The sequence below is a fragment of the Pseudophryne corroboree genome, chromosome 1, assembly GCF_028390025.1.
Source record: "Pseudophryne corroboree isolate aPseCor3 chromosome 1, aPseCor3.hap2, whole genome shotgun sequence".
Lineage (NCBI taxonomy): Eukaryota > Metazoa > Chordata > Amphibia > Anura > Myobatrachidae > Pseudophryne > Pseudophryne corroboree.
Genome location: NC_086444.1, coordinates 301,838,002 through 302,126,359, shown reverse-complemented (window position 1 = coordinate 302,126,359; position 288,358 = coordinate 301,838,002). Strand labels below are relative to the sequence as shown.

Below are 288,358 nucleotides of genomic sequence, written 5' to 3'. Positions count from 1 at the left end.
TAAACTCTTAAAGTGCCAGTGGCTCCCAAAGGACCCGTCTATACCCCATGGTACTAAATAGAACCCCAGCATCCTCTAGGACAGGCCTGGCCAACCTGTGGCTCTCCAGCTGTTGTAAAACTACAAGTCCCATCATGCCTTGCCAAAGTTTTGCTATTAGGGAATGCTAAAACTGTGGCAGGGCATGCTGGGATGTTTAGTTTCACAACATCTGGAGAGCCACAGGTTGGCCAGGCCTGCTCTAGGACGTAAGAGAAATAGGCTTAATAACCGTATACAATGTCAAAGTGCAGCAAAGAAGGCAAGTAAGGTGCTAGCGTGCATAAAACGGGGCATTGAGACAAGGGACGAGGATGTAATCCTGCCGCTGTACAAATCATTGGTACGTCCGCACCTGGAATATTGTGTTCAATTTTGGGCACCACATTATAAAAAAGATATCTGTGAACTCGAAAGGGTTTAAAGGCGTGCTACTAAATTGATTAAAAGGCTAGAGGGACTGGATTACGAGGAAAGGCTTACTAGGTTGAATATGTATACACTGGAAAAGAGGCATCTAAGAGGAGACATTATTAATATCTTCAAATATGTAAAGGGACATTACAAAGAGTTATCAGAGGAATTGCTTATTAAAAAAAACTTTGTATAGGACACGAGGACACTCGCTGAGGATAGAGGAGAGAAAATTCCGTACGCAGCAGAGGAAAGGGTTCTTCACTGTTAGGGCAATAAGGATTTGGAATTCCCTGCCAGAGAAGGTGGTAATGGTGGAATCTGTAAATGCAGTTAAAAATGGATTGGATAAATTTCTGACTGAAAAAAATATCCAAGGTTATAGAATTTAAAATATCAACTTTGATAATCTGGGATTAACATGATTTATAGTTGTTAACTAGACATAAAACATTACTTCAGCAGGGACATTATAATGAACTTGGCTTAATACAGAATACAGGTTGAAGCCGATGGGCATCTTTTCAACCTCATTAACTATGTTACTATGTTACAGTCCCTTTATACATTGCCAGGTAGAACCCCTCTTACACACTGCACCAGGAAGAGTCCCCATTCCTGTTACACATTGCACCAAGTAGAGCCCCCTTTTACACATTGCACCAGATAGAGCCCCCTTTCCTTTTGCACATTGCACCAGGTGTATAAGGGAGCTAGGCTGATAGCTGAACGTCCCCTCTTTCGGGGGGTAACAGATTTTTAAAATTGGCCCTGGGGAAACTGAGATATCTGACTTCAAAGCAGTGGTCTCCATCCAAGCTTATTAATTGATTCTCCTAGCCAGATATCTCAGGTTCTGTCTGACTTTGAGTTTTTCTGACAGTGTACCCCAAAAGATGGGATTCTCCCTTTTGGTTGACTCTGGCAGCTTGTCTCTACCATACCCAGATCCAGAGATATCAGCCTTCAAGCAGCAGGCTCCAGCTCCACATGCCTAATATATATTATAATAAGAATTTACTTACCGATAATTCTATTTCTCGTAGTCCGTAGTGGATGCTGGGGACTCCGTCAGGACCATGGGGTTTAGCGGCTCCGCAGGAGACAGGGCACAATAATAAAAGCTTTAGGATCAGGTGGTGTGCACTGGCTCCTCCCCCCATGACCCTCCTCCAAGCCTCAGTTAGGATACTGTGCCCGGACGAGCGTGCATAATAAGGAAGGATATTGAATCCCGGGTAAGACTCATACCAGCCACACCAATCACACCGTACAACCTGTGATCTGAACCCAGTTAACAGTATGATAACAACGAAGGAGCCTCTGAAAAGATGGCTCACAACAAGAATAACCCGATTTTTGTAACAATAACTATGTACAAGTATTGCAGACAATCCGCACTTGGGATGGGCGCCCAGCATCCACTACGGACTACGAGAAATAGAATTATCGGTAAGTAAATTCTTATTTTCTCTAACGTCCTAAGTGGATGCTGGGGACTCCGTCAGGACCATGGGGATTATACCAAAGCTCCCAAACGGGCGGGAGAGTGCGGATGACTCTGCAGCACCGAATGAGAGAACTCCAGGTCCTCCTCAGTCAGGGTGTGCCCCTGACCAAGTAGCAGCTCGGCAAAGTTGTAAAGCCGAGACCCCTCGGGCAGCCGCCCAAGATGAGCCCACTTCCTTGTGGAATGGGCTTTTACTGATTTTGGCTGTGGCAAGCCTGCCACAGAATGTGCAAGCTGAATTGTACTACAAATCCAGCGAGCAATCGTCTGCTTAGAAGCAGGAACACCCATCTTGTTGGGTGCATACAGGCTAAACAGCGAGTCAGATTTTCTGACTCCAGTCGTCCTGGAAACATATATTTTCAGGGCCCTGACAACGTCAAGTAACTTGGAGTCCTCCAAGTCCCTAGTAGCCGCAGGTACCACAATAGGTTGGTTCATGTGAAAAACAGAAAACACCTTAAGGAGAAATTGAGGACGAGTCCTCAATTCTGCCCTGTCAGAATGAAAAATTAAGTAAGGGCTTTTATATGATAAAGCCGCCCATTCTGACACACGCCTGGCTGAAGCCAGGGCTAATAGAATCTTCACCTTCCATGTGAAATATTTTAATTCCACAGTGGTGAGTGGATCAAACCAATGTGACTTTAGGAAACTCAAAACAACATTGAGATCCCAAGGTGCCACTGGGGGCACAAAAGGAGGCTGTATATGCAGTACCCCTTTTACAAACGTCTGAACTTCAGGCACTGAAGCCAGTTCTTTCTGGAAGAAATTTGACAGGGTCGAAATTTGAACCTTAATGGACCCTAATTTTAGGCCCATAGACAGTCCTGTTTTCAGGAAATGTAGGAAACGACCCAGTTGGAATTCCTCTGTAGGGACCTTCTTGGCCTCACACCACGCAACATATTTTCGCCAATGCGGTGAAAATGTTTTGCGGTTACATCCTTCCTGGCTTCGACCAGGGTAGGGATGACTTCATCTGGAATGCCCTTTCAGGATCCGGCGTTCAACTGCCATGCCGTCAAACGCAGCCGCGGTAAGTCTTGGAACAGACAAGGCCCCTGCTGGAGCAGGTCCTTTCTTAAAGGTAGAGGCCACGGTTCTTCCGTGAGCATCTCTTGAAGTTCCGGGTACCAAGTCCTTCTTGACCCATCCGGAACCACGAGTATCGTTCTTACTCATCTCCTTCTTATGATTCTCAGTACTTTTGGTATGAGATGCATAGGAGGGAACACATACCCTGACTGGTACACCCACAGTGTTACCAGAGCGTCCACCGCTATTGCCTGAGGGTCCCTTGACCTGGCGCAATATTTGTCTAGTTTTTTGTTCAGGCGGGACGCCATCATGTCCACCTTTGGTTTTTCCCAACGGTTTACAATCATGTGGAAGACTTCCCGCTGAAGTCCCCACTCTCCCGGGTGGAGGTTATGCCTGCTGAGGAAGTTTGCTTCCCAGTTTTCCACTCCCGGAATTAACACTGCTGAGAGTGTTATCACATGATTTTTCGCCCAGCGAAGAATCCTTGCAGTTTCTGCCATTTCCCTCCTGCTTCATGTGCCGCCCTGTCTGTTTACGTGGGCGACTGCCGTGATGTTGTCCCACTGGATCAATACCGGCTGACCTTGAAGCAGAGGTCTTGCTAAGCTTAGAGCCTTGTAAATTGCCCTTAGCTCCAGTATATTTATGTGGAGAGAAGTCTCCAGACTTGATCACACTCCCTGGAATTTTTTTCCTTGTGTGACTGCTCCCCAGCCACTCAGGCTGGCATCCGTGGTCACCAGGACCCAGTCCTGAATGTCGAATCTGCGGCCCTTTCATAGATGAGCACTCTGCAGCCACCGCAGAAGAAAACACCCTTGTCCTTGGAGACAGGGTTATCCGCTGATGCATCTGAAGATGCGATCCGGACCATTTTCCCAGCAGATTCCACTGAAAGGTTCTTGCGTGAAATCTACCGAATGGGATCGCTTTGTAAGAAACCACCATTTTTCACAGGACCTTTGTGCAATGATGCACTGATACTTTTCCTGGTTTTAGGAGGTTCCTGACTAGCTCGGATAACTCCCTGGTCTTCTTCTCCGGGAGAAAACATCCTTTTCTGGACTGTGTCCAGAATCATTCCTAGGAACATTAGACGTGTCGTCGGAAAAAGCTGCGATTTTGGAATATTTAGAATCCACTCGTGCTGTCATAGAACTACTTGAGATAGTGCTACTCCGACCGCCAACTGTTCTCTGGACCTTGCCCTTATCAGGAAAGCGTCCATATTTCTTTTAGGAAGAATCATCATTTCGGCCATTACCATGGTAAAGACCCGGGGTGCCGTGGACAATCCAAACGGCAGCGTCTGAACTGATAGTGACAGTTCTGTACCACGAACCTGAGATACCCTTGGTGAGAAGGGCAAAATTTGGACATGTAGGTAAGCGTCCCTGATATCCAGTGACACCATATCGTCCTGGTTCGCTATCACTGCTCTGAGTGACTCCATCTTGATTTGAACCCTTGTATGTAATTGTTCAAATCTTTTAGATCTCACCGAGCCGTTTGGCTTCAGTACCACAATATAGTGTGGAATAATACCCCTTCCCTTGTTGTAGGAGGGGTACTTTGATTATCACCTGCTGGGAATACAGCCTGTGAATTTTTTTTTTTTTTTCCAATACTGCCTCCCTGTCGGAGGGAGACGTTGGTAAAGCAGACTTCAGGAACTTGTGAGGGGAAGACGTCTCGAATTTCCAATGTACACCTGGGATACTACGTGTAGGATCCAGGAGTCCACTTGCGAGTGAGCCCACTGCGTGCTGAAACTCTTGAGATGACCCCCCACCGCACCTGAGTCCGCTTGTATGGCCCCAGCGTCATGCTGCGGACTTGGCAGAAGCTGTGGAGGACTTCTGTTCCTGGGAATGGGCTGCCTGCTGCAGTCTTCTTCCCTTTCCTCTAACCCTGGGCAGATATGACTGGCCTTTTGCCCGCCTGCCTTTATGGGTACGAAAGGACTGAGACTGAAAAGACTGTGTCCTTTTCTGCTGAGATGTGACTTGGGGTAACAAAAGTGGATTTTCCAGCTGTTGCCATGGCCACCAGGTCCGATGGACCGCCCCTTTATACGGCAATACTTCCATGTGCCGTCTGGAATCTGCATCACCTGACCACTGTCGTGTCTATAAACATCGTCTGGCAGATATGGACATCACATCTACTCTTGATGCCAGAATGCAAATATCCCTCTGCGCATCTCGCATATATAGAAATGCATCCTTAAAATGCTCTATAGTCAATAAAATATTGTTCCTGTCAAGGGTATCAATATTTTCAGTCAGGAAATCCGACCAAGCCCCCCAAGCGCTGCACATCCAGGCTGAGGCGATTGCTGGTCGTAGTATAACACCAGTATGTGTGTATATACTTTTTAGGATATTTTTCAGCTTCCTATCAGCTGGCTCTTTGAGGGCGGCCGTATCTGGAGACGGTAACGCCACTTGTTTTTATAAGCGTGTGAGCGCCTTATCCACCCTAAGGTGTGTTTCCCAACTCGCCCTCACTTCTGGCGGGAAAGGGTATACCTCCAATAATTTTCTATCGGAGGAAACCCACGTATCATCACACACTTTAATTTATCTGATTCAGGGAAAACTACAAGTAGATTATTCCCACCCTACATAATACCCTTATTTGTGGTACTTGTAGTATCAGAAATATGTAACACCTCCTTCATTGCCCTTAACATGTAACGTGTGGCCCTAAAGGAAAATACGTTTGTTTCTTCACCGTCGACACTGAAGTCAGTGTCCGTGTCTGTGTCTGTGTCGACCAACTGAGGTAAATGGGCGTTTTTACAAGCCCCTGACGGTGTCTGAGACGCCTGGACAGGTACTAATTTGTTTGCCGGCCGTCTCATGTCGTCAACCGACCTTGCATCGTGTTGACATTATTACGTAATTCCTAAATAAGCCATCCATTCCGGTGTCGACTCCCTAGAGAGTGACATCACCAATACAGGCAATTTGCTCCGCCTCCTCACCAACATCGTCCTCCTACATGTCGACACACACGTACCGACACACAGCACACACACAGGGAATGCTCTGATAGAGGACAGGACCCCACTAGCCCTTTGGGGAGACAGAGGGAGAGTTTGCCAGCACACACCAAAAACGCTATAATTATACAGGGACAACCCCTTATACAAGTGTTTTCCCTTATAGCATTTTCACATATGTAATCATATCGCCAAATAAGTGCCCCCCCTCTCTGTTTTAACCCTGTTTCTGTAGTGCAGTGCAGGGGAGAGCCTGGGAGCCTTCCTCACAGCAGAGCTGAGCAGGAAAATGGCGCCGTGTGCTGAGGAGAATAGGCCCCGCCCCCTAAAACGGCGGGCTCTTCTCCCGGAGTTTGTGAGATCTGGCAGGGGTTAAATACATCCATATAGCCTCAAGGGCTATATGTGATGTATTTTAGCCATAAAAAAGGTATAATACATTGCTGCCCAGGGCGCCCCCCCCAGCGCCCTGCACCCTCAGTGACCGCTGGTATGAAGTGTGCTGACAACAATGGCGCACAGCTGCAGTGCTGTGCGCTACCTTATGAAAACTGAAAGTCTTCTGCCGCCTGTTTCTGGACCTCTGGACCTCTTCAACTTCGGCATCTGCAAGGGGGGTCGGCGGCACGGCTCCGGGACGAACCCCAGGGTGAGACCTGTGTTCCGACTCCCTCTGGAGCTAATTCTCTCCCCTAAGTCCCTCGTAGCAGTGAGCCTGTTGCCAGCAGGACTCACTGAAAATAAAAAACCTAACTTAAACTTTTATTCTAAGCAGCTCAGGAAAGCCACCTAGATTGCACCCTTCTCGGCCGGGCACAAAAATCTAACTGAGGCTTGGAGGAGGGTCATGGGGGGAGGAGCCAGTGCACACCACCTGATCCTAAAGCTTTTATTATTGTGCCCTGTCTCCTGCGGAGCCGCTAAACCCCATGGTCCTGACGGAGTCCCCAGCATCCACTTAGGACGTTAGAGAAAATATATTTGTATATTTTCGTTGGTGGATTGCTCTGGCTCCTGAACTCTGATCCCCAGGTCCCCAGCACCTCCTGAAGGAGGGGGGGGAGGGGGGGTAGCTACTTTTTTAATCTCATTCAAAGTTAAAAAAAATCTATTTCCAGGAACTTAAGATATCTGCAGTCAAGCAAGCTGCCCTCCCACCAGAAAATGATGAATATTAAGCCCACTCCACTATCCACCACTCCCCTACATATTAAAAAACCCCTACCACCCTGGAAGTCATGTACCTAGGCCCCTTCATTCAGCACAATGTAAACTTTCTACAGTTTAGTGTTCACCCTCCCACCACATCACTGACCACCTGTGCAGTAGAGGAGTAATTAGCAGAAATTACTGCTCCAGGTCCTACATGCAGAGTGGAATATAGGGCCTGGTTCAGGTTCCACCACCCCCCTTTTCCAAGCAGAAATTGCGATCACACCGCAGGGGACCTGCCTCCATCTTTTTGATTGCGGTGGCTGCGTGTGACGTCACGCAGCCGCCCCAATCATGCCCCTGTCATGTCCACCCCATTCATGCTGGCACGCCCCCCAATTCCAAGCCACGGCCCTGCAAAGCTAAGTCTCTGCCTTGGAAAAGGAGCGTTGCCGCACCCTGCCCCACGAACACTTCATTTGCATTTTCTGCGGGCGCACACAGAAAATGCGGGCGCAGGACAGGCCCTGTGCATGCACCGCATCCTTTTAGTAATTTTTGCGTTTGGATTGCGTATTGCGATCCGTCCTGAATTGGGCCCATAAAACACCCCCTACCACCCACGGGACACCAAAGCTGCCGCTGATAGCACCCCTTCCACTAGAGGATGGGTAGGGGCCCCAGTGCATTGCTGTGCCCAGGGGCCTACACTGCTGTTAAGACATCCCTGGTTTGTGTGTGTGTGTGTGTGTGTGTGTGTGTGTGTGTGTGTGTGTGTGTGTGTGTGTGTGTGTGTGTGTCTGTGTGTGTTATACTTACTTCAGCCTCCAGAGCAGCTGCTTCCACCTGGCTGCCGGTTTGTCAACCGCGCTATGTTCTTCTCCTACTGCGGACATTGGGAATTGGGAGGGGCGGAGCGTAGGTGGTACAGGATGCTGCAGTCACTGCAGCGTGCCAATGCAGGCTGCCTGTCACTGTGTGAGCAGGAGCCGGTATAGTACAACACTGGCGGGGCAGCGACGGAAGCACAGCTGTGGGGGTGCTGAGTATCTAAGGATGTATGGGTGTTTTTGCACCCCGTTCCAACACCCAGAACGATCATCTAAGGTGGTCTGCGTCCAATTCTGGCACCCAACAAGGCTATCTAAAGATGTCTCTGTGTTCTGCACACTAGCACGGTACCCAGAATAGGTATCCAAGGTGGTCTGCTGCCCGTTTCGGAAACCCAGAATGGGTATCTAAGGTGGTCTACATCCTATTCCGGCACCCGGAACAGCTATCTAAGGTGGCCTGCGCCCTATTCCGGTACCCGGAATGGCTATCTAAGGGTGTCTGGGTGTTCTGCACACCATTTCGGCACATGAAATAGCAATCTAATGTGGTCTGCACCCTGTTCCGGCACCCGGAACGGTTGTCTATGATGGTTTGAGCCCTGTTCCGGCACCCGGAACAGGTATCTATAGTGGTCTGCCCCCTATTCTGGCACCCTGAACAGTTATATAAGGTTGTCTGGGTGTCCTGCACACCATTACGGCACATGAAACAGCTATCTAAGGTGGTCTGCATCCTGTTCCGGCACCCGACACACTTGTCTATGATGGTTTGAGCCCTGTTCTGGCACCCGGAACAGGTATCTAAGGTGGTCTGCGCCCTATTCCGGCAACCGGAACAGCTATCTAAGGTTGTCTGGGTGTTCTGTACACCATTCCGGCACATGAAACCGCTATAAGATGGTCTGCATCCTGTTCCGGCACCCGGACCGGTTGTCTAAGATGGTTTGAGCCTTGTTCCAGCACCCAGATCAGGTATCTAAGGTGGTCTGCGCCCTATTCCGGCAACCGGAACAGCTATCTAAGGTTGTCTGGGTGTTCTGTACACTATTCCGGCACCTGAAACCGCTATCTAAGATGGTCTGCATCCTGTTCCGGCACCCGGACCGGTTGTCTAAGATGGTTTGAGCCCTGTTCCGGCACCCGGAACAGGTATCTAAGGTGGTCTGCGCCCTATTCCAGCAACCGGAACAGCTATCTAAGGTTGTCTTGGTGTCCTGCACACCATTCCGGCACATGAAACAGCTATCTAAAATGGTCTGCATCCTGTTCCGGCACCCGGACCGGTTGTCTAAGATGGTTTGAGCCCTGTTCCGGCACCCGGAACAGGTATCTAAGGTGGTCTGCGCCCTATTCCGGCAACCGGAACAGCTATCTAAGGTTGTCTGGGTGTTCTGTACACTATTCCGGCACCTGAAACCGCTATCTAAGATGGTCTGCATCCTGTTCCGGCACCCGGACCGGTTGTCTAAGATGGTTTGAGCCCTGTTCCTGCACCCGGAACAGGTATCTAAGGTGGTCGGCGCCCTATTCCGGCAACCGGAACAGCTATCTAAGGTTGTCTTGGTGTCCTGCACACCATTCCGGCACATGAAACAGCTATCTAAAATGGTCTGCATCCTGTTCCGGCACCCGGACCGGTTGTCTAAGATGGTTTGAGCCCTGTTCCGGCACCCGGAACAGGTATCTAAGGTGGTCTGCGCCCTATTCCGGCAACCGGAACAGCTATCTAAGGTTGTCTTGGTGTCCTGCACACCATTCCGGCACATGAAACAGCTATCTAAAATGGTCTGCCTCCTGTTCCGGCACCCGGACCGGTTGTCTAAGATGGTTTGAGCCCTGTTCCGGCACCCGGAACAGGTATCTAAGGTGGTCTGCGCCCTATTCCGGCAACCGGAACAGCTATCTAAGGTTGTCTGGGTGTTCTGTACACCATTCCGGCACATGAAACCGCTATAAGATGGTCTGCATCCTGTTCCGGCTCCCGGACCGGTTGTCTAAGATGGTTTGAGCCCTGTTCCGGCACCCGGATCAGGTATCTAAGGTGGTCTGCGCCCTATTCCAGCAACCGGAACAGCTATCTAAGGTTGTCTGGGTGTTCTGTACACTATTCCGGCACCTGAAACCGCTATCTAAGATGGTCTGCATCCTGTTCCGGCACCCGGACCGGTTGTCTAAGATGGTTTGAGCCCTGTTCCGGCACCCGGAACAGGTATCTAAGGTGGTCTGCGCCCTATTCCGGCAACCGGAACAGCTATCTAAGGTTGTCTTGGTGTCCTGCACACCATTCCGGCACATGAAACAGCTATCTAAAATGGTCTGCCTCCTGTTCCGGCACCCGGACCGGTTGTCTAAGATGGTTTGAGCCCTGTTCCGGCACCCGGAACAGGTATCTAAGGTGGTCTGCGGCCTATTCCGGCAACCGGAACAGCTATCTAAGGTTGTCTGGGTGTTCTGTACACCTTTCCGGCACATGAAACCGCTATCTAAGATGGTCTGCATCCTGTTCCGGCACCCGGACCGGTTGTCTAAGATGGTTTGAGCCCTGTTCCGGCACCCGGAACAGGTATCTAAGGTGGTCTGCGCCCTATTCCGGCAACCGGAACAGCTATCTAAGGTTGTCTTGGTGTCCTGCACACCATTCCGGCACATGAAACAGCTATCTAAAATGGTCTGCCTCCTGTTCCGGCACCCGGACCGGTTGTCTAAGATGGTTTGAGCCCTGTTCCGGCACCCGGAACAGGTATCTAAGGTGGTCTGCGCCCTATTCCGGCAACCGGAACAGCTATCTAAGGTTGTCTGGGTGTTCTGTACACCATTCCGGCACATGAAACCGCTATAAGATGGTCTGCATCCTGTTCCGGCACCCGGACCGGTTGTCTAAGATGGTTTGAGCCCTGTTCCGGCACCCGGATCAGGTATCTAAGGTGGTCTGCGCCCTATTCCGGCAACCGGAACAGCTATCTAAGGTTGTCTGGGTGTTCTGTACACTATTCCGGCACCTGAAACCGCTATCTAAGATGGTCTGCATCCTGTTCCGGCACCCGGACCGGTTGTCTAAGATGGTTTGAGCCCTGTTCCGGCACCCGGAACAGGTATCTAAGGTGGTCTGCGCCCTATTCCGGCAACCGGAACAGCTATCTAAGGTTGTCTTGGTGTCCTGCACACCATTCCGGCACATGAAACAGCTATCTAAAATGGTCTGCCTCCTGTTCCGGCACCCGGACCGGTTGTCTAAGATGGTTTGAGCCCTGTTCCGGCACCCGGAACAGGTATCTAAGGTGGTCTGCGCCCTATTCCGGCAACCGGAACAGCTATCTAAGGTTGTCTGGGTGTTCTGTACACCATTCCGGCACATGAAACCGCTATAAGATGGTCTGCATCCTGTTCCGGCACCCGGACCGGTTGTCTAAGATGGTTTGAGCCCTGTTCCGGCACCCGGATCAGGTATCTAAGGTGGTCTGCGCCCTATTCCGGCAACCGGAACAGCTATCTAAGGTTGTCTGGGTGTTCTGTACACTATTCCGGCACCTGAAACCGCTATCTAAGATGGTCTGCATCCTGTTCCGGCACCCGGACCGGTTGTCTAAGATAGTTTGAGCCCTGTTCCGGCACCCGGAACAGGTATCTAAGGTGTTCTGCGCCCTATTCCGGCACCCTGAACAGCTATCTAAGGTTGTCTGGGTGTTCTGTACACCATTCCGGCACATGAAACCGCTATCTAAGATGGTCGGCATCCTGTTCCGGCACCCGGACCGGCTGTCTACGACGGTTAGAGCCCTGTTCCGGCACCCGGAACAGGTATCTAAGGTGGTCTGCGCCCTATTCCGGCAACCGGAACAGCTATCTAAGGTTGTCTGGGTGTCCTGCACACCATTCCGGCACCTGAAACCGCTATCTAAGATGGTCGGCATCCTGTTCCGGCACCCGGACCGGCTGTCTAAGACGGTTAGAGCCCTGTTCCGGCACCCGGAACAGGTATCTAAGGTGTTCTGCGCCCTATTCCGGCACCCTGAACAGCTATCTAAGGTTGTCTGGGTGTTCTGTACACCATTCCGGCACCTGAAACCGCTATCTAAGATGGTCGGCATCCTGTTCCGGCACCCGGACCGGCTGTCTAAGACGGTTAGAGCCCTGTTCCGGCACCCGGAACAGGTATCTAAGGTGGTCTGCGCCCTATTCCGGCAACCGGAACAGCTATCTAAGGTTGTCTGGGTGTCCTGCACACCATTCCGACACATGAAACAGCTATCTAAGATGGTCGGCATCCTGTTCCGGCACCCGGACCGGCTGTCTAAGACGGTTAGAGCCCTGTTCCTGCACCCGGAACAGGTATCTAAGGTGTTCTGCGCCCTATTCCGGCACCCTGAACAGCTATCTAAGGTTGTCTGGGTGTTCTGTTCACCATTCCGGAACATGAAACCGCTATCTAAGATGGTCGGCATCCTGTTCCGGCACCCGGACCGGCTGTCTAAGATGGTTAGAGCCCTGTTCCGGCACCCGGAACTGGTATCTAAGGTGTTCTGCGCCCTATTCCGGCACCCTGAACAGCTATCTAAGGTTGTCTGGGTGTCCTGCACACCATTTCGGCACATGAAACAGCTATCTAAGGTGGTCTGCATCCTGTTCCGGCACCCGGACCGGTTGTCTAAGATGGTTTGAGCCCTGTTCCGGCACCCGGAACAGGTATCTAAGGTGGTCCGCGCCCTATTCCGGCTCCCTGAACAGCTATCTAAGGTTGTCTGGGTGTCCTGCACACCATTCCGGCACATGAAACAGCTATTTAAGGTGGTATGCATCCTGTTCCGGAACCCGGAACAGGTATCTAAGATGGTCTGCCCCCCATTCCGGGACCTGGTACTGATATCTAAGGATGTCCTATTTCGGCACCCATAGCATATAAGTTTGTCTGGGTGTTCTGCACCCAATTCTACCAACCGGAATGGATATAACGGCGCCCCACCCCACAGGGGCGTGGAAAGCCATGCTGGGCCCCAGTAATGTAATGCGGTGTGGCCTAAATTGGGTGCGTATCTACACCTCTGAAAGATATGATTAATTAAAGTATTAATTGTGTGCAATTTATTCAAAGGGGCCAGGTTGCTTAATCGGAAGCAGGTCCCTCCTCTTCGGCCGACGGCGCCATCTGCCCAGTGACATCTGGGAACATGACGCATGTGCACTACAGGACGCTGCCCAGTACCGCGAAGCGTAAGTATATTTGAGAAGGGGGATGTGGACTCCCCTGTCCATCCAGCAGCCTGGGACAGGGTAATTAATACCTGATTACCCGCCTCTTGGCACCACCACATGTGGCACTGCTCATAAATATTAGTTTTAATTATATTTTTTTATAAAGGCGGCGTGATCACACCCCCTACCCTCCCAACAAAAACAATGGGCAAGTGGTCGCTGCAGGGAGCTGATCCGGTCCGGCATTCCGGAATTTGGTCCGGTCCGGTTTTCACCTAATCCCTGTAATACTTTGGCATCATACAACAGACCTGTTTCACACTGCTGCCAGGGCTCCATCTGCCTGTACCTCCAGTAGCGCATGCAGGGGGGGTTTCCGAGTACCTAGAACCCCCCCCCCCCCCGATGAGCCAAGAGTTTTATTAATGAGACGAAGACAGCATTGTCTCCGTCTCAGCAAAAGCCGCAATCGCGACCGCAAACATCGGAGATGCTACAGCAGAGAACTACACTACATAGCTGAGCTCTCTGCATAGTGAAAGTCCAGGGGGGGAGCTGCTGGCTGTGGAAGCTCAGCCACAGCAGCTCCCTCCCTCCTCATAGAACTCCCGCTCCCAGCCCCTGGTGGTATGTATAAAACCATACATTTATACTTTACATGAAGTATGTATGTACTATGTATGTTTATATATATATATAAATGTCCAAATATATATTTGCAATCGGCGGCACTCGTAAATAATCAAACAGATGCAGGGATGTGCTGCATCTGTTTGATTATTTACAAGTGCTGCCGATTGCAAATATATGTTTATATATATATATATATATATATATATATAAAGCAGGTATGGACCGGCACTCCTCCTTATGGCTAAGCGTGACCCTGGTGCCTCCTGATAACGATCATGCAGTATCCCAAAATAGATGACAGCGGCACTCAAGGTTTTGAAAAAAAGGAAAACTGTATTCAAAAGTGAATGAACAAGCCGACGTTTCGGGGCTTACCCGCCCCTTTGTGTTACACACCTTGACAAAGGGGCGGGTAAGCCCCGAAACGTCGGCTTGTTCATTCACTTTTGAATACAGTTTTCCTTTTTTTCAAAACCTTGAGTGCCGCTGTAATCTATTTTGGGATACTATATATATATATATATATATATATATAAATATATAGAAGAATAGCCCGGCACTCCCGTGTACCTCAGTATATTAATTGCTGCGGTGCCCTCCTGGTGGCGAAAACCACTATATGGATTAGTAGAAAGAAGGCGGCACTCAGTCAGACTCTTAATGAAGACTTTGGGTCATTTATTTAGACCATGCTGGCCAGCATGGTCTAAATAAATGACCCAAAGTCTTCATTAAGAGTCTGACTGAGTGCCGCCTTCTTTCTACTAATCTATATATATATATATATATATATATATAGGAAAGAGGGCACTCACCAATTTGTATAAAAGCGTCAAAATGTAATGTCAAACGAGTGGAATACCCTGTGGATGTCGGGATTTTGTTCGATAATTCACCGGCTGTCGGGATCCCGGCGGTCTCCTGAACAGCGAGATCCCAACTGGCAGCCGGCATTTTAACTGCATCCGATGTGTGTGTGTGTGTGTGTATATATATATATATATATACACACAGATATATATATATATATATTTATATACACACACACACACACACACACACACACACACACACACACACACACACACACACACACCCAAGGAAACCCCCCGGAATAAATCCTAACATAAAGCAACCAGTATTTACCCTGCACAGAAACAAAATAACCCACCCAAATCTAACTCTCTCTGCAAATGTTATATCTGCCACACCTGCAGTGCACATGGGTGGTCATTCCGACCTGATCGCACGCTGCAGTTTTTCGCAGCGCAGCGATTAGGTCACTACTGCGAATGCATATGCACTGCAATGGGCAGGCACGTTGCACAAGTACAAAGCGGATCATTGCTGGGCGAAGGATTGTACGAATAATCCATTCACACAGCCGATCGCAAGGAAGAAGGCGTTTATGGGTGTTAACTGACCATTTTCTGACAGTGTTTGGAAAAACGCAGGCGTGTCCAAGCGTTTGCAGGGCGGGTGTCTGACGTCAATTCCGGGACCGGACAGGCTGAAGTGATCGCAGCGGCTGAGTAAGTTCAGACCTACTCAGAAACTGCACAAACTGTTTTTGTACTGCTCGGCTGCACAATCGTTCGCACACTTGCACAGCTAAAATACACTCCCCTGTGGGAGGTGACGATGCGTTCGCACAGCTGCTAAAAACAGCTAGCGAGCGATCAACTCGGAATGACCCCCATGGTTTTTCCCAACTGCTAACAAATTTGCTGCTGCGATCAACTCTGAATTACCCCCACTATTTGGAATGCCGACACCTGCAGCCCCATTAGGTTCACCATTCCGGCGTTGGAATCCTGATACCGACCATAGGGATGCCACTGTCAGTATTCTGACCGCCGGCATCTCATACGCCAGCAAATCAAACCCATCCCATCACACGTCCAATAGGTGCCAAACTACTTACTTGATAATGTGATGCGAGTTCCTTCTGTGTTGTCATCAACCAAAAATTGGGATGTATACAAAATCAACACTTCCTTTCCTACAAATCATCCATAACACCAGAGAAATAGATTTTATTTTATGAAGCATGGACTTCACCCTTAAGTACAACTGCTTATGCTCTGAAGTTGCCCTCTACAAACAAAAAATAATAGTTATGGTAAAATTTTCCCTTGGTAACTCTTTTTCTTCGAGGTCCATGAGATCCACAGGGTTAACCTTGGGGTATGCTTGGTGGAGACCAGCATTCAGGCACTGAACAGCAAAGCTTTGAGCCTCCCAGGATGCACCGGGTCCCTCTTCCCTTATACCCTGTCCACAGCTCAGGCTCTTCAGTTTTAGTCAACAAGCCCAAAGCAGGAGCAGGAGCTGGAGAGGAGAGAAGGATGAATGGTACATACAGGAAACACACTCCCATTATTAGGAGAAGGGAACTGGTGACCGAGAGAAGTAACTAATTGAAGCTAGGTGCGTCAGGGTGGGTGGATCCTGTGGATCCCATGGACCTTGAAGAAAAAGAGTTTACATGATTAAGTTTTACAATAGCTCTTAGTTTCTTCTTCGGGGTCCATGGTCTCCACAGGGTTAACCTTGGGGATGTCCCAAAGCAGTTGTAATAGGGAGGGAATGCTGCTAAGCTGAAAGGAGGACATTGTAGACAAATGTTACATCCTGAGAGGAACATATCAAAGGCATAAAACCTAAGGAATGTGTTGTCGAAGTCAAAAATATTACATAAACAGCACATGTAAACTCCACACTGATGAGTCGCTATGCTTGCGAATACGCGCAGCGAGCACAGCAATATATGGTAGCATATGCATTCACACAGACAAGCCACAAGGATATATTCAACACATATTTCATACCACACATAAATTAAACATGTCAAACACCAGACATTATAATGTTTTAAATTATATAATGGAGTATAACATCATGTATATGTATTGTTGGAGCGGAGCAAGATAAACATGTCATGCTTGGTGTCACAGTAATCAGAGGAATGTGTAGATTAATTTGATAACTGTGGTTAAGTTGTAGCTCATTGCAACAATTAGTTGTGATTAAATGTAGGAATATGAAGCCACAATTTTCTAATGATAACAAAGGAAAGCAGATGGACAGGAAACCAGTGCCCAACCCCTATGATGTTGTCTTCAAGGCTGGACATTGCTTGCATATGAACTGACCAATAACACATCATGAATGAGAAAGTTCCCTCCCCTGGATCAGTAACAGAAGCCTCAGTCCCAGACCTGTACTCCCCCAATATTCACAGTTTATAGCTGATCCCAGAGACAAGTAGCTCTGTTTGCTGTGAGATGGAGCGTAGTGAGCACGGGACAGGGTGATGTATTGCTGGCTGTGACTGTGATTGTAACTCTATGGATTTGTTTGTATCTATCTGCTTCCTGTGTAATTGTAACATTATAACTGAATGATATATATTGTACATGTGATATATTGTATACATATCCTTTTAATATCAACTATATACATGAGCGTTGGAACTCTGACAATGTGTGCGTGTACTTGATGTCTCTTAACGGATGTAGTGTTTGCGATGTACAACGCACTTTTATCATATATGGTAAAAAGATGCGCCTTGCGTCCGCAACATATATTAACGCTGGCATTTTAAATATTTATTAGAAATATATTTGACTCTGACAGAGTGGGCAGAGGCCCACGTAACGGCCTTGCAGAGTTGTTCAGAGATGCACCATGGCGGGCTGCCCACAAAGGTCTCACAGAGCGAGTAGAGTGAGCAGAGACTATACTGGGTACTGGCAGGTCAGCTTGTGTGTAGTAGTGTGAGATGGTGAAGTGGAGCCAACGAGCTAAAGTTTATTTATTAGCCAGCCAGCCCCACTTGGGGAATCCACAGAGAACAACAAGGAATCTGTTTTCCTAATGGAACTGGTAAGGTCCACATAGATCTTGAAAGTTTGGACCACATCCAACAAAGCTCCCTCAGGGGAAAAGCCAGATGTATGGAATGCCATTACCACGATTTCTTTGTTGATATGGAACTTGGAGACCACCTTTGGGAGGTATCCCTGTTTCATCTATCATGATGTTTGATCTACCATGATGAAAAATCTGTGTGCTAAGCGGATGGCCAAGAGAAAAAGTGTCTTTGTGGTTAACCATTTGAGGTCAACAGTATCCAATGGATTAAACGGAGGCTGGTGTAATGCCCGAAGAACCAATGACAAATTAGGGATGGACATCGGAAGCCCAGCATCAAATGATGGCTGGGCTTCCACCATTTAACCTTTTGATTCGATAGTAACATCAAAAGTATTTGATGAAAAAGCATTCATATGACTTGCGCATGTGCACAAAAAATCCTGTTTATGCATATGTAAAATCAACTTGTTCCCGATGTTAAATAGCTGAATTCAGCTGTATTTTGACATCGAATGGCCATCATATCCACACCATTTGAAGGCAGCTACCATCGGAAAGCTGCCATCGAATGGTGAAAACACTAATATCGAAAGCAAATTATTGATGGTTTCAAACCATCGCGTTCCAATGTCCATCCCTAGGACAAATCCCAAGAGGCCACTAGAAGGACAAACGGAGGTTGAATCTGGAGTACCCCCTGATGGAAGGAACGGACAGCTGGCAAGGAAGCAAGTATTATCTCAAACCAGACAGACAGAGCTGAGACTTGAACTTTGAGAGATGCAAGGTGGAGACCCATGTCCAGGCCAGCCTGCAGAAATGAGGAAGTCTGCTTCCCAGTTGAGGACCCCTGGGGTGAAGATTGCAGAGATGGGTGAAAGGTGAAGTTTTGCCCAGGAAAGAATCAGAGCTAGTTCCCGAATTGCAGCGGCACTGCGAGTGTTCTCCTGCTGATTTATATAAGCCACTGCTCTGGCGTTGTCTAACTGTACTTGCACAGGAGAGCCGTGAAGAAGGTCCTAGTAAACTTGCCAAGTAAAACAAAAGGGATTTTTCCCACGCACTCTGCTGGCTGTTAGTAAGAAGAACTATATACTATGTAATACTAGAAAATGTAGAGCTCTTCGATACATATGTTTTGCAAAAGATATGATAAGCCTCCAGGCAGATATTATGCAGATAATACAATTTAACTGCATTGGGAACTGATATCAATTATCCCGCTTTTACATTAGAGCTGTTAGGAAGCAGTGCTTTGTATAACCGGACTCCAAGGAGAGGTATACAGGGAGATCAAACCCAGCATTCCCGGAGATCTGCAGAGCTCCTGTAATGGCTGCCCAGCATCTCTATGAGGAAGGAGGGTGAAGGAGGAGCAGCCCAGGGCTGGAAGACCTCAGCAGAATGGCGCCCTGGGCTGGGGGAGGGGCCGCTGAGGAAGTGCTGCCTCCCCTCTCTATCATCCACCACTGGTTCCCTGGCCTTATGCAAGCGTCTCTCAGCACCAGTAAAGAAAGCCCTTGTGGTCTAGTGAAGCAAAAGGTCACGCAATGGTCTGGGTCCACGTCAGCACTACCGGTCCGTTTTTCCCGGGACTGGCAGTATAGCACTGCTGCAATCGCTGGTCCCGCAAGTTGGAACCCACCTTACCTGTCACCCATGAGTAGAGTTGCAGTCCAGGGTGCCCTGTGTGCCTCTGCTGGTGGAAGGCTGCAGGGTCCTACCGAAATCCCACAGCTGTGGCTGGCGTAGCGGCGCCGGTGGGGGTGATGGAGCAGCAGCACTGGTGTCCAAGAGACTACCTAGCGCTGCTTGCTCAAATATAAAAGTAAAAAAATTTAAAAAATGTAATTAAAAAGCTTGGGCTGCAGTATGTAGCCCCACTGTTAAATGGTGACCAGCTCCTGCTGGCACCAAACAAAATCTGAAGAGACTGAGCTGTGGGCAGGATATGAGAGGAGAGGGACCCAGTGCAGGAAGCTCAAAGCTTTGCTGTTCAGTGCCTTACTACTGGTCTCCACCAAGCATACTCCAAGGATAAACCTGTGGAGACCATGTACCCTGAAGAAGAAAATATGATAATCTCATAATTGCCATGATGGGGAGCAGCAACAATTGCCACCTCAACAACCTTATACTCTGGCAGAGATGCATCAATGATATATTCTTCATCTGGAATGGAAAGCATGGTGACCTGGAAACCTTCAATAGCTACATCAACACCAAATAACTGAGCCTGTATTTCACTGCTAACACAAGTGCAGCTTAAGCAGAATTCCATCCTATGCCCCACCATCTGTGGAAGAAGGATCCTTGCACAACAAGATTTGCAACAAACCAGTAGGTTGTAGCACCTACATCCCATCAATCAGCAACCAACCACCAATACCTGTGGCTTCAGAACATTCCTATAGGCCAGTTCAAATCTATGTAGAATCTGCTCCACACTCCAGAATATCAAAAACGAACCATAATCTTGTAAAAGAAACTAAACCAAAAATGTATGATCCTCAACGGAGCGTTTGGGAAGATCGAGAGCCTACAAAGAGAACAGTTACTCACATAAGAAGAATAAACAGAAATGAAGTAACATATTTCCATCACCCTGTACAACAGCCAACTATGACAACTGGAAACTATTTTTGGAAAACCAACTCACTAGCTTTATCATACAAAAGAGATCAAAACAAACACCTGACTCGGCAGTACAGCAACAGATTCTACTGCAAAACAAGAAAGAAAAGCCATGGTGGAGGTCATCTGGAATACAACAAGCCACACTTACAGAATCAGAGGAAGAATGTCATGCCTAACAATAAACTTTCTCTAATTATTATTATTTATACAAAGTTATTTATATAGCGCACACATTTTCCGCAGCGCTTTACAGAGAATATTTGACCATTCACATTAGTCCCTGCCCCAGTGGAGCTTACAATCTATATTCCTTACCACATGTACACACATTCACACTAGGGTTAATTTTGTTAGGAGCCAATTAATCTTATCAGTATATATTTTTGGAATGTGGGAGGAAACCGGAGTACCCGGAGGAAACCCACGCAAGTACGGGGACAATATACAGTTAGGGCCATGGTGGGAATCGAACCCATGACCTCAGTGCTGTGAAGCAGTAATGCTAACCATTACACCATCCGTACTGACCAATATATGTATACAACCTACAATATGTAAAAATAACCATAAACTTCAAAACCTTAATTTACCCAAAAAAATCAGGAACAAGAATAAAGTACAAATACAAAGCATGTCTAAATATTTCAAGATGATATCAAATAAAACAAAAACACATGTAGAGGAAGAGATTTCATGATCAAGATATCCATAGAAGGGGATGCAGGCAGAGTGAGCACCCCCCAGGCTGTACATCATTGCCTATGCAGGTCCCAGTGCTGCAGGCATATGTCTAAGGCACCTGCATCCCCCAGTCACTGACAGGATGTAATAACATCCAGGGCAGTTAAGAGACTAGAAGAATATCGTTACTCCACTGCAGAGGACTGGAAGCAATGGTTTTAGTGTGGAGAGCACAGTACAAAACATAGAGGCTGTGGTGGGGGGAGAGAGAACAATGTAAAACATTCAGATGAGGGGGTAGAACAGTACAGGACATATAAATGGGGTGGCATAATACAGATTGGGAGGATGCACAATATTGGACATACAGAGAGTGATGTAAGTATGGTGCTATGTGGCGGTATGGCGTACCATTAACAAATTATTAGCCGATACGCTATACCCTCATACCGCCTTACCACCGACAGAACTCCGTTTGTTCTGTTTTCATGTCTGACATGAAAACAGGACAAATTTCAGGGTACAGATAGAAAGAAGAGAGTTATAAAGTAAACAAAGTTTATTTTGTCTAGACTGAGCGTGCATGACATCATGACATCTTCAGAGCCGGATTAAGGAGGGGGGGTTCCGGGGGTAAGTACCCGTGGCCCCCCTGTCAGAAAAGGACCCCCCGCCGCTCGTCGGAGGTCAGATCTCTAATTCACTCTGATCCGCGGCTCTGCACTGCCGGGCATTGCGCTCCCCTCCCCACTGACAGCGAGCCCAGTCGCCGGTGCTGCAGAACTTACTGAGCGATGGCTCAGCCGCCCAATAGGAGGAAGTCAAGCTGCAGCCTGCGGCTCAGTGATTGGCTGAGCACGCAGGCTGGAAGGAGGAAATTCCCACCCTGACAGTGTGTGGGGATTTGTGCTGAGAAGGAGAGAAACATTCAAGCTCCCACTCTCCTGTTTCTAAGTCAGGATTTTTTTTTTAAGTTATGCATTTGAAGTTAGGCTCTGAGTTATGTGTCTCACTAAAGTTGACTGTAAGCAGGTATAGAGTAGACTTTTCACAAAGAATGCATCTCATAATGGATGGGTGTCAAACCCCATAGAAACACAATCCACAGAGGTTGATGTTCCATAGATACAGGTATGAAAGGGTCGCACTCACATCAGATCAATGTCCAACGGCTGGGGTGTCACTTGGGAAATCCAAAGGAAGTCCATATATAGAAATAGAAAAAGTGCACTCACCAGAGCATATTCATAAAAATAAGTTTTAATCCTCACATATACATCATGGTTGGTGATCTCAACGTTTCGGTCCACTCCGGACCTTCATCAGGATAGACACAACATCATCTGTCACAGCATATTGTCATAGTCCAAACCAGACCAGCATCAACCAAACAATGCCTGACAGGCCCCTAAAATACCACCAGGAAGTCCCAAAAAGAGTGGCAAATTCAAATCAGCCAATCACAATGCAGAGTGAAATTTACATCACTTCCTGACCTACCAAAATAACAAATAATAGCTTTGGCCAGTAAAGACTACAGGGTCACAATGCCCAATAGAATCAATCACTCAAGCCAGGTTCATATAGATCGCACATCGACACCACTAGCATCAATCAAACAAACGGGAGCCCTCCGCGTGCGCTCCACCAAGTACCGGTGGAACGCATCGCGTCACTGCCGCTTCCGGGAAGAAAGCGTCCATAGTGACAGGTACGGGTACACTCCAAATACAACTCATGGAGTGCCCGTACAGTCAAAACAAGATCCGCCTGAATGCGTTCCGAGCGCCAGTGGAACACAACACGTCACTTCCGCCGCCCGCTGGTGGGGCGTCCCTGGCAACCGAGGACGCGGATGCGCTCCACATGAAACAAGTGGAGCGCACCACGTACCCGGCCATCGTATATCCACCAGTGTAACACTATACTTAAGACATAACACTAATTAGCCCCCTAAGTTTCCCCAAAGTAAATACATATGGGCACTAAACAAATTGTGCATGGATAGTTTTAAACAGTATTAGATAAAGGGACTCTAGGCCGGTATAAACGGAGCCCGTCAGACAAAGAGAGCACATAATATATATATATATATATATATACACACACGAGTGTGTTGGTCCAAAAAATGAATAGAAAGGGAGACATATCATTACTGGCATGTCTCCAATTCAAACAGTACGATATAATGTGTAGGCATAGCATCCAAGTACTAAAACTACTTCTGGAAGGATATGGCAACCTTATCGCAAGAAAATGTTAAGTGAATTACATTCATTAAGGCCATGTGGGGCCACTGTCCCAAGGCGGAATATCCAGCGCGCCTCCAGTTTCCTCAATAGCAATGTCCGGTCTCCTCCGCAGACTGGGAGCGGCACCCATTCAATAATGCGGCATCTAAGGGTCGATAGCTGATGACCCAACCTCAAAAAATGTAATGCTTCTGGTTTGTCCGTGACTCCAGTGGAAAGTGCCTGCCGAATCGACATATGATGATTGGCCATCCTCTCCCTGAATTTACAGGTCGTCATCACTACATAGGAAAGTCCACAAGGACAGGTAAGCAAGTAGACAACAAAGTCTGAAAGACAATGTAACTTGTATCGAATTTGTATAGAATCACCATTCTGAGGATGTGGGAAACTTGGCCCAGACACCATATGTTGACATGTAGCACAGCCCGTGCACTTGAAACAACCCGGTTTTTGTGTCAAGAGCCAGGTCTTGTCCGGCACCTTATTGGTCCTGCCCGGGTGCATGAGGAGGTGTTTCAAGTTTTTTCCTCGTCTATATGCAATCATAGGAGGTTCAGAACAATGTTTGCCAACCGTTGGGTCTGTACTGACAATTAGCCAGTGTTTCCTAATCGCCTTAGACAGTCGGGGACCGTTCATCATATTGAGTGACAAAGATCATCCTTTTGTGTTCTTTTTTCACTGCACATGTGAATTTTTGGCGTGCTCTGGTGAGGCAGTTCTCAATAATCTGATGTTTGTAACCCCTCTCACGGAAACGCTGTTTCATTTCAAGCAGTTGCGCCTCAGCAACACAGGGATCTGAATTGTTTCTCATAACCCGCATGAACTGAGAAATAGGCAGGCTGTTTTTTAAATTCGGTGGATGATTGCTTGAAGCATGGAGGATAGTGTTATGGTCTGTGTCCTTCCGAAATAACGTGGTGCTAAACCCTGCCCCATTGCGGGTAATCGTAACGTCTAAAAAATCAATAGTCTCACAATTACACAATCCTGTAAAACGTACTGTGCTATCCAGTGAATTAAGTTCACTGAGCATCAAATCAAAACTCTCCCTGGTGCCCTTCCAGATCAATAAAATATCGTCTATGTACCTTTTGAGGTACAAAATACTATTCCCAAATTTAGGCAAGATATACTTCATCTCATACTCATGCATAAAAATGCTAGCATATGCCGGGGCCACATTGGACCCCATGGCAGTGCCTGCCGTCTGGATATAGTAATCGCCCTCGTACATAAAATGATTATGCACCAAAAATCAATTCAAGTAACTGTAGAATGAACTCGACTGGAGGACCAGAAGACTTCTTTGCCATTAACGATCTCACTGCTGCTATTCCCTGTTGGTGTGGAATAATAGTATATAGTGAAGCCACATCCATTGTGGATAGAAAAATGTCACCCTCCAGGTCATTGATTGACAAAATCTTATCAATAAAGTCAACCGTATCCTTGAGGTAACTTGGAATAAGTACCATCAAATCCTGTAAGAAAACAATAAACATCGCCAAAGGTTGCAAAAAGGATCCCCTGGCAGAAATGATAGGTCTGCCAGGGAGATCTATCAGGGTCTTGTGCACCTTAGGCAAGGTGTACAAGACCGGACAGGCAGGATAATCTACTCGTAAATATTCTGAAATCTGTTCCGTAATCCAACCATGTGCAGCCGCCATTCTAATGATGTCATCAACAAGAACCTTAATGCCTGGAATAGGATTATTAGAACATTTCCTATATGTGGCTTGATCAGAAAGCTGACGTTTGATTTCTCTGTCATAGTTCTCATAATTTTGTATTACCACCGCCCCGCCTTTATCAGCGGGGCGTATGACAATGGATTGATTGCCTTTCAAAGATTTCAATGCCTGCCGCTGTTTAAAGGACAAATTACCATACTGTCTCTCAGACTGTGACGTATCGAACTCGTGTTCAATCATTCTGAGAAAAGTATGGATACTTGTATTTGACGAGGGTGGATCAAATAAACTTGGTGTGCGTAAAACCATAGAGGTAGAGCTCACGTTAGTAGGAGAGCCTTTCTGTTCACAAAAAAACTCACAAAGTCTCAATTTACGCCCAAATTTAAATTGATCCACTGCTAAATTAAATCTGTCATGTCTGTGCGATGGTACAAAAGACATACCCAAATGCAGTAAAGAAGTCTCGTCAATAGAAAGTTGGTAATCAGATAAATTAAAGATGAGATCTACGTCTTCTTCCTTCTGCCTCTGCGTTTTATAACCCCCCCTCCTCGGGTGGGGTCTGTGAGACCTACGTCTGCCCGAGTAGGTGTTCTGGTACGTGGGTCTAAAAAACCACTGGGAGGTAACTGGTTAGATGGCTCAGAATCAGAAGCAGATTGGGAAGACGTAGATTCCAGCTTCTCAAACTTCCTATAATTGGGATTCCGCTGGAATCTCCTACGGCGATTATTAGAGGTGTCACCAGTCAGCCACCTATACACTTGATGTCGCGTATAGTCGTTATGGACAGTCTGTAGCTTTCTTCTCTTGAATGCGATCAATTCATCCTTAAAGCTATCAACATTGGTCTGTAGTTTCTCACACCAGTTCTCAGTGCGAACCCTTTTTAATGGGGGTAGGCTAGTCTTCTCGAGTATCACGATGTCCTCACGCACCTTCCGGACCTCAGTACCGACCTCCTCGATGACTAACAAAATGAGATCCAGAGAACATTTGTTTAATACACCACACCACTTGCTACAAAATGCCGCATTAGTGCGGCCTATAGTGGGGGTGTTGGCAACTCTGAAGCCACGAGGAATGTATTTGGACCTGTGATACTCAGAGAAATTGGCCGTGGAGGGTAAGCTCAATCTCTCTATGTTTGAGCCTAAGTAATTTATGATAAACATCAATAGGCTTCTCTGCTGGGAGGCTTTTAAACTCAAGGTGGTCAAAATAAATTTTCTCAGCATCATCATCAGTAAGTGATACCAAACCGCCCTCCGCTGCCTGTAGCAAACCTTCATCAAAGTTAACTAAATTAGTCTGTGACATATTAACATAAATTACTAACAGGTAAATATATGTATCCACAAACTGGAGAGACCCAGATAGCAAAAGATGAATATAGAAAAAGTATTAGACAGCAACAAAACAAATAAACAAATAGATCTGGAAGGACACCAGAGGAGAGAGGACCAACACACTCAAAAAATCAAAAAGGCAAAAAAAAATTAAAAAAATAAATATACATACATGTATATATTCTCAAAAAAGAGCAAAAAAAAATGTCTCTCCCTAAAGTTGACTGTAAGCAGGTATAGACTTTTCACAAAGAATGCATCTCATAATGGATGGGTGTCAAACCCCATAGAAACACAGTCCACAGAGGTCGATGTTCCATAGATACAGGTATGAAAGGGTCGCACTCACATCAGATCAATGTCCAACGGCTGGGGTGTCACTTGGGAAAACCAAAGGAAGTCCATATATAGAAATAGAAAACGTGCACTCACCAGAGCATATTCATAAAAATAATTTTTAATCCTCACATATACATCATGGTTGGTGATCTCAACGTTTTGGTCCACTCCGGACCTTCATCAGGATAGACACAACATCATCTGTCACAGCATAATGTCATAGTCCAGACCAGACCAGCATCAACCAAACAATGCCTGACAGGCCCCTAAAATACCACCAGGAAGTCCCAAAAAGAGTGGCAAATTCAAATCAGCCAATCACAAAGCAGAGTGAAATTTACATCACTTCCTGACCTACCAAACTAACAAATAATAGCTTTGGCCAGTAAAGACTACAGGGTCACAATGCCCAATAGAATGGATATACGATGGCCGGGTACGTGGTGCGCTCCACTTGTTTCATGTGGAGCGCATCCGCGTCCTCGGTTGCCAGGGACGCCCCACCAGCGGGCGGCGGAAGTGACATGTTGTGTTCCACTGGCGCTCGGAACGCATTCAGGCGGATCTTGTTTTGACTGTACGGGCACTCCATGAGTTGTATTTGGAGTGTACCCGTACCTGTCACTATGGACGCTTTCTTCCCGGAAGCGGCAGTGACGCGATGCGTTCCACCGGTACTTGGTGGAGCGCACGCGGAGGGCTCCCGTTTGTTTGATTGATGCTAGTGGTGGCGATGTGCGATCTCTATGAGCCTGGCTTGAGTGATTGATTCTATTGGGCATTGTGACCCTGTAGTCTTTACTGGCCAAAGCTATTATTTGTTATTTTGGTAGATCAGGAAGTGATGTAAATTTCACTCTGCATTGTGATTGGCTGATTTGAATTTGCCACTCTTTTTGGGACTTCCTGGTGGTATTTTAGGGGCCTGTCAGGCATTGTTTGGTTGATGCTGGTCTGGTTTGGACTATGACAATATGCTGTGACAGATGATGTTGTGTCTATCCTGATGAAGGTCCGGAGTGGACCGAAACGTTGAGATCACCAACCATGATATATGTGAGGATTAAAAATTATTTTTATGAATATGCTCTGGTGAGTGCACTTTTTCTATTTCTATATATATATGCGTGTGTGTGTGTGTGTGTGTGTGTGTGTGTGTGTGTATATTTATATGTATATATAGATATATGGACGTGATCCAAACTACCCAATACTCCTCCAGTTCAAATTTATTATTATTTTTACCAGTTATTTATATAGCGCACACATATTCCGCAGTGCTTTACAGAGAATATTTGGCCATTCACACACACACACACACACACACACACACACACATATATATAATAATAATAATTTTAAATTTCCACCTTGGGGCCCCCCTGTCTTAACTACCCCGGGTCCCCCGATGCCTTAATCCAGCTCTGGACGTCGTGCCGTGCTGGACCCTGCAGAAGAACGGAGCTTCCCACGAAGACAGAGCATGTCTGATAGGGCCAATCTGAGAGACATGGGGGCAATGATACTAAAAGACACTGTAGGTGAGGTGGAGGCTGTGAGAGATAGAGGGGGAAGCTGATGAGACAGAGGTGGAGGCTGATGAGACACAGAGGTGGAGGCTGATGAGACACAGAGGTGGAGGCTGATGAGACACAGAGGTGGAGGCTGGTGAGACACAGATGTTGGAGGCTGAGAGCAGAGCTGGATTAAGGCTTCAGGGGGGCCCGGGGCACTTAAGAAAAGGGGGTCTCTCTAAACTTATCCCCAATATATACTAGTATTGATGAAGTGATACACGCCTCCCCCCAGCAAATTAAAAACACACCCCAAACACTAGTTGCACTCACAAGTGCTACACTGAAAGTGCACACTAAAAGTGCACACAAATCAATAATATGGTAAAACAAAGTAAAACACAATCAACAAATTATAAATAACATAATAAACATTTAGATAAACATCAAAAGAAAGTACCTACCTAGTATGAAATCCATTGTTTTGACAGCGCCCAGGGTTGGACTGGCCCACAGAGACACAGGGGAAATCTCTGGTGAGCCCCACTGTTAGGATCTCCTGCTCAGTGCTGCCACGTCGCCATGGCAACCGGGAGGCAAGTGTTAGCGAAGTAACCTGAGCGCAGCTGATACTCCGGTCCGGGTTTTTACTGTGTAGTGGTTACAGGCTCTGTGCACGGCAGGGAATCCGGCGCTGGTTTTGTGCTCACAGTCTGTGAGGTCTGAGTGGGGCGTGGACAGCACCTGCTATATAAACCATCCTCTCAGGCTAGGCAAATGCTGCTGAATCTTTGTTTGTTAGTCAGTTCCAGAGAGTTAGCTAGTACTGTGTGACTTTGTATTTACTTGTTGCTTACTGCGAATAGGCCTTGGGATTCGGTACTTCATTCTGCCAATCCGGACCTAGCAGTAAGACTGGAGTCAGTTGTTTGACCTGCTGGGGTTCTTTTGCTATTCTGTGAACCCAGCAGGTTTGCGGCTGTACTCTCAGACCTGCTTGCTTAATCCTCCCTCACTGTGCAGGGCGTCCAGGTGTCAGTTAGGTGGCAGTAAGCTGAACCTGTGCCCTGCAAGTGGGGGTTAGGATTGTGGATACTCTCCTTGTGTCTATATTTCTATCTCTGACCAAGGAGTTTATTCCCACACCCGTTGGTAACCCTTTGGGGTTTTTTCTGTTGCTCTTAGCAACATCATTTCAGGTGCTCCACATGTTAAATCACTACACATCGCTTCATTGTCCGCTCTATTCCATCTGAGCATTCCTGACACTAGGAAGACACCCAATTCCTGAGCCTTTGGGCTTCTCCGTTCACTTTGTGTTTATTAGTTATTCCATCACCTCCTGTGTATGTTATGTTATACTGTCTGTGAGTTTGTTTGCTTCGCTTCCCTCTCTGTTCATACACCGGTATACTCCTGTGAGCACTGGTGTGCGTAACATATTCAGCAGCCTTACTCCTGTTGAAATTTTGTGGGAATATGGAGCATACCCCTCAAAATACTTTGCAACAGGTGGTCGATCAGGTGCAGGTCCTGACTCGACAATTTAATGAGATGTCCATTAAAATGAACACCCCGCAGGCCGCTAGCGGAGCTCCCGCAGCAGCAGCGGCAAGTTCAGGGGTTAAGGAGCCGAAAGTAAATCTCCCGGATCGTTTTTCTGGAGATCGCTCGCAGTTCTTTTGTTTCAAGGAGAGCTGTAAGCTATATTTCAGGCTTAGGCCCCAGTCTTCTGGGTCGGAGATTCAGCGGGTGGGCATGGTGATTTCCTTGCTACAAGGAGACCCACAGGTCTGGGCATATGGGTTACAGCCTGACTGTCCGTCGCTTAAAAGTGTTGATGCTTTTTTTACGGCACTGGGCATTTTGTATGATGACCCTGACAAGATGGCTTCAGCCGAGGCTCAGATTACGGTTCTTAAGCAAGGGCGACGGCCAGCTGAGGTTTATAGTACGGAGTTTCGGAGGTTGGCTCATGATACCCAGTGGAATGACCCAGCCCTGAGAAACCAGTACTGAAGGGGCCTTTCTGACCAGATAAAGGACCAACTGGTACAATATCCCTCGCCTGATAGCTTAGATCAGCTCATGCAGTTATCCATCCGGGTGGATAGACGGCTGAGAGAGCGTAGGCTTGAAAGGGAGACCGCAGTTTCCTTTTTTCCCAAGGGAACCTCAGACTCTGAGGAATATTCCGAGGAGCCTATGCAGATTGGGGCTACCCGCCTCTCCTCGCGTGAGAAGACGCGGAGGAGACAGCAGGGTTTGTGTTTGTACTGTGGGAATAAAGGTCATGTTGTAGTATCATGCCCAGAAAAACCGGAAAACTTCAGGGCCTGAGGGTGATGGGAAATATCCTGTCAGGCCAGAAGTCAGAATTTCCCAATAAGAATTTTCTCATTCCGGTGACTTTGGAGATCCTCGGTCAAACTGTCAAGACTGAGGCCTTTGTTGACAGTGGGGCCGATGGGGTTTTCATGGACCGTCAATTCACCATGGAACACTCTGTTCCCTCAGTACCTTTGGCATCAGAGATTGAGATCTGTGGGTTAAACGGGGAACCATTGTCCCAGGGTAAAATTACCTCCTGCACCAGCCAAATTCCTTTGTTTATTGGAGCCACACACTCTGAAAAATTGTCTTTTTATGTGACTGTCTGTTCTTTTGCACCATTGGTTTTGGGGTTACCCTGGTTAAGGGCCCATAACCCTCAATTTGACTGGGTCTCTGGGGAGATTCTTAGTTGGGGTAGTGATTGTTTCAGGAGTTGCTTGAGCCTTCCAGTCAGGCTCTCGCAGCTAAGTTTGCCAGGATTGCCAGGATGTTATGCAGATTTTGCGGATGTGTTCTCCAAAAAAGTTGCGGAGGTACTACCTCCCCATCGCCCCTATGACTGTGCCATTGATTTGTTGCCGGATGCTAAGCTTCCCAAGAGCAGGTTGTACTCCTTGTCACGTCCTGAGACTCAGGCTATGGCAGAGTACATTCAGGAGAACTTGGCTAAGGGATTTATCAGACCCTCACAGTCCCCAGTTGGGTCGGGGTTCTTTTTCGTGGGTAAAAAAGGACGGTTCGTTGCGACCCTGCATCGACTTCAGGGAATTGAACCGTATCACGATTAAAAACTCGTACCCACTGCCTCTCATTTCGGTTTTGTTTGACCAGCTGCGTACTGCCACCATTTTTTCTAAGATTGACCTACGCGATGCTTACAATCTAATCCGAATAAGAGAGGGGGATGAATGGAAGACTGCCTTTAATACCCACTCAGGGCATTATGAATATTTGGTGATGCCTTTTGGGCTCTCTAATGCCCCGGCAGTCTTCCAGGAATTCATGAACGATGTGCTCAGGGAATATTTGGATAGATTCTTAGTTGTTTATCTAGATGACATCCTAATCTTCTCTCATTCCCTGGAGGAACATCGGAAGCATGTACGCTTAGTCCTCCAGAAACTCAGAGACCACCAGCTTGGGGCGAAGCTGGAGAAGTGCGAGTTTGAAGTCCAGCAAATCGCATTTCTAGGGTATATTATCTCCTCTGAAGGTTTCCAAATGGAGGGTTCTAAGGTACAGGCAGTCCTGGATTGGGTGCAGCCCACTAGTTTGAAGGCACTTCAGCGTTTTCTGGGCTTTGCGAATTTTTATAGACGGTTTATCGCTGGATTTTCGTCTATAGTGGCCCCCTTGGTGGCACTCACTAAGAAAGGGGCGGATGTTGCTCACTGGTCTTGTGAGGCCAAAGCGGCCTTTGCCCGTCTCAAAAGGGCATTTGTCTCGGCCAAGGTGCTGCGACACCCAGATCCAGAGCGTCCTTTTGTGGTAGAAGTGGATGCCTCTGAGATAGGTATTGGGGCAGTGCTCTCTCAGATGGGGGTGTCTGATAATCTCCTTCATCCCTGTGCTTACTTTTCCCGTAAATTTTCGTCTGCCGAGATGAATTATGATGTGGGTAACCGGGAATTGTTGGCTATAAAGGATGCACTCGGGGAGTGGAGACACTGGCTTGAGGGGGCTAAGTTTGTGGTCTCAATTCTCACCGACCATAAGAATCTGGCATATTTAGAGTCAGCGAAGCGGCTTAATGCCAGGCAGGCACGATGGGCTTTGTTTTTTGCTCGCTTTAATTTTTTTATAACATATCGCCCTGGGTCAAAAAACATCAAGGCTGATGCGCTCTCGCGGAGTTTTGCTCCAGTTCAAGAGACCACCGAGGAGCCATTGCCCATTGTGTCCCCATCATGTATTAAAGTGGGCATTACCCAGGACCTCTTGTCATTAGTCCTTAGAGCACAGGAGCAGGCTCCTCCAGACCTTCCGGTAGGTCTCTTGTTTGTGCCTCCTAGGTTAAGACAGCGAGTGTTCCTGAAATTCCATGCCAAGAGGTCGGCAGGGCATCCGGGTATTGCCAGAACTCGGGAGTTGCTGTCTAGGGCGGTGTGGTGGCCCTCGGTGGCTAGGGATGTGGATCAGTGGGTTCGGGCATGTGACGTTTGTGCCCGAAATAAAACTCCTAGAGGGGTTCCTGTCGGCCCATTACATCCACTCTCTATTCCGTCTAAGCCATGGACCCACATTTCCATGGATTTTGTGGTGGACTTGCCCAAATCCTCGGGGATGACAGCCATTTGGGTTGTCGTTGACAGGTTTTCGAAGATGGCGCATTTCGTTCCACTGGTTGGGTTGCCATCGGCCAGACGCCTGTCTGAGTTATTTATGCAGCATGTTGTGCGCCTCCACGGGTTGCCACTTGATGTGGTCTCTGACCGTGGATCCCAGTTTGTGGCCAAATTCTGGAGGGCATTTTGTTCTGATCTCCAGATTTCTGTGAGCTTGTCGTCAGGCTACCATCCACAGTCTAATGGGCAGACTGAGAGGGTGAACCAGTCCTTGGAGCAGTTCCTCAGGTGTTATGTCTCCAAGTGTCATACTGACTGGGTTGCTCATCTGTCCATGGCGGAGTTTGCCTATAACAACGCGGCTCACTCTGCTACAGGGATCTCTCCCTTCCTTTGTGTGTATGGGCATCATCCTAAGGCCAATTATTTTGACCCCCTGGATTCCACGCCTGGTGGTTCCTCTGTTGTTTCGGTCCTTAGGGGTATTTGGAGGAAAGTGAAGAAAGCCCTTGTGTCTGTGTCATTAGTGACCAAAAGTGTTTTTGATAAGTGGAGAAGACCCTGCAGCTTCAAATTAGGAGACTTCGTCTGGTTGTCCACCAAGAATTTGAAGTTGAGACAGCCATCTCATAAGTTAGGCCCCCAGTTTATCGGCCCTTATAAGATCACCAGGGTTATCAATCCGGTGGCATTTCAGTTAGATCTGCCCCGTTCATTGGGTATCAATAAAACATTTCATTGTTCCCTTTAAAAACTGGTGGTTAGTAATCCTTCTTCCAGTGGAAGACCTTCTCCTCTTCTGATACGGGGTCAGAGGGAGTTTGTGGTTGAAAGGGTTCTTGACTCCAAGATGGTTCGGGGTCGGCTGTCATTTTTGGTGCACTGGAAGGGGTATGGCCCGGAGGAGCGGTCGTGGGTGCGCAGTTGTGATCTTCATGCCCCCAGACTGATACGCTCTTTCTTCTCGCAGTTCCCCGATAAACCCGGTGGTAGGGGTTCTTTGACCTCTCGTCAGAGGGGGGGTACTGTTAGGATCTCCTGCTCAGTGCTGCCACGTCGCCATGGCAACCGGGAGGCAAGTGTTAGCGAAGTAACCTGAGCGCAGCTGATACTCCGGTCCGGGTTTTTACTGTGTAGTGGTTACAGGCTCTGTGCACGGCAGGGAATCCGGCGCTGGTTTTGTGCTCACAGTCTGTGAGGTCTGAGTGTGGCGTGGACAGCACCTGCTATATAAACCATCCTCTCAGGCTAGGCAAATGCTGCTGAATCTTTGTTTGTTAGTCAGTTCCAGAGAGTTAGCTAGTACTGTGTGACTTTGTATTTACTTGTTGCTTACTGCGAATAGGCCTTGGGATTCGGTACTTCATTCTGCCAATCCGGACCTAGCAGTAAGACTGGAGTCAGTTGTTTGACCTGCTGGGGTTCTTTTGCTATTCTGTGAACCCAGCAGGTTTGCGGCTGTACTCTCAGACCTGCTTGCTTAATCCTCCCTCACTGTGCAGGGCGTCCAGGTGTCAGTTTAGTGGCAGTAAGCTAAACCTGTGCCCTGCAAGTGGGGGTTAGGATTGTGGATACTCTCCTTGTGTCTATATTTCTATCTCTGACCAAGGAGTTTATTCCCACACCCGTTGGTAACCCTTTGGGGTTTTTTCTGTTGCTCTTAGCAACATAATTTCAGGTGCTCCACATGTTAAATCACTACACATCGCTTCATTGTCCGCTCTATTCCATCTGAGCATTCCTGACACTAGGGAGACACCCAATTCCTGAGCCTTTGGGCTTCTCCGTTCACTTTGTGTTTATTAGTTATTCCATCACCTCCTGTGTATGTTATGTTATACTGTCTGTGAGTTCGTTTGCTTCGCTTCCCTCTCTGTTCATACACCGGTATACTCCTGTTAGCACTGGTGTGCGTAACATATTCAGCAGCCTTACTCCTGTTGAAATTTTGTGGGAATATGGAGCATACCCCTCAAAATACTTTGCAACAGGTGGTCGATCAGGTGCAGGTCCTGACTCGACAATTTAATGAGATGTCCATTAAAATGAACACCCCGCAGGCCGCTAGCGGAGCTCCCGCAGCAGCAGCGGCAAGTTCAGGGGTTAAGGAGCCGAAAGTAAATCTCCCGGATCGTTTTTCTGGAGATCGCTCGCAGTTCTTTTGTTTCAAGGAGAGCTGTAAGCTATTTTTCAGGCTTAGGCCCCAGTCTTCTGGGTCGGAGATTCAGCGGGTGGGCATGGTGATTTCCTTGCTACAAGGAGACCCACAGGTCTGGGCATATGGGTTACAGCCTGACTGTCCGTCGCTTAAAAGTGTTGATGCTTTTTTTACGGCACTGGGCATTTTGTATGATGACCCTGACAAGATGGCTTCAGCCGAGGCTCAGATTACGGTTCTTAAGCAAGGGTGACGGCCAGCTGAGGTTTATAGTACGGAGTTTCGGAGGTTGGCTCATGATACCCAGTGGAATGACCCAGCCCTGAGAAACCAGTACCGAAGGGGCCTTTCTGACCAGATAAAGGACCAACTGGTACAATATCCCTCGCCTGATAGCTTAGATCAGCTCATGCAGTTATCCATCCGGGTGGATAGACGGCTGAGAGAGCGTAGGCTTGAAAGGGAGACCGCAGTTTCCTTTTTTCCCAAGGGAACCTCAGACTCTGAGGAATATTCCGAGGAGCCTATGCAGATTGGGGCTACCCGCCTCTCCTCGCGTGAGAAGACGCGGAGGAGACAGCAGGGTTTGTGTTTGTACTGTGGGAATAAAGGTCATGTTGTAGTATCATGCCCAGAAAAACCGGAAAACTTCAGGGCCTGAGGGTGATGGGAAATATCTATCCTGTCAGGCCAGAAGTCAGAATTTCCCAATAAGAATTTTCTCATTCCGGTGACTTTGGAGATCCTCGGTCAAACTGTCAAGACTGAGGCCTTTGTTGACAGTGGGGCCGATGGGGTTTTCATGGACCGTCAATTCACCCTGGAACACTCTGTTCCCTCAGTACCTTTGGCATCAGAGATTGAGATCTGTGGGTTAAACGGGGAACCATTGTCCCAGGGTAAAATTACCTCCTGCACCAGCCAAATTCCTTTGTTTATTGGAGCCACACACTCTGAAAAATTGTCTTTTTATGTGACTGTCTGTTCTTTTGCACCATTGGTTTTGGGGTTACCCTGGTTAAGGGCCCATAACCCTCAATTTGACTGGGTCTCTGGGGAGATTCTTAGTTGGGGTAGTGATTGTTTCAGGAGTTGCTTGAGCCTTCCAGTCAGGCTCTCGCAGCTAAGTTTGCCAGGATTGCCAGGATGTTATGCAGATTTTGCGGATGTGTTCTCCAAAATAGTTGCGGAGGTTCTACCTCCCCATCGCCCCTATGACTGTGCCATTGATTTGTTGCCGGATGCTAAGCTTCCCAAGAGCAGGTTGTACTCCCTGTCCCGTCCTGAGACTCAGGCTATGGCAGAGTACATTCAGGAGAACTTGGCTAAGGGATTTATCAGACCCTCACAGTCCCCAGTTGGGTCGGGGTTCTTTTTCGTGGGTAAAAAAGGACGGTTCGTTGCGACCCTGCATCGACTTCAGGGAATTGAACCGTATCACGATTAAAAACTCATACCCACTGCCTCTCATTTCGGTTTTGTTTGACCAGCTGCGTACTGCCACCATTTTTTCTAAGATTGACCTACGCGATGCTTACAATCTAATCCGAATAAGAGAGGGGGATGAATGGAAGACTGCCTTTAATACCCACTCAGGGCATTATGAATATTTGGTGATGCCTTTTGGGCTCTCTAATGCCCCGGCAGTCTTCCAGGAATTCATGAACGATGTGCTCAGGGAATATTTGGATAGATTCTTAGTTGTTTATCTAGATGACATCCTAATCTTCTCTCATTCCCTGGAGGAACATCGGAAGCATGTACGCTTAGTCCTCCAGAAACTCAGAGACCACCAGCTTGGGGCGAAGCTGGAGAAGTGCGAGTTTGAAGTCCAGCAAATCGCATTTCTAGGGTATATTATCTCCTCTGAAGGTTTCCAAATGGAGGGTTCTAAGGTACAGGCAGTCCTGGATTGGGTGCAGCCCACTAGTTTGAAGGCGCTTCAGCGTTTTCTGGGCTTTGCAAATTTTTATAGACGGTTTATCGCTGGATTTTCGTCTATAGTGGACCCCTTGGTGGCACTCACTAAGAAAGGGGCGGATGTTGCTCACTGGTCTTGTGAGGCCAAAGCGGCCTTTGCCCGTCTCAAAAGGGCATTTGTCTCGGCCAAGGTGCTGCGACACCCAGATCCAGAGCGTCCTTTTGTGGTAGAAGTGGATGCCTCTGAGATAGGTATTGGGGCAGTGCTCTCTCAGATGGCGGTGTCTGATAATCGCCTTCATCCCTGTGCTTACTTTTCCCGTAAATTTTCGTCTGCCGAGATGAATTATGATGTGGGTAACCGGGAATTGTTGGCTATAAAGGATGCACTCGGGGAGTGGAGACACTGGCTTGAGGGGGCTAAGTTTGTGGTCTCAATTCTCACCGACCATAAGAATCTGGCATATTTAGAGTCAGCGAAGCGGCTCAATGCCAGGCAGGCACGATGGGCTTTGTTTTTTGCTCGCTTTAATTTTTTTATAACATATCGCCCTGGGTCAAAAAACATCAAGGCTGATGCGCTCTCGCGGAGTTTTGCTCCAGTTCAAGAGACCACCGAGGAGCCATTGCCCATTGTGTCCCCATCATGTATTAAAGTGGGCATTACCCAGGACCTCTTGTCATTAGTCCTTAGAGCACAGGAGCAGGCTCCTCCAGACCTTCCGGTAGGTCTCTTGTTTGTGCCTCCTAGGTTAAGACAGCGAGTGTTCCTGGAATTCCATGCCAAGAGGTCGGCAGGGCATCCGGGTATTGCCAGAACTCGGGAGTTGCTGTCTAGGGCGGTGTGGTGGCCCTCGGTGGCTAGGGATGTGGATCAGTGGGTTCGGGCATGTGACGTTTGTGCCCGAAATAAAACTCCTAGAGGGGTTCCTGTCGGCCCATTACATCCACTCTCTATTCCGTCTAAGCCATGGACCCACATTTCCATGGATTTTGTGGTGGACTTGCCCAAATCCTCGGGGATGACAGCCATTTGGGTTGTCGTTGACAGGTTTTCGAAGATGGCGCATTTCGTTCCACTGGTTGGGTTGCCATCGGCCAGACGCCTGTCTGAGTTATTTATGCAGCATGTTGTGCGCCTCCACGGGTTGCCACTTGATGTGGTCTCTGACCGTGGATCCCAGTTTGTGGCCAAATTCTGGAGGGCATTTTGTTCTGATCTCCAGATTTCTGTGAGCTTGTCGTCAGGCTACCATCCACAGTCTAATGGGCAGACTGAGAGGGTGAACCAGTCCTTGGAGCAGTTCCTCAGGTGTTATGTCTCCAAGTGTCATACTGACTGGGTTGCTCATCTGTCCATGGCGGAGTTTGCCTATAACAACGCGGCTCACTCTGCTACAGGGATCTCTCCCTTCCTTTGTGTGTATGGGCATCATCCTAAGGCCAATTCTTTTGACCCCCTGGATTCCACGCCTGGTGGTTCCTCTGTTGTTTTGGTCCTTAGGGGTATTTGGAGGAAAGTGAAGAAAGCCCTTGTGTCTGTGTCATTAGTGACCAAAAGGGTTTTTGATAAGTGGAGAAGACCCTGCAGCTTCAAATTAGGAGACTTCGTCTGGTTGTCCACCAAGAATTTGAAGTTGAGACAGCCATCTCATAAGTTAGGCCCCCAGTTCATCGGCCCTTATAAGATCACCAGGGTTATCAATCCGGTGGCATTTCAGTTAGATCTGCCCCGTTCATTGGGTATCAATAAAACATTTCATTGTTCCCTTTTAAAACTGGCGGTTAGTAATCCTTCTTCCAGTGGAAGACCTTCTCCTCTTCTGATACGGGGTCAGAGGGAGTTTGTGGTTGAAAGGGTTCTTGACTCCAAGATGGTTCGGGGTCGGCTGTCATTATTGGTGCACTGGAAGGGGTATGGCCCGGAGGAGCGGTCGTGGGTGCGCAGTTGTGATCTTCATGCCCCCAGACTGATACGCTCTTTCTTCTCGCAGTTCCCCGATAAACCCGGTGGTAGGGGTTCTTTGACCCCTCGTCAGAGGGGGGGTACTGTTAGGATCTCCTGCTCAGTGCTGCCACGTCGCCATGGCAACCGGGAGGCAAGTGTTAGCGAAGTAACCTGAGCGCAGCTGATACTCCGGTCCGGGTTTTTACTGTGTAGTGGTTACAGGCTCTGTGCACGGCAGGGAATCCGGCGCTGGTTTTGTGCTCACAGTCTGTGAGGTCTGAGTGGGGCGTGGACAGCACCTGCTATATAAACCATCCTCTCAGGCTAGGCAAATGCTGCTGAATCTTTGTTTGTTAGTCAGTTCCAGAGAGTTAGCTAGTACTGTGTGACTTTGTATTTACTTGTTGCTTACTGCGAATAGGCCTTGGGATTCGGTACTTCATTCTGCCAATCCGGACCTAGCAGTAAGACTGGAGTCAGTTGTTTGACCTGCTGGGGTTCTTTTGCTATTCTGTGAACCCAGCAGGTTTGCGGCTGTACTCTCAGACCTGCTTGCTTAATCCTCCCTCACTGTGCAGGGCGTCCAGGTGTCAGTTTAGTGGCAGTAAGCTGAACCTGTGCCCTGCAAGTGGGGGTTAGGATTGTGGATACTCTCCTTGTGTCTATATTTCTATCTCTGACCAAGGAGTTTATTCCCACACCCGTTGGTAACCCTTTGGGGTTTTTTCTGTTGCTCTTAGCAACATCATTTCAGGTGCTCCACATGTTAAATCACTACACATCGCTTCATTGTCCGCTCTATTCCATCTGAGCATTCCTGACACTAGGGAGACACCCAATTCCTGAGCCTTTGGGCTTCTCCGTTCACTTTGTGTTTATTAGTTATTCCATCACCTCCTGTGTATGTTATGTTATACTGTCTGTGAGTTCGTTTGCTTCGCTTCCCTCTCTGTTCATACACCGGTATACTCCTGTTAGCACTGGTGTGCGTAACATATTCAGCAGCCTTACTCCTGTTGAAATTTTGTGGGAATATGGAGCATACCCCTCAAAATACTTTGCAACAGGTGGTCGATCAGGTGCAGGTCCTGACTCGACAATTTAATGAGATGTCCATTAAAATGAACACCCCGCAGGCCGCTAGCGGAGCTCCCGCAGCAGCAGCGGCAAGTTCAGGGGTTAAGGAGCCGAAAGTAAATCTCCCGGATCGTTTTTCTGGAGATCGCTCGCAGTTCTTTTGTTTCAAGGAGAGCTGTAAGCTATATTTCAGGCTTAGGCCCCAGTCTTCTGGGTCGGAGATTCAGCGGGTGGGCATGGTGATTTCCTTGCTACAAGGAGACCCACAGGTCTGGGCATATGGGTTACAGCCTGACTGTCCGTCGCTTAAAAGTGTTGATGCTTTTTTTACGGCACTGGGCATTTTGTATGATGACCCTGACAAGATGGCTTCAGCCGAGGCTCAGATTACGGTTCTTAAGCAAGGGCGACGGCCAGCTGAGGTTTATAGTATGGAGTTTCGGAGGTTGGCTCATGATACCCAGTGGAATGACCCAGCCCTGAGAAACCAGTACCGAAGGGGCCTTTCTGACCAGATAAAGGACCAACTGGTACAATATCCCTCGCCTGATAGCTTAGATCAGCTCATGCAGTTATCCATCCGGGTGGATAGACGGCTGAGAGAGCGTAGGCTTGAAAGGGAGACCGCAGTTTCCTTTTTTCCCAAGGGAACCTCAGACTCTGAGGAATATTCCGAGGAGCCTATGCAGATTGGGGCTACCCGCCTCTCCTCGCGTGAGAAGACGCGGAGGAGACAGCAGGGTTTGTGTTTGTACTGTGGGAATAAAGGTCATGTTGTAGTATCATGCCCAGAAAAACCGGAAAACTTCAGGGCCTGAGGGTGATGGGAAATATCCTGTCAGGCCAGAAGTCAGAATTTCCCAATAAGAATTTTCTCATTCCGGTGACTTTGGAGATCCTCGGTCAAACTGTCAAGACTGAGGCCTTTGTTGACAGTGGGGCCGATGGGGTTTTCATGGACCGTCAATTCACCCTGGAACACTCTGTTCCCTCAGTACCTTTGGCATCAGAGATTGAGATCTGTGGGTTAAACGGGGAACCATTGTCCCAGGGTAAAATTACCTCCTGCACCAGCCAAATTCCTTTGTTTATTGGAGCCACACACTCTGAAAAATTGTCTTTTTATGTGACTGTCTGTTCTTTTGCACCATTGGTTTTGGGGTTACCCTGGTTAAGGGCCCATAACCCTCAATTTGACTGGGTCTCTGGGGAGATTCTTAGTTGGGGTAGTGATTGTTTCAGGAGTTGCTTGAGCCTTCCAGTCAGGCTCTCGCAGCTAAGTTTGCCAGGATTGCCAGGATGTTATGCAGATTTTGTGGATGTGTTCTCCAAAAAAGTTGCGGAGGTACTACCTCCCCATCGCCCCTATGACTGTGCCATTGATTTGTTGCCGGATGCTAAGCTTCCCAAGAGCAGGTTGTACTCCCTGTCACGTCCTGAGACTCAGGCTATGGCAGAGTACATTCAGGAGAACTTGGCTAAGGGATTTATCAGACCCTCACAGTCCCCAGTTGGGTCGGGGTTCTTTTTCGTGGGTAAAAAAGGACGGTTCGTTGCGACCCTGCATCGACTTCAGGGAATTGAACCGTATCACGATTAAAAACTCGTACCCACTGTCTCTCATTTCGGTTTTGTTTGACCAGCTGCGTACTGCCACCATTTTTTCTAAGATTGACCTACGCGATGCTTACAATCTAATCCGAATAAGAGAGGGGGATGAATGGAAGACTGGCTTTAATACCCACTCAGGGCATTATGAATATTTGGTGATGCCTTTTGGGCTCTCTAATGCCCCGGCAGTCTTCCAGGAATTCATGAACGATGTGCTCAGGGAATATTTGGATAGATTCTTAGTTGTTTATCTAGATGACATCCTAATCTTCTCTCATTCCCTGGAGGAACATCGGAAGCATGTACGCTTAGTCCTCCAGAAACTCAGAGACCACCAGCTTGGGGCGAAGCTGGAGAAGTGCGAGTTTGAAGTCCAGCAAATCGCATTTCTAGGGTATATTATCTCCTCTGAAGGTTTCCAAATGGAGGGGTCTAAGGTACAGGCAGTCCTGGATTGGGTGCAGCCCACTAGTTTGAAGGCGCTTCAGCGTTTTCTGGGCTTTGCGAATTTTTATAGACGGTTTATCGCTGGATTTTCGTCTATAGTGGCCCCCTTGGTGGCACTCACTAAGAAAGGGGCGGATGTTGCTCACTGGTCTTGTGAGGCCAAAGCGGCCTTTGCCCGTCTCAAAAGGGCATTTGTCTCGGCCAAGGTGCTGCGACACCCAGATCCAGAGCGTCCTTTTGTGGTAGAAGTGGATGCCTCTGAGATAGGTATTGGGGCAGTGCTCTCTCAGATGGGGGTGTCTGATAATCGCCTTCATCCCTGTGCTTACTTTTCCCGTAAATTTTCGTCTGCCGAGATGAATTATGATGTGGGTAACCGGGAATTGTTGGCTATAAAGGATGCACTCGGGGAGTGGAGACACTGGCTTGAGGGGGCTAAGTTTGTGGTCTCAATTCTCACCGACCATAAGAATCTGGCATATTTAGAGTCAGCGAAGCGGCTCAATGCCAGGCAGGCACGATGGGCTTTGTTTTTTGCTCGCTTTAATTTTTTTATAACATATCGCCCTGGGTCAAAAAACATCAAGGCTGATGCGCTCTCGCGGAGTTTTGCTCCAGTTCAAGAGACCACCGAGGAGCCATTGCCCATTGTGTCCCCATCATGTATTAAAGTGGGCATTACCCAGGACCTCTTGTCATTAGTCCTTAGAGCACAGGAGCAGGCTCCTCCAGACCTTCCGGTAGGTCTCTTGTTTGTGCCTCCTAGGTTAAGACAGCGAGTGTTCCTGGAATTCCATGCCAAGAGGTCGGCAGGGCATCCGGGTATTGCCAGAACTCGGGAGTTGCTGTCTAGGGCGGTGTGGTGGCCCTCGGTGGCTAGGGATGTGGATCAGTGGGTTCGGGCATGTGACGTTTGTGCCCGAAATAAAACTCCTAGAGGGGTTCCTGTCGGCCCATTACATCCACTCTCTATTCCGTCTAAGCCATGGACCCACATTTCCATGGATTTTGTGGTGGACTTGCCCAAATCCTCGGGGATGACAGCCATTTGGGTTGTCGTTGACAGGTTTTCGAAGATGGCGCATTTCGTTCCACTGGTTGGGTTGCCATCGGCCAGACGCCTGTCTGAGTTATTTATGCAGCATGTTGTGCGCCTCCACGGGTTGCCACTTGATGTGGTCTCTGACCGTGAATCCCAGTTTGTGGCCAAATTCTGGAGGGCATTTTGTTCTGATCTCCAGATTTCTGTGAGCTTGTCGTCAGGCTACCATCCACAGTCTAATGGGCAGACTGAGAGGGTGAACCAGTCCTTGGAGCAGTTCCTCAGGTGTTATGTCTCCAAGTGTCATACTGACTGGGTTGCTCATCTGTCCATGGCGGAGTTTGCCTATAACAACGCGGCTCACTCTGCTACAGGGATCTCTCCCTTCCTTTGTGTGTATGGGCATCATCCTAAGGCCAATTCTTTTGACCCCCTGGATTCCACGCCTGGTGGTTCCTCTGTTGTTTCGGTCCTTAGGGGTATTTGGAGGAAAGTGAAGAAAGCCCTTGTGTCTGTGTCATTAGTGACCAAAAGGGTTTTTGATAAGTGGAGAAGACCATGCAGCTTCAAATTAGGAGACTTCGTCTGGTTGTCCACCAAGAATTTGAAGTTGAGACAGCCATCTCATAAGTTAGGCCCCCAGTTCATCGGCCCTTATAAGATCACCAGGGTTATCAATCCGGTGGCATTTCAGTTAGATCTGCCCCGTTCATTGGGTATCAATAAAACATTTCATTGTTCCCTTTTAAAACTGGCGGTTAGTAATCCTTCTTCCAGTGGAAGACCTTCTCCTCTTCTGATACGGGGTCAGAGGGAGTTTGTGGTTGAAAGGGTTCTTGACTCCAAGATGGTTCGGGGTCGGCTGTCATTTTTGGTGCACTGGAAGGGGTATGGCCCGGAGGAGCGGTCGTGGGTGCGCAGTTGTGATCTTCATGCCCCCAGACTGATACGCTCTTTCTTCTCGCAGTTCCCCGATAAACCCGGTGGTAGGGGTTCTTTGACCCCTCGTCAGAGGGGGGGTACTGTTAGGATCTCCTGCTCAGTGCTGCCATGTCGCCATGGCAACCGGGAGGCAAGTGTTAGCGAAGTAACCTGAGCGCAGCTGATACTCCGGTCCGGGTTTTTACTGTGTAGTGGTTACAGGCTCTGTGCACGGCAGGGAATCCGGCGCTGGTTTTGTGCTCACAGTCTGTGAGGTCTGAGTGGGGCGTGGACAGCACCTGCTATATAAACCATCCTCTCAGGCTAGGCAAATGCTGCTGAATCTTTGTTTGTTAGTCAGTTCCAGAGAGTTAGCTAGTACTGTGTGACTTTGTATTTACTTGTTGCTTACTGCGAATAGGCCTTGGGATTCGGTACTTCATTCTGCCAATCCGGACCTAGCAGTAAGACTGGAGTCAGTTGTTTGACCTGCTGGGGTTCTTTTGCTATTCTGTGAACCCAGCAGGTTTGCGGCTGTACTCTCAGACCTGCTTGCTTAATCCTCCCTCACTGTGCAGGGCGTCCAGGTGTCAGTTTAGTGGCAGTAAGTTGAACCTGTGCCCTGCAAGTGGGGGTTAGGATTGTGGATACTCTCCTTGTGTCTATATTTCTATCTCTGACCAAGGAGTTTATTCCCACACCCGTTGGTAACCCTTTGGGGTTTTTTCTGTTGCTCTTAGCAACATCATTTCAGGTGCTCCACATGTTAAATCACTACACATCGCTTCATTGTCCGCTCTATTCCATCTGAGCATTCCTGACACTAGGGAGACACCCAATTCCTGAGCCTTTGGGCTTCTCCGTTCACTTTGTGTTTATTAGTTATTCCATCACCTCCTGTGTATGTTATGTTATACTGTCTGTGAGTTCGTTTGCTTCGCTTCCCTCTCTGTTCATACACCGGTATACTCCTGTTAGCACTGGTGTGCGTAACATATTCAGCAGCCTTACTCCTGTTGAAATTTTGTGGGAATATGGAGCATACCCCTCAAAATACTTTGCAACAGGTGGTCGATCAGGTGCAGGTCCTGACTCGACAATTTAATGAGATGTCCATTAAAATGAACACCCCGCAGGCCGCTAGCGGAGCTCCCGCAGCAGCAGCGGCAAGTTCAGGGGTTAAGGAGCCGAAAGTAAATCTCCCGGATCGTTTTTCTGGAGATCGCTCGCAGTTCTTTTGTTTCAAGGAGAGCTGTAAGCTATATTTCAGGCTTAGGCCCCAGTCTTCTGGGTCGGAGATTCAGCGGGTGGGCATGGTGATTTCCTTGCTACAAGGAGACCCACAGGTCTGGGCATATGGGTTACAGCCTGACTGTCCGTCGCTTAAAAGTGTTGATGCTTTTTTTACGGCACTGGGCATTTTGTATGATGACCCTGACAAGATGGCTTCAGCCGAGGCTCAGATTACGGTTCTTAAGCAAGGGCGACGGCCAGCTGAGGTTTATAGTACGGAGTTTCGGAGGTTGGCTCATGATACCCAGTGGAATGACCCAGCCCTGAGAAACCAGTACCGAAGGGGCCTTTCTGACCAGATAAAGGACCAACTGGTACAATATCCCTCGCCTGATAGCTTAGATCAGCTCATGCAGTTATCCATCCGGGTGGATAGACGGCTGAGAGACCGTAGGCTTGAAAGGGAGACCGCAGTTTCCTTTTTTCCCAAGGGAACCTCTGACTCTGAGGAATATTCCGAGGAGCCTATGCAGATTGGGGCTACCCGCCTCTCCTCGCGTGAGAAGACGCGGAGGAGACAGCAGGGTTTGTGTTTGTACTGTGGGAATAAAGGTCATGTTGTAGTATCATGCCCAGAAAAACCGGAAAACTTCAGGGCCTGAGGGTGATGGGAAATATCTATCCTGTCAGGCCAGAAGTCAGAATTTCCCAATAAGAATTTTCTCATTCCGGTGACTTTGGAGATCCTCGGTCAAACTGTCAAGACTGAGGCCTTTGTTGACAGTGGGGCCGATGGGGTTTTCATGGACCGTCAATTCACCCTGGAACATTCTGTTCCCTCAGTACCTTTGGCATCAGAGATTGAGATCTGTGGGTTAAACGGGGATCCATTGTCCCAGGGTAAAATTACCTCCTGCACCAGCCAAATTCCTTTGTTTATTGGAGCCACACACTCTGAAAAATTGTCTTTTTATGTGACTGTCTGTTCTTTTGCACCATTGGTTTTGGGGTTACCCTGGTTAAGGGCCCATAACCCTCAAATTGACTGGGTCTCTGGGGAGATTCTTAGTTGGGGTAGTGATTGTTTCAGGAGTTGCTTGAGCCTTCCAGTCAGGCTCTCGCAGCTAAGTTTGCCAGGATTGCCAGGATGTTATGCAGATTTTGCGGATGTGTTCTCCAAAAAAGTTGCGGAGGTACTACCTCCCCATCGCCCCTATGACTGTGCCATTGATTTGTTGCCGGATGCTAAGCTTCCCAAGAGCAGGTTGTACTCCCTGTCACGTCCTGAGACTCAGGCTATGGCAGAGTACATTCAGGAGAACTTGGCTAAGGGATTTATCAGACCCTCACAGTCCCCAGTTGGGTCGGGGTTCTTTTTCGTGGGTAAAAAAGGACGGTTCGTTGCGACCCTGCATCGACTTCAGGGAATTGAACCGTATCACGATTAAAAACTCGTACCCACTGCCTCTCATTTCGGTTTTGTTTGACCAGCTGCGTACTGCCACCATTTTTTCTAAGATTGACCTACGCGATGCTTACAATCTAATCCGAATAAGAGAGGGGGATGAATGGAAGACTGCCTTTAATACCCACTCAGGGCATTATGAATATTTGGTGATGCCTTTTGGGCTCTCTAATGCCCCGGCAGTCTTCCAGGAATTCATGAACGATGTGCTCAGGGAATATTTGGATAGATTCTTAGTTGTTTAGCTAGATGACATCCTAATCTTCTCTCATTCCCTGGAGGAACATCGGAAGCATGTACGCTTAGTCCTCCAGAAACTCAGAGACCACCAGCTTGGGGCGAAGCTGGAGAAGTGCGAGTTTGAAGTCCAGCAAATCGCATTTCTAGGGTATATTATCTCCTCTGAAGGTTTCCAAATGGAGGGTTCTAAGGTACAGGCAGTCCTGGATTGGGTGCAGCCCACTAGTTTGAAGGCGCTTCAGCGTTTTCTGGGCTTTGCGAATTTTTATAGACGGTTTATCGCTGGATTTTCGTCTATAGTGGCCCCCTTGGTGGCACTCACTAAGAAAGGGGCGGATGTTGCTCACTGGTCTTGTGAGGCCAAAGCGGCCTTTGCCCGTCTCAAAAGGGCATTTGTCTCGGCCAATGTGCTGCGACACCCAGATCCAGAGCGTCCTTTTGTGGTAGAAGTGGATGCCTCTGAGATAGGTATTGGGGCAGTGCTCTCTCAGATGGGGGTGTCTGATAATCGCCTTCATCCCTGTGCTTACTTTTCCCGTAAATTTTCGTCTGCCGAGATGAATTGTTGGCTATAAAGGATGCACTCGGGGAGTGGAGACACTGGCTTGAGGGGGCTAAGTTTGTGGTCTCAATTCTCACCGACCATAAGAATCTGGCATATTTAGAGTCAGCGAAGCGGCTCAATGCCAGGCAGGCACGATGGGCTTTGTTTTTTGCTCGCTTTAATTTTTTTATAACATATCGCCCTGGGTCAAAAAACATCAAGGCTGATGCGCTCTCGCGGAGTTTTGCTCCAGTTCAAGAGACCACCGAGGAGCCATTGCCCATTGTGTCCCCATCATGTATTAAAGTGGGCATTACCCAGGACCTCTTGTCATTAGTCCTTAGAGCACAGGAGCAGGCTCCTCCAGACCTTCCGGTAGGTCTCTTGTTTGTGCCTCCTAGGTTAAGACAGCGAGTGTTCCTGGAATTCCATGCCAAGAGGTCGGCAGGGCATCCGGGTATTGCCAGAACTCGGGAGTTGCTGTCTAGGGCGGTGTGGTGGCCCTCGGTGGCTAGGGATGTGGATCAGTGGGTTCGGGCATGTGACGTTTGTGCCCGAAATAAAACTCCTAGAGGGGTTCCTGTCGGCCCATTACATCCACTCTCTATTCCGTCTAAGCCATGGACCCACATTTCCATGGATTTTGTGGTGGACTTGCCCAAATCCTCGGGGATGACAGCCATTTGGGTTGTCGTTGACAGGTTTTCGAAGATGGCGCATTTCGTTCCACTGGTTGGGTTGCCATCGGCCAGACTCCTGTCTGAGTTATTTATGCAGCATGTTGTGCGCCTCCACGGGTTGCCACTTGATGTGGTCTCTGACCGTGGATCCCAGTTTGTGGCCAAATTCTGGAGGGCATTTTGTTCTGATCTCCAGATTTCTGTGAGCTTGTTGTCAGGCTACCATCCACAGTCTAATGGGCAGACTGAGAGGGTGAACCAGTCCTTGGAGCAGTTCCTCAGGTGTTATGTCTCCAAGTGTCATACTGACTGGGTTGCTCATCTGTCCATGGCGGAGTTTGCCTATAACAACGCGGCTCACTCTGCTACAGGGATCTCTCCCTTCCTTTGTGTGTATGGGCATCATCCTAAGGCCAATTCTTTTGACCCCCTGGATTCCACGCCTGGTGGTTCCTCTGTTGTTTCGGTCCTTAGGGGTATTTGGAGGAAAGTGAAGAAAGCCCTTGTGTCTGTGTCATTAGTGACCAAAAGGGTTTTTGATAAGTGGAGAAGACCCTGCAGCTTCAAATTAGGAGACTTCGTCTGGTTGTCCACCAAGAATTTGAAGTTGAGACAGCCATCTCATAAATTAGGCCCCCAGTTCATCGGCCCTTATAAGATCACCAGGGTTATCAATCCGGTGGCATTTCAGTTAGATCTGCCCCGTTCATTGGGTATCAATAAAACATTTCATTGTTCCCTTTTAAAACTGGCGGTTAGTAATCCTTCTTCCAGTGGAAGACCTTCTCCTCTTCTGATACGGGGTCAGAGGGAGTTTGTGGTTGAAAGGGTTCTTGACTCCAAGATGGTTCGGGGTCGGCTGTCATTTTTGGTGCACTGGAAGGGGTATGGCCCGGAGGAGCGGTCGTGGGTGCGCAGTTGTGATCTTCATGCCCCCAGACTGATACGCTCTTTCTTCTCGCAGTTCCCCGATAAACCCGGTGGTAGGGGTTCTTTGACCCCTCGTCAGAGGGGGGGTACTGTTAGGATCTCCTGCTCAGTGCTGCCACGTCGCCATGGCAACCGGGAGGCAAGTGTTAGCGAAGTAACCTGAGCGCAGCTGATACTCCGGTCCGGGTTTTTACTGTGTAGTGGTTACAGGCTCTGTGCACGGCAGGGAATCCGGCGCTGGTTTTGTGCTCACAGTCTGTGAGGTCTGAGTGGGGCGTGGACAGCACCTGCTATATAAACCATCCTCTCAGGCTAGGCAAATGCTGCTGAATCTTTGTTTGTTAGTCAGTTCCAGAGAGTTAGCTAGTACTGTGTGACTTTGTATTTACTTGTTGCTTACTGCGAATAGGCCTTGGGATTCGGTACTTCATTCTGCCAATCCGGACCTAGCAGTAAGACTGGAGTCAGTTGTTTGACCTGCTGGGGTTCTTTTGCTATTCTGTGAACCCAGCAGGTTTGCGGCTGTACTCTCAGACCTGCTTGCTTAATCCTCCCTCACTGTGCAGGGCGTCCAGGTGTCAGTTTAGTGGCAGTAAGCTAAACCTGTGCCCTGCAAGTGGGGGTTAGGATTGTGGATACTCTCCTTGTGTCTATATTTCTATCTCTGACCAAGGAGTTTATTCCCACACCCGTTGGTAACCCTTTGGGGTTTTTTCTGTTGCTCTTAGCAACATAATTTCAGGTGCTCCACATGTTAAATCACTACACATCGCTTCATTGTCCGCTCTATTCCATCTGAGCATTCCTGACACTAGGGAGACACCCAATTCCTGAGCCTTTGGGCTTCTCCGTTCACTTTGTGTTTATTAGTTATTCCATCACCTCCTGTGTATGTTATGTTATACTGTCTGTGAGTTCGTTTGCTTCGCTTCCCTCTCTGTTCATACACCGGTATACTCCTGTTAGCACTGGTGTGCGTAACATATTCAGCAGCCTTACTCCTGTTGAAATTTTGTGGGAATATGGAGCATACCCCTCAAAATACTTTGCAACAGGTGGTCGATCAGGTGCAGGTCCTGACTCGACAATTTAATGAGATGTCCATTAAAATGAACACCCCGCAGGCCGCTAGCGGAGCTCCCGCAGCAGCAGCGGCAAGTTCAGGGGTTAAGGAGCCGAAAGTAAATCTCCCGGATCGTTTTTCTGGAGATCGCTCGCAGTTCTTTTGTTTCAAGGAGAGCTGTAAGCTATATTTCAGGCTTAGGCCCCAGTCTTCTGGGTCGGAGATTCAGCGGGTGGGCATGGTGATTTCCTTGCTACAAGGAGACCCACAGGTCTGGGCATATGGGTTACAGCCTGACTGTCCGTCGCTTAAAAGTGTTGATGCTTTTTTTACGGCACTGGGCATTTTGTATGATGACCCTGACAAGATGGCTTCAGCCGAGGCTCAGATTACGGTTCTTAAGCAAGGGCGACGGCCAGCTGAGGTTTATAGTACGGAGTTTCGGAGGTTGGCTCATGATACCCAGTGGAATGACCCAGCCCTGAGAAACCAGTACCGAAGGGGCCTTTCTGACCAGATAAAGGACCAACTGGTACAATATCCCTCGCCTGATAGCTTAGATCAGCTCATGCAGTTATCCATCCGGGTGGATAGACGGCTGAGAGACCGTAGGCTTGAAAGGGAGACCGCAGTTTCCTTTTTTCCCAAGGGAACCTCTGACTCTGAGGAATATTCCGAGGAGCCTATGCAGATTGGGGCTACCCGCCTCTCCTCGCGTGAGAAGACGCGGAGGAGACAGCAGGGTTTGTGTTTGTACTGTGGGAATAAAGGTCATGTTGTAGTATCATGCCCAGAAAAACCGGAAAACTTCAGGGCCTGAGGGTGATGGGAAATATCTATCCTGTCAGGCCAGAAGTCAGAATTTCCCAATAAGAATTTTCTCATTCCGGTGACTTTGGAGATCCTCGGTCAAACTGTCAAGACTGAGGCCTTTGTTGACAGTGGGGCCGATGGGGTTTTCATGGACCGTCAATTCACCCTGGAACATTCTGTTCCCTCAGTACCTTTGGCATCAGAGATTGAGATCTGTGGGTTAAACGGGGATCCATTGTCCCAGGGTAAAATTACCTCCTGCACCAGCCAAATTCCTTTGTTTATTGGAGCCACACACTCTGAAAAATTGTCTTTTTATGTGACTGTCTGTTCTTTTGCACCATTGGTTTTGGGGTTACCCTGGTTAAGGGCCCATAACCCTCAAATTGACTGGGTCTCTGGGGAGATTCTTAGTTGGGGTAGTGATTGTTTCAGGAGTTGCTTGAGCCTTCCAGTCAGGCTCTCGCAGCTAAGTTTGCCAGGATTGCCAGGATGTTATGCAGATTTTGCGGATGTGTTCTCCAAAAAAGTTGCGGAGGTACTACCTCCCCATCGCCCCTATGACTGTGCCATTGATTTGTTGCCGGATGCTAAGCTTCCCAAGAGCAGGTTGTACTCCCTGTCACGTCCTGAGACTCAGGCTATGGCAGAGTACATTCAGGAGAACTTGGCTAAGGGATTTATCAGACCCTCACAGTCCCCAGTTGGGTCCGGGTTCTTTTTCGTGGGTAAAAAAGGACGGTTCGTTGCGACCCTGCATCGACTTCAGGGAATTGAACCGTATCACGATTAAAAACTCGTACCCACTGCCTCTCATTTCGGTTTTGTTTGACCAGCTGCGTACTGCCACCATTTTTTCTAAGATTGACCTACGCGATGCTTACAATCTAATCCGAATAAGAGAGGGGGATGAATGGAAGACTGCCTTTAATACCCACTCAGGGCATTATGAATATTTGGTGATGCCTTTTGGGCTCTCTAATGCCCCGGCAGTCTTCCAGGAATTCATGAACGATGTGCTCAGGGAATATTTGGATAGATTCTTAGTTGTTTAGCTAGATGACATCCTAATCTTCTCTCATTCCCTGGAGGAACATCGGAAGCATGTACGCTTAGTCCTCCAGAAACTCAGAGACCACCAGCTTGGGGCGAAGCTGGAGAAGTGCGAGTTTGAAGTCCAGCAAATCGCATTTCTAGGGTATATTATCTCCTCTGAAGGTTTCCAAATGGAGGGTTCTAAGGTACAGGCAGTCCTGGATTGGGTGCAGCCCACTAGTTTGAAGGCGCTTCAGCGTTTTCTGGGCTTTGCGAATTTTTATAGACGGTTTATCGCTGGATTTTCGTCTATAGTGGCCCCCTTGGTGGCACTCACTAAGAAAGGGGCGGATGTTGCTCACTGGTCTTGTGAGGCCAAAGCGGCCTTTGCCCGTCTCAAAAGGGCATTTGTCTCGGCCAATGTGCTGCGACACCCAGATCCAGAGCGTCCTTTTGTGGTAGAAGTGGATGCCTCTGAGATAGGTATTGGGGCAGTGCTCTCTCAGATGGGGGTGTCTGATAATCGCCTTCATCCCTGTGCTTACTTTTCCCGTAAATTTTCGTCTGCCGAGATGAATTGTTGGCTATAAAGGATGCACTCGGGGAGTGGAGACACTGGCTTGAGGGGGCTAAGTTTGTGGTCTCAATTCTCACCGACCATAAGAATCTGGCATATTTAGAGTCAGCGAAGCGGCTCAATGCCAGGCAGGCACGATGGGCTTTGTTTTTTGCTCGCTTTAATTTTTTTTATAACATATCGCCCTGGGTCAAAAAACATCAAGGCTGATGCGCTCTCGCGGAGTTTTGCTCCAGTTCAAGAGACCACCGAGGAGCCATTGCCCATTGTGTCCCCATCATGTATTAAAGTGGGCATTACCCAGGACCTCTTGTCATTAGTCCTTAGAGCACAGGAGCAGGCTCCTCCAGACCTTCCGGTAGGTCTCTTGTTTGTGCCTCCTAGGTTAAGACAGCGAGTGTTCCTGGAATTCCATGCCAAGAGGTCGGCAGGGCATCCGGGTATTGCCAGAACTCGGGAGTTGCTGTCTAGGGCGGTGTGGTGGCCCTCGGTGGCTAGGGATGTGGATCAGTGGGTTCGGGCATGTGACGTTTGTGCCCGAAATAAAACTCCTAGAGGGGTTCCTGTCGGCCCATTACATCCACTCTCTATTCCGTCTAAGCCATGGACCCACATTTCCATGGATTTTGTGGTGGACTTGCCCAAATCCTCGGGGATGACAGCCATTTGGGTTGTCGTTGACAGGTTTTCGAAGATGGCGCATTTCGTTCCACTGGTTGGGTTGCCATCGGCCAGACTCCTGTCTGAGTTATTTATGCAGCATGTTGTGCGCCTCCACGGGTTGCCACTTGATGTGGTCTCTGACCGTGGATCCCAGTTTGTGGCCAAATTCTGGAGGGCATTTTGTTCTGATCTCCAGATTTCTGTGAGCTTGTTGTCAGGCTACCATCCACAGTCTAATGGGCAGACTGAGAGGGTGAACCAGTCCTTGGAGCAGTTCCTCAGGTGTTATGTCTCCAAGTGTCATACTGACTGGGTTGCTCATCTGTCCATGGCGGAGTTTGCCTATAACAACGCGGCTCACTCTGCTACAGGGATCTCTCCCTTCCTTTGTGTGTATGGGCATCATCCTAAGGCCAATTCTTTTGACCCCCTGGATTCCACGCCTGGTGGTTCCTCTGTTGTTTCGGTCCTTAGGGGTATTTGGAGGAAAGTGAAGAAAGCCCTTGTGTCTGTGTCATTAGTGACCAAAAGGGTTTTTGATAAGTGGAGAAGACCCTGCAGCTTCAAATTAGGAGACTTCGTCTGGTTGTCCACCAAGAATTTGAAGTTGAGACAGCCATCTCATAAATTAGGCCCCCAGTTCATCGGCCCTTATAAGATCACCAGGGTTATCAATCCGGTGGCATTTCAGTTAGATCTGCCCCGTTCATTGGGTATCAATAAAACATTTCATTGTTCCCTTTTAAAACTGGCGGTTAGTAATCCTTCTTCCAGTGGAAGACCTTCTCCTCTTCTGATACGGGGTCAGAGGGAGTTTGTGGTTGAAAGGGTTCTTGACTCCAAGATGGTTCGGGGTCGGCTGTCATTTTTGGTGCACTGGAAGGGGTATGGCCCGGAGGAGCGGTCGTGGGTGCGCAGTTGTGATCTTCATGCCCCCAGACTGATACGCTCTTTCTTCTCGCAGTTCCCCGATAAACCCGGTGGTAGGGGTTCTTTGACCCCTCGTCAGAGGGGGGGTACTGTTAGGATCTCCTGCTCAGTGCTGCCACGTCGCCATGGCAACCGGGAGGCAAGTGTTAGCGAAGTAACCTGAGCGCAGCTGATACTCCGGTCCGGGTTTTTACTGTGTAGTGGTTACAGGCTCTGTGCACGGCAGGGAATCCGGCGCTGGTTTTGTGCTCACAGTCTGTGAGGTCTGAGTGGGGCGTGGACAGCACCTGCTATATAAACCATCCTCTCAGGCTAGGCAAATGCTGCTGAATCTTTGTTTGTTAGTCAGTTCCAGAGAGTTAGCTAGTACTGTGTGACTTTGTATTTACTTGTTGCTTACTGCGAATAGGCCTTGGGATTCGGTACTTCATTCTGCCAATCCGGACCTAGCAGTAAGACTGGAGTCAGTTGTTTGACCTGCTGGGGTTCTTTTGCTATTCTGTGAACCCAGCAGGTTTGCGGCTGTACTCTCAGACCTGCTTGCTTAATCCTCCCTCACTGTGCAGGGCGTCCAGGTGTCAGTTTAGTGGCAGTAAGCTAAACCTGTGCCCTGCAAGTGGGGGTTAGGATTGTGGATACTCTCCTTGTGTCTATATTTCTATCTCTGACCAAGGAGTTTATTCCCACACCCGTTGGTAACCCTTTGGGGTTTTTTCTGTTGCTCTTAGCAACATAATTTCAGGTGCTCCACATGTTAAATCACTACACATCGCTTCATTGTCCGCTCTATTCCATCTGAGCATTCCTGACACTAGGGAGACACCCAATTCCTGAGCCTTTGGGCTTCTCCGTTCACTTTGTGTTTATTAGTTATTCCATCACCTCCTGTGTATGTTATGTTATACTGTCTGTGAGTTCGTTTGCTTCGCTTCCCTCTCTGTTCATACACCGGTATACTCCTGTTAGCACTGGTGTGCGTAACATATTCAGCAGCCTTACTCCTGTTGAAATTTTGTGGGAATATGGAGCATACCCCTCAAAATACTTTGCAACAGGTGGTCGATCAGGTGCAGGTCCTGACTCGACAATTTAATGAGATGTCCATTAAAATGAACACCCCGCAGGCCGCTAGCGGAGCTCCCGCAGCAGCAGCGGCAAGTTCAGGGGTTAAGGAGCCGAAAGTAAATCTCCCGGATCGTTTTTCTGGAGATCGCTCGCAGTTCTTTTGTTTCAAGGAGAGCTGTAAGCTATTTTTCAGGCTTAGGCCCCAGTCTTCTGGGTCGGAGATTCAGCGGGTGGGCATGGTGATTTCCATGCTACAAGGAGACCCACAGGTCTGGGCATATGGGTTACAGCCTGACTGTCCGTCGCTTAAAAGTGTTGATGCTTTTTTTACGGCACTGGGCATTTTGTATGATGACCCTGACAAGATGGCTTCAGCCGAGGCTCAGATTACGGTTCTTAAGCAAGGGTGACGGCCAGCTGAGGTTTATAGTACGGAGTTTCGGAGGTTGGCTCATGATACCCAGTGGAATGACCCAGCCCTGAGAAACCAGTACCGAAGGGGCCTTTCTGACCAGATAAAGGACCAACTGGTACAATATCCCTCGCCTGATAGCTTAGATCAGCTCATGCAGTTATCCATCCGGGTGGATAGACGGCTGAGAGAGCGTAGGCTTGAAAGGGAGACCGCAGTTTCCTTTTTTCCCAAGGGAACCTCAGACTCTGAGGAATATTCAGAGGAGCCTATGCAGATTGGGGCTACCCGCCTCTCCTCGCGTGAGAAGACGCGGAGGAGACAGCAGGGTTTGTGTTTGTACTGTGGGAATAAAGGTCATGTTGTAGTATCATGCCCAGAAAAACCGGAAAACTTCAGGGCCTGAGGGTGATGGGAAATATCCTGTCAGGCCAGAAGTCAGAATTTCCCAATAAGAATTTTCTCATTCCGGTGACTTTGGAGATCCTCGGTCAAACTGTCAAGACTGAGGCCTTTGTTGACAGTGGGGCCGATGGGGTTTTCATGGACCGTCAATTCACCCTGGAACACTCTGTTCCCTCAGTACCTTTGGCATCAGAGATTGAGATCTGTGGGTTAAACGGGGAACCATTGTCCCAGGGTAAAATTACCTCCTGCACCAGCCAAATTCCTTTGTTTATTGGAGCCACACACTCTGAAAAATTGTCTTTTTATGTGACTGTCTGTTCTTTTGCACCATTGGTTTTGGGGTTACCCTGGTTAAGGGCCCATAACCCTCAATTTGACTGGGTCTCTGGGGAGATTCTTAGTTGGGGTAGTGATTTTTTCAGGCGTTGCTTGAGCCTTCCAGTCAGGCTCTCGCAGCTAAGTTTGCCAGGATTGCCAGGATGTTATGCAGATTTTGCGGATGTGTTCTCCAAAAAAGTTGCGGAGGTTCTACCTCCCCATCGCCCCTATGACTGTGCCATTGATTTGTTGCCGGATGCTAAGCTTCCCAAGAGCAGGTTGTACTCCCTGTCACGTCCTGAGACTCAGGCTATGGCAGAGTACATTCAGGAGAACTTGGCTAAGGGATTTATCAGACCCTCACAGTCCCCAGTTGGGTCGGGGTTCTTTTTTCGTGGGTAAAAAAGGACGGTTCGTTGCGACCCTGCATCGACTTCAGGGAATTGAACCGTATCACGATTAAAAACTCGTACCCACTGCCTCTCATTTCGGTTTTGTTTGACCAGCTGCGTACTGCCACCATTTTTTCTCAGATTGACCTACGCGATGCTTACAATCTAATCCGAATAAGAGAGGGGGATGAATGGAAGACTGCCTTTAATACCCACTCAGGGCATTATGAATATTTGGTGATGCCTTTTGGGCTCTCTAATGCCCCGGCAGTCTTCCAGGAATTCATGAACGATGTGCTCAGGGAATATTTGGATAGATTCTTAGTTGTTTATCTAGATGACATCCTAATCTTCTCTCATTCCCTGGAGGAACATCGGAAGCATGTACGCTTAGTCCTCCAGAAACTCAGAGACCACCAGCTTGGGGCGAAGCTGGAGAAGTGCGAGTTTGAAGTCCAGCAAATCGCATTTCTAGGGTATATTATCTCCTCTGAAGGTTTCCAAATGGAGGGTTCTAAGGTACAGGCAGTCCTGGATTGGGTGCAGCCCACTAGTTTGAAGGCGCTTCAGCGTTTTCTGGGCTTTGCAAATTTTTATAGACGGTTTATCGCTGGATTTTCGTCTATAGTGGACCCCTTGGTGGCACTCACTAAGAAAGGGGCGGATGTTGCTCACTGGTCTTGTGAGGCCAAAGCGGCCTTTGCCCGTCTCAAAAGGGCATTTGTCTCGGCCAAGGTGCTGCGACACCCAGATCCAGAGCGTCCTTTTGTGGTAGAAGTGGATGCCTCTGAGATAGGTATTGGGGCAGTGCTCTCTCAGATGGGGGTGTCTGATAATCGCCTTCATCCCTGTGCTTACTTTTCCCGTAAATTTTCGTCTGCCGAGATGAATTATGATGTGGGTAACCGGGAATTGTTGGCTATAAAGGATGCACTCGGGGAGTGGAGACACTGGCTTGAGGGGGCTAAGTTTGTGGTCTCAATTCTCACCGACCATAAGAATCTGGCATATTTAGAGTCAGCGAAGCGGCTCAATGCCAGGCAGGCACGATGGGCTTTGTTTTTTGCTCGCTTTAATTTTTTTATAACATATCGCCCTGGGTCAAAAAACATCAAGGCTGATGCGCTCTCGCGGAGTTTTGCTCCAGTTCAAGAGACCACAGAGGAGCCATTGCCCATTGTGTCCCCATCATGTATTAAAGTGGGCATTACCCAGGACCTCTTGTCATTAGTCCTTAGAGCACAGGAGCAGGCTCCTCCAGACCTTCCGGTAGGTCTCTTGTTTGTGCCTCCTAGGTTAAGACAGCGAGTGTTCCTGGAATTCCATGCCAAGAGGTCGGCAGGGCATCCGGGTATTGCCAGAACTCGGGAGTTGCTGTCTAGGGCGGTGTGGTGGCCCTCGGTGGCTAGGGATGTGGATCAGTGGGTTCGGGCATGTGACGTTTGTGCCCGAAATAAAACTCCTAGAGGGGTTCCTGTCGGCCCATTACATCCACTCTCTATTCCGTCTAAGCCATGGACCCACATTTCCATGGATTTTGTGGTGGACTTGCCCAAATCCTCGGGGATGACAGCCATTTGGGTTGTCGTTGACAGGTTTTCGAAGATGGCGCATTTCGTTCCACTGGTTGGGTTGCCATCGGCCAGACGCCTGTCTGAGTTATTTATGCAGCATGTTGTGCGCCTCCACGGGTTGCCACTTGATGTGGTCTCTGACCGTGGATCCCAGTTTGTGGCCAAATTCTGGAGGGCATTTTGTTCTGATCTCCAGATTTCTGTGAGCTTGTCGTCAGGCTACCATCCACAGTCTAATGGGCAGACTGAGAGGGTGAACCAGTCCTTGGAGCAGTTCCTCAGGTGTTATGTCTCCAAGTGTCATACTGACTGGGTTGCTCATCTGTCCATGGCGGAGTTTGCCTATAACAACGCGGCTCACTCTGCTACAGGGATCTCTCCCTTCCTTTGTGTGTATGGGCATCATCCTAAGGCCAATTCTTTTGACCCCCTGGATTCCACGCCTGGTGGTTCCTCTGTTGTTTTGGTCCTTAGGGGTATTTGGAGGAAAGTGAAGAAAGCCCTTGTGTCTGTGTCATTAGTGACCAAAAGGGTTTTTGATAAGTGGAGAAGACCCTGCAGCTTCAAATTAGGAGACTTCGTCTGGTTGTCCACCAAGAATTTGAAGTTGAGACAGCCATCTCATAAGTTAGGCCCCCAGTTCATCGGCCCTTATAAGATCACCAGGGTTATCAATCCGGTGGCATTTCAGTTAGATCTGCCCCGTTCATTGGGTATCAATAAAACATTTCATTGTTCCCTTTTAAAACTGGCGGTTAGTAATCCTTCTTCCAGTGGAAGACCTTCTCCTCTTCTGATACGGGGTCAGAGGGAGTTTGTGGTTGAAAGGGTTCTTGACTCCAAGATGGTTCGGGGTCGGCTGTCATTTTTGGTGCACTGGAAGGGGTATGGCCCGGAGGAGCGGTCGTGGGTGCGCAGTTGTGATCTTCATGCCCCCAGACTGATACGCTCTTTCTTCTCGCAGTTCCCCGATAAACCCGGTGGTAGGGGTTCTTTGACCCCTCGTCAGAGGGGGGGTACTGTTAGGATCTCCTGCTCAGTGCTGCCACGTCGCCATGGCAACCGGGAGGCAAGTGTTAGCGAAGTAACCTGAGCGCAGCTGATACTCCGGTCCGGGTTTTTACTGTGTAGTGGTTACAGGCTCTGTGCACGGCAGGGAATCCGGCGCTGGTTTTGTGCTCACAGTCTGTGAGGTCTGAGTGGGGCGTGGACAGCACCTGCTATATAAACCATCCTCTCAGGCTAGGCAAATGCTGCTGAATCTTTGTTTGTTAGTCAGTTCCAGAGAGTTAGCTAGTACTGTGTGACTTTGTATTTACTTGTTGCTTACTGCGAATAGGCCTTGGGATTCGGTACTTCATTCTGCCAATCCGGACCTAGCAGTAAGACTGGAGTCAGTTGTTTGACCTGCTGGGGTTCTTTTGCTATTCTGTGAACCCAGCAGGTTTGCGGCTGTACTCTCAGACCTGCTTGCTTAATCCTCCCTCACTGTGCAGGGCGTCCAGGTGTCAGTTTAGTGGCAGTAAGCTGAACCTGTGCCCTGCAAGTGGGGGTTAGGATTGTGGATACTCTCCTTGTGTCTATATTTCTATCTCTGACCAAGGAGTTTATTCCCACACCCGTTGGTAACCCTTTGGGTTTTTTTCTGTTGCTCTTAGCAACATCATTTCAGGTGCTCCACATGTTAAATCACTACACATCGCTTCATTGTCCGCTCTATTCCATCTGAGCATTCCTGACACTAGGGAGACACCCAATTCCTGAGCCTTTGGGCTTCTCCGTTCACTTTGTGTTTATTAGTTATTCCATCACCTCCTGTGTATGTTATGTTATACTGTCTGTGAGTTTGTTTGCTTCGCTTCCCTCTCTGTTCATACACCAGTATACTCCTGTTAGCACTGGTGTGCGTAACATATTCAGCAGCCTTACTCCTGTTGAAATTTTGTGGGAATATGGAGCATACCCCTCAAAATACTTTGCAACAGGTGGTCGATCAGGTGCAGGTCCTGACTCGACAATTTAATGAGATGTCCATTAAAATGAACACCCCGCAGGCCGCTAGCGGAGCTCCCGCAGCAGCAGCGGCAAGTTCAGGGGTTAAGGAGCCGAAAGTAAATCTCCCGGATCGTTTTTCTGGAGATCGCTCGCAGTTCTTTTGTTTCAAGGAGAGTTGTAAGCTATATTTCAGGCTTAGGCCCCAGTCTTCTGGGTCGGAGATTCAGCGGGTGGGCATGGTGATTTCCTTGCTACAAGGAGACCCACAGGTCTGGGCATATGGGTTACAGCCTGACTGTCCGTCGCTTAAAAGTGTTGATGCTTTTTTTACGGCACTGGGCATTTTGTATGATGACCCTGACAAGATGGCTTCAGCCGAGGCTCAGATTACGGTTCTTAAGCAAGGGCGACGGCCAGCTGAGGTTTATAGTACGGAGTTTCGGAGGTTGGCTCATGATACCCAGTGGAATGACCCAGCCCTGAGAAACCAGTACCGAAGGGGCCTTTCTGACCAGATAAAGGACCAACTGGTACAATATCCCTCGCCTGATAGCTTAGATCAGCTCATGCAGTTATCCATCCGGGTGGATAGACGGCTGAGAGAGCGTAGGCTTGAAAGGGAGACCGCAGTTTCCTTTTTTCCCAAGGGAACCTCAGACTCTGAGGAATATTCCGAGGAGCCTATGCAGATTGGGGCTACCCGCCTCTCCTCGCGTGAGAAGACGCGGAGGAGACAGCAGGGTTTGTGTTTGTACTGTGGGAATAAAGGTCATGTTGTAGTATCATGCCCAGAAAAACCGGAAAACTTCAGGGCCTGAGGGTGATGGGAAATATCTATCCTGTCAGGCCAGAAGTCAGAATTTCCCAATAAGAATTTTCTCATTCCGGTGACTTTGGAGATCCTCGGTCAAACTGTCAAGACTGAGGCCTTTGTTGACAGTGGGGCCGATGGGGTTTTCATGGACCGTCAATTCACCCTGGAACACTCTGTTCCCTCAGTACCTTTGGCATCAGAGATTGAGATCTGTGGGTTAAACGGGGAACCATTGTCCCAGGGTAAAATTACCTCCTGCACCAGCCAAATTCCTTTGTTTATTGGAGCCACACACTCTGAAAAATTGTCTTTTTATGTGACTGTCTGTTCTTTTGCACCATTGGTTTTGGGGTTACCCTGGTTAAGGGCCCATAACCCTCAATTTGACTGGGTCTCTGGGGAGATTCTTAGTTGGGGTAGTGATTGTTTCAGGAGTTGCTTGAGCCTTCCAGTCAGGCTCTCGCAGCTAAGTTTGCCAGGATTGCCAGGATGTTATGCAGATTTTGCGGATGTGTTCTCCAAAAAAGTTGCGGAGGTACTACCTCCCCATCGCCCCTATGACTGTGCCATTGATTTGTTGCCGGATGCTAAGCTTCCCAAGAGCAGGTTGTACTCCCTGTCACGTCCTGAGACTCAGGCTATGGCAGAGTACATTCAGGAGAACTTGGCTAAGGGATTTATCAGACCCTCACAGTCCCCAGTTGGGTCGGGGTTCTTTTTCGTGGGTAAAAAAGGACGGTTCGTTGCGACCCTGCATCGACTTCAGGGAATTGAACCGTATCACGATTAAAAACTCGTACCCACTGCCTCTCATTTCGGTTTTGTTTGACCAGCTGCGTACTGCCACCATTTTTTCTAAGATTGACCTACGCGATGCTTACAATCTAATCCGAATAAGAGAGGGGGATGAATGGAAGACTGCCTTTAATACCCACTCAGGGCATTATGAATATTTGGTGATGCCTTTTGGGCTCTCTAATGCCCCGGCAGTCTTCCAGGAATTCATGAACGATGTGCTCAGGGAATATTTGGATAGATTCTTAGTTGTTTATCTAGATGACATCCTAATCTTCTCTCATTCCCTGGAGGAACATCGGAAGCATGTACGCTTAGTCCTCCAGAAACTCAGAGACCACCAGCTTGGGGCGAAGCTGGAGAAGTGCGAGTTTGAAGTCCAGCAAATCGCATTTCTAGGGTATATTATCTCCTCTGAAGGTTTCCAAATGGAGGGTTCTAAGGTACAGGCAGTCCTGGATTGGGTGCAGCCCACTAGTTTGAAGGCGCTTCAGCGTTTTCTGGGCTTTGCGAATTTTTATAGACGGTTTATCGCTGGATTTTCGTCTATAGTGGCCCCCTTGGTGGCACTCACTAAGAAAGGGGCGGATGTTGCTCACTGGTCTTGTGAGGCCAAAGCGGCCTTTGCCCGTCTCAAAAGGGCATTTGTCTCGGCCAAGGTGCTGCGACACCCAGATCCAGAGCGTCCTTTTGTGGTAGAAGTGGATGCCTCTGAGATAGGTATTGGGGCAGTGCTCTCTCAGATGGGGGTGTCTGATAATCGCCTTCATCCCTGTGCTTACTTTTCCCGTAAATTTTCGTCTGCCGAGATGAATTATGATGTGGGTAACCGGGAATTGTTGGCTATAAAGGATGCACTCGGGGAGTGGAGACACTGGCTTGAGGGGGCTAAGTTTGTGGTCTCAATTCTCACCGACCATAAGAATCTGGCATATTTAGAGTCAGCGAAGCGGCTCAATGCCAGGCAGGCACGATGGGCTTTGTTTTTTGCTCGCTTTAATTTTTTTATAACATATCGCCCTGGGTCAAAAAACATCAAGGCTGATGCGCTCTCGCAGAGTTTTGCTCCAGTTCAAGAGACCACCGAGGAGCCATTGCCCATTGTGTCCCCATCATGTATTAAAGTGGGCATTACCCAGGACCTCTTGTCATTAGTCCTTAGAGCACAGGAGCAGGCTCCTCCAGACCTTCCGGTAGGTCTCTTGTTTGTGCCTCCTAGGTTAAGACAGCGAGTGTTCCTGGAATTCCATGCCAAGTGGTCGGCAGGTCATCCGGGTATTGCCAGAACTCGGGAGTTGCTGTCTAGGGCGGTGTGGTGGCCCTCGGTGGCTAGGGATGTGGATCAGTGGGTTCGGGCATGTGACGTTTGTGCCCGAAATAAAACTCCTAGAGGGGTTCCTGTTGGCCCATTACATCCACTCTCTATTCCGTCTAAGCCATGGACCCACATTTCCATGGATTTTGTGGTGGACTTGCCCAAATCCTCGGGGATGACAGCCATTTGGTTTGTCGTTGACAGGTTTTCGAAGATGGCGCATTTCGTTCCACTGGTTGGGTTGCCATCGGCCAGACGCCTGTCTGAGTTATTTATGCAGCATGTTGTGCGCCTCCACGGGTTGCCACTTGATGTGGTCTCTGACCGTGGATCCCAGTTTGTGGCCAAATTCTGGAGGGCATTTTGTTCTGATCTCCAGATTTCTGTGAGCTTGTCGTCAGGCTACCATCCACAGTCTAATGGGCAGACTGAGAGGGTGAACCAGTCCTTGGAGCAGTTCCTCAGGTGTTATGTCTCCAAGTGTCATACTGACTGGGTTGCTCATCTGTCCATGGCGGAGTTTGCCTATAACAACGCGGCTCACTCTGCTACAGGGATCTCTCCCTTCCTTTGTGTGTATGGGCATCATCCTAAGGCCAATTCTTTTGACCCCCTGGATTCCACGCCTGGTGGTTCCTCTGTTGTTTCGGTCCTTAGGGGTATTTGGAGGAAAGTGAAGAAAGCCCTTGTGTCTGTGTCATTAGTGACCAAAAGGGTTTTTGATAAGTGGAGAAGACCCTGCAGCTTCAAATTAGGAGACTTCGTCTGGTTGTCCACCAAGAATTTGAAGTTGAGACAGCCATCTCATAAGTTAGGCCCCCAGTTCATCGGCCCTTATAAGATCACCAGGGTTATCAATCCGGTGGCATTTCAGTTAGATCTGCCCCGTTCATTGGGTATCAATAAAACATTTCATTGTTCCCTTTTAAAACTGGCGGTTAGTAATCCTTCTTCCAGTGGAAGACCTTCTCCTCTTCTGATACGGGGTCAGAGGGAGTTTGTGGTTGAAAGGGTTCTTGACTCCAAGATGGTTCGGGGTCGGCTGTCATTTTTGGTGCACTGGAAGGGGTATGGCCCGGAGGAGCGGTCGTGGGTGCGCAGTTGTGATCTTCATGCCCCCAGACTGATACGCTCTTTCTTCTCGCAGTTCCCCGATAAACCCGGTGGTAGGGGTTCTTTGACCCCTCGTCAGAGGGGGGGTACTGTTAGGATCTCCTGCTCAGTGCTGCCATGTCGCCATGGCAACCGGGAGGCAAGTGTTAGCGAAGTAACCTGAGCGCAGCTGATACTCCGGTCCGGGTTTTTACTGTGTAGTGGTTACAGGCTCTGTGCACGGCAGGGAATCCGGCGCTGGTTTTGTGCTCACAGTCTGTGAGGTCTGAGTGGGGCGTGGACAGCACCTGCTATATAAACCATCCTCTCAGGCTAGGCAAATGCTGCTGAATCTTTGTTTGTTAGTCAGTTCCAGAGAGTTAGCTAGTACTGTGTGACTTTGTATTTACTTGTTGCTTACTGCGAATAGGCCTTGGGATTCGGTACTTCATTCTGCCAATCCGGACCTAGCAGTAAGACTGGAGTCAGTTGTTTGACCTGCTGGGGTTCTTTTGCTATTCTGTGAACCCAGCAGGTTTGCGGCTGTACTCTCAGACCTGCTTGCTTAATCCTCCCTCACTGTGCAGGGCGTCCAGGTGTCAGTTTAGTGGCAGTAAGCTAAACCTGTGCCCTGCAAGTGGGGGTTAGGATTGTGGATACTCTCCTTGTGTCTATATTTCTATCTCTGACCAAGGAGTTTATTCCCACACCCGTTGGTAACCCTTTGGGGTTTTTTCTGTTGCTCTTAGCAACATAATTTCAGGTGCTCCACATGTTAAATCACTACACATCGCTTCATTGTCCGCTCTATTCCATCTGAGCATTCCTGACACTAGGGAGACACCCAATTCCTGAGCCTTTGGGCTTCTCCGTTCACTTTGTGTTTATTAGTTATTCCATCACCTCCTGTGTATGTTATGTTATACTGTCTGTGAGTTCGTTTGCTTCGCTTCCCTCTCTGTTCATACACCGGTATACTCCTGTTAGCACTGGTGTGCGTAACATATTCAGCAGCCTTACTCCTGTTGAAATTTTGTGGGAATATGGAGCATACCCCTCAAAATACTTTGCAACAGGTGGTCGATCAGGTGCAGGTCCTGACTCGACAATTTAATGAGATGTCCATTAAAATGAACACCCCGCAGGCCGCTAGCGGAGCTCCCGCAGCAGCAGCGGCAAGTTCAGGGGTTAAGGAGCCGAAAGTAAATCTCCCGGATCGTTTTTCTGGAGATCGCTCGCAGTTCTTTTGTTTCAAGGAGAGCTGTAAGCTATTTTTCAGGCTTAGGCCCCAGTCTTCTGGGTCGGAGATTCAGCGGGTGGGCATGGTGATTTCCTTGCTACAAGGAGACCCACAGGTCTGGGCATATGGGTTACAGCCTGACTGTCCGTCGCTTAAAAGTGTTGATGCTTTTTTTACGGCACTGGGCATTTTGTATGATGACCCTGACAAGATGGCTTCAGCCGAGGCTCAGATTACGGTTCTTAAGCAAGGGCGACGGCCAGCTGAGGTTTATAGTATGGAGTTTCGGAGGTTGGCTCATGATACCCAGTGGAATGACCCAGCCCTGAGAAACCAGTACCAAAGGGGCCTTTCTGACCAGATAAAGGACCAACTGGTACAATATCCCTCGCCTGATAGCTTAGATCAGCTCATGCAGTTATCCATCCGGGTGGATAGACGGCTGAGAGACCGTAGGCTTGAAAGGGAGACCGCAGTTTCCTTTTTTCCCAAGGGAACCTCTGACTCTGAGGAATATTCCGAGGAGCCTATGCAGATTGGGGCTACCCGCCTCTCCTCGCGTGAGAAGACGCGGAGGAGACAGCAGGGTTTGTGTTTGTACTGTGGGAATAAAGGTCATGTTGTAGTATCATGCCCAGAAAAACCGGAAAACTTCAGGGCCTGAGGGTGATGGGAAATATCCTGTCAGGCCAGAAGTCAGAATTTCCCAATAAGAATTTTCTCATTCCGGTGACTTTGGAGATCCTCGGTCAAACTGTCAAGACTGAGGCCTTTGTTGACAGTGGGGCCGATGGGGTTTTCATGGACCGTCAATTCACCCTGGAACACTCTGTTCCCTCAGTACCTTTGGCATCAGAGATTGAGATCTGTGGGTTAAACGGGGAACCATTGTCCCAGGGTAAAATTACCTCCTGCACCAGCCAAATTCCTTTGTTTATTGGAGCCACACACTCTGAAAAATTGTCTTTTTATGTGACTGTCTGTTCTTTTGCACCATTGGTTTTGGGGTTACCCTGGTTAAGGGCCCATAACCCTCAATTTGACTGGGTCTCTGGGGAGATTCTTAGTTGGGGTAGTGATTGTTTCAGGAGTTGCTTGAGCCTTCCAGTCAGGCTCTCGCAGCTAAGTTTGCCAGGATTGCCAGGATGTTATGCAGATTTTGCGGATGTGTTCTCCAAAAAAGTTGCGGAGGTACTACCTCCCCATCGCCCCTATGACTGTGCCATTGATTTGTTGCCGGATGCTAAGCTTCCCAAGAGCAGGTTGTACTCCCTGTCACGTCCTGAGACTCAGGCTATGGCAGAGTACATTCAGGAGAACTTGGCTAAGGGATTTATCAGACCCTCACAGTCCCCAGTTGGGTCGGGGTTCTTTTTCGTGGGTAAAAAAGGACGGTTCGTTGCGACCCTGCATCGACTTCAGGGAATTGAACCGTATCACGATTAAAAACTCGTACCCACTGCCTCTCATTTCGGTTTTGTTTGACCAGCTGCGTACTGCCACCATTTTTTCTAAGATTGACCTACGCGATGCTTACAATCTAATCCGAATAAGAGAGGGGGATGAATGGAAGACTGCCTTTAATACCCACTCAGGGCATTATGAATATTTGGTGATGCCTTTTGGGCTCTCTAATGCCCCGGCAGTCTTCCAGGAATTCATGAACGATGTGCTCAGGGAATATTTGGATAGATTCTTAGTTGTTTATCTAGATGACATCCTAATCTTCTCTCATTCCCTGGAGGAACATCGGAAGCATGTACGCTTAGTCCTCCAGAAACTCAGAGACCACCAGCTTGGGGCGAAGCTGGAGAAGTGCGAGTTTGAAGTCCAGCAAATCGCATTTCTAGGGTATATTATCTCCTCTGAAGGTTTCCAAATGGAGGGTTCTAAGGTACAGGCAGTCCTGGATTGGGTGCAGCCCACTAGTTTGAAGGCGCTTCAGCGTTTTCTGGGCTTTGCGAATTTTTATAGACGGTTTATCGCTGGATTTTCGTCTATAGTGGCCCCCTTGGTGGCACTCACTAAGAAAGGGGCGGATGTTGCTCACTGGTCTTGTGAGGCCAAAGCGGCCTTTGCCCGTCTCAAAAGGGCATTTGTCTCGGCCAAGGTGCTGCGACACCCAGATCCAGAGCGTCCTTTTGTGGTAGAAGTGGATGCCTCTGAGATAGGTATTGGGGCAGTGCTCTCTCAGATGGGGGTGTCTGATAATCGCCTTCATCCCTGTGCTTACTTTTCCCGTAAATTTTCGTCTGCCGAGATGAATTATGATGTGGGTAACCGGGAATTGTTGGCTATAAAGGATGCACTCGGGGAGTGGAGACACTGGCTTGAGGGGGCTAAGTTTGTGGTCTCAATTCTCACCGACCATAAGAATCTGGCATATTTAGAGTCAGCGAAGCGGCTCAATGCCAGGCAGGCACGATGGGCTTTGTTTTTTGCTCGCTTTAATTTTTTTATAACATATCGCCCTGGGTCAAAAAACATCAATGCTGATGCGCTCTCGCGGAGTTTTGCTCCAGTTCAAGAGACCACCGAGGAGCCATTGCCCATTGTGTCCCCATCATGTATTAAGGTGGGCATTACCCAGGACCTCTTGTCATTAGTCCTTAGAGCACAGGAGCAGGCTCCTCCAGACCTTCCGGTAGGTCTCTTGTTTGTGCCTCCTAGGTTAAGACAGCGAGTGTTCCTGGAATTCCATGCCAAGAGGTCGGCAGGGCATCCGGGTATTGCCAGAACTCGGGAGTTGCTGTCTAGGGCGGTGTGGTGGCCCTCGGTGGCTAGGGATGTGGATCAGTGGGTTCGGGCATGTGACGTTTGTGCCCGAAATAAAACTCCTAGAGGGGTTCCTGTCGGCCCATTACATCCACTCTCTATTCCGTCTAAGCCATGGACCCACATTTCCATGGATTTTGTGGTGGACTTGCCCAAATCCTCGGGGATGACAGCCATTTGGGTTGTCGTTGACAGGTTTTCGAAGATGGCGCATTTCGTTCCACTGGTTGGGTTGCCATCGGCCAGACGCCTGTCTGAGTTATTTATGCAGCATGTTGTGCGCCTCCACAGGTTGCCACTTGATGTGGTCTCTGACCGTGGATCCCAGTTTGTGGCCAAATTCTGGAGGGCATTTTGTTCTGATCTCCAGATTTCTGTGAGCTTGTCGTCAGGCTACCATCCACAGTCTAATGGGCAGACTGAGAGGGTGAACCAGTCCTTGGAGCAGTTCCTCAGGTGTTATGTCTCCAAGTGTCATACTGACTGGGTTGCTCATCTGTCCATGGCGGAGTTTGCCTATAACAACGCGGCTCACTCTGCTACAGGGATCTCTCCCTTCCTTTGTGTGTATGGGCATCATCCTAAGGCCAATTCTTTTGACCCCCTGGATTCCACGCCTGGTGGTTCCTCTGTTGTTTCGGTCCTTAGGGGTATTTGGAGGAAAGTGAAGAAAGCCCTTGTGTCTGTGTCATTAGTGACCAAAAGGGTTTTTGATAAGTGGAGAAGACCCTGCAGCTTCAAATTAGGAGACTTCGTCTGGTTGTCCACCAAGAATTTGAAGTTGAGACAGCCATCTCATAAGTTAGGCCCCCAGTTCATCGGCCCTTATAAGATCACCAGGGTTATCAATCCGGTGGCATTTCAGTTAGATCTGCCCCGTTCATTGGGTATCAATAAAACATTTCATTGTTCCCTTTTAAAACTGGCGGTTAGTAATCCTTCTTCCAGTGGAAGACCTTCTCCTCTTCTGATACGGGGTCAGAGGGAGTTTGTGGTTGAAAGGGTTCTTGACTCCAAGATGGTTCGGGGTCGGCTGTCATTTTTGGTGCACTGGAAGGGGTATGGCCCGGAGGAGCGGTCGTGGGTGCGCAGTTGTGATCTTCATGCCCCCAGACTGATACGCTCTTTCTTCTCGCAGTTCCCCGATAAACCCGGTGGTAGGGGTTCTTTGACCCCTCGTCAGAGGGGGGGTACTGTTAGGATCTCCTGCTCAGTGCTGCCACGTCGCCATGGCAACCGGGAGGCAAGTGTTAGCGAAGTAACCTGAGCGCAGCTGATACTCCGGTCCGGGTTTTTACTGTGTAGTGGTTACAGGCTCTGTGCACGGCAGGGAATCCGGCGCTGGTTTTGTGCTCACAGTCTGTGAGGTCTGAGTGGGGCGTGGACAGCACCTGCTATATAAACCATCCTCTCAGGCTAGGCAAATGCTGCTGAATCTTTGTTTGTTAGTCAGTTCCAGAGAGTTAGCTAGTACTGTGTGACTTTGTATTTACTTGTTGCTTACTGCGAATAGGCCTTGGGATTCGGTACTTCATTCTGCCAATCCGGACCTAGCAGTAAGACTGGAGTCAGTTGTTTGACCTGCTGGGGTTCTTTTGCTATTCTGTGAACCCAGCAGGTTTGCGGCTGTACTCTCAGACCTGCTTGCTTAATCCTCCCTCACTGTGCAGGGCGTCCAGGTGTCAGTTTAGTGGCAGTAAGCTGAACCTGTGCCCTGCAAGTGGGGGTTAGGATTGTGGATACTCTCCTTGTGTCTATATTTCTATCTCTGACCAAGGAGTTTATTCCCACACCCGTTGGTAACCCTTTGGGGTTTTTTCTGTTGCTCTTAGCAACATAATTTCAGGTGCTCCACATGTTAAATCACTGCACATCGCTTCATTGTCCGCTCTATTCCATCTGAGCATTCCTGACACTAGGGAGACACCCAATTCCTGAGCCTTTGGGCTTCTCCGTTCACTTTGTGTTTATTAGTTATTCCATCACCTCCTGTGTATGTTATGTTATACTGTCTGTGAGTTCGTTTGCTTCGCTTCCCTCTCTGTTCATACACCGGTATACTCCTGTTAGCACTGGTGTGCGTAACATATTCAGCAGCCTTACTCCTGTTGAAATTTTGTGGGAATATGGAGCATACCCCTCAAAATACTTTGCAACAGGTGGTCGATCAGGTGCAGGTCCTGACTCGACAATTTAATGAGATGTCCATTAAAATGAACACCCCGCAGGCCGCTAGCGGAGCTCCCGCAGCAGCAGCGGCAAGTTCAGGGGTTAAGGAGCCGAAAGTAAATCTCCCGGATCGTTTTTCTGGAGATCGCTCGCAGTTCTTTTGTTTCAAGGAGAGCTGTAAGCTATATTTCAGGCTTAGGCCCCAGTCTTCTGGGTCGGAGATTCAGCGGGTGGGCATGGTGATTTCCTTGCTACAAGGAGACCCACAGGTCTGGGCATATGGGTTACAGCCTGACTGTCCGTCGCTTAAAAGTGTTGATGCTTTTTTTACGGCACTGGGCATTTTGTATGATGACCCTGACAAGATGGCTTCAGCCGAGGCTCAGATTACGGTTCTTAAGCAAGGGTGACGGCCAGCTGAGGTTTATAGTACGGAGTTTCGGAGGTTGGCTCATGATACCCAGTGGAATGACCCAGCCCTGAGAAACCAGTACCGAAGGGGCCTTTCTGACCAGATAAAGGACCAACTGGTACAATATCCCACGCCTGATAGCTTAGATCAGCTCATGCAGTTATCCATCCGGGTGGATAGACGGCTGAGAGAGCATAGGCTTGAAAGGGAGACCGCAGTTTCCTTTTTTCCAAAGGGAACCTCAGACTCTGAGGAATATTCCGAGGAGCCTATGCAGATTGGGGCTACCCGCCTCTCCTCGCGTGAGAAGACGCGGAGGAGACAGCAGGGTTTGTGTTTGTACTGTGGGAATAAAGGTCATGTTGTAGTATCATGCCCAGAAAAACCGGAAAACTTCAGGGCCTGAGGGTGATGGGAAATATCCTGTCAGGCCAGAAGTCAGAATTTCCCAATAAGAATTTTCTCATTCCGGTGACTTTGGAGATCCTCGGTCAAACTGTCAAGACTGAGGCCTTTGTTGACAGTGGGGCCGATGGGGTTTTCATGGACCGTCAATTCACCCTGGAACACTCTGTTCCCTCAGTACCTTTGGCATCAGAGATTGAGATCTGTGGGTTAAACAAGGAACCATTGTCCCAGGGTAAAATTACCTCCTGCACCAGCCAAATTCCTTTGTTTATTGGAGCCACACACTCTGAAAAATTGTCTTTTTATGTGACTGTCTGTTCTTTTGCACCATTGGTTTTGGGGTTACCCTGGTTAAGGGCCCATAACCCTCAATTTGACTGGGTCTCTGGGGAGATTCTTAGTTGGGGTAGTGATTGTTTCAGGAGTTGCTTGAGCCTTCCAGTCAGGCTCTCGCAGCTAAGTTTGCCAGGATTGCCAGGATGTTATGCAGATTTTGCGGATGTGTTCTCCAAAAAAGTTGCGGAGGTTCTACCTCCCCATCGCCCCTATGACTGTGCCATTGATTTGTTGCCGGATGCTAAGCTTCCCAAGAGCAGGTTGTACTCCCTGTCACGTCCTGAGACTCAGGCTATGGCAGAGTACATTCAGGAGAACTTGGCTAAGGGATTTATCAGACCCTCACAGTCCCCAGTTGGGTCGGGGTTCTTTTTCGTGGGTAAAAAAGGACGGTTCGTTGCGACCCTGCATCGACTTCAGGGAATTGAACCGTATCACGATTAAAAACTCGTACCCACTGCCTCTCATTTCGGTTTTGTTTGACCAGCTGCGTACTGCCACCATTTTTTCTAAGATTGACCTACGCGATGCTTACAATCTAATCCGAATAAGTGAGGGGGATGAATGGAAGACTGCCTTTAATACCCACTCAGGGCATTATGAATATTTGGTGATGCCTTTTGGGCTCTCTAATGCCCCGGCAGTCTTCCAGGAATTCATGAACGATGTGCTCAGGGAATATTTGGATAGATTCTTAGTTGTTTATCTAGATGACATCCTAATCTTCTCTCATTCCCTGGAGGAACATCGGAAGCATGTACGCTTAGTCCTCCAGAAACTCAGAGACCACCAGCTTGGGGCGAAGCTGGAGAAGTGCGAGTTTGAAGTCCAGCAAATCGCATTTCTAGGGTATATTATCTCCTCTGAAGGTTTCCAAATGGAGGGTTCTAAGGTACAGGCAGTCCTGGATTTGGTGCAGCCCACTAGTTTGAAGGCGCTTCAGCGTTTTCTGGGCTTTGCGAATTTTTATAGACGGTTTATCGCTGGATTTTCGTCTATAGTGGCCCCCTTGGTGGCACTCACTAAGAAAGGGGCGGATGTTGCTCACTGGTCTTGTGAGGCCAAAGCGGCCTTTGCCCGTCTCAAAAGGGCATTTGTCTCGGCCAAGGTGCTGCGACACCCAGATCCAGAGCGTCCTTTTGTGGTAGAAGTGGATGCCTCTGAGATAGGTATTGGGGCAGTGCTCTCTCAGATGGGGGTGTCTGATAATCGCCTTCATCCCTGTGCTTACTTTTCCCGTAAATTTTCGTCTGCCGAGATGAATTATGATGTGGGTAACCGGGAATTGTTGGCTATAAAGGATGCACTCGGGGAGTGGAGACACTGGCTTGAGGGGGCTAAGTTTGTGGTCTCAATTCTCACCGACCATAAGAATCTGGCATATTTAGAGTCAGCGAAGCGGCTCAATGCCAGGCAGGCACGATGGGCTTTGTTTTTTGCTCGCTTTAATTTTTTTATAACATATCGCCCTGGGTCAAAAAACATCAAGGCTGATGCGCTCTCGCGGAGTTTTGCTCCAGTTCAAGAGACCACCGAGGAGCCATTGCCCATTGTGTCCCCATCATGTATTAAGGTGGGCATTACCCAGGACCTCTTGTCATTAGTCCTTAGAGCACAGGAGCAGGCTCCTCCAGACCTTCCGGTAGGTCTCTTGTTTGTGCCTCCTAGGTTAAGACAGCGAGTGTTCCTGGAATTCCATGCCAAGAGGTCGGCAGGGCATCCGGGTATTGCCAGAACTCGGGAGTTGCTGTCTAGGGCGGTGTGGTGGCCCTCGGTGGCTAGGGATGTGGATCAGTGGGTTCGGGCATGTGACGTTTGTGCCCGAAATAAAACTCCTAGAGGGGTTCCTGTCGGCCCATTACATCCACTCTCTATTCCGTCTAAGCCATGGACCCACATTTCCATGGATTTTGTGGTGGACTTGCCCAAATCCTCGGGGATGACAGCCATTTGGGTTGTCGTTGACAGGTTTTCGAAGATGGCGCATTTCGTTCCACTGGTTGGGTTGCCATCGGCCAGACGCCTGTCTGAGTTATTTATGCAGCATGTTGTGCGCCTCCACGGGTTGCCACTTGATGTGGTCTCTGACCGTGGATCCCAGTTTGTGGCCAAATTCTGGAGGGCATTTTGTTCTGATCTCCAGATTTCTGTGAGCTTGTCGTCAGGCTACCATCCACAGTCTAATGGGCAGACTGAGAGGGTGAACCAGTCCTTGGAGCAGTTCCTCAGGTGTTATGTCTCCAAGTGTCATACTGACTGGGTTGCTCATCTGTCCATGGCGGAGTTTGCCTATAACAACGCGGCTCACTCTGCTACAGGGATCTTTCCCTTCCTTTGTGTGTATGGGCATCATCCTAAGGCCAATTCTTTTGACCCCCTGGATTCCACGCCTGGTGGTTCCTCTGTTGTTTCGGTCCTTAGGGGTATTTGGAGGAAAGTGAAGAAAGCCCTTGTGTCTGTGTCATTAGTGACCAAAAGGGTTTTTGATAAGTGGAGAAGACCCTGCAGCTTCAAATTAGGAGACTTCGTCTGGTTGTCCACCAAGAATTTGAAGTTGAGACAGCCATCTCATAAGTTAGGCCCCCAGTTCATCGGCCCTTATAAGATCACCAGGGTTATCAATCCGGTGGCATTTCAGTTAGATCTGCCCCGTTCATTGGGTATCAATAAAACATTTCATTGTTCCCTTTTAAAACTGGCGGTTAGTAATCCTTCTTCCAGTGGAAGACCTTTCTTCTCTTCTGATACGGGGTCAGAGGGAGTTTGTGGTTGAAAGGGTTCTTGACTCCAAGATGGTTCGGGGTCGGCTGTCATTTTTGGTGCACTGGAAGGGGTATGGCCCGGAGGAGCGGTCGTGGGTGCGCAGTTGTGATCTTCATGCCCCCAGACTGATACGCTCTTTCTTCTCGCAGTTCCCCGATAAACCCGGTGGTAGGGGTTCTTTGACCCCTCGTCAGAGGGGGGGTACTGTTAGGATCTCCTGCTCAGTGCTGCCACGTCGCCATGGCAACCGGGAGGCAAGTGTTAGCGAAGTAACCTGAGCGCAGCTGATACTCCGGTCCGGGTTTTTACTGTGTAGTGGTTACAGGCTCTGTGCACGGCAGGGAATCCGGCGCTGGTTTTGTGCTCACAGTCTGTGAGGTCTGAGGGGGGCGTGGACAGCACCTGCTATATAAACCATCCTCTCAGGCTAGGCAAATGCTGCTGAATCTTTGTTTGTTAGTCAGTTCCAGAGAGTTAGCTAGTACTGTGTGACTTTGTATTTACTTGTTGCTTACTGCGAATAGGCCTTGGGATTCGGTACTTCATTCTGCCAATCCGGACCTAGCAGTAAGACTGGAGTCAGTTGTTTGACCTGCTGGGGTTCTTTTGCTATTCTGTGAACCCAGCAGGTTTGCGGCTGTACTCTCAGACCTGCTTGCTTAATCCTCCCTCACTGTGCAGGGCGTCCAGGTGTCAGTTTAGTGGCAGTAAGCTGAACCTGTGCCCTGCAAGTGGGGGTTAGGATTGTGGATACTCTCCTTGTGTCTATATTTCTATCTCTGACCAAGGAGTTTATTCCCACACCCGTTGGTAACCCTTTGGGGTTTTTTCTGTTGCTCTTAGCAACATCATTTCAGGTGCTCCACATGTTAAATCACTACACATCGCTTCATTGTCCGCTCTATTCCATCTGAGCATTCCTGACACTAGGGAGACACCCAATTCCTGAGCCTTTGGGCTTCTCCGTTCACTTTGTGTTTATTAGTTATTCCATCACCTCCTGTGTATGTTATGTTATACTGTCTGTGAGTTCGTTTGCTTCGCTTCCCTCTCTGTTCATACACCGGTATACTCCTGTTAGCACTGGTGTGCGTAACACCCACTGAATGTGGGCCACAAATCCTCGAATGTCAGGTTCCAGACTTTGCACTACCATTATATATTGTTAATCTATTAGTGGATCAGTTACCTGGAACTGCAGGAACATGGATAAACATGGGTGATTGGTTTATTTCTATAGAAAATATACCAAGTTTTACCCTCCTGCCAATAATATTTAGTGGTTGTATTAACTAGTGATGAGCGGGTTCGGTTTCCGAGAAACCGAACCCCCCCGAACTTCACCTTTTTCACACGGGTCCGAGGCAGGTTAGAACCTTCCCGCCTTGCTCGGCTAACCCGAGCGCGCCCGAACGTCATCATCCCGCTGTCGGATTCTCGCGAGATTCGGATTCTATATAAGCAGCCGCGCGTCGCCGCCATTTTCACACGTGCATTGAGATTGATAGGGAGAGGACGTGGCTGGCGTCCTCTCCGTTTATATACGAGACAGTTGATCTGATTGCTTTGCTTGTTTATTTTACTATTGTGGGGAGGATTGGGGAGCAGCTGATAGGAGGAGTACAGTGCAGAGTTTTGCTGATAGTGACCACCAGTTTTTTATCCGTTCTCTTCTCTGCCTGAAAAAAACGCTCCATACCATATCTGTGCTCAGTGTGCTGCATGATATATCTGTGCTGAGTGCTCACACTGCTTAATTGTGGGGACTGGGGAGCAGCTATAGCAGGAGTACAGTGCAGAGTTTTGCTGACAGTGACCACCAGTATACGTTTGTCTGCCTGAAAAACACTCCTGTGGCTTTTTTTTTTATACTAGTAGTTTAGCAGTTTGCTGACAGTGTCCACCAGGTCCATTATACTGTATATAGCAGTACGGTAGGCCACTGCTGTACCTACCTCTGTGTCGTCACTCGTCATCCATAAAGTATACTATCCATCCATCTACATTGTATACCTGTGGTGGCTTTTTTTTATACTAGTAGTTTAGCAGTCTGCTGACAGTGTCCACCAGGTCCATTATACTGTATATAGCAGTACGGTAGGCCACTGCTGTACCTACCTCTGTGTCGTCACTCGTCATCCATAAAGTATACTATCCATCCATCTACATTGTATACCTGTGGTGGCTTTTTTTTTATACTAGTAGTTTAGCAGTCTGCTGAGTGTCCACCAGGTCCATTATACTGTATATAGCAGTACGGTAGGCCACTGCTGTACCTACCTCTGTGTCGTCACTCGTCATCCATAAAGTATACTATCCATCCATCTACATTGTATACCTGTGGTGGCTTTTTTTTATACTAGTAGTTTAGCAGTCTGCTGACAGTGTCCACCAGGTCCATTATACTGTATATAGCAGTACGGTAGGCCACTGCTGTACCTACCTCTGTGTCGTCACTCGTCATCCATAAAGTATACTATCCATCCATCTACATTGTATACCTGTGGTGGCTTTTTTTTATACTAGTAGTTTAGCAGTCTGCTGACAGTGTCCACCAGGTCCATTATACTGTATATAGCAGTACGGTAGGCCACTGCTGTACCTACCTCTGTGTCGTCACTCGTCATCCATAAAGTATACTATCCATCCATCTACATTGTATACCTGTGGTGGCTTTTTTTATACTAGTAGTTTAGCAGTCTGCTGACAGTGTCCACCAGGTCCATTATACTGTATATAGCAGTACGGTAGGCCACTGCTGTACCTACCTCTGTGTCGTCACTCATCATCCATAAAGTATACTATCCATCCATCTACATTGTATACCTGTGGTGGCTTTTTTTTATACTAGTAGTTTAGCAGTCTACTGACAGTGTCCACCAGGTCCATTATACTGTATATAGCAGTACGGTAGGCCACTGCTGTACCTACCTCTGTGTCGTCACTCGTCATCCATTAAGTATACTATCCATCCATCTACATTGTATACCTGTGGTGCCTTTTAGTTGTGCGCATTAAAATATGGAGAACAAAAATGTGGAGGTTAAAAAAATAGGGAAAGATTAAGATCCACTTCCACCTCGTGCTGAAGCTGCTGCCACTAGTCATGGCCGAGACGATGAAATGCCATCAACGTCGTCTGCCAAGGACGATGCCCAATGTCATAGTACAGAGCATGTAAAATCCAAAACACAAAAGATCAGTAAAATGCCTCAAAAATCAAAATTAAAAGCTTCTGAGGAGAAGCGTAAACTTGCCAATATGCCATTTACGACACGGAGTGGCAAGGAACGGCTGAGGCCCTGGCCTATGTTCATGGCTAGTGGTTCAGCTTCACATGAGGATGGAAGCACTCATCCTCTCGCTAGAAAAAAAAAGAAAAGACTTAAGCTGGCAAAAGCACAGCAAAGAATTGTGCGTTCTTCGAAATCACAAATCCCCAAGGAGAGTCCAATTGTGTCGGTTGCGATGCCTGACCTTCCCAACACTGGACGGGAAGAGATTGCGCCTTCCACCATTTGCACGCCCCCTGCAAGTGCTGGAAGGAGCACCCGCAGTCCAGTTCCTGATAGTCAAATTGAAGATGTCACTGTTGAAGTACACCAGGATGAGGATATGGGTGTTGCTGGCGCTGGGGAGGAAATTGACAAGGAGGATTCTGATGGTGAGGTGGTTTGTTTAAGTCAGGCACCCGGGGAGACACCTGTTGTCCGTGGGAGGAATATGGCCATTGACATGACTGGTCAAAATACAAAAAAAAAATCAGCTCTTCGGTGTGAAATTATTTCAACACAAATGCGGACAACAGGTGTCAAGCCGTGTGTTGCCTTTGTCAAGCTGTAATAAGTAGGGGTAAGGACGTTAACCACCTCGGAACATCCTCCCTTATACGTCACCTGCAGCGCATTCATCATAAGTCAGTGACAAGTTAAAAAACTTTGGGCGACAGCGGAAGCAGTCCACTGACCAGTAAATCCCTTCCTCTTGTAACCAAGCTCCTGCAAACCACACCACCAACTCCCTCAGTGTCAATTTCCTCCTTACCCAGGAAAGCCAATAGTCCTGCAGGCCATGTCACTGGCAAGTCTGACGAGTCCTCTCCTGCCTGGGATTCCTCCGATGCATCCTTGAGTGTAACGCCTACTGCTGCTGGCGCTGCTGTTGTTGCTGCTGGGAGTCGATCGTCATCCCAGAGGGGAAGTCGGAAGACCACTTGTACTACTTCCAGTAAGCAATTGACTGTACAACAGTCCTTTGCGAGGAAGATGAAATATCACAGCAGTCATCCTGCTGCAAAGCAGATAACTCAGGCCTTGGCAGCCTGGGCGGTGAGAAACGTGGTTCCGGTATCCATCGTTAATTCAGAGGCAACTATAGACTTGATTGAGGTACTGTGTCCCCGGTACCAAATACCATCTAGGTTCCATTTCTCTAGGCAGGCGATACCGAAAATGTACACAGACCTCAGAAAAAGACTCACCAGTGTCCTAAAAAATGCAGTTGTACCCAATGTCCACTTAACCACGGACATGTGGACAAGTGGAGCAGGGCAGACTCAGGACTATATGACTGTGACAGCCCACTGGGTAGATGTATTGCCTCCCGCTGCAAGAACAGCAGCGGCGGCACCAGTAGCAGCATCTCGCAAACGCCAACTCGTTCCTAGGCAGGCTACGCTTTGTATCACCGCTTTCCAGAATACGCACACAGCTGAAAACCTCTTACGGCAACTGAGGAAGATCATCGCAGAATGGCTTACCCCAATTGGACTCTCCTGGGGATTTGTGACATCGGACAACGCCAGCAATATTGTGCGTGCATTACATCTGGGCAAATTCCTGCACGTCCCATGTTTTGCACATACCTTGAATTTGGTGGTGCAGAATTATTTAAAAAACGACAGGGGCGTGCAAGAGATGCTGTCGGTGGCCCGAAGAATTGCGGGCCACTTTCGGCGTTCAGGCACCGCGTACAGAAGACTGGAGCACCACCAAAAATACCTGAACCTGCCCTGCCATCATCTGAAGCAAGAGGTGGTAACGAGGTGGAATTCAACCCTCTATATGCTTCAGAGGATGGAGGAGCAGCAAAAGGCCATTCAAGCCTATACATCTGGCTATGATATAGGCAAAGGAGGTGGAATGCACCTGTCTCAAGCGCAGTGGAGAATGATTTCAACGTTGTGCAAGGTTCTGCAACCCTTTGAACTTACCACACGTGAAGTCAGTTCAGAGACACTGCCAGCCTGAGTCAGGTCATTCTCCTCATCAGGCTTTTGCAGAAGAAGCTGGAGACATTGAAGGAGGAGCTAAAACAGAGCGATTCCGCTAGGCATGTGGGACTTGTGGATGGAGCCCTTCATTCGCTTAACCAGGATTTACGGGTGGTCAATCTGTTGAAATCAGAGCACTACATTTTGGCCACCGTGCTCGATCCTAGATTTAAAACCTACGTTGTATCTCTCTTTCCGGCAGACACAAGTCTGCAGGGGTTCAAAGACCTGCTGGTGAGAAAATTGTCAAGTCAAGCGGAACGTGACCCGTCAACAGCTCCTCCTTCACATTCTCCCGCAACTGGGGGTGCGAGGAAAAGGCTAAGAATTCCGAGCCCACCCGCTGGCGGTGATGCAGGGCAGTCTGGAGCGAGTGCTGACATCTGGTCCGGACTGAAGGACCTGCCAACGATTACTGACATGTCTACTGTCACTGCATATGATTCTCTCACCATTGAAAGAATGGTGGAGGATTATATGAGTGACCGCATCCAAGTAGGCACGTCAGACAGTCCGTACGTATACTGGCAGGAAAAAGAGGCAATTTGGAGGCCCTTGCAGAAACTGGCTTTATTCTACCTAAGTTGCCCTCCCTCCAGTGTGTACTCCGAAAGAGTGTTTAGTGCAGCCGCTCACCTTGTCAGCAATCGGCGTACGAGGTTACTTCCAGAAAATGTGGAGAAGATGATGTTCATTAAAATGAATTATAATCAATTCCTCCGTGGAGACATTCACCAGCAGCAATTGCCTCCAGAAAGTACACGGGGACCTGAGATGGTGGATTCCAGTGGGGACGAATTAATAATCTGTGAGGAGGGGGATGTACACAGTGAAAGGGGTGATGAATCGGACGATGATGATGAGGTGGACATCTTGCCTCTGTAGAGCCAGTTTGTGCAAGGAGAGATTGATTGCTTCTTTTTTGGTGGGGGCCCAAACCAACCAGTCATTTCAGTCACAGTCGTGTGGCAGACCCTGTCGCTGAAATGATGGGTTCGTTAAAGTGTGCATGTCCTGTTTATACAACATAAGGGTGGGTGGGAGGGCCCAAGGACAATTCCATCTTGCACCTCTTTTTTCTTTCATTTTTCTTTGCATCATGTGCTGTTTGGGGAGTATTTTTTTGAAGGGCCATCCTGCCTGACACTGCAGTGTCACTCCTAGATGGGCCAGGTGTTTGTGTCGGCCACTTGTGTCGCTTAGCTTAGTCACACAGCGACCTTGGTGCGCCTCTTTTTTTCTTTGCATCATGTGCTGTTTGGGGACTATTTTTTTGAAGTGCCATCCTGTCTGACACTGCAGTGCCACTCCTAGATGGGCCAGGTGTTTGTGTCGGCCACTAGGGTCGCTTAGCTTAGTCACACAGCTACCTCATTGCGCCTCTTTTTTTCTTTGCATCATGTGCTGTTTGGGGACTATTTTTTTGAAGTGCCATACTGTCTGACACTGCAGTGCCACTCCTAGATGGGCCAGGTGTTTGTGTCGGCCACTAGGGTCGCTTAGCTTAGTCACACAGCTACCTCATTGCGCCTCTTTTTTTCTTTGCATCATGTGCTGTTTGGGGAGTATTTTTTTGAAGTGCCATCCTGTCTGACACTGCAGTGCCACTCCTAGATGGGCCAGGTGTTTGTGTCGGCCACTAGGGTCGCTTAGCTTTGTCACACAGCTACCTCATTGCGCCTCTTTTTTTCTTTGCATCATGTGCTGTTTGGGGACTATTTTTTTCAAGCGCCATCCTGTCTGACACTGCAGTGCCACTCCTAGATGGGCCAGGTGTTTGTGTCGGCCACTTGTGTCGCTTAGCTTAGCTATCCAGCGACCTCGGTGCAAATTTTAGGACTAAAAATAATATTGTGAGGTGTGAGGTGTTCAGAATAGACTGAAAATGAGTGGAAATTATGGTTATTGAGGTTAATAATACTATGGGATCAAAATGACCCCCAAATTCTATGATTTAAGCTGTTTTTTAGTGTTTTTTAAAAAAAAAAACACCCGAATCCAAAACACACCCGAATCCGACAAAAAAATTCCGGTGAGGTTTTGCCAAAACGCGTCCGAACCCAAAACACGGCCGCGGAACCGAACCCAAAACCCGAAAAATTTCCGGTGCACATCACTAGTATTAACATATGGGCTCAGGCACTGTAGTATCCATGTTGTCTGCAGGTTATGTCCTGTTTAATGGTTGGCAAAGCCTCTTATGCATGGGCTCCTACTATTGCATTCCCCTGGTGGGCCCTTCAAGCCTCAGTCCGATCCTGATAGCACCTGACCAGCGATATAAATGAATCAGAAGCTGCATGAGGGAGACACCAGGAGTGCCGGGTACATTGGCGTTTCTATAATCAGGGCCACAACTAGGGTGGGGGCCTAAGGGGGAATGCGGTCCGGGTGCAGGATTTGAGGAGGCACCAAGGAGTTACAGAGGAACAGGGTTTTTGTTTTTACCAGCAGTGTTGTGCTGCTCCAGTGAGACGGCAGATGGCTCCCGGGGCAGTGTCTCTGACCCACCTGTCTGCCCACAGCTGGCTCAGACGCTGTGCAGGTGCCATGCAGTGCTGTGACTAGCGTGTGGTGCACCATGCAAGCTATAGAAGCAAGCTGTTGGTGCTGTGTTTTTAAGTAGGCTATGATCCCGGCTGCCTGCTCTGCACCAACCATTGAGAGGACACGCTGTAGTGATGTAGTTCAGTGTGTAGGGGATGTAGTATAATGATGTAGTGTAATGGATATGGGAATGTAGTGCAGTAATATAGTGCAATGTATGGGGACACGCAAGGGGGCATGTAGTGGAACACGCTGCTAGGGGGGCATGTGACACTTAGGGCATTTGGGGCACATAGGGGAATATTGTCCAATATTATACCAGTTTGTCTTTCTTTACATCTTTGATAATCTGATTATTTTAATCTGACAGGCTTTGTTTGCTTTGTGTTTTTTTTTTTTGGGGGGGGGGGGGGCAAATTACCGCCTTGACCTCTGGCATTGTGCTGGAGACCTGCAAATGCGCAGTAGACTCCAGCACAATGCCAGAACCTCCTGCACTGTGGAGAGGAGGAAGCCCAACCATAGTCTGCACACAGACCCCCTCCTCTGTTAAAACGCCCCTGGCTGGGCAGTTCCTTCCAATGAAACTCATGCATGCACACTGGCAACAGAAGCAGACTAGTGGTTCCACAGTGAGAAGCACGCTGTAGCATGATCAGGAAGTGGCACCAGATTGACTCAATGTCAGATCAACTGCTCACCCAGTGTGTGTATTCCAATGTGGAGGACAACAAAGAAAAAGGGGGGGAAAGCAACAAAAGATTAAATATCCAATCTTTAGGGGCGGGGTGAGGCTGAGAGACACAGAGGGGGATGATGAGATACATACAGTATAGGGGGAGGCTGATAGACACAGAGGGGGGGGGGGGCTGTTGACACAGAGAGGGAAGCTGAGAGACACAGGGGAGGATGTCAGGTTGAGAGACATAAAGGAGAGGGGGTGAGGCTGTGAGACACTGAGGCGGAGCCTGTGAGAGACAGAGGGGGAGACTGTGAGAGACAGGGAAAGACTGAAAGACACAAGGAAGGATGTGAGGCTGAGGGAAACAGGTTGAAAGGCTGAGAAACACAGAGGGAGTCCCTGAGAGACAGGAGGGAGGCTGAGAGACACAGAGGGTGAGACTAAGAGACACAGGGGAGGGGGCTGAGACTGAGAGACACAGGGGACAGGAGGCTGGAAATATGGGGCAGGAGGCTGGAGAGACACAAAGGGCAGGAGACTGGAGGGGACACAGCGAGCAAGAGGTGATACAGGGAGTACGAGTCTGGTTGAACATCTGTTGTATGATGATGACATTGGTTATATTCCTACACAAGCAGGCATCTTCCAGACACTGTTTGTCCCGGGAGGATCAATTTCTTCAGCGTTTCCACGTTAAAGAGAAACTGCCATATAGGTAAGGGGTATTTGGAATGGAAGGAATTTAATGCTCCAAGAGTGACAAGCTGTTGTTTCATGTAACCATGCACCTCGTGACGTGTGGACACACCCATTTTTGTGCACACTTTTGGTGAGTGCGCACAGAACCTCTAAGAAGTTAATTCTACTTGCACCACTGCATACAGATGTGTGTGTGTGTGGTGGTTTGGCGCACAGAACAGGACATAAAGATTGAGAAAGGCCTTTGGGGGAGTCTGACAAGGGGCACATGGAAAAAAAAACAAGGTCTGGGGAGCCTATTTTTTCATGTTCGGTCTCTTCATATCAAAAACTAGCTACACCACTGACTACTCTGGTTGGAGGTTGACATTCTACTTAATGACAGCCTGCGCTGGGACATGACAGATACAGAACTGACAATCTGTGAGAGCTGAGGCAAGTTATTTTTTTGTTTGCTTACTGTCTTCTCTTACACTTTATAACATAAAGTTTATATCTTTTTCTTTGTTCTACCAGCTACTCCTTTAAAAAGTATTACAGTCTCTTCACGTTACCTCCAACAGTAGAGACAGGAACGCAGTGTTAGATTAGACCTAAAAATGTTTCTGACATTTCCATTCTGAAAGCACTTGATTCCTCAAGAGTAAGAATTACGCTTTTATTCAGCACAATTTGAGGCTGTCATTTGGAATACTTGCAATCAGTGAGGATTGCTCCGTTTATTCTCTTTTTCTTTTTTTCTCATTTTTCTAGTGTCTCTGAATTGCATTTAGCATTCTCAGATTCATTGCTTGGAGTGTTTAGTGCATCAGGAGTAATTCTTATTCAGGATATGACAACGAACAGGTAAAAGGTGGGAATAATGGGCCTAAATCTGAGTTGATCGCAGCAGCAAATTTGTTAGCAGTTGGGCAAAACCATGTGCACTGCAGGTGGGGCAGATGTAACATGTGCAGAGAGTTATATTTGGGTGCGGTGTATTCAAACTGAAATCTAAATTGCAGTGTAAAAATAAAGCAGCCAGTGTTTACCCTGCACAGAAACAATACAAACCACCCAAATCTAACTCTCTGCACATGTTATATCTGCCCCCCCCCCTGCAGTGCACATGGTTTTGCCCAAATGCTAACAAACTTGGTGCTGCGATCAACTCAGAATTACCCCCAATATCCATGATTCAGCCACTGCTGGTTTTCTGAAACTATTGGCATGCACACACTAATGTATCCTGTAAAACAGCTGTTAATGTTTTTCTGTTCCAGCCAGGCCCGCCATCAGGGGGGTGCTGCGGGTACAGCCGTCCCGGGCCCGGCCTCTCTGACAGAGAGGAGAGGGCCCGGGCCGCTCATGCCGCTGCTCGCCAGCCGCCGTCCTTCCACCGCCACGAGTGCTCGCCTGTCTCTCAGCAGTCTCCTGATCAGCCCCCCCTCCCCACACACACGCAAGGTCCCTGACGGTGACTGATTGACAGCTGCTGTCTCAGCGCCGCAGCTGCTCGGCATTGCTCTGTGCTCTGCAGCTGCTTTTGGAGTGTATTCTTCTGAGAGGGCTGAGCTGACTGACTTCTACTGTTGAGAAGACAATAGGCAGCATCAGCAGATGAGGGAGCGGACAGCCTGGGCTTAGTGACTGTAAGTAAGCCCCGCTCCCTCACTGAAATAGTGCCGTGATTTGCGGGTAAACGGGGAAGGGGCCTAATGATGCAAAATGCCCACCCCTGACCTGATCTTGTGGTGTGGCCTGCTACAGGTAGACTAGTGCCTCACGCCCCTCTCTCCCTCTCCCTGACACTCTCCACTCTCTCCCCCTCTCGCTCTCCATGACACTCTCTCCCCCTCTCGCTCTCCATGACACTCTCTCCCCCTCTTGCTATCCATGACACTCTCCCCTCTGCACTCTCCCTGACACTCTCTCCCCCTCTCGCTCTCCCTGACAATATATATTTATTTTGAATTTATTTATATATATATATTTTTTATTTTTTTATTTTTTTTTGGTGGGGGGGGGGGGGGGGGGGGGCTGCCTATTTGGCCAGTCCCGGGCCCCATAATTTCTGATGGCAGCCCTGGTTCCAGCTATATATATGTGCTTTAAAGTCAAACCCTTAAAACCCCTGGTTCTTTTTAAAGTCTATGATCAATTTAACCCTAATGCAGTGGTTTGCAAACTTTCTTGAATCACAGCACCCCGGCCCTAGGCCCAACGTTTGTTACCGAGACATGCAGGAAAGATTATTACATTAAGTGAACTGCGCTTGCCTGTCATCCTTAGGGTCAGTAATATGATGGTGGGCAGGGTTGTGCTTCTGTTTGTCCACATTGGCAGCCACCAGCACTAGTTTTGCCTATCACAATAACCATAAAAAAGTTGATTTGGTCCTGGTCCACAGACTCCACATACCCGTGGCACCCATGCAAGTGGCCTGTAGCACCCAGTTTGGGAACCACTGCCCTAATGTCTTCATGATTTTTAGAAGAGTCAGACCCCCTTCTGAAATGCATCAATGTCCCGTGTTTATGCACATGAACGCGCATCAACTAAGTCCTGGGTTTAGCTCAGACCCGGGAATTTGCCGGCGTGCTAGACCCAGCAATTTCCAAGGTCTGAAAGGGGTATTAGATGAATGGCTTAATTTTCTCTAGTCAGCCTCCTACAGTAGAAGGTACATGGTAACACATACCTAAAAACATTATGCACCTTTTCATTATCTATGACTATTGGGTCTATTCATTAAGCAGTGAAAAGTGTGGAAAAGTGAACCAGTGATTTGATGAATTGCGAATGCATTGGGAGGCGGCCCCACACATGCTGGGTGGCCCTCAGCATGTGCAGAGATAAACGCAGATCTGGCTGCGTATGCAGCGATCTGCGTTCATCTCTGAATAACCCGCTATATATGCTAGTGTCAGATCATAAGTTGAAAGACACAACAGCACGTCCCCATAGCTGCTCTTCAAACTCTCACAAACACTAATAGCTATGATGGCAGTGGCCCCTTGGTCTGTAGTCAATCAATGGCTCTTCTCCTTTATTTTTCTAAAATGACTGCATGTATTTGTTGTATAATGGCAGTTACAATTCAGGACAGGAGTCGTCAAACTGCAATAAATTTGTAGCCCTGTATAATTTGATGGCTGCACATTAGTATTGTCCTGTTTGTGAGACAAGTATTATAGGTTGGCACTGCTTTCAGTGACGCTTTGTCACACATCAGAGATTGCAATTACAGGTAAAATACACCCTGTGGGTTCTAAATATGGGGTCTGGTTCTGATGTGGTTGGAGTGGGATTCGGTCCTTCTTCCTTGACAGCATAGATGCACAGATATGGCAATGCATTTGTGACCCAGTGCTGCTGCTCCTAGGACGCAGAATCGGATCACTTGCGACTTCATAAGCAGGCTCACACAAGCCAGCCGTAGCATCTCCAACAAAGAGGCCAGGAAATCTCTGATTGCTCCTGCTGCCCATGTCGCAAAGTATCCAATGTTCAGTACTTTGCGCTTTTGCAGGACATGCACTGCGCATGTGCAATACTTTTCCTGCATCGTTGGAAGTAGAATGGCTGCAGATGTCAGTCGCTTGACAGTATGCAGCTATTTGGGGGTGTAGAAGGGATGCGTCGGCAGCCGTTTACCAAAATGGAGGCTTGCTGCCTCTATTTTGGGGAAGTGCGAGGACAAGATCTCCATCTTCCTACAGAGATTCCCTGGCCTCTTTGTAGGATCTGCGGTGGCCGGTTTGTGTGGCCCCTTGGGCCATGCAGCCAGCCAATGGAGTTGCAAGTGATCTGATGCTGCATCCCAATGGATCAGAGTATCCAACCAATCAGCAATGCTCACTACAATTACATCTGAATCAGGCCATAGAGTGTAATGGTTTAACTATATTGAAAGAGTTAAGTGAGACTCAATCAGATGGAGGTGATATGCTGATCTACTGTAGGTGACGGCTGAGAACATCAATGTGCACCTCACTTGGCACATTCCAGGCTGATCAATTAGCAACTATGGGGGTTATACACAGATGAACGCAGATCGCTGCATATGCAGCCAGATCTGCATTCATCTCCTCACATGCTATGGGCGGCCCAGCACAGGGCAAGGTCGCCCAACATGTGTGAAGCCGCCTCCTAGCTGCCATGTCAGGCTGTCGGCCGCCAAAAATGGTCCCAGACAAAATGCCCCCACCTCCCCAATGGCGCATCACCGCCCCATTAAACGCCCACCGCTGTCAATCACATTGCGGTCACGTCCATGGGAGATGCGACCACAATGTGTGTGTCCGAACAGCCATTGGCAAACTGCGCTGCTGGCCGCTGATGCGGCCAAGTCTGAATGACTTCACATGTGCTGTTGCACATCCAGCAATGTTCGGCTGTGCACATATCCACAAACTATGGTAGGCTCAACATCGCTAATTTACCTGCGACCTCTATGGTAGTAATGGGCATTTTTGGGGGATATTATTACTGGCTGTATATGATGGTATGCTATGGCCATTGAACGGTCTATGGTGGACCATCAAGAGTATTTTTTGTGTATAACACATGCTAATTATGTCATAGTTCTGGGCAACATTTTATGCTTGGCATACTAAATATTTCCTTTTCTGTTTTGTTTGTTATTTTTGCCATAGTATGCTAGTCACTGCCAAGTTATTGTGCAGTGCAATGCAAGTGTGCATATATTATTTACAGATGAGTGAGTATAAATAGAAACTGCTGTACTAAACCAATGCCCATTGTTTTGCATAACCGCAATCCCATCAAATGGTTCCCCCCCCAAACATCAAAACATTTAACGCAAACATTGCGGCTTTCATTTTAAAATTGGGACAGCCTCCAGGTACACAGGAAAAGGCTTGGGGGGGGGTTTGATTTACATTCCCCAGCGGCTGCTATTGTCTGCAGCAGCTGGAGGTGAGCTGGAGCAGTGATCTGCAGCATGGCAATCACTAGGTGAGAGTGCAGGGAGGCAGAGGCACCTTCCGGTCCCTCTGACAGCAGCAGCGGCGGAGGGAAGTTTCCCTTCCCTGCCGGTGCTAACACTGTTTATCTGACCGGTCGCATCCTGCGAGACCATATCAGATAAAACACAGCCTTGTGTGGTCACATCTGATGCGACCATGCCAGGCAAGTGGTTAAGAAAACGTAAGGAATTTTGGTACTTACCGGTAAGTCCATTTCTCTGATTCCACGGCATTCCGACCGAGTAGTGTTGGGATTCCGGCGTCTGTATTCTGGATCCCAAACAAAGATAGTGTCATCTGTATTTATTTTCTAGCTCTTTTTCTCCTTCATCCACAGGGGACACTGCAGGATCTTTCTGCTGGGGTATAGGTGGTGGTCCAGTGGGAGCCTGGCACTTTAAATTGTTTAGAATTGTGACTGGCTCCTCCCCTCTATGCCCCCCCTACCGACCAGTTTGAAAACTGAGCCCGAGAGGAGATGGTTCGACATACTTGAACAGAGGAGGAGGTGAAAAACAGAACAGTAAAACAAAGATAATACAAACAAGTACAATCACAACCGTAATTGTTACCAGTTAACTGAACAGGACAGAACTCTCTAAAAATCTCCTAACCTGGAGGAAAGGAAAAAAAAAAAAAAACCAACAAGAAAACGCCCAGCACTGGGAGAGCGTCCAGTGTCCCCTGTGGTATCGGAAAAATGGATTTACCGGTAAGTACCAAAATCCCGTTTTCTCCTTCATCCACTAGGGGACACTGGAGGATCTTTACTGTGGGGATGTCCCAGAGCTCCCAAAATGGGCGGGAAAGCACCGAGAGTCCTGAAGCACGGCTTGGCCAAACTGAGAAGCTGAGGCTGCAAAGGTATCAAATTTGTAGAATTTGATAAATGTACGTTTCCCCGACCAAGTTACTGCTCTACACAACTGCGTCAGAGAAACTCCACTACCAGCCGCCCAGGAAGAACTGACAGATCTAGTTGAGTGGGCCGACACCGAACTCAGTGGTGGGAGAGAGGCTGCGAGATAAGCTTACCTAATGGTAAATTTGATCAGATGAGCCAAAGTTTGTTTTGAGGCTGGCCAACCAGGCCTTGCAGCTTCATAGAGAACAAACAGAGCATGTGTCTAGCGTAAGTCAGCTGTTCTTTCTACATAAACACGCAGGGCCCGAACTACATCCAGTGATCTCGAAGAAGGAGAATCGCCTGATAGCACCGGGACCACAATAGGTTGATTAATGTGAAATGCTGAAACAATCTTAGGTAAGAAAGAACTGTGAGTGTGGAGTTCTGCGCTCTCCTCATGAAATATTAAATATGGAGGACGGCATGACAGAGCTCCTAATTCAGAAACTCTCAGAGCCGAGGCCAGGGCCAGAAGTAAAATCACCTTCCATGTAAGAAATTTTAACTCCACCGATTCCAGCGGTTCAAATAAAGTTGACTATAAAAAGGTTAGAGCTGTGTCCAGATGCCAAGGAGCTGTGGGAGGAATAAACGGTGGTTTAAGACAGATAACACCCCGAAGGAAGTTCTGTCTTCAGGGAGTAAGGCCAATTTTTTCTGGAAAAAAAACAAACAAACAAACAGGCGGAGACTAGAACTTTGGGGGTCCGAGTTGATCGCACGTAGCAACTTTTTGCTGCCTGTGCGATCAACTAGACGCTGCCTAGCAAGGCTGCGAACGCTTGTGCAGCCCTGCTATGCAAAAAAAGTTTTGTGGAAATCAAGACCAGGGTAGGACTTACCCTGTGCGATCAATCCAGCGATGCAGGTCCCGGAATTGACGTCAGACATCCGCCCTGCAAACGCCTTGGCTCGCCGAACCACTCCCGGAAAACGGTCAGCTGATGCCCCGAAACGCCTTTCTCCTGTCAATCTTCTTCCGGTCGCCACTGCGACCGCTTTCTTCGTATGCGGCGTCACTGCCTGGCGACGATGCATCTGGGCAATGCGGCCGCTGCGCATGCGCTGTTCCGACACGACTGCACGGCTGCAAAGAAATGCAGCATGCGATCGGGTTGGAATGACCCCCTTTGACAGATCCTATGGAAGTGTTCACTGACAGTTTTCCAGTGCTGAATTTAGACAATTTGCTGATGAGTGGGAATTTGTCCATACTACGTCAAGTCCCCACTATCCACGCTCAAATGGGTTGGTGGAAAGTTCAGTAAAAACTGTAAAGAGTCTCATGAAAAAAGCTCAAGAAGGTAAAGAAGATTTCTACAAAAGTCTTTTAATTTACCGCAGTACACCTTTACAGAATGGACTTTCTCCTGCACAAATGCTGATGGGAAGGAGGATTAGAGCAAATCTCCCAATACATGATGAACTGCTTAATACACATAACTCAGCGTTGGTAGTTTGAAATGTTCTCGTTTAATAGCTTTGTTTAAATCTCTGGGGTCTAGACCTATTCGGAGTTGTCCATTTTTCTTTTCAACAATTACTAAGGAGCTTACCCATTCAGTAGGCTCATCAACTTTCTGTATCACACCCAAGGCTTCCATGCGATTTAACTCTTGTTTCAGTTTTTCTCTCAGCGCAAACTGCACTTTTCTACAGGGGTGTATCACTGAAGAAACTTGCGTGTCTATATTTATTTTATGCTCTCCAGGCAAACCACCTAGACCTTCAAACAAGTCTCTGTATTCTGTAAACATCGATGTGCAGTCATCTTCTACTTGTGATGTCACCATAAAAACTTTCTTTAGCAAGCTTAGTTTCTCACAGGAACTTAATCCTAGAATCGGTTGCACATTTTTATCCACAATCAGTAGAGATGTTTTAAACTGTTGTCCCTTATATTTCAGTGTATACCTTTCAGCATGTACCTTTCACAGGAATTTCCTCCTCAGTGTACCCTGTAACTTTCACTTTGGCTGGGTGAATTTTAGGTTTTACTCTAAAACTCTTATAGTCTTGAAATGATATTAAATTCACCTGTGCACCAGTATCAAGCTTAAAGGGAATGACAATCTCGTTCACAGTTAAAGGGACAATCCATTCTTTCTTATCTGCACTGCAAAGTTCAATGCAATCCACAAATAATTCATCTGTTTGTTTAACAGCATGCACTTTGGTTGTTTTACTTTACTTTTAATTTTACAGCATTTGGCAAAGTGATTAAGTCTACCATATTTCATGCAGGTTTTACCATAAGCAGGGCACATTTAAGGAATGTGAGCATTTCCACATCTACTACACATTTCCTTATTAGACTGTGGCTTAGATTGCTTCATTCTTGAGAATGGAGGTTTGCATGGCTCTGTTTTCTGCACTACATGCACATCCAGCTTCCTTGTGTAACTTTTTGGCTTGAAATCTAGTTATTTCTGCAGATCTACACATAGTCACTGCCTTTTCTAGTGTTAGGTCTTGCAATCTCTCTCTGAGTCCATTATCAGGTATTCCACAGACAATACGATCTCTAATCAGTGAATCCTTTAAATCACAGGTTTTACTGAGTGATTGCAGCTCTGTAACATACTGATCAAATCCATCTACAGACTTCTGATCACATGTGAAAAACTTATATCTTTCATATGTCACATTTTTCCTTGGCACAAAGTAATCTTCAAACTTTTGCATTATAGAAGATAGCACCATATTCTGCCCCTCATCAAACTGAAAACTATTATAAATGTCCAGCACATCCTCTCCTATCACATGGAGGAAAATGGATGCCTTCGTTTTGTCAGCCTCTGAATCAGCTCCACATGCAGCAAGATATATATTAAACCTTTGCTTAAATCTTTTCCAGTTTTCAGACAAGTTACCAGACATCAGCATGCCGGTTGGAGGAGCCAGTTTATCCATGGTTACTCACTGTTTGAAGAGAGGAGCACGCGGCAGGCTTTGCAGACACAGAGTATCGCAGCCACAGACTTCTGCAAGATTCTTTCACACTCTGAGAGCACTAGCAGTCCAAGTTAAACTTCTTCTGACACCATGTTTTGTTCATATGTTTGTAAATCAAGTCATCAGGACACAGAGACATGCGAGTTCACTGCTGTGCTGTTTTATTCCATCACCAACTCCAGACACACTGCACACTGGACCACCCACTTCCCAGCATCCCCCTGGTCCCAGGGACCATTACTGAAGATTCAGGCTTACACAGATTAGTAAGGGAGTGTCTACAAATATTAAGCATTCTAATACACTAACATCACACAACCCAGCTGAGAAACCAGCCTGGAGGAAAAGGAGAAGCTTAGACAATGTAAAGGAAGTAGCAGAGAACTGACGCTGCTCACACCATGAGATGTATGCTTTCCATATGCGCTAACAGTGCTTTGAAGTGACCTCCTTTCTAGCACTCATAATAGTAGGGATAACTAGTGATGGAATTCCTTTGTGTTTTAGGATTTCCCTTTCAACAGCCACGCCATCAAATGTAGCCGCTCTAAGTTTGGATAAACGAAAGGTCCCTGTATCAGCAGATCCTGTCATAGAGGTAGAGGCCACAGGTCGTCTATGAATAAGTAATGTAGGTCGCTGTACCACGTTCAAGGCCAGTCTGGCGCCACGAGTAGGACCCTGACCATCAGTGCATCCACTGCCTCTGCCGCGGGATCTCTGGTGCGAGAGCAATACAAAGGAAGATTGTGGTTTCTTCTGGACGCCATGAGATCGATCTGCGGAAGTCCCCATCGATTTACCAGTTGTTGAAAAACTTGATGCAATTCCCATTCGCCTGGATGCATATCCTGACGACTTAAGTAATCGGCCTCCCAGTTCTCTACTCCTGGTATGAACACTGCCGATATTGCTATTGCATAGCTTTCGGGCCATAATAGGATCTTGGTTACCTCCTTCATAGCTGCCATGCTGCGGGTTCCACCCTGCCGATTTATGTATGCCACTGCTGTGTCGTTGTCCGACTGCACGCATAAAGCACGTCCCTGTAGGAGATGAAACGCCAATAGGAGAGCATTGTAGACAACCCGAATTTCCAGTATATTGATACGTAGATTCCGTTCTGTTGGGAGTCCAGAGACCCTGAAATTGACAATACAGAGTCACCGCTCCCCATCCGCGGAGACTGGCATCGGTTGTGAGAGCACCCAATCTGTGACAACAAAGGTTCTGCCCTAGGACAGATTTTTCATGTTCAGCCACCAAAGCAATGACAGACGTGTCCTGGGTAGTAGCTGAACTATCTGATGCATGAAAAGATGTGAACCTGACCACTGGGAAAAGAGATCTAGTTGAAATGGCCGGGAGTGGAATCTGCCGTACTGTACTGCCTCGAAGGCTGCCACCATCTTCTCTAGAAGTCAAGCGCACAGATGGATCGATACTCTGGAATGTTGTAAGACCAGACGAACCAACTCCTGAATGTACTGTATTTTGTCCTGAGGAAGAAAAATTTTCTGCCTCACAGTGTCCATGATCGTTCGTAGGAATTGAATCCGCTGTGTCGGTTGTGAGACTTTTGGACATTTATGATCCAGCCGTGTCTTACGAGTAAAGTCTGGGCTATTCTCATGTTGTTTACCAACTTTTCTTCTGACTGGGCCTTTAGGAGTAGATCGTCCAAGTAGGGAACAACATTCACCCCTTGAGATCGTAATTGTGCCATCATCACTGCCATTACCTTTGTAGAAACTCGAGGAGCTGAAGAAAAAGGCAAGGCTTGGTATTGAAAATGTAAATCTTTTACCGTAAACCTGAGATAACTCTGATGCGGAGGCCAAATTGGTATATGGAGGTAAGCATCCTTGATGTCTGTTGACACTAGAATGTCCCCTGCTTCTAGACCCATTATAACAGAGCGCAGGGACTCCATTTTGAATTTGAATACTTTCAAAAAGGGATTGAGATCTTTCAAATTCAGGATTGGTCTCACTGAGCCGCCTGGCTTCGGTACCACAAATAAAATTCAATTTTTTGCTGGTGGAGAGGTACTGGAACTATGACTCCTATCTCCATGAGTCTTTGTATTGCCTGGAGAAGGGAATCTTGATAATCCTGTGAAACTAGTAAACCTGTTGCAAAAAATCTCGTTGGAGGTTTGAACTGAAAATCTAATTTGTAACCGTGGACAATGATATCTTTTACCCAGGCATCTATGCAGGTTTACGACCAAACTTGTTTGAAATTCAGCAAACGAGCTCCCACCCTGGGATCCCCCAGGAGGGAGGGTAGTCCGTCGTGCTGTGGGCTTAGTGCAGGTTTATAGTCCTGTTGCAAAGCAGCTGTGGTTGCAGCACGACCTCGGCCTCTGTTACCTCTAAAAGAGGTGGTTCCGCCTCTGCCATGTCCTCTGAATTTTGATGGGACTCGAAAGGACCGGAAGGATGGTCTAGAATATGTCTTCCTGGGAGTTGGAGCTGCAGAGACAAGATAGGCTGACTTACCTCCAGTGGCTTTGGAGATCAGGGTATCCAGTTCTTGACCAAACAGGAACTCACCATTAAACTGTATTGCCTCTACCGCCTTCATGGATTCTGCATCTGTTTGCCAGCTCGACGTGCTGAAATAGACAATGTAGATATCTTGGATCCAATGGTTCCTGCATCCTTGGATGCTTCACCTAAGTAAACAGCAGATTCTCTGATATGTTCTGCCAGTGTAATCAATTGATCTGTAGAGACCAGCTTGTAACTCTGTCACCCATTGCTCTGCCCAGGCCTCTATAGCCTTATTAATCCAAAGACCCACCATGGTATGTCGAAGAAGTATTCCCGCTGCTGAGTAGATGGACTTTAAAGTATTTTCCAACCTGCGATCAGCCTGCTCCTTTAACAAGGTAGCACTGGCAACCGGTAGGATAGTCTTTTTTGATAATCTAGATAAAGATGGGTCTACCAGCAGTGGATTTTCCCACTTTGTTCTACTGTCCTCTGGAAAAGAATAGGCAAGCAAAAGGCTGCGGGTAACCTGAAATCTCTTATCAGGATGCTTCCATGCTAAAACAAAATGGTTATCTATTTCAGCAGAGACAGGAAAGGAAATAGCACGCCGTTGTTTTTTTTTTTTTTTTTTTTTTAGAAAGCAAGGTTGCGGTGGAGTCGGATCAGAATCCGTAATCTGTAAAACCTGACGCACTGCTCGTATGATGCGTCTAACCCCTCAGACCGTGATCTCCTAATTCAGTGTCAGAGTCCAGTTCAACCTCCCCCTCCTCTAAAGGTGGTAAATCTTCAGTGTCTGCAATGGTGTGTACACATGGTGAGATTTTTTCGTTCAATTTTGACTATATCATCAAAATTGCAAGAAAAGTTAGTGCAAATTGAAAGGTGTTATGCCGCTTGCGATCCCGATGCGCGGTCTCAACAGGTCGGTATCGCAAGAAAAGATAGACTGTGCAGGCAAGTCAATCCTTGCTAGATCGGTGTATTATCTAGTTCATATCGCAAGTGTTTCCAGTAGCTTGCGATACCGATCTGCGTCATCCCAGCCACTCCCCGCTGTCCATTTTCTTCATTCACAGGCTGAAGAAAGAGCACGTGGAGCAGTGGACAGCAGAAAACTTCATAAAAATGGTAAGTATCAGCAGAGGTGAGCAGGGGGGGGGGGAGGGCAGTTAGCACTGGGGGCTATGTTTATCTGCCACTGGGGGCAATGTATCTGGCACTGTGGGGCAATGCAACTGGCACTGGGGGCAATGTTTATCTGGTACTGGGGGGCTATGCATCTGGCACTGTGGGGCAATGCATCTGGCACTGGAGGCAATGTTTATCTGGCACTGGTGGGGCTATGCATCTGGCACTGGGGGGGCAATGTTTATCTGGCACTAGGAGGAAATGATTATCTGTCACTTTGGGGGGCAATGTCTATCTGGCACTGGGGGGGCAATGTTTATCTGGCACTGGGGGGGGGCAATGTTTATCTGGTACTGGGGACAATGCATTTGGCACTGTGGGGCAAAGTTTATCTGGCACTGGCCAGGCTATACATCTGGCACTGGGGGGCAATGTTTATCTGGCAGTGGGGACAATGTTTATCTGGCACTGGGGAGCAATGAGTTTGGCACTGGGGGACAAAGTTCATCTGGCACTAGCGGGTCTATGCATCTGGCACTGAGGGGCAAAGTTTATCTGGCACTGGGGGGGCTATGCATCTGGCACTGGGGGGGCTATGCATCTGGCACCGGGGGGCGATGCACCTGGCACAGTGGGGGCAGTGTGTTTCTGGCACAGTGGGGGCAGTGTGTTTCTGGCACAGTGGGGGCAATGTGTTTCTGGCACAGTGGGGGCAATGTGTATCTGGCACTGGGGGCAGGAGGGGCATCCTTTGAGGGGATGCCGTATGGCCCTAATTAACACTGCACCTCTAGAGGGGGGCATATGGGGGCCATGATGAGTGCAGAGTAAAGTGTCAGGCCACATTATTGTGTAGAATGTTTTTTTTTTTTTTGGCATTTGTGCAGTGCGACGTAATGTGTCATGCACTAATGATGTTTTTTTTTGTTTGTTATGTTTTTTTCTGGGGTGTGACAATGTGTCATGCACTAATGTGTTTTTTTTGGGGGTAGGGGGTGCTGCATGTGTCCACATGGCCGCTGTACACTACCAATGTTTGAAGGGACCGTGGGGAGGGGGGGGGGGGCGGGGGCAACGCATTAAGGGCTGCGTTAGGAGTTGAATTTTTGGGGTGCTGCGTAGTTTTCTTAATGTGATAATGTTGTTTAATATTAATTAATAGTATTTTTAGGCATTTTGTATGTGACAGTTGTATTTTCTAGGTTAATTGAGTTTTTTTTTTTTTCCAACCAGAAATGACAACTGACGAGCACCGCCAATTCTGGTCAGGGTTCATCGATCTCTACTATGAGAACGAGTGCCTGTGGCATGTCAGAAGTCCAGACTATGCCAACAGAACCAAGAAATCGGGCATATCAACAGCTCATCCAGTACAGTAGAGGCAGAAACTCAGTTGCAGATGTGCCTTGGGTGAAAAAGAAAATAGCAAATTTCCAAACAGTCTTTGTAAAGGAACACAAGAAGGTGCAGGATTCACAGCGATCCGGGACTGATGAGGTCTATAAGCCGACGCTGTGGTACTATGACCAATTGAAGTTCATTTTGGCGCAAGAGGCGCGGGTAAGGTCACGAGACACCCTGGATCCAGAATCTCCAGTTCTTGTAGAAGAGGAGGCCCATGAGAGTCTGGATCTGGTAAGTACACACACATTTGTTTGGTATGCCACCCACAAATTTTTACATCTACCTAATTTTTGTTTTTCTTATATTGCAGGAACTTACCCCGGAACTGGAGCCTACCACAGGCCAAGGAGCAGATGTGGAGGAGCCGGTGGCAATCCCACAGCCGCGTCCAGCAAGAACAAGGCGCACGGCGGGGAGGACCACTTCTGCCCCCTATAGCCCCCCCTCTGGCTCCCAGCAGTTTTTCCAATGTGCCGAGGAGGTTCTGCAAAGGCCCCCAGACGTGGATCAACAATTCTGCAATTATATTGCAGCAGAGATGCGGTTGATGATGATCAAAAGATGATCCAGAAACGGTTAGTCTATGAGGCTACCTCACGCACAAGGCGCAAAACACTGGTGCCGGCGTGTGAGATAGTACCAGCTGACCGTTGGCATCTTCCAAATTTGCCCCTTCCCATACCACCCCCCCATGGAGCATGCACCGGTAAACCCTCCTCCACAAACGTATTTTTTTCCGGCGGGAGACACACAGCTCAGCCCCTCCCCCCAATCTAGAACCTCGCCTAGTGGCATGTACTCGGACATGCCGACACACAGTCCTCTGTGCTGGGCGACCCACGCTATTTTAATTTAGGATTAGTTTTTTTCTACCCGGTTTTTTAGTTTTGGTGGAAAAATCTGCTTGTGACCTTATCCTACGCTCTTGCTCCAAGTGAACTTGATTGAGGTCATTAGTACTGCAGCGTTGGTTTTGTGACCTCACTGTCTCGGACTACTGATCGTTGTGATCACTGCACTTCTTGTGTTCCTTCAAGACTGTTTGGAAATTTTCTGCTGTTCTTCACCCAAGGCAAAATCGCACTGGGTTTGCCTCTACTCTACTGGAATATGCCCGATTCCTGTTCTGTTGGCATAGTCCCAGTAAAAAGGCACTCGTTCTCATGGCACAATGTATTAATCCTGACCACAATTGTCGTTGTATTTTACATATTTCCTTTTTTTTTTTAAATAAAGGTTTCTAAAAAATTATTATATATATATATATATATATATATATATATATATATATATATATATATACACATACACACACACACACACACACGCTATATATATATATATATATTTATTGATTGATTGAGTGGCGTGTTTTTCAAAATGTAATGTGGGTTATATTGTGTCATTGGCAGTGTTCGCAAAAACGCCCTATAGCGTTTTTAGGTGGGGGATGGTGGATTTAGGGGGTGGACGGATGGGTATTAAGTGTTCCTCTGACGGCGGTGTGTGTGTGGGGGGGGGATACTGGCGAAAATCGCAAATTTGCCAATTCGCAGCCTACATGTAATAGGGTGCAATTTTTTAAGTGTCTTTTTTTCGGTCATGTTTTTCGCAGTTTTTGGGTCATGTTTTATTGCTTAGTCAGAAGCATGCACAGATCAATAAGATCCGTGCATGCTTCTCTGTGAAAATGTTAAAAAGTGTTAAAAGTTAAGAAAAAAACCAAAACGATGTGCAAGTTCCCCCCCCCCCCAAAATGCATAACCAGCTCTGGGCTCTTTGAGCCGGACCTGGTTGCAAAAATACGGGGTGGAAAATGGAGTAGAGGTCTCCCATATTTAAGCAACCAGGGACCGGTCCTGGTTCCGAAAATACGGGGGACAAAAGAAGTAGAGGTCCCATGTATTTTTTAAACTAGCACCAGGCTCCACTAGCCAGGGAGGTGATGCCGCAGCCGGGGGACACTTTTATACAGGTCCATGCGGCCACAGCATCACACACCCCAACTAGTCACCCTGTGGGAGTGGGGACCCCTTAAATAGAGGGATATCCCCCACCCCCCTCCAGGTACCCAAGGGCCAGGGGTAAAGCCCGAGAATGTCCCCAGCATCCCTGGGCTGTGGGTGCCGGGCTGATAGACAAAAATATATACAAAAATAATATTGTCTTTGCTGTGGAACTACAAGTCCCAGCAAGCCTCCCCGCATGCTGGTACTTGGAAAACCACAAGTACCAGCATGCGGAGAATCAAAGGTCCCGCTGGTACCCATCGTTCCACAACAAAAGAAATACCCCAAAAAAGACAAAAACACACACACCGTGAAGGTAAAAGTTTATGAACACACACACACACACACACACACACACACACACACACACATTCTTACCTAGTGTCCCACAAAGCCCCTCGGTTCTCTTGTCCATGTACAAGGGGTACCTGTAAAATAAAAAAAACCACAGTGCACAGCCACACAGCAGAAATGCACTATTTTAAAATGGCTGCCAGTCGAAAAAGACACTCCCCTCAACCCTGTAATGTCATCCCACTATTATAATGAGATAGCCAAAATCTCACATAAGCCAAAATCGCAAGCACACATTGTAAAAATCTCAAGAAAAGTTAGTCAAAATCGGTGGTGCTGGGCTCCGGGAAGCTCAGGGGAAAATCGAACATAGACGGAATCTCTCCGTGTGTACACACCTTAATACTGCTGGTAATTGTCTCTTTTTTGAGACCATCTGTGTAGAAAAAGAAGTGGGGGATTTTGTCGCCCCATAGTCTTCCTTAGTCCCTCTACTGATTTGGCTAAATGTTGTGCCCAATCTGGTTCGGGTAGTGAAGCCTGGGACCTGGATGCTTCTCTATCCTTACGAGAAGCAGCCATTTCCGCTGACAGATCAGACATGACCCCAGCCAGCTGAGCTAACCAAGTAGGAGTGGGGTCCTGCATAATGACAGGACTTTCCACTGGGTTTGCTGACTCACAGGTATCACAGAACAAGGAACCTTCAGTTTGTTGTGTGAACTTGGTTGAGCACTTCTTCGAAGGCTTCACAGAAGCTATATGCCTGTAAGAAGTGCCCCTGCCTGTCATTTTGTCGAAGTCAGTACCATATACATACATACATACATACATACATACATACATACATACATACACACACACACACACACACACAAATAAGCAGGAAAGATTTTTAGAGAAGGGGGGGCATACAGGAGAGGGCCAGTCACAGCCTCCCTATAATAACAGCTACAGAACACTGCAACTACAACAGGCGTTTCTGTATGTATGTGACCATCAACCAATCAACAGCTCTGAATCATTTTATACAGGTTGAGCATCCCTTATCCAAAATCCCACATTTTTGGGTCCCCTACTGAGAAAATGACATATATATTATGTGTATATATAGATATATTATATAGATATACAATATAATATACATATATATGTGTCATTATCTCAGTAGGGGAACCAAAAATGTGTGATTTAGAATTTTGGATAAGGGATACTCAACCTGTAGTATGCAAATTATAGACATTACTTCAGTGCTGATTGGTTGCCATGGGCACTTCTCCACTGGCTCACTTCTCCGCTCTTATCACTGCTTAGTGCCAAAGTCCCACCGGTACCTCCCGCGGTGCAGACAGGGGCAATAGGCTGCCGGTCTGTCCTCAGCTTTTTAAATAGAGAATTTCTGGAAAAGCCCAGAGAGAGGACAGGCTCCCTCGGGCACATTTTTCAAACTGGTCTGAAGGAGGGTCATAGAGGCGAGGAGCCAGTCACAATTCTAAATAATTTAAAGTGCCAGGCTCCCACTGGACCACCATCTATACCGCACCGTAAAGATCCTCCAGTGTGTCCCCTAGTGGATGAAGGAGAAACAGCTACAGTATAAAAGAAAAGAAATACAGATGACACTCACTATCTTTCTTTGGGATCCAGAATACAGACGCCGGAATCCCGACACTACTTGGATTGCCGACACTGGGATCCCAAACAAACATCCACCAGAGAAGTAAGCTGCAAGGGGACTAGGTTTAGGCTGCAGGGAGGGGGTTAGGTGTAGGCACCACCAGGGGAGGTTAGAGGTTAGAGTTAGGCTGCCGTGGGGCCCCCCGCCCCACGGCCCCCCGTAGGTTTAGGCTGATAGAAGGCAGGGTTAGGGGGCCAGTGGGGGAAGGTAAATATACTTACCTTTCCCCTGTCGGGATTCTGTACATTGGGATGCCACTGTCAGTATTCTGACCGCCGGCATTTTAATCCTAACCCACCTGTCATCATTAACCCCTTTTATCCTAATCATTCCTTATTGATCCCTTTCATCATCATGATCATTCTTCAAGAACACCTCATATTCCATTAAAATTATCCACTCACCCTATATCATAAGCTCCCATTCATCATCATCAACTATTCGCTCACTGATAGTCGTTATTGTCATTCTTTATTAATTTACTCATTATAATCCTTCATTAATGCCCTCAATCTGATCATATCCCTGTAAGTGAGGCTAAATATAGAGCCCCAGAATTCACGGCCATGATGGTGCTAATAAGTGCGCTTACAAAGCTCACCAATTACCAAAGTACCATTGTTTATCTTCTCTTTCCCCAAATGTTTTTTCCTCTTCCACAGCTCTACTTACAATATTAATGAGGTGTAGTAAATATTATTAAAAAAACAAAACCGTTTTATTTCAAGATGCAAAAAAATAACAGCCTACCCAGCATGTATGTATTAAAAGATGTAGGTCATTTACAATAAACATGTATTCAAAGGATGTAGAGTGAGCAGTGCACCAGTAGGCACGGCATACTGTATGTTTTGTATTTTAGCATGGACCGTGAATACACACAAACTCACAATTACAGAGTTTAATGGACACATCAAGCCTTATGAGCAAGGTGAGAAACAGCTTGAATAATAGGTGATGCAGGTTAGTTGTGATTTCTGCTAAGCCGAGTCAGTGATGGAATGTGTGATAATTATTTAATAATTCAGTAACTTGAAGGATCTCCTGGTTTGGTAAAATGTTATTAAAAAGACATTACGGAGATAGGTTAGCTTCTGGTCTGCCTGCAGAGGTCAATTCAATTATTATGCTAAGAGTGTAAATACAATTGGAGCTGAAAAAAAAAACAATTAAATGAGAAGAGACATATGATATTTGAATTATAATGACGTAAATAAAGTGATATAGAAACGTGGTCCTTATTACAAAACAACATAGATGAGTGAATGAAAATGTTGGGTCCTCACTGCAGGACCCCATTTACCAACATACCCTGTAATGATCCAGTCTGTTTTAATCATAAAGCTATTGGTCAATGTGCACAGGCTATGACATCGGTCTAATTGCCAGATAACAGCTACAATATCACTGCATGTAGATAGCGGCTACAATATCACTGCATGTAGATAGCGGCTACAATATCCCTGCATGTAGATAGCGGCTACAATATCACTGCATGTAGATAGCGGCTACAATATCACTGCATGTAGATAGCGGCTACAATATCACTGCATGTAGATAGCGGCTACAATATCACTGCATGTAGATAACGGCTACAATATCACTGCATGTAGATAACGGCTACAATATCACTGCATGTAGATAGCGGCTACAATATCACTGCATGTAGATAACGGCTACAATATCACTGCATGTAGATAACGGCTACAATATCACTGCATGTAGATAACGGCTACAATATCACTGCATGTAGATAACGGCTACAATATCACTGCATGTAGATAACGGCTACAATATCACTGCATGTAGATAACGGCTACAATATCACTGCATGTAGATAACGGCTACAATATCACTGCATGTAGATATCGGCTACAATATCACTGCATGTAGATATCGGCTACAATATCACTGCATGTAGATAGCAGCTACAATATCACTGCATGTAGATAGCAGCTACAATATCACTGCATGTAGATAACAGCTACAATATCACTGCATGTAGATAACAGCTACAATATCACTGCATGTATGTAGTCAGCATAAACAGTAGTAAAATGTACCACAAGGCAACCAAAGCAGCTGCTTAGGGCCCTGTGGGTCACAAGGGGCCCCACCGATAAGGCTATATAAAAGGGCATTTCCGGTGAGCTGAAAGCTCCTCCGAAACTGTCCGAGATCTGGGCTGGCTGAATACTCCCGGGAGGCTGTCAGTGATTAGACAGCTGTTGGGTGCGGGCTCCAGCACATGCCGGTGTCTCCTGTCCTGTAGTATTGTGAGCGTGTGACCTATCATGACACACGCGTGTATGGCGTCAGACACGCAGAGAGAGGAGCTGGGAGGCGCACAGAGAAAATATGGCTGGGGAAGAAGCACACATTGACTTGTGATATATCAATATGCCATTATACTTTGGGGGTAATTCAGATCTGATCGCTGGGCTGCTAATTTTGCTGTCCTGCGATCAGAAAGTCGCCACCTCCTGGGGGAGTGTAAAAATACCTGCTACAATCAGCAGAGCACCGATATACAATCAATACAGTCACACTGACTGAGCGGTGTAATAATGGGTATTATAAGGGAAGGAGGACTTGCTAGGCTGCTACAAGCAGTAAACGGGGAGGCACTCATATGTAATGCAGTCATCGCTGCTGTGATTGGGTGTAATAATAAGTATTCTAAGATACGGGTGCAGCCATCTGCATTCATCTCTGAATAACCCCTACAGGGGCACAGCAGCGATCAGGTCTGAATTACCCCCTAAGACTAAAAGTGAATTGAAAATCCTCGTCAAATTGACACTGAGTGCAACCTTAGCTTTTAGCCAGTTGCAATCAGGATGCATGCTGGGCAATCAGCCTTTCTATGCTGGATATCCACCCGGGTAGTATTCATGTGACCGCCGGTCAGCTGAGCGACAGTCACATGACCTCCTCCACCAGCCCGACGGGTCACTATCCCGATGGTCGGCATGCCGACCAACAGGGACTATTTCCACTCATGGGAATAGAACCCGTGACGACCGCAGGTCGCCACCGAGCTCGCAGCGTGGCGAGCGCAGCGAGCCCGCAAGGGGCTTGCTGCACTCGCCCCTCCCCGCCGGGATCCCGGCGTCGGTATGCTGCCGGGATCCCGGCGTCGGTTAGCTGACCGGCGGTCAGGAGACCGCCGGTCAGCAGTACTACACCCATCCACCCAACAGCAGAGACTAACCGGTACCACTAATCTGCCCTGTATGTTACAAATGTGACACAAACCTACGCTGCTTAACATGTTCCATTACAGCAATATTATCGAACAGTGCTTCAGGTTTGGTAGTTTGTGTAAATACTAAATACTTAAAAATGTTTTCTTTTATTTAATAGAAAAGCAACTTCATGGTGTACAGCAGGTTTAGTATACATTGTATACAAACTCACAATTCTTGTTCTTTTCAATTTTAAGACTGACTATACACATGATTATGTATTTCATCAAAATGATTAGTTAAAGGTCTGGTCTGGCAAGCAAAAAAAAGTGTTGTATATAAATGTGGAAAAAAAAACCCTACAAAAAATAGGCACAGACACACAAAATACATTTATCTCACAAAAACCACATCTGCTGGGATGCATGTATTTTAAAGACTACTCTTTTCAATAAGTAAAATGATACACCCAGAGTTGCAGGCTGCCAACTACATTGCACCCCAACCACTGCTGCTCCCAGAAATAGCCATCAATCTGGAGACTCACAAGTCATACATGATCAGAATATAGGTGAGGGACCAGTTTTCTGAAGTTCCTGTTGGAGGAATTTTTGTTACAGGACAATAGTAGCCAATGGAATTTGCTGCAAAAAAAGTAAAACAAAAAATAACAAAAGAAAACAGAGCACACAATACTGCAGCATACTACACAGAATGTGATGGGACAAGCAGGAAGGAAAACAACAATGGTTGATATTTCTACAGCACAAGGTTCTGCAGATGTGATCAGCTGACTCCTGATGTTATTTGAGCAAGCGCTGTACATTATAAAAGAGAATACAGTTTCCCACATCAGTTACTTTACTGCATTCCAAACCACTGTTCCTGATCTGCCCATTGGGCAGCTTCACTATCACTGCCTTCCAGGTCTCCTTCTTCTCCACTGCCCTCCATGTCATCCACATCTTCTTCCTGAGTGGCATCCGTAGGACTCTCTTCTTTCTCCATTTTCTGCATTCCCTCCAGGGATTTCTGATCATTGGGGTCCAAGCTGAAAAGGCGTGACAGAATTAAAATGCACTATGCTAATAAAACATGCTTTTCCATATTTACAATTTAACATTTGTGCAACCCAAAAGAAGGGAAGAATAGCTATCTATATATAGTGCATCCGGAAAGTATTCACAGCGCTTCACTTTTTACACATTTTGTTATGTTACAGCCTTATTAAAAAATGGAATAAATTCATTTTTCCCCTCAAAATTGTACACACAATACCCCATAATGACAACGTGAAAAAGTTGAGATTTTTGCAAATTTATTAAAAATAAAAAACCAAGAAATTACAGGTACATAAAAAATCACAGCCTTTGCCATGAAGCTCAGCTCAGGTACATCCTGTTTCCACTGATCATCCTTGAGATGTTCTTGCAGCTTAATTGGAGTCCACCTGTGGTAAATTCACCTGTCTATATAAGGTCCCACACTTGACAGTGCATGTCTGGGCACAAACCAAGCATGAAGTCAAAGGAATTGTCTGTAGACCTCTGAGACCGGATTGTCTCGAGGCTAAAATCTGAGGAATGGTACAGAAAATATCTGCTGCTTTGAAGGTCCCAGTGAGCACAGTGGCCTCCATCATTCGTAAATGGAAGAAGTTCTGAACCACCAGGACTCTAAACTAAGCGATCGGGGGAGAAGGGCCATAGTCAGGGAGGTGACCAAGAACCTGATGGTCACTTTGTCAGAGCTACAGTATTCCTCTGTGGAGGGAGGAGAACCTTCCAGAAGTACAACCATCTCTGCAGCAATCCACCAATCAGGCATGTATGGTAGAGTGGCCAGACGGAAGCCACTCCTTACTAAAAAGCACAGGGCAGCCCGCCTGTAGTTTGCCAAAATGCACCTGAAAGACTCTCAGACCATGAGAAACAAAATTCTCTGGTCTGATGAGACAAAGATTGAACTCTTTGGTGTGAATGCCATGCGTCATGTTTGGAGGAAACCAGGCACCATTCATCACCAGGCCAATACCATCCCTACAGTCAAGCATGGTGGTGGCAGCATCATGCTGTGGGGATGTTTTTCAGCGGCAGGAACTGGGAGACTAGTCAGGATAGAGGGAAAGATGAATGCAGCAATGTACAGAGACATCCTGGATGAAAACCTGCTCCAGAATGCTCTTGACCTCAGACTGGGGTGACTGTTCATCTTTCAGCAGAACAATGACCCTAAGCACACAGCCAAGATATCAAAGGAGTGGCTTCAGGACAACTCTGTGAATGTCAGTGAGTGGCCCAGCCAGAGGCCAGACTTGAATCCGATTAAACATCTCTGGAGGGATCTGAAAATGGCTGTGCAACGACGCTTGTATTTTTAATAAATTAGCAAAAAAATAAGATTTTACTCACCGGTAAATCTATTTCTCGTAGTCCGTAGTGGATGCTGGGAACTCCGTAAGGACCATGGGGAATAGACGGGCTCCGCAGGAGACTGGGCACTCTATAAGAAAGATTTGGTACTATCTGGTGTGCACTGGCTCCTCCCTCTATGCCCCTCCTCCAGACCTCAGTTAGGATACTGTGCCCGGAAGGGTTGACACAATAAGGAAGGATTTTGAATCCCGGGTAAGACTCATACCAGCCACACCAATCACACCGTATAACTCGTGATACTATACCCAGTTAACAGTATGAAATATAACTGAGCCTCTCAACAGATGGCTCAACAATAACTCTTTAGTTAGGCAATAACTATAAACAAGTATTGCAGACAATCCGCACTTGGGATGGGCGCCCAGCATCCACTACGGACTACGAGAAATAGATTTACCGGTGAGTAAAATCTTATTTTCTCTGACGTCCTAGTGGATGCTGGGAACTCCGTAAGGACCATGGGGATTATACCAAAGCTCCCAAACGGGCGGGAGAGTGCGGATGACTCTGCAGCACCGAATGAGAGAACTCAAGGTCCTCCTCAGCCAGGGTATCAAATTTGTAGAATTTAGCAAACGTGTTTGCCCCTGACCAAGTTGTAGCTCGGCAAAGTTGTAAAGCCGAGACCCCTCGGGCAGCTGCCCAAGATGAGCCCACCTTCCTCGTGGAATGGGCTTTTACTGATTTAGGATGCGGCAATCCAGCCGCAGAATGCTCCAGCTGAATTGTGCTACAAATTCAGCGAGCAATAGTCTGCTTAGAAGCAGGAGCACCTATTTTGTTGGGTGCCTACAGGATAAGAAGCGAGTCAGTTTTCCTGACTCCAGCCGTCCTGGAAATATAATTTTAAGGCCCTGACTACGTCCAGTAACTTGGAATCTTCCAAGTCCCTAGTAGCCGCAGGCACTACAATAGGTTGGTTCAAGTGAAAAGCTGATACCACCTTAGGGAGAAACTGGGGACGAGTCCTCAATTCTGCCCTATCCATACGGAAAATCAGATAAGGGCTTTTACATGACAAAGCCGCCAATTCTGACACACGCCTGGCCGAAGCCAAGGCCAATAACATGACCACTTTCCACGTGAGATATTTCAGATCCACAGTTTTAAGTGGCTCAAACCAATGTGATTTCAGGAAACTCAACACCACGTTGAGATCCCATGGTGCCACAGGAGGCACAAAGGGGGGCTGAATATGTAGCACTCCCTTTACAAAAGTCTGAACTTCAGGCAGTGAAGCCAGTTCTTTCTGGAAGAAAATCGACAGAGCCGAAATCTGGACTTTAATGGAACCCAATTTTAGGCCCATAGTCACTCCCGACTGTAGGAAGTGCAGAAAACGACCCAGCTGAAATTCCTCTGTTGGGGCCTTCCTGGCCTCACACCACGCAACCAATTTTCGCCAAATACGGTGATAATGGTTTGCGGTTACTACTTTCCTGGCTTTTATCAGCGTAGGAATGACATCCTCCGGAATGCCCTTATGCTTTAGGATCCGGAATTCAACCGCCATGCCGTCCAACGCAGCCGCGGTAAGTCTTGGAACAGACAGGGCCCCCGCTGTAGTACATCCTGTCTGAGCGGTAGAGGCCATGGGTCCTCTGATATTATTTCTGTAAGTTCTGGGTACCAAGCTCTTCTTGGCCCATCCGGAACCACGAGTATCGTTCTTCCTCCTCGTTTTCTTATTATTCTCAGTACCTTTGGTATGAGAGGCAGAGGAGGGAACACATAAACCGACTGGTACACCCACGGTGTCACTAGAGCGTCCACAGCTATCGCCTGAGGGTCCCTTGACCTGGCGCAATATCTCTTTTGTTGAGGCGGGACGCCATCATGTCCACCTGTGGCCTTTCCCAACGATTTACCAACAGTAGGAAGACTTCTGGATGAAGTCCCCACTCTCCCGGGTGTAGGTCGTGTCTGCTGAGGAAGTCTGCTTCCCAGTTGTCCACTCCCGGAATGAACACTGCTGACAGTGCTAAGACGTGATTTTTCGCCCATCGGAGAATCCTTGTGGCTTCTGCCATCGCCATCCTGCTTCTTGTGCCGCCCTGTCGGTTCACATGGGCGACTGCCGTGATGTTGTCTGACTGGATCAGTACCGGCTGGTTTTGAAGCAGGGGTTTTGCCTGACTTAGGGCATTGTAAATGGCCCTCAGTTCCAGAATATTTATGTGCAGGGAAGTCTCCTGACTTGACCATAGTCCTTGGAAGTTTCTTCCCTGTGTGACTGCTCCCCAGCCTCGAAGGCTGGCATCCGTGGTCACCAGGACCCAGTCCTGTATGCCGAAACTGCGGCCCTCTAGAAGATGAGCACTCTGCAGCCACCACAGTAGAGACACCCTGGTCCTTGGAGACAGGGTTATCAGTTGATGCATCTGAAGATGCGATCCCGGCCACTTGTCCAAGAGGTCCCACTGGAAGGTCCTTGCATGGAACCTGCCGAATGGAATTGCTTCGTATGAAGCCACCATTTTTCCCAGGACTCGTGTGCAGTGATGCACCGATACCCGTTTTGGTTTTAGGAGGTCTCTGACTAGAGATGATGACTTTGGAATGTTTAGAATCCAGCCATGCTGTTGTAGCACTTCCCGAGATAGTGCTACTCCGACCAGAAACTGCTCCCTGGACCTCGCCTTTATAAGGAGATCGTCCAAGTACGGGATAATTAAAACTCCCTTTTTTCGAAGGAGTATCATCATTTCTGCCATTACTTTGGTAAACACCCTCGGTGCCGTGGACAGTCCAAACGGTAGTGTCTGGAATTGGTAATGGCAATCCTGTACCACAAATCTGAGGTACTCCTGGTGAGGAAGGTAAATGGGGACATGCAGGTAAGCATCCTTGATGTCCAGGGATACCATGTAATCCTCCTCGTCCAGGCTTGCAATAACCGCCCTGAGCGATTCCATCTTGAACTTGAATTTTGTTATGTAAGTGTTCAAGGATTTCAAATTTAAAATGGGTCTCACCGAACCGTCTGGTTTCGGTACCACAAACAGTGTGGAATAGTAACCCCGTCCTTGTTGAAGTAGGGGCACCTTGACTATCACCTGCTGGGAATACAGCTTGTGAATTGCCTCTAGCACAGCCTCCCTGCCTGAGGGAGTGGTCGGCAAGGCAGATTTGAGGAAACGGCGGGGGGGAGACGCCTCGACTTCCAGCTTGTACCCCTGAGATACTACTTGAAGGATCCAGGGATCCACCTGTGAGCGAGCCCACTGATCGCTGACATTTTTGAGGCGGCCCCCCACCGTACCTGGCTACGCCTGTGGAGCCCCCGCGTCATGCGGTGGACTCAGAGGAAGCAGGGGAAGAATTTTGATTCTGGGAACTGGCTGCTGGTGCAGCTTTCTCCCTCTTCCCTCGTCTCTGTGCAGAAAGGAAGCGCCTTTGACCCGCCTGCTTTTCTGAAGCCGAAAGGACTGTACCTGATAATACAGTGCTTTTCTTAGGCTGTGAGGAAACCTGAGGTAAAAAATTTTCACCCCAGCTGTTGCTGTGGATACGAGGTCCCAGAGACCATCCCCAAACAATTCCTCACCCTTATAAGGCTCTATGTGCCTTTTAAAGTCAGCATCACCTGTCCAGTGTCGGGTCTCTAATACCCTCCTGACAGAATGGACATTGCAATAATTCTGGATGCCAGCCGGCAAAATATCCCTCTGTGCATCCCTCATATATAAGACGACGTCTTATGTTCGCAAAATAGTATCCCTGTTTGAAAGGGGTACAGACCACGCTGCAGCAGTCTGCAGGTCTCAGTCTAGTACCTGAGTGTGTAAATACAGACTTCAGGATAGCCTCCTGCTATTTATCAGCAGGTACCTTCAAAGTGGCTGTATCCTAAGACGGCAGTGCCACCTTTTTTGACAAACGTGTGAGCGCCTTATCCACCCTAGGGGATATCTCCCAGCGTAACTTATCCTCTGGCGGGAAAGGGTACGCCATCAGTAACTTGTTAGAAATTACCAGTTCCTTATCGGGGGAACCCACGCTTTTTCACACTTCATTCACTCATTTGATGGGGGAACAAAACACTGCCTGCTTTTTCTCCCCACACATAAAACCCTTTTTTGTTTTTAGTGGTACTTGGGTTAATGTCAGAAATGTGTAACACATTTTTTATTGCCGGGATCATGTAACGGATGTTCCTAGTGGATTGTGTATATGTCTCAACCTCGTCGACACTGGAGTCAGACTCCGTGTCGACATCTGTGTCTGCCATCTGAGGGAGCGTTGATGGCTTTTGAGACGCCTGGGCAGGCGCGGGCTGAGAAGCCGGCTGTCCCATAGCTGTTACGTCATCCAGCCTTTTATGTAAGGAGTTGACACTGTCGGTTAATACCTTCCACCTATCCATCCACTCTGGTGTCGGCCCACAGGGGGCGACATCTCATTTATCGGCATCTGCTCCGCCTCCACATAAGCCTCCTCATCAAACATGTCGACACAGCCGTACCGACACACCGCACACACACAGGGAATGCTCTGACTGAGGACAGGACCCCACACAGCCCTTTGGGGAGACAGAGAGAGAGTATGCCAGCACACACCGGAGCGCTATATAATGTAGGGATAAACACTATCACTGAGTGAATTATCCCCAATAGCTGCTTGTATAAACAATATTGCGCCTAAATTTTGTGCCCCCCCTCTCTTTTTAACCCTTTGAGCCTGAAAACTACAGGGGAGAGCCTGGGGAGCTGTCTTCCAGCTACACTGTGAAGAGAAAATGGCGCCGGTGTGCTGAGGGAGATGGCTCCGCCCCTTTTTCGGCTGACTTTTCTCCCGCATTTTTCTGTATTCTGGCAGGGGTAATTACCACATATATAGCCTCTGGGGCTATATATTGTGGTTATTTTGCCAGCCAAGGTGATATTATTGCTTCTCAGGGCGCCCCCCCCCCAGCGCCCTGCACCCTCAGTGACCGGAGTGTGAAGTGTGTATGAGGAGCAATGGCGCACAGCTGCAGTGCTGTCCGCTACCTTGGTGAAGACTGAAGTCTTCTGCCGCCGATTTTCCGGACCATCTTCATGCTTCTGGCTCTGTAAGGGGGACGGCGGCGCGGCTCCGGGAACGAACACCAAGGACGGGTCCTGCGGTCGATCCCTCTGGAGCTAATGGTGTCCAGTAGCCTAAGAAGCCCAAGCTAGCTGCAAGCAGGTAGGTTCGCTTCTTCTCCCCTTAATCCCTCGATGCAGTGAGCCTGTTGCCAGCAGGTCTCACTGTAAAATAAAAAACCTAATTTAAACTTTCTTTCTAGAAGCTCAGGAGAGCTCCTAGTGTGCAACCAGCTCGGGCCGGGCACAGAAATCTAACTGAGGTCTGGAGGAGGGGCATAGAGGGAGGAGCCAGTGCACACCAGATAGTACCAAATCTTTCTTATAGAGTGCCCAGTCTCCTGCGGAGCCCGTCTATTCCCCATGGTCCTTACGGAGTTCCCAGCATCCACTAGGACGTCAGAGAAAAAACAAAAAACTTTTTCACGTTGTGAGTATGGGGTATTGTGTGTAGAATTTTGAGGGAAAAAATGAATGTATTCCATTTTGGAATAAGGCTGTAACATAACAAAATGTGGAAAAAGTGAAGCGCTGTGAATACTTTACAGATGCACTGTAGATATATACATACACACAAGCAAGCAGTGTAAGTTTTAAATGTGATCTGCTCTGAAATAAAGCTTAATAATAAAATTATTATTATTACTACTAACTAAACGGTTCTCATGGATGTTAGCACAATAACTTAGGGCGCAGGTAAGTTCTATCCAGGTTGCAAACTGCATAGATATGGGCTGATGTAGATCAGAAGATATGCTAAGTGGTTTGCTACAGAGTGCTATACATGCTTTGCTGCAAGATGGTGCAACACAAGAACATATGGACATAATTCCCTGCACTGTCCAATAATCTGCCATGCACTTACAGTACCTGTAAGAGGTAGTCTTCCCATAATGTAACATTTTCCTGAATTTAATTCTAATTTACACAACACTGACAATCTTCTGTTTTGGCATTGTGCTCATGTGTAATGAATAACAGTATTACCGTGCTGGGTACGATATGCTGGCGTTGGGGATGCCGGCAGCAGTCAGAAGACCGACCACAGCATCCTGATGCTTAGAATTCTGACAGGGGCTAAGTAAGTATACTTACCTGTTCCCAATGTCCCTCTAACCCTACCCCTCCCTTTCTGCAGCCTAACCCAAAACCCTCCCCGATGGTGCCTAAACCTAACCCCCCTTTCCACAGCCTAAACCTAACCTCCACGAGGGTGCCTAAATCTGAACCCCCGCTCCCCACAGCCTAACCACAAACCTCCCACCCCCGCTGCCTAACCCTAACACCCCACCTCCCGCCCCAGCAAACTAAACCTCCCGTATTACCAGTTTGAGGAACCTGGGATGACAAAAATCCTATCTGTTTCACAGGGACGTCCCTGACCAATTTGATGCCTTTGCAAGATTTTGGCTGGTGCCACCTTAGCAGGCGTCAGAGAAGGGGGTGTGGCCTTGTGACAGCGGGTAACTGAAAGCAGAGGGTGTCTCATTTGTGGCTCCAGCCATCATATCTATCCCGACCTTATGTCTCCAGCCTTCAAATCTCTCCGCTTGTGTGCCTCAAGCAATCCAATCCCCAACCTCTTTCTTTAACTAGCTCTCATAATTTACTTACATTTGCTGTGTTCTCTTTGCAGCACTCTCTACTGTGCATGATGCGGACATTACCTTAGGCCACACCAGCGTCACACTGAAGCTGCAGGAGCTGTATAATCAACGCTGGGCTCTACAGGTTTTCTGCTGCTGTTGCCGGTCATATAATATGACCGGCAACAGTGCAGCTGCTCTAAAAAATCTGTACATCCCATCAGAGGGCAATCCCCATCAGCCGAGACTTCTGAAATCAGGAGCCAGCGCAGCAGAGCTTAGATGTCCAGCCTGCCCAGATGCCCCTAGGAATTTGCCTATACTGCCTATGCGTAGGGCCAGCTCTGCTGTTTCACCTACTCAAGAATCCTCCCACCAAACCCTTCTACCAGGGCCGTCTTAACAACAGCGTAGGTCCCCGGCCAAAGTAATGTACTGGGGCCCTTAACCATCCTCTAGCGATAGAGGTCAGGGGTACTATCAGCAGCAGCTTTGATAGAACACCCCCTACCGTCCATGTTACATATTCTGCTCAGCTTGTAGGATCTAGAGCAGTAATTTTTGCTAATTACTCCTTTGCACAGATGGTGGGAGATGGGCCGGGAGGGAGAACACTAAACTCTATTAGGGGGCAATGGGCTTAATGAAGAGGCACCAGTACATGACTTCCAGGGTGGTAGGGTGTGTTTAATACCAGGAGTGGGGTGGGGTTAATATTCATAATTTTCCAGCGGGAGGGATGCTTGCTTGACTACAGATATCTCAGTTCCTAGACATAGATTTCTTAGCTTTCAATGGTATAAACAAAATAGAGAGTTCCACCTTTCAGGAGCTACTGGGGACTTGGGGAACAGAGTTCAGGAGCCAGAGCAATCCACCAACGAAAATAAAACTGCATAAAAGGTGTGGGGACCTGTAGCATGTACCAGCTGCTGGAAGGCTGACATCTCTGGTTCTGGGCACAGTAGAGAGAAGCTACCCTCAGAAAAGCTCTAAGGGGGAGATGAACCAAGCAGTGATAAAAGTGGAGAAGTGGGCCAGTGGAGTAGTTGCCCATAGCAAACAATCAGCATTGACGTGACATTTATAATTTGTATACTATAAAAGTATACAGAGCCGCGGATTGGTTGCCATGGGCAACTTTTCGACTGACTCACTTCTCCACTTTTATCTCTGCTTAATACATGTCTCCCTAAGTCAGACAGAACCAGAGAAATCTGGCAGGGAAGAGCAATTAACATGCTCGGATGGGGACCACTGCTTTGAAGTCGACTATCTCCGGTTCCCCAGGACCGATTTTCAAAACTGTTGTACCCTTGGAAAAACAGAGGACCCTCAGCTATTAGGGCCCTTATACTCCTGGGGCCCTTGGACAACAGCCCATTGAGCCATACGAAGATGGCCCTGCCTCCTCCCTCTGCAATCTCCCTTTTGTTTGGTTTTCCTCACCTATCACCTTGTAAAGCTTTTTTCTTCACTTTTAGAAATATTACACATCCCCATCCGAAATATCTTTACTGCAAATTCTAAAGGCGATTAAGAATAATAATTAAAAAAAAATTTAAGCCACCATATATTAGTACTGGTGCAGAAGGACACCTTGGGTACCAATTAATGTTGGACAAGTGTTGTATCCTGTTGACCTGCAAATTTTTATCAAATTGACCAACTAATGTATTATATGAGTGCTGGCTCTCCATATATAATAGGGAGCCAGGAATGGGTGTGGTGGGAAGACATGTTAATATCTGTAGCATTGCAATCGGCACCAGGGTTGAACAGTCAGATAAGAAAACTTTAGGAACTTGTATGGCCAAAAAACTGAATGATCTGGTGATCGACCTGAACAACCAAACAATGTCAATGAATCAATAAGAATTTGATCATAAATTAAGTGCATTTAACCCCCACGGTGGTAATAGAACAGGATTATCACCACAGGCAGGGACAACACAGTCACAATTATGTATTGTATATCACACACAACAATTAATCATAAATTAATTGCATTGACTAGTATACAACAGGCAGGATCGAGATTACATTGGTAACATATTCTTTCTACCCATAATTTCAGCCTCAGGAATGACTAGGTAAATCACAGTTTCATATCTACCACAGGTTTCAGGCATCTGCTTTTGTCCCAAAGTGCATTATGATATTTAAGTGTAGCTGGGTCCTTACTGTTTGCTTAAACCCTTTTATTGACAGGCTCGTTCCGTATGGTCAATGGTGGTGGTGGTGGTGGGAAGGGGGGGGGTTCATTAATCAGTGTGCATACATGCCTTTATTGCTGTATAAATTTCATTCAATAGGCTGTAGCGTGAAGATAGTATTACAGTAAGTGCACATATACAATACACCTGCCCCTGTGTTTGAAAAATGACAGTTAGGAGCTGATTGGCTGGTACTTTATCACTGTGCAATTCATCACTCTTTAAGGCTCAGTAAATGTGGCCCTAAAGCTACTGCCACTAAGCATACACTGTTACCAACACTGTACTTTCATCTGCAAATCTACTGCTCTGTTTCTCTCATACAACCTCCACTCCTGCTTCCAGTCCCCCCCCCCCCCCCCCCCTTCCCATTTACATAATCAACACTATGTCCTGGCTTTCTTCAACTCCTCCCATCACTCAGTGTCTACTTAATAGTGTACCTTGCCCTCTGGTCCAACCTCTATCCTCCCCCCCTAGTCTGCACCTCCTCCTCTCCCCTTTCCTCTGCCTCCCTTCACCTCCTACTACCTCACAACTCAGCCCTGCTCCCTCCATCCTCTCACTGTCATCTCACCTCACCGCTATCCGCATCACACTGATCTCCCTCCCTGCCCACCTCCTGAAATTTCCCTTCATAGCTCATGCACCCACATCGTCACTACTCGCCTATCATCCCTGCCCTCCAAATTAATCTCACCTCAATGCTACAGCAACCCTGATAATCTTATTCACATCTCTCCCACAAACTCTCTCCCTCTCTCTCGCTACAGCAACCTTGATAAGCCCATTCATTTCTCTCCCACAAATTCTCTTCCTCTCTCCTGTGCCCTCTGTAATGCCAGATCTGGATTTCACCCTCTGACGCCACTTCTACCGCTGCTCTTTATGCTGGAGGCCCCATCATTGCACTATTGTAATCTCCTATCTGGCTTCCCTGACAAACGCCTCTCTCCACTCCAATCAATCCTCAATGCTGCTGTCTGGCTCATCTTCCTCTCCAAATGCACTACGTCCACCTCCTCTGTTTTACTAGCCCTACACTGGCTCCCTTTCCCCTTCCGAATCCAAGTGAAGCTTCTTATGCCCCATACACTTATACGATACGGCATACAATCATGCGATTTCGATCGCATCTGTGTGATCAATCGCATGACTGTATGCACATATTGTGCACCATACGACGCGATGCGCGGGCACGCCGGTTGGTCATCGCGTCACATGGTCTTATGTGCTGCACTTAGTATTTATCGCATCGCAGTGCGATCGCATGTGTTTTTGTAAACACATGCGATTTATTGCACTGAGATATGCAATGGGCACCCATGCCCACCACGTGATTACCATACGATCTATCGCATGATTGCATGATAATCACTCTGGTAGTTCAGGTGCCACCTGAACTGCCGGTGCGATGTCCCGCTATGTTGCGTCGCAGGGCATCGCACAAGTGTATGGGGGGCAGTACACTCCCTTCAAAGCCCTCACCCACTCCTCTCCCATTTACATCTCGGATCTCATCTCCCGTTACACTCCCAACCGTCCTCTTCGTTCCACTAATGCACACTGTCTTTCTTGCCCACTGATTACCTCCTCCCACTCCTACCTCCAAGATTTGGCCGTGCTACTCTCTACATCTTCCTATCAGGCTCTCCACCTAACTTCAAACGGGCTCTCACGACCCATTTCTTCATCAAAGCAAGCCATCTCTAATCCTAACAGTCTGTTCCATGCTCACTTCTACTCAGTCTGTGTCACCCCTGTGTCTGGCCCTTCTCTTTAGAATATAAGCTCTTACAAGCAAGAAACTTTCCCCTCATGCACTTTACGCTCTTGTAGACTATTTTCTACTCCATACTCTTTACAACAGCACCTAACCCTCAGTTTCTGCCACCATGAGGATTATTTCAGTATCCTGTCCCCTGATGCAGAAAGGTTTACATACCATGTACTTGTCCCACATTATCTTGTACCATAAGTCATTGGGGTATATGCAATTGCGGTCGAATTGCCGCAAATGTCGAAAAACGGGGCATTTTCGACACAAATTTTTTTTTTCGACAATGCAATACAGTACTTTGACAAAAAAACGGACGTTTCAGATTCGACTTTTTGAAATTCGACAGTTGTCAAATTCGACATGTCTGCAATGGTAAAAATGCGGCTTTTCGACAAAAGTATATTCAATTGAAGAATGTTGATTCGACAACAGTGCTTTTCGACAGTAATTTCGTCAATTTCATTCCGCCTCACTTTGCTGGCGGAATCTAATAAAAAAAATTTAAAAAACGTTTTTTTTTGTGGTTTTTTTATTGCTAATAGCATATCTATTTATATTAGAAGGGATTATGTACTTGGTTTGTTTATTAGAAGACACAAGTATTGGGGGGCGTGGCCTGGCTTCTGAGGCAGCAAGATGTGTGGAGCTGGAGCTCCTGCCCGGGCCTCTGAAACTTGCCCTTCCCGCACCCTGCTGTTCACCTGGGACCCCCCACAGCCCGCCATCCTTGCTCCTGGGGTCCCCCTGCCCTGACCTGCAAGGTCCGCAGAGCCGGCAGACACCTCCTGTGTCTAAATATTTCTAAAATACACAGCACTTTATGATAATACCACCAAGAAATCTGTTAATTACTACCCATAATTGATTAAAAAACACACCTAATCTCTACTGCTCCCACCGGTGGTACTGTTCCACCAATTACCAAAAACCACAAAATATATTTAAACAAGGGAGCGCTAAGAACAGGGTCAGTTTAAATCACACATTTATTACAATCCACATATAAACAGCAAATAAAATCAAGGATAATATCCGGATATTAAAAACAATATAGTGCACTCTTTATTTAGTCCCATGCCCTGAGCTCGAATTAGTAATTGTCTATTCACACGGATAGATCCGTACAATCTCCACTGGTACGCATTAATTGTGTCCAATTGTAACCATGCTGTCTTGATAATTAATTGGCTTTAGACAAGGCAACCTTCTTATTATTTGTATCCAGCAAAAATGTATCAGTCACTGGAAGGCTCCTTAATAGATAGCAGTAGGGGGAGAGCGCTGTGTAGTAAATGGATGCACAGCGGTATGCTACGACCCCTACGTCCCAGCCGCAGCACGTCTTTTGAAAGGTTACTCACAGCCACCTCTGCTTCCCTCGGGGTGCAGACCGTTTTGCACTTGGTCCTGCTGTTGCTTTATCCCCGGTCAGGTTTCCATTGCGCTGCGTGCGGTAGTGGGATCCGTTCGTGAAAGAGCTCCGGGCACCGGAATCCAAGTAGTGAACGCCCCTCTATGTCCTGTGTCTGTGCGGGTTGCGGCCTGCAGGTCTCAGCGAAGCCGGGACCTCTCCTGCCGCTGAGAGCAGAGACGCAGCTCCTGCTTCCGGTCCCGGGGTGCCGAGCGGTGCCTCACAGGCCGGACCCCCGCCGCCTACCTCCAGCCTGGTCCCTCCGAGCTGCTCCGGAGCTCCCCTGCATCCACTCCCGCCCGAAATGCAGCATCGCTGACGCCGCGGACCTCCGTCCTCCTCTACAGCCGGAAGCCGGGACCCGACGCTGCCGGAGTGGAGGTGAGGGCCGGGGGCGTCGAGCGGCTGGGGGGAGAGCTATAGATGATAGGACACCCGCCCTACGGTGGAGGCTGGCGGGTAGCACCAGCCTGCCTCTGCCCTGGGCCATCTTGTCCACCCTCCCTGGCCCTGCTGGATGAGCCCTCGGAGCGCTCCGGTGCCCGGTATACTATCGGCGGCCCGGCAGGCCCGGGTCCCCGCGCTGGGGGCCCCCCTGTAGTGACCCTGCATCTCACCTGGCCTCGGGCCCCCTGTGTTGGCTCTCCTTCTGGGGCCTCTTGGAGCCCACACCTCAGAGGCCCTCCGACCTTTCTAACGCCGGCTCTACCTGCGGCCCCCTGCCTCTCCCGGCGCCTGGGACGACATTCTCCGCTGCCAGGACCTCTTACCCCTCCTCGCTCCCCGGAGGTTGGCACCGCCCCGGTCACTGGCTGGTCCGTGGCCGTGCTCCCTCCTCCCAGACCCTGCGTGTGGGCTAACTGGCGGATTGCGCCAGCCCGTCTCCGGTGATTTCTGACTGGCGGTCTCCCCTCCGGGACTGCGCGGGCCCTCCCGGCCCTGCCCCACCCATGCTGCCTTGTTGGCCGCGCTATGATATCTCTCTAATGCTCCCGCCTTACCCCCCTGGGCCTGAGCCACACTGCTGGAGCGCCATCTCTACCCCCTTTCCGGCTGTCTACCCTCCTTCTCAACCGTGCAAGATGCCTAGAGGTGGCAAAAAACTACAGGGATCGGACCTCACACCATTCCTTACCAAAAAGAGCACCCCTGCCAAGAATAGGCCTGACGTTCCCGACCACCCTCAGGGTACCCCCGACTCTGACCCCAATGACGACGATCTCACGCCTCTTACCCGCAGAGACTTCCTCTCCCTCCTCAAGGAGATGCGGGATGTCAAGACCTCCGTTCAAGCTCTCCACTCCCTGAAGTCTGATATTGCCGAAATTGGCTCCAGAACGGACCAACTCGAGCGGCGAGTGGAGGAGGTGGTGACGTTCCAGCAAACTGTCGAGACTGACTTCCACCAACTCCGACAGGATGTTGCCCGGCTGCAGGAGGAGCATGAGAACCAGGATAATACAGCGAGGAGGAATAATCTAAGGATTCGGGGCATTCCAGAAGACATTGAAGCGGCCCACCTTGAACTTTACCTCAAGCGCCTTTTCACCTTCCTGTCACCTGATACCCACGAAGACCACCTACTCCTGGACCGAGCACACAGAGCTCTTCGGCCCCGCTCCCAAGACTCTTCTCAGCCTAGAGACGTCATTCTCCGAATGCACTACTTCACCGCGAAACAGTCCGTCATGAGGGAAGCACGGCGATTGAGGTCTGTGACTTTCCAAAATGTCTCCCTGCAGATCTTCCAAGACCTATCCCCCCTCACCCTGGCCGAGCGTAGGGACTTTAAGCCCATCACTTCCCTGCTCTCCCAGCACAATATCAAGTATCGCTGGGGCTTCCCGTTCCGTATCCTGGTCTGGCATCAGGGGAAACTACTAACAGCCAGAAATCCACCCGAGGCTCAATTGCTGCTCTCCAAATTGGGCATCCACACCGACGTACAGGACCCCTCTGCTTCCTCTCTACCTCCCCGGACGCAGCGGCACCTGCCTCCGCCCCCCAGCTCGGAGTGGTTCACGGTTCCAGCGTCTTCGACCTCTCGGACTCCTCCACCAGTTCCCTGATGGACTTGTAGCTCTTTGAGTTGTTATACTTTGCCTATGTTTATGCCGGCCTTTCCAGGTCGTACTCCCCACCTGGGGAGCTGTTTATCTTTAGATCTCCCATGTTCTCACCCCTAGATCCCTTAGTCGGTTCTCAACTGTTTTATTGTTACCTTTTGTTACGATGTGTCCCTGTTTATGGTTCTTATTTCCCTTTTTCCTCTTTCTCCTGCTTCTTTTTCTCTCTCTTCTTCACTACCTCTCTGGAGCTGGCGCTCCACCCGTTCTTCACTCCTGTTTTCTCTCCAACCTTTCTTTGAAGGTCCCTCCAGGGGGGACCCGCTTATTGGACATCACCAAGCGGTTGGTGATGCATCGCCTGGATGCCAGGCGGCGCCCCCTACGGGCTTCGAGCCCGTTGGCTGACCTAGGTGCCCTCCCGACGCCTAGCATCCCTTCCCCCTGTCAGCACCATTGGTCCTGGTCTCTACTGCTGGACGACCACCTACCCCCCCCCCCTCCCCTTCCGGTGCTCTTTCCTTCCCCCCTCCTTTCTGACCACGCTATCCTCTGCTCTGCTTCTTCGTCTATTCTGCTTTCCTCTTTACTGCTTGCCCATGGGTCTCCGGGTACTCTCTTTTAATGTGAAGGGCCTGAATAGCCCTCAAAAGAGAGGTAAGCTATTTGCCACCCTTAAACTTCACACAGGTGACCTGGTCTTCCTCCAGGAGACTCATTTTCTACATGATGCCCACCCTACCCTACAATGTAAACCGTACCCTGACGTGTTTCATGCCTGTGACCATTTGGCTAAAAAGCGGGGAGTTGCGATCCTATTTGCCAGCCATCTCACCTTTGAACTCCTCGACTCCCACAAGGACAGGGAAGGCCAGTTCCTTGTGTTGGTGGGGAAACTCAATCACAAATTGTGCACCTTAGTCAACATCTATGCCCCTAACCAGGGACAGGAGCGGTTCTTTGCGAAACTAGACACGCTCCTCACTCAAGTCCGGCAGGGCGACCTCATACTAGCTGGAGATTTTAACGCTGTGTTAAATCCGAACATAGACCGCTCTCCCTCTCTCTCCTCTGCTTCCCCGTCAGACTCTCTCCGCTCTAGATCCCTCCTCCGTCTCATGTGATCCCAGCTTCTCTACGACTCCTGGAGGATCAAAGATCCCGCAGCACGTGACTACACCTTCTACTCCGCTCCTCATAACTCTTACTCCCGCATCGATATGATCATGCTCAGCCACGAACTTGCCTTGAACCTCCGGGCTGCCCATGTTCACCCACTGATATGGTCTGACCATGCCCCTATCTCCTGCGATCTCTCGGGTCTTCTCTCTCGCCCCTGCCCCATGACTTGGCGCCTCAATGACTCCCTCCTTTACAACCCGGAGACACGCTCCCACCTTCGGTATAAGCTTTCTGACTATTTTACCCTGAACGATTCCCCCGACACTTCCAGGTCCACTCTTTGGCTGGCACACAAGGCGGTCCTCCGGGGGCACATCATCAGCCTAGCTTCACGGGCCAAGAAACAATCCCTCACCCAGCTTAATAGACTTTCTATCAGACTCCATTCCCTCGAGACCCAGCATAAGGCGTCCTCCGACCAGACCATCTTGTCCGAACTCCGTACTGTTAAGGCGGAACTTGATCTCCTTCTCTCCAGACGGGTGGCTAAACGTCTTAAATGGCTTCGCCAGTCTTTTTATGAGAAGGGGGATAAGGCGGACAAGATTCTGGCGGCACGACTCCGCTCTGCTAGGACCAAAACTAATATTATTTCCATTAGAGACCCTCTTAATCGGTTAGTCCATGACCCTACCGCCATTAGGGCGGCGTTTCAATCCTATTACAATAATTATATAATCTCCCACCCCCCAGGTCCCTCCTCCCAGCCCCACTCTGACTTGATCTCTCACTTTCTCTCGGCCTCCAACCTGCCTAAATTGCCCCGAGACGCCATGGACCATCTTAACAGGGAGATCTCGGTGGAAGAAATTACCCAGACCATTCTCTCACAAAAGATTGGTAAATCTCCTGGCCCGGATGGGTTTACAGCTCTTTACTACAAACAATTCTCCGATCTCCTCTCCCCCCACCTTCAATCCCTGTTTAATAAGATCATCCATGGCGACCCCCTTTCATCTGAGATGTTGGAGGCTAGAATTGTGGTGATCCCTAAAGAAGGCAAGGACGCCCTCAACTGCGCTAGCTACTTCCCTATATCTCTCCTGAACCTGGACTTTAAAATTTTTGCTAAGATTCTAGCTAACCGCCTCAACCCGTATCTCCATTCCCTTGTCCACTACGACCAAGTGGGGTTTGTGCCGGGCCGCCAGGCGAGAGACAACACCAGACGCGCTATGGATCTTATACATATCTCAAACTCCAGGGGATCCCCCACTATCATGCTCTCCTTGGATGCTGAAAAAGCTTTCGACCGGATCTCCTGGAGTTTCTTAAGAGCCGCCCTGGAGGCCTTCGGCTTGTCTGGTGCCTTCCTCTCTGGTGTCCTGGCGCTATACTCCTCCCCCTCTGCCACAGTCCTAATTAATGGGGTCCCATCCGCCCCGGTCAATATATCGAATGGTACAAGTCAGGGCTGCCCCCTGTCACCATTGATATTCGCCCTTGTTATCGAGCCTCTCAAATTAGAGCTCACCAGGGTATACATGGTATACCAGTGGGTCGTACCGAGCCCAAAATTTCCCTCTTCGCCGATGACGTCCTACTTTCCTTAACCCAGCCCCTTATCTCGCTCCCGAACCTACTTTCAGTCCTCCATTCCTACAGTCTCGTATCAGGCTACAAGATCAATTATTCCAAGTCCGAGGCCATGCTACTTCACGTCCCCGTCCCCCCCCCATCCCGTGAGGCTGACTCCCTCCGTACCAATTTCAATTTTAGATGGCAGCCTACGAGGATCAAATACCTAGGGATTTATTTGACTTCCCGCTACGACTCTCTCTTTAGAGAAAACTTCCCACCCCTCCTCACCAAAATGCTTGCTGATCTGACATCCTGGAGGAGTCTTTTTATTTTGTGGCTGGGCAGGATCATTGCGGTTAAAATGAACATAATCCCCAAATGGCTCTACCTTTTCCAGACCCTCCCTGTGGCAGTCCCGGCCTCCTTTCTCCGTACTATCCAGCGAGCACTCGTGCGTTTTATCTGGAACCACAGACCTCCCCGCATTGCTGCCAATACCCTAAAACGGCCGACCTCCGCGGGCGGCAGAGGTCTCCCGGATATTAAACTGTCCTATCTGGCCTCTCATCTCTCCCATATTGATGCCTCCTATGCCCCCCCGGGGTCTGCTTCCTGGCTAGATATTGAAGCAGCCTATCTATTGGACCTGTCTCCCCTGTGGGGTTGGCCCTCGACCTCCCGACCCCCAGCCTCTAAACTCCTCCCCACGATCAAATGTAATCTTCAAATTTGGGATTCCTATCCCTTGAAGATGGGCCTTACCACTACCCCCTCACCCTTGACCCCTATCTGGCAGAACCCTTTGTTTCCTCCTGGATATTCGGCTACGAGATTCCGTACATGGATAACGTTGGGTTTTAAATTCCCAACCGATTTTGCCGATCGGGGCCAATGGTTGTCTCTCCCTGACCTACAACAGAAGACCCCCTCGCACCCTTAATCCCTTTCAATTCCTGCAAATCCGGCACTTTTTAGGCTCCCTGCCCTCCCCTGCCCTCCTCCGAACCCTCACGCCCCTGGAAAGTTTATGCGTACACTCTCCCCTCTCCAAAGGCTCAATCTCTTCACTCAACTCCCTTTTACTGGATTCGTCCCTTCCTTCCTCCTGGCCTCACGAGCTCGCCTGGGAACGTGATCTCGGGCCCCCTCTGGAGGGTGGCGACTGTAAGGACATGAGGCTGGGGAATGCTAAGTGCTCCATTGCTACCGCCTTCAAAGAGACGGCTTACAAAATCTACTACCGTTGGTACTATACCCCGGACAGGCTACATAAACTCTTTCCGTCTACTTCTCCTGCTTGTTGGAGGAATTGTGGATCTAGAGGCGACATGCTACATATATGGTGGACATGTCCATCCATCATCCCCTTTTGGAACTTAGTCCACTCTCTCCTCGTTTTTCTCCTAAATTCCCCCGTACTGAGAGATCCCTGGATCTTTCTGCTGTGGTACCCCCCTCCGACACTTGATAAATTCTCCCGTAAACTGACTACACTTATTTTAACCGCAGCTAAATCACTGATAGCCCTCCACTGGAAAGACCCCTCCCCTCCCTCTCTCTCAGCCCTCAAAACCAAAATTTAGCATATTGCATCTATGGAACAGATTACGTACTACCTTCATGACCGTGGTCATGTTTTTGAGCAGGTTTGGGCCCCCTGGCTCACAGCTGAACGTCAACCACCACCTCGCCTCTTACGTGGACCCATGGGCATCGCCGACTGACCTCTCTCTGCCTCCTTCTTATTCTCACTTGCATTCTTTCTCTATCTTTTACCCTATACCCACTAGTCTCAGCAAATATACTGTGATTGGATTCCTCTGTCGTGGTCTTCCCTTTCCCCTACCCTCCTCTCCCCTCCTTCCCGTCCCCCACAAATTGGATACTTAATTACTGCTATGTAATTTTTGTTTGCTTTTACGGCTTATTATAAAATTGTGTCTTCCGTTGGACGTTGGTCCTTCTGACCACCAGTCCCCCCTCTCGATATCTGTTTATCTATTGTAATTTGCCACGCAAAATAAAGAATTTAAAAAAAAAGAAGAAGACACAAGTATTATTTATATATTTTTTTAAAGAATATTTTTTTTGAAAACCGACTAAAATAATATGGAGATCAGAGCATGGTTTTCAGTGGGAAGGGGTGGGAATGGGGTAAAATCAAGAAAAAAAATGCGTGGGGTCCCCCTCCTAAGCATAACCAGCCTCGGGCTCTTTGAGCCGGTCCTGGTTATAAAAATACAGGGGGAAAAATGACAGGGGATCCCCCGTATTTTCACAACCAGCACCGGGCTCTGCGTCCGGTCCTGGTGCCAAAAAATACGGGGGACAAAAAGCGTAGGGGTCCCCCGTATTTTTAACACCAGCACCGGGCTCCACTAGTCAGAGAGATAATGCCACAGCCGGGGGACACTTTTAGCTCGGTCCCTGCGGCCCTGGCATTAAATCACTAACTAGTCACCCCTGGCCGGGGTACCCAGGAGGAGTGGGGACCCCTTAAATCAAGGGGTCCCCCCCTCCAGCCACCCAAGGGCCAGGGGTGAAGCCCGAGGCTGTCCCCACCATCCATGGGCTGCGGATGAGAGGCTGATAGCCAAGTGACACAAAAAGAAAGAATATTGTTTTTTGTAGCTGAACTACAAGTCCCAGCAAGCCTCCCCCGCAAGCTGGTACTTGGAGAACCACAAGTACCAGCATGCGGGGGGAAACTGGCCCGCTGGTACCTGTAGTTCTACTACAAAAAAAATACCCAAATAAAAACAGTACACAGACACTGTGAAAGTAAAACTTTATTACATACATTCCAACACACATACATACCTGACCGCGAGTAACCTTACCGCTGACCGCAAAGTTCCCACCATTGAAGATAATGGAGCGGCTGTGCGATGTGCCGTCTGACAGCTCAGACGCGCACAGCCAATCAGGAGAGTGCCACGACGTGGCGCTCCCTGATTGGCTGAAGGGACCCTCTGTGACAGGAGTCACAGGGGGTCCCCGCATTCGGGGAAAGGGGTCCCATGTATAAACATGGGACCCCTTTCAGTGCGTGGTCCGGGTAAATGCGGTTTGTTTTTTTGCCAAGTACGTGGATTACAAGCTCAGAAGAGGACCGATCTACACTGGATTTTGGTGAGTATAATTTTATTTTCAGGTACACCGTGGATTCTACTTGGAGAAGTGGACCGAACCTCGTGTCAACATAGGTAAGTATGTGTGTGTCGGCATGTATGTAATAAAGTTTTACTTTCACGGTGTCTGTGTACTGTTTTTATTTGGGTATTTTTTTTTTAGTAGAACTACAGGTACCAGTGGGCCTGTTTCCCCCCTGCATGCTGGTACTTGTGGTTCTCCAAGTACCAGCTTGCGGGGGAGGCTTGCTGGGACTTGTAGTTCTGCTACAAAAAACAATACTCTTTATTTTGTCACTTGGCTATCAGCCCCCCATCCGCAGCCCTTGGATGGTGGGGACAGCCTCGGGCTTCACCCCTGGCCCTTGGGTGGCTGGAGGGGGACCCCTTGATTTAAGGGGTCCCCACTCCTCCAGGGTACCCCGGCCAGGGGTGACTAGTTAGTGATTTAATGCCAGGGCCGCAGGGACAGATATAAAAGTGTCCCCCGGCTGTGGCATTATCTCTCTGACTAGTGGAGCCCGGTGCTGGTGTTAAAAATACGGGGGACCCCTACGCTTTTTGTCCCCCATATTTTTTGGCACCAGGACCGGACGCAGAGCCCGGTGCTGGTTGTGAAAATATGGGGGATCCCCTGTCAATTTCCCCCCCGTATTTTTACAACCAGGACCGGCTCAAAGAGCCCGAGGCTGGTTATGCTTAGGAGGGGGGACCCCACGCAATTTTTTTCTGGGTTTTTTAAACATTTTTGTGCCATCCAAAAACTCGAATCCAGGATGCACATATCCGTCAATTGGGCCGTTTTTCGACAGCGGGACTGTCGAATCCGTTTTTTGTTGAATATGTCGAATTCGGGTCCCGGCGGGAGGGTATGTGACTGTCAAATTGTGTAGTATTTAAAAAAGGTCGAATTCCAGCCGGAATTCGACCGCAATTGCATATACCCCCATTGTTTTCCTGTTTGGCTTATTAATTTAAGTAATAGCAGAACCCTTGTGCTGACATATAAATAAACAATTATAATAATAATAATAATATATTTTATAAAACACACATACCTGAGGGCGATACTGTACTGGTCCATGGCTTCCTGAAATTCATTCACAGCCACAAGGAAATCACCTAGCATCCGATGCAAGACACAGTCACTTTGATTTGCTAGAGTACTTCGCAGTAGGGCTATGCCATCTTCATATTTCTGTTCTCGACCTGCAGTTAAAGAATCTTGTACTTTAATGAAGATTGAGGTGAGACACTCTTATACAGTCACATCATGTATCTCAACGCTGCACTACTATCTACACGTTAGCCCCACCCCTTTCGAGTGCCGTCTTAACAGGGTAGCTGGGACAGTTGCCCAGGGGACCCCACACAAACCTACATCACCAGTGTGGAGAGAACTATGGCATATGTGAATAGTGTTTCTGTGTGGCATAATGTGAACTGGGGGCAATACAGTGTATTTAACACATTTGCGGTGCTGGAAGTATTTACACAGTATACCTTTTAAAAACACTGTCCGCATATGTTATTGACAATTTTATTGGTAGGGGCCCCCACAAACCTTTATCGGCCTTGCCCCTTCCCAAGCCATTTTATTGGGTACTGTGGTTAGAGTCTTGGTCCTGGCTGAAATTGAGGACAGTGCGATTGATGCTTCAGCAAAAGAGGAGACCAATGTGAAGCCACAACCGCAGACCTGGATGCTTCTGATTGGTTCTCCAGCTCACACCCCACTTTTCTGCAGCAATTTTAAAGTAGTGAACGAAATGTTCCCCACACTCGGTGGTAAAGGTGCTTTAACAGTGTTTTATTTATGGCAGCATTAGAAATGGATTAGGTTTTTAATAGATATTAGATATGAATATTTTCTTTATATGACATTGCCTTGACATTAGGTTCTATCTTTGGAATGGTAGGCTGTGTTTCACCTGTGTCAGATAGATAAACATTAGTATTCCGAACAGCTTCTAACATCATATGTAATCAAGTATTCTCCTCATGCATCAGATCTGCTGGAGACAGTTACTTACTGAGCAGCTCTGCTTTTTTCACCACAGCCTTTATATAATCCGGCCTTTGTAAAAGAGCTTTGTCAAGAAGTGTTTTTGCCTTTTCTTGAGTTACTGGGTCTTCCAGGCAGACTGTTGCCAGCAGAGTCAGAGTCTGAGCATTTGTTCCCAGAGTTTTGTAGACATTGTTGGCCATTACCATAGCTTCCCGGACACTGTTGGATGCCAGATAACACTCAATGAGCCCTGGTGAGAGGAGAACAGAGACAATAGTCAGACCAGTATGTACTGCCTAGAAACATCATCCAATCAAATGGCTGATGTAGCACTGCCAAGTCCGGGTGTTACATGCCAAGCTTCAAACTAAGCAATAATTATACAGTATGAAGTCTGAGCCAGGTTACTCAGTGACCACCAGGCATCTACCTGTGCATGCAGAGAAGTCCACAGACCAGCCGGTTCTAAGCACAGGAGATCCCAATGCAGCCAGATGTCTGACATTCTTACTGTTTACCTTGTAAACTCAGAACTTTACTCCCAGAACTATAGAAGTAACAAGACAGCAAGTGGAGTGCTTTTAGAAGACTATTTGTTAAAATGTTATAGATAAGAAGGTAGTGGAGTGTAACAAAAATAAGAGGCAGCCTTTGGTAACTCATTATTTTGTTCCCTGTGGAAATATCTGTTAATTATGTCCTTGAAGTCATACTAATGCTAACATAGAAATTTGTTACTTTAAAAACAATATAGTCATGTTTAGTCAGAAAATGAAAGATAATACAGGTTGAGTATCCCATATCCAAATATTCTGAAATACGGAATATTCCGAAATACAAAATTTTTTGAGTGAGATAGTGAAACCTTTGTTTTCTGATGGCTCAATGTACACAAACTTTGTTTAATACACAAAGTTATTAAAAATATTGTATTAAATGACCTTCAGGCTGTGTGTATAAGGTGTATATAAAACATAAATGAATTGTGGTAATGTACACACACTTTATTTAATGCACAAAGTTATTAAAAATGTTGGCTAAAATTACCTTCAGGTTGTGTGCATAAGGTGTATATGAATCATAAATGTATTCTGTGCTTAGAATTGTGTCCCATCGCCATGATATCTCATTATGGTATGCAATTATTCCAAAATACGGAAAAATCAGATATCCAAAATACTTCTGGTCTCAAGCATTTTGGATAAGGGATACTCAACCTGTATACAGAGGCAACATTGCCCCCAGGTGGTGAAGTCCAACATGTGCACTTCCGCTTAATACTATCAGTCAGCAGCATTCTAAAAGTATGGCTTAAACAAAAATCTAGCACAGGAACAGTGAATCAGATGGCCCACACATGCCACCTGCTGACAGATCACTTGGTCAGTCGCACATGCAGAAACACCAGAGGAGAAGGTAAGTAAAAGCAACCACAAGAGTTGTTTCAGTGGTGAAGGTTGCAGACTGTAAAAATAGAAATAAAATGTCTTGTTCAGATTATATCAGAGTTATGGTCAGGTACACTGCCAATAGCCGATGTACAGAGAAATCAAAGGTTTGATGCTCTGAAAGTTATAAGGACATCTGGTAAACAAAGCATAACAATAACCATGAAAATAGTTGGATTAATAATAAGTTAGAGGATAATTGACCATGAGAAATATTATTCTCTCTCTCCCTCATGAATTATTTAGAATCTGAAAAAAAAAAAAAAAAAAGTATACAGCACTCTGGAACAAATGTAGGTGCTATTAGTATTACTGTGCAAATTAGCAACATTTTGGATCAATACAATCCTTTATCACACTGTTGCCTTGTTGATCAAATTGATCCGAAACTTTGTTAAGACTGCACAGTAAACACACTTATTTTATCGTAGCATCTCCAGACTGCTACCTTCCCCCCCCCCAATATTTATATTATACTAGGTGATTCATTGCGCCCTACGGGCGCTCTTCACACCGTCGTAAGGGGCTACGCCCCTGTCGGCTGAGGGATGGTGGAGGGGGCAGGAGGTGTTGGGTTTGTTGGAGTTGTGGCAGGGGGATTGGGGAGCGTATGTCCGAGGCTGCCATAGGTGGTGGAGTTCCACATGGGGTGTGTGGGTGGATGGTGAAGGGTATGGGGGGCTTTGTAGTGTTAATGGGAGGGGTGGAGAGTAGGGTAGGGGGAGGTTAATGGTTTTGTTGAGCTTTCGTGTGAGCTGCAGTGGTGGTGTATTAGCATAAGCTGTGTGCCAAGGTGGGGAAGGGGGGTGGGGGGTGGGATGCGCTGCTGCTGACTCGTATATAAGCCACATATATTATTGTGTGGTTGATGGTGGTGAGGTCTGCGGGAGGTTGGGGAGGATGTTGGTTGAAGGTTGCGCTGGGTGATGCGGGAGTGGCGAGAGGCCTGTCGCCCGTACCCAGACAGGTGCGACTGACGGGGCTGGTGAAGTGCAGAGCGAGCTGGCGGGTCAGTGTGGGGCGGCTCCTGCAGACAGTGTGTGCAGCGGCAGTGGGGAGGGGGGGAGCGGTGTGTGCGGGTTGGGTGTTAGCCGTGAGTGTGCAATATCAGCTTTACTTCCAATTCCCCCCCCCTTCCAGCACAATAGCAGGCATTAAGTAATAGAACCCCCCCCACCACCACCACCAGCACGAGGCCCAATATCAGCTTAACTCCCAAACTGGGGAAGGGGTGCGGGGTGCGTTCGCTACTGCTGGCTCCTATAGTGATAGTGGTGGGTGCGGGAGCTTAACTCCCAAACTGGGGAAGGGGTGCGGGGTGCGTTCGCTACTGCTGGCTCCTATAGTGATAGTGGTGGGTGCGGGGGCTGGATTTGTGCGGGGTGATGCTGGAGTTGGAACAGGGCTGGCGGGCGCAGGCAGAACGGTGCGGGTTACGAAGGTATGGGAAGCGCAGGTGGCGTGGTAGTGAGGGAGGCTGGTGTGTCGCGGCTCTGTGAGCCAGGGTGTGCAGCGGTAGTGGGGAGGGGAGGAGAGTTATGTGCGCTGCTATGGTCCAGCGGAAGAGAGCTGCGGGTAACGGGGCTGGGGAAGGCCGGAGGGAGCTGGTGTGGTAGGCTCCTGTCGGCTGTCTTGTGACAGCGTGAATCGGAGCTGGCGTGGTAGTTAGGGAGCCAGGCTATGCGGTGTGGTCTGGCTCCGTGAGTGAGTGTGTGTGCAGCGGTAGTGGGGAGCGATGTGTGGAGGCCGAGGGGGGGCGGGGGGGGGGCTAGCGGCGGACTGGCTAGCGGCTGTGTGCGGCGCCGTGGAGGGTAAGGTGTTTGCAGTAGGTGGTGGTGGGTATTTGCAGGGGAGGGGTATGTGGGTCTCCTTGCTTACCTGGCAGTGTGGTGTGTCTGTAGTGGTCCGTTCTGCTAGTGTGCTGAGACTGGGACAGGGCAGGGTCTGCGACTCCACCCAGGTGTGCTGACACTGGTACAGGGCAGGCTCTGTGACTCCACCCAGCATTAGAAATGCAGGCACAGAGTCACAGGGCTAATATATAGGAGATTATATAGGAGCAGAGCATCCTTACATCAGCACAGCCAAAGGACAATGGGCCTAATTCAGACCTGTTCGCAGCAGCAAATTTGTTAGCTAATGGGCAAAACCATGTGCACTGCAGGGGGGGGGCTGCCACCTCATCCCTTTAATTCTGGACATATATTAATTACACAAGTTCTGTGGCTGATTAAAACCAGGTGAAATGGAGTCTTGAAGTCAGCCAGCCACAGAACCTGTGTAATAGATTTGGGTGGGTTATATTGTTTCTGTGTAGGGTAAATACTGCCTGCTTTATTTTTACATTGCAATTTAAATTTCAGTTTGAACACACCCCACCCAAATCTAACTCTCTATGTACATGTTACATCTGTCCCCCTGCAGTGCACATGGTTTTGCCTATTAGCTAACAAATTTGCTACTGCGATCAGGTCTGAATTAGACCCAATGCCCTCTGGCTGTGCCAATGTAAGGATGCTCTGCTGCTGGTCCTGATGGAGGTCCAGTATGGACCGAAACGTCGACTCTATGCCCTTATGCACTCTGGATATATTATGTCAGCAATACAATTATCATTCTTCAATCAAATTTGTTGTCTGGTGAGTGTCCATACAGCAGCATTTGTATTTTGGATCCTTATCGATCTCTAATGGAGCTAATGCACCCCCTTGATGCACCTAGTGGGTTTTTATGAGTGCGGACACACAACTATTATTATAAATATTATATGTAAAATGGGAGCAGTATGAGATACCAGCGCATGGAATCCCAACGCTCGAATGCCGACCCCGGGATACCTAACCGTAACCCCCCCCTCCCCACAGCCTAACTCTAACCTCCCAGGATGCAGCCTAACACTAACCGTCACCCCCATCCCCCGCAGCCTAAAGCTCCCACCGCACCGTACCTGCTTTGCGGCGCAGTCTCTCCTCGTTCGGGATTTTACTCACACACACACACACACACACACTTTGCCATAACATTAAACCACTGACAGGTGAAGTGAATAACATTTAATATCTCATTACAATGGCACCTTTAAAAGGGGTGTGATATATTAGGCAGCAAGGGAACACTACACTCCGTTATTGACGTTGATGTGTTGGAAACAGAGAAAATGGGCAAGTGTAAGAATCTGACAAGGGCCAAATTGTGATGGCTAGACAACCTGGTCAGAATATTTCCAAAACGGCAGGTCTTGTGGGGTGTTTCCAGTATGTAGTGGTTAGTACCTACCAAAAGCGGTCCAAGGAAGGACAACTGGTTCTGACATACATGTGTATGTTTCTTTAGGTTAAATGTATTATAACACCTCATTAACGAGGCGAAGCAGGAACGGACATGGACAAGATGTACTAACATCTTGTCTGCCGGCTCCCCCCTCTGGCGATGTCCCCCGAGCATACAGCGCTTCAGCTTAGTGCTGAAGTGACGTGTCTCTCTGTCCTGGCCAGCTCCCTCTGCTCATGTGAGATCCCTCACTACTAACACGAGATCCCATACGCAACCAGGAGCCGGCACCCGCCACAGCCAGGGACAATTCTGTCCCTGCTGTGGTCTATGGGCATTGCCACCTGCAGCTGTCGAAATCGACAGCTGCAGGTGTCAGAACGGTCAAAGATGCTGACCGTTCATACATTGCCCATGCTTATCGGCCTGCTATCTTTTACCAAAACATTATTAGAGAGCAAGTATGGAATTGATACTCCCTGAGGCAGTGGCCTCATTCAGCAGGATAATGTGCCCTGCCACACTTCAGAAAAAAGTGTTCAGGAACATGACAAAGAGTTCCTCGGCCTCCAAATTCCTCAAATCTCTATCTGATTTAGCAACTGTGGGAAGTCCTAGAAACACAAGTCCAAGCCATGGAGGCCTGACCTCGCAATTTACAGTGATCAAAGGATCTGCTGGTAATGTCTTGGTAACAGATACCAGAGGACACCTTCAGAGGTCTTGTGGAGTCCAGACCTCAATGGGTCAGAGCGGCTTTGGCAGCATGAAAGGGACCTACACAATATTAGGCAGATGGTTTAAATGTTATGGCTGATGGGGAGATGTATAATACAGTATAATATATTTTCTTCTTTTTTTATGTAGGACTTCTTCTTCTTTAATGGCCATTTAGAAATTTAAACAAAATGCCCTGTACTTATCCTTTTCAGAAGGCCAGAACATGATGGGGGCTGTAAGCTCACATGAACTTCAATTGAAAAGCATAATGAAACCACATGGACAGGGCCCAACACACGTAAGTACATAACCTGTCAGGACAGAGACTGAGGGCATACTCTCCCTCCCCACGCACCTTCACAGCAGTCCAGCCGACAGGGAGCTAATCGGATTGCTTCACGGAAATGAATGATTGCCTCTTGCACTCTACCCATGTTTCTCAGTGCTGCCCCCTTCAGTAACAGAGCCTGCACACTGTTGCTGTTGAGCTGAATTGCTTTGGCTCCCAAATATAGAGCTCTGGAGTGTCTCTTAGTGTAGAAGCTGTGACACCTTGAATAAAGGTAAAGAACCAACACATGGAACAAAATAAACGTTGAATTGAAGCATGAAATCAAGTATAACAAGCAATCATGAAACAACAGTAGCACATCCAATATTAAAAAAGGGAAAGCAATTTGGACTGATAGAATAGTTTTATTATATGCTACAGCTAGCTACATAAATCTGGATGGCTAGGAGCAGACATATGACCTTTAACTGTTAAAGCAATAAGAAAAGCCTTACTGTGTTACCAGGGAATGTCAATGTTTTCACTAAATCAATATACATGTATACAAATGTGTGTGTGTGTGTGTGTGTGTGTGTGTGTGTGTGTGTGTGTGTGTGTATGTGTATATATATATATATATATATATATATATATATATATATATATATATATATACACACACACACACACACACATATATACTTAATGTATATACACACACACACACTGTAATGTATATATGCTTCATTTACCAGGCTGACTGCCCAAGGCTCACAATATGCAATAATATCAGCACTGATAGAAAGGAGGCAAAAATAGGTTTAGGTCTCATTTTGATCCATTCCAGTTTCCAATACAGGTTGAGTATCCCATATCCAAATTCCAAATATTCCGAAATACGGAATATTCCGAAATACGGACTTTTTTGAGTGAGAGTGAGATAGTGAAACCTTTGTTTTTTGATTGCTTAATGTACACAAACTTTGTTTAATACACAAAGTTATTAAAAATATTGTATTAAATGACCTTCAGGCTGTGTGTGTAAGGTGTATATGAAACATGAATGAATTGTGTGAATGTAGATACACTTTGTTCAATGCACAAAGTTACAAAACATATTGGCTAAACATATTGGCTAAAATTACCTTCCGGCTGTGTGTATAAGTTGTATATGTAACATAAATGCATTCAGTGCTTAGACTTAGACTAGATATCTCATTATGGTATGCAATTATTCCAAAATACGGAAAAATCCGATATCCAAAATACCTCTGGTCCCAAGCATTTGGGATAAGGGATACTCAACCTGTAATAGCTGGATTCTATTACGATGTCTGGCTTATAGGCTAACTAAACAAACACCTTGTATTTACATCTTGTAAAAGCAGGATGTCCTCCCCTCAATGAAACACACATTCATTTAATCACTATACATTATTATATGGCCTAAATGAGAAAAGCTTTGGAATTGGGTCTATTCTTCACAGTTTTTATTTCAATTATTCAACATGTTATTGCAGAGCTGCTTATCTGGAGCACAAGATGCACATTGTACTTACCCGGAAACCACCCATGGCTCCGCATGCTGATCAGATATGTTGAATAATCTACAGCCAAGACTCTCTACATCCTCCAACCGCCCTTCTCGAGCCAGCAAGTATCCATATATATCCATTCCTGGAAGGATAGGACATTGCTCTCTTATGTATTTCACAATAAAGTCTGAATACAGTAATACTGAATATCAGTTCATTAAAATGGCTTTGAATGTTAGGATATGTTCCCCTCAGCAATTTCTATAATATGCAAGCAACAGATTTACATAAATTCAGTAGGAACAAATATATTTACAAGGGATCAACAAATAACTGATGAATTATTTTTGCCACAAACTCCTATAAAAGCTAGCGTTGCATCATTAGCAGCTTATCTAATTTCACACCAGGGGCGGGATGTACTGAAGTCAGAGTTCGGCAGAGTTCCCGTGCAGGATGCCAGCTAAACACGCACGTTTTATGAAAGGGGGCAATCGTGTACAAGACATGGTTTAGACTTGTACATGATTGCCCCTTTTAAAAAAAAAAAAACCACTTTGGCCGGCGTCCCACACGGCCGCTGAACTCTAACTTCATTACTTCCCGGCTAAGGTTTGGGTTTCCTCCAAAAAGGAGACTATCCCTCAGTTCAGAGATATACTTGCAGAAATGTGAAATTAAAAAGAACTTGTGAATGCTTAAAAAAGATTTTTATTTTCAAAAACTAATGCCACCTAACATTTGGGAATCAGTTTTTAGCGATCAGTGTATGCGTATTCACCCTAACAATGTAAAAAATATATAAAAGCTGATTTGACTGACTGGTTCCTGAATTCTACATAATCTTGTCTACCCTGGAGATAATTTATGCTGTTCTCTCTACTCACTTGTTACAGGACCTTGGAAGTGCTCTTCTACCACATACTGGTGCTGAATAAATAAAATATTAATAAGAATAACATGCAATAGTAAAGGGATAAGCCAACAGGTTTGCACGTTAGCCACACTATGCGGTGCCAAACAATAAATCAGCGGTCATCTTCCACCCACGCCACGTATGATGGCAAACTGAGACTTACTGTTCTTTAAAGTACCACACTTCTACATCAACCAAGATGGGGCAATATGAAAATCAGTGGTTATGGTAGATTTACCTAGATAACCCTGTTTCTCTGAAGTCCACAGTGTCCACAGGATCTACCTTGGGATATGATGGAGCTGCAGCAGATTGGGCACCAAACAGTCAAGCTTTTCAGACTCCCAGGATGCACTGGGCCCGGCCTCTATATCCTCGCCTCCCGGCTCAGGCAATTCAGTTAATACCAAAGCTCAAGGCAGGAGCAGTTTACACGAGAGGGGGACCTATTCAGGTGAGAAACACACACATACACTTCCACACCAAAGGATAAGAAGACAATAGTAGGTATACAGATTCTCAAATCAAGTGCGTCAGGGTGGGATCCCTGTGGACTTCAGAGAAACAGGGTTATCTAGGTAAGTCTACCATAACCACTGATTTCTCCTTCAGGGTCCACAGTGATCCACAGGATCTACCTTGGGACATCCCAAAGCTGTACTAAGGGAGGGGAAGCTCCTGATCAGACAGGAGAATCTTCCGCCCAAATGCAGCGTCCCGAGAGGCAAATGTGTCGAAGGCATAATGTCGAATGAATGTGTTCATGGATGACCATGTGGCTGCCTTACAGATCTGTTCAGCTGAGGCACCTCAATAAGTTGCCCAGGAAGGACCTACCTTACAAGTAGAGTGAGCAGAGACATCTTCCGATTCCGGATAATCAGCTTGGGAGTATGCTTCGGCTATTGTCATCCGAAGCAATCTCGACAGTATTTTCTTATTGACAGGCCATCCTCTCTTGTTAAATCCGTAGAGGATGAAGAGAGTGTCTGTCCTTCTGATAGCACTGGTATGATCCACGTAGATTCTTAATGCACAAACTACGTCCAATGATGCATCTCCCACAGAGAAGTCTGGTCCCTGAAAAGCCGGAACTACTATCTCTTCATTAAGATGGAACTTAGAGACCACCTTAGGAAGATAACCAGATTTGGTTCTGAGAACTGCTCTATCTGGATGAAATACCAAATAAGGTGGCCGACACATCAGTGCCCCTAAATCTGATACTCTTCTAGCAGAAGCTATTGCCAGAAGAAACAGCACCTTGGCTGTTAACCATTTCAGATCCACTCTAGATAGCGGTTCAAATGGAGCGACTTACAAAGCCCTGAGAACTAAACCTAGATCCCAGGAAGCTGTTGGGGGAACAAACGGAGGATGAATGTGAAGCAATCCTTGGAAGAATGTTCGAACATCCTGTAGGTCTGCAATATTTTTTAGAAACCATACAGATAATGCTGACACCTGTACCTTCAAGGAAGCCATGCGGAGACCCCTGTCCATTCCTGCTTGAAGAAAAGCTAGAATTCTAGAAATTCTGAAGGATCTCGGATCCAAGTTCTTGGCAGCGCACCATTGAAAATAAGCATGCCATATCCTATAATAGATCTGAGCAGAAGAAGGCTTTCTTGCTTTTAGCATCGTCTAGATTACCTCTTCCGAAAACCCTTTCGCCGTTAAGATGGATGTTTCAAGAGTCACACCGTCAAAGACAGTCAATCCAGATGTTTGTAAAGACAGGGACCCTGAATCAGTAGATCTGGACGTTGAGGCAACAGAAACAGAGCATCCGTGGACAGCATCTGCAGATCTCTGTACCAATTCCTTCTGGGCCACACCAGAGCTATTAATATATTAATATCACGGCGCCCCCTTCCTGTTTGAATTTTCGAATTACTCTGGGTACCAGAGAGATTGGAGGAAACACGTAAGCCAGATGAAATTTCCATCTCACGGTTAGAGCATCCACGAGGCTTGCTTTGGGATCCTTCATTTTTGATCCGTACACAGGTACCTTGTTGTTCTGATGAGAGACCATCAGATCAACCTCTGGCAGACCCCATTTGTTTACCAGAATTTGAAAGACTTCTGGGTGCAAGAACCTTTCACTTGCAAGAATGCCGTGCCTGCTGAGAAAGTCCGCCTCCCAGTTTAGAACTCCCAGTATGAACACTGCTGACACGGCTGCAGGATAACAGTCAGCCCATTTTATTGTGCTGCTTACCTCCTTCTTTGCCATTTGACTTACAGTACCTCCTTGATGGTTGAGGTACACCATTGCCATGGCATTGTCTGATTGAATCTGAATCAGCTTGCCATGGAGAATTCCCTTTGCCTGGGTGAGTGCCAAGTATATGTCTCGAAGCTCCAGAATGTTTATTGACTACTTTTCTTCCCTGGTCCATCGTCTCTGGAACGAATACTGACCTGTCACAGCTCCCCATCCCTGGAGGCTTGCGTCTGTTGTCAAAATTTCCCAATCTGTGATCCAAAAGGGGTGACCCTTGTCCAGATGGGACGTCTGTAGCCACCAGGTTAGAGACTACCACACTTCCAGAGGAAGGATTATTGTCTGGATTTTTATGGTCTAATGATTTCCGTTCCATTTGGAAAGAATCAGATGTTGAAAGGGTCTTGAATGGAACGGAGCATATTCCACAACATCGAAGGTCGAAACCATCGACCCCAGAATCAGCATCGCTGTATGTATGGATGTCTTCCGACTGCAGTATTTTCTGAACTCTCCCTTGAATAGAGGAAATCTTGCACTGAGGCAAAAAGATTCTCTACAGACTGGTATCCAACACAGCTCCCAGATGTAGGCACACAAAAGAGAAGCACACTGCACCTTCTGTAAGGATTCCACGGCCACAATAATGTGGTAGGTTGGATGTGTCCAGTTCCTTATTCTTAATGAGACCTTGATGAATGTATTTGACTGAAGAATTACAGAAGGGATGACTATTTATTGCCATTGTTTTATGCTAATTTTTTTATTTTTATCTTTTCATTTATTTGTATTGCATATCACCTAATTCTTACACACCATACCAAGTGTTTATTATATATAAACAAAGTGTTTTTAGTATATATTTTAAATAAATATTGATGAATTCAATTTCACTTCATCTGTGAATCGTTTTCTTTACTCAAAGAAGCGGAGTGTGCTTCTCTTTTCTGTGCCTAAAACTTATAGGACTGACTATCCCTGTTATTCACACAGCTGCTTGGTGAACTGAGCCATATATAGCGCCTGTTTCTTGAAATATTTGCTTATTTCTTTTTCTTTACACAGCTCCCAGATGTGTCATTCGTTGTGACGGGACCAAGAAAGACTATACCCAATTTATGAGCCAGATTCGAGCCTGCAAACAGGCTATCGTCACTTGGAGATGGCGTAACAGAATTTCCGGAGACTGAGCCAGGATCAACAGGTCGTCCAGATATGGGAAAATACTTATTCCCTGATGACGAAGGTGAGCTGCCATCACCACCATATTTTTGGTAAATACCCTTGGAGCTGTCGCTAGTCCAAAAGATAGGGCCTGAAACTGGAAATGCTGTTGTAGGATAGCAAACCTGAGATAGCACTGTCACATCAGCGCTATCGGTACATGGAGGTAAATATCCCGGATATCCAAGGAGACCATGAAATCTGCCGGTTCCATAGCCAGGATAATAGACCGTAAGGTTTCCATACGGAACTGAGGCACCCGAATGTATTTATTCAGAGTTTTGAGATTGAGAATGGGTCGGTAAGATCCATTTGGCTTCTGAACTAGAAGCGGGTTGGAATAGAAACCTCATCCCCTCTGAGCAGTAGAAACCGGCACTATGTACTCCCGACTGCAGTCATTTTTGTACTGCCTCTTGCAGAGCCAACGTCTTTGATTCCACTGGAGAAGGCCTGGTACAAAAGGATCTTTGAGACAGATTCACCCTGAAGGAAAAAGCGTAAACATGATACACAGCTTCTTGCACCCAGGTATCTGTGGTGGAATTTTTCCATACCAGTGCAAAGAAAAGAAGTCGGCCCCCTACCCTGGGGTCCCCCAGGTGGAGGGCCGCCCTGTCAAACGGACGGCTTGTCTTCTGGTTTAGAATCTTGTTGTCTGGATAACCATGCCCGTTTTCCCTTCTTAGTCTTACCAGCTCTGTCTGGCTGAGACTGTTTGCTGTAAGCCTTTCCTTTAGCTTAACCTTGGGCCCGAAAGGACCGGAAAGCTGGTTTTGGTCTTAGAAGTAGTGGGAAATTTTACTTTTTTAGAGTCTGCTTCAGACACAAGAATATTATCTAATTATGTGCCAATCAGGATAGTCCCAACAAACTGCAAGGATTCCAGAACCTTTTTTGATTCTGAGTCTGCCCTCCATGCACGTAGCCAAATAGCTCTACGAGCTGCTAATGAGGAAGCTACTGTCTGAGAAGCTACTGTACCCACAACCAGGGCAGCATCTTCCATAAAAGCAGCCGTCTGCTTTATACATGCAATATATGATAGCCGTTTTCTCGTAGCTGTTGAAAGATCATCTTCCAAAGCCTCAGCCCACCCTGCTACAGCCTTAGCCACCCAAGCTGTAGCCTTAGCTTGGCAAGTAACTGCACCTGCCAGGGAAAAAAAACAAAAAAAACTGTATTTAAGAACCATCAATCTTTCTGTCTGTCATATCATTTAATGATGTTGAAGGCAGTGGTAGTGTAGATTTGCGCAACACCCGAACTACATGCGCATATACTTTGGGAGGAAACTCTCTCTTGATAGAGTCCTCAGCAGGAAAGGGATAAAAAAAAAAAAAAAAAAAAACAAAAACAATTTTTTGGGAATCTTACATTTCTTACTGGGTGTAACCCAAGCCTCCTACACAATTTCCTTCAGCTGGTCTGAATTAGGAAACTCTGATTTAACCGTCTTTGGACGTTTAAATTCAGGTGCCTTCGTTTTCAACATAGGCTCAACTGCCTCTACAATCGACAGAATGGATTTAACGGCCTGAATTAAATCAGGTATATCCACTGATGAGGAGTGCTCCTCTTCTTTAGAGGCATATTCATACTGGGAAGAATCAGTGTCATCATCTGAAGTGTCCTCTGCTTCTGAAACATGACTAGACAGTGAGGACGAAGGCCCCTGTCTATCCGACTTCCCCTCCTTGGGCATATCAGTTCAATTTTGCTGAAAAGCAACCAAGGACTGGGCTAACACTGGATGTGGCATAACCCATGTGGGATGTTGCATGTAAGGGTTAAATCGGAACCCTATCCCTGGTACAGTAGCAGGCATCATACGGTCTGCTAGATTGATAATGTCTGCGCAAATGCTGCCCAGGGAGGCCCCTGTGACTGAACAGGTATCTGACTGGGGGCCAGTCTGTTTATAAGGTTTTTATGGACACTTTAGCAATTTGCACATAAATCATCTTGTACCAGGTCCTGGGCTGTTAACCCAGATTTGCAGGACAAACATTGTATTAATGTAGGTACCTCGTCACTTTTGCCTTTCGTGGACATAGCAACAATATTTACCACACTAATCTATAATAATATGCATAAATGTGACTGTATTTCACTTTAAGAGTTTAAAGTGAATACGATCAGGTCCGCCCTCACACCAGCATTGAGGAACTGACAACACAAGAGACAGCTAACATATAACAGTTAGAGTCAGCAATCACACTAGCAATCGGTCACAAGAAACAAGAATGCGTTAGAATACATTGCAATATGAGCACATTTCAACTACATGTACATAAACGTAAGTGGAAGAACAAACATTACCTTAAAATTAACATTATATGTATTCAGACGCACAGCGAATAATACAGCAGCATGGTCCAACTCTCACGTGCCTCAGGCACCTACTTGCTACTCGTACCACCAGGGGTAGGTAGGAATTCAGTGCCGTATCACCTGCCTCATGAAAGCGGGATACAAGCAGACTTAACCCCCGCTTCCATGAGCGACCCTGCCGCAAGCTGCTGGCTGATAGACTCTGGCACCTCGGTAAACCCAGCCGCACATGCGACTGTGACTGGAATCACAACTATGCATCTCAGACGGAAGCAGGAATAGCAATTCATGGAGGGAGACTCTGAGGAAACTGGTCATGAACTGGGGGGAGGGGTGACCAGGGGAGCGTCTTACTCCCAACTGCCGACATCAACCTCCGGGATCGCGGTCTCAGCTGATCCCCGGTACCTATGATTCCTGTTGCCTCGCGCTGGTGCACCTGAGGTGGCAGCTGCGTCAACGACTGTCCAGTAGTCTCCCCCAGGAACAGTAAGGCTGCGTTACACACGTCGCACACCGATATCGGTAATGAGACGCTTACCTTCTCCCCGTTCTCCGGCTGCAGCCTGGGATTATCAGTACGGACTTGCTAGCACATCCAGTCTGACTCCCGCTGAAAGAGCAGTGTACTCACTCGAAGGTAACAGTTGGAGTGACCAGGCGGAGAGTTGTTGGAGCGTCTTAAACCACACGCATAAGACACATAGCAAGAACACTCATAAAAAGAAAAATACTAGAAAATAAAGCTTGTGGCTGCAAAAAAGGCTAGCAGCCCTACTGTTTCAACATGGCTGGCTCCTGCTGCACCAAACAAAAAACTGAATTGCCTGAACCAGGAAGTGGGGATCTACGAGATCGTAGATCGTGCATCCTGGGAGTCTGAAGAGCTTTACTGTTTGGTGCCAAATCCGCTGCTGCTCCATCATATCCCAAGGTAGATCCTGTGTATCACTGTGGACCCTGAAGGAGAAAGATTTGTTTTGGGCGCCCATTTTTTAAGCTTGTTGCGCCTAACAGCACTGCGTTTACCCATGTAAAGTGGCTAAACCTGACAAAAGTACTGGGGTGATGCAAAAAGTGAGAGTCAGAGCCTCCAAGGGAAACAACCGATTCTAGATAGTATTAGTAATCCTAATGATCATCATAAAGATAAGCACTGGCTTAAAAATAAAATTAATAAAACTGGTATATGTACTTCCTGTTATATAGTATATGTAAAAAACTGCATGTAGTTGGTGCACTTTAAGTTCAAGACAAAGTAAAAGAACACTGAAACAGACTAACATCATAATATAGAGATAAAAGTCTGGTTTTGGGCTTTTCAGAAGGGTTGTAGTTATATGACAGACACCTCCCCCTACATCCCGCCCCCTGAGAACCCCGACAGTTGGCATGCCGACTAGCAGGAACTATTCCCACTTGTGGGTGTCCAAGCTCAGCGACCACGCAAAAGGCTTGTTGCACTCACCCCCACCCCCTGCCGGCATTCCACTGCCGGGATGCCGGAGGAGGTATGCTGACCCTGCCGGTCACACATACCCAACCCTTTCAGAAGTGTCTTCAGTCACCCATATGCAGTAAGACACTTCGCACCACTTAGGTGCTCCGCTAATGGATAGCTATTCCTAATCTTTCATACTTTTTCTAGAATTCTGCATCTTATTCACATTGTAGCCACATACAAGTGTCACTTTTGGTCTTGAATTTGTTTGTGGAAGCAGATGTTGAGCCTCGAGCTGGAATGCAGTCTGTGGCTATAAATGTTAAGCTGGATGGTCCTAAGTATATTCTGTTCTAGGACGGAGTTCACAAGTATTGGAGAAAGAGAGCTATATAAATAAAATTATTATTATTATTATTATTACTCTGTGAAACAGAGGATGCTCTGTGGGCTGGACAGTGCTCAGTGCAGGCCTGGAGTGGACAATGAATAATCAGTGGAGCAGCAACTAGACATTGGGTTGAAGCTGAACGCTGTGGGAACAGCGGAACTACAGTGCAGAAAATAAGATTTTACTAACCGGTAACTCTATTTCTCGTAGTCCGTAGAGGATGCTGGGGACTCCGTAAGGACCATGGGGATCGACAGGCTCCGCAGGAGACATGGGCACTTTAAGAAAGAATTTAGTTCCTGGTGTGCACTGGCTCCTCCCTCTATGCCCCTCCTCCAGACCTCAGGTAGAGAAACGGTGCCCAGAGGAGATGGACAGTACGAGGAAAGGATTTTGTTAATCCAAGGGCAAGATTCATACCAGCCACACCAATCACACCGTGTAACTTGTGATAACTACCCAGTTAACAGTATGAAAACAACATATCATCAGTTCAAGACCGATGCAACTATAACATAACCCTTATTGAAGCAATAACTATATACAAGTATTGCAGAAGAAGTCCGCACTTTGGACGGGCGCCCACATCCTCTACGGACTACGAGAAAATAAGAATTTACTTACCGATAATTCTATTTCTCGGAGTCCGTAGTGGATGCTGGGGTTCCTGAAAGGACCATGGGGAATAGCGGCTCCGCAGGAGACAGGGCACAAAAAGTAAAGCTTTCCGATCAGGTGGTGTGCACTGGCTCCTCCCCCCATGACCCTCCTCCAGACTCCAGTTAGGTACTGTGCCCGGACGAGCGTACACAATAAGGGAGGAATTTTGAATCCCGGGTAAGACTCATACCAGCCACACCAATCACACTGTACAACCTGTGATCTGAACCCAGTTAACAGTATGATAACAGCGGAGCCTCTGAAAAGATGGCTCACAACAACAATAACCCGATTTAGTTAGCAATAACTATGTACAAGTATTGCAGATAATCCGCACTTGGGATGGGCGCCCAGCATCCACTACGGACTCCGAGAAATAGAATTATCGGTAAGTAAATTCTTATTTTCTCTATCGTCCTTGTGGATGCTGGGGTTCCTGAAAGGACCATGGGGATTATACCAAAGCTCCCAAACGGGCGGGAGAGTGCGGATGACTCTGCAGCACCGAATGAGAGAACTCCAGGTCCTCTTTTTCCAGGGTATCAAATTTGTAGAATTTTACAAACGTGTTCTCCCCCGACCACGTAGCTGCTCGGCAAAGTTGTAATGCCGAGACCCCTCGGGCAGCCGCCCAAGATGAGCCCACCTTCCTTGTGGAATGGGCCTTAACAGATTTAGACTGTGGCAGGCCTGCCACAGAATGTGCAAGTTGAATTGTGCTACCAATCCCACGAGCAATCGACTGCTTAGAAGCAGAAACACCCAGCATTGTTGGGTGCATACAGGATAAACAGCAAGTCAGATTTCCTGACTCCAGCCAACCTGGAAACTATATTTTCAGGGCCCTGATAACATCCAGCAACTTGGAGTCCTCCAAGTCCCTAGTAGCCGCAGGTACCACAATAAGCTGGTTCAGGTGAAACGCTGACACCACCTTAAGGAGAAACTGGGGACGAGTCCGCAGCTTTGCTCTGTCCGAATGGACAATCAGATATGGCTTTGTGAGAAAAAGCCGCCAATTCTGACACTCGCCTGGCCGAGGCCAGGACCAACAGCATGGTCATTTTCCATGTGAGATATATCAAATCCACAGATTTGAGTTGTTTAAACCAATGTGATTTTTTAGGAATCCCAAAACTACGTTGAGATCGCCCAGTGCCACTGGAGACATCAAAGGGGCTGTATATGCAGTACTCCCTTAACAACTTCTGGACTTCAGGAACTGAAGCCAATTTCTTTCTGGAAGAAAATCAACAGGCCGAAATTTGAACCTTAATGGACCCAATTTGAGACCCATAGACACTCCTGTTTGCAGGAAATGTAGAAATTAACCTAGTTGAAATTCTTCCGTGGAGCCTTCCTGGACTCACACCCTGGCACATATTTTCACCTAAGTGGTGATAATGTTGTGCGGTCACCTCCTTCCTGGCTCTGACCAGGGTAGGGATGACCTCTTCCGGAATGCCTCTTTGCCTTAGGATCCGGCGTTCACCCGCCTTGGCGTCAACGCAGCTGCGGTAAGTCCCGGAACAGACACGGTTCTTGCCGAATCAAGACCCTTCTTAGTATCTCTTGAAGTTCCGGGAACCAAGTCCTTCTTGGCCAAACCGGAGCCACGAGTATAGTTCTTACTCCTCTCCTTCCTATCATTTTCAATACATTGGGTATGAAAAGCAGAGGATGGAACACATACACCGACTGGTACACCGACGGTGTTACCAGAGCGTCCCAGCTATTGCCTGAGTGTCTCTTGACCTGGCGCTTCAGGTGGGACGCCATCATAACCACCTTTGGTCTTTCCCAACGGTTTACAATCATGTGGAAACTTCCAGATTAAGTTTCCACTTTTCCGGGTGGAATTCATTTATGCTGAGGAAATCTTCCCAGTTGCCCACTCCCGGAATGAACACTGCTGACAGTGTTATCACATGATTTTCCGCCCAGCGAAGAATCCTTGCTGTCATTGCCCTCCTGCTTCTTGTGTCGCCCCGTCTGATAACGTGGGCGACCGCCATGATGATGTCCTACTGGATCAGCACCGGTTGACTTTGAAGCAGGAGTCTTCCTAGGCTCAGAGCATTGTAAATTGCCCTTAGCTCCAGTATATTCATGTGGAGAGAAGTCTCCAGACTTGACCACACTTCCTTGGAAATTTTTTCCCTGTGTGACTACTCCCCAGCCTCTCAGGCTGGTATCCGTGGTCCCCAGAACACAGTCCTGAATGCTGAGTGTGCTGCCCTCTAAAAGATGAGCACTCTGCAGCCCCCACAGAAGAGACACCCTTGTCCTTGGAGACAGGATTATCCGCTGATGCATCTGAAAATGCGATCCGGACCATTCGTCCAGCAAATCCCCTGAGATCTGCCGAATGGAATCGCTTCGTAAGAAGCCACCATTTTTCCCAGGACTCCTGTGCATTGATGCACTGATACTTGGCCTGGTTTTAGGAGGTTTCTGACTAGGTCGAATAACTCCTTGGCTTTTTCCTCCCGGAGGAACACCTTTTTCTGGACTATGCCCAGAATCATTCCTAGGAACAGCAGACGTATCGTCGGAAAACAGCTGCGATTCTTGGAATATTTAGAATCCAGTCGTGCTGTCGTAGAACTACTTTAGATAGTGCTCTTCCGACCTCCAACTGTTCTCTGGAACTTGCCCTTTTCAGGATATCGTCCAAGTAAGGGATAATTTAGATGCCTTTTTTCTTTGAAGAAACATCTTTTCGGCCATTACCTTGGTAAAAGGCCCGGGGTGCCGTGGATAATTCAAACGGCATCGTCTGAAACTGATATTGACAGTTCTGTACCACGAACCAGAGGTACCCTTGTTGAGAAGGGCAAATTTGGACATGGAGGTAATCCTTGATGTCCAGGGACACCATATAGTCCCCTTTTTTTTGGTTCGCTATCACTGCTCTGAGTGACTCCATCTCGATTTGAACCTTTTATGTAAGTGTTCAAAGATTTCAGTTTAGACTATGTCTCACCAAGCCGTCTGGCTTCAGTACCACAATATAGTGTGGAAAAATAATACCCTTTTCCTTGTTGTAGGAGGGGTACTTTGATTATCACCTGCTGGATATACAGCTTGTGAATTGTTTCCAATGCTGCCTCCCTGTCGGAGGGAGCCGTTGGTAAAGCAGACTTCAGAAACCTGCGAGGAGAAGATGTCTCGACTCTCCAATCTGTACCCCTGGGATAATACTTGTACTATCTAGGGGTCAACCTGCGAGTGATCCCACTGCGCGCTGAGACTCTTGAGACTACCCCCCCACCTTGAGTCCGCTTGCATGGCCCCAGCGTCATGCTGAGGACTTGGCAGACGCGGTGGAGGGCTTCTTTTCCTGGGAAGGGGCTGCCTGCTGCAGTCTACTTCCCTTACCTCTATGTCTGGGCAGATATGACTGGCCTTTTGCCTGCATGCCCTCATGGGAAAGGAAGGATTGAGGCTGAAAAGACGGTGTCTTTTTCAGCTGAGATGTAACTTGGGGTAAAAAGGTTGGATTTCCCAGCTGTTGCCGTGGTCCCCAGGTCCGATGGACCGACCCCAACTAACTCCTTCCCTTTATACGGCAATACTTCCATGTGCCGTATGGGATCTGTATCACCTGACCACTGTCGTGTCCATGACATCTTCTGGGTGATATGGACAACGTACTTATCTTGATGCCAGAGAGCAAATATCCCTCTGTGCATCTCACGTACATATATATAGAATGCATCCTATTAAATGCTCTATATGAATAAAATATTTTCAGTCAGGGAATCCGACCAAGCCAACCCAGCACTGCATCTCCAGGCTGATGGCGATCGCTGGTCGCAGTATAACCACCGTATGTGTGTATATACTTTTTAGGATATCTTTCCAGCTTCCTATCAGCTGGCTCCTTGAGGGCGGCCGTATCTGGAGACGGTAACGCCACTTGATAAGCGTGTGAGCGCCTTATCACCCTAAGGGGTGTTTCCCAACGCGCCCTAATTTCTGGCGGGAAAGGGTATAACGCCAATATTTGCTATCGGGGTAACCCCACGCATCATCACACACTTCATTTTATTTTATCTGATTCAGGAAAAACTACAGGTAGTTTTTTCACTCCCACATAATACCCTTTTTTGTGGTACTTGTAGTATCAGAAATATGCAACACCTCCTTCATTGCCCTTAACGTGTGGCCCTAATGAGAAATACGTTTGTTTATTCACCGTCGACACTGGATTCAGTGTCCGTGTCTGTGTCTGTGTCGACCGACTGAGGTAAATGGGCGTTTTTAACGCCCCTGACGGTGTTTCTGAGACGCCTGGAACGGTACTAATTGTTTGTCGGCCGTCTCACGTCGTCAACCGACCTTGCAGCGTGTTGACATTCTCACGTAATTCCCTAAATAAGCCATCCATTCCGGTGTCGACTCCCTAGAGAGTGACATCACCATTACAGGCAATTTCTCCGCCTCCTCACCAACATCGTCCTCATACATGTCGACACACACGTACCGACACACAGCACACACACCGGGAATGCTCTGACAGAGGACAGGACCCACACTAGCCCTTTGGGGAGACAGAGGGAGAGTTTGCCAGCACACACCAAAACGCTATAATTATATAGGGACAACCTTATATAAGTGTTTTCCCTTATAGCATCTTTATATATATCTCAATATCGCCAAAATCAGTGCCCCCCCTCTCTGTTTTAACCCTGTTTCTGTAGTGCAGTGCAGGGGAGAGCCTGGGAGCCTTCTCTCCAGGCTTTCTGTGAGAGAAAATGGCGCTGTGTGCTGAGGAGATAGGCCCCGCCCCTTTTTCGGCGGGCTCGTCTCCCGCTATTTAGTGAATCTTGGCAGGGGTTAAATATCTCCATATAGCCTCTGGGGGCTATATGTGAGGTATTTTTCGCCAAAAAAGGTTTTCATTTGCCTCCCAGGGCGCCCCCCTCCCAGCGCCCTGCACCCTCAGTGACTGCCGTGTGAAGTGTGCTGAGAGGAAAATGGCGCACAGCTGCAGTGCTGTGCGCTACCTTTAGAAGACTGCAGGAGTCTTCAGCCGCCGATTCTGGACCTCTTCTTACTTCAGCATCTGCAAGGGGGCCGGCGGCGCGGCTCCGGTGACCATCCAGGCTGTACCTGTGATCGTCCCTCTGGAGCTGATGTCCAGTAGCCAAGAAGCCAATCCATCCTGCACGCAGGTGAGTTCACTCCTTCTCCCCTAAGTCCCTCGTTGCAGTGATCCTGTTGCCAGCAGGACTCACTGTAAAATAAAAAACCTAAGCTAAACTTTCTCTAAGCAGCTCTTTAGGAGAGCCACCTAGATTGCACCCTTCTCGGCCGGGCACAAAAATCTAACTGGAGTCTGGAGGAGGGTCATGGGGGGAGGAGCCAGTGCACACCACCTGATCGGAAAGCTTTACTTTTTGTGCCCTGTCTCCTGCGGAGCCGCTATTCCCCATGGTCCTTTCAGGAACCCCAGCATCCACAAGGACGATAGAGAAATAGATTTACCGGTAAGTAAAATCTTATTTTCTCTAACGTCCTAGAGGATGCTGGGGACTCCGTAAGAACCATGGGGATTATACCAAAGCTCCCAAACGGGCGGGAGAGTGCGGATGACTCTGCAGCACCGATTGAGCAAACATGAGGTCCTCCTCAGCCAGGGTATCAAATTTGTAGAATTTAGCAAAAGTGTTTGAACCCGACCAAGTAGCAGCTCGACACAGCTGTAGTGCCGAGACCCCCCGGGCAGCCACCCAAGAAGAGCCCACCTTCCTAGTGGAATGGGCCTTGACCGATTTTGGTAACGACAAACCAGCCGTAGAATGCGCTTGCTGAATCGTGTTACAAATCCAGCGAGCAATAGTTTGCTTTGAAGCAGGGGCACCAATCTTGTTGGATGCATATAGGACAAACAGCGCTTCAGTTTTCCTGACTCTAGCCGTTCTGGCTACGTAAATTTTCAAAGCCCTGACCTCATCAAGTAACTCGGAATCCTCCAAGTCACATGTAGCCACAGGCACCAGAATAGGTTGGTTCATATGAAAAGATGAAACCACTTTTGGCAGAAATTGCGAACGGGTCCGCAATTCTGCTCTATCCATATGGAAAACCAAATAGGGGCTTTTATGTGACAAAGCCGCTAATTCAGACACTCCCCTAGCCGAAGCCAAGGCTTGACCACCTTCCACGTGAGATATTTCAACTCCACCTTTTTAAGTGGTTCAAACCAGTGTGACTTTAGGAAACTTAACACCACGTTAAGATCCGGAGGCAGTGGCGGAACTAGCGAGCGGTGGGCCCATGTGCGACAAAATGCTTTGGGCCCCCCCTCCCCCCCCCCAGCTAAGTCCACCGCCTCACCCCTGGAGAGGATCTGGTGAGGGGGACCTGCTCAGGGCCAGGGAAATGGATACCTAGCAACAGTGCCGTAATTAGTCATTTTAGTGCTGTGTGCAAGAAACGGCATCAGAGCCCCGCTCCTCTATGTAAAACAGGGGCAGTGCGCGCCGCAGGCGCGCCCAAAAAACAGGAGCGTGGCTTCGTGGGGAAGGGGTGTGGCCACAAAATAATACCAATTCATATAACGGTGCACATTAGTCTCCATTATTCAAATTACGCCGCACGGTACTACCACTACACCAGGTAGAGACCCTTTTACACATTATGGCGGACAGCTTCCCCTTTTTTAAACATTACGGCAGACAGCGTCCCCCTTTTTACACATTACGGCAGACAGTGTCCCCTTTTTACACATTACGGCAGACAGCGTCCCAATTTTTGCACATTACGGCAGACAGCGTCCCATTTATTACACATTACGGCAGACAGCGTCCCATTTTTTGCACATTACGGCAGACAGCGTCCCATTTTTTGCACATTACGGCAGACAGCATCCCATTTTTTACACATTATGGCAGACAGCATCCCATTTTTTGCACATTACGGCAGACAACGTCCCATTTATTACACATTACGGCAGACAGCGTCCCATTTTTTGCACATTACGGCAGACAACGTCCCATTTATTACACATTACGGCAGACAGCGTCCCATTTTTTGCACATTACGGCAGACAGCGTCCCATTTTTTGCACATTACGGCAGACAACGTCCCATTTATTACACATTACGGCAGACAGCGTCCCATTTTTTGCACATTACGGCAGACAGCATCCCATTTTTTACACATTATGGCAAACAGGATAGATAGACAGACAGACAGACAGACAGACAGATAGATAGAATAGGTATACTTATCGTTTCCGCTGGCTCAGGCTCCTCGGTTGTGTCTATGTTGCCTTCGTGCAAAGGACCTGGACGTACGCAACCCAGGCTCCTCTTGCAGCTTCTGGCAGGGGAGAAGGAGGAGGGGGGGGTGGGGGTGGAGGAGGGAGCTGCAGCAGCGCTGTGTCATTGGTAGAAGCGCTGCTGCTGCTGGCCCTCTCCTTTACCATAGGCTGCCCTCCGCCTCTGTGAATGCTGGGATGCGATGCGCATCCCAGCATTCACAGCGGCGGAGGGCAGCCTATGGTAAAGGAGAGGGCCAGCAGCAGCAGCGCTTCTACCAATGACACAGCGCTGCTGCAGCTCCCTCCTCCACCCCCCCCTCCTCCTCAGTTTGACTCATTACATGCCGCTCTGGCTTTGGGCCCCTTGACAGAGGCGGTCCCCAGTGCAAGGCACTGCCTGCACTGGCGCTAGTTCCGCCTCTGACCGGAGGCACAAAAGGAGGCTGAATATGCAGCACTCCCTTTACAAAAGTCTGAACTTCTGGGAGAGAAGCCAATTCTTTTTGAAAGAAAACGGATAGGTCCGAAATCTGGACCTTAATGGAACCTAATTTAAGGCCCAAACTCACTCCAGTTTGTAGGAAGTGAAGGAAACGACCCAGATGGAATTCTTCCGTAGGAGCATTCTTGGTCTCACACCAAGAAACATATTTTCGCCATATACGGTGATAATGTTTTGCTGTTACTTCCTTCCTAGCCTTTATCAGCGTAGGGATAACCTCAACCGGAATGCCTTTTTCTGCTAGGATCCGGCGTTCAACCGCCATGCCGTCAAACGCAGCCGCTGTAAGTCTTGGAACAGACAGGGTCCCTGTTGCAACAGGTCCTGTCTTAGAGGAAGAGGCCACGGATCTTCTGTGAGCAGTTCCTGCAGATCTGGATACCAGGTCAGTCTTGGCCAATCTGGAACAATGAGGATTGTTCTCACTCCTTTTCTTCTTACTGTCCTCAACACCTTTGGTATGAGAGGAAGAGGAGGAAATACATAGACTGACCGGAACACCCACGGTGTCACTAGGGCGTCTACCGCTACTGCCTGAGGGTCTCTTGACCTGGCGCAATACCTCTGTAGCTTTTTGTTGAGGCGGGACGCCATCATGTCTATCTGTGGCAGTTCCCACCGACTCACAATCTGTGCGAAGACTTCGGGATGAAGTCCCCACTCTTCCGGGTGTAGGTCGTGTCTTCTGAGGAAGTCTGCTTCCCAGTTGTCCACTCCCGGAATGAACACTGCTGACAGTGTGCTTACATGATTCTCCACCCAGCGAAGAATTCTGGTGGCTTCCGCCATTGCCACTCTGCTCCTTGTGCTGCCTTGGCGGTTTACATGAGCCACTGCGGTGATGTTGTCTGACTGGATCAGAACTGGTCGGTCGCGAAGTAAGGTCTCCGCTTGACGTAGGGCGTTGTATATGGCCATTAGCTCCAGGATGTTGATGTGAAGACAAGTCTCTTGACTTGACCAAAGACCTTGGAAATTTCTTCCCTGTGTGACTGCTCCCCAACCTCGGAGGCTTGCGTCCGTGGTCACCAGGATCCAGTCCTGAATGCCGAATCTGCGGCCCTCGAGAAGGTGAGCACTCTGCAGCCACCACAGTAGTGACACCCTGGCCCTGGGGGATAGGGTGATCAACCGATGCATCTGAAGATGTGACCCGGACCACTTGTCCAGTAGGTCCCACTGGAAAGTCCTCGCATGGAACCTGCCGAAGGGAATGGCCTCGTATGACGCCACCATCTTTCCCAGGACTCGAGTGCAAAGATGCACTGACACCTGTTTTGGTTTCAATAGGTTCTTGACCAGATTCATGGGCCTTCTCTATCGGGAGATAAACCCTCTTCTGGTCAGTGTCCAGAATCATGCCCAAGAAGGGCAGACGAGTCGTAGGAACCAACTGCGACTTTGGAATATTGAGAATCCAGCAGTGTTGCTGTAACACTTTCAGTGAAAGAGATACGCTGTTCAGCAACTGCTCTCTTGATCTCGCTTTTATGAGGAGATCGTCCAAGTACGGGATAATTGTGACACCTTGCTTCCGCAGGAGCACCATCATTTCCGCCATTACCTTGGTGAAAATCCTCGGGCCGTTGAGAGACCAAACGGCAACGTCTGAAATTGGTAATGACAATCCTGTACCGCAAATCTTAGGTACGCCTGATGAGGTGGATAAATGGGGACATGAAGGTACGCATCCTTTATGTCCAGTGACACCATAAAATCCCCCCCTTCCAGGCTTGCGATGACCGCTCTTAGCAATTCCATCTTGAACTTGAACCTTTTCAAGTATAGGTTCAGAGATTTTAAATTCAATATGGGTCTGACCGCACAGTCTGGTTTCGGGACTACAAACATGGTCGAATAATAACCCCTTCCCTGTTGAAGGAGGGGAACCTTGACCACCACCTGCTGAAGATACAATTTTTGTATTGCGTTTAACACTATTTCCCTCTCTTGGGGGGAAGATGGTAGGGCCGATTTGAAATACCGGTGAGGAGGCACCTCTTCGAATTCCAGCTTGTATCCCTGAGACACAATTTCTATTGCCCAAGGATCCACCTGGGAGTGAACCCACATGTGGCTGAAATTCCGAAGACGTGCCCCCACAGGGCCCGGCTCCGCCAGTGGAGCCCCAGCGTCATGCGGTGGAGTTTATAGAGGCCGGTGAAGACTTCTGTTCCTGGGAATTAGCTGCGTTGTGCAGCTTCTTTCCTCTGCCCCTACCTCTGGCAAGAAAGGACGCACCTCGGACTTTCTTTTTTCTTTGTGAACGAAAGGACTGCATTTGATAATGTGGTGCTCTCTTAGGCTGTGAGGGAACATAAGGCAAAAATTTTGACTTTCCAGCTGTAGATGTGGAGACCAGGTACGAGAGACCTTCCCCGAACAATTCCTCACCCCTGTAAGGTAAAACCTCCATATGCCTTTTTGAGTCGGCATCACCTGTCCATTGCAGAGTCCACAGGACCCTTCTGGCAGAAATCGACATAGCGTTTATTCTAGAACCCAGTAGACTAATGTCTCTTTGAGCATCTCTCATATATAGGACAGCATCTTTAATATGCCCCAGGGTCAATAATACAGTATCCTTATCTAGGGTATCCAATTCCTCAGATAAGGTATCCGTCCATGCCGCTAAAGCACTACACACCCAGGCCGACGCCATTGCCGGTCTTAGTAAGGTACCCGAATGTGTATAAATGGACTTCAGGGTAACCTCCTGTTTGCGATCAGCAGCATCTTTGAGGGTAGCCGTATCCTGGGACGGCAGGGCTACCTTTTTGGATAAGCGTGTTAAAGCTTTGTCCACCCTAGGGGAGGATTCCCATCGTAGCCTATCCGTTGACGGGAAAGGATACGCCATAAGAATCCGTTTGGAAATCTGCATTTTCTTATCTGGAGATTCCCAAGCCTTTTCACATAACTCATTCAGTTCGTGTGAGGGGGGAAAAGTTACCTCAGGCTTCTTTCCCTTATACATATACACCCTCGTGTCAGGGACAGGGGTTTCCTCTGTGATGTGCAAAACATCCTTTATTGCTATAATCATATATCGAAGGGATTTAGCCAATTTTGGCTGTAACTTTGCATCATCGTAATCGACACTGGAGTCAGAATCCGTGTCGGTATCTGTGTCAACAATTTGGGATAGTGGGCGCTTATGAGACCCTGACGGTCCCTGCGACAGAGGGTCAGGCACGGGTTAAGACCCTGACTGTCCCAATGCATCAGCCTTGTCAAATCTTTTATGCAAGGAATTAACATCATCATTTAAAACCTTCCACATATCCATCGAATCAGGTGTCGGCGCCGTCGGCGGAGACACCACATTCATTTGCTCCCGCTCCTCTCCCACATAGCCTTCCTCATCAGACATGTCGACACAAGCGTACCGACACACCACACACACAGGGAATGTCCTTTCTGAAGACAGTTCCCCCACCAGGCCCTTTGGAGAGACAGAGAGAGAGTATGCCAGCACACACCCCAGCGCTATAATATCCCAGGAATAACACAGTAACTTAATGTTAACCTGTTAACCAGGTAGCTGCTGTATGTTATAGTTTTTGCGCCTAATTATGTGCCCCCCCCCCCCCCCCTCTCTTTTCAACCCTCTTCTACCGTGTATCAGCAGGGGAGAGCCCGGGGAGCTTCCTCGCAGCGGTGCTGTGGAGAAAAAATGGCGCTGGTGAGTGCTGAGGGAGAAGCCCCGCCCCCTCGGCGGCGGGCTTCTGTCCCGCTTAAACAGTAATTTTGGCGGGGGCTCCTACATATATACAGTGCCCAGCTGTATATATGTGTTATTTTTGCCAATATGAGGTCCCAAATGCTGCCCAGGGCGCCCCCCCCTGCGCCCTGCACCCTTACAGTGACCGGAGTATGTGAGGTGTGTGGAGCAATGGCGCACAGCTGCAGTGCTGTGCGTTACCTCTAGTGAAGATCATGAAGTCTTCTGCCGCCTGAGATGTCTTCTTTTCTTCTCATACTCACCCGGCTTCTGTCTTCCGGCTCTGCGAGGGGGACGGTGGCGCGGCTCTGGGATGGACGGCGAGGGTGAGATCCTGCGTACCAATCCCTCTGGAGCTAATGGTGTCCAGTAGCCTAAGAAGCAGGACCTAGCTTCAGAGAGTAGGGCTGCTTCTCTCCCCTCAGTCCCTCGATGCAGGGAGTCTGTTGCCAGCAGAGATCCCTGAAAATAAAAAACCTAACAAAATACTTTCTAATCAGTAAACTCAGGAGAGCTCACTGAAAAGCACTTAGCTCCTCTGGGCACAGTATCAAACTGAGGTCTGGAGGAGGGGCATTGCACAGTGCCAGTGCACACCAGGAACTAAATTCTTTCTTAAAGTGCCCATGTCTCCTGCGGAGCCCGTCTATCCCCATGGTCCTTACGGAGTCCCCAGCATCCTCTAGGACGTTAGAGAAATATAATATATGTAATAAATATATAATAATAATAATATTATTATATTTAACTGAGTCTAATAAAGCATTACCTACATAATTTAGAGCTTCTGAAATCTGATCAGCCAAAGCATTGGATTCAGACAGATTTCCTGACTGAAAACCAGAAATCATCTGGGGCAACCAAGAATTGATATCTTTTATTACCAAGACACTAGCCAAAAGTTCGTAATGAGACTCCTGACAAAGTCAATATGGATTTGAGTATAGCTTCACTTTTTCTATCCATAGGATCTTTGGGTGTTACAGATAGAACTGTGGGAATAACCGTATTCCTAACCGGGCTGGGTATGTGTGACCGGTCACATAACTACATCCCTCCTAACCAACCTAGTAATGGGAGCATCTACCATGGGTGGATTTTCCAAAAGCCTAGTGTCTTCTTCTGAAAAGGGATAAAGATACTTAATCCTTTTTGGAATATTAAATTTTTAATCCAGCCTTAACCATGCTTCATCTATAATTTCTCCAAAATTAGATAAACCTGGAAACACAGATACAGGCTTCTTCTGCCTTTGAAGAAAGAAACTGAACTAGTCACTGGCACAGTAGATTCCTGTAGATTCAAGGTCTCACTGACCGTATATACCATCAGAGAAACCCCTGAATCGGAGTGAGAATCATCCTCCCAATTTAAGGCATCCTCCTATTCATAATCCAGTTCCCCTTCTTCCTGAGAAGTATCAAACGCCTCTTCTCTAGGAAACTCTAAAGGTGACCTATCAGCGCGTCTTTTAGTGGTTATGGCCCCTGCTGATGCCATTCTATTTAGGGATGTGGTCATTTCTGTAAGGCATCATTCCATCTCTTGAGACCCCATTTTGGTTCTACCGAGGGGTCAGGTACATTAGAAGACTGAGTACAGGGTAACACGTAATTAGCCTGGGACAAAATTCCTCTATGGCATGAGCCATGGACCGTGCCCATTCAAGCATCACCGACTGGTGAGCGGAACTTCCAGGTAATGGTTCATCCTGAAAACAACCAACACAAAATGACAGTCCTATACAACCTTTTGACAATTTGTTTTACAGGTATAAACCGCTGATGTCTTGGAAGCCTTGTATGACTTCTCCATAATGAGAGAAAGAGAGACAGATCTAGAACAGATGGCTACATAATTTCTTTTAAGAAATAGTGTAGCACTGCTAGTATAGACAAAAAGTTACATAGGGTATAGTTTCAGCCATAGGGCACCCTGTGTATCCTCTTGCTGAGGTCCAGCAGACAGCAACTGGACGAAACGCGTTGAGGAATTGGCAGTATCCCTACCCTCTTTAATAGGTCACTGAGAACTTGGACTGTTCTGTCAGATAAGCTACTTTTGTTATCAAAATTGTATGGGCATTTGTATAGGTTTTGTGTGATTAAATGGTGTAATTGTGTTTCACTATTGTGCCCGTTTTCTTTTCTCTGTATGTTGGATTTCACATTTGGATTGAGAGATAGTGGGGGAATCCCTGAATGAGACCACCCAAGCTTTTATATATGTACTGGAATTATTCCATGGTTTGAGGAAGAAGATACACTTGTAAATATGAAGTGGTCACATCCTCCATATTTGAAACGCCTCTAGGATTAGAGTTTTGGCGTGACCAAGTCACAAAGTCTTTGGCACGCTTAACGGGCGATTTGTGGAAGAGAACGCAACTATTTAGTGTGATTTGTAGAAAGTTGTAACTGGACACACCTATATAGTCTATTCAAAGTGTAACTACATTTTTTTTATTTTTTTGGTGGAGAAAGGGATCCATAAGATTATTTGCCTGCACGGAATACTGTGGCCCAGATTTATCAAACCTTGGAGTGATACATTGCACGGCGTTAAACTACCAATCAGCCAGCTCCTAACTGTCTGTGGGGCTGTTGTATTAAGCCTAGGAGAAGTGATAAAGCAGTGATAAAAAAAAACAACAAAAAAAAACGATAAGTGGACTTGATAACTCTCCAGTCAATCATTTCGGGTTTGAAAAATGGCACTTAAAAGCTGATTGGCTGATGCGTTATCACCTTCCACTTCTCACTTCTCCAGGTTTAATACATCTGTCCCTGTGTTTGAAAAATGACAATTAGGAGCTGACTGGCTGGTACTTTATCACCGTGCATTTTATCAGGCTTGATAAATCAGGGCCTGTATCCACAGCATCATCTGCTCAACAGTACTCGTACACCCACAAAAAAAAAAACCCCATGTGAAACACATGGAGCAGATCCTTACCTTTAATCAGATAAGGGTCCAGCATCTGAGCTTGCTCAAATTTCAGGATGGCATTTTTATTATCACCTACTCGAAAATAGAGATCTGCTAAACTTCCCAGTAGGTCCACATTGTCTCTCAGCAAAGATTTCTTTTCCAGAGAACTGGGAAGAGAGGCTTGTGTTTTAAAAAGGAAAAATAGCAAGGAAATTAAATGTAATTAAGAGATGAAGAATTACTGAGAATTCATGTTCTTCTACCTCTATGGTAACACATTGGGCTAAATTTACAAAGTGGCAGATTGGAGATGAAAATTTAAAGCAGCACTAGCATTTCTTTCTTCAACCCGCCAAGAAGCAGTGGCTTATAAAAGCTAGCGATTTATGAATTTAGCTCATATTGGGACAGATGTATTAAGCCTGGAGAAGTGACAAAGAAGTGATAAGTGGAAGGTGATAACGTAGCAGCTAGTCAGCTCCTGTCATTTTTCCAACTGGTAATGATCACCTTCTACTTATCATTTCTTTATCACTTCTCCAGGCTTAGGGGTCAATTCATGTAAAAACCTAAAAATGGAATTATTACTTATCACTATACATTGCATCGGTTTGATGCGATATATAGCTGCAATAAGTAGCAACTCATGTATGCTAACCCTTCTAGCAATGCGATTCAGTATCCTGGCCAGTAGTGAGGTCTTCTACAGGCAGTCCCCTCTGCAATGCACAGAGTCAGCTGGTGGGCCCCTCTGTGCATGCTGGGAGGTCAGGGGGCGGAGCCAGCATGATTGCCAGGCAGACAGCAGGGAAGCATTAAGCTTCCCTGCACTGATGTCCAGGTTGCGCCATGAGATGGCGAACCTGAACTCCATGGAGAAGCGGAAAGCTGAGCTTTCCATTCCTTCATGAATTGCACTCACCATACAAAAGTATGGTGATGCGAATCACCCACGGAGCGGGTCAAGGACTTCTCCAAGGTAAACTGCTCTGTGAATAGCACGAATCAGAGAAAAGCCCTGTTTTCAGCTAAATAGGCTTTTTCTCTGCTTTATGAATAGACCCCTTAATACATGTGCACCATTGTCAATATACTAATCAGTCTTATTCCGTGTTCACCGGCTAATGAAACCCATCCCATACTTGTCAAAGCAGATGTACGAAAACAGGATTTTGGTACTTACCGGTAAATCCATTCCTCCGATTCCACACGGAACACTGGAGGATCTTTACGGTGGGATATAGATGGTGGTGCAGTGGAGCCGGGCACTTTTAAATTCTTTAGATTTGTGACAGGCTCCTCCCCTCTAATCGACAGAGGAGGAGGTGAAAAACAGCAGTAAGTCATATATTACAAACAATAACAACCGTAACTGACACCAGTCAACCCAACAGGTAGATAACCCAACGAAATCTCCCAACATGGAGAAAAGAAAACAAAGACGCCCAGCGCTGGGAGGGCGTCCAGTGTCCCCTGTGGAATTGGAGAAATGGATTTACCAGTAAGTACCAAAATCCCATTTTCTCCTTCATCCACTAGGGGACACTGGAGGCTCTTTACGGTGGGGACATCCCAGAGCTCCCAGCACGGGTGGGAAAGCGCTGAGAGTCCTGAAGCACCGCTCTGCCAAACGGAGAAGCCGAAGCTGCAAAAGTATTGAATTTGTAGAATTTGATAAATGTATGTTTCACAGACCAAGTTGCCGCTCTGCACAACTGCATCAAAGAAACTCCTCTAGCAGCTGCCCAGGAAGAACCTACCGACTGTGTGGAATGGGCTGAAACCAAACTCGGTGGAAGAAAGGCTGCGAGATATGCTTGCCTAATGGTAAATTTGATCCAACGAGCCAAAGTTTGTTTTGAGGCTGGCCAACCAGGCTTGTCAGCATCATAAAGAACAAAAAAAGAGCATCAGTCTTGCGTAAGTCAGCTGTTCTCTCCACATAAATATGCATGGCCACTCTGGATAGATGTTTGGGACCCTGACCGTTTCTCGTTTAATTCTCTTGAGTAGACTCGGAAACAGGGGAAACGTAGGAAAAAGATACACAATGCGGAAACTCCAAGGAACAGTCAATGCATCCACCGCCTCTTCCTCTGAATATCTGGTGCGAGAGCAATACTGAGAAAGTTTGTGGTTCCGTCTATCTGCGGAAGTCTCCATCGACTTACCAGTTGTTGAAAAACTTAAGGATGCAGTTCCCATTCGCCTGAATGCATATCCTGACGACTTAAGTAATCGGCCTCCCAGTTTTCCACTCATGGTATGAACACTGCCGATATTGCTACTGCATACCTTTCGGCCCATAGTAGGATTTTGGGGACCTTTTTCATAGCTGCCCTGCTGCGGGTTCCTCCTTGCCGATTCATGTATGCCACTGTCGTGGCGTTTGTCCGACTGCACGTCTCTGTAGTAGATGAAACACCAATAGGAGAGCGTTGTAGACAGCTCGAAGTTCCAGTATATTGATAGGTAGAGTCCGTTCTTGCGGAGTCCAGAGGCTCTGGAATTGACAATATAGAGAGTCATCGCTCCCCATCCGCGGAGACCGGCATCCGTTGTGAGAAGCACCCAATCTATGACAACAAATTTTCTGCCTTTGGACAGATTTGCCGTGTTCAGCCACCAAAGCATTGACAGATGCATCTTGGGTAGTAGCTGAACTATTTGATGCATAAAAAGATGTGAACCTGACCACTGGGAAAAGGAGATCTAGTTGAAACGGCCTGGAGTGGAATCTTCTGTATTGTACTGCCTCAAAGGCAGCTACTATGTTCCCCAGAAGTTGAATGCAAAGATGAATCGATACTCTGCAATGTTGTAAGCCCAGAAGAACCAACTCCTGAATGGACTGTATCTTGTTCTGAGGGAGAATTATTTTCTGAAGCACAGTGTCCATGATCATTCCTAGGAATTGAATCCGCTGTGTTGGTTGTAACTGAGACTTCTGGATATTTATGATCCATCTGTGCCTTATCAAAAAAGCTTGGGCTATTTTCATATCGTTCACTAACTTCTCTTCGGACGGCTTTTAGGAGTAGATCGTCTAAGTAGGAAACATTATTCACCACTTGAGAGTGCAATTGCATCATCATCACTGCCATTCCCTTTGTAAAAACTTGAGATGCTGAAGAAAGACCGAAAGGCAAGGCTTGGAATTGAAAATGTAAGTCTATGACCGCAAACCTGAGAAAACTCTGATGAGAAGGCCAAATCGGTACATGGAGGTAAGCATCCTTGATTTTGATGGACACCATAAAGTCCCCCGCTTCTAGACCAGTTATAACAGAGCGCAGGGACTTCATCTTGAATTTCAATACTCTCAAAAAGGGATTGAGTTTTTGAAATTCACAATGGGTCTCACCGAGCCATCCGGCTGTGGCATCACGAATAAACTTGAATAAAATCCCAGTTTTTCCTGGTGGAGAGGTACTGGAACTATGACCCCTATCTCCAAGAGTCTTTGTATTGCCTGGAGAAGGGAATCTGGACGTTCCTGTGAAACTGATAAACCCGTTGTAAAGAATCTTGGAAAGGCTTGTCTCTTTTAAGTGCTGCTTGGATTTCTAAGTGTGAGTTTTAAACAGCAAAAAGGTGAGTTAGAATACAGAAAAAGGTGAGTTTTATAATACACAATCAGGAACACACATTTGCAGTACCATTAAACTTCTGGTGAGGCTGCAAGGGGCTGACCTTGTGAGTGAGTGAGAGGGTCTCTTACTTGGAGTAGCAGAGGGGCTGTGATTGTGCGTGTGTGAGGGGCATTTTTTTTTTTTTGCAGGAGCTGGAAGCCGAGTGAAAAGGAGGTGCAGTGAGCTGGAACAACTGCAACTGCTAAGTGGAGTATAGGTGCCGCAGGAGAGAGTACTACGGCTGCATAAAAGTGAAGGACCAAGACCCGCACAAAGACAGATAAGTTTAAGCCAGCTTAATTATTGTATAAGTGAGATTGCTTGTCTTCTACTTTTTATTTTTGCTGCTTTTTCTTTGAGAGTAACAGGGAGTTAGACCTTACAAACAATATGGGAGGGGCTGTGATTGGGGACCTCACTCAGTGCATGTCGTGCAAGATGTATGCACACCTGGAGCTATCGGCCCAGTGTGATTACATCTGCACGAGGTGTGTGCGAACTGTTGCCCTGGAAGCCCAGGTAACTGATCTAGAGCAAACCGTTACGCGACTGAGGGAGATTCACAATCTCGAGCGTAGTTTAGACAGAACGGTGGAGGAGTTGCGGGAGGGGTCACTGGTAGAAGAGGATGATGATCAGGTAGCCAGTTGGGTCACAGTTAGAAGGAAGAAAAAGAGGGGGAGGCTCGACATCTCCGAACTATCAAACCCGAACAAATTTACCCGATTGGACGAGGAATCGGAGGATGATAGTGAAGAAATGACGGTGCCGGAGGAGACTGCTCCCTCTAGCATCCAGAGGAGCTGTCCCTCTGGCGCGATTGGGATAAAAGATAGAGAGGTACCTAGTTAGATGGTGGTGGTAGGGGATTCTATCATCAGGAAGGCAGATAGGGCAATCTGCTACCGGGACCGTGATCGCCGTACAGTCTGTTGTCTCCCGGGTGCTCGGGTACGGCACATCGCGGACCGGGTAGATAGATTGTTGGGAGGGGCTGGGAAAGACCCGGCGGTCTTGGTGCACGTTGGCACCAATGACAAAGTTAGCGGAAGGTGGGATGTCCTTAAGAAAGACTATAGGGACTTAGGAAAGAAACTGAAGGCAAGGACATCTAAGGTAATATTCTCGGAATTATTACTCGTGCCACGCGCTAGTCCAGGGAGGCAGAGGGAGATTAGGGAGGTAAATATGTGGTTTAGGGATTGGTGCAGGAAAGAGGGGTTTGTGTTCCTGGAACACTGGGCGGACTTCTCAGTCAGGCGCCATCTCTTTTATCGTGACGGATTGCACCTGACTGAGGAGGGGGCAGCGGTGCTGGGGGGAAGGATGGTTAGAAGGTTGGAGGAGATTTTAAACTAGGAGCCTGGGGGGAGGGTTTAGCTAGAAACTACGGGTCATGCAGTGAGAATAGTGGGGATGGCGGTAGTAAACGAAATGGGGGAGAAGTTGGGGGGAGGGTAAGAGCAGGCGGTAAGGTTACTAACATGGGTACTAAAAGGGATTTTACCAAAGCACTAACCAATGACGATTACAGGTCATCATTGCTACATAAGGTGAAAGATGTCCCTAACGCAAGGGAAAATACTTATCTTAGTTGTATGTATGTAAATGCCAGAAGCATTACTGGTAAAAAGGGTGAACTAGAAATACTTGCAGCAAGCAAACAGTATGATATTATAGGCATTACTGAAACTTGGTGGGATGAATCTCGTGATTGGACAGTCAATCTAGAGGGCTATACACTGTTTAGGAGAGACAGACTAAATAAAAAGGGTGGAGGGGTGTGTCTTTACGTAAAGCCGTTTTTAAAACCTGATATACGGGAAGATATTCAGGAGGGGACTGTAGACACTGTCGAGACATTATGGGTAGAAATTGCATGCGGGGAAAAAGGAATAAAAAAAGTTAGTATTGGGTGTATGCTATAGGCCGCCTGGTATCAACGCATCTGATGAGGAATTGTTACTAAAGCAAATTGAAAGAGCGGCAGGAGTAGGAGACATAGTAGTTATGGGAGATTTTAACTATCCAGAGATAAACTGGAAAAACGATTCATGTGACACTGCTAGGGGCAATATGTTTTTAAACACACTTAATGATAACTACTTAGTCCAACTAATTGAGGAACCAACTAGGTACAATGCAATCTTAGACCTGGTATTAACAAACAATGGGGATTTGGTATCAGGTATTATAGTAGGGGAACCCATAGGAAACAGCGACCACAATATGGTCACATTCAATATCAGTTTCCATAAACAGCCCTATACTGGCTCAACTAGGACTCTAAACTTTAGCAAAGCAAATTTTGAAAAGATGAGGGTATTTTTCAGGGATATTGAATGGGAAGGTTTGTTTTTAGGAAAAAATACTACGGAGAAATGGGAGGTACTAAAATTCCTGCTAGCTAAAAATACACTCAAATGTATTCCTATGAGTAGCAAAAAAAGGAATAAAAATCATAAACCGATGTGGCTTAACAAAAAGATTAAGGAACTTATGGGCAAGAAAAGGCGAGCATTTAAAAAAATACAAATCTGACGGGGAAGCAGAGTCATTTCAGCACTATAAGGAATGTAACAAAATTTGCAAAAAGGAAATAAGAGCGGCTAAAGGAGAAACTGAAAAACTAGTAGCAAAGGAAAGCAAAGCGAATCCCAAAAAATTCTTTAAATATATTAATAGCAAGAGATTAAAGAAGGAGAGTATAGGCCCTTTAAAAGACAAGTTGGGAGTCTTAAGCAAAAATGATAATGACATAGCGGACACACTAAATGAGTTTTTTTCAACAGTATTCACTAGAGAGGACCCATTTCAGGGACTGACACACAATCTCAATAAGGAGAATATCCCACTGATAGGTACTTATTTAAGCGAGGAAGTAGTCTGTGACCGATTAAAACATTTAAAGATTAATAAATCACCAGGGCCCGATGGTATTCACCCAAGGGTTCTAATGGAGCTTCACTCTGAACTGGCAGAACCGCTATCTTTGATCTTTAAGGATTCAGTTATATCAGGTATGGTTCCCAAAGACTGGCGTATAGCGGAAGTAGTGCCTATATTCAAAAAGGGAAGTAAAGCTGAACCAGGTAATTATAGACCAGTTAGTCTTACATCTATAGTGGGGAAAGTATTGGAAGGTTTTCTAAGAGATAGTATTCAGAAGTTCCTTGAAGTCAATAAGGTCATTAAAAGGAATCAACATGGGTTTATGAAGGACAGATCCTGTCAAACCAACTTACTTGGCTTTTAAGAAACAGTAAGCGCAAACTTAGATCAGGGTAAAGACGTGGATGTAATCTTTTTAGACTTTGCCAAAGCGTTCGATACTGTACCACACATGAGACTTATATACAAGCTACAAGAATCAGGGCTAGGAAGCACAATATGCACTTGGGTCAAAAACTGGTTAGATAACAGGGAGCAGCGCATTGTGGTTAATGGATCTTTTTCAACTTGGACTGAAGTGCTAAGTGGTGTGCCGCAAGGCTCAGTATTAGGACCGCTATTGTTCAATATTTTCATTAACGACCTAACAGAAGGTCTAGAGAGCATGGGGGTAAATTTACTAAGCTCCCGATTTTGACCGAGATGCCGTTTTTTCATCAAAGTGTCATCTCGGTAATTTACTAAGCACTAATCACGGCAGTGATGAGGGCATTCGTAATTTTTTGCAAGTTCAGGTAAAAAATTACGAATGAATACACCATCGGTCAAAACGCGGCTGTTTAAGTATGAATCTCGGTCATTTATTAAGAAGTGCAAAGCAAAAAACAAACAAACACTGCCGTGAAAAATTACAACTCGTAAAAAAGTGCTAAAAAAAAACAGACCTACTTTTTTTTTCCGTGATTGGATAGGCATGCAGGGATCCATGAGATCCGTGCATGTATATCAGTGGGAAGGGGTGGGAAAGTTGTTATTTTATTAAAAAAAATTGCGTGGGGTCCCCCCTCCTAAGCATAACCAGCCTCGGGCTCTTTGAGCCGATCCTGGTTGCAGAAATATGGGGAAAAAAATGACAGGGGTTCCCCCATATTTAAGCAACCAGCATCGGGCTCTGCGCCTGGTCCTGGTCCCAAAAATATGGGGGACAAAAAGAGTAGGGGTCCCCCATATTTTTAAAACCAGCACCGGGCTCCACTAGCTGGACAGATAATGCCACAGCCGGGGGTCACTTTTATATAGTGCCCTGCGGCCGTGGCATCAAAAATCCAACTAGTCACTCCTGGCCGGGGTACCCTGGGGGAGTGGGGACCCCTTCAATCAAGGGGTCCCCCCCCCCAGCCACCCAAGGGCCAGGGGTGAAGCCCGAGGCTGTCCCCCCCCCATCCAATGGGCTGCGGATGGGGAGGCTGATAGCCTTTGTTGTAAAAGAAAAGATATTGTTTTTAGTAGCAGTACTACAAGGCCCAGCAAGCCTCCCCCGCATGCTGGTACTTGGAGAACCACAAGTACCAGCATGCGGCGGAAAAACTGGCCCGCTGGTACCTGTAGTACTACTACTAAAAAAATACCCAAAAAAAGACAAGACACACACACCGTGAAAGTATAATTTTATTACATACATACACACATACATACATACTTACCTTAAGTTCCCACGCAGGTCGGTCCTCTTCTCCAGTAGAATCCAAGGGGTACCTGTTGAAGAAATTATACTCACGAGATCCAGGGGTCCAGGCTCCTCGGCAAATCCAGGGTTAATCCACGTACTTGAAAAAAAAAAAAAAAACGGTGTCCCGACCACGAACTGAAAGGGGACCCATGTTTGCACATGGGTCACCTTTCCACGAATGCCAGAAACCCACTTTGACTTCTGTCTAAGTGGGTTTCTGCAGCCAATCAGGGAGCGCCACAGTGTAGCACTCTCCTGATCAGCTGTGTGCTCTTGTCCTCACTGACAGGCAGCACACGGCAGTGTTACAATGTAGCGCCTATGCGCTACATTGTAACCAATGATGGGAACTTTCAGCTCAGCGGTGACGTCACTTTAGGTCAACCGCAGGGCAGAAAGTTCCCATCATTGGTTACAATGTAGCGCATAGGCGCTACATTGTAACACTGCCGTGTGCTGCCTGTCAGTGAGGACAAGAGCACACAGCTGATCAGGAGAGTGCTACAACGTGGCGCTCCCTGATTGGCTGAAGAAACCCACTTAGACAGAAGTCAGAGTGGCTTTCTGGCATTCGTGGAAAGGTGACCCATGTGCAAACATGGGTCCCCTTTCAGTTCGTGGTCGGGACACCGTTTTGTTTTTTTTGTCAAGTACGTGGATTACCCCTGGATTTCCCGAGGAGCCTGGACCCCTGGATCTCGTGAGTATAATTTATTCAACAGGTACCCCTTGGATTCTACTGGAGAAGAGGACCGACCTGCGTGGGAACATAAGGTAAGTATGTATGTATGTGTGTATGTATGTAATAAAATTATACTTTCACGGTGTGTGTGTCTTGTCTTTTTTTGGGTATTTTTTTAGTAGTAGTACTACAGGTACCAGCGGGCCCGTTTTTCCGTCGCATGCTGGTACTTGTGGTTCTCCAAGTACCAGCATGCGGGGGAGGCTTGCTGGGCCTTGTAGTACTGCTACTAAAAACAATATCTTTTCTTTTACAACAAAGGCTATCAGCCTCCCCATCCGCAGCCCATTGGATGGGGGGGGGGACAGCCTCGGGCTTCACCCCTGGCCCTTGGGTGGCTGGGGGGGGGGGGGGACCCCTTGATTGAAGGGGTCCCCACTCCCCCAGGGTACCCCGGCCAGGGGTGACTAGTTGGATTTTTGATGCCACGGCCGCAGGGCACTATATAAAAGTGACCCCCGGCTGAGGCATTATCTGTCCAGCTAGTGGAGCCCGGTGCTGGTTTTAAAAATACGGGGGACCCCTACTCTTTGTCCCCCGTATTTTTGGGACCAGGAGCAGAGCCCGATGCTGGTTGCTTAAATATGGGGGAACCCCTGTCATTTTTCCCCCCATATTTTTGCAACCAGGATCGGCTCAAAGAGCCCGAGGCTGGTTATGCTTAGGAGGGGGGACCCCACGCATTTTTTATAATGATTTTACAGTGTTTAATTTTAAAAAAATAAAAAAAATAAACCCCAGCACGGATCACACAGATCCGGCCGAGATTGATTGTAAAAAAAGTCGGCAGTGTTTTGCTAATCACTGCCGTAAAAATAGGTAAAAAACCACGAATGACATCGACATCGGAAGAAAAGAAAAACCCGAATACGACAGCTTAGTAAATCCATCGTAATCAATTCAAAAAGTTGCAATTTTACACTGTCGATGTCATTCGTGATTGAACTTTGACCTGAATCTGGAAAATACGAATCTTAGTAAATTTACCCCATGGTGTCAATTTTTGCAGATGATACCAAATTGTGTAAGGCTATAAATACAGAGGAGGATGCCGAGTCTCTTCAGAATGACTTAGTTAAATTAGAAGCATGGGCAGCCAAATGGAGAATGCGCTTCAACACAGACAAGTGTAAGGTAATGCACTGTGGTAACAAGAACAAAAATTACACCTACCTACTAAATGGGGTAAAATTAGGGGATTCTGTACTGGAAAAGGACTTAGGTGTCCTCAAAGATAGCAAGCTAAGCAGTAGTACCCAAAGTAGGACTGCAGCAAAGAAGGCTAATAAGATATTAGCATGCATAAAACGGGGTATTGATGCTAGGGACGAGAGTATTATACTCCCGTTATATAAATCACTAGTGAGGCCACACCTTGAATACTGTGTACAATTCTGGGCACCGTACTACAAAAAGGATATCCTGGAGCTTGAAAAGGTACAGAGGAGGGCGACCAAACTAATTAAGGGCATGGAGATGATGGAATACAAGGAAAGGCTGAAAGACTAGGCATGTTTACATTGGAAAAGCGGAGACTAAGAGGGGATATGATCAACATTTACAAATATATAAGGGGACAATACACAGAGCTTGCGCGGGACCCGTTTTTGGTTAGATCAACACAGAGGACTCGTGGACACTCGCTCAGGCTAGAGGAGAGGAGATTCCGCACAATACGGCGTAAAGGCTTTTTCACGGTAAGGACAATACGTGTTTGGAATTCCCTGCCCGAGGGAGTTGTAATGGCGGAATCTGTCAACACCTTTAAGAATGTGTTAGATAAATTCCTAATGGATAAGGATATCCAGGGGTATGGTGCATAGTCATGCATTATAGTTACTATAAATAGGGATAAAATGCAACGGCTGACAGCAGCATCAGTCAGAAATTTTAGTCAAATCATCATGCATAGGAGACCACAAATAGGTTGAACTCAATGGACAATTGTCTTTTTTCAACCTCAGATACTATGTTACTATGTTAGGTTTGACCTGAAAATCAAGTTTGTAACCCTGGGTAATGATGTCTCTTACCCAGGCGTCTGTGCAGATTTCTGACCAAACTTGTTGGAAATTCAGCAAACGAGCTCCCACCCTGGGATCCCCCAGGAGGGAGGGTAGCCCATCATGCGGCGGGCTTAGGGTCCGGTTGCAAGGTTGTTGTGGTTGCAGCACGACCCTGGCCTCTGTTACCTCTGAAAGAGGTGGATCCACCTCTGGTACATCCTCTGTACTTTGATAGAACTCGAAAGGACTGGAAGGACGGTCCAGAATAAGTCTTCCTGGAAGCTGGAGCTGCAGAGGGAAGGTACGTTGACTTACCTACCGTGGCTTTGGAGAATAGAGTATCCAGTTCTTGACCAAACAGGAACTCACCATTAAACGGTATTGCCTCTACCACCATTTTGGATTCTGCATCTGCTTGCCATTGCCTAAGCCAGTGGACTCGACGTGCTGAAATCGACAATGCAGATATGCTGGATCCAATGGTTCCTGCATCCTTGGATGCTTCCCCTAAGTATACGGCAGATTCTCTGATATGTTCTGCCAATGTAATCATTTGATCTGTAGAGAGACCAGATTGTAAACCTGACACCAATTGTTCTGCCCAGGCCTCTATAGCCTTGTTTACCCAAAGACCCACCAAGGTAGGGCGAAGAAGTACCCCTGCTGCTGAGTAGATGGACTTTAAATTATTTTCCAACCTGTGATCAGCCTGTTCCTTTAACGAGGTAGCACTAGCTACCGGTAGGATAGTCTTTTTTGATAATCTAGATAGAGATGGATATACCAGTGGAGGATTCTCCCATTTAGCTCTATTTTCCTCTGAAAAAGGGTAGGCAAGTAAAAGCCTGCATGTAACTTGAATTTTTTTTTTATCAGGATGCTTCCACGCTAAAGCAAAATGGTCATCTATTTCAGCAGAAACAGGAAAGGAAAAAATAAGATTTTAAACCTACCGGTAAATCTTTTTCTCCTAGTCCGTAGAGGATGCTGGGGATTCCGTAAGGACCATGGGGTATAGACGGGCTCCGCAGGAGACATGGGCACTCTAAAGACTTTAAAATGGGTGTGCACTGGCTCCTCCCTCTATGCCCCTCCTCCAGACCTCAGTTAGAGAAACTGTGCCCAGATGAGACGGACAGTACGAGGAAAGGATTTTTGTTAATCCAAGGGCAAGATTCATACCAGCCCACACCATCCACACCGTATAACATGGAATATACGAACCAGTTAACAGTATGAAACAAAACAGCATCAGCCCGAGACTGATCAAAACTGTAACATAACCCTTATGTAAGCAAAAACTATATACAAGTCTTGCAGAATTCAGTCCGCACAGGGACGGCCGCCCAGCATCCTCTACGGACTAGGAGAAAAAGATTTACCGGTAGGTTTAAAATCTTATTTTCTCTTACGTCCTAGAGGATGCTGGGGATTCCGTAAGGACCATGGGGATTATACCAAAGCTCCAGACCGGGCGGGAGAGTGCGGATGACTCTGCAGCACCGATTGAGCAAACATGAGGTCCTCCTCAGCCAAGGTATCAAACTTGTAGAATTTAGCAAAAGTGTTTGAACCCGACCAAGTAGCTGCTCGGCAAAGCTGCAATGCCGAGACACCTCGGGCAGCCGCCCATGAAGAGCCCACCTTCCTAGTGGAATGGGCCTTTACCGAATTTGGTACCGGCAATCCAGCCGTAGAATGAGCCTGCTGAATCGTGTTACAGATCCAGCGGGCAATAGTCTGCTTAGAAGCAGGGGCGCCAACCTTGTTGGCTGCATACAGGACAATCAGTGCCTCTGTTTTCCTAACCCGAGCCGTCCTGGCTACATAGATTTTTAAGGCCCTGACTACATCCAGGAACTTGGAATCCTCCAAGTCCCCCGTAGCCACAGGCACCACAATAGGTTGGTTTACATGAAACGATGAAACCACCTTAGGCAGAAATTGAGGACGAGTCCTCAACTCTGCTCTATCCACATGGAAAATCAGATAGGGGCTTTTGTGAGACAAAGCCGCCAATTCGGACACCCGCCCCGCAGATGCCAAGGCTAACAACATGACCACTTTCCAAGTGAGAAATTTCAACTCCACTGTTTGAAGAGGTTCAAAACAGTGTGACTTAAGGAACTGTAACACCACATTAAGGTCCCATGGTACCACTGGGAGCACAAAGGAGGCTGGATGTGCAGCACTCCCTTTACAAAAGTCTGGACTTCTGGGAGAGAAGCCAATTCCTTCTGAAAGAATATAGATAGGGCCGAAATCTGTACCTTAATGGAGCCTAACTTCAGGCCCATATCCACTCCTGTCTGTAAAAAGTGGAGAAAACGGCTCAGGTGGAAATCTCCCGCAGGAGCATTCTTGGCTTCACACCAAGAAACACACTTCCTCCAGATACGGTGATAATGTTTCGCCGTCACCTCCTTCCTAGCCCTTATCAGAGTAGGGATGACTTCTTCCGGAATACCTTTTCCAGCTAGGATTCGGTGTTCAACCGCCATGCCGTCAAACGTAACCGCGGTAAGTCTTGGAACACGCAGGGCCCCTGCTGCAACAGGTCCTCCCTGAGAGGAAGAGGCCATGGATCTTCTGTGAGCATCACCTGAAGATCTGAATACCAGGCCCTTCAAGGTCAATCTGGAACAATGAGTATTGTCTGCACTCATTTTCTTCTTATGATTCTCAATATTTTGGAGATGAGAGGAAGAGGAGGGAATACATAGACCGACTGAAACACCCATGGTGTCACCAGGGCGTCTACCGCCACTGCCTGAGGGTCCCTTGACCTGGCACAATACCTCCGAAGCTTCTTGTTGAGGCGTGACGCCATCATGTCTATTTGAGGAAGTCCCCAAAGACTTATCTCTGCAAAAACTTCTTGATGAAGTCCCCACTCTCCTGGATGGAGATCGTGTCTGCTGAGGAAGTCTGCTTCCCAGTTGTCCACTCCCGGAATGACTGCTGACAGAGCGCTTACGTGATTTTCCGCCCAGCGCAGAATCCGTGTGGCTTCCGCCATTGCCACTCTGCTCTTTGTCTCGCCTTGGCGGTTTACATGAGCCACGGCTGTGATGTTGTCTGATTGAATCAGAACCGGTAGTTCGCGAAGAAGATTCTCCGCTTGTCGTAGGCCGTTGTATATGGCCCTTAATTCCAGTATGTTGATGTGCAGACAAGAATCCTGGCTTAACCATGTTCCCTGAAAATTTCTTCCTTGTGTGACTGCTCCCCATCCTCGGAGGCTCGCGTCCGTGGTCACCAGAACCCAGTCTTGAATGCCGAACCTGCGACCCTCTAGAAGATGAGCACTCTGCAGCCCCCACAGGAGAGACACCCTGGCCCTGGGGGACAGGCTTATTTTCTGATGAATTTGAAGATGGGACCCGGACCACTTGTCCAGAAGGTCCCACTGAAATATCCTCGCATGAAACCTGCCGAAGGGGATGGCCTCGTAGGTTGCCACCATTTTTCCCAGTACTCGAGTGCATTGATGGACTGACACACTTTTCGGTTTTAACAGGTCTCTGACCATGTTCTGGAGTTCCTGGGCTTTTTCCAACGGGAGAAAAACCCTTTTTTGTTCCGTGTCCAGAATCATGCCTAAGAAAGATAGCCGAGTCGCTGGAACCAACTGCGACTTCGGTAGATTTAGAATCCAGCCATGGTGCTGCAGCACTCTCAGGGAGAGCGACACGCTTTTCAGCAACTGATCTCTCGATCTCGCTTTTATCAGGAGATCGTCCAAGTACGGGATAATTGTGACTCCCTGCCTGCGCACGAGCACCATCATTTCCACCATTACCTTGGTGAAAATCCTCGGGGCCGTGGAAAGCCCAAACGGCAACATCTGAAACTGGTAATGATAGTCCTGTACAGCGAATCTCAGGTACGCCTGATGAGGGGGATATATGGGGACATGAAGGTATGCATCCTTTATGTCTAGTGACACCATAAAATCCCCCCCTTCCAGGCTGGAGATAACTGCCCGGAGCGATTCCATCTTGAATTTGAACTTTTTCAAGTACAGCTTTAGGGATTTTAAATTTAGAATGGGTCTGAACGAGCCATCCGGTTTCGGGACCACAAATAGGGTTGAATAGTACCCCTTCCCCTGTTGAACTAGGGGAACCTCGACAACCACTTGTTGTTGACACAGTTTTTGGATTGCAGCTAAAACTATCTCCCTTTCTGGGGAAGAAGCTGGTAAAGCCGATTTGTAAAACCGGCGAGGAGGCACGTCTTCGAATTCCAGCTTGTAGCCTTGGGATACAATTTCCATTGCCCAAGGATCCACGTCTGACTGAACCCAGACGTGGCTGAAGAGTCGAAGACGTGCCCCCACCGGCGCGGACTCCCTCAGAGGAGCCCCAGCGTCATGCGGTGGATTTAGTACAAGCCGGGGAGGACTTCTGCTCCTGGGAACTAGCCGTAGCAGGCATTCGTTTCCCTCTACCGTTACCTCTGGCGAGGAAGGAAGAGCCCCAACCTCTTCTGGACTTATGCGACCGAAAGGACTGCATCCGATATTGTGGCGTTTTCTTTTGCTGTGGGGGAACATAAGGTAAAAAAGTCGATTTACCCGCGGTAGCTGTGGAAACCAGGTCCGCGAGACCTTCCCCAAATAAAACCTCACCCTTGTAAGGCAAAACTTCCATATGCCTCTTTGAATCTGCATCACCCGTCCATTGGCGGGTCCACAGGGCTCGCCTAGCAGAAATCGCCATGGCGTTGGCTCTCGAACCCAGCAGCCCAACGTCTCTCTGAGCGTCTCTCATATATAAGACTGCGTCTCTAATGTGAGCTAAGGTCAACAAAATGGTATCCCTATCTAGGGTATCAATGTCAGCTGACAAGGTATCCACCCAAGCTGCTACAGCGCTACAAACCCAAGCCGACGCTATTGCCGGTCTGAGCAAGGCACCCGTATGTGTATAAATTGAATTTAAGGTAATATCCTGCCTGCGATCAGCAGGATCCTTGAGGGCTGCCGTGTCTGGGGATGGTAGCGCCACCTTTTTGGACAAGCGCGTCAAAGCCTGTCCACCTTGGGTGAGGATTCCCATCGTAACCTGTCCTGTGCCGGGAAAGGATACGCCATAAGAATTCTCTTGGGAATATGCAGTTTCTTGTCTGGAGTTTCCCAAGCTTTTTCAAATAACTCATTCAGCTCATGAGATGGGGGAAAAGTTACCTCAGGTTTCTTTTCCTTAAACATGCATACCCTCGTGTCAGGGATAGAGGGGTCATCTGTGATATGCAAAACATCTTTTATTGCAATAATCATTTAATGAATACTTTTGGCCACCCTTGGGTGTAACCTCGCATCATCGTAGTCGACACTGGAGTCAGAATCCGTGTCAGTATCAGTGTCTGCTACTTGGGACAGTGGACGTTTCTGAGACCCAGAAGGGCCCTATGACACAGTCAAAGCCATGGATTGACTCCCTGTTTTATCCCTGGACTCTGCTTTGTCCAATCTATTATGTAATAAAGACACATTTAAAACATTCCACATATCCAACCAATCAGGCGTCGGCGTTGCCGACGGAGACACCACAATCATCTGCTCCACCTCCTCCCTAGATGAGCCTTCCGCATCAGACATGCCGACACACGCGTACCGACACCCCCACACACTCAGGGATATATCTATATGGAGACAGTCCCCCAATAAGGCCCTTTGGAGAGACAGAGAGAGAGTATGCCAGCACACACCCAGCGCCACTGGACACTGGAATAAAATCCCAGCTAGTACAGCGCTTTTATAGAAATATATATACAATTACACTCACTGCGCCAATTAATGTGCCCCCCCGCCCCCCCTCTGTTTTACCCTCTGTAACCGTGTTCAGCAGGGGAGAGTCCGGGGAGCCAGCTTCTCTGGCGTGTGCTGTGGAGAAAATAGCGCTGGTTAGTGCTGGAGGATCAAGCCCCGCCCCCTCAGCGGCGGGCTTCGGTCCCGCTCAAATTATTTATACTGGCGGGTTTTTTTTTAATATACCGCCTCCGCAGTATATAATCCAAATGCCAGTGTCCCTTGAGGTTTATATTGCTGCCCAGGGCGCCCCCCCCCTGCGCCCTGCACCCTTAAAGTGCCCGCTGTGTGTGTATGTGAGGGAGCAATGGCGCGCAGCGTTACCGCAGTGAAGACCTGATGTCTTCTGCCGCCTTTGAAGTCTTCTTTTCTTCTCAATACTCACCCGGCTTCTATCTTCTGGCTCTGTGAGGAGGACGGCGGCGCGGCTCCGGGACGAACGGCAAGGGTGAGACCTGCGTTCCGACCCTCTGGAGCTAATGGTGTCCAGTAGCCTAAGAAGCAGGGCCTATCATTTAAGTAGGACTGCTTCTCTACCCTCAGTCCCACGATGCAGGGAGCCTGTTGCCAGCAGTGCTCCCTGAAAATAAAAAAACCTAACAAAAAGTATTTTTCAGAGAAACTCAGTAGAGCTCCCCTGCAGTGCACCCAGCCTCCTCTGGGCACAGGATCTAACTGAGGTCTGGAGGAGGGGCATAGAGGGAGGAGCCAGTGCACACCCATCTACAGTTTTTAGAGTGCCCATGTCTCCTGCGGAGCCTGTCTATACCCCATGGTCCTTACGGAATCCCCAGCATCCTCTAGGACGTAAAAGAAAGCATTCCTTTGTCTGTTAGTAAAAAAGGAAGGTTGCGGCGGAGTCGGATCTGAATCCACAATCTGTAAAACCCGACTCACTGCCAGTATGAGTCTAAACCCTCTGACTCAATCTCCACGTCTTCCTGAATCAATTCAGTGTCTGAGTCTTGTTCAACTTCCCCCTCCTCTAAAGGAGGCAAATCTTCAGTGTCTGATTCATCAGACTGCAAAACTGCTGGTAATGGTCTCTTTTTAGAAACAGTCTGTGTAGAAAAAAAAAAGTGGGGGATTTAGACGCCCCCATAGTTCTCCTTAGCCTCTCTACTGATTTGGCTAAACTTTGTGCCCTATCTAGTTCGGATAGTGAAGCCTGGGACCTGGATGCTTCTCTATCCATACAAGAAGCAGCCAGTTCTGCTGACAGATGACCCCAGCCAGCTGAGCTAACCAAGTAGGAGTGGGGTCCTAAAGAATTGCAGGACTTTCCACTGGGGTTGCTGACTCACAGCTATTGCAGTATAAGGAACCTTCATTTTGCTGTGTGAATTTGGCAGAGCACTTCTTACAAGCATATAGCTTCTGTGAAGCTTTAGAAGAAGAAGTGCCCTTCTAGTCATTTTGTCAATGTCAGTACACACACACACACACACACACACACACACACACACACACACACACACACACACACACACACACACAGAGATTAGAAGGAGAGATTCTTAGAGAAGGGTAACTAAACAGGCGTTCGTGTGTGTGTGTGTGCGCGCAATATATATATATATACACACACACACACACACACACACATATATATATATACACACACATACACATATATATATATATATATATACACATATATATATATATATATATATATATATATATATATATACACACACACACACCCACACACACACACACACACACACACATATATATATATATATATACTTACATACATACATACACACACACACACACACACACACACACACACACACACACACTGCTCAAAAAAAATAAAGGGAACACTTAAACAACACAGTGTAACTCCAAGTCAAACACACTTCTGTGAAATCAAACTGTCCGCTTAGGAAGCAACGCTGATTGACTGTCAATTTCACATGCTGTTGTGCAAATGGAATAGACAACAGGTGGAAATTATAGGCAATTAGCAAGACACCCCCAATAAAGGAGTTGTTCTGCAGGTGGTGACCACAGACCACTTCTCAGCTCCTACGCTTGCTGACTGATGTTTTGGTCACTTTTGAAAGCTAGCGGTGCTTTCACTCTAGTGGTAGCAAGAGACGGAGTCTACAACCCACACAAGTGGCTCAGGTAGTGCAGCTCATCCAGGATGGCACATCAATGCGAGCTGTGGCAAGAAGATCTGCTGTCTCTGTAAGCGTAGTGTCCAGAGCATGGAGGCGCTACCAGGAGACAGGCCAGTACATCAGGAGACGTGGAGGAGGCCAACAACCCAGCAGCAGGACCGCTACCTTTGTGCAAGGAGGAACAGGAGGAGCACTGCCAGAGCCCTGCAAAATGACCTCCAGCAAGCCACAAATGTGCATGTGTCTACTCAAACGATCAGAAACAGACTCCATGAGGGTGGTATGAGGGCCCAACGTCCACAGGTGGGGGTTGTGCTGACAGCCCAACACCATGCAGGATGTTTGGCATTTTCCAGAGAACACCAAGATTGGCAAATTCATCACTGGCACCCTGTGCTCTTCACAAATGAAAGCAGGTTCTCACTGAGCACATGTGACAGACGTGACAGAGTCTGGAGATGCCAAGGAGAACGTTCTGCTGCCTGCAACATCCTCCAGCATGACCGGTTTGGCAGTGGGTCAGTAATGGTGTGGGATGGCATTTCTTTGGGGAGCCGCACAGCCCTCCATGTGCTTGCCAGAGGTAGCCTGACTGCCATTAGGTACCGAGATGAGTTCCTCAGACCCCTTGTGAGACCATATGCTGGTGCAGTTGGCCCGGGGTTCCTCCTAATGCAAGACAATGCTAGACCTCATGTGGCTGGAGTGTGTCAGCAGTTCCTGCAAGACTAAGGCATTGATGCTATGGACTGGCCCGCCCGTTCCCCAGACCTGAATCCAATTGAGCACATCTGGGACATCATGTCTCGCTCCATCCACTAACACCACGTTGCACCACAGACTGTCCAGGAGTTGGCGGATGCTTTAGTCCAGGTCTGGGAGGAGATCCCTCAGGAGACCATCCGCCACCTCATCAGGAGCATGCCCAGGCATTGTAGGGAGGTCATGCAGGCACGTGGAGGCCACACACACTACTGAGCCTCATTTTGACTTGTTTTAAGGACATTATATCAAAGTTGGATCAGTCTGTAGTGTGTTTTTCCACTTTAATTTTGAGAGTGACTCCAAATCCAGACCTCCATGGGTTAATAAATTTGATTTCCATTGATAATTTTTGTGTAATTTTGTTGTCAGCACATTCAACTATGTAAAGAACAAAGTATTTAATAAGAATATTTCATTAATTCAGATCTAGGATGTGTTATTTTAGTGATCCCTTTATTTTTTTGAGCAGATATAGATATAGATATAGATATATATATATATATATATATATATGTGTGTGTGTGTATTATATATTATATATATATATATATAATATATAATACACACACACACACACACACATATATATATATATATATATATATATATATATGTGTGTGTGTGTGTGTGTGTGTGTGTGTGTGTGTGTATTATATATATATATATATATATATATATATATATATATATATATATATATATATATATATATATATATATATATATATATATATACACACACATATATACATATTCAAATAGAAATCAGCGGCACTCCCAGGACTTTACATGAAATAAAGGCTCCTTAGCCCATCAAATATGCAACGTTTCGGTATTTTATTCCAACCGTCGTCAGGCTTAATAACAATACATAAAACCGTCTTCCCTTAAATACCATACACAGATACATGTGCAGCGGTCACTGGATGTCTGGAGACCCGGACTTCCTCTGACATACGTCAGACCTGACCTCACCAATTAACCCTTCACTGTGAAATTTACAATACTATGGAAACAACTGTAAATATAAAATAATAAATTCTATATCAATACATTCTCAAATGACATTTCAATAATGCTATACACATACTCTGTTATTTATGGCAATTTATGCATGATTTAATGTTTCACAAAAAACTACTGAATGAAAGCGCTTCATTTAAACCATACGGTGCCAGGGTGTTTAAACGGTAAATCCAGTGAGTTTCACATTGTAGTAGTTTTTTATTCCTGTCACCACCTCTCCTGTTTTCAGGGATATGATCTATCATTTTATACCTTAAGCTGGATAAATTATGGCCACATAATTTAAAATGTTTGGCAACTGGTTGTTCAATAACTTTACCCTCAAATGATTGCTTAATAGCGCTGCAATGCTGCGCCATCCGTTCTTTAAACATACATGTGGTTTTTCCCACAAAATAACCCACATGGGCATTTAATATAATAAACCACATATCTCGAAGTGCATGTAAGATGTCTTTTTGCACATTGTGTCAATGCAGAACTAGCAGTGGAAAATTGGTTAACATAAATAACTTTGTTATCCAAAGACTTTGTGGAAACATCAGGCTGCTTAATCTTTGGATATGCTAATGCTCGTTTTTTAGCATATGATATGTTAACCAATTTTCCACTGCTAGTTCTGCATTGACACAATGTGCAAAAAGAAATTGGCCGGTCATACAGGCAGATCAAGCACTGTCTTCACTTGCCTCCAAACACCTTGTCCCATGCTACCGGAGAGGTCGCAATTTGCGTGATTCTCTAGTGCATTCCGATATCTCGGATTTCACGACATCAAAACCTAGTCACTTTTTAGTTAAAAAAAACAGGAAACTATCGCTGTTTAGGCTGTACCACCTGTTTATATTTGGACACCAGAGATACCTTTTACCACCCACAATCTGGTAAAGCTTTAAAAATTACCCATAGTCTTACATGCACTTCGAGATATGTGGTTTATTATATTAAATGCCCATGTGGGTTATTTTATGTGGGAAAAACCACATGTATGTTTAAAGAACGGATGGCGCAGCATCGCAGCGCTATTAAGCAATCATTCGAGGGTAAAGTTATTGAACAACCAGTTGCCAAACATTTTAAATTATGTGGCCATAATTTATCCAGCTTAAGGTATAAAATGATAGATCATATCCCTGAAAACAGGAGAGGTGGTGACAGGAATAAAAAACTACTACAATGTGAAACTCACTGGATTTACCGTTTAAACACCCTGGCACCGTATGGTTTAAATGAAGCGCTTTCATTCAGTAGTTTTTTGTGAAACATTAATTCATGCATAAATTGCCATAAATAACAGAGTATGTGTATAGCATTATTGAAATGTCATTTGAGAATGTACTGATATAGAATTTATTCTTATATTTACAGTTGTTTCCATTGTATTGTAAATTTCACGGTGAAGGGTTAATTGGTGAGGTCAGGTCTGACGTATGTCAGAGGAAGTCCGGGGCTCCGGACATCCGGTGACCGCTGCACATGTATCTGTGTATGGTATTTAAGGTAAGACTGTTTTATGTATTGTTATTAAGCCTGACGACGGTTGGAATAAAATCCCGAAACGTTGCATATTTGATGGGCTAAGGAGCCTTTATTTCATGTAAAGTCCTGGGAGTGCCGCTGATTTCTATTTGTATACATCACAGAGCTGTCTGTGGGAGAGGGCACCGGGCAAGTATTATTTCTAACTTGGAGTGCCGAATACGGAGTTTGAGAATATATATATATATATATATATATATATATATATATATATATATATATATATATATATATATATATATATATATATATATATATAATAAATAGCTTGATAGAATCGCACACGTCTCCAAATCAGCACTCTGGGTGCCAGCAATTAATAGTTAAACATACAGTCCATGCTTTCCAGAACACCAACGGGCAAGACGCACCGGTAGCCAGCACACCAATCGAACTTGTATGCAAAAAATGTAGTTCCATAAAAGCCTATGCATCGGCAAAACAGTTTGTAAATCCATCATATTTCAGACAGCATAGTGGGTATTTCTATAGTCACCCAATCCATCACGTTTCCTGGGTTGCATAAGCCCACATATTACAGCAGACAATACAGTTTCAGTGGTATTGCCACCTTCACTGCCTCCCTTCTCTATACCCCCAGTAACTCACGCTACCAATGTTCCGTTTGAATTTCAATATGTCCGCTGCAACGTGGAAGACGCGCGCCCCAGGCTGCAAGAAGGAGCCACACTAAACCAGCAGCGTATAATGGCGATTTACCAGCCGGGAAGGAAAAGCCACCTGAAGCGTAGCTCCTCCCCCCGCATGCTTGCGCCTATTTCAAAAGTGCTTTTGAGAAAAGACACTGAGTAGCGGCGGGCACTGTAGTACCGCCGCGTCATGTCAGATGGCTCCGTACCTAGCGCTGAGGTATAGCGCCCTGCAGGAACCTGCACGAGCCAGAGACTCTGCTAATCAGAGCTCCGGGCTTTACTCACCCCCTGCCATGCTGATCGGCTGGGCACAGGCTGTGGGGACCCAACCGGAGACTGCACGAAGCTCTGTTGGAAATACCTTTGAGACTGATGTCCTGTAGCAGGGAGCACTGGCTGCAGTTTGAAAAAACTGTGCCAGAGTCCCACCGGTAGCTCCCGTGGTGCAGACAGACAGGGGCAGTCCTCAGCTTGTTTTGTAGAATTTATCTGGAGAAGCCCAGAGACAGGACCCGCTCCTTTGGGCACATTTTTCAAACTAGTTTGTAAGGGGGGGCATAGAGGGGAGGAGCCAGTCACAATTCTAAAGAATTTAAAGTGCCAGGCTCCACTGGACCACCATCTATACCCCACCGTAAAGATCCTCCAGTGTCCCCTAGTGGATGAAGAAGAAATACCGCTGAGGACCTCTAAACGCACTACTCCCATGTACATTTGTGAGCAATTACATTAAAACATACACCGAATAAGTTTAAAATGTATTCATGAACTACAGGCTCCAGAGATGTATTCACAATGAAGGAAATGTAATGTGGTCAGAGCTTGCAAATCATAAATGTTCAGATGTTTTGCTGCAGAACTAAAAGCAGCTTTTCTAAAGACCAGACCAGGTTGCTATTGCCTTAAAAATAAAATAAATAATCTGCACTTTTGCAAGCTCTGACCCCATTACATTTCCCAAAAGTCTGTAAACATTAATAATGATCTTTTAAGTTATTTGCCATAGCTGAAATTACACTGGTCTTCTGTAAAATGTGATCTAGATAGCATAGCTGTTACCATTCCTTTATACATTGTTATAAAAAGGATTCATGCATTTGGCATGTTTCACACAGGCTGCGGGATGTAATGGCCTCAGATCGCCGGATGTGCGGGATGACGGCCGATCTTTTACCTTGTAAGCGATTGCCCCGTTAAAACAATGTCCGAGATCAGCTGGCAACCCGCACCTCCAGCGATCTTGAAATCCCGCCGTTTATGTTCTTCAATCAATGAACCAAAATAGGTTTGTTCCAGAATTACCACTGACCAATACAAACATTCTACATCAACAAAACAGCTGTAAAGCCCAGTTACACATAAAAAGCATACAAGTGATTTTTTAAGTATTCACGCTTTTTGCTAACATATACCTAAATAAACCTTGGTGCAACCAGTTATTGTGGAAGGCAGTACACAATCTCATCAGTAAAGGCCCCCATACATGTAAACCACAAACGTTCTTGAATCACGGCGCCCTAGAGTAACAGCATTTTTTCGCGACTTCCCTGGGATAAAACTTTTTTATGGATACATTTGGGGAAAAAAATTATTAAATTAAGTAAATTTGACCTACATGTCATCCTTAGGTTAGGTTACATGGTGGTGCAGTTTTGCTTCTGATTGTCCATATGTTTTATTATTGGCAGCCACTAGCACTGGTTTTGGCGATCACTTTGATCATAAATATTTCTTAAACTAATCTATTTTTCTCCTAGGGTGTTTGACAATACAATATGCAAAATACCAAAGAAGTGTATACTTTTAAAGCCAATGTATAGCAATTAACAAATTTAGAAAATACACAAAATAAGCTTCATATTAAGAGAATCCCTTGTGCCTTACTAGGGACAGGCTACTGAATTCTAATGAAACACAACCATTGTTGTCCTGGGTGTTATACTGAATGTTAACTTGTGCCTTTCTCTTGCAACAAGGCTGGGCGACACTGGACTATGGGATTGCAGGTTGGAGCTGGAGCTGGCACTTAAACTGTAGCCTTAAAAATCAAAGCTCCTCCTCCCACAATTCCAGTCTTCGTTAGGTGCCTCACGGAACAGAGCACGTTTTGAACGCCTGCTATGCAGCACTTGTTGTAGCTTTGGTCACCGGCTCGGCAGCCTGAGTGTTCCCCTTCCCTTGTTGCAGGGGGGAGGAGCTTAAATTTTAAAGCTACAGTTGAATTTAAGTGCCAGCTCCAGCCCCAATCCCATGGTCTAGTGTCGCCTAGCCTGCTTTAGAGAAAAGGATTTAACGGTAATTGACCAAAAATCTTAATTTATCATCTCTTTATGCAGAATACCATTTGCAGGAGAGTAGAGATACTTTGTCCTTTAGAAGGATTTCAAAAGCCAATACAAAAATAAAGGGTCTGGAAGGTTTCTTTCTTGATAGAGAAGACCATCTCCAGATATAAATGTGCTCAGGAATAGCACTTATATTTACAACAGTTACACCAGGGGTGGGGAACCTCCGGCCCGCGGGCCGTATACGGCCCGCGAAGCCGTTTGGTCCGGCTCACCAGCTTGTGTCAGTGAGACACGCTGCTGCTCAGTCCGGCGGCAGCGTGTCTCAGCTGTCAGAACAGGGAGTAGAGCGCGGCTGTCGGGTGGGAGCGGCGGCGTGTAGTACTTCAAACCAGCCGCCGGTCCGTGAGTTAATCAGAGCTCGCGGACCGGCAGCCAAGCAGGAGCCGCGGCTGCCGGTCCGCGAGCTCTGATTGGCTCTCGAACCGGCGGCTGGTTTGAAGTACTACACGCCGCCGCTCCCACCCGACAGCCGCGCTCTCCTCCGTGTCCCGCCGAAAGGAGCACGGTAAGAAGCACGGAGGGGAGGGCATTTGTATACCTGGCACTGAGGGGGCATTTGTATACCTGGCACTGTGGGGGCATCTGTATAACTGGCACTGTGGGGGCATCTGTATAACTGGCACTGTGAGGGGCATCTGTATACCTGGCACTGTGAGGGGCATCTGTATACCTGGCACTGTGAGGGGCATCTGTATACCTGGCACTGTGGGGGCATTTGTATACCTGGCACTGTGGGGGCATTTGTATACCTGGCACTGTGGGGGCATCTGTATACCTGGCACTGTGAGGGGCATTTGTATACCTGGCACTGTGAGGGGCATTTGTATACCTGGCACTGTGGGGGCATCTGTATACCTGGCACTGTGGGGGCATCTGTATACCTGGCACTGTGGGGGCATCTGTATACCTGGCACTGTGGGGGGCATTTGTATACCTGGCACTGTGGGGGGGCATTTGTATACCTGGCACTGTGGGGGGGCATTTGTATACCTGGCACTGTGGGGGGGCATTTGTATACCTGGCACTGTGAGGGACATCTGTATACCTGGCACTGTGGGGACATCTGTATACCTGGCACTGTGGGGACATCTGTATACCTGGCACTGTGAGGGGCATTTGTATACCTGGCACTGTGGGGGCATTTGTATACCTGGCACTGTGGGGGCATTTGTATACCTGGCACTGTGGGGGCAATTGTGGATCTGGCACCGCACTATTGGGGGCATATGTGTATCACCTCCCATTTGAACTGGCCACACCAATTTCTTTGGCGCGTGCGCGCCTCCGGCGCGCACACACAGTACCTCTAAGGGGCAGACCTACTGGGGGGCAGGGTCATTTTTTAAGTTGAGAATTTTTGTATGGCCCCCGAAGGATTTTTATAAATATCCAAATGGCCCTCCGTAGAAAAAAGGTTCCCCACCCCTGAGTTACACGCATGATTATGAAGGATTAGGCAGTTTTCTCAAATCACAGACTTCTTACCAGATTGTATTAATTGCTCTTGTGTTGTCCCCAGTGTGTATAAACGCATAAGCTTTGATCCAGGCCGAAAGCCAATCCAGGTTGGGAATACTCTGAATAACATTCAAAGTCATAGATGCTACTTCTGCACCTTTTACAGAGAGGGACAGCAAACCTAAGAATATAAAACAGACATTATGTCATTGTGTACAGGTTTCTCAGTATTCTAAGTTAATGCCAAGGTTTCTGTCTGGCAGGTTTTAGGGGCATTTTACACTTGTCTGCTTCTGGCACTTTGGGGGCAATTCAGTTCTCATTTATGTGTGGAAATGCTATTTTCCTGAGCACCTCTCTGGGCTGGGATGGAAAGTCTGTGATGTACAGTAGGTGGGCACGAGTTTCTAAAGAAATGGTTCGAACGCTGCCAACTTGCAAACATCGCTAAGAATTGAATTGACCCCCCCCCCCCCACCCCACCCCATGACTGTATTGTGCATCTGTGGCCTACACACAGCTATTGATGGGCTGAAACACTGTAGTATCTAGTGATCTCTCCACTACATGAGTAAAGAAATGGTCTCCAAGTGACAGATATTCCTAATGCCATGTCAAAATGATTGACGGTGTGCTTATGGTTCCGCCCATCTAGATCATATGTAGGCAGGGTTGGACTGACCCCAGAGGAAACCCCCGGGTGTCCACACTGCCTGGGGCCCCACCTCCTCCTCTAGGGATCAGGTTCCAGACTGTGAACCTGAATTATACATTATACATACGTTACCATAAAACTGCACAGGACTACGGTGTATTTTCTACAGTGCATTGCTGTAATTAATATGGTACATTATCATGCATTCGCTAGCAATATTTACTATATATATATATATATATATATATATATATATATATATATATATATATATATATATATACACACACACACACACACATATACACACACACACACACATATACACATATACACACAGGTTGAGTATCCCATATCCAAATATTCCGAAATACGGACTTTTTGGAGTGAGACTGAGATAGTGAAACCTTTGTTTTTTGATGGCTCAATGTACACAAACTTTGTTTAATACTCAAAGTTATTAAAAATATTGTATTAAATGACCTTCAGGCTGTGTGCAAAAGGTGTATATGAAACATAAATGAGTTGTGTGAATGTAGATACACTTTGTTTAATGCACAAAGTTATAACAAATATTGGCTAAAATTACCTTCAGGCTGTGTGTTTAAGGTGTATTTGTAACATAAATGCATTCTGTGCTTAGATTTAGGTCCCATCACCATAATATCTCATTATGGTATGCATTTATTCCAAATTACGGAAAAATCCGTTATCCAAAATTCCTCTGGTCCCAAGCACTTTGGATAAGGGATACTCAATATGTATGTATGTATGTATGTATGTATGTATGTATGTATGTATGTATGTATGTATGTATGTATGTATGTATATATATATATATATATATATATATATATATATATATATATATATATATATATATATATATATATATATTAGAATTTATATTTATAAAGGGGCCCAGCCGATGCACTCTCTAATGGTTGGCCAAGCCCGTGTGGTGGCTGAACACCCCCCCTCTGAAGAGTGGCCACACCCCTAAGCATGGGCCCCGGCTATTGTATTTCCCTGGTGGGCCCTTTATGCCCCAGTCAGACACTGTAGGTAACAGATACAATCTATCAATTTACTCAACGGTCAAGAACGACAAGCACCTATATATACACAGGTATATATGAAGATAATCCTACATAGACAGTTTGGGATTTGTGTGCATTTAAATTCAAGCTCTGCTGGGTTCTAGCTACCGATGACCCTGCGTTTGCTATTCCATCTGCTAGCAATTTTGGGGAGTCATATTGTACTATTGTTGTTTTCTAAAATCACATACTGCGGTATGCCCACGGATCAATCAAAACACAACATGTCTCTGCTGAGAGCTTTCACATTAAACATCACTTAGTATCAGAATATATATATATATATATATATATATATATATATATATATATATATATATATATATATATATTTTAATCATAAAAAAAAAAAATACAGCTTTTCGCCAAACTTAACTGCACTGTAGAATCAAATAATATTTTATTTTTCTCCATGCAGATAACAATATCTAAGCCAGAAGAAGTCAATAGTTCATAAATATGGCTTTTGTTAAATATGAGATAAAATGCATGCCCTGCTGAGAATATAAAAGATACACAATCCCTCAAAGAAAGTGCAGCATGTGGCATCTTAATGTACATTACTAGAAAGGGTGTAGTACTGCTGACCGGCGGTCTCCTGACCGCCGGTCAGCTTACCGACGCCGGGATCCCGGCAGCATACCAACGCCGGGATCCCGGCGGGGAGGGGCGAGTGCAGCAAGCCCCTTGCGGGCTCGCTGCGCTCGCCACGCTGCGGGCTCGGTGGCTCGCTGCGGTCGCCACAGGTTCTATTCCCACTCTATGGGTGTCGTGGACACCAACGAGTGGAAATAGTCCCTGTTGGTCGGCATGCCGACCATTGGGATAGTGACCCGTCGGGCTGGTGGAGGAGGTCATGTGACTGTCGGTCAGCTGACCGGCGGTCACATGAATACCACCCACTAGGAACACCAGAAAAGAATTCAAACATTTGCAATTGAAACAAAATAAAGCATTCTAATAAACAAAACAAAATAGACTAATGCAGGCAACCCATGGTTCTTTAATTTTTACCTAAAGGCTCCTGCTATGACTTGCAGTTCCAAAGCTAAAGATTGCCACCGGTTGCTGGGCACTGCATTATTTGACCAGTAACCTTGCTGCCTAATAAGTGAACTGTATGAGCACTATTGGAGAGAATCCTAGTCCTGTGTGGATAACTAATAGGAGTAAAAATAAGATTTTACTCACCGGTAAATCTATTTCTCGTAGTCCGTAGTGGATGCTGGGGACTCCGTAAGGACCATGGGGATTAGCGGCTCCGCAGGAGACTGGGCACAACTAAAGAAAGCTTTAGACTACTGGTGTGCACTGGCTCCTCCCACTAAGACCCTCCTCCAGACCTCAGTTAGGATACTGTGCCCGGAAGAGCTGACACAAATAGGGAGGATTTTGAATCCCGGGTAAGACTCATACCAGCCACACCAATCACACCGTATAACTCGTGATACAATACCCAGTTAACAGTATGATAACAACTGAGCCTCTCAACAGATGGCTCAACAATAACCCTTTAGTTAGGCAATAACTATATACAAGTATTGCAGACAATCCGCACTTGGGATGGGCGCCCAGCATCCACTACGGACTACGAGAAATAGATTTACCGGTGAGTGAAATCTTATTTTCTCTAACGTCCTAAGTGGATGCTGGGGACTCCGTAAGGACCATGGGGATTATACCAAAGCTCCCAAACGGGCGGGAGAGTGCGGATGACTCTGCAGCACCGAATGAGCAAACTCTAGGTCCTCCTCAGCCAGGGTATCAAACTTGTAGACTCTTGCAAGAGTGTTTGACCCCGACCAAGTAACAGCTCTGCAAATTTGTAAAGCAGAGACCCCTCGGGCAGCCGCCCAAGAAGAGCCCACTTTCCTCGTGGAATGGGCTTTTACAGATTTAGGGTGCGGCAGTCCAGCCGCAGAATGTGCAAGTTGAATCGAGCTACAGATCCAGCGAGCAATAGTCTGCTTAGAAGCAGGAGCACCCAGCTTGTTGGGTGCATACAGGATAAATAGCGAGTCAGTCTTTCTGACTCCAGCCGTCCTGGAAACATATATTTTTCAGGGCCCTGACTACGTCCAGAAAACTTGGAATTCTCCAAGTCCCAAGTAGCCGCAGGCACCACAATAGGTTGGTTCACATGAAAATAAGATTTTACTTACCGATAAATCTATTTCTCGTAGTCCGTAGTGGATGCTGGGGACTCCGTCAGGACCATGGGGATTAGCGGCTCCGCAGGAGACAGGGCACAAAAATAAAGCTTTAGGATCAGGTGGTGTGCACTGGCTCCTCCCCCTATGACCCTCCTCCAAGCCTCAGTTAGGATACTGTGCCCGGACGAGCGTACACAATAAGGAAGGATTTTGAATCCCGGGTAAGACTCATACCATCCACACCAATCACACCGTACAACTTGTGATCTGAACCCAGTTAACAGTATGACAAACGTAGGAGCCTCTGAACAGACGGCTCACAACAATAACAACCCGATTTTTTTGTAACAATAACTATGTACAAGTATTGCAGACAATCCGCACTTGGGATGGGCGCCCAGCATCCACTACGGACTACGAGAAATAGATTTATCGGTAAGTAAAATCTTATTTTCTCTGACGTCCTAGTGGATGCTGGGGACTCCGTCAGGACCATGGGGATTATACCAAAGCTCCCAAACGGGCGGGAGAGTGCGGATGACTCTGCAGCACCGAATGAGAGAACTCCAGGTCCTCTTTAGCCAGGGTATCAAATTTGTAGAATTTTACAAACGTGTTCTCCCCCGACCACGTAGCTGCTCGGCAGAGTTGTAATGCCGAGACTCCTCGGGCAGCCGCCCAGGATGAGCCCACCTTCCTTGTGGAATGGGCCTTGACAGATTTAGGCTGTGGCAGGCCTGCCACAGAATGTGCAAGTTGAATTGTGCTACAAATCCAACGAGCAATCGTCTGCTTAGAAGCAGGAGCACCCAGCTTGTTGGGTGCATACAGTATAAACAGCGAGTCAGATTTTCTGACTCCAGCCGTCCTTGAAATATATATTCTCAATGCCCGGACAACGTCCAGCAACTTGGAATCCTCCAAATCGCTAGTAGCCGCAGGCACCACAATAGGCTGGTTCAGATGAAACGCTGACACCACCTTAGGCAGAAAATGAGGACGCGTCCGCAGTTCTGCCCTGTCCGAATGGAAAATCAGATATGGGCTTTTATACGATAAAGCCGCCAATTCTGATACTCTCCTGGCTGAAGCCAGGGCCAGTAGCATGGTTACTTTCCACGTAAGATATTTCAAATCCACCGATTTGAGTGGCTCAAACCAATGGGATTTGAGAAAATCCAAAACTACATTAAGGTCCCACGGAGCCACAGGGGGCACAACCGGGGGCTGTATATGTAGTACTCCTTTAACAAAAGTCTGGACTTCAGGAACTGAAGCCAATTCTTTCTGGAAGAAAATCGACAGGGCCGAAATTTGAACCTTAATGGACCCCAATTTGAGGCCCATAGACAATCCTGTTTGCAGGAAATGTAGGAATCGACCCAGTTGAAATTCCTCCGTGGGGACCTTCCTGGCCTCACACCACGCAACATATTTTCTCCAAATGCGGTGATAATGTTGTGCAGTCACCTCCTTCCTGGCTTTAACCAGTGTAGGAATGACCTCTTCCGGAATGCCTTTTTCCCTTAGAATTCGGCGTTCAACCGCCACGCCGTCAAACGCAGCCGCGGTAAGTCTTGGAATAGACACGGTCCCTGCTGAATCAGGTCCCGCCTTAGAGGTAGAGGCCACGGATTTTCCGTGAGCATCTCCTGAAGTTCCGGGTACCAAGTTCTTCTTGGCCAATCCGGAGCCACGAGTATCGTTCTTACTCCCCTTTGCCGTATAATTCTCAGTACTTTGGGTATGAGAGGCAGAGGAGGAAACACATACACTGACTGGAACACCCACGGTGTTACCAGAGCGTCCACAGCTATTGCCTGAGGGTCTCTTGACCTGGCGCAATACCTGTCCAGTTTTTTGTTGAGGCGAGACGCCATCATATCCACCTTTGGTTTTTCCCAACGGTTCACAATCATGTGGAAGACTTCTGGATGAAGTCCCCACTCTCCCGGGTGTAGATCGTGTCTGCTGAGGAAGTCTGCTTCCCAGTTGTCCACTCCCGGAATGAACACTGCTGACAGTGCTATCACATGATCTTCCGCCCAGCGAAGAATCCTTGCAGCTTCTGTCATTGCTCTCCTGCTTCTTGTGCCGCCCTGTCTGTTTACGTGGGCGACTGCCGTGATGTTGTCCGACTGGATCAACACCGGCTGACCCTGAAGCAGGGGTTTTGCCAGGCTTAGTGCATTGTAAATCGCTCTTAGCTCCAGTATATTTATGTGAAGAGACATCTCCAGGCTTGACCATACTCCCTGGAAGTTTCTTCCCTGTGTGACCGCTCCCCAGCCTCTCAGACTGGCATCCGTGGTCACCAGGACCCAGTCCTGTATGCCGAATCTGCGGCCTTCTAACAGATGAGCACTCTGCAACCACCACAGAAGAGACACCCTTGTCCGTGGCGATAAGGTTATCCGCTGATGCATCTGCAGATGCGATCCGGACCATTTGTCCAGCAGATCCCACTGAAAAGTTTGTGCGTGGAATCTGCCGAATGGGATTGCTTCGTAAGAAGCCACCATCTTTCCCAGGACTCTTGTGCATTGATGCACAGACACTTTTCCTGGTTTTAGGAGGTTCCTGACAAGTTCGGATAACTCCTTGGCTTTCTCCTCCGGAAGAAACACCTTTTTCTGAACCGTGTCCAGAATCATTCCCAGGAACAGCAGACGTGTTGTCGGGGTCAACTGAGATTTTGGAAAATTCAGAATCCACCCGTGTTGTTGCAGCACTACTTGGGTTAGTGCTACTCCGTCCTCCAGCTGTTCTCTGGACCTTGCCCTTATCAGGAGATCGTCCAAGTAAGGGATAATTAATACGCCTCTTCTTCGTAGAAGAATCATCATTTCGGCCATTACCTTGGTAAAGACCCGAGGTGCCGTGGACAATCCAAACGGCAGCGTCTGAAACTGATAATGACAGTTTTGCACCACGAACCTGAGGTACCCTTGATGTGAAGGGCAAATTGGGACATGCAGGTAAGCATCTTTTATGTCCAGGGACACCATAAAGTCCCCTTCTTCCAGATTCGCTATCACTGCTCTGAGTGATTCCATCTTGAACTTGAATTTTTGTATGTACAGGTTCAAAGATTTCAGATTTAGAATAGGTCTTACCGAGCCGTCTGGCTTCGGTACCACAAATAGCGTGGAGTAATACCCCTTTCCCTGTTGTAGGAGGGGTACCTTGACTATCACCTGCTGAGAAAACAGCTTGTGAATGGCTTCCAATACCGTCGCCCTGTCTGAGGGAGACGTTGGCAAAGCAGACTTTAGGAACCGGCGAGGGGGAGACTTCTCGAATTCCAACCTGTAACCCTGAGATACTACCTGCAGGATCCAGGGGTCCACCTGTGAGCAAGCCCACTGCGCGCTGAAATTCTTGAGTCGACCCCCCACCGTTCCTGAGTCCGCTTGTAAAGCCCCAGCGTCATGCTGAGGGCTTTGCAGAACCCGCGGAGGGCTTCTGTTCCTGGGAAGGAGCTGCTTGCTGCCCTCTCTTACCCTTTCCTCTGCCTCGGGGCAGATATGACTGTCCTTTTGCCCGCTTGTTCTTATAGGACCGAAAGGACTGCGGCTGAAAAGACGGTGTCTTTTTCTGTTGGGAGGGGGTCTGAGGTAAAAAGGTGGATTTCCCGGCCGTTGCCGTGGCCACTAGATCCGATAGACCGACGCCAAATAATTCCTCCCCTTTATACGGCAATACTTCCATATGCCGTTTGGAATCCGCATCACCTGACCACTGTCGTGTCCATAAACTTCTTCTGGCAGATATGGACATCGCACTTACTCTCGATGCCAGAGTGCAAATATCCCTCTGAGCATCTCGCATATAAAGAAAAGCATCCTTTAATTGCTCTTAAGTCTGTAAAATACTGTCCCTATCCAGGGTATCAATATTTTCAGTCAGGGAATCCGACCAGACCACCCCAGCACTGCACATCCAGGCTGAGGCGATGGCTGGTCGCAGTATAACACCAGTATGTGTGTATATACTTTTTAGGGTAGTTTCCAGCCTCCTATCAGCTGGATCCTTGAGGGCGGCCGTATCAGGAGACGGTAACGCCACTTGTTTTGATAAGCGTGTGAGCGCCTTATCCACCTTCGGGGGTGTTTCCCAGCGCGCCCTAACCTCTGGCGGGAAAGGGTATAATGCCAATAACTTTTTTGAAATTAGCCCTTTTCTATCTGGGTTAACCCACGCTTCATCACATACATCATTCAATTCCTCTGATTCAGGAAAAACTACAGGTAGTTTTTTCACCCCCCACATAATACCCCTTTTTGTGGTACTTGTAGTATCAGAGATATGCAAAGCCTCCTTCATTGCCGTGATCATATAACGTGTGGCCCTACTGGAAAATACGTTTGTTTCTTCACCGTCGACACTAGATTCAGTGTCCGTGTCTGGGTCTGTATCGACTGACTGAGGTAAAGGGCGTTTTACAGCCCCTGACGGTGTCTGAGACGCCTGGGCAGGTACTAACTGGTTTGACGGCCGTCTCATGTCGTCAACTGATTTTTGTAATGTGCTGACATTATCACGTAATTCCATAAACAAAGCCATCCATTCCGGTGTCGACTCCCTGGGGGGTGACATCACCATTACCGGCAATTGCTCTGCCTCCACACCAACATCGTCCTCATACATGTCGACACACACGTACCGACACACAGCAGACACACAGGGAATGCTCTATTGAAGACAGGACCCCACTAGCCCTTTGGGGAGACAGAGGGAGAGTTTGCCAGCACACACCCAAGCGCTATAATATATATGGGAACAACCCTATATAAGTGTTGTATCCTTATAGCAGCTTAAATATAGTAATATCGCCAAAAAAAGTGCCCCCCCTCTCTGTTTTACCCTGTTTCTGTAGTGCAGTGCAGGGGAGAGTCCTGGGAGCCTTCCTCACAGCGGAGCTGAGCAGGAAAATGGCGCTGTGTGCTGAGGAGAATAAGCCCCGCCCCCTATTTCGGCGGGCTCTTCTCCGGAGTTTGTGAGATCTGGCAGGGGTTAAATACATCCATATAGCCTCAAGGGCTATATGTGATGTATTTTTAGCCATAAAAAAGGTATTATACATTGCTGCCCAGGGCGCCCCCCCAGCGCCCTGCACCCTCCGTGACCGCTGTGTGAAGTGTGCTGACAACAATGGCGCACAGCTGCAGTGCTGTGCGCTACCTCAGGAAGACTGAAAAGTCTTCTGCCGCCTGCTTCTGGACCTCTTCCATCTTCGGCATCTGCAAGGGGGGTCGGCGGCGCGGCTCCGGGACGAACCCCAGGGTGAGACCTGTGTTCCGACTCCCTCTGGAGCTAATGGTGTCCAGTAGCCTAAGAAGCCAATCCATCCTGCACGCAGGTGAGTTCACTTCTCTCTGAAAATAAAAAACCTAAAAACTTTTTCTAAGCAGCTCTTTAGGAGAGCCACCTAGATTGCACCCTGCTCGGACGGGCACAAAAACCTAACTGAGGCTTGGAGGAGGGTCATAGGGGGAGGAGCCAGTGCACACCACCTGATCCTAAATCTTTATTTTTGTGCCCTGTCTCCTGCGGAGCCGCTAATCCCCATGGTCCTGACGGAGTCCCCAGCATCCACTAGGACGTCAGAGAAAAACTGATACCACCTTAGGAAGGAATTGGGAACGAGTCCTCAATTCCGCCTTATCCATATAAAATACAGATAAGGGCTTTTGCATGACAAAACCGCCAATTCTGATACACGCCTGGCCGACGCCAAGGCCCACAGCATGACCACTTTCCATGTGAGGTATTGTAGCTCCACGGATTTAAGTGGCTCAACTCAATGCGACTTCAGGAAATCCAACACTACGTTGAGATCCCACGGTGCCACTGAAGGCACAAACGGGGGCTGACTATGCAGCACTCCCTTAACAAAAGTCCGAACTTCAGGCAGTGAAGCCAGTTCTATTTTGGGAGAAAATCGATAGAGCCGAAATCTGGACCTTCATGGAACCCAATTTTAGGCCCATAGTCACCTCTGACTGTAGGAAGTGCAGAAATCGACCTAGCTGACATTTCTCCTTTGGGGCCTTCCTGGCCTCACAGCACGCAACATATTTCCACCATATGCGGTGATAACGGTTTGCGTTCACTTCTTTCCTAGCTTTAAATAGCGTAGGGATAACTTCCTCCGGAATGCCCTTTTCCTTCAGGATCCGGCGTTCAACCGCCATGCCGTCAAACGCAGCCGCGGTACGTCTTGGAACAGACAGGCCCCCTGCTGCAGCAGGTCCTGTCTGAGCGGCAGAGGCCATAGGTCCTCTGACATAATTTCTTGAAGTTCTGGTTACCAAGCTCTTCTTGGCCAACCCGGAACAATAAGTATAGTTCTTACTCCTCTCCTTCTTATTATTCTCATTACCCTGGGTAAGAGAGGCAGAGAAGGGAACACATACACCGACTGGTACACCCACGGTGTTACCAGAGCGTCCACAGCTATCGCCTGAGGGTCCCTTGACCTGGCGCAATATCTTTGTAGCTTTTTGTTGAGGCGGGACGCCATCATGTCCACCTGTGGCCTTTCCCAATGGTGTACAATCATTTGGAAAACTTCTGGATGAAGTCCCCACTCTCCCGGGTGGAGGTCGTGTCTTCTGAGAAAGTCTGCTTCTCAGTTGTCCACTCCGGGAATGAACACTGCTGACAGTGCTAATACATGATTTTCCGCGCATCGGAGAATCCTTGTGGCTTCTGCCATCGCCATCCTGCTTCTTGTGCCGCCCTGTCGGTTTACATGAGCGACCGCCGTGATGTTGTCTGACTGGATCAGCACAGGCCGGTGTTGAAGCAGGGGTCTAGCCTGACTTAGGGCATTGTAAATGGCCCTTAGTTCCAGAATATTTATGTGTAGGGAAGTCTCCTGACTTTTCCATAGCCTTGGAAGTTTCTTCCCTGTGTGACTGCCCCCCAGCCTTGAAGGCTGGCATCCGTGGTCACCAGGACCCAGTCCTGTATGCCGAATCTGCGGCCCCCTAGAAGATGAGCACTCTGCAGCCACCACAACAGCGACACCCTGGCCCTTGGAGACAGGGTTATCCGCCGATGCATCTGAAGATGCGACCCGGACCACTTGTCCAACAGATCCCACTGGAAAATCCTTGCATGGGACCTGGCGAATGGAATTTCTTCGTAAGAAGCTACCATCCTTCCCAGGGCTCGCGTGCATTGATGCACCGACACCTGTATACGTATTAGGAGGTCTCTGTCTAGAGACGACAACTCCTTGGACTTCTCCTCCGGGAGAAACCCTTTTTATCCTGTTCTGTGTCCAGAACCATACCCAGGAACAGTAGACGCGTCGTAGGAACCAGCTGCGACTTTGGAATATTCAGAATCCAGCCGTGCTGTTGTAGCACTTCCCGAGATAGTGCTACTCCGCCGAACAACTGCTCCCTGGACCCCGCCTTTATAAGGAGATCGTCCAAGTACGGGATAATTATTTCGGCCATTACCTTGGTAAATACCTCTGTGCCGGGGACCGACCAACGGCAACGTCTGGAATTGGTAATGACAATCCTGTACCACAATTTTGAGGTACTCCTGGTGAGGAGGGTAAATAGGGACATGCAGGTAAGCATCCTTGATGTCCAGTGATACCATGAAATTCTCCAGGCTTGCAATAATCGCCCTGAGCGATTCCATTTTGAACTTGAACCTTCGTATATAAGTGTTCAAGGCATTCAATTTTAGAATGGGTCTCACCGAACCGTCTGGTTTCGGTACCACAACATTTTGGAATAGTAACCCCGGCCTTGTTGAAGGAGGGGTACCTTGATTTCACCTGCTGGAAGTACAGCTTGTGAATTGCAGCCAGTACTACCTTTCTCCGAGGGCAGCAGGCAAGGCTGATGTGAGGTAATGGCGAGGGGGAGTCGCCTCGAACTCCAGCCTGTATCCCTGTGATACTATTTGCAGAACCTAGGGATCCACCTGTGGGCAAGCCCACTGGTCCCTGAAGTTCCCGAGACGCGCCCCTACCGCACCTGTCTCCACCTGTGGAGCCCCAACTTCATGCGGTGGACTCAGAGGAAGCGGGGGAAGATTTTTTAATCCTGGGAACTGGCTGCTGGTGCAGCTTTTTCCTTCTTCCCTTGTCTCTGTGCAGAAAGGAAGCACCTTTGACCCGCTTGCTTTTCTGAGGCCGAAAGGACTGTACCTGAAAATACAGTGCTTTCTTAGGCTGTGAGGAAACCTCAGGTAAAAATTTCTCTTCCCAGCTGTTGCTGTGGATACGAGGTCCCAGAGACCATCCCCAAACCATTCCTCACCCTTATAAGGCAGAATCTCCATGTGCCTTTTATAGGCAGCATCACCTGTCCACTGCCGGGTTTCTAATACCCTCCTGGCAGAATGGACATTGCATTAATTCTGGATGCCAGCCGGCAAATATACCTCTGTGCATCCTTTATATCTAAGACAACGTCTTTAATATGCTCTATGTTAGCAAACTATTATCCCTGTCTTAGAGTTTTAATATTATCTGACTGGGTATCAGACCACGCTGCAGCAGCACTATTTATGCTGAGGCAATTGCAGGTCTCAGTATATAACCTGAGTGTGTATATACAGACTTCAGGATAGTCTCCTGCTTTTTATCAGCAGGCTCCTTCAAGGTGGCCGTATCCTAAGACGGCAGTGCCACCTTTTTTGACAAACGTGTGAGCGCCTTATCCACCCTAAGGGATATCTCCCAACGTGACCTATCCTCTGGCGGGAAAGGGTACGCCATCAGTAACTTTTTTGAAATTACCAGTTTCTTATCGGGGGAACCCACGCTACTTTACACACTTCATTCATTCATCTGATGGGGGAACAAAACACTGGCTGCTTTTTCTCCCCAAAAATAAAACCCCTTTTATGTGGTACTTGGGTTCATGTCAGAAATGCGTAACACATTTTTCATTGCCGAGATCATGTAACGGATGTTCCTAGTGGATTGTGTATATGTCTCAACCTCGTCGACACTGGAGTCAGACTCCGTGTCGACATCTGTGTCTGCCATCTGAGGTAACGGGCGCTTTTTTGAGCCCCTGATGGCCTTTGAGACACCTGGGCAGGCGCGGGCTGAGAAGCCGGCTGTCCCACCGCTGTTTTACGTCATCCAGCCTTCTATGTAAGGAGTTGACATTGTCGGTTAATACCTTCCACCTATCCATCCACTCTGGTGTCGGCCCCACAGGGGGCGACATCCCATTTATCGGCCTCTGCTCCACCTCCACGTAACCTTCCTCATCCCACATGTCGACACAGCCGTACCGACACACAGCACACACACAGGGAATGCTCTGACTGAGGACAGGACCCCACAAAGTCCTTTGGGGAGACAGAGAGAGAGTATGCCAGCACACACCAGAGCGCTATATAATGCAGGGATTAACACTATTACTGAGTGATTTTTCCCCCAATAGCTGCTTGTATAAACAATATTGCGCCTAAATTTAGTGCCCCCCCCCCCCCCCCTCTCTTTTTAACCCTTTGAGCCTGAAAACTACAGGAGAGAGCCTGGGGAGCTGTCTTCCAGCTGCACTGTGAAGAGAAAATGGCGCCAGTGTGCTGAGGGAGATAGCTCCGCCCCTTTTTCGCTGACTTTTCTCCCGCTTTTTTATGGATTCTGGCAGGGGTATTTATCACATATATAGCCTCTGGGGCTATATATTGTGATATATTTGCCAGCCAAGGTGTTTTTATTGCTGCTCAGGACGCCCCCCCCCAGCGCCCTGCACCCTCAGTGACCGGAGTGTGAAGTGTGTATGAGGAGCAATGGCGCACAGCTGCAGTGCTGTGCGCTACCTTGGTGAAGACTGATGTCTTCTGCCGCCGATTTTCCGGACTCTTCTTGCTTCTGGCTCTGTAAGGGGGCCGGCGGCGCGGCTCCGGGACCGAACATTAATGGCCGGTTCCATGCGGTCGATCCCTCTGGAGCTAATGGTGTCCAGTAGCCTAAGAAGCCCAAGCTACCACCAGTTAGGTAGGTTCGCTTCTTCCCTAAAATATACTTTCTTTCTAGGAGCTCAGGAGAGCCCCTAGTGTGCATCCAGCTCAGCCGGGCACAAGAATCTAACTGAGGTCTGGAGGAGGGTCATAGTGGGAGGAGCCAGTGCACACCAGGTAGTCCTAAAGCTTTCTTTAGTTGTGCCCAGTCTCCTGCGGAGCCGCTAATCCCCATGGTCCTTACGGAGTCCCCAGCATCCACTTAGGACGTTAGAGAAAACCACATGGAACAAACAACTTATACATAAATTCTGTATTAATCACCGATTCTATAAATGTGGATATAATATATATATATATATATATATATATATATATATATATACACATACATACATACACACATATATATATATATATATATATATATATATATATATATATATATATATATATATATATACACACACACACATATACATACATACTTACACACACACACACATACATATATGAATTAATCCGTTTGAGGGGGATATCCAATTAGCCCCGGTAAATTTACCGGGGCTAATTGTCCCGCCGGGGGCTATCTAATTAGCCCCGATAAGCCGGCGCGTGCCGCGGTTTATCAGGGATTTTGTTTCACCTGCTTGTGTGTTTTCGGGAGAAAGGTTTTTTTTTTAGGTTTTTTTTACAGGCGATCCATCTGGATAGCCTGTAAAAGGCGATCCATCTGGATAGCCTGTAAAAAAAAATTAAAAAAATAAAAATCGGTGAAACATCGGAAAAAAGTCTGAAAAACGTCCCACAACGGCCGTTTTTCGGACCCGATGTTTTAACGGGGATAATTTGAGATCCCCCCTAATCTCCTAGTGTAATAATGAATTGATATTTTTATTTTCTGTAAAACTGTCCAGTTTTTATGTAAAATCTACAGCGAGCGCTGGTATACACATCCTTTTGGATTTCTTGCCCGACAACCCCTATACCAGCAGCTAATTCACAGCGCACTCCAAATATTTTGTCAGGTCGCTGTTGTAGGCTGGCTTGGACAACATGTAGTTTTCCAGCGGTTATGGAACTACAAGTTCAAGTATTACTTTTTGAGTGATACGTGTACTTGCAGAAAAAATGCTGCGGTAGAAATGCTCTACCTGTACATCAGAATATACAATGTGACTACTCTGGTACCTATGCATTACAATTGCAACAGAAACCACTGAGCATAAGTATTCAGTTGTACCTAAAATGGCATCGAGTGCAAGTGGACATTGCCTCAACACCTCCTTGTAACTGGTCACAGCTGAACGTTCCTGCCCAGCCTTTTTGTACAAATTGGCTAACATCATGTTAATCTAAAAAAAAGGCAGAAAAAAAGGTAAAATAATACACCAGAAAGAAAAATGGTCTCAAACTGGTAAAATAATGCTCTTAATGTACCTTTGGGGTTCTTTGTCGGGAAGGAATTCCATCTAATATGGCAACAGCATCTTTGTCCTGTTTAAGCATTGTATAGCACTCTGCCATTTTGTATTTTACTTCAATCTCGGATGGGAGGCTCTGGGGAAACAAAGATACAACAATAAGATTGTCACCTTGCCGCCTCGTTGAATACCTCCTACCACTCCAGCATCGAAGACTTCTCCCATGCTGCTACCCTAGTCAGGAACTCCCTCCCTCACCGTATCAGAATGTCTAACAGCCAGAATGGATGCAAACACTCCCTCACCGTATGAGAATGTCTAACAGCCAGAATGGATGCAAACACTCCCTCACCGTATGAGAATGTCTAACAGCCAGAATGGATGCAAACATGCCCTGAAATTAAAGCCTGTTCATTAAAGCCTACAAACTCTCTCAGCTGTCCGCCCATCTCATCTCATGCCCTGTCCCCTTTCAGTTTTATGTCCAACCCCACTATCAAGAGCTCTATTGGTTGTCACCTCTATTGGTGGTCACCCTGCACTATGCTTGTCTCCCAGTCAGCAATACACTGTTTGATTTTTGACCCTGTTTTGTCTGTACCATTTTCAATTGTTTTGTTGTTTATACTATTGTTTTTCACCCTGAAACAAATAAGAATATAGATATTAACATTTGCAACACAAAATAGATTTTTCTCATTATGTGTAGTATTTATATTGGAAAACCGATTAAACTGCGTCTTAACTCCAATGGGTCACAGTAATAACACTGCAAAGTACCAATGACGTGATGCCCAAATTCATCAGATGTTCCAACAATGCAGAGAAAGGAGGTCCTGGGGAAGGGACCCAGACAGGAACTTGGGTTGGGTACATGTTTATAACCAATTCTAATATTAAACTGTCACTTAAGTTTTATGTCTTTGAAACAGCTTTGTCACAGATCGTTCACTTTCAAATATATGAGATAACGTATTACCTACTGTAAATTATAAAGCTATCATACGCCACTGAGGAGCATATGTATTAGCCACATGTCTCCAAGGTAGCTTCTAATATCTGTAGTGTAAAACGCAATGGAATACGCTGGCACTATTTAGCTAAATGTTAATAAACAGGGACTTACAATATGCAATATTGATTACAATAAAGACTGGAGGATGACTTCAGAACTCACAGGTTATTAACGGTGTCATTTATTATTGTGCATAATACAAATATTAGCATCACTTGTGTATTATTATGTACTTACTTTTAGTTAGCCTACTTTATTGTTCTATACAAATTAAAAATAAATTTAAAAAAACAGTAACACAAAACCCCCCGTCAACATAATGACCACTATACTGGGGATAATTTAATATTTATTTTTAAATCACCAATTCTAATCTTAATTATTAAGGAAGGATCAGACCCATAACTTGATTTTGATCTATTGATTCCTTGTTTTACATTAAAACATGTAAAATCTTAAACTAGCTACAGAAGTAATCACTGTTTTATTAGCAGATGTGCTAGGGATAGTTAGAATGTGGAAGCATTCTGTGGCACTGATAGTAACACATTTATCAGCTATAGCGTAACAAACTGACTGGACCTATTCTAGCATACTGTATTCAAATGCTCAAATTCAGATGTACTGTGTTGCCAGGATAACTAGATTTTGGTTTTGTCTGGAAAGAAATAATGCCGGACCCTCTAAACGTACAAGTGTGCTTTATAGAACTGCTGTTATACCTGATTTTGTGGCGTAGGAGTAGCATTTCCTGTGGAGGGTCTGACTTTAGAGGTCTTGGTTAAAGATTTCTTCTGCTGGAGAGCCATGGTGTACTTGCTGACAGCATTCCGATACTCTTTATCGTGAAAGAGAGAGTCTGCATGGTATACCAGCAGCTGGTACTTTTGTGATGGGGAAAACATCTCCCTGATTAAATAATAATAATAATAGTAGTAGTAGATTCAAAAAGACTTGTGCAAGCCCCTCACTGTCCTGATACAAGTTGATCTAATTTCCCTAAACACTTAAAAAAAACATCAAGAAAGTATTTCTTTTCACATTTTACTTTTAGAGAGTACAGAGTATAAATGTAACTGCTTACATATTCGGCTGCAATCTAGCTCAACTGTTAAATTGTCTAAATTACTGTAAATATAAGACTACTGTTTGGGTAGAGATGTAGTAAATGAATATAAAATATCATCAAAATGGTATAGTACCTATAAGACATGACTACAAAATCCACGTACAGCTCAGCAGAGAAAATATTAATGCAGTGACCATTTCTGACGATTACATTTTATATGTAAAATAAAATGTAATACAGGTTGAGTATCCCATATCCAAATATTCTGAAATACAGAATATTCCGAAATACGGACTTTTTTGAGTGAGGGTGAGATAGTAAAACCTTTGTATTTTGATGGCTCAATGTACACAAACTTTGTTTAATGCAAAAAGTTATTAATAATATTGTATTAAATGACCTTCAGCCTGTGTGTATAAGGTGTATATGGAACATAAATGAATTGTGTGAATGTTCACACACTTTGTTTAATGCACAAAGTTATAAAAAATATTGGCTAAAATTACCTTCAGGCTGTGTGTATAAGGTGTATATGTAACATAAATGTATTCTGTGCTTAGACTTAGGTCCCATCACCATGATATCTCTTTATGGTATCTAATTATTCCAAAATACGGAAAGATCCGATATCCAAAATACCTCTGGTCCCAAGCATTTTGGATAAGGGATACTCAACCTGTATGTAAGCTATGAAGCACAAATCAATATAAAAAGTAGGTTGGGGCTGAAATGCCGGCAGGTGGGATGACAGTCCCCAGAATACAGCATCCCACCGTTTATAATCCCGACAGGGGTCGGGAAGCAAGCTATCCCTCACCCCCTTATCCCCTATTCCCAACCCTCCCTTACTGCAGTCTAACTCTAACCCTCCCCCCTCCGCGCAGCCTAACCCTCCTTCCCTGCAGTTTAAACCTAACATCCCCCCCCACCGCAGACTAACAATAATACCCCCTCCCTACCTACAGCCTAAACCTAACCCTCCCCCATCCCCTGCACGGCTTACCTCTCCAATGTTCCGGCAGTCACTTGATCAGGATCCCGGCAGTCGGGGTGTCGGCGCCAGCATTGTGATCCTATTGGGGATGCCGACAACAGCATTCTGATCAGTGTCGAGATTCCGGTGTCGGCCTTTTGACAGCCGGAATCCTGCTTTAACATATATGTGCCTTTCAGCAGTTTGCATCTTTAAATGACTAACTGCCCAGCTGGTCTGACAATATGTTGTGCATCTATCCTTACTTGTTACTGTATCTGCACTTTTGTATCTCATTTGTCCCTGATAGTTTAGCAGTTAGTTAAGTCCCATACACACTAGACGAGAAAGTGAAAGATCTCAGAAGGCCCAATCTGAGCGAGATCTTTTACAGTCTCGTCTAGTGTGTACACTCAATGTCGTTAACGATGCACGCTCCCGCGCATCGTTAACGAACCCCTCCCTTGCCTGAACATGTCCAGACGAGGGAGGTCCTCGTTAACGACAACCATGCTGCAGATGCAGCATGGGTGTCATTTCCCCCCACCGTCGCTCCCTTCCTCTCTGGCATCAGCAAGTGTGTATGAACTTACCGATGTCGGCACCCAGCCGGGTTCCCGCCGCCGCCAATATCGGCGCTGGCAAGAATAGTTTAGTGTGTATGGGGCTTTAGCTAGCTCAGATTGCAGTGATATGTAATCTGATACAGTTCAGTGGCTGCATTTGGCAGCCCCCTAACATTTAGATGGGCCACACTTTACTCTCAACATCAGTAACAAATTAAATTGATACATTTAATCAACGAAAAAGACACATATCTGTAATAACAGGTAGTGATGGCCATCGACCATCGATGATTCTAAATCATTGATGGACTATGCCCGATGTTAACTACTTTTGCCATCGATGGGGAGGAAACAGATTGTCTCCCGCCATCGATGTTAAAGAGTTATCAAATATTTGTATTTTTTGTTTATCTTTCAGGGTGTCAGGGACACGGAGCATAGCTCCACCCCCTGACACCACAAAGCCACGCCTCCAGGCCCTGACTGGCCCACGACTAACTCAATATTAAAGTAAGGGTGACCATCGATGATCAAATCCATCGATGGTTCCCTTACAGATGGTTTCCCACCCACCAATGGCCATCCCTAACACAGGTCAGTAGGCCTTTTAAACAAGCATTGTGGGATATGTATCAAACTATGGCGAGAGATAAAGTGGAGAACAATAAAGGGGTCTATGTACTAGGCATTGGCGAGAGATAAAGTGGACAGAGATAAAGTACCAGCCAATCAGCTCCTGACTACCATGTTACATGCTGTATTTGAAAAATGACACCTATCAGAATGCCGATGCCGGAATCCAAAACACAAGTATGCTGGGGAGGGTTAGGGTTAGACTGCAGGAAGTATTAGGGGGAGGTTTAGGGTTCGTTTAGTTGAGCACCCTTGTCAGGATTATGGGTGTCCGGATGCCAGGGTCTGTATTCTGACAGCCGGCATTCCGCACACAATCCCACTGGATTAGCGGCTTCCTGCCAATATTTGAGTATTCAGTCAATCTATGACTGAATTGTTTTTCCATTTAACAAAAACATCTTATTACAGTATACATCAATTGTCTTGATGACCTAGGGGTTGATTCAATTCAGCAACAGTTGAATAGCGCCGGGAGTTAGCACCCAACGCTATTCAATACAGCGACTAGTTACCCTCAATTGTCGGGAATTCTTCTCTCACCACCGGGGGGGTGAGAGAAGAAAACTGACAAAAGGGCTGCCGCGAGTCTGATTCTTTCGGGAATCAGCATCACTGCGGGTAGTTAAGTCTGGGAATGCCCGTTCTCCCAACAAAACAACCTGTTAAGTCCGCGAGAACGGGCATTCTCCGACTTAATTTTAGCTGAATTGAATAGCGTCGGGAGCTAATTCCCGGCGCTATTCAACTGTCGCTGAATTGAATCAACCCCCTTTTGCTAGGTACATACTATGCAATATGTCGTTCGCTCAGCTGACAAATGACATTGCATAGTGCATTGGCAGGTGTGTACAGAAGATGTCTCTGAACTATGTCGTTCACAGACATATCGCATCAGCCCAGCTGATATATCTGGCAGATATATCAGGACAACTGCCCCATATGCCTGCCAAAGAACCGCCAACAATGACATCACTACTGGTTCCCATGGCCAGGCATGTCAGGCGGCATATGGCTAAGTGTGTACTGTGCATAGCACTTACCATATCATTACATAGAGCGGCCAGCTAATCCATTGCTCAGGTGTGTACCCAGCATAAAGGAATGGATGCAGTTAAATTCTCAGTGGATGGATAATACATGTTATTGAACTTCTTTGCGACAATAACATTTATTGAGAAAAACGAAACATATTTATTTTTTTATCTGAGAGAGGGGAAAAAATCTGACAATCTATATAATGTATTCTGCACTGCCGCTTTCCCCCATGGCCTGGGCTATGCACTTAGGGCTCTCCCTCTTCTTCATCACTTTGATATGTGTTTTACATCCTCTGACTTTCCTTTGCTTCATTGTTCTTTTAAAGGAACAATAAAAATACTGAATCTAATTAGATCAGATACATATAGTTACACACACACTGTATACAGTACATATATACACACACACACAATGTATACGTGTGTGTCTCCTCACTCACGGGTTGTTGTTGCTCATAGTCAGCAGGAGGCTGCTCAGTAAGCGGACATTGGAGTGTAGCCCGGCAGCAGCCATGTCCCGGACATGATCTATCACATTCATCTTGCCTGGAAGAGCCAGCAGCGGCAGCGGGAGATCACAGGAGGATACAGTAACAGAACTACACCCAACAGCACAAATCACATGAAGTCATGAAGCCTCAGAGCTTATTGTCGACCTATATGGAAATGTGAAATAGCTGTCTGCGGTGCGCCTGCTCCTGTCATGTCGATATTTTCAAATACGGCCCCAGCTGGAGCCATAGAGCCGAGACGTTACAGGCATGGTCAGCCACTACAAGCTAATGAACTCAGATATTATCCGTCAGCAGTCACGTTGTTTGTATGTGAAAAGACGTTGGCCGGTGATAACAGGCACGCATAGGTCGCCCTAATGTGTGGACGTCATTGCAGATGGCAGATAATAGCCGAGATGTGCGTTCCAGGGCAGGGGTGGGCCTCTTGCGTTCCAGAGAGGACCGGGCCTATAAGGGCGGAAGTACTGTAAAGAGGCAGAGTGAAAGCAGGAGGTTGCTGAGTAGTGTGCGGGGCTGGCCGGCTCTGCGATCCTCTCACTATGGCAGAACAAGCCGTCCTCCTGCTCAGGAAGCAGCTGGCAGGTAATGCTGAGAGCTAGGCGCATTCTTATTTTATTGTCTTGCTCTGTTCTCTTCTTTCGCTATTGTTTGGCATGTCACCGAGCCGGCTGCCACTATCTGTAGGCTAGTTCGTATTGGTGATGCGCCTCTTCTACATTCAATAATAAGAATTACAGGTTCCGAGGTTTGCAACACTGTCGAGATTAACCTAGTATTGAGCTTTCCAACCATAGTAGTGCTACAAATCCCCCTAAGGCCCAGCCCCTTACTTGCTGGGTCCTCTGGGACTTGTTGTTCCACAGCTGCGTCATGAGACACAGATTGCTTACCCTGTTCTCTCTGGAATACCTTCTTAAATAATGGAGTAATACCAAAAATCTTAACCTTTATTTCCTGCTGTGCCTGGTCTTTTGTTCTACAATTCTTTGATTTGTGAGTCTGTTTCCTGTATATATTACCTTTATCCCATTAAACTACTTTCTGTTAAAATACATGTTCCTCTTCCAGATTGGGTGATCCTCTTGATCCCAATACATTTACTATATTTTTATTAAATGCAGTCAACTGACCGTTTTTGTAGAAACTGCAATGCTGGTTACCTGTAACCTTGTGTTGATCTCATTTGTAATAGCTTAAATTCAGACCTATTCTCATGAGTTCTATTGGTAGCTAAAAATGCCTTCAGATATAAGACCTAATAATGTGTAGCTGATATTGTATGCTGCTTATGGATGACCTAGTTTTCTTCAATACACCATGCCAGCCCTAATAATGGGTTATTCCTATTCAGAGCTGTATTTAGACCAAGCAGAGCCCAGCATAACATTTTCCTTTTGGTTTCACCCCAATATAAAAAAAAATGAGCATAGCTCAATGTTGGCATAAGTGCATATATATGGGCCTGGTCACTCATATCTGATCCTGATGCCGGTTGGGGGAGGGAAGGGGGAAGGAGAGTGCCCTGAAACGTTCACGAAGTACAGCTTTTTTTTATTTTTCACCCTGAAAAGAGTCCAGGAGTGTCACCTTCATTGTTTACTGTATGTGGATGGGGTAACCCCCAAGGATAGCTCCCTGGCAAGGTCCCTACTCATTGCTACCATTGGGAGTGCTGGATCTTTGGAAATGCTATATATAATATATTTTCTCTGACGTCCTAGTGGATGCTGGGAACTCCGTAAGGACCATGGGGAATAGCGGCTCTGCAGGAGACTGGGCACAAAAGTAAAGCTTTAGGACTACCTGGTGTGCACTGGCTCCTCCCCCTATGACCCTCCTCCAAGCCTCAGTTAGATTTTTGTGCCCGGCCAAGAAGGGTGCACACTAGGGGCTCTCCTGAGCTTCTTAGTGAAAGTTTAGTTTTAGGTTTTTTATTTTCAGTGAGACCTGCTGGCAACAGGCTCACTGCATCGAGGGACTTAGGGGAGAAGAAGCGAACTCACCTGCGTGCAGAGTGGATTGGGCTTCTTAGGCTACTGGACACCATTAGCTCCAGAGGGACCGAACACAGGCCCAGCCTCGGAGCTCGGTCCCAGAGCCGCGCCGCCGGCCCCCTTACAGAGCCAGAAGCAAGAAGAGGTCCGGAAAAATCGGCGGCAGAAGACATCAGTCTTCAACAAGGTAGCGCACAGCACTGCAGCTGTGCGCCATTGTTACTCAGGCACACTTCACACTTCGGTCACTGAGGGTGCAGGGCGCTAGGGGGGGGGCGCCCTGAGCAGCAATGTAAACACCTTGGCTGGCATAAATACACCACATATAACCCCCAGGGCTATATGGATGTATTTTAACCCCTGCCAGAACTCACCAAAAAGCGGGAGAAAAGGCCGCCGAGAAGGGGGCGGAGCCTATCTTCTCAGCACACGGGCGCCATTTTCCATCACAGCTCCGCTGGAAGGACGTCTCCCTGACTCTCCCCTGCAGTCCTGCACTACAGAAAAGGGTAAAAAAGAGAGGGGGGCACTAATTTGGCGCAGTTTTGATACTAACCGCAGCTATAAAGGGAAAAGCACATTTTATAGTGGTATTCCTGTCTATATATAGCGCTCTGGTGTGTGCTGGCATACTCTCCCTCTGTCTCCCCAAAGGGCTAGTGGGGTCCTGTCCTCTGTCAGAGCATTCCCTGTGTGTGCGGTGTGTCGGTACGATTGTGTCGACATGTTTGAGGAGGAAAATGAGATGGAGGCGAAGCAATTGCCTATTATAGAGTTGTCACCCCCTAGGGAGTCGACACCTGAGTGGATGAGCTTATGGAAGGAATTGCGTGACAGTGTCAGCTCTTTACGACAGACCGTTGATGACATGAGACAGCCGGCTACTCGGCTTGTGCCTGTCCAGGGGTCTCAAACGCCATCAGGGGCTTTAAAACGCCCGTTACCTCAAATGGCAGACACAGACACGGATACTGACTCCAGTGTCGATGATGAGGAGACAAACGTGACTTCCACTAGGGCCACACGTTACATGATTGAAGCAATGAAAAATGTATTGCATATCTCTGATAATACAAGTACCACTAAAAAGGGTATTATGTTTGGTGAGAAAAAACTGCCTGTAGTTTTTCCTGTATCCGAGGAATTAAATGAAGTGTGTGATGAGGCGTGGGTTTCCCCCGATAAAAAACTGATAATTCCTAAAAGGTTATTGGCATCGTACCCTTTCCTGCCAGAGGATAGGGCACGTTGGGAAACACCCCCTAGGGTGGATAAAGCGCTCACACGCTTGTCTAAACAGGTAGCACTACCCTCTCCTGATACGGCCGCCCTAAAGGAACCTGCCGATAGAAAGCTGGAGAATATCCTAAAATGTATATACACTCACACGGGTGTTATACTGCGACCAGCAATCGCCTCAGCCTGGATGTGCAGTGCGGGCCTGGCGTGGTCGGATTCCCTGACTGAAAATATTGATACCCTAGATAGGGATAGTATATTACTGACTATAGAGCATTTGAAGGATGCATTTCTATATATGCGTGATGCACAGAGGGATATTTGCCGACTGGCATCAAGAGTTCGCGCGCTGTCCATTTCTGCAAGAAGAGGTTTATGGACGCGGCAGTGGTCAGGTGATGCAGATTCTAAAAGGCACATGGAAGTATTGCCTTTATATAAGGGGGAGGAGTTATTTGCGGTAGGTCTATCAGACCTGGTAGCCACGGCAACTGCTGGAAAATCCACATTTTTACTCCAGGTAGCTTCTCAACCTAAGAAGACGCCGTATTATCAGGCGCAGTCCTTTCGGCCCCATAAGGGCAAGCGGGCAAAAGGCGCCTCATTTCTGCCCCGTGGCAGAGGGAGAGGAAAAAGGCTGCAACAAACAGCCAGTTCCCAGGAACAAAAGCCCTCTCCCGCCTCCGCAAAGTCCTCAGCATGACGCTGGGGCTTTACAAGCGGACTCGGGCACGGTGGGGGCCCGTCACGAGACGTCTCCCCCTCGCCGTTTTTTAAAGTCTGCTTTACCGACGTCTCCCTCAGACAGGGAGGCAGTATTGGAAGCCATTCACAAGCTATATTCCCAGCAGGTGATAATCAAGGTACCCCTCCTACAACAGGGAAAGGGGTACTATTCCACACTATTTGTGGTACCGAAGCCGGACGGCTCGGTGAGACCAATTTTAAACCTAAAGTCCTTGAACACTTACATACAAAGGTTCAAATTCAAGATGGAGTCACTCAGAGTAGTGATTGCAAACCTGGAAGAAGGGGACTATATGGTGTCTCTGGACATCAAAGATGCTTACCTACATGTCCCAATTTACCCTTCTCACCAAGGGTACCTCAGGTTTGTGGTACAGAACTGTCACTATCAGTTTCAGACGCTGCCGTTTGGTTTGTCCACGGCACCCCGGGTCTTTACCAAGGTAATGGCCGAAATGATGATACTCCTTCGAAGGAAGGGAGTTTTAGTTATCCTTTACTTGGACGATCTCCTGATAAGGGCAAGATCCAGGGAACAGTTGGAAGTCGGAGTAGCACTATCTCAGATAGTGCTGCGCCAGCACGGTTGGATTCTCAATATTCCAAAATCGCAGCTGATCCCGACGACACGACTTCTATTCCTAGGGATGATCCTGGACACAGTCCAGAAAAAGGTGTTTCTCCCGGAGGAGAAAGCCAGGGAGTTATCCAAACTAGTCAGAAATCTCCTAAAACCAGGCCAAGTCTCAGTGCATCAATGCACAAGGGTCCTGGGAAAGATGGTGGCTTCTTACGAAGCAATCCCATTCGGCAGATTCCACGCAAGAACCTTCCAGTGGGATCTGCTAGACAAATAGTCCGGGTCGCATCTTCAGATGCATCAACGGATAATCTTGTCACCAAGGACAAGGGTGTCTCTCCTGTGGTGGTTGCAGAGTGCTCATCTTCTAGAGGGCCGCAGATTCGGCATTCAGGACTGGGTCCTGGTGACTACGGATGCCAGCCTGAGAGGCTGGGGAGCAGTCACACAGGGAAGAAATTTCCAGGGCTTGTGGTCAAGCCCGGAGACATCACTTCACATAAATATCCTGGAGCTAAGGGCCATCTACAATGCTCTAAGCCTAGCAAGACCTCTGCTTCAAGGTCAGCCGGTGCTGATCCAGTCAGACAACATCATGGCAGTCGCCCATGTAAACAGACAGGGCGGCACAAGAAGCAGGAGGGCAATGGCGGAAGTTGCAAGGATTCTTCGCTGGGCGGAAAATCATGTGATAGCACTGTCAGCAGTGTTCATTCCGGGAGTGGACAACTGGGAAGCAGACTTCCTCAGCAGACACGACCTCCACCCGGGAGAGTGGGGACTTCACCCAGAAGTCTTCCACATGATTGTGAACCGTTGGGAAAAACCAAAGGTGGACATGATGGCGTCCCGCCTCAACAAAAAACTAGACTGGTATTGCGCCAGGTCAAGGGACCCTCAGGCAATAGCTGTGGACGCTCTGGTAACATCGTGGGTGTACCAGTCAGTGTATGTGTTCCCTCCTCTGCCTCTCATACCCAAGGTACTGAGAATCATAAGAAGGAGAGGAGTAAGGACTATACTCGTGGCTCCGGACTGGCCAAGAAGGACTTGGTACCCGGAACTTCAAGAGATGCTCACAGAGGACCCGTGGCCTCTACCTCTAAGAAAGGACCTGCTCCAGCAGGGACCCTGTTTGTTCCAAGACTTACCGCGGCTGCGTTTGACGGCATGGCGGTTGAACGCCGGATCCTGAAGGAAAAAGGCATTCTGGATGAAGTCATCCCTACCCTGATCAAAGCCAGGAAGGATGTAACCGTACAGCATTATCACCGTATTTGGCGTAAATATGTTGCGTGGTGCGAGGCCAGGAAGGCCCCTACAGAGGAATTTCAACTGGGTCGTTTCCTGCATTTCCTGCAAACAGGACTGTCTATGGGTCTAAAATTAGGGTCCATTAAGGTTCAAATTTCGGCCCTGTCGATTTTCTTCCAGAAAGAACTGGCTTCAGTTCCTGAAGTTCAGACGTTTGTCAAGGGGGTACTGCATATACAGCCTCCTTTTGTGCCTCCAGTGGCACCTTGGGATCTCAATGTAGTTTTGGGGTTCCTAAAATCACATTGGTTTGAACCACTCACCACTGTGGACTTAAAATATCTCACATGGAAAGTGGTAATGCTGTTGGCCCTGGCTTCAGCCAGGCGTGTCTCGGAATTGGCGGCTTTATCCTATAAAAGCCCTTACCTAATTTTTCATACGGACAGGGCAGAATTGAGGACTCGTCCTCAATTTCTCCCTAAGGTGGTTTCAGCGTTTCACTTGAACCAGCCTATTGTGGTACCTGCGGCTACTAGGGACTTGGAGGACTCCAAGTTGCTGGACGTAGTCAGGGCCCTGAAAATATGTTTCCAGGACGGCTGGAGTCAGAAAATCTGACTCTGTTTATCCTGTATGCACCCAACAAGCTGGGTGCTCCTGCTTCTAAGCAGACTATTGCTCGTTGGATTTGTAATACAATTCAGCTTGCACATTCTGTGGCAGGCCTGCCACAGCCAAAATCTGTAAAAGCCCATTCCACAAGGAAGGTGGGCTCATCTTGGGCGGCTGCCCGAGGGGTCTCGGCTTTACAACTTTGCCGAGCTGCTACTTGGTCAGGGGCAAACACGTTTGCTAAATTCTACAAATTTGATACCCTGGCTGAGGAGGACCTGGAGTTCTCTCATTCGGTGCTGCAGAGTCATCCGCACTCTCCCGCCCGTTTGGGAGCTTTGGTATAATCCCCATGGTCCTTACGGAGTTCCCAGCATCCACTAGGACGTCAGAGAAAATAAGAATTTACTTACCGATAATTCTATTTCTCGTAGTCCGTAGTGGATGCTGGGCGCCCATCCCAAGTGCGGATTGTCTGCAATACTTGTACATAGTTATTGTTACAAAAATCGGGTTATTGTTGTGAGCCATCTTTTCAGAGGCTCCTCTGTTATCATGCTGTTAACTGGGTTCAGATCACAGGTTGTATGGTGTGATTGGTGTGGCTGGTATGAGTCTTACCCGGGATTCAAAATCCTTCCTTATTGTGTACGCTCGTCCGGGCACAGTATCCTAACTGAGGCTTGGAGGAGGGTCATAGGGGGAGGAGCCAGTGCACACCAGGTAGTCCTAAAGCTTTACTTTTGTGCCCAGTCTCCTGCGGAGCCGCTATTCCCCATGGTCCTTTCGGAGTTCCCAGCATCCACTACGGACTACGAGAAATAGAATTATCGGTAAGTAAATTCTTATTTTATATAATATAATTATTTCTCTTGCGTCCTAGGGCAGTGATGGCTAACCTTGACACTCCAGCTGTTGTTGAACTACACATCCCAGCATGCCCTGCATCAGTTTTAGCATGGCCAAATAACAAAACTGTAGCAGGGCATGCCGGGATATGTAGTTCAACAGCTGGAGTGTCAAGGTTAGCCATCACTGCCCTAGGGGATACCGGGAATCCATTTAGTACCATGGGCTATAGATGGGTCCACTAGGAGCTTTGGGCACTTTAAGAATTTGATGTGTGCTGGCTCCTCCCTCTATGCCCCTACTACCAGACTCTGTTTAGAAAATGTTCCTGGAGGAGGCGGTCACATGTTTGTTGTTTTCAGGCAGGACTGGATGGCACCAGCTTGACTGCATCGTGGGACCTAGGGGGGGTGGAACGGCCCAACCTCTTGAAGGGGTAATGGCCCTTTTCCCCGTTAACGGGACACTAGCTCTTGAGGGAACTATTTGCAAGCCCTACCATGGTGAGCGTACATTGCCGCAGCATGCCGCCACCCCTAACAGAACCAGAAGACAGAAGAGTGGTGAGTACTAAGCCGGCATCCTGGTTAGCGGGTCGCCGGTTATTATGGCGCCATGAGGGTACGGAGATGCACGGCTTCTGAACAGGGCAGACTGCATCTCCCGCTGTGTAAGGACACAGAGGCTGAACAGCAGACACAGTACCCAGACTGACAAAGCTGTAAAAGGAGTATCTCCATATTATGCACTCAGATACAAACAGCCAGTATAAAAGACTGGGAAGACTGTGCACCATTGGAGGGGCGGGGCTTCACTATGATCGAATCCAGCAGCTCACCAGTGCCATTTTACCTCAGCGGTACCAGGGGGTCGTAGCAGGGGTGGAGTGGTTATTGGTGTACTAAGTCCCTAATCTAGGTCCTTAGTCTGCCACCCGGCTAAGCTTGGCCTTCGTGGTAAGGGCGCCTTGTGCTGGCTCCGTACTCTCTTTCCCTGGAAGGGCTCTTTGTGGGTTAATTGTTCATTTAACCATTTCCTGAGTGTGTGTGCTGTCAATGTTACAGTATGTCAGGCAAAGAGTGTTTCATGTAAGGCACAGTGTTCCTCTTCTCCAGGGGGTTCACTAGTGTGTACTCGGTGTAGTGTCCCTTCCCAGGCTAGCGGGGCAGAATCGGCATGGCTGGACTCCATTAGGGGAATGATTTCCAACATTTCTTCTAAATTGTCCCGCAATGAGAGACTCAATACTTAAGACAGTCTATGAAAAGAGACTCTGTCCCCAGACCAGCGTCTCAGTCCCCTGCCATTTGTACGCAAAAACATACTTAAGCCCATATCCTGCAGTCTGTCTCTGATGGGTCAGACATGGGGGAGGTGGAGTCAGGTGGGACGGGGGGTACTCTCGCAGGGAATAGAGGCTATCAGAGAAGTTTTGCATATCCCTGATAAGGTGACAGAGGAGAGTGAGGAATCTTATTTTAATATAAAAAAGAAATCCTCAGCCACTTTTCCTGCGTCAAAGGAACTAAATAACCTGTTTGAAGAACCGTGAGTTAATCCTGATAGGAAATTTCAGATCCCTAAAAGATTGCTATCATCTCTTCCTTTTCCTCCCGAGGATAGAAAAAAATGGGAAAATCCACCAATAGTGGATGCATCAGTATCCAGGCTGTCACGAATAATTGTACTGCCTGTCCCGGGTGCAGCCTCCCTGAAAGACTCCGCAGACCGTAAAATTGTGACCACACTCAAATCTTTGTATACAGCTGCTGGGGTGGCCCGGAGACCCACTGTAGCATGTGGGTGGATTATAAGACCCATTGCCAAATGGTCAGGTAACCTAATTGAGGGGTTAGATACCTTACCTCAAGGGGGAATATTGTTTTGCTCCTGCAACATATACAGGACTTTGAACTTTATGGTGGAAGCCATAAAAGAAATGGGCTTGCTTAATGCACACACTACAGCTATAGCAGTTTCTGGACATGGGTCTATGGCAATGCCAGTGGACTGCAGATGCAGACTCCAGGAAAGGCGTGGAAGGTCTACCTCTCACAGGCGAGGCCTTATTTGGGGATGAACTAGACAAATGTATCTTCAAAGCTACTGCGAGTAAGTCCACATATCTTCCTTCTGCAGCTCCCCCAGCTAGGAAGGCTTACTCAGGTCCCACTTTACAGGCCTTTCGGACGGCCAAGTTTAGGGGCAAACCCAGAGTTTCTTCTACAGCCACCAGAGGCGCTAGAGGTAAATGCCAGTTCACAGGAACAGACCTCAAGCTCTGCTTCCTCAAAACCTTCAGCATGACGGTGGACTGCGATGCCTGAAAGACTGGCAGGTGGGAGCCCGACTAAAATTCTTCAGTCACATCTGGACAAGTTCATGCCAGGATCCCTGGGTCATAGATCTTATTACCCAGGGCTATAGACTGGAGTTCTAGGATTATTCAAATCAGGCTTACCAGTTTCACGAGGCAAGTATAACTTTACAGGATGCCATTAAAAAATTGGTACAGACTTGTTCCAGTGCCACCTCGTCTGCAAAACAAGGGGTATTATTCCAACTTGTTTGTAGTACTGAAACCGGACGGTTTGGTAAGACTGATTCTGAACCTCAAGTCATTGAACCCGTACTTACGAGTGTTCAAATTGAAGATGGAGTCTCAGAGCAGTGATCTCAAGTCTGGAGGAGGGAGAATTCCTAGTGTCTCCGGAATGTGAAGGTATGCATCCTTGATATCCAATCTGGCCACCTCATCAGGCGTATCTACGGTTTGCACTGCAGGACTGTCACTACCAGTTCCAGGCCCTGCCATTTGGTCTCACCACGGCACCGGGAGTGTTCACCAAAGTGATGGCAGACTTCTCACCTCATTGGAGGTTTGGGATTCAGAATTGGATTCTGCTAACCAGATGTAAGCTTCAGAGGTTGGGGAACAGTCACCCAGGGGGTGCAATTTCAAGGAAGATGGTCAAGTCAGGAAGTCGTCCTTCCAGTAAACCTCTGGAACTCGGGGCTATCTGCAACGCCCTTCTGCAGGCCACCTCTACTTCGGAATTAGGACATTCAGGTCCAGTCGGACAATGTGACGGTGGTAATGTACATAAACTGACAGGGCGGAACAAAAAGCAGAGTAGCAATGTCAGAGGTGTCAAGAATTCTCTAGGCGGAAAAACACGCCCTGGCATTCTCAGCAGTTTTCATTCCGGGAGTAGACAACTGGGAAGCAGACACGACCTGCACCCGGGGGAGTGGGGACTTCACCCGGAGGTGTTCCAATGGTTGACACGTCGGTGGGGATATCCAAAGATCGACATGATGGCCTCTCGACTCAACAAGAAGCTGAAGCGGTATTATTCCAGGTCGAGAGACCCTTGAGCAGTGGCGGTAGACGTTCTGACAGCTCCGTGGGTCTACCAGCTGGTGTACGTGTTTCCTCTGGTCCCAAGAATTCTAAAGAGAATAAAGGGAAAAGGTTCAAGCAATACTCATTGCTCCGGACTGGCCACAAAGGGCCTGGCACGTAGATCTTCTCGAGATACTGATCGAAGATTTGTGGCCTCTACCTCTCTGCGATGATCTTCAACAGGGCCCGTTCATCTATCAAGACTTACCGCAGCTACGTTTAACGGCATGGAAGTTGAAGGGCTGATTCTAGCCAGGAGAGGGATTCCTGACTATGGGGTAAACTTAAATAGAACTCCCATCTTAGTAAGATGAGATGTTGCCCATAGCAACCAATCAGGTTCTACTTCTCATTTATCTAGTACCTTCTAGAAGATAATACCTGAAATCTGGTTGCTATAGGCAACATCTCATCTTAAATAGAACTCCCATCTTGGTAAATTTACCCCCTATGATCCAACCCAGGAAGAGGGTATCGTCTAAACATTACCACCATATATGGAAGACGTATGTATCTTGGTGTGAAAGCAGACAATATTCTGCGGTGGAATTTCATCTGGGACGTTTCCTGCTTTTTCTGCATTCGGGAATGGATGTGGGCCTACGTCTAGGCTCTAAAGTCCAGATTTCGGCCATGTCTATTTACTTTCAGAAACAATTGGCTTCTCTCCCTGAGGTCCAGACATTCTTGAAGGGTGTTTTGCACATCCAACCTCCCTTTGTGCCTCCCACGGCACCTTGGGATCTCAATCTGGTTCTACACTTCCTCCAATCGGACTGGTTTGAACCGTTGCAGGAGGTGGACGTAAAGTACCTTATATGGAAGACTGTCACACTGCTGGCCTTGGCTTCAGCAAGATGTGTCAGAGCTGGGGACATTGTCTTACAAGAGCCCCTACTTAATTTTCCATGAAGACAGAGCAGAACTCAGAACTTGTCGGCAATTTCTTCCTAAGGTGGTGTCCACATTTCACATCAACCAACCTATTGTGGTTCCGTTTGTGAAGGACACTTCTGGTACTTCAAAGTCTTTGGATGTTGTGAGGGCTTTGAAGGTATATGTAAAGAGGACAGCTCGTCCCAGGCATTCGGACTCGCTATTCGTTCTTTATGATCCCAATAAAATTGGGTGTCCTGCACCAAGCAGTCAATTGCACGCTGGATCAGGCTCACTATACAGCATGCTTATTCCACAGCAGGCTTGCCGGTTTCAAAATCTGTACAGGCCCACTTGACTAGGTCGGTGGCTGCTTCCTGTGCGGCTGCCTGGGGTGTCTTTGCTTTACAGCTCTGCCGAGCAGCTACTTGGTCAGGTTCAAACACGTTTGCAAAGTTTTAAAAGTATGATACTTTGACCAAACTGAAGGTCCTCCGAGGCCAATCGGTTCTGCAGGAACCTCGGCACTCTTTCCTCCTCCTTCCTCCTCCCCCATGTAACTAAATGGATTCCCAGTATCCCATAGGACGTAAAGAGAAAATAGGATTTTAATTACCTACCGGTAAATCTTTTTTTCTCGTAGTCTGTAGGGGATACTGTGTGCCTGCCCGGTGCTTTTGTTCTTCCTGCACGGTGACTTGTTTCAGTAATGTTGTTTGGTTCAGCTGTTGCTGGTTTCAAGTTTGGTTAGCATGGCTTTCCTCTTGTTCTGTGTGTGCTGGTTCATAATCTCACCACTATCCTTCTCTCAAAGTATGTCCGTCTCCTAGGGCATAGTTTGCCGTAGGAGACGGGGCATAGAGGGAAGAGCCAGCGCACTATCAAATTCTTAAAGTGCCCAAGGCTCCTAGTGGACCAGTCTATACCTCATGGTACTAAATGGATTCCCAGTATCCCCAACGGACTAAGAGAAGGATTTACAGATGGGTAATTATATAATGTTAAACAAACTTTTTGATTTTGCATAATAGTTTTTTTTTAAAGCCTACTGTTAGCATGTAACCTGAGTTACCAAAACATGGATTTTTTTTTTTTTTTTTTTTTAATAAGGGTAAATAATAATACTGCTAGTTTATACTTGGTTTTTGTATACATTTGTCATGCTTATTACTCAACTCTATAAAAAAGAAAACTTAAGTCATGAAAAATGCAATTAAATTCTGTAACTTGAGTTAGCTCGTCTTGTAACTCAGGTTACACAAGGTATTTTATTACCAGTTTTTTAATGCAATATATTTTGAATTTTTTTTTAGTGTAAGATACATATGAATTAACTGGAATTAGTATAAACTTTAAAAAGGAAAAAAGCTATCTTTATCTGTTTTTTTTTTTTATAATAAGAATTACTGTAAGATGGCACTAACACCAGCAGGAAAAAATGAGAAGGATACAGAAATTGAAGAATGAAGGAAAATATGATGAGTACAAAGCAGCTCATAGGCTTGCCGAAGAAAAGAGAAAAAAAAAAAAAGCAGTCAGAAAAGAAAAGATGCATTAAAAACGCTAGGTTAGAAACTCTGTTCTGCAAAGGCACAATGTTGTATTTAATTCAAGCCAATTTGTACATGCATCTGAGAGAGTCTCTGCTGTGAAAGTTGTTGAAATGACTGCAGATGAGATCAAGGGCAGAAATGAGAAAATGCATTTGAAGACATCTGATAATGCACCTTCTTTTCCTGGAATTTCTAAAGTCCATTACCTGCGTTTAGAAGAGTTTGAACCCAAAGGCTACATGTTAACAAAACATGCTAAGTCTGTGAACAAGAGGTCCAGGAAAAACTTTTACAAGGAAGTGTACAGGTCTTCTCCATCAGATGATGAAGCCCAAGTTAATGAACCAGATAGGCCCAGGGTTGAAGAAATCAAACCTGGAACGTATGTTCTTAAGTTTGATGGAGAGCGCAAAACATCATATCGATATGTTGCTGTCTGCCAGAGTGAATTGGAAGTTGATGGTGAGGTCAAGATCATGTGAAGCTGATTGGCAAAAGTGGCATGCATTTTAAAGTGGATGATTCTGATGTATCATATCCTGTATCTTTCACTAACTCCAAGGCTAGTAATGTAAGGAAATAGAATAGTGGATGATTTTGATACATAAATTGATGTGTATGAAAAGACCTAGGACCCAGAGAATGCACTTCCATCAACATTTTTGCCTCATGTAACCTGAGTTACCATACCCTGTAACCTGAGTTGTGTTTTTTTTTTTTTTTTTTTTTTTGAAATAATTCATTTCTAATCATAAACATGTGTAATGTATTATATAATCTATGATTTAGTGGCGTTTTCATAAATAAATTGTAGCAACTTCACACCTCAATAAGAGCAGAAATATTACATTATATGATCTTTAAAAAACAAAACAAAAAAAAAACTCTTTAGTGTAACCTGAGTTACCACACAAACAATTTGTATTAATATATGGGCAATTATTTTTCATTGTTTGAACATTTGGAAATAAAGAAGAATGTATTAGTAGGCTAATCATTATTTAGTACTCCTAAGAACATTTTATGTGGTAAAAATATTAGTTTAAATGTCAACTTAGAGTGTCACTTGTAACCTGAGTTACCATGGAGTCACCCAGTACAGTAACTGCCAGCCAGTGGCTACATGGTATATTATAACTCTTACTGCCCATGTTGAGCCACTTCTACAAAATTTTGCAGGACCACTTTTTTAGTTCCCAATCCATCCTTAGTCTCGGACACAACTGCAGCAAAAGATGCAAGGAAGGCCGAAATTGTATACAATCGGGCCCTATTAGTAGGGATCCTGCCCCCCCCTCAACAGACCACACCCCCATTAGAGCCGCTTTCATAAATTTCCCGGGCTGCTTTTCCATCCCAATCCGCCCTGGACTACATCAATGGTCTGAAATCAATGTGGATGCTTGTTCAGACATGTGACCTGGGAATTTGCAGGTGCTGGCCTGAACCTTTAAAAAGGGCAGGGCCAGACTGACCTTCTGGCACATAGGCAAAATGCCAGAAGGGTTAATGGTCTTATGGGCCAGTCCGTGCATACAGTACAGAGGGGCAGGGCTGTCAGAGCAGCTCCGCCTCCCGATGCTCTGCTTAGCCGCCTGCTGTGCTGTGAGGCTAGCCCTCCCTCCCTCCCAGTGACACACCCTCTTGGACACACACACACACACACACACACACACACACACACACACATTCCAAGGCTATTTAAGAGCGCCAGTCTGTCCCTGAAAAAGGGTGTATCATAGAGCTGAGTGGTCTACAGGGAAATGTGGCAGATTAGACTCCTCAACAGAGTTGGTAATTTATATGAAATGGTAACAGAAAGAAAATGCATGTGGAGGTGTCCAAAATGTATCTTTTATTTAGTAATGCCGAAGGACCTATATTAACCAATACCATGGTATGGTGTCCTACTGGTGCACAATCTCTGGAAGGCTGGGATTGCGTGGAGGTACTTGGGATGCAAAAGCCATGGGAGAGTCATGATGCTATAACACGGGTGGCACAAGGGCCGTATTCTGCCTGCGGTCAACTTCTTACTATGTAAGAAGAAAATAAAAAATTTAAATAAAAAAAAAACGAATTCAGTGTGTCAAGAGGAAGATGGTGTTTAAATATCTGCTTTAGTTTGTTCCTTCTCTTGGTGGTCAATGGGGTTACATGGAGAGTTTTAATGGTAATTTCCATGTTAACTTTTTCAGAACTAAACAAGAACCCAGTTGAAGGTTTTTCTGCTGGATTGATCGATGATGATGATATCTATAAATGGGAAGTGCTACTGATTGGGCCACAGGACACATTATTGTAAGTGTTTGTCTCAGTCTTTCATCTAATCCATGGGTCTTCATTCAAACTGTGGCCCTCAAGCTGCTGTGGAAGTACACATCCCAGCATGCCCTGCCTCCGTTTTAGCATGCCTTAATAGCAAAACTGTGGCTGTGCTGGGATGTGTAGTTACACAGCAGCTGGAGGGTTGTATATTGCTATAGGTTAAGATACACCAACAAATGTAAAAAGCTATGTACTGTATATTGGGGGGGTCATTCCGAGTTGATCGCTAGCTGCCGTTGTTCGCTGCATATTTATCAGTTAAACAGCAAATCTGCGTATGCACCGCAATGTGCACGCGCGATGTACGGGTACAAAGAGCATCATGGTTTTGTAGAGGTTCTAGCAACTCATTCAGTAGCACAGCTGATCGCAAGGAGAGTGACAGGAAGAGGGTGTTTGAGTGTCAACTGACCATTTTCTGGGAATATTTGGAACACAGGCGTGGCTGGGCGGGTATCTGACGTCATTACTGTCATGCCATGCGTCGCAGCAATCATCTTAGAGAATAAGTAACTACAGGGCTGGTCTTGTTTTGCACAATGTTTGCTGCCGCGCGGCTGCACAGGCGTTCGCACTCCTGCAAAGCGAAAATACCCCCCCTGTGGGTGGCGACTGTGTTTCCACGGCTGCTAAAAGTAGCAAGTGATCAACTCTGAATAACCCCCATTGTGTATAAGTTTAGAAACTTTTCATTGCTTTTGCTTTCTTCTCAGTGAGGGCGGATTCTTTAAAGTGCACCTTACGTTTCCATCTGACTATCCTCTGAGGCCTCCCAAAATGAAATTTATCACAGAAATCTGGCATCCAAATGGTAAGATCTAATGGCCATGCAAGATTGCCCTAAACACATTGTACGTGATTTGTCAGGCATTGCCGAACATTAAAGAGTTAGACATTCTACCCTGTGGCTTCCAAAACTGGCAGCTCCTATTTAATGCCAATAGCAGTCCAGTTCCTAAGATAGCAGAGTCTGAGGCTTCTTGTGTAGCATCAAAGCTTTATACCTACATCCTATTTATTGTATTCCCCTAGACTACTTTAAAAAAAAAAAAGAGAAGTTTATTGGAGTACCAACAAAGATACATGAAGTACTACATTAGAAAATAACTGAACATGGGAGTGCCAGAGAGAACACATGAAGGACAATGACAGTGAGCACAGTAACAAAACAGGCTGTCTGCCCCCCTTCCCCCCCCCCCCCCCTCCCCTCCCCTCCCCCATCCCATGCACTGGACTCAAGTGTCTATTATATAAAGCCATTGCTTACAAAGTGGGAAGGGTCACAGCCTCCAGGAAGACTGATAGTTTAAAACGAACATTAGTATTGTAAGCCTACATCCTTCTTCTGTTCTTTCCTCCTAACAGTTGCAAAGAATGGAGATGTTTGTATATCAATCCTTCATGAGCCGGGTGAAGACAAATTTGGCTATGAGAAGCCCGAGGAACGCTGGTTGCCAATTCACACAGTGGAGACTATCATGATCAGTGTTATTTCTATGCTTGCTGACCCAAACAGTGACTCGCCAGCCAATGTAGATGCTGCAGTGAGTAAATTTGTAATCTTCTATAGGGGTGGATATTAACCATTGCCTACTGTGTAATTCTGCTTGTGAAGTCGCAATAAAGGGAGGAAAACTAACGGATCTTGTGTGTGGAATGATGCCATAGTGTTGGTCCTCAGACAGGGTTATAAGTAAAGTCTGTAATGGGGATCAGTACGAGATCCTGCCGGATGGGATCCCAGCGGTCGGAATACCGACACCGGGATCCCAACCCGCACAATCCCAATGAGGGCAAGCGCAACGCAGCCCCTTGCAGGCTCGCTGCACTCGTCACGGTGCCTCGCTACGCTCGCCACACTAATCACGTCCCCTGTAGTGTATAAATTATGGCCAAACCTTGCCTACTTGGGAGGAGCAGGAGGGTTTGGGGGGTGGGCTGAGATCTGGTCATATATGGAATTTGGGCCCAAATGTATTAATCCTTAACAAGAGATAAAGTGGAGATGGATAAAGAGTGATAAGTGACCAGCCAATCGGCTTCCTAACTGCCATGTCACAGGCTGTGTTTGAAAAATTATCCGTCTCCACTTTATCTCTTAAGGCTTAATACATTTGGGCCTTGTTTGATACTGTACTATCCTGAACAGGCTTCTGTCCTCTTCAATGATTTATTTAAATTTATTCTGCTTAAATTAGATTTTTGTAGTGTTTGATGTAATTGGGCCACATTTGACCTTGTCCTGTGGCCAGTTGTCCATATTGAATAGACAGTTAAGATACAAGCTGGACAAGTGTTTGTATGTCACATAACATAAGTTCATAAGTGTTGATCTTATTATAGTAACTATTTAATAAAGTGTAAAGAATAGTGATTATACAATTTTTAATTTTTGCATGAAAAGGTGAGCATTAGTTAGTGGTACATTTAAAAGACCACCTTGGCTGCTATATGATGTGTCTGAAGACCTAGTTCTCAACCTGTGGGAATTGTACCCCAGTGTGTACTTTCGACCTTTTTTTAAGTATTAAGTTTAGTAAAATTTAAGTATAATTACTATTGGGCAGGGGGTCAGAACATTCCAAACATTGCATTCTAAACCATTTTATGTGGCACACCAAAGGTTTGGACGATCTACCAGCTAGGACCAAGAAGATCCAGAGTTCATATTTAGGCCCAAATATTTTACTATTATTATTTTCTCTGACGTCCTAAGTGGATGCTGGGGACTCCGTCAGGACCATGGGGAACAGCGGCTCCGCAGGAGACGGGGCACAAAAATAAAGCTTTAGGATCAGGTGGTGTGCACTGGCTCCTCCCCCTATGACCCTCCTCCAAGCCTCAGTTAGGTTTTTGTGCCCGTCCGAGCAGGGTGCAATCTAGGTGGCTCTCTTAAGGAGCTGCTTAGAAAAAGTTTTTAGGTTTTTTTATGTTCAGTGAGTCCTGCTGGCAACAGGCTCACTGCATCGAGGGACTTAGGGGAGAGAAGTTCAACTCACCTGCGTGCAGGATGGATTGGCTTCTTAGGCTACTGGACACCATTAGCTCCAGAGGGAGTCGGAACACAGGTCTCACCCTGGGGTTCGTCCCGGAGCCGCGCCGCCGACCCCCCTTGCAGATGCTGAAGATTGAAGGTCCAGAAACCGGCGGCAGAAGGCTTTTCAGTCTTCATGAAGGTAGCGCACAGCACTGCAGCTGTGCGCCATTGTTGTCACACACTTCACACCATAGGTCACGGAGGGTGCAGGGCGCTGCTGGGGGCGCCCTGGGCAGCAATGTATAATACCTTTTATGGCTAAAAAATACATCACATATAGCCCTTGAGGCTATATGGATGTATTAAACCCATGCCAGATATCTCAAACTCCGGGAGAAAAGCCCGCCGGAATAGGGGGCGGGGCTTATTCTCCTCGGCACACAGCGCCATTTTCCTGCTCAGCTCCGCTGTGAGGAAGGCTCCCAGGACTCTCCCCTGCACTGCACTACAGAAACAGGGTAAAACAGAGAGGGGGGGCACTTTTTTTGGCGATTTTATATATTTAAGCTGCTATAAGGATACAACACTTATATAAGGTTGTTCCCATATATATTATAGCGCTTGGGTGTGTGCTGGCAAACTCTCCCTCTGTCTCCCCAAAGGGCTAGTGGGGTCCTGTCTTCGATAAGAGCATTCCCTGTGTGTCTGCTGTGTGTCGGTACGTGTGTGTCGACATGTATGAGGACGATGTTGGTGTGGAGGCAGAGCAATTGCCGATAATGGTGATGTCACCCCCCAGGGAGTCGACACCGGAATGGATGGCTTTGTTTATGGAATTACGTGATAATGTCAGCACATTACAAAAATCAGTTGACGACATGAGACGGCCGGAAAACCAGTTGGTACCTGCCCAGGCGTCTCAGACACCGTCAGGGGCTGTAAAACGCCCTTTACCTCAGTCGGTCGACACAGACACAGACCCAGACACGGACACTGAATCTAGTGTCGACGGTGAAGAAACAAACGTATTTTCCAGTAGGGCCACACGTTATATGATCACGGCAATGAAGGAGGCTTTGCATATCTCTGATACTGCAAGTACCACAAAAAGGGGTATTATGTGGGGGGTGAAAAAACTACCTGTAGTTTTTCCTGAATCAGAGGAATTGAATGATGTATGTGATGAAGCGTGGGTTAACCCAGAAAAGTACTAATTTCAAAAAAGTTATTGGCATTATACCCTTTCCCGCCAGAGGTTAGGGCGCGCTGGGAAACACCCCCTAGGGTGGATAAGGCGCTCACATGCTTATCAAAACAAGTGGCGTTACCGTCTCCTGATACGGCCGCCCTCAAGGATCCAGCTGATAGGAGGCTGGAAACTACCCTAAAAAGTATATACACACATACTGGTGTTATACTGCGACCAGCCATCGCCTCAGCCTGGATGTGCAGTGCTGGGGTGGTCTGGTCGGATTCCCTGACTGAAAATATTGATACCCTGGATAGGGACAGTATTTTATTGACTATAGAGCAATTAAAGGATGCTTTTCTTTATATGCGAGATGCTCAGAGGGATATTTGCACTCTGGCATCGAGAGTAAATGCGATGTCCATATCTGCCAGAAGAAGTTTATGGACGCGACAGTGGTCAGGTGATGCGGATTCTAAACGACATATGGAAGTATTGCCGTATAAAGGGGAGGAATTATTTGGCGTCGGTCTATCGGATCTGGTGGCCACGGCAACTGCCGGAAAATCCACCTTTTTACCTCAGACCCCCTCCCAACAGAAAAAGACACCGTCTTTTCAGCCGCAGTCCTTTCGGTCCTATAAGAACAAGCGGGCAAAAGGACAGTCATATCTGCCCCGGGGCAGAGGAAGGGGTAAGAGGACAGCAAGCAGCCCCTGCCCAGGAACAGAAGCCCTCCCAGGGTTCTGCAAAGCCCTCAGCATGACGCTGGGGCTTTACAAGCGGACTCGGGAGCGGTGGGGGGTCGACTCAAGAATTTCAGCGCACAGTGGGCTTGCTCACAGGTGGACCCCTGGATCCTGCAGGTAGTATCTCAGGGTTACAGGTTGGAATTCGAGAAGTCTCCCCCTCGCCGGTTCCTAAAGTCTGCTTTGCCAACGTCTCCCTCAGACAGGGCGACGGTATTGGAAGCCATTCACAAGCTGTTTTCTCAGCAGGTGATAGTCAAGGTACCCCTCCTACAACAAGGAAAAGGGTATTACTCCACGCTATTTGTGGTACCGAAGCCGGACGGCTCGGTAAGACCTATTCTAAATCTGAAATCTTTGAACCTGTACATACAGAAATTCAAATTCAAGATGGAGTCACTCAGAGCAGTGATAGCGAATCTGGAAGAAGGGGACTTTATGGTGTCCCTGGACATAAAGGATGCTTACCTGCATGTCCCAATTTGCCCTTCACATCAAGGGTACCTCAGGTTCGTGGTGCAAAACTGTCATTATCAGTTTCAGACTCTGCCGTTTGGATTGTCCACGGCACCTCGGGTCTTAACCAAGGTAATGGCCGAAATGCTTCTTCGAAGAAGAGGCGTATTAATTATCCCTTACTTGGACGATCTCCTGATAAGGGCAAGGTCCAGAGAACAGCTGGAGGACGGAGTAGCACTAACCCAACTAGTGCTGCAACAACACGGGTGGATTCTGAATTTTCCAAAATCTCAGTTGACACTGACAACACGTCTGCTGTTCCTGGGAATGATTCTGGACACTGTTCAGAAAAAGGTGTTTCTTCCGGAGGAGAAAGCCAAGGAGTTATCCAAACTTGTCAGGAACCTCCTAAAACCAGGAAAAGTGTCTGTGCATCAATGCACAAGAGTCCTGGGAAAGATGGTGGCTTCTTCCGAAGCGATTCCATTCGGCAGATTCCACGCACGAACTTTTCAGTGGGATCTGTTGGACAAATGGTCCGGATCGCATCTGCAGATGCACCAGCGGATAACCTTATCACCACGGACAAGGGTGTCTCTTCTTTGGTGGTTGCAGAGTGCTCATCTGTTAGAGGGCCGCAGATTCGGCATACAGGACTGGGTCCTGGTGACCACGGATGCCAGTCTGAGAGGCTGGGGAGCGGTCACACAGGGAAGAAACTTCCAGGGAGTATGGTCAAGCCTGGAGATGTCTTTTCACATAAATATACTGGAGCTAAGAGCGATTTACAATGCTCTAAGTCTGGCAAAACCCCTGCTTCAGGGTCAGCCGGTGTTGATCCAGTCGGACAACATCACGGCAGTCGCCCACGTAAACAGACAGGGCGGCACAAGAAGCAGGACAGCAATGGCAGAAGCTGCAAGGATTCTTCGCTGGGCGGAAGATCATGTGATAGCACTGTCAGCAGTGTTCATTCCGGGAGTGGACAACTGGGAAGCAGACTTCCTCAGCAGACACGATCTACACCCGGGAGAGTGGGGACTTCATCCAGAAGTCTTCCACATGATTGTGAACCGTTGGGAAAAACCAAAGGTGGATATGATGGCGTCCCGCCTGAACAAAAAACTGGACAGGTATTGCGCCAGGTCAAGAGACCCTCAGGCAATAGCTGTGGACGCTCTGGTAACACCGTGGGTGTTCCAGTCAGTGTATGTGTTCCCTCCTCTGCCTCTCATACCAAAAGTACTGAGAATTATACGGCAAAGGGTGGTAAGAACGATACTCGTGGCTCCGGATTGGCCAAGAAGAACTTGGTACCCGGAACTTCAAGAGATGCTCACGGAGGATCCGTGGCCTCTACCTCTAAGACGGGACCTGCTTCAGCAGGGACCGTGTCTATTCCAAGACTTACCGCGGCTGCGTTTGACGGCATGGCGGTTGAACGCCGAATTCTAAGGGAAAAAGGCATTCCGGAAGAGGTCATTCCTACACTGGTAAAAGCCAGGAAGGAGGTGACTGCACAACATTATCACCGCATTTGGAGAAAATATGTTGCGTGGTGTGAGGCCAGGAAGGCCCCACGGAGGAATTTCAACTGGGTCGATTCCTACATTTCCTGCAAACAGGATTGTCTATGGGCCTCAAATTGGGGTCCATTAAGGTTCAAATTTCGGCCCTGTCGATTTTCTTCCAGAAAGAATTGGCTTCAGTTCCTGAAGTCCAGACTTTTGTAAAAGGAGTACTACATATACAGCCCCGTTTGTGCCCCCAGTGGCACCGTGGGATCTTAATGTAGTTTTGGATTTTCTCAAATCCCATTGGTTTGAGCCACTCAAATCGGTGGAGTTGAAATATCTTACATGGAAAGTAACCATGCTACTGGCCCTGGCTTCAGCCAGGAGAGTATCAGAATTAGCGGCTTTATCATATAAGAGCCCATATCTGATTTTCCATTCGGACAGGGCAGAACTGCGGACGCGTCCTCATTTTCTGCCTAAGGTGGTGTCAGCGTTTCACCTGAACCAGCCTATTGTGGTGCCTGCGGCTACTAACGATTTGGAGGATTCCAAGTTGTTGGACGTGGTCCGGGCATTGAAAATATATATTTCAAGAACGGCTGGAGTCAGAAAGTCTGACTCGCTGTTTATATTGTATGCACCCAACAAGCTGGGTGCTCCTGCTTCTAAGCAGACGATTGCTCGTTGGATTTGTAGCACAATTCAACTTGCACATTCTGTGGCAGGCTTGCCACAACCAAAATCTGTCAAGGCCCATTCCACAAGGAAAGTGGGCTCATCCTGGGCGGCTGCCCGGGGGGTCTTGGCATTACAACTCTGCCGAGCAGCTACGTGGTCGGGGGAGAACACGTTTGTAAAATTCTACAAATTTGATACCCTGGCTAAAGAGGACCTGGAGTTCTCTCATTCGGTGCTGCAGAGTCATCCGCACTCTCCCGCCCGTTTGGGAGCTTTGGTATAATCCCCATGGTCCTGACGGAGTCCCAGCATCCACTTAGGACGTTAGAGAAAATAAGAATTTACTTACCGATAATTCTATTTCTCGTAGTCCGTAGTGGATGCTGGGCGCCCATCCCAAGTGCGGATTGTCTGCAATACTTGTACATAGTTATTGTTACAAAAAAAATCGGGTTGTTATTGTTGTGAGCCGTCTGTTCAGAGGCTCCTACGTTTGTCATACTGTTAACTGGGTTCAGATCACAAGTTGTACGGTGTGATTGGTGTGGCTGGTATGAGTCTTACCCGGGATTCAATATCCTTCCTTATTGTGTACGCTCGTCCGGGCACAGTATCCTAACTGAGGCTTGGAGGAGGGTCATAGGGGGAGGAGCCAGTGCACACCACCTGATCCTAAAGCTTTATTTTTGTGCCCTGTCTCCTGCGGAGCCGCTGTTCCCCATGGTCCTGACGGAGTCCCCAGCATCCACTACGGACTACGAGAAATAGATTTATCGGTAAGTAAAATCTTATTTTTTTTTTTAAATTTAGTTACAGATGATAAAATAGATCGATTAGCTTATAATAATTGTGTACTCTGCTTTCCAGCTTCCACCAACTCTTGGATGCTACTCATTCTCTTGCCTGTTCTACTCATACTCCTGTGGCACTAAGTCTTCAGTTCTGTGGCTGCACATCTACCCCTTTTCACTTTCAAAACCGGGGTTATTTTTATTCACTTTTTCAAGCAGTGTCCCAGCTGGGGTATTGCCAGGTCATCTTTCAGACTGTACCAGTGTCTCAGCGCTGCCGACTCTTGGAGATGACATAATCTCCAGTGCAGCTGATCCGCCACTCCTTCACATTGCAGCCTACACAGGTAGCAAACCTAGGACGCAACCTGGGTAGACCCTTTCACTCTGGGTTGCCCAGGCAATATCGTGGGTCAGAAGATTGGTGTGAAAGGTGTATAAGTGAATTATGTATGGTATCTTGTGATGGTTTGTGTTTAACTCAAGCTGGTGACCAGTGGTGGCTGCAGTTCTGTCCACCCATTGCAGGGGGGAGCCAGTCAACACATATATTACATACAACATCACATGTATTTCTCTAACGTCCTAGTGGATGCTGGGGACTCCGTCAGGACCATGGGGATTAGCGGCTCCGCAGGAGACAGGGCACAAAAATAAAGCTTTAGGATCAGGTGGTGTGCACTGGCTCCTCCCCCTATGACCCTCCTCCAAGCCTCAGTTAGATTTTTGTGCCCGTCCGAGCAGGGTGCAATCTAGGTGGCTCTCCTAAAGAGCTGCTTAGAAAAAGTTTGTTAGGTTTTTTATTTTCAGTGAGTCCTGCTGGCAACAGGCTCACTGCAACGAGGGACTTAGGGGAGAAGAAGTGAACTCACCTGCGTGCAGGATGGATTGGCTTCTTAGGCTACTGGACACCATTAGCTCCAGAGGGATTGAACACAGGCCCAGCCATGGAGTCCGGTCCCGGAGCCGCGCCGCCGACCCCCTTGCAGATGCCGAAAAACGAAGAGGTCCAGAAACCGGCGGCAGAAGACTTTTCAGTCTTCATGAGGTAGCGCACAGCACTGCAGCTGTGCGCCATTGTTGTCACACACTTCACACCAGCGGTCACGGAGGGTGCAGGGCGCTGCAGGGGGCGCCCTGGGCAGCAATGAGAATACCTTGTTCTGGCTAAAAAATACATCACATATAGCCCTTGGGGCTATATGGATGTATTTAACCCCTGCCAGGTCTCACAAACTCCGGAGAAGAGCCAGCCGAAATAGGGGGCGGGGCCTATCTCCTCAGCACACAGCGCCATTTTCCTGCTCAGCTCCGCTGCGAGGAAGGCTCCCAGGACTCTCCCCTGCACTGCACTACAGAAACAGGGTAAAAAAGAGAGGGGGGGGGGGGGGGGGGCACTTTTTTTGGCGTTTTTGATATAGATTAAGCTGCTATAAGGGAGACAACACTTCTATAGGGTTGTTCCTATATATTTATAGCGCTTGGGTGTGTGCTGGCAAACTCTCCCTCTGTCTCCCCAAAGGGCTAGTGGGGTCCTGTCTTCGATAAGAGCATTCCCTGTGTGTCTGCTGTGTGTCGGTACGTGTGTGTCGACATGTATGAGGACGATGTTGGTGTGGAGGCGGAACAATTGCCGGTAATGGTGATGTCACCCCCTAGGGAGTCGACACCGGAATGGATGGCTTTATTTATGGAATTACGTGATAATGTCAGCACATTACAAAAATCAGTTGACGACATGAGACGGCCGGCAAACCAGTTAGTACCTGTACAGGCGTCTCAGACACCGTCAGGGGCTGTAAAACGCCCTTTACCTCAGTCGGTCGACACAGACCCAGACACGGACACCGAATCTAGTGTCGACGGTGAAGAAACAAACGTATTTTCCAGTAGGGCCACACGTTATATGATCACGGCAATGAAGGAGGCTTTACATATCTCTGATACTGCATGTACCACAAAAAGGGGTATTATGTGGGGTCTGAAAAAACTACCTGTAGTTTTTCCTGAATCAGACGAATTGAATGAAGTGTGTGATGAAGCGTGGGTTAACCCCGATAGAAAACTGCTAATTTCAAAGAAGTTATTGGCATTATATCCTTTCCCGCCAGAGGTTAGGGCGTGCTGGGAAACACCCCCTAGGGTGGATAAGGCGCTCACACGCTGATCAAAACAAGTGGCGTTACCGTCTCCTGAAACGGCCGCCCTCAAGGATCCAGCAGATAGGAGGCTGGAAACTACCCTGAAAAGTATATACACTCATACTGGTGTTATACTGCGACCAGCCATCGCCTCTGCATGGATGTGCAGTGCTGGGGTGGTTTGGTCGGATTCCCTGACTGAAAATATTGATACCCTGGATAGGGACAGTATTTTACTGACTATAGAGCATTTAAAGGATGCATTTCTATATATGCGAGATGCACAGAGGGATATTTGCACTCTGGCATCGAGAGTAAGTGCGATGTCCATATCTGCCAGAAGAAGTTTATGGACGCGACAATGGTCAGGTGATGCGGATTCCAAACGGCATATGGAAGTATTGCCGTATAAGGGGGAGGAATTATTTGGGGTCGGTCTATCGGATTTGGTGGCCACGGCAACAGCCGGGAAATCAACCTTTTTACCTCAGGTCCCCTCCCAACAGAAAAAGACACCGTCTTTTCAGCCGCAGTCCTTTCGTTCCTATAGGAACAAGCGGGCGAAAGGACCGTCATATTTGCCCCGAGGCAAAGGAAAGGGTAAGAGAGTGCACCAAGCAGCTTCTTCCCAGGAGCAGAAGCCCCCCCCCGGCTTCTGCAAAGCCCTCAGCATGACGTTGGGGCTTTACAAGCGGACTCAGGGGCGGTGGGGGGTCGACTCAAGAATTTCAGCGCACAGTGGGCTCGCTCACAGGTGGACCCCTGGATCCTGCAGATAATATCTCAGGGTTACAGGTTGGAATTCGAGAAGTCTCCCCCTCGCCGGTTCCTAAAGTCTGCTCTGCCAACGTCTCCCTCAGACAGGGCGACGGTATTGGAAGCCATTCACAAGCTGTATTCTCAGCAGGTGATAGTCAAGGTACCCCTCCTACAACAGGGAAAGGGGTATTATTCCACACTATTTGTGGTACCGAAGCCGGACGGCTCGGTAAGACCTATTCTAAATCTGAAATCTCTGAACCTGTACATACAAAAATTCAAGTTCAAGATGGAGTCACTCAGAGCAGTGATAGCGAATCTGGAAGAAGGGGACTTTATGGTGTCCCTGGACATCAAGGATGCTTACCTGCATGTCCCAATTTGCCCTTCACATCAAGGGTACCTCAGGTTTGTGGTACAAAACTGTCATTATCAGTTTCAGACGCTGCCGTTTGGATTGTCCACGGCACCTCGGGTCTTTACCAAGGTAATGGCCGAAATGATGTTTCTTCTACGAAGAAAAGGCGTATTAATTATCCCTTACTTGGACGATCTCCTGATAAGGGCAAGGTCCAGGGAACAGCTGGGGGACGTAGTAGCACTAACCCAAATAGTGCTGCAACAGCACGGGTGGATTCTGAATTTTCCAAAATCTCAATTGACCCCGACGACACGTCTGCTGTTCCTGGGAATGATTCTGGACACGGTTCAGAAAAAGGTGTTTCTTCCGGAGGAGAAAGCCAAGGAGTTATCCGAACTTGTCAGGAACCTCCTAAAACCAGGGAAAGTGTCTGTGCATCAATGCACAAGAGTCCTGGGAAAGATGGTGGCTTCTTACGAAGCGATTCCATTCGGCAGATTCCACGCACGAACTTTTCAGTGGGATCTGCTTGACAAATGGTCCGGATCGCATCTGCAGATGCATCAGCGGATAACCTTGTCGCCACGGACAAGGGTGTCTCTTCTGTGGTGGTTGCAGAGTGCTCATCTGTTAGAGGGACGCAGATTCGGCATACAGGACTGGGTCCTGGTGACCACGGATGCCAGTCTGAGAGGCTGGGGAGCGGTCACACAGGGAAGAAACTTCCAGGGAGTATGGTCAAACCTGGAGATGTCTCTTCACATAAATATACTGGAGCTAAGAGCGATTTACAATGCTCTAAGCCTGGCAAAACCCCTGCTTCAGGGTCAGCCGGTGTTGATCCAGTCGGACAACATCACGGCAGTCGCCCACGTAAACAGACAGGGCGGCACAAGAAGCAGGAGAGCAATGGCAGAAGCTGCAAGGATTCTTCGCTGGGCGGAAGATCATGTGATAGCACTGTCAGCAGTGTTCATTCCGGGAGTGGACAACTGGGAAGCAGACTTCCTCAGCAGACACGATCTACACCCGGGAGAGTGGGGACTTCATCCAGAAGTCTTCCACATGATTGTGAACCGTTGGGAAAAACCAAAGGTGGACATGATGGCGTCTCGCCTCAACAAAAAACTGGACAGGTATTGCGCCAGGTCAAGAGACCCTCAGGCAATAGCTGTGGACGCTCTGGTAACGCCGTGGGTGTTCCAGTCAGTGTATGTGTTTCCTCCTCTGCCTCTCATACCAAAAGTACTGAGAATTATACGGCAAAGGGGAGTAAGAACGATACTCGTGGCTCCGGATTGGCCAAGAAGAACTTGGTACCCGGAACTTCAGGAGATGCTCACGGAAGATCCGTGGCCTCTACCTCTAAGACGGGACCTGCTTCAGCAGGGACCGTGTCTATTCCAAGACTTACCGCGGCTGCGTTTGACGGCATGGCGGTTGAACGCCGAATTCTAAGGGAAAAAGGCATTCCGGAAGAGGTCATTCCTACACTGGTAAAAGCCAGGAAGGAGGTGACTGCACAACATTATCACCGCATTTGGAGAAAATATGTTGCGTGGTGTGAGGCCAGGAAGGCCCCACGGAGGAATTTCAATTGGGTCGATTCCTACATTTCCTGCAAACAGGATTGTCTATGGGCCTCAAGTTGGGGTCCATTAAGGTTCAAATTTCGGCCCTGTCGATTTTCTTCCAGAAAGAATTGGCTTCAGTTCCTGAAGTCCAGACTTTTGTAAAAGGAGTACTACATATACAGCCCCCGGTTGTGCCCCCAGTGGCTCCGTGGGACCTTAATGTAGTTTTGGATTTTCTCAAATCCCATTGGTTTGAGCCACTCAAATCGGCGGATTTGAAATATCTTACATGGAAAGTAACCATGCTACTGGCCCTGGCTTCAGCCAGGAGAGTGTCAGAATTGGCGGCTTTATCGTATAAAAGCCCATATCTGATTTTCCATTCGGACAGGGCAGAACTGCGGACGCGTCCTCATTTTCTGCCTAAGGTGGTGTCAGCGTTTCACCTGAACCAGCCTATTGTGGTGCCTGCGGCTACTAGCGATTTGGAGGATTCCAAGTTGCTGGACGTTGTCAGGGCATTGAAAATATATATTTCAAGGACGGCTGGAGTCAGAAAATCTGACTTGCTGTTTATACTGTATGCACCCAACAAGCTGGGTGCTCCTGCTTCTAAGCAGACGATTGCTCGTTGGATTTGTAGCACAATTCAACTTGCACATTCTGTGGCAGGCCTGCCACAGCCTAAATCTGTCAAGGCCCATTCCACAAGGAAGGTGGGCTCATCCTGGGCGGCTGCCCGAGGGGTCTCTGCATTACAACTCTGCCGAGCAGCTACGTGGTCGGGGGAGAACACGTTTGTAAAATTCTACAAATTTGATACCCTGGCTAAAGAGGACCTGGAGTTCTCTCATTCGGTGCTGCAGAGTCATCCGCACTCTCCCGCCCGTTTGGGAGCTTTGGTATAATCCCCATGGTCCTGACGGAGTCCCCAGCATCCACTAGGACGTTAGAGAAAATAAGATTTTACTTACCGATAAATCTATTTCTCGTAGTCCGTAGTGGATGCTGGGCGCCCATCCCAAGTGCGGATTGTCTGCAATACTTGTACATAGTTATTGTTACAAAAAAATCGGGTTGTTATTGTTGTGAGCCGTCTGTTCAGAGGCTCCTACGTTGTCATACTGTTAACTGGGTTCAGATCACAAGTTGTACGGTGTGATTGGTGTGGCTGGTATGAGTCTTACCCGGGATTCAAAATCCTTCCTTATTGTGTACGCTCGTCCGGGCACAGTATCCTAACTGAGGCTTGGAGGAGGGTCATAGGGGGAGGAGCCAGTGCACACCACCTGATCCTAAAGCTTTATTTTTGTGCCCTGTCTCCTGCGGAGCCGCTAATCCCCATGGTCCTGACGGAGTCCCCAGCATCCACTACGGACTACGAGAAATAGATTTATCGGTAAGTAAAATCTTATTATTTATATGTACTGGCTTGCCTTACCCAGGAATTAGCAACCACTGTTTTCTATAAGCCTGACTTATATGGGAGTTGGGGTTATAGAAGATCATAGACAAGCAGAGTGATTTCTCCTGTCCAGCAGTGGCAGGTCAGTAATACACACAGCAGTGGCTGCTGATCTCTGGGTAAGACCAGCACATATGTTACCTACAACATCACATGTATGTTTATGGGCAGCAGCTACCACTGCTGGTGACCAAGGGGGGGAATTAAATTCCGGATTAAGGATGTGATTTGCCATAGTGGTGGTTAAACGTAGACAACAGCTTGTTTCAAAACCGCCGGTGGAATGCCTGACTTCACATAACTGATCGCTACCCTATGTGGTAGTGAACAGTCTTGTGCAATATCCTGCTGCCGTAAAGTGTGGCGGCTGCCATGCTGATTTGGGCGGGCCGCTGTATTTCCCCCATTCCCCATCAGCATCTGGCTGCTTATTACAAGGCATAACCTTTTCAGGCATACTTCATTCTTGTAAGTGGTGGCTGGTATAATATTGTGGTGTCAGGGATTCCTCTCTAGGAAAACAAGAACTTATTAGAAACTAGGAAAGTTGGAGATGATATGGTCATCTCATGCATTTTAGAGAAATGTGGCCTAAAATCTGGACATCATCAGACTATTAGTGTGAGGACTCTCAAGAGTAGGACTCTGTTTTCAGGTCTGCACTGCATTTATTTTGTTTACTTTGTATTTCTTCTGACTTGTTTTGTTCCCCACTTGCCAGCTCTGCAGCAATTTACAGATAACAATGATCCAGTTATACCTGGGAGTGCCAGGATTTGCACCCCCCCCCCCATATTTAAGTAGAGGGATTAGACTCTCCAGATCTGCTGAATGACTAATGAAATGTCCATCTTCTAATGTCTTTTAGAAAGAGTGGAGGGAAGATCCAAATGGTGAATTCAAGAGAAAAGTTGCTCGCTGTGTTAGGAAAAGTCAGGAAATGGCATTTGAATGAATGGTGGTAAGTGGCAATTTGGCATTTAAAATATGTGATCGCAGCCCTGGTATTTCTGAGAAATAACACGGTTTTCCTTGCAGAGCATTAGAAGAAGAAATCCATTGCATCTGAGCAATAGCATTCACAGGCAGAAGCCGACTCCTGCTCACGGCGTGTGGTGCTTCACTGACCTCTGTTCTACCCTCCAGTGGGCAATTTACTTTCTGTTTTTATAAATTATATGATAGACTTCACATGTTTTAACTGCAAAACCTGCAGATTGGTTTTCAATCCACCAAGAGATCCTTATTTATTCAGATATATATTTTTGCATATGTCTTTTTATAAAGTAGCTTTCTTTACAGCACAATCCCTTGTATTGTGCTGGGCTCTTGATAGGGACATAATGATACAGCATTCCAGACATGTCTCTGGCAATACAGTGCTTACCATACCCACCAGCTTTAGTGACTACCCATGAGTATGTGCATAACACAAGCATGTGTTGTGGCCCTAGCCATTGACCTCACGGCACACTACTTGGAGGCTTACTTTAGCCAGAAGTTCCATGGTAATAGAATGTATACATTAGCTTTTGTTGCTGCTCATGGATATTTTGGGATCACAATGTGTAAACCAACACACAGTCATGGGCTACAGGTGGATGTGTTGAGTCAAGATGCATAAAACTTTTTTTTTTATTTTATTATTTTTTAAGCCTATGCTGTAGAAACTTGTCTTTTTTTTTTTTCTTTGTGAAGCAACTATTTGGTTACAAAATAAAACTATTTTTGAGATGTTTTGATAACTTGTGTTCTGTCTTACAATATATTATGTTTTTACTTTGTATTTCTGGAAAGGTGTGCATAATTGGAAGCATCTGAGCAGCTTAATGTTGCTTTCAGTTAATGTGCAAATGTTAACTAGTAATGTGTTCAGAAAAGTAGAATTTCCTTAGTCACATGGCCAATAGATTTAATTGTCAATGAGATTTGTAAAGAAAGAAGAACAAACTCTAACATGAACAAATTTTCCCTTGCCATATTCATAGGCCATTTCTCCATAGTTGCCTACTCTTTTGGAATGTATGGGAGACTCAAGGAATGTTGTGATATCTCCCGGATAATTGCGAGGCTAAGATCACTGACTAGAGCAGGCATGTCCAAACTGCAGCCCTCCAGCTGTTGTGAAACTACATATCTCAGCATGCCCTGACCGTTTTGCTGTCAGAGAATGCTAAAGCTGTGTCAGGGCATGCTGGGATGTGTAGTTTCTCAACAGCTGGAAGGCCGCAGTTTGAACATGCCTGAGCAATAGCTGTGAACAGTGAGTAGGGCAGTGTATATTGTCCAACAGTTCTAGTGTGGCCATAAGAGAACAGAGTTCTGTAGGGGGAGCAATATTAAAATAAAAATAAAATAAAAAAAACCACCTGGTAGGCGGGGCATCCAGCATGGCCGCATTTTCAGTGTTCCTGAGGTCCACAGTAGACTCCATCTGAATCCTCCTACCAATACATCTCTAAGGAGCTAATTTCTGCATCACAACTCTCCCTAGTTGTGGAGGCGTCTGGGGAGACCTGTTCAGACCTCAGGGACTGTCATCTATCAAAGTCTGGCCATTGGTGTGCATGGCCTGCATGACTGCCAACATCCCATTGGCGCAAAAGTACGGAGTATCAATCGCCCCATCGCTGTGCTACCCGATACCCTCCTATCGTAGCGGGATTTGTCCGCTTCTTTAGCCCCTTTCCTGCGCTGGGGACTGACATTGCTAGGTGGTGAGCTGGGCGTCTCAGACTCATGCTGAGGCGGAGTACCATTGGGACTGGATGGCTCCTCCCCTGCACCCTGTTGCTGGATATTCCTGTGCAATATAAGGGCAGAACATCGAGTGTGCTCCATGGCCCGTGCAGATCTCCTACTCCGGACTCTGAAATTCTGAGGTCACTGCTGGGACTGCACACCATTCCCCCTACTAGATGCCTGGTGCTACTCTAATGATGGGGGTCCTGAATCTTGCTGCTGCAAATCTCCACAGGGTCTGCGGATAGTGGTCTGGCTGTAAGCTCCTCCGCTGTGGGACCTCTGACTGCAATTGGATCTCTGCCTCCTTGGGTCTATTGCTGCTCGGGGGCACTTCAGGAGGTTGGTGTTTGTGGTGCTCTTCTGCTGGGACTCCCAAATCTGCTTGGTTTATCCCTGTGGTCCTGGAGTATGTTACTGAACCGTCTCCTGCTGCTTCAGTGACACACAGGTTTTATTTTCCTCCCTTGGGACCCCTTTGAAGCATTGTCATCTACTCTGGGTCCCCTGTGGTCCTGCTCTTGGCTGACCTGTCTGCGGTGGTCATAGGTTATTTTTCTGCTGGATGTTTTCCCATGTATGAGTGTATGCACTCCATATAGTGGCACACTGTTATTGCACGCTTCCAGAATATTGTTTTATATATTCTCTACAAACTGTACTGCCCTACTTCTATTTTATAGAGCAAATTAAGTTTTGATATTTCTCATTTACCAAGTGTCATTCTGTGCCTTCCACATAACACAATTTTACTTGTGATACTCTACTTTTGTGTGCTGTATTCACATTGCTTTACAATTCCACATCACTTAGTTTTACATGTGATATTCTATTTTATGCCACAATACTGCAATTTAGTGTTATACTTAATGTTCTAGTGTCAACAACACTTGATACTGGTGTTGCTGTACACTTCTAATTCATTACATACGGTGTCATTCATTCTGTGTATCACCATGGCAACGTTTGATACTACATTGATTGCTCAACAATTGGTGACAGTTGCTAAAACTTCTTTTGCCTGAGTTAGAAAAATGATTTGATCGCTTAACTTCCTCGTTTGACTGTGCTCTAACCCCTTTATCTAGTTTACAGTCCACTATGATGCACAGGAACAGGGGCTAGAGGCTTCCAAAGTATCCTTTGTCCCTCAACCTGACTCAAACCAGGCATTTGCTAGTTATCCACTTAACTGACTATTTATTTCGCAAAAAAAGCTCCGAAATTGTCGTTTTTTGTTTTTTTTTTGAGTGAATTAGGTGAAGAACATGAATTTAACCCTATCCCAAATGATTTTAGTTATTTAAAAAATCCCCCCCCCCCCCCCCCCCCCCAAACATCGAAACATTGATCGGGAACATCGCGGCTTTCATTTTGAAAGCTGAGACCGCCTCGAGGTATGCAGGAAGGGGCCTGGGGGCAGCTAGGGAGGGTTTATTTACACTCCCCAGCGGCTGCCATTGTCTGCAGCCGCTGGAGGGGACAGATCCTGCCATGCTGACTGATCGGCAGCACGGCAGACACGGGGAGAGTGCAGGGAGGCAGAGGGACCTTCCGGTCCTTCTGACAGCAGCAGCGGAGAGAAGTTTCTCTTCGCTGCTGCTAACACTCTCTATCTGACTGGTCGCTTCCCGTGCGACCAGGTCAGATAGAGCACTTGCAGGCATGGTCGCATATGATGAGACCATGCCAGGCAAGTGGTTATACAGCTGAAGGTACCAAAAAAGGCACTGTGTCCACTGACATACAGTCGCCGCTCACTCCGCATATTGTTAAAATAGAACCTGTGGCGGCTCCTAATTGTGTTCTTGGGCAAACTCTGTTCAACCCATTCCTCTTGACATTAACCCGGGTCTCAGCCCTTAACTGGGGTAGATACATTGTGGGAGGACAAGACCCACACACTATCCACTGAGAGAAGGTTATAGCAGTACAGGTCTTGTCATGGTTAGCGGGCTGCAATTGTTTGTTAAGCATCTTAGACCCCCCCCCCCTTTGTTTGCTTTATCCCTGTTTCAGGGTCTCGTGAAACGAGTGACTTGAAGTGGTCTCTTCTTACTTTCCATCTTGGTTACGAAACCTTCAGGATATCAATTACCTGATGTGTCCTACATAAATGTCTCCCCTTTTATGTCCATGAGATTTCTTGTTTTATATTCTCTGCTATAGCTGTAATGTTTCTTATAATTTGTATTTCTTTAAACACTGATTTTTATTTTTTTTAAGATATTTTTGATGACCGTCTTATACTGGTCACCTCAGTCATTGCTCAACTTGTCCCTGATTGTTGTTTTTAAACATTTTATACTTGACCATTGTTTCTAAGCACCGTTGGTTTCATGGCATAAAATGCTACGTAAATACTTTGTTTTTACTATTTTCTTATTCATGGAAGTTTTCATATCTTATGCTCTCACGCCATTTGGTATATTGCAACAGAATGCAGCCTAAATACTTACCTGCTTATTGCATTATCTATGTACATTGCTAGTTGAGCTGAGTGACTAATATGATCTCATATTAATTTCTGTCCATTACAATATACCATAATATTTATTGTAAGGTTCTATCGGAAATAGACTGCTGACCAGCAGTTGCTTCCCAATTCTTTTGGTTAGGAAATGCAGTGGTGAAGCTAAGGCATTAATTGAAGTCACTCTGGTATATTATACTGAATTTTCAAGTGGTTTCCATTGTGTCTAGCACTATGGGGGGGCTTTTTTTTTTTTTTCTTTTTTCTTTCCTCTTCTGTCTCATTGAAGTTTCTTTTTGAATGACCTGTAACAACAATGACATTGATGTGAGCACATTGATACAAAATGTTACATATGTTGTATCTACTGTTTGCAATGTCTGTTGCTGATGCTTCAATAAAAAATAAAAACAAGATTTTAAACCTACCGGTAAATCTTTTTCTCCTAGTCCGTAGAGGATGCTTGGGACTCCGTAAGGACCATGGGCTATAGACAGGCGCCGCAGAAGAACTTTTAGTATGGGTGTGCACTGGCTCCTCCCTCTATGCCCCTCCTCCAGACCTCAGTTAGAGAAACTGCGCCCAGAGGAAATGGATAATATGAGGAAAGGATTTTGTAAATCTAAGGGCAAGAGGGGGGGGGGGGGGGGGAAGCAATTATAACACCTTGGCTGGCAAAAACTCCACAATATATAGTCCCAGAGGCTATATATGTGGAAAATACCCCTGCCAGAATATGGAAAAAAAGCGGGAGAATAGGCCGCAGAAAAGGGGCGGAGCTATCTCCTGCAGCACACTGGCACCATTTCTCCTTCACAGATTCGCTGGAAGGAAGCTCCCTGGCTCTCCCCTGCAGTCTACACTACAGAACAGGGTAAAAACAGAGAGGGGGGGGGGGGGCACTAAATTTAGGCGCAATATATATATATTATATAAAAAAGCAGCTATAGGGGACATAACTCAGTTAGTCCCTGCATTATATAGCGCTCTGGTGTGTGCTGGCATACTCTCACTCTGTCCCCCCAAAGGGCTTTTGTGGGTCCTGTCCTCATTCGGAGCATTCCTTGTGTGTGTGCGGTGTGTCGGTACGGCTGTGTCGACATGTTTGATGAGGATAATGATGTGGAGGCGGAGCAGATGCCTTTAGAAGGGATGTCACCCCCTGCGGGGCAGACACCTGAGTGGATGGGCTTATGGAAAGTAATGAGTGCACGTATAGACTCCCTATATAAGAAAATCGACGACATGCCAAATGTGGGACAGCCGACTTCTCAGCTCGTGCCTGCCCAGGCGTCGCATGGGTCATCAGGGGCTCTAAAACGCCCGCTACCTCAAGCAGACCCAGATGTCGACACTGATACTGACACCAGTGTCGACGACGAGTCTAACCTGATGCCAACTAAGGCCATTCACTGCATGATTGAGGCAATGAAAGAGGTGTTACACATTTCTGATATAACTACAGGTACCACTAAAAAGGGTATTATGTTTGGGGGGAAAAACTACGGGTAGTTTTTTCTCTCCAATCGGATGAATTAAATGAAGTGTGTGAAGAAGCGTGGGCTTTCCCTGATAAAAAATTGGTAATTCCTAAGAAGGTACTAATGGCGTTCCCTTTCCCGCCAGAGGATAGGTCACGTTGGGAAACACCCCCTAGAGTGGATAAAGCGCTCACACGTTTGTCTAAAAAGGTGGCACTACCGTCTCCGGATACGACCGCCCTCAAGGAACCTGCTGATAGAAAGCAGGAGGCGATCCTGAAGTCTGTATATACACACACAGGCATTATACTTAGGCCAGCTATTGCGTCAGCTTGGATGTGCAGTGCTGCCGCTGCGTGGTCAGATAAACTGTCAGAAAATATTGACACATTAGACAGAGACACGATCCTGTTAACCATAGACCATATAAAAGACTCAGTCTTATATATGAGAGATGCACAGAGGGAAATCTGCCGACTGGCATCTAAAGTGCGTGCATTGTCCATTTCTGCTAGGAGAGGCTTATGGACTCGCCAGTGGACAGGAGATGCGGATTCAAAAAAGCACATGGAAGTGTTACCATATAAGGGTGAGGAATTATTTGGGGATGGTCTCTCGGACCTAGTTTCCACAGCAACGTCTGGGAAGTCAGCATTTTTACCCCATGTCCCCTCACAGCCTAAGAAGGCGCCGTTTTATCAGGTTCAGTCCTTTCGGACCCAGAAAAACAGGCGTGGAAAAGGCGGGTCTTTTCTGTCCAGAGGCAGAGGTAGGGGAAAAAGGTTGCAACAAACAGCAGGTTCCCAGGAGCAAAAGTCCTCCCCCGCTGCTTCTTCCAAGTCCGCCGCATGACGGTGGGGCTCCACAGGCGGAGCCAGGTACGGTGGGGGGTCGCCTCAAAAATTTCAGCAATCAGTGGGTTCGCTCACAGGTGGATCCCTGGATCCTGCAAATAGTATCTCAGGGGTACAAGTTGGAATTCGAGGCGTCCCCACCCAACCGGTTCCTAAAATCTGCCTTGCCGATTGCTCCCTCAGACAGGGAGGTGGTGCTAGCGGCAATTCACAAGCTGTATTCCCAGTAGGTGATAATCAAGGTACCCCTACTTCAACAAGGCCGGGGCTATTATTCCACACTATTTGTGGTACCGAAACCGGACGGTTCGGTGAGACCCATTCTAAATTTGAAATCCTTGAACAAGTACATAAAGAAATTCAAGTTCAAGATGGAATCGCTCAGGGCGGTTATTGCAAGCCTGGATGAGGGGGATTACATGGTATCCCTGGACATCAAGGATGCTTACCTACATGTCCCCATTTACCATCCTCACCAGGAGTACCTCAGATTTGTGGTACAGGATTGCCATTACCAATTCCAGACGCTGCCGTTTGGACTGTCCACGGCACCGAGGGTATTTACCAAGGTTATGGCGGAAATGATGATACTCCTTCGAAGAAAGGGAGTTTTAATTATCCCGTACTTGGACGATCTCCTAATAAAAGCGAGGTCCAAGGAACAGTTGTTGGTGGGAGAAGCACTATCGCAGGAGGTGCTGCACCAGCACGGCTGGATTCTGAATATCCCAAAGTCACAGCTGGTTCCGACGACGCGGCTACTGTTCCTGGGTATGATTCTGGATACAGTCCAGAAGAAAGTGTTTCTCCCGGAGGAGAAAGCCAGGGAGTTGTCATCTCTAGTCAGAGACCTCCTGAAACCAAAACAGGTATCAGTGCATCGCTGCACACGGGTCCTGGGGAAGATGGTGGCTTCTTACAGAGCAATTCCCTTCGACAGGTTCCATGCCAGAATCTTTCAGTGGGACCTGTTGGACCAGTGGTCCGGATCGCATCTTCAGATGCATCGCTTAATAACCCTGTCTCCAAGAACCAGGGTCTCTCTACTGTGGTGGCTGCAGAGTGCCCATCTTCTAGAGGGCCGCAGGTTCGGAATACAGGACTGGGTCCTGGTGACCACGGATGCCAGCCTTCGAGGCTGGGGGGCAGTCATACAGGGAAGAAACTTCCAAGGACTATGGTCGAGTCAGGAGACTTTCCTTCACATAAATATTCTGGAACTAAGGGCCATCTACAATGCCCTAAGTCGAGCAAAAGCCCTGCTCCTACACCAGCCGGTGCTGATCCAGTCAGACAACATCACGGCAGTCGCCCATGTAAATCGACAGGGCGGCACAAGAAGCAGGATGGAGATGGCAGAAGCTACAAGAATTCTCCGATGGGCGGAGAATCATGTACTAGCACTGTCAGCAGTGTTCATTCCGGGAGTGGGAGCAGACTTCCTCAGCAGACACGACCTCCACCCAGGAGAGTGGGGACTTCACCCAGAAGTCTTCCAGATGCTGGTAAACCGTTGGGAAAAACCACAAGTGGACATGATGGCGTCCCGTCTCAACAAAAAGTTAAAAAGATATTGCGCCAGGTCAAGGGACCCTCAGGCGATAGCTGTGGACGCTCTAGTGACACCGTGGGTGTACCAGTCGGTTTATGTGTTCCCTCCTCTGCCTCTCATTCCAAAGTTATTGAGAATAATAAGAAAGCGAGGAGTAAACACAATTCTCGTGGTTCCGGATTGGCCACGACGAGCGTGGTACCCGGAACTTCAAGAGATGCTCTCAGAGGACCTGTGGCCTCTACCGCTCAGACAGGACCTGATACAGCAGGGGCCCTGTCTGTTCCAAGACTTACCGCGGCTGCGTTTGACGGCATGGCGGTTGAACACCGGATCCTAAAGGAAAAGGGTATTCCGGAAGAAGTTATTCCTACGCTTATTAAGGCCAGGAAAGATGTTACGGCAACGCATTATCACCGCATATGGCGAAAATATGTTGCATGGTGCGAGGCCAATAAGGCCCCAACAGAGGAATTTCAACTAGGTCGATTTCTGCATTTCCTGCAAGCAGGAGTGGATATGGGCCTAAAACTAGGCTCCATTAAAGTACAGATCTCGGCTCTGTCGATTTTCTTTCAAAAAGAACTAGCTTCAGTACCTGAAGTTCAGACTTTTGTAAAAGGAGTGCTGCATATTCAGCCCCCGTTTGTGCCTCCTGTGGCACCTTGGGATCTCAACGTGATGTTGAGTTTCTTAAAATCACATTGGTTTGAGCCACTAAAAACCCGTGGATCTGAAATATCTCACGTGGAAAGTGGTCATGTTATTAGCCTTGGCTTCAGCCAGGCGAGTGTCAGAATTGGCGGCTTTATCATGTAAAAGCCCTTATCTGATTTTCCATATGGATAGGGCAGAGTTGAGGACTCGTCCCCAATTTCTCCCTAAGGTGGTGTCAGCGTTTCACCTGAACCAGCCTATTGTGGTGCCGGCGGCTACTAGTGAATTGGAGGACTCCAAGTTGCTAGACGTTGTCAGGGCCCTGAAAATATGTTTCCAGGACGGCTGGAGTCAGGAAAACTGACTCGTTGTTTATCCTGTATGCACCCAACAAGCTGGGTGCTCCTGCTTCTAAGCAGTCTATTGCTCGCTGGATTTGTAGTACAATTCAGCTTGCACATTCTGTGGCAGGCATACCACAGCCAAAATCTGTAAATGCCCATTCCACAAGGAAGGTGGGCTCATCTTGGGCGGCTGCCCGAGGGGTCTCGGCTTTACAACTTTGCCGAGTAGCTACTTGGTCAGGGGCAAACACGTTTGCAAAATTCTACAAATTTGATACCCTGGCTGAGGAGGACCTGGAGTTCTCTCATTCGGTGCTACAGAGTCATGCGCACTCTCCCGCCCGTTTGGGAGCTTTGGTATAATCCCCATGGTCCTTTCGGAGTTCCCAGCATCCACTAGGACGTTAGAGAAAATAATAATTTACTCACCGGTAATTCTATTTCTCGTAGTCCGTAGTGGATGCTGGGCGCCCATCCCAAGTGCGGATTGTCTGCAATACTTGTACATAGTTACTGTTAACTAAAGGGTTATTGTTGAGAGGCTCAGTTGTTTTCATACTGTCAAACTGGATATAGTATCACGAGTTGTATGGTGTGATTGGTGTGGCTGGTAAGAGTCTTACCCGGGATTCTAAATCCTTCCTTATTATGTCTGCTCGTCCGGGCACAGTGTCCTAACGGAGGCTTGGAGGAGGGTCATAGTGGGAGGAGCCAGTGCACACCAGGTAGTCATAAATCTTTCTAGAGTGCCCAGCCTCCTTCGGAGCCCGCTATTCCCATGGTCCTTTCGGAGTTCCCAGCATCCACTACGGACTACGAGAAATAGAATTACCGGTGAGTAAATTCTTATTTTTCCTAACCCTAGCCGTCCTGGCTACGTAGATTTTTAAGGCCCTGACCACATCCAGGGACTTGGAATCCTCCAAGTCACCTGTAGCCACAGGCACCACAATAGGTTGGTTCAAATGAAAAGAAGAGACCACCTTAGGCAGAAATTGAGGACGAGTCCTCAATTCTGCTCTATCCACTTGAAAAATCAAGTAGGGGCTCTTCTGAGACAAGGCTGCCAACTCAGACACCCGCCGTGCAGATGCCGAGGCTAATAACATAACCACCTTCCAGGTGAGAAATTTTAATTCCACCGTTTGAAGAGGTTCAAACCATTGTGATTTAAGGAACTGTAATACCACGTTAAGGTCCCATGGTGGCACAAAAGGAGGCTGGATGTGTAGCACTCCTGTCACGAAAGTTTGGACTTCAGGGAGAGAAGTCAATTCCTTTTGAAAAAAAATATAGACAGGGCCGAAATCTGTACCTTAATGGAGCCTAATTTTAGGCCCATATCCACTCCAGTCTGTGGGAAGTGGTGAAAACGACCCAGATGGAAACCTTCTGTAGGAGCATTCTTGGTTTCACACCAAGATACATACTTCCTCCAGATATGGTGATAATGCTTCGCCGTTGCCTCCTTCCTAACCTTTATCAGAGTAGGGATAACTTCCTCCGGAATACCCCTCTCTGCTAGGATTCGGTGTTCAACCGCCATGCCGTCAAACGCAACCGCGGTAAGTCTTGGAACATGCAAGGCCCCTGCTGTAACATGTCCTCCCTGAGAGGAAGAGGCCACGGATCTTCTGTGAGCATTTCCTGAAGATCCGAATACCAGGCCCTTCGAGGCCAATCTGGAACCACGAGTATTGCTTGTACTCTGTTTCGTTTTATGATTCTCAACACTTTTGAGATGAGAGGTAGAGGAGGGAACACATAGACCGACTGAAACACCCATGGTGTCACTAGGGCGTTTACCGGTACTGCCTGAGGGTCCCTTGACCTGGCACAATACCTCCGAAGCTTTTTGTTGAGGCGTGACGCCATCATGTCTATTTGAGGAAGTCCCCAAAGACTTGCTATCGCTGCAAAGACCTCTTGATGAAGTCCCCACTCTCCTGGATGGAGATCGTGTCTGCTTCCCAGTTGTCCATTCCCGGTATGAAGACTGCTGACAGAAGGCTTACGTGATTTTCTGCCCAGCGCAGAATTCTGGTGCCTTCTGCCATCGCCACTCTGCTCCGTGTCCCGCCTTGGTCGTTTACATGAGCCACTGCTGTGATGTTGTCTGATTGGATCAGAACAGGTAGGTCGCGAAGAAGATACTCCGCTTGTCGTAGGCCGTTGTATATGGCCCCCAATTCCAGTACGTTGATGTGTAGACAAGCCTCCTGGCTTGACCATACCCCCTGAAAATTTCTTCTTTTTGTGACTGCTCCCCATCCTCTGAGGCTTGCGTCCGTGGTCACCAGAACCCAGTCTTGAATGCCGAACCTGTGACCCTCTAGAAGGTGAGTACTCTGCAGCCACCACAGGAGAGACGCCCTGGGGGACAGGCTTATCTTTCGATGAAGGTGTAGATGGGACCCCGACCATTTGTCGAGAAGGTCCCACTGAAACGTCCTCGCATGGAACCTGCCGAAGGGAATGGCCTCGTAGGCTGCCACCATTTTTCCCAGATCTTGAGTGCATTGATGAACAGACACTCTTTTTGGTTTTTAGCAGGTCCCTGACCATGTTCTGGATGTCCTGGGCTTTTTCTATTGGTAGAAAAACCCTCTCCTGTTCCGTGTCCAGAATCATGCCTAGGAATGATAGTCGAGTCGTTGGAAGCAACTGTGACTTTGGCAGATTGAGAATCCAACCGTGTTGAGGTAACACTCTCAGAGAGTGACACGTTTTTCAGCAATTGATTCCTTGATCTAGCCTTTATCAGGAGATCGTCCAAGTACGGGATAATTGTAACACCCTGCTTGCATAGGAGCACCATCATTTCCGCCATTACCTTGGTGAAAATCCTCTGGGCCGTGGAAAGCCCAAACGGCAACATCTGAAACTGGTAATGACAGTCCTGTACCATGAAACGCAGGTATTCTTGATAAAGAGGAAATATGGGGACATGAAGGTAGGCATCCTTCACGTCCAGCGACACCATAAAATTCCCTGCTTCCAGACTGGATATCACAGACCGGAGTGATTCCATCTTGAATTTGAACTTTTTCAAGTATAAGTTTAGTGATTTTAGATTCAAAATTGGTCTGACCGAACCATCCAGCTTCGGGACCACAAACATTGTTAAATAGTACCCTTTGCCCTGTTGGCCTAGGGGAACCTTGACAATCACTTGCTGTTGACACAGCTTTTGAATTGCATCTAACACCACTTCCCTCTCCGGGGAAGAGGTTGGCAAGGCCAACTTGAGAAATCGGCGAGGGGGCACCTCTTCGAACTCCAGTTTGTAACCTTGGGACACAATTTCCAATGCCCAAGGATCCACGCCTGATAGTACCCAGACCTGGCTGAAGAGTCGAAAAAGTGCCCCCACCGGTGCGGACTCCCTCCGTGGAGCCCCAGCGTCATGCGGTGGATTTAGCAGAAGCTGCGGAGGACTTCTGCTCCTGGGAACTAGCCGAAGCAGGTGTTCTTACCTCTACCCTTACCTCTGGCAAGGAAAGAGGAGCCCCGACCTCTTCTGGACTTATGCGACCGAAAGGACTGCATCTGACATTGTGGGGTTTTCTTTTGCTGTGTGGGAACAAAAGGCAAAAAAAGTAGACTTACCCACGGTAGCTGTGGAAACCAGGTCCGTGAGACCATCCCCAAACAAAACTTCACCCTTGTAAGGTAAAACCCCCATTATGCTTTTGAGTCAGCATCACTCGACCATTGGCGGGTCCACAGAGCTTGCCTTGCCGAAACTGCCATGGCGTTGGCGCCAAGCAGTCCCACGTCTCTTTGAGCGTCTCTCATATACAAGACTGCGTCCTTAATGTGGCCCAAAGTCAAGACAATGGTATCCTTGTCCAGGGTATCCATGTCAGCCAACAAGATATCTGTCCATGCTGCAACAGCGCTACAGACCCATGCCGATGCTATTGCCGGTCTGCGTAAAGCCCCTGTATGTGCATAAATAGACTTTAAGGTAGCCTCCTGTCTACGATCCGCAGGATCCTTAAGGGCCGCGGTGTCAGGAGACGGTAGCGCCACCTTTTTGGACAGACTCGTTAATGCCTTGTTCACCCAGGGCGAGGATTCCCAACGTACCCTGTCCTTTGCAGGGAAAGGATACGCCATAAGGATCCTCTTGGGAATCTGCAGTTTTTCGTCTGGAGTTTCCAAAACTTTTTCAAATAATTCGTTCAGTTCATGAGATGGAGGAAACGTTACCTCAGGTTTCTTCCCCTTAAACATATGTACCCTCGTGTCAGGAACAGCAGGGTCATCTGTAATATGCAAAACATCTTTTATTGCCATAATCATAATGAATACTTTTGGTAACTTAGGGTGTAACTTTGCCTCATCGTAGTCGACCCTGGAGTCAGAATCCGTGTCTACTATTTGTGATAAGGGACGCTTTTGAGACCCTGACGGGCCCTGTGACCCAGCCACATCCGCGGATTGACTCCCTGCTGTTTCCTTGGACTCAGCTTTGTCCATTCTCTTATGTAATAAGGTCACATTAGCATTTAAAATATTCCACATATCATACCAATCATGAGTCGGCGTTGCTGACAGAGACACCACAATCATCTGCTCCACCTCCTCCTTGGATGAGCCTTCCGCTTCAGACATGTCGACACATGCATACCGACACCCTCACACACACAGGGATATATCTATAAGGGGACAGTTCCCCAACAAGGCCCTTTGGAGAGACAGAGAGAGAGTATGCCAGCACACACCCAGCGCCAACTGACACTGGAAACAATTCCCAGATGTAGCACTTTTATATTAAGTCAATCATGTAATACACTCACTGCGCCAAAATGTGCACTCCCCCTTCTTTTTCAGCCCTGTATCACCGTTCTGCAGGGGAGAGTCCGGGGAGACAGTTTCTCTTCAGCACACTGTGGAGAAAATGGTGCTGGTTAGTGCTGTGCGACCAAGCTCCGCCCCCTCTAGTGGCGGGCTTCGGTCCCGCTCAAATTCACAATCAAATGGCGGGGAATGAACATATTCACTGACACCGCAGCCCATTATGTATCTAACATGCCAAAAATAGAAGTATATATTGCTGCCCAGGGCGCCCCCCCCCCCCCCCTGCGCCCTGCACCCATCAGTGCCTGCCGTGTGTGTAACTTGTGGGAGCAATGGCGCGCAGCGGCTTACCTCAGTGAAGATCTGAAGTCTTCTGCCGCCTTAGAAGTCTTCTTTCTTCGTTATACTCACCCGGCTTCTATCTTCCGGCTCTGCGAGGAGGACGGCGGCGTGGCTCTGAGACGAACGGCAGGGGGAGACCTGCGTTCCGATCCCTCTGGAGCTAATGGGGTCCAGTAGCCTAAGAAGCAGAGCCTATCATTTAAGTAGGTCTGCTTCTCTCCCCTCAGTCCCACGATGCAGGGAGCCTGTTGCCAGCAGTGCTCCCTGAAAATAAAAAAACTAACAAAATTCTTTTATCAGAGAAACTCAGTAGAGCTCCCCTGTAGTGCACCCATTCTCCTCTGGGCACAGAATCTAACTGAGGTCTGGAGGAGGGGCATAGAGGGAGGAGCCAGTGCACACCCATACTAAAAGTTCTTTATAGAGTGCCCATATCTCCTGCGGAGCCCGTCTATACCCCATGGTCCTTACGGAGTCCCAAGCATCCTCTAGGACGTAAGAGAAAAGTATAAAAATGCTAGTGTCACTGGCATCAACGGTATGGTACCTTTAAAACATGATAAAGGTATGCACAGAGGACCAGGTTGCCACTCTGCACAGCTGTGGCATCATGGCGAAAGGCCCAAGATGCTCCAACTGCACAAGAGAATGAGCCTAGAGGGGAAACGGGAACTGGCTTATCAGGAGACGTGTAATCCATTGAGCAATGGAAGTTTTGGATGCCAGCTAGCCTCACTTTAGGGCACTGACCAGGACCAAAAGGAATGTGTAGACCATATAGTGAACGTACTTAATCATTAAAGCAATGGATTACTTTGTGGTCTCAAAAGTTTGAAGGGAACTCCCTCTGTGGCTTAAAAACCAAATTTAGATCCTTTGGAGGAATTTAGAATGTATGGTGAATAAATTTGATGTACACCCTGGAGGGAAGTTCTGTATCTCAAGCGTAGTGGACAAATTTTTCTGGAAGAGGTGAAACAAAGCAGAAACCTGACCATTGACATAAGAAATACAAAGGCCCTGAGTCAGACTGTCTTGAAGAAAGGACAAAAGATGTGGTAGTCAAAAGACAGCTAGCAGGGGACCTCACACTCCTCAAATGTAAAGCCTCCAGACATGATGGTAGATTCTGGAAATGACTGGCTTATGAGCACTAACCATGGTCTTGATAAATCATGAGACCTTGAGATCGGGGTCTCAAGAACACTGCTGTTAAAGCCAGACTAGCTTAATCTGGGGGAAGACATGGGTTTTGCTGCAATAAGTCTTACCAGAGAGAGGAAGGTGGCACGGAGCCTCTACCAGCATTCCTTGAAGGAGAACAAATCACTGCTGACAAGGCCAGCGTGATGGTACGAGTGATTGGGGAAACCTTCTGTTCGAACCTGCTGGAGCACCCTTTCCAGCAGTAGAAACCGGTACCCCAGCTGGGAGGACCAATGTGCCATTACAGCATCCATGAAGATTGCCCGGGAATGCCTTTTGTACAACAGAGACTGAGATTGGAGTCGGACATCCCCTCCCCAATGATCCACAATCAGTTGAACTATCTACTTGAGTAGTTCCTATTCCCCAGTATGAAAAGGGTGGTGACTGAGGTATTCACCTTACAGTTGTCCATTCCAGGGATGTGGATGGCTGAGCTGACTTGAACCTAAAGTTCCACCCATAGGAGTATGAGACAACTCCTTCACTATCTGACTCCCAGTTCCACTGTTTGTTTTATGTAAGGCACAGCCATGGCATTGTCCGATTTGTATCCGAACAAGCTTTCCCTGTAATTCTGACTGAGCCTGGACTAGGGTGTACAATACCCTTAACTCCAGCATTTTGATTAAGACTGTGGATTCTGTGCGACACCTAATTGATTATAAAAATGTGCCTTACTCCAAGGCAATAAAGAAACAGGTCTGGTGGAGGTGGGAAAGGAGTTACAGGGGGCAGAGCTTTGAGGAAGAGCAAGCTGCTTCAAACGTGTTGGATATAGAGTGGAGTCACCTTCGGTGGGAAAGAGCCTTATCCAGAAGTTGATAATAACACACATGCTGGGTCTGTGGTGTTCCTGAAGCATCCATCCACTCCTCCTCCCCACCCCCTCCCCCTCTTATTTATTTACTTTATTATAAATTTCTTAAAATAAGAATTTACTCACCGGTAATTCTATTTCTCGTAGTCCGTAGTGGATGCTGGGAACTCCGTAAGGACCATGGGGAATAGACGGGCTCCGCAGGAGACTGGACACTCTTAAAAGAAAGATTAGGTACTATATCTGGTGTGCACTGGCTCCTCCCTCTATGCCCCTCCTCCAGACCTCAGTTAGGGAAACTGTGCCCGGAAGAGCTGACATTACTAGGAAAGGATTTGGAATCCAGGGTAAGACTCATACCAGCCACACCAATCACACTGTACAACTCGTGATAACCATACCCAGTTAACAGTATGAACAACAACTGAGCCTCAGTAACAGATGGCTCATAACAATAACCCTTTAGTTAAGCAATAACTATATACATGTATTGCAGAGAGTCCGCACTTGGGACGGGCGCCCAGCATCCACTACGGACTACGAGAAATAGAATTACCGGTGAGTAAATTCTTATTTTCTCTGACGTCCTAGTGGATGCTGGGAACTCCGTAAGGACCATGGGGATTATACCAAAGCTCCCAAACGGGCGGGAGAGTGCGGATGACTCTGCAGCACCGAATGAGCAAAGGCAAGGTCCTCCTCAGCCAGGGTATCAAACTTGTAGAACTTAGCAAATGTGTTTGAACCCGACCAAGTAGCAGCTCGGCAAAGCTGTAAAGCCGAGACCCCTCGGGCAGCCGCCCAAGAAGAGCCCACCTTCCTTGTGGAATGGGCTTTTACTGATTTAGGATGCGGCAATCCTGCCGCAGAATGAGCTTGCTGAATCGTGTTACAGATCCAGCGCGCAATAGTTTGCTTTGAAGCAGGAGCACCCAGCTTGTTGGGCGCATGCAGGATAAACAGCGAGTCAGTTTTCCTGACTCCAGCCGTCCTGGCTACATAGATTTTCAAAGCCCTGACTACATCTAGTAACTTGGAGTCCTCCAAGTCCCTAGTAGCCGCAGGCACCACAATAGGTTTGTCAAAGTCGAAAAATATCATGCTTCACATTGCCTTGTACTAACCCCAATGCACATGCCCGCTGCTCGTGCATATAGTCTGCTGTACGTGCACATGTCCGCAAATTGCGTACGCTCGCTCCAGGGAGTACGCGCGGTATATGCGTATTTACGGTAGAGTTTATGAGCTTGTAGCGGGAGACTCGTTTATAGTATATTTAACCCACATAGTGTGTTTTGTAGGTAATATTCCCTTTAATAATATCTGTAAGTATGGTTAATGTAAATGGTTCAGGGACTTGGGAATTCCTCTTCGTATGATACGAAGGGTCTGACACAGGTTGAACAGTGGTGTCTGGTACCTAACTGAAGAGTGTCAGGTTCAGTTTGGTTTGTGTCCCCGAAGGGGGCGCTAGTGGGTCAGTGGAGGTAGGATGGAAGAAGTGAGAAGGCTGGATTGGATTTCTGCGCATGTGCACAATGGTGTTTTATTAAATGAAAAGTTTAAACAGTTTGGCAGCAGAAATACTTGCAAGAATAAATAATAACAATGGCAATGGATATGGTGCAGCGTGGAAGCTGAGAGTCTATGGCAATAACAATAAGTCTATGGCAATAGCAATGAGAGTCTATGGCAATAGCAGTATAGCTGTATGGTTGAACAAGGAAACAATATGCTGGTATGGGAACCAGAGATTATTAAAATGTGGAGCCAGCAGAGATGATGATATTGGTAGCAAACCTGGTAGCAGATGCAGAAGACTTGATGCAGGGTTCACAGTGCTATTGGGAAAGCACAGGCAGCTTGCAAGCTGATTCACAGGTGAGGTGATGAGATGCACCTGGAGAAGGAGTCTCTACAGCTGAGACTGAAGCACACTGTGTTGGAGATTGGTGTGAAGCCTGTAAATGAATGCAGGAGTTGCTGATGCTTGTAGTTCCACGGAGCTGTAGTAGAATAACCAGGAACACGGAGTAACAAGCAGGTAACCAGGAACACGGAGGAACAGGTAGGTAACCAGGAACACGGAGGAACAGGTAGGTAACCAGGAACACGGAGGAACAGGTACCAGATCCAGACCAGGCTGGAAGGCAAACAGGAACACAGGAGAACTGGAACGGCTGGGACCTGTAGTTCCACAGGTCCAATACACAGGGATATCTCTGTAGACAGAGGACTGCAAACAGGAGCCACCTGTTCACAGAATGTGACGTGTTGGCCAAGGCAAAGAGACTGAGCCAGGAACTGGAGTTTAAACACCTTGGTCTGTGATGATTGGATGATCTCTATGAGAACACACCCTGCTGGATTGGATGTTCAGATCAGCTGTGAGTTAACTGGAGCTGGTGATTAACCGGGAGAATAACACTGTAGACCGTTAATGCCATGCACTGCTGGTTGCTGGCTGGGATCAGTAGTGCACCGGGAGTTAATGCTGTTTAACTAGAAGCACTGTGTACTCCAGGCTGCTGGCTGAAACCAGTGGTTACCAAAAGATAGAACTGGTTAGGTGGAGCACAGTGAGCTGTGGGCTGCAGGAGACTGAAGACTGGAACTGCTGGGATCTGTAGTTCCACAGGTCCAATTCACAGGGAATACTCTGAAAACAGAGGATTGAAGCCAGGAGACCCCTGTTCACTGGAAGTGATGCAATGGAGACTGCGGATTCCTGACAGTACCCCCCCTTTTATGGGTGGGCACCGAACACCCACGCTGGAACTTGGAGGATCCTTGAAAAAGAACTTAGGAATACACAAAAGCAGAGGTCCTCAAAAGTCTTCCCAACTTTCATCTTCAGAAGACAGATTTTCCTCGTCAGAACAAGTAGACCATTCATGGTCATTTGAGACAGAATTTACTTCCTGGGAAAAAGCATAGCTAGGAAGGATAGAACCTCCCATAATGTAACTTGAGTCTTCATCAACAAACTCACTTTCAGAGTCAAAGTCCAGGTCTAGTGTGGTCATGGAAGCCTTTTGTTTAGGAACAACATTATCTGAGACAACCTGTGGACCAGTGAATTTGAAGCTATATGAGACACCAGGACTAGGGGTAACGGCAGCATAGCCAACACTTACATCAACAGATGGTAGACTTTGAACTGGTTTTTGAGCTCTCCAATTCTTGTAATTCTTGAAATCTCTGATACATTGATTCAACAGAACCTGATCGTGTTTGGAAAGAGTTGAGTCGAAAAACTGAGAACTGGAAGACTGAGCAGATGTTGAATCCGGGGAGTCGATACTTTCAGAAGTGTTGCTGTAGGATGGAGACACGGAAGTATATGCAACTTTCAAATCTGAAGTCTGAGAACCTTGTCTTGACTTTGCAGCTTGGAAATCTTTAATAACTTGGTCTAATGTTTCCTGATCTTGCACAGACAGAGATGTTGGAGAGGATTTAGCAGTAGACAAACTGTTGACAAATTGGCCAGAATGCCCAGATGACTTTGAATGCATAAACTTTGGAGCAAACTCCTGTTTTACGGCTTCGCAGAAAGCGGGAAGATCACTCAGTAGCGGATCTTTAGATTCAATGAGAGGATTCGCCCAGTCCAGTGCTCTACCTTTGAAGAACAGGAGGAAGTATCTGATTGCATTGGCTGGAGTAATACTCACTGAAGATTCTGACTCAGTAAAAGCGAGGTATTGGCTCGCCACTGCACGGAACTGAGCATAGTCACCATCAAAGTAGACTAGAGCTTGTGTATCTAGTGGACACTTGGAAGGCTGAATGTTAGTTGAAGTCTCGGAAGACAATGTAGGACACTTGAGAGTTGAGGACTGGAATAAGCATTCAGAAGCAGGAATAGAATCAACTTGAAATGCTTGAGGGTGGAGAGAGGACGTCATCTCCTGGATTGACTGACGGGAATTCTCTGCTGAGGTTGACAGAACGCTAGAAGCTTCATCTTGGGGTGAGATGCTTAGAGCCTCCATCTGGGTTGAGGCAACTGCAATATCTGCAAGAACTGTAGACTCTGGACATAGCAACGGGAGTTGCTTACTTGAAACACTGGAGAGAACCACACCAAGTTCAGAGGAACTGGAATCGGTAGGGACAGATAGCAACTTTGGACAAACGGATGGATCCGGGATTTGTACAGGACTACTTGAATTGACTTGTACTTAAGGAGGCTGATCTGGACAGACGGATGGGACCGGATTGGGTCCAGAAAAGCTTGAACCGGCTGGAACCGGAGGAGTCTTCGGACTGACAGATAGGACCGGATTTGATCCGAAGAGACTGGAATCGGCTGGAACCGAAGGAGGCTTACTGAAATCGGCTGGAACCGAAGGAGGTAGCCCATCATTGGAGCCACTCAGGCTGGCTGGAACCAGTGGAGACTTTGGACCGACGGCTGGAACCGGGTTAGGTCCATTCACACTTGACTCTGTATAGACAGAATTCGGATGTTCTGATGATCCCTCTTGGAGTGGTACTGAGCTGGTAGCACTCTCTGAAGTTGGCAAACAAAAGTTCATGTCTGTATCTGTGGCTTTAAGAATTCCTCCTGGGATCTTGGCCCTGGATTCCTCACTTGAGGCTGAAACTCCAAAGACCCCTCCTGGGGTTAATAGATCAGACACACTTCTTTGAGTTGCATGCCCGGATGCCACTTCTGGAACCTGAACATCAGATACCCCTTCTGGGGTCACAACATCAGATGCCCCACCTGGGGCTGTAGACACAGACGCCCCTTCTCGGGCTGTAGACACAGACGCCCCTTCTCGGGCTGTAGACGCAGACGCCCCTTCTCGGGCTGTAGACGCAGACGCCCCTTCTCGGGCTGTAGGCGCAGATGACCCCTCTCGGGCTGTAGGCACAGATGCCCCTTCTCGGGCTGTAGGCACAGATGCCCCTTCTCGGGCTGTAGACACAGATACTACTTTAGGTATGGGTAACATAGATAGTCTCTGTTGATTTCTGAACTTGGGCTTGGGTCTATTTGTCACAGGACCCCAATCGTGGACTTTTTGGACACTCCTGTCCGGGGTAAAGGAACTTGAAACTGTAGAGGACACGTTGGAAGGTTTGCAGGTGAAAACACTGTGATGTTGGGACCTGTCACCAACTTTTGAGTTGCGGAAGGAACAGTCCTTAATAAGATGACTAGAACTCCCACAGTAAAAGCAGAGGTGAAGCTGCTTGCGATGCCGGCGTTCAGCTTCCGTGAGTTTGGAGCGCGGGTAGCTCTGGAATCTGCCCTCTCTCTGCATAGGAGAAGAGACTTTAGTTTGAAGAAAAGTTGACACGGAGGTCGCACTAGTCTCAATACTTTGAGCAGTACTCTTCACTGCGTTTAAAGCACCACCCAGGATTTCTGGCATCATTGGAATGATTTTTGTTAGGAGACTTTGAAGTTGTTCCAATAGATGATAAAGAGTGCTTATTGGTTCAGAGTTCACAGCAGACAACAAAGGAGTCTTGAAACTTTCAAAGGAGGAAGTCGCTCTCTCAGGAGAGTTAGCTGTGAAGGGACTGCCATAGGACTGACTTGAGCAACATCCATCCACAGGAACGGATTGTGCAGGGAAAGTTGAAATGACTGGAGCAGGAGTGACTTGAACAGGAACTGGAGAAACAACAGAACTTGGAAGGGATTGCTGCAAGGTATCCAAACGGATAGACATTCCCTGTAGAAACAGGATCAGTTGTTGTTGTGCAGCCTCATAATCATTGAGTCGTGACACCAAACTCTGGAGTGACACTGACCCCACACTCTGACCACCATACGGGTCCATGTGCCTTGGACAAACTGTCAGGTTCGGTTTGGTTTGTGTCCCCGGAGGGGGCGCTAGTGGGTCAGTGGAGGTAGGATGGAAGAAGTGAGAAGGCTGGATTGGATTTCTGCACATGTGCACAATGGTGTTTTATTAAATGAAAAGTTTAAACAGTTTGGCAGCAGAAATACTTGCAAGAATAAATAATAACAAGTGCAATGGATATGGTGCAGCGTGGAAGCTGAGAGTCTATGGCAATAACAATAAGAGTCTATGGCAATAGCAATGAGAGTCTATGGCAATAGCAGTATAGCTGTATGGTTGAACAAGGAAACAATATGCTGGTATGGGAACCAGAGATTATTAAAATGTGGAGCCAGCAGAGATGATGATATTGGTAGCAAACCTGGTAGCAGATGCAGAAGACTTGATGCAGGGTTCACAGTGCTATTGGGAAAGCACAGGCAGCTTGCAAGCTGATTCACAGGTGAGGTGATGAGATGCACCTGGAGAAGGAGTCTCTACAGCTGAGACTGAAGCACACTGTGTTGGAGATTGGTGTGAAGCCTGTAAATGAATGCAGGAGTTGCTGATGCTTGTAGTTCCACGGAGCTGTAGTAGAATAACCAGGAACACGGAGTAACAAGCAGGTAACCAGGAACACGGAGGAACAGGTAGGTAACCAGGAACACGGAGGAACAGGTAGGTAACCAGGAACACGGAGGAACAGGTACCAGATCCAGACCAGGCTGGAAGGCAAACAGGAACACAGGAGAACTGGAACGGCTGGGACCTGTAGTTCCACAGGTCCAATACACAGGGATATCTCTGTAGACAGAGGACTGCAAACAGGAGCCACCTGTTCATAGAATGTGACGTGTTGGCCAAGGCAAAGAGACTGAGCCAGGAACTGGAGTTTAAACACCTTGGTCTGTGATGATTGGATGATCTCTATGAGAACACACCCTGCTGGATTGGATGTTCAGATCAGCTGTGAGTTAACTGGAGCTGGTGATTAACCGGGAGAATAACACTGTAGACAGTTAATGCCATGCACTGCTGGTTGCTGGCTGGGATCAGTAGTGCACCGGGAGTTAATGCTGTTTAACTAGAAGCACTGTGTACTCCAGGCTGCTGGCTGAAACCAGTGGTTACCAAAAGATAGAACTGGTTAGGTGGAGCACAGTGAGCTGTGGGCTGCAGGAGACTGAAGACTGGAACTGCTGGGATCTGTAGTTCCACAGGTCCAATTCACAGGGAATACTCTGAAAACAGAGGATTGAAGCCAGGAGACCCCTGTTCACTGGAAGTGATGCAATGGAGACTGCGGATTCCTGACAAAGAGTATTTTATCAGGAATATTCCGGTGTTGGTTAGGAAGAGATTAATCGCTCCTGCATATAGTTATGATTAAAAGTAGTTTATGGACATTTACTGTATTTACAGTTCATTATCCATGCGGCGGGAATCCTGAGGATACCTCCCAACTTAGCAGTTTGAAATAGTCACAGCCCACCTGTTCAAATCCACCTATGACCTTTTGTTATAACGCAGAGAGACATTCCTGTGTCCAATGAACAATAAGATTGTAGGGCCCTTTGTAGTGTACTGTATGTTGTGTATATAAGGCAGCCAGCCTGGGCCAGCTCTCTCACTTCTCTCCAAAAGGTTTTCATCATTGATTAACTGAGAGCTGGATTTCCAGATAGCGCAGGCGATTCATTCCCACGTGTGTAAGTTTCTCTGTGACCACCTTATTCTCTGTCTGTATTTGCCATACTCTCTCTCTCTCTCACTGTTATTGTTTAGGATTAAGACGCTATTGTATATTCATGTCTAGTTTTCTGTTTAGGTGTTTTATGTTAGTGCTGTAGTGTATAAGCTGTTAACTGTATTTTTCCTTTTTACATAGCTAAATCTCGTTAGTAAAGGTGTTGGAACCTCAGCAAGGTGTCTGTGTTTCTCTAGCTAGTACAAAGGGTTTCTGAGTATCTCAATCACTCAAACAGCTTGCTTAAATATCCAGGTTAACCAGTGGTATATCATTACAGTATCTCAATACTAAGACTTACAGTATAATCATACTCTGTGTTTAAGGTTTAAAAGGTTATCTGTGTGTAAGCTCGCTGTGTGTATTCCGTACACTCAGCGCAGCGTGTGTACGTAACTTGCGTACCACGTGCAAGGTCTTTGTACGCAAATAGCGTACGGAGTGCGTAGCACGTGCACGTGGTTTAGCGGCCATTACGGCTTGAAGGTATTAGTAAATAGCTTGTGTTATAAGATAAATAGTTAGCTTTATCAATTGGGGGCAAGTCCGGTCCACCTCATATCCGCAGTCAGGCGAAAACGCGCAGACTTTATCGATCAGTAAAGGGCGGAAAGGTGGTATCTTGTAGTGCTGATCGGATGTGCGTCTGATTCTCTTGGTTTGTAGGGATGCTGGTGAAATCCGAAGAAGCTAAGAACATTAAGCTATTGTCTTTTTAAATCTGGTTTTAATTTCTATTTGGTGCCAACTGCACACGCAGATTGGATTGCTTGTCTGTTTAAATAGGTTTAAAAGTATTTTTAATCGCTCTGCATAGCTTGATAATTTTTTTTTAAAGCCTGGGTTAAAAATAAAACTAACTTCAGGGGCTTGAATGATGATTTTCCTTGTGACAAAAGAAGCCGCATGGTCTGTCCTCCATTTTGTGTAACCCTCATGGATGTGGAAGGGGGAGGAGCAGCGGCCATTTTGGGAAGGTCAAAAAATGTTTTTTTTTCTGAATGGCTGATTTTCAGTTGACTCGGGAATAATCAGCCATCCATTGTCAAAAAGAAATCACCATTTAATGAGTTTTCAATGCATTTATTTAATCCATATCATAATCAATCATAAATAGTTCAGATAGGGTTTAATGTAAGTTAATAGTAAAATTAATATTTGATGTAAGAACGACACACAGAAATAAAACAAAGTTGTTGTTTTTTTTTCTCTTTCTCCCTTCAAGAGTCTGTTTTAACTCTGCTACTTGTGAGATGGGCCATTGAGATGCAAATTAACCTGTGTAACTGGTGATACTTCTCAACTGTTTTTTTTTCTCTCCCAGCAGTGAAAGAAATCGCCTTCACAGATAGTTAAAAGCACATTCATATGCAAATTAGAAGCACTGAATAAGGTCTCATAGATGTAATAGTGATTAGTACATATATGTAATATTATATGTGTGTTTACATTAATGTATGTTATTAGATTAATTTAGAATAGCATTTTCATCTGTGTATTTTCACATATCTCACTTTCCTGGTTGCCATTTATCATTGATAACGTGCTGAGAAAGATTTGTTGCTATTGGTAGTTAAAAGTAAAATTAATACGTAAGGGAGTAATTTGTAAAACACGCACACGGCTTTGCCTAAGATACAAGGGAGGGCTGTGTGGTGCTCGGTAAATGATTACAGTTAAATATCATTTGCATTGATAGAAACGTGTTACTGTGGACGTGTCTGGCCTGTGTACACGTGTCCCTAACAAAGGGCGGGACAAGCGTACGCGACGCAAGGGTCGACACACGTAGCGTATATTACGCAACGAAGCGTATGGGTACGCCCACTTAATACAAATCACACGATAGTATTGTTTTAGTAGGCGATACGGAAGCAACGCGATAATAGCGTAAGTCAATCTCAGTGTCCTAAATTTTAGCGTAATAAATCCTTCTCTAGTTGTAACTCCTCTGGGACTAGACTGCGATACTGAAAGGGATTTCTGTACAGAAACGAAAGTAAAGAGTATATGAGGTGAAAGAGTGTGTGCATATATATATATATATATATATATATATATATATAAGTTTCTCATTTTGGTTGGAACCTAGAAATCGAGTTCTCGTAGAGGTACATCCGTGAAAGTGACAGCGCGTGGTGGCTTGGGAGGCATCCCTTGTTAGTATTGAAATAAGAGCATTAGAGTATAGCAGACCAGGAGGTCACGGACCAGGAGGTCCAGAGAGATGGACCAGGAGGTCTAGGTACAGCAGACTAGGAAGTCCGCTATAGATAGAGTCAAGAAGCACAACCCCAGGAGGGTTGGTGCAATACCCATATAGGCCATCAAGCTCTGGCTGAAGGAATTCGCAGCCGTAATTTTCGATTCCGTTGGTCGTTCCGCACATAAGATTAGTTGCTTATGTGCAGTACGATTGTACCGCATGTAATTGTGTGCATTAGTTTGTAACTTGACCCAGTACCGTTTGCGTACGCTAGAGGGGTCATAAACGCTATTTGTACATTCTAACGTGATTTGTGTAAATTTTTTTATTTTAAGGGAGGTTCGCTGGTCACTCAGGAATTCTCTAACAACCGATACTTGCTGGGGACGGATAACCTACTCCCACACGCCCCAGTAAATAAAGGTTTATAGGTGCCCTAGGTTGGGTACAGCAGCTCTGAGTCAGTGATTGAAGTACTGGCCAACGTGGGCGAAGAGTGGGTGAAAGCACTCGGTCGAACTTTCACCGTCGGCTTACCCCGGGCAACTTGGTTTTTGTAAGGGTTCGCTGAAGACCCTGATTTGAAGGTCAGAGGTAGTGAAAGCAACACCTGCAAAGATGGGGGCCAGTTGTTCTGGTAAGGGACGATCAACCCTGGTTCAGGTTGATTTAGTAACCCGGCCAATAGGGTCGGCAAGGTATATCATGTGTGAAAAGTACGGATCACACACAGAGGTTTTGTGCAATGAATGGGAAAGAATGACTGTGCATGACGGGGAAAAGTTCCCACGGGTAGGCAGTTTTAGTCCCGAGGTGTTACAAAATCTAAGGAGAAGGATATGTCTAATTAAATCCAGCAAGCAGCGAATCAGACATTATGATTGTTTACAGTTATGGCAACGGGAATGTGAGATACAAGGAGGATTAGCTTACACAGCTGACTCTCACTTTGGTAAGAAAAATATATCAACAACAAGAGAGAAAGTGGTTACAGAGAATGGCACACTGGTATATGATAATTGTGCACTTAGCAACTGTATTATTGATGATAAGAATAATTGTAACAAATGTAATAATGATAAAAGTAAAACTGTTAAATGTACAACTGTTAACCCGTGCAAGTTGCACCCCATGTTAAACTTCCCTCAGGACTACAAGCAAGAAAGTGAGCCCAGCACGATGTCGGCACCTTTTCCAGCAGCCATCATACGAGACATCCAGGTGGACGCGACCCAATCGGTAAAGGCAGTAGTCGAACCCCCTAACGGAGGGTCAGGTGAGGTCGTGTCCACAGGTACGTACGGTGTTATATATCACGCACAAACAAATGTATCTCATATTGTAGAACCAACACAAGATGATGTGGTTGAATTTAATCCTGTCAGGGTGATCACAGTCCCCAATGGGAAGACTGACGCTCAGGGAATCATTCCCGCCAGGGACAGTGCAATGCGCCGTCCCTGGTCCCGGACAGAATTAAGGACAATTATGTCTGAATTCCCTGATCCTAGGAAAGATCTAGTTGCATGTCAGAGGTTTATTAAAGAACTAGGAAACTCCACAGAACCCACCAACAAAGAGTGGCGGACAGTGCTGAGGGCATGTTTGCCCTCCAGTGTTGACCCTGCAAAGTTTATTACTGATTGTAAGTTAAACACAGAAGTACCTCGTACGGAGGAACACAATCAGGAATGTATTAAGCAGATCAACCGACAGTTAGGAGTATATTTCCCAGCCGTTGTCGAGTGGAACAAAATCTTCTCCATAAGACAAAAAGAAGGGGAAAGTACTTCTAATTATTTCAATTGAGCACTGCAAGTAATGGCTAGAAACACTGGGATCACGGACATTGAGAGAAATGCACAGCATAGAGATATAGCGGTTAAGGTATTAATGGATGGTTTAAAGGTAGTATTGAGAACAAGGGTACAGACCACCAACCCAAACTGGAGAAATATCTCGGTGGCTGCATTAAGAAAGTCCGCTGTTGGGCATGAGCAAAACATCAGCAAGCACAGGGAGGTAAGAAGCCTCAGATCCCTGTGGGTAAGTCAAAGGTGATGTTATAATTGCCAGAGGGAAGGTCATTTTGCACGAGATTGTAGTTTAAGAAATATGCAAAAGTCATATAAACCCCCTAGACAAAAACATGAGCAAAGTCATGATACACGAAATTGTAATCAGGAATCACCTAGGAAGAAGTTTGGGCCGCACCTGTAATGTGCAGTCAGTAAAGTTGATCATTAGTCGTGACAGTAAGCCTGAGGTTACAGTTAATGATATTGGGAGGTCAGTTCCTTGTAGACACAGGAACGGCCGGGTAAACTTTGTAATTTATCTGTAAATGTTTCTTTTTCCCCATCTCTGACGTTCATCGGCAGAACTCAAACACCACATAGCTACTTGGTCTTTGCAGAAGTCTACCTAACCCCAGTGTGACCTACCGACATCGGTGTGTCCTGGCCAGGCACAAAAGGGTGGAGTGTGGAAATACTGGTGGGGGAGACTGCGCAAAGATACCAATGGATGTGTTGGTGTGACAGCCTGATGGTGAACGGAAGATCTGACAATGTTTTTTTTTTGTTTGTTGTTTTATGTAACATATATATGAATTGTTCTCTCTCTCGTTTTTTTTTTTTTTGTCTCTTCTCTCTCATGTTCTCATGCTTTACAGATGGTATGTCACACATCAGTTAGACAAATGGTAATGCAAGATTTTTGCTCCTTACAGAAAGATCGCAGATTTGGAAGGAATATTGTATCACCAGAATGTTCGTTTGGAAGACTGAGAGACAGCACCTTTGAGATGACAACAGAGCAAGAAGAACAACAAGACTAGAGGACAAAAGCATCGTAACATTTTTCTTTCCCCTCAAATTATTTTTTTTTGTACCCCCATTACAAATTTCTCTTTCTCCTCCTGTAAGATGGACTCGCCCCAAGAGACTGTGATCCGGATTTTCCTGTTGACCCTGTTGTTGACCAGAGCAGTCTGTTTCGGTGAGAGTACCATGGAGGTCGAGAAAGGGTCTGGAATGGGTTCTGATGACCAGGATGGAGGCGTAGATTTCCAAGAGCAACACAATCACCGAGTAAAGGCGAGTATCAGAAAACGATCTGGTAGCATTGACAATAGAAGGAATTGTGAAGGATTGTTAGCTGAAGAGAACTGCATCTGTAGGCATTGTGACAATATAGTTGAGGATGGGTGCATCAAGAAATGTCAGTCCAGTTTTAATATCCACATGGACCGGCATCCACTGAGTGACTATCACTCCTTAGTGGGTAAAGTGTTAAACCAGACAGACTGTTGGGTATGCTCTCAAGTACCTCAAGGTCATAGCAAATCAGGACTAGTACCATTCCCTTTAACTGTAGGAGAGGTACTTGAGTTAAGTGGTGGGAGGCCGGTGGGCAAGAGATTTAATATCTCTAGTCCTCCTAGTTTGAAGCTCCACCAATATCATGTGGATAGGTCCTTAGTATGCTTTAACATTTCCAATCCCCGAAAGCCGGGAAATTGGGAAGTGTCATGGAGTAATCAAACCATGACATTTTCATATAGAGCCGATAGAATGCCCATAGACACAGAACTTATACGCCAGATAGCCGACAGTGGAATATTTTCCCGGTATAGATACACTCTAGGAAGTAGGACCATGCGAGTTGGAGAAGTATCACCAGGATACTGTGCACATATCATACAATCGGATACGTGTACTAGACAGATGGGAGAATTAGGGTTAGGAGATTTCACATGGAAAGTTTGTAACATGGTTATGTCATACTCCGTCCCATATGTTCTCCCCGATGATGCATATTTCATATGCGGAAGGAAGGCGTATAAGTGGCTTGCCCCAAACTCAGAGGGATTATGTTACATTGGAAAAGTACTGCCTGAAGTAATGACTGTATCCCATATCAAAATGAAAGACATTCACCGCGGTGCCCAAGCTCCTTATACTCACACTCATTACGAGCACGTCGTTAAAAGGCACCTGATAGAGAGGACAGAGCATCCGGCCTCTGATCTGATCCATGAATCCACCGGGATTCAATTCCTACTCGCGTTAGATATCACTCGTACCGCCAGAGGAGTGATAAATTATAGATATATATCTGCGCTAGCAAACTTGTTAGACAATATCACCGAAATGTATGACGACACGTTCAGGTATACTGGGAGAGAGTTACAAGCCTACAAAACAGAGCTGGTTCAGCATAGGATGATTCTCAATTATCTCACAGCAGTGACAGGCGGGTATTGTGTTACCCTAGCAACTCAGTATGGTATAAAGTGCTGCACGTATATTACAAACAGCACTGAGGACCCGGCCGAGGTCATAGACCAAAAGATGGATGACATTTGCAATTAAAGTGGGAGTTCCGAAGGAGACATAATCTCACTCTCGCTGCTGTGAGTAATGAGCTGACCAGTTGGGTATCATGGTTGAACCCACGAAATTGGTTCTCTGGTTTAGGAGAATGGGCCCAAGGCATTACAATGGATGTAGGGAAATTTCTCTTGTGTATTCTGGGAGTCGTCATATTGGTTGGTCTGATATTTAGATGCGTTCGGACTTTAACGAAGTGTAAAAGTAGTACCAGAATGATGAGTCTGAGGAGCGAGGACACTGTAATAACAACAACTAATTTGATTTATGACCCAACGATAGAGACAATGTAGTGATGAAAATGTGATTCCACGGTCCGTTTCTTTCACCCGTTTCTCCTTTGTTTTCCTCCAAGGTACAAAGACATCCGCTTGGAAGAAGAATTTGACAACCTCTTTTATACAGACCATTGATGAACTGTGTGACAGACACCCAATACTTTTAGTGACTTTAACTATCTACGGAAAACCCAAAACTTTAGAGACTGTAATTTTATGGACACCGGAACAGCTTTTGCTCGCCACTTACAGCAAAAGCACCGAGAGACATCAGACAACATGTACATCAAGACAAGACATCAGACAAGACCTCAATCGGCGACTGTCTATTAAAACTCACATAGTTTTACGACTGCATTTATAACGATTGTTTCTTATCTTCATCTCTACAACCTCCAGGTAGTATCTCACATAGTCGACAGGTGATTCTCACATATTAGCATCCACATATTCTCCCCCTTCATGTATCATCAACTAATGTGCACCCCATTTGTTACAACCAAAAGCCGATAAGAGCTCGGTAGAGTTTGACAGCCCATCCACAGACCCTTAATACGGGATAAGAAGGATTCAAATGTATACTTCGCAATACCTCGAAGCTTGCTTTAAAACACATACGGCACGATGATACATGACCCCATAGACATGGATTTCATACACACATGCTTTTACTGTCTCACTAGGTCACATCTTTCCCACCTTCTCCTCTCCTCCCTTTACCCAATCATAAAAAGGTATTTACATGATGACATATATTTTTCTGTTTGAATTGTTTAGGAAGTGGCAGTTATTGATGACTGCCAAAGGGTGGACTGTCAAAGTCGAAAAATATCATGCTTCACATTGCCTTGTACTAACCCCAATGCACATGCCCGCTGCTCGTGCATATAGTCTGCTGTACGTGCACATGTCCGCAAATTGCGTACGCTCGCTCCGGCGAGTACGCGCGGTATATGCGTATTTACGGTAGAGTTTATGAGCTTGTAGCGGGCGACTCGTTTATAGTATATTTAACCCACATAGTGTGTTTTGTAGGTAATATTCCCTTTAATAATATCTGTAAGTATGGTTAATGTAAATGGTTCAGGGACTTGGGAATTCCTCTTCGTATGATACGAAGGGTCTGACACAGGTTGAACAGTGGTGTCTGGTACCTAACTGAAGAGTATTTTATCAGGAATATTCCGGTGTTGGTTAGGAAGAGATTAATCGCTCCTGCGTATAGTTATGATTAAAAGTAGTTTATGGACATTTACTGTATTTACAGTTCATTATCCATGCGGCGGGAATCCTGAGGATACCTCCAACCTTAGCAGTTTGAAATAGTCACAGCCCACCTGTTCAAATCCACCTATGACCTTTTGTTGTAACGCAGAGAGACATTCCTGTGTCCAATGAACAATAAGATTGTAGGGCCCTTTGTAGTGTACTGTATGTTGTGTATATAAGGCAGCCAGCCTGGGCCAGCTCTCTCACTTCTCTCCAAAAGGTTTTCATCATTGATTAACTGAGAGCTGGATTTCCAGATAGCGCAGGTGATTCATTCCCACGTGTGTAAGTTTCTCTGTGACCACCTTATTCTCTGTCTGTATTTGCCATACTCTCTCTCTCTCTCACTGTTATTGTTTAGGATTAAGACGCTATTGTATATTCATGTCTAGTATTCTGTTTAGGTGTTTTATGTTAGTGCTGTAGTGTATAAGCTGTTAACTGTATTTTTCCTTTTTACATAGCTAAATCTCGTTAGTAAAGGTGTTGGAACCTCAGCAAGGTGTCTGTGTTTCTCTAGCTAGTACAAAGGGTTTCTGAGTATCTCAATCACTCAAACAGCTTGCTTAAATATCCAGGTTAACCAGTGGTATATCATTACAGTATCTCAATACTAAGACTTACAGTATAATCATACTCTGTGTTTAAGGTTTAAAAGGTTATTATCTGTGTGTACGCTCGCTGTGTGTATTCCGTACACTCAGCGCAGCGTGTGTACGTAACTTGCGTACCACGTGCGAGGTCTTTGTACGCAAATAGCGTACGGAGTGCGTAGCACGTGCACGTGGTTTAACGGCCATTACGGCTTGAAGGTATTAGTAAATAGCTTGTGTTATAAGATAGTTAGCTTTATCAGGTTGGTTCAAATGAAACGCTGATACCACCTTAGGGAGAAATTGGGGACGAGTCCTCAATTCTGCCCTGTCCATATGGAAGATCAGATAAGGGCTTTTACACGACAAAGCCGCCAATTCTGACACACGCCTAGCTGAAGCTAAGGCCAATAGCATGACCACTTTCCACGTGAGATATTTTAGCTCCATTGTCTTAAGTGGCTCAAACCAGTGTGATTTCAGGAAATCCAACACAACGTTAAGATCCCAAGGTGCCACTGGAGGCACAAAAGGGGGCTGAATATGCAGCACTACCTTAACAAACGTCTGAACTTCAGGCAGTGAAGCCAGTTCTTTTTGAAAGAAAATAGATAGGGCCGAAATCTGGACCTTTATGGATCCTAATTTTAGGCCCATAGTCACTCCTGACTGTAGGAAGTGCAGGAATCGACCCAGCTGGAATTCCTCTGTAGGGGCCTTCCTGGCCTCACACCAAGCAACATATTTTCGCCATATACGGTGATAATGTTGTGCTGTCACGTGTTTCCTAGCCTTTATCAGCGTAGGAATCACTTCATCTGTAATGCCCTTTTCCGTTAGGATCCGGCGTTCAACCGCCACGCCGTCAAACGCAGCCACGGTAAGTCTTGGAACAGACAGGGCACCTGCTGTAACAGGTCCTGTCTGAGAGGCAGAGGCCATGGGTCCTCTGAGATCATTTCTTGTAGTTCTGGGTACCAAGTTCTTCTTGGCCAATCCGGAACGATGAGTATAGTTCTTACTCCTCTCTTTCTTACAATCCTCAGTACCTTGGGTATGAGAGGAAGAGGAGGGAACACATAAACCGACTGGTACACCCACGGTGTCACTAGTGCGTCCACAGCTATCGCCTGAGGGTCTCTTGACCTGGCACAATATTTTTTTAGCTTTTTGTTGAGACGGGACGCCATCATGTCTACCTGTGGCCGTTCCCAACGGTTTACAATCAGCGTGAAGACTTCTGGATGAAGTCCCCACTCTCCCGGGTGGAGGTCGTGCCTGCTGAGGAAGTCTGCTTCCCAGTTGTCCACTCCCGGAATGAACACTGCTGACAGTGCTAGCACGTGATTCTCCGCCCATCGAAGAATCCTTGTGGCTTCTGCCATCGCCATCCTGCTTCTTGTGCCGCCCTGTCGGTTTACATGGGCGACCGCCGTGATGTTGTCTGACTGAATCAGCACCGGTTGGTTTTGAAGCAGGGGTTCTGCTTGACTCAGGGCGTTGTAAATGGCCCTTAGTTCCAGAATATTTATGTGAAGGGAAGTCTCCTGACTTGACCACTGTCCTTGGAAGTTCCTTCCCTGAGTGACTGCCCCCCAACCTCGGAGGCTTGCATCCGTGGTCACCAGGACCTAGTCCTGTATGCCGAATCTGCGGCCCTCGAGAAGATGAGCACTCTGCAGCCACCACAGCAGAGACACCCGGGCCCTCGGGGACAGGGTGATCAGCCGATGCATCTGAAGATGCGATCCGGACCACTTGTCTAACAAATCCCACTGAAAGATCCTTGCATGGAACCTGCCAAAGGGAATTGCTTCGTAAGAAGCTACCATCTTTCCCAGGATTCGCGTGCAGTGATGCACCGACACCTGTTTTGGTTTCAGGAGGTCCCTGACCAGAGATGACAATTCCTGGGCCTTCTCCACCGGGAGAAACACCTTCTTCTGTTCTGTGTCCAGAATCATGCCCAAGAACAGCAGACGCGTCGCAGGAATCAGCTGCGACTTTGGGATATTCAGAATCCAGCCGTGCTGTTGCAGCACTTCCCGAGATAGTGCTACGTTGACTAACAACTGCTCCTTGGACCTCGCCTTTATAAGGAGATCGTCCAAGTACGGGATAATTATAACTCCCTTCTTCCGAAGGAGTATCATCATTTCGGCCATTACCTTGGTAAATACCCTCGGTGCCGTGGACAGACCAAACGGCAACGTCTGGAATTGGTAATGACAGTCCTGTACCACAAACCTGAGGTACTCCTGGTGAGGTGGGTAAATGGGGACATGCAGATAAGCGTCCTTGATGTCCAGCGACACCATAAAATCCCCCTCTTCCAGGCTTGCAATAACCGCCCTGAGCGATTCCATTTTGAACTTGAACTTCCTTACATAAGTGTTCAAGGATTTTAAATTTAGAATGGGTCTCACCGAACCGTCTGGTTTCGGTACCACAAACATTGTGGAATAGTAACCCCGTCCCTGTTGAAGGAGGGGAACCTTGATTATCACCTGCTGAAGGTACAGCTTGTGAATAGCCAGCACTACCTCCCTTTCCCTGGGAGCCGCTGGCAAGGCTGATTTGAGGTAACGGCGAGGGGGAGTCGCCTCGAACTCCAGCATGTATCCCTGAGATACCACTTGTAGAACCCAGAGATCCACCTGTGAGCGAACCCACTGGTCGCTGAAGTTCCGGAGACGCACCCCCACCGCACCTGGCTCCACCTGTGGAGCCCCAGCGTCATGCCGTGGACTTAGTGGAAGCAGGGGAGGATTTTTGTTCCTGGGAACTGGCTGTCTGGTGCAGCTTTTTTCCTCTACCCCTGCCTCTGGGCAGAAAGGATGCGCCTCTGACCCGCTTGCCTTTCTGAGGCCGAAAGGACTGTACTTGATAATACGGTGCTTTCTTAGGCTGTGAGGGAACCTGAGGTAAAAAAGTCGACTTCCCAGCTGTTGCTGTGGATACGAGGTCCGAGAGACCGTCCCCAAACAATTCCTCACCCTTATAAGGCAAAACCTCCATGTGCCTTTTAGAATCAGCATCACCTGTCCACTGCCGAGTCCATTATACTCTCCTGGCAGAAATGGACATTGCATTATTTCTAGATGCCAGCCGGCAAATGTCCCTCTGTGCATCCCTCATATACAAGACAACGTCCTTTATATGCTCTATGGTTAGCAAAATAGCATCCCTGTCGAGGGTATCAATGTTGTCTGACAGGGTATTAGACCATGCTGCTGCAGCACTACACATCCATGCTGAAGCAATAGCAGGTCTCAGTATAGTACCTGAGTGTGTATATACAGACTTCAGGATAGCCTCCTGCTTTCTATCTGCAGGCTCCTTTAGGGCGGCCGTATCCTGAGACGGCAGTGCCACCCTTTTAGATAATCGTGTGAGCGCCTTGTCCACCCTAGGGGATGTCTCCCAGCGTAACCTATCCGTTGGCGGGAAAGGGTACGCCATCAGTAACCTCTTAGAAATCACTAGTTTCTTATCAGGGGAACACCACGCTTCTTCACACAATTCATTTAATTCATCAGATGGGGGAAAAGTCACTGGCTGCTTTTTCTCCCCAAACATAATACCCTTTTTAGTGGTAACCGGGTTAATGTCAGAAATGTGCAACACATTTTTCATTGCCGTAATCATGCATCGGATGGCCCTTGTGGACTGTACATTTGTCTCATCCTCGTCTACACTGGAGTCAGACTCCGTGTCGACATCTGTGTCTGCCATCTGAGCTAGCGGGCGTTTTTGAGCCCCTGATGGCCTCTGAGACGCCTGGGCAGGCGCGGGCTGAGATGCCGGCTGTCCCAAGGCTGTTACGTCATCAAACCTTTTATGTAAAGAGTTGACACTGTCGGTTAATACCTTCCACATATCCATCCACTCCGGTGTCTGCCCCGTAGGGGGCGACATCACACTTATCGGCTCCTGCTCCGCCTCCACGTAGCCCTCCTCATCAAACATGTCGACACAGCCGTACCGACACACCGCACACACACAGGGAATGCTCTGACTGAGGACAGGACCCCACAAAGTCCTTTGGGGAGACAGAGAGAGAGTATGCCAGCACACACCACAGCGCTATATAACACATGGATTTTCACTATTCTGAGTGATTTTTCCCAATAGCTGCTTATTAACACAAATTGCGCCTACATTTATGTGCCCCCCCTCTCTTTTTTACCCTTGTTGTACTGGATACTGCAGGGGAGAGCCTGGGGAGCGTCCTTCCAGCGGAGCTGTGAAGAGAAAATGGCGCTGGCTGTGCTGAGGAAGATAGCCCCGCCCCCTCAGCGGCGGGCTTCTCCCGCTTTTTATAATGTTAATGGCGGGGGTTTTTGCACATATACAGTGTTATACACTGTATTATGTGCTATTTGTGCCAAAAAGGTAAACTAATTGCTGCCCAGGGCGCCCCAGCGCCCTGCACCCAACAGTGACCGGAGTGTGTGGTGTGCTATGGGAGCAATGGCGCACAGCTGCAGTGCTGTGCGCTACCTTAATAAAGACAGGAGTCTTCAGCCGCCGTTTTTCATCTTTATCTTCCGTCTTCTGGCTCTGCAAGAGGGACGGCGGCGCGGCTCCGGGAACGGACGATCGAGGTCGGGCCCTGTGTTCGATCCCTCTGGAGCTAATGGTGTCCAGTAGCCTTAGAAGCACAAGCTAGCTGCAAGCAGGTAGGTTTGCTTCTCTCCCCTCAGTCCCTCGTAGCAGTGAGTCTGTTGCCAGCATATCTCACTGAAAATAAAAAACCTAACAAATACTTTCTTTTCTAGTGAGCTCAGGAGAGCCCACTAGGTGCATCCAGCTCTGGCCAGGCACAGATTCTAACTGAGGTCTGGAGGAGGGGCATAGAGGGAGGAGCCAGTGCACACCAGATATAGTACCTAATCTTTCTTTTAAGAGTGCCCAGTCTCCTGCGGAGCCCGTCTATTCCCCATGGTCCTTACGGAGTTCCCAGCATCCACTAGGACGTCAGAGAAATTATATTCTGTAATGGTGGGGAAATTTTCTCCTTTTTATCTTACTTGTATATATTGAATACCTCTTATCCTGGAGGATGTCTTTACAAGACACCAACCAAGAAGAAAGGAAAGTATTTTGAGATTTTCCTTTCTTATGTATTGAATCATGTGGACCTAATTACGACCAATTGAATACTTCAGTGTATGCGTCAGTATCCTATCCATAATATAGTTGTCTTTGTAAAGCTCGGTTTATGAAAAAATCAGAACCATCATGTTTTAGGAGAAATAAAGATTCACCGTGCTAAGCAATGTTTTTCTAATCTGCAACTGTTCAGTTAATCGGGGTTTGGAATCCAGTATTGTCTTCTGCTGATTTATCACATAAACCTCAGGGTTCAACATGTTGTGTGTTCAAAGATGCTCTTTTGTGCGCTGTTGAAATGCATGGTTATTTGAGTTAGTTGTTGCCTTGCCAGTTTTTATCGGTTTCGCCATTCAGCTCCTGACAAGTCTACTTAACAAGGTGTTTTTCCCCCACAGAAGAACTGCACAGTACATGTGTTCTGCACACCATTTTCTGTAAACTAGAGATTGTGTCTGAACATATCAGATCAACATTTTCAAACTGGCTTTTTCATATAACTCCTTCATTTTCTTTTGTATGTTAAAGTTACACCTGCACCATTCCAATTTCATACTGCTGGCATAATAACTTTTTTTTTTATTTTTTAAATACGGATAACCAACCATTCATAGCTGCCAGCAAAAATAAGTTTAGTGTACTTAAAAAGATGACCAAGGCCAAAAAAAGTTGCCAATTTTTTTTTTTTTTTAATACTTAAGAGTCCTTTATTTCTGTGACTTCCAGTGAGACTTTTTTTTTTTTTAAATAGTAAATCTCCCCTCTTCTTTCACAAATTACTATATTTGCCTAACTAATATTAAGCAATTTGTGTTGGAGAAGTGGAAGTCTTACTGTGCTGTTGACATGGCATGCTGGGACTTGCAGTTTCACAACAGCTGGAGAACCTGTTTTTGGTTTTCCTTCCTCCTAGCTCCAATAACTTGATAGAATATCATGAAGTAGTCCAACTGCTACAAAGATCATATGTGGTTGACCTATAATTTGTATCCTGTCTACTGTATGTACAAAATGTACTTGTTTGCTACTAGCAAGAAGACTTTACACTGCAAAGAAGAGAAGCACCATCCTCCTCCAGTGCTTTATTTTTCTTGCCTTCCTTTGAGGAAGCCCCTGTGGGAGGAGCAAAACGCGTCAGAAGCTGAACTGTTGGACCCCAGCTGGAGTTAGACCCGTAGTACATACCGGCCGCAGCATTCATCTGCTGGTTGTTTATTCTTGAGTGGAGAGGAGCCGTTCACCGGTGCCCGCAAACGGCACGTAGAGGTGGAGACCTGTGGAGCATTCAGACCGAGCAGGACAGGTTGTAGCAGGCGCCAGTGCAGGTGCCGTTTTCCCCGCAGCTAGAAGCCAGTGTGGTGGACGTCGGGATGTACTCCTGCTGATATTATTCGTAGGCCAGCCACGTTTGTGAAACCAAACAGTACAAAAAGGGTATCTGACCTCCTGATAGAGGCAGTCCTCTCCACATATATACGGAAAGCCCTCACCACATCCAAAGACCGCTCTTTTGGGGACAAGTCCGAAGAGATAATCTCTTGGTTAAGGTGAAAAGATGACACCACCTTAGGTAAATAACCTGGGTGAGTTCTAAGAACTGCCCGGTCACGCTGAAAAATCAGAAAGGGTGGATGACAGGACAAGGCACCTAAGTCTGACACCCTTCTAGCAGATGCAATAGCCAGTAGAAACACGACCTCGGCCAAATATGTGAACCTTGAGGGAGGCCAGATGAAGGCCTAAGGCCAGGCCTTGCTGCAGAAAAGCTGCAGACTCCTCCTTGGTCCAACGACCCTGGAAAGTGTGTTGCTCCAACACCGCACCCCATCCCCGCAAACTGGCATCCGTTGTAAGCAGGACCCAGTCGGGGATCCAGAAGAGATGGCCCCTGCTCAATTGCTGGTCCTGTAGCCACCAGGTCAGCGACAGATGAACCTCCGGAGTCAAAGTGATCATGTGAGATCTGATCCGATGAGTTAGGCCGTCCAACTTGGAAAGGATTAACCTCTGCAGAGGGCGGGAATGAAATTGAAAGTACTGTACCATGTCGATTGCCGACACCGTAAGGCCAAGTACTAGCACTGCCGAGTGTATCGACACTCTGGGGCGACAAAGGAAGCATCTTATCCTGTCCTGAAGCTTCAGGACTTTCTCCGGTGACAGGAACAGACGTTGACTGTCTGTGTCCAGGAGTGCCCCCAGGGGCACCATGCTCTGAGTTGGGACCAGCGAGGATTTCTTCCAATTGAAGAACCGCCAGTGGGCTTGTAGTAAGCTTACCTTCAGTTGTAGATAACTGAGGAGGACATTGTGGGAGTTTGCCAGGATCAGCAGGTCCTCCAGATACGGCAGGATCCTGACTCCCTGGCGACGGAGATGTGCCGTCATTGCGGCCATGACCTTGGGGAAGATCCGAGGAGCCGCAGCCAGTCCAAATGGCAGAGCCTGGAACTGATAGTGTAGGTTGCCAATAGCAAACCGCAGATACTGCTGAAGTGGCTTGGCAATACGTATGTGCAGGTACACATCCTGAATATCCAGGGATACCATCTAGTCTCCGGGTTCCATTGCCAGTACAATTGAGCGCAGCGTTTCCATACAGAACTTGGACACTCTCACAAACTTGTTTAGTGATTTGAGGTGGCGCCTTTAACGGATCTGAAGGGATGACCGTGGTGTAAAACTGGCGAGGAGGACATCTCTTGAAAGAGACTGCATACCCGTGAGAGACAACTTTTCGCACCCATGCGTCTGAAGTGATCTTTAACCAGACCTGGGTAAACTGTAGAAGTCGGCCTCCCACCCAGGTGTCCCCCAGGGGAAGGCCCACCCCGTCCTGCGGCAGTCTTGTCTTGTGTAGAAGCAGGCTGACGGGTCGCCCAGGACTGCTTTGCCTTGGGCTTAGTGGTTTTGAGAGAACGAGATTGTCTCAGGTATGCCTGACCTTTTGCTTTCCCTTGAGGCCGAAAGGAACGAAAAGTGGTACATTTAGCCTTCTGTGAAGAACCCATGCTTCGATACCTTTAGCAGCCCAAGAGACTGCAATAGTGGGTCTATGCACAGCACCTGTAAGGGAGTAAATAGATTTTAGGCATTCCTCCACACGCTTATCTGTTGGTTCTTTGTGTGAAGTGACAGTGGTGACAGGCAGAGTGGATGACACCACTAGGCGGGTGACATGAAAATCTACCGGCGGTGAATTTTCTCACATGCTACATAACACTGCAGGGAGAGGATAGCGAGCTAAGGCCCGTTTAGACAGGGGGGATTTCTACCCTGGTTTAGACCAGGGTTCCTTCCTGATGTCCACCAGATGGTCAGAATGAGGTATAGGTTTTTAACCACCTTCTGACGTTTAAACATATCAGTTTTCTTAGCTACAGTAGTGGGGTCCTCATCAACAGCGATGTGTAGGATCTGCTTAATGGCAACCACTAGAGCAGGGACATCAATTTGCACTGGAGAATTCTCATCAGAAACACCTGATTCAGTGTCTGACAGGACAGTATGCTCCCCCTCCTCTTCCGATGAAACATCTGAGAGCTTTGTGATTTGTGAGGAGGAAGCAGCCCGCTTAGATGACCCAGAGACACAGGAGTGACCTGGAATAGATTTTTGTCTGACCAAGGAATGTTTTAACTGCTGCAACTGGTTAGACAAGTTTTCCGCCCAAGGCGGATTGAGCATAGGCACTATGTGTGGCTGTAATGGGACCAGTGGTTCCATAGGGTGCTATAGGCGTTCCACCAGAGTACCCAGTAGGTGTGAGAACGCGCCTCAGGGTGGCTCCTGATTGGTTACAGGAGCTGCGGACTGACAGGGAGATGTATGGCACATACTACACAGACCATCATACACAGCTTCCCCCTCCGATAAATCCTTGGCACATACTCTGCATGATGCAGGAGTGTCCACAGACTTACTGCCCTTCTTGTTAGTCACTGTACACAAATGCAACAATAGAGCGGTTTAGTACGATGAAGCCAGAGTATAAAACCTGCTACTAAATCGGATAGTATGTGACTGTATACACAGTACACAACACCAGCGATTAAATCCACTATTATGTGACTGAGTACACAGTAGAAATCACGTAATGGGTAAATACTGTGACGCACTATATAAATGACCCTGATGAACCTAGTCCCTTAGGGTACAGAATATAGTGATAGAGCTCTGGGAAACACTGAAAAGTGGAACCACACAGCAAATACAGGCAGACACAGTCACATTGGCAATGCAGATAATTATTATTATGACAATAATACTGTACTGAACTAATATATGTATGTGTGTGTATGTGTATATATATATATATATATATATATATATATATATATATATATATACACACACACACACACACACACACACACACAGACAGACACACAGCTCAAAAAAATAAAGGGAAATGGAAAAACACACTACAGGCTGATCCAACTTTGATGTAATGTCCTTAAAACAAGTCAAAATGAGGCTCAGTAGTGTGTGTGTGGCCTCCACGTGCCTGTATGACCTCCCTACAACGCCTGGGCATGCTCCTGATGAGGTGGCGGATGGTCTCCTGAGGGATCTCCTCCCAGACCTGGACTAAAGCATCCGCCAACTCCTGGACAGTCTGTGGTGCAACGTGGCGTTGGTGGATGGAGCGAGACATGATGTCCCAGATGTGCTCAATTGGATTCAGGTCTAGGGAACGGGCGGGCCAGTCCATAGCATCAATGCCTTCATCTTGAAGGAACTGCTGACACACTCCAGCCACATGAGGTCTAGCATTGTCTTGCATTAGGAGGAACCCAGGGCCAACCGCACCAGCATATGGTCTCACAAGGGGTCTGAGGATCTCATCTCGGTACCTAATGGCAGTCAGGCTACCTCTGGCGAGCACATGGAGGGTTGTGCGGCCCCCCCAAAGAAATGCCACCCCACACCATTACTGACCCACTGCCAAGCCGGTCATGCTGGAGGATGTTGCAGGCAGCAGAACGTTCTCCTTGGCGTCTCCAGACTCTGTCACGTGCTCAGTGAGAACCTGCTTTCATCTGTGAAGAGCACAGGGCACCAGTGGCGAATTTGCCAATCTTGGTGTTCTTTGGCAAATGCCAAACGTCCTGCACGGTGTTGGGCTGTAAGCACAACCCCCACCTGTGGACGTCGGGCCCTCATACCACCCTCATGGAGTCTGTTTCTGATCGTTTGAGGCTTGTGCCTCAGCAAACTGAGTTCAGAAATGGCATCTTCATTGGTACTGGTGCGCTGTTCCACCTCAACCAAGCGTTTAGTGTTTGTTTCTAGATGTGTTAAGATAGCATTAATAGAAACCTGAATGGCGTCTAGTTTTTGTTAAATTTGTGACATTTGTGCTGGATTCAGCAAGCAAGAGGTGTCACCTGTGCCTCCCAGAGGGGGGCTTTCTGGGGGTGTGATGGAGGGAGAAGAGTTAATCGAGCCACGGGTAGTGGAGCTCAAAGATTGGGTGTTCTTGCCTTTATTTCTATTTTTCCTGGCTGACATTTGAGACCTGTCTAGAAATTTGTCCATACTATGAACGTTTGTCCTAGGCCAGAAATTTAGTGCACCCCCAAATAAGGGTTGAAAAGTATTACATAGTACTATAATTAGGCTAGTGACCCATTAAACCTTTGAATCACATGATTATGTCAAATTGAATATCAAACACCTTGAAGTCTATGATGCAAGAGGACTTATATGGCCTTATGAACTGTAATTAATTTTGCTATTAGTGCCAAAAGGAATTCAATAATTAAAAAAAATAAAAAAAAAATAAGATTTTACTTACCGGTAAATCTATTTCTCGTAGTCCGTAGTGGATGCTGGGGACTCCGTAAGGACCATGGGGAATAGACTGGCTCCGCAGGAGACAGGGCACTTTAAGAAAGAATTTGGATACTGGTGTGCTCTGGCTCCTCCCTCTATGTCCCTCCTCCAGACCTCAGTTAGAGAAACTGTGCCCGGAAGAGCTGACAGTACAAGGAAAGGATTTTGGAATCCAGGGCAAGACTCATACCAGTCACACCAATCACACCGTATAACTCGTGATAAACTTACCCAGTCAACAGTATGAACAACAACGGAGCATCAGATCAACCCCGATGCAACCAACGTAACCCTTATTTAAGCAATAACTATATACAAGTATTGCAGAAGAAGTCCGCACTTGGGACGGGCGCCCAGCATCCACTACGGACTACGAGAAATAGATTTACCGGTAAGTAAAATCTTATTTTCTCTAACGTCCAAGTGGATGCTGGGGACTCCGTAAGGACCATGGGGATTATACCAAAGCTCCCAAACGGGCGGGAGAGTGCGGATGACTCTGCAGCACCGAATGAGCAAACACAAGGTCCTCCTCAGCCAGGGTATCAAACTTGTAGAACTTTGCAAAGGTGTTTGCACCTGACCAAGTAGCCGCTCGGCAAAGCTGTAATGCCGAGACCCCTTGGGCAGCCGCCCAAGAAGAGCCCACCTTCCTTGTGGAATGGGCCTTAACTGATTTAGGCAGCGGCAACCCAGCCGCAGAATGAGCCTGCTGAATCGTGTTACAGATCCAGCGAGCAATAGTTTGCTTTGAAGCAGGCGCCCCAAGCTTGTTGGAAGCATATAGGATCAACAAAGATTCTGTTTTCCTGACCCTAGCCGTTCTGGCTACATAAACCTTCAAAGCCCTGACCACATCTAGTAACTCGGAATCCTTCAAGTCACGAGTAGCCACAGGCACCACAATAGGTTGGTTCATATGAAAGGATGACACCACTTTTGGCAGAAATTGTGGACGGGTCCGCAATTCTGCCCTGTCTATATGGAAAACCAGATAGGGGCTTTTATGTGACAAAGCCGCTAATTCTGACACACGCCTAGCTGAAGCCAAGACTAATAAAATTCTCACGTGGAAGGTGGTCATGCTAACTCCACGGTTTTGAGTGGCTCAAACCAGTGTGACTTCAGGAAACTCAACACCACGTTAAGATCCCAAGGTGCCACTGGAGGCACAAAAGGGGGCTGAATATGCAGCACTCCCTTTACAAACGTCTGGACTTCAGGAAGAGAAGCCAGTTCTTTTTGAAAGAAAATGGATAGAGCCGAAATCTGGACCTTAATGGAACCCGATTTCAGGCCCAAAGTCACTCCCGACTGTAGGAAGTGAAGGAAACGGCCCAGCTGGAATTCCTTCGTAGGGGCATTCCTGGCCTCACACCAAGCAACATATTTTCACCATATACGGTGATAATGTTTAGCCGTCACGTCCTTCCTAGCCTTTATCAGCGTAGGAATAACCTCATCCGGAATGCCTTTTTCTGCTAGGATCCGGCGTTCAACCGCCATGCCGTCAAACGCAGCCGCGGTAAGTCTTGGAACAGACAGGGCCCCTGTTGCAACAAGTCCTGTCTTAGAGGCAGAGGCCATGGGTCCTCTGTGAGCATTTCTTGCAGATCCGGATACCAAGTCCTTCTTGGCCAATCCGGAACAATGAGTATTGTTCTCACTCTTCTTTTTCTTATGATTCTCAGCACCTTTGGTATGAGAGGAAGAGGAGGAAACACATAAACCGACTGGAACACCCACGGTGTCACTAGTGCGTCTACAGCTATCGCCTGAGGGTCTCTTGACCTGGCGCAATATCTCTGTAGCTTTTTGTTGAGGCGGGATGCCATCATGTCCACCTGTGGCAGTTCCCACCGCCTTGCAATCTGCGTGAAGACTTCTTGATGAAGTCCCCACTCTCCCGGGTGGAGGTCGTGCCTGCTGAGGAAGTCTGCTTCCCAGTTGTCCACTCCCGGAATGAACACTGCTGACAGTGCTCTTACGTGATTCTCCGCCCAGCGAAGAATTCTGGTGGCTTCTACCATCGCCACCCTGCTCCTTGTGCCGCCTTGGCGGTTTACATGAGCCACTGCGGTGATATTGTCTGACTGAATCAGAACCGGTCGCGAAGCAGGGACTCCGCTTGACGTAGGGCGTTGTATATGGCCCTTAGTTCCAGGATGTTGTTGTGAAGGCAAGTCTCCTGACTTGACCACAGCCCTTGGAAATTTCTTCCCTATGTGACTGCCCCCCACCCTCGGAGGCTTGCATCCATGGTCACCAGGACCCAGTCCTGAATGCTGAATCTGCGACCTTCGAGAAGGTGAGCACTCTGCAGCCACCACAGGAGAGACACCCTGGCCCTGGGGGATAGGGTGATTAACCGATGCATCTGAAGATGTGATCCGGACCACTTGTCCAGTAAGTCCCATTGGAAGGTCCTTGCATGGAACCTGCTGAAGGGAATGGCCTCGTATGATGCCACCATTCTTCCCAGGACTCGAGTGCACTGATGCACTGACACCTGTTTTGGTTTTAATAGATTCCTGACCAGTGTCACGAGCTCCTGAACTCTCTCTACCGGGAGATAAACCCTTTTCTGGTCTGTGTCTAGGATCATGCCTAGGAGAGGCAGATGAGCTGTAGGAACCAACTGCGACTTATATAGAATCCAGCCGTGTTGCCGTTACACTTCCAGAGAAAGTGATACGCTGTTCAGCCACTGCTCTCTTGATCTCGCTTTTATGAGGAGATCGTCCAAGTACGTGATAATAGTGACACCTTGCTTCCGCGGGAGCACCATCATTTCCGCCGTTACCTTGGTGAACATTCTCGGGGCCGTGGAGAGACCAAACGGCAACGTCTGAAATTGGTAATGACAATCCCGTACCGCAATTCTGAGGTACGCCTGATGAGGTGGATAAATGGGGACATGAAGGTATGCATCCTTTATGTCCCGAGTCACCATAAAATCTCCCCCTTTCAGGCTTGCAATGACCGCTCTTAGGGATTTCATCTTGAACTTGAACCTTTTCAGGTATATGTTCAGGGATTTTAAATTCAATATGGGTCTGACCGAACCGTCCGGTTTCGGGGCTACCACATGGTCGAATAATAACCCCCTCCTTGTTGAAGGAGGGGAACCTTGACCACCACCTGTTGAAGATACAATTTGTGAATTGCAGTTAACACTGTTTCCCTCTCGTGGGGGGAAGCCGGCAGGGCCGTCGGTGAGGGGGCATCTTCTCAAAGTCCAGCTTGTATCCCTGAGACACAATATCTATTGCCCAGGGATCTAACAGGGAGTGAACCCACTTGTGGCTGAACTTACGAAGGCGTGCCACCGCATGTCGCTGGGGCTCCACAGGCGGAGCTAGGCCCGGGGGGGGGGGCCTAGCTCCGCCTGTGGAGCCCCAGCGACATGCGGTGGATTTTTGTAGAGGCGGGGGAGGACTTCTGTTCCTGGGAACTAGCTGTGTTGTGCAGCTTCTTTCCTCTGCCCCCGCCTCTGGCAAGAAAGGACGCACCTCGGACTTTCTTGTTTCTTTGTTCGAAAGGCTGCATTTGATAATGTCGTGCTTTCCTAGGCTGTGCAGGAATATAAGGCAAAATATCAGAATTACCAGCTATAGCTGTGGAGACCAGGTCCGAGAACCCTTCTCCACACAATCCTCAGCCTTCCATATGCCTCTTAAGTCGGCATCATCTGTCCACTGCATATTCTACAGGACACGTCAAGCAGAAATCGACATAGCTTTGACTCTAGGACCCAGTATACTCATGTCTCTTTGGGCATGTTTTATATATATATATATATATATATATCTCTTAGGACAGCATCTTCAATATATATATATCTCTATATATACATATATATATATATATATATATATATATATATCTACATACTAGGGTCTCAATCTCTGCTGATAAGGTACCTGTCCACGCTGCCACAGCGCTATAAACCCATGCCGACACAATAGCCGGTCTGAGTAGTGTACCAGAATGTGCCCGCTATCTGCAGGATCCCTGAGAAGAGCTGTTACGTCAGGGCTACCTTTTGGGCAAACGTGACACCCTAGGGGAAGATTCCCATCCTATCCTGGCCCTAGTGGGGAAAGGATACTGCCTGAGCATTCTTTGTGGGAAACTGCAGTCTCTTGTCTGGAGATTCCCGCTCTTTTTCATCATGAGAGGAGGGAAATTTACCTCAGCTTTCTTCCCCTTACACATGTGTACCCTTGTGACAGGGACAGATGAGTCATCAGTGATATGCAAATCATCTTTTATTACAATAATCGTATATTGAATACTTTTCTGCCATTTTGGCTGTAACTTTGCATTATCGTAGTCGACACTGGAGTCAACCTCCGTGTCGATATCAGTGTCTATTATTTTGGATAGTGAGCATTGAGAGACTCTGAAGGTCTCTGCGACATAGGGACAGACATGGGTGGATTCCCTGTCTGTTCATCTTTTGTGCAATAAATTCACCTTAGCACTTAATTACACATATCCAAACAGGTGTCGGCGTTGTCGACGGAGACACCCTCTCACACACATATTTGCTCTATCTTCTCCTTAGGGGAGCCTTTTACCTCAGACATGTCGACACACACGTACCGACACACCACACACTCAGGGAATGCTCATCTGAAGACAATTCCCCCATAAGGCCCTTTGGAGAGACAGAGAGTATGCCAGCACACACCCCAGCGCTATTAACCCAGGAATAACACAGTAACTTAATGTTAACTCAGTAGCTGCTGTTTATATTGATTTTTGCACCTAATTATGTGCCCTCCCCCCTCTCTTTTTACCCTCTTCTACCGTGTAACTGCAGGGGAGAGACTGGGGAGCTTCCTCTCAGCGGTGCTGTGGAGAAAAAACATGGCGCTGGTGAGTGCTGAGGAAGAAGCCCCGCCCCTTCCACGGCGGGCTTCTGTCCCGCTTTCATGTACAATTTTGGCGGGGGCTCATACATATATACAGTGCCCAACTGTATATTATGCAAACTTTTGCCAAAGAGGTCTCTAATTGCTGCCCAGGGCGCCCTTCCCCCCCCCCCCCTGCGCCCTACAGTGACCGGAGTATGTGGGTTTAGTGTGGGAGCAATGGCGCACAGCTGCAGTGCTGTGCGCTACCTCATATGAAGACTGGAGTCTTCTGCCGCTGATTTCGAAGTCTTCTTGCTTCTGTCACCGGCTTCTGTCTTCCGGCTCTGCGAGGGGGACGGCGGCGCGGCTCCGGAATCGGACGACCAAGGGTGCGATCCGGTGTACGATCCCTCTGGAGCTAATGGTGTCCAGTAGCCTAAGAAGCAGGACCTATCTTCAGTGAGTAGGGCTGCTTCTCTCCCCTCAGTCCCACGTAGCAGAGAGTCTGTTGCCAGCAGATCTCTCTGAAAATAAAAAAACCTAACAAAATACTTTCTTTCCTAGCAAGCTCAGGAGAGCTCACTAAGGTGCACCCAGCTCGTCCGGGCACAGATTCAAACTGAGGTCTGGAGGAGGGACATAGAGGGAGGAGCCAGAGCACACCAGTATCCAAATTCTTTCTTAAAGTGCCCTGTCTCCTGCGGAGCCCGTCTATTCCCCATGGTCCTTACGGAGTCCCCAGCATCCACTAGGACGTTAGAGAAATAAAAAAAATACCCGCAATCAAGTGGTTCGTAGAGGCTTTAGTGGCAACAACTAAGCGATCATAAAGAGTGACGTTAAACCCTTAGCACTGTGTGTGGGCTTCTATAAAAATTGTCACAGTAGGGGTTGGAAGTGAACCAAAGGTTGCTGAGGGAACTTCGTTAACAGTCCAAGTGGACCGTTATACAAATTTTATACCGTATGAAATTATGCGTTTTGTTTAGTAGGTTTGAATTAACCCTTTACAGTAGGGGAAAAGGAAAAAAAAAAAAAAATATATAGGATACAATTAAAAAATAAGATTTTACTCACCGGTAAATCTATTTCTCGTAGTCCGTAGTGGATGCTGGGGACTCCGTAAGGACCATGGGGAATAGAC

General features: G+C 47.3%; 2 protein-coding genes across 2 annotated transcripts; one reads left to right on the top strand and one right to left on the bottom strand.

Annotated features, from left to right (window-relative positions):
* Nucleotides 1–104,769: 104,769 nt before the first annotated feature.
* Nucleotides 104,770–208,058, bottom strand: ANAPC7 (anaphase promoting complex subunit 7). The gene is made up of 11 exons (XM_063964406.1): nucleotides 207,653–208,058; nucleotides 203,654–203,840; nucleotides 201,933–202,052; nucleotides 201,736–201,847; nucleotides 186,658–186,811; nucleotides 159,915–160,057; nucleotides 136,289–136,406; nucleotides 134,814–135,010; nucleotides 129,046–129,270; nucleotides 128,071–128,221; nucleotides 104,770–105,669 (listed from the first exon to the last, which is right to left on the bottom strand). The coding sequence occupies exons 1-11, from the start codon at nucleotides 207,751–207,753 to the stop codon at nucleotides 105,480–105,482; spliced, it is 1,698 nt and encodes a 565-aa protein (XP_063820476.1). The 5' UTR covers nucleotides 207,754–208,058; the 3' UTR covers nucleotides 104,770–105,479.
* A 106-nt stretch (nucleotides 208,059–208,164) lies between these two features.
* On the top strand, nucleotides 208,165–239,573 carry LOC135066108 (ubiquitin-conjugating enzyme E2 G1-like). Its single transcript, XM_063964407.1, has 6 exons — nucleotides 208,165–208,309; nucleotides 223,039–223,141; nucleotides 223,882–223,979; nucleotides 224,534–224,712; nucleotides 238,697–238,789; nucleotides 238,867–239,573. The coding sequence occupies exons 1-5, from the start codon at nucleotides 208,267–208,269 to the stop codon at nucleotides 238,781–238,783; spliced, it is 510 nt and encodes a 169-aa protein (XP_063820477.1). The 5' UTR covers nucleotides 208,165–208,266; the 3' UTR covers nucleotides 238,784–238,789; nucleotides 238,867–239,573.
* Nucleotides 239,574–288,358: the final 48,785 nt, after the last annotated feature.

Bases quoted from the DNA above. Each gene is read 5' to 3' on its own strand.
- ANAPC7 (XM_063964406.1), bottom strand. From the start codon at position 207,753: ATGAATGTGATAGATCATGTCCGGGACATGGCTGCTGCCGGGCTACAC. The intron at 129,271-134,813 runs GTGCGTGGGGAG...TCCTCTCACCAG, and splicing joins TCGGCTGGACTGCTGTGAAG to GGCTCATTGAGTGTTATCTG. The intron at 128,222-129,045 runs GTAAGTAACTGT...CTTTAACTGCAG, and splicing joins GAAAAAAGCAGAGCTGCTCA to GTCGAGAACAGAAATATGAA.
- LOC135066108 (XM_063964407.1), top strand. From the start codon at position 208,267: ATGGCAGAACAAGCCGTCCTCCTGCTCAGGAAGCAGCTGGCAG. The intron at 223,142-223,881 runs GTAAGTGTTTGT...CTTTCTTCTCAG, and splicing joins GGGCCACAGGACACATTATT to TGAGGGCGGATTCTTTAAAG. The intron at 224,713-238,696 runs GTGAGTAAATTT...AATGTCTTTTAG, and splicing joins CAGCCAATGTAGATGCTGCA to AAAGAGTGGAGGGAAGATCC.